The sequence below is a fragment of the Megalopta genalis genome, chromosome 11 (assembly GCF_051020955.1).
Source record: "Megalopta genalis isolate 19385.01 chromosome 11, iyMegGena1_principal, whole genome shotgun sequence".
NCBI lineage: Eukaryota > Metazoa > Arthropoda > Insecta > Hymenoptera > Halictidae > Megalopta > Megalopta genalis.
In genome coordinates, this window is record NC_135023.1 from 7,636,402 (window position 1) to 7,924,759 (window position 288,358).

Below are 288,358 nucleotides of genomic sequence, written 5' to 3' on the forward strand. Positions count from 1 at the left end.
TCAGACCGATATCGTCTTTCTTCTCGATTTGTAATCGCGTTTGTCCGTCCGATTGGAACGGGAAGGGGACTTATCTTCGCTTGTATACCGCGCGGCGACGTTCCTCCCGCTGGCCCGCGATCGGGCCCGCGAGAGCTTGGACCGCGTTTACGCACGTCTCAGACGCGTGTCTCCGGCGTCTGTTCGTCTGCCTTAAACGTTACGGGAGCTAAGATTAGGGGGGGGGGGGAGGTGCCTTAAACTGGTTTCGTAGGTATGTATAATATGTATACGGGTTAGTTTGTTGAGCCTGGGACCGCGGGCCCGGGTTACCGCCGCGGCATCGAAGGTTCGCCGGGCACCGGGAACCGCGCGGCCCCTCGCTTTTCGGCCCTTGTACTAAAAAAACCATAGTACCTCGCGTCGAGCTCGGCGCAACGGGGCCCGGTCGGGACCGGGACGCCGTGACGCCGGCCGCGCGTCAGTTATAAGCAGTCGCGGTTCATTAATATTATGGCACGTCTCAGGGGTGGCGGGCTGCTCGCGGTGACAACGCGTCCTGAGAATTCGGAAAGAGCGACGTCGCGGCAAAAAAAACGCGTCACGCCCGACGGGGAACGTCGTCGACGGCGGGCCGTCGGAACGACGGCACGTGATCGACCGACCACGCTCACGGTCGAGCGATATTCAGGGTCGTTCTAGGAACTCTGGAGCCAGGACCGAAGTAGGAACAACGTGATCAGCGGTGCGTAGGCGACCGCTGCGCTAGAAGACCATCGTCACCGCGACGCTCCTCGCCACGCACCGTCTAACGGATTTCTAGATACGTATCAAGTCTGTTTGTGCATCGCCCGCTTGATCAGCGGGCGATCAGGTTCGGTCGGCCACGACGTGACCGAACGTGGCCGGGCTTCAAAGTGCCGGGAGACCTTGGAAAATGCTCTGAGGCATTCCGAGATCTCGCCGATCTTTCAAGAAAGATTCTAAGTTGTACTGCTGAGACATGAGTGATTGCGCGGGTGACCACAATTGGACGTCTCGAACGCCGTAAGAGGACGATAAACGATCGCATGATCGACAATTCGTTGATCGTCCGCGTACGTCGATTCTTTAGACGTTCTCAGAGTTACCGATCATATCGTCGGCTTTCCTCTTGACGCCGCGGTCTTCCGGAAGCTGCTGCTGCTGCTGCTGCTGCTGTTGCGATTGCTGCTGCTGTTGTTGCTGCTGCTGCTGTTGTTGCTGTTGCTGCTGCTGCTGCTGCTGCTGCTGTTGATGGTGGTGAAGACCAATGCTCGACGAAGCCTGCTGCTGTTGATCGCCAAGGGACGCAGGTCGCTCGCTGGTTTGCAGCGACTGCTGGTTCAGGCGTTCAGCTTGCTGCTGCAGGCTCGTCTGCTCGGACGTCCAAAGGGTCCACTCGTCTCAGTAGTAACTGAATTTTCAGGGTTGCTGGTTGTTCTGCTGGTTGACCACGTGCTGTAAGGTGAAACTCAGCGCACGCGGGTCGCCGTGAAGCCTCAGCGCCTGCTCTAGCCGTTGCTCCTGCAGTCGTAGCGCTTCCCCTGCGGAGTTCAAGCATTTTCGTCAAGCTTTTGCGTCTTCTATGGTGCTAAACTATCCGGCACTGTGTCAACAAGCTTTCGCGTGCCTTTCGAGACCGTTTCGAACACTTTAGCTACTTGGATCCTCGGACTGTACAAAGTGTTCAAAGAACAAGATCTTTAAAGAACAGAACTTGATCTCCGAGCAACAAAACTTGATCTCTTCAAATAATAGAACTCGGTACTCGAAGAACAGAACTTGATCTCCAAGAAACAGAACCTGCTTTTCAAACAGCTATCGAACGACTGGCGGTAGCCAGAGTCTTACCGCTTGGTAATCTAACATGGCCAGCAATTCAACCTTGCCGAGACTCACCAAGGTCGGATGGCAGGTTATCTTGTTGGGACATCTGTTGGTTCGTGTGATGTCCCGGCATGCCGGAAGTGCTACCTCCGTTATGCTGTCCCAAGTGATGTCTGACGTCGCCCCCGACCGCAGAACTCGCCGCCGCTGCCGCCGCCTGCGTTACCTGTAGCAAAACGTTACACACCGTCTCCATTAGCTACATCGTTTCGGTGAAGCTTTACGAGGGTCTGGATGTTTGTCGGACGAGGCGCCGGTTTGGCGACAGAGTGGACAATAGACTTACAGCCAGTCTTAGCGCGGCTTCCGCCTGAGAACGCAACAAGGCTTCCGCCTGGTGCATCCTCAGCGTCTGTTCTGGTCCGGTTGCTTGCACTCCCTGTTGTTGCGGTCCCGTCGATCCTTGCGCGCCCCCGCTCATGTCACCGTTGTTGCCCATCCTCATCGCCGCCGCCAGCGACGCCATGTCCACCGGCGATAGATTCGGCGACACCGAATTTTGCAAACCTGAGGGAACACCGATCGGTTTCGGTTTCGATTAGTTGGAGGAGAGAGACACCTTTTCTTTTTTAGATGACGATGCTACTGCTTCTACACGGGGCACTACTTCTTCCGCAGCAGGATACTGCTTCTACTTTTCTATGGGGGGAATTATTTTACTAGGTATACCTTAGGTATATTCTATGTTTAGCATAGGTATACTTAGGTATACTTAGGAATATTCTATGTATAGTCTAGGTATATTTAAGAATATTCTATGTATAGTCTAGGTATACTTAGGAATATTCTATGTATATAGTCTAGGTATACTTAGATATATTCTAGGTATACTCTATACCTAAGTTTGGGTATACTCTATTCCTAAGTCTAGGTATACTCTATACCTAAGTCTAGGTATACTTAGGTATATTCTCCTAGTTATACTCTATACCTAAGTCTAGGTATACTTAGATATATTCTAGGTATACTCTATACCTAAGTCTAGGTATATTTAGGTATATTCTAGGTATACTCTAAGTATACTCTAGGTATACTCTAGGAACACATTAGAACACTGTTCCCGCGACGAAGCTACCTTTTTCTCAACAGAGCAATCGTACTTTTTCAAACAGGAAAAAGCTGTTCTTCCCGACGAGTAAGCTACTTTTCTCCACGAAAGAGCCACAGTACCCTCATCAGTCCCTCAGCTCTTGAAAATTCACCCATTTCCGCCCTCGGACACTTAGAAAGCATCGAATCTCTTTCTGTTAGCATTTCAAGACGTATCCCATCGAGATACGACTCGGTAAACGCAACATAAATCGTCGATGAAAAGCGTCGAGCAAAAATCGGCGAACCTTCAGAACCTCTCTGGCTAACTAACCATCCCTGGAGAATGCTTCGGGTTGATCAAACGATCGAACACCCTCCACAAACGTCTCCAAGCTATGCTCATTCAGATTCACGGCGTGTTATTCTCGTGATCGGTTAATCGCGGAGACGCCGTCGTTATCATCGTCGCCGAACTAGCGACATGTCCGCGATCTACGCGGGCCGGCCGCTCCGATAAGAAAAATCCTTGCCGCGGAAGAACAACACAATTGTAAATCAAGCGGTTTATCGGCGGAATAATTGGAACGAGTCCGTCCGCGGTTGTCTATCTGTTGTCCCCGGGAACGGACTCGCGTCGCGCGACCCGATAAGCGGCTATCGACGTCCTTGAACGGCGTACGCCGAGAGCTAAATCCCGCGCGAACGGATCCCGGGGGTCAGATCGATCCGATCGAGAGAGCCGCGCGTTCCTCGATCCTCGACGATTCTTACCCGCTGACGCGACCGCGGCCGCCATCACCGCCATGCGTTGCTGCTGCGACTGCATCTCGTCGTGGTACTGTTGCGCCGTCCCTGGTTGGTTGCCGGCCCTCAGCATCTCGCTGAGCTTGTTGCCGCTCGGTCCCGGCGACGCCATATTGTTGTTGTTATTATTGTTGTTATTGTTCAGCAGACCGGCACCTGCGCAAAAGTCTGCTCCCGTTAATATGCGCGCTCGCGGATGGGTGCCGTGGGCGAGGGTTATATATGGTCGCGTGTCTTTTTTCTTTTTCTTTTTCTCTTTTATAGTTTGGCGCTAACGCTACGTCGCTAATGATTAAAAAACAGCATATTTCTCACGGTGGTTTGTCGTCGTCTCTAGGCGGCGTTAATATACGGCAGTAGAGTATACGAAGTAGAAGAGACGAGAAGAGTAGTCGTAGAAAGTAGTAGAAGAAGAAAGAAGAGAGACGTTCTTATAAAAACAGAGACGCTCGTCATGATATGCGGGAATTACTCACACAAGAATTCGTAGATGCTTTATTTTTTTTAACTCTCCAGAAATAATATCGATGTGCATATTTTAACACGTTTGCTACAATCGCTGTCGCTGCGGCCTAAGCTCGGCGTGTTTGTTGCGGGTCACACATACTTTTGGTACACAATTACAAAAACGAGAGACGTGTGCAGGTTTGTCTCTACGCGTGGATCAGGTTTTTGATGGATGATGGCGTTTGTTTTCGAACGTGTGTCTCTGCGCGGACAGGCATTTGCCGCGTGTTTCCGTGTCTGTGCGTCAGTTTCACGTGGGAAAGAAAAGCTTCCCCGCTTTTCTCGAACGGGGTCTGCCTTTTGGCTTGTATACTCTGTCTATGTGTGTGTGTGTGAGTGAGTGAGTGAGTGCGTGCGTGCGTGCGCGTGTTTCTGTACGTGTGCGACGTGTAAGGATGAATAGTCGTTACTCTAAGACTGTTTCACGGGCACTCTAACGATCATTCCATTGACGACCGTTTGCAAGAAGACGGAGGAACAAGATCGGAGCGTACCAGGTTCACTACCGGCCGACGATAGTCTTCCGTTTCCGCTGCTGCTGTCCGAGTGAGCCGACGGCGACGGACACATCGGTGGTTGTTGCAAATTTTGTGGTCCGCCTGTTTGGCTTCCCAACACACCCAATCCCGCACCTGCCGGACACCAGAACCACGTTAGGACCGTTCGTTCGCGCGCGTCTCAGCTCGCGTTCGTATAAACGATCATAATTACACACACATTAATATACGTATCGGAGCGTATCCACGAGACGCGGCGATCGTAAACGAGGCGGTCAATGCTCGTCGCGATCGCTCGCGTTCTCTCGTCTACACGCCCAGGTTATCGCACACACATATACGTAGGCGGTGTTGCATATATATATAGATATAGATATAGGTATAATATATAATAGTATAACGATTATTGTCTGTGGAGACGACTTTGTTGTGTGTTTCGTTACCTAAACTCGAAGACGCGAGGATCTCTCTTTCCCGCCTCTCGGCGGCCGCGCGGCTTAAAACGTACTGCGCGGCGAACTGGTGTTTCGGGTCCATTCTCATGTGCTCCATGTGACTCAACAAACCTTAACAGCAAAGCAGAGGCGATCTCGATAGAGTTCGTTATTGGTCAGTATACACAGATATATGTATATATACACGCAGAACGGATAGACAGACACGATATATACGATTAAAACTTTGGACCTCCGAGACGTGTTCGAAATGAAAGGAAAAACGATATCGTATCGGAAGGTGAAAAACAAGTGCAAAATGACGAAAAGAAGAAGACGGAGGAGAAGAGGAAAAAGAAGAAGAAGAAGAAGAAGAAGTAGAAAAATAAGAAGAAAAGGAGGAGGATGAATTAGTAAGTAGTAATAGTATTAATAGTGGATGAAGAAGAAGAAGAATATGATGAAATGAAATCGGTGGTAAGAGCATTAACGAGGTAGAATAATATATTCATTATATGTACGTATCTGAGCGTCGTTATGGTTGCAGCAAAGAAGGAGGATATACTTACCGCTCTCATGAGTGAAGACGGCTTGGCACACCGAGCACGGCCACATCCTGAGGCTTGAGCTAAGCTGACTGGTCTCAGGATGACAGGCCAGGTGCTTCCTAAGACTACCCTCGTTGACGTAGTGTTTTCCGCACACTGGACACGGGTGGTTGGCGGTCCGTCGCTTCGCTAGGTAAACCCCGGCAACGGAGGTTGTGCAGTCAGCGGAGGGAACAATAGGGCGACACAATTTCAAGGTCAATGCTAAGCAGGATAAAGCTTCCCAAGGAGAACGAAAGCCACCGCCTCCATATATATGTATATATGTATATATATATAGATATATCGTAGATATCGCATTATCAGCATAATATATCGTCTCTCTCTCTCTCGCTCTCTCTCTCGCTCTCTCAAAAAATCTCATCTCGTCTCGTTTGTTATCAATGTTATCTCAATATCTTCTCTTAATTCTCTCTAGTTATGTATATATATATATATTTTTTGTACTTTTTATCTATATTTATTTATTTATGTATTTATTTATTTTTTTTCTAAAGAATCTCTTCGTCTTCATTCCACCTCCTCCTCCCTCTCGTCCTCCTCCACCTTATTTCTCACGCATTCGCGGGTACACACGCGCGTGTACGTACGTCGACATTCCGGTCGACCTCGAAGGCGAAGGGAGAATCCTTGCAGACACGGATAGCCGAGGACCAGAGGAGAGCACTGACCTCGGACGCACCGCGAGCTGCTTCTGCCGTTTGCTGGCTCCCTTTCACGAGCGAGGTCGTCGGCCCAAAAACCAAGATGCACACGCACGTACGCGCGCGCGCGCGCACGCACGCACGCTCATAGACGCACAAAGAAAACGTTCTCGACGACGAGTACAGATCTCTAATCGCTTTAGTTCTTTGTTATTTTATTTTATTTTATTTTTTTTTTGTTAGCGCTTATGCTTTTCTATCTCTCGTCGTTCGGATCCCCTTTTGTCTGATCAGCGGCGACGCGTTTTTCTCCAGCATCAGTTTTTCTCGTTTCGTCTTCTAGACACGTTCTCCCGTACATTTTTTCCCCTGCCTCTTTCTCTCTCTTTCTCTCTCTTTCTCTTTCTCTGTCTCTTTATACCGCTCTTTACTCTAGCCGTTCCCTCGCTATTCCATTCGGTACTCTCCTCTTCCAGGTTCTCTCTTCTCGGGAAGAAGAAGTCTCCGTCGTGCACTCTCTCGTTGCGAAAGGACACGCGTGGTTCGATTCGCTTCCTCTCTTCGGAGTTCGAGACACTCGATTCTTTTTCTCTGGCCCTCTCTCTCTCTCTCTCTTTCTTTCTCTTTCTCGGAGATTCTCAGGCGAAGAGCCGAAACGGCCGAGACCCGAGTCGCAGACTCTGGCTGGAAGACGATGGAGGAAACGAGACGACGCGAGCTCAAAAAAAGACGGGACACCCGCGCGACAGATAGAGTTAGTTCGCTGCGTCTTGTCGATTGTTCTTCTCTGTACGTCTATCTAATACGGATTCTCTAGATCGATACGCGCACGCGTTCTACGCGTCCGCGTACCAGGCCCACACACTTGACAGAACACGCACAAAACGAGAACGAGAACACCACCCTTACTCAAGCACCGGTTTTGTTTAAACATATAACGTAGATGTGTACACCGTGCCGCGTATACATGTACGATATACATTGCGTGCCCGGGCTGCCGTGCGGCCGACGCGCCCGCGACCCGCGCCGGCGATTCCGCGCGAGAAGATCGTCGAGAGCGGAGAACGAAATTCGCTCGCGACCGGGCTCCGCGGCCCCCGGACCGTTGACTTTGGAAATCCCCGGTCAATGTTTGCGGACCGCGCGGATTGCGGTCATCAATATTTGCGCTAAAACCGTGAAAACTCTTCGCATTACTTTCATCGAGCGCCGAACGTTTGCTCGCCGCGATCATCATGTACACCCGCGCCGATCGTATTTTCAAAGTCAACCTTGTCCCGAGAACAGAGTCCCTTTTCGGGCCGTGTTCACAGTCGCGTCTTATTTATAAGATCTCATTTAATCCGATTGTTCCCGAGGAAAATCTCGAGAACCGACCATCGATCTCGGTGGCGTCCGATCACCATGCTTAACCCTTCCTACGTCGAATGCAGGGTCCTTTCGACCCGCGAGCGATGAGACACCAGTTTCCAACGCGAACTTCATTGTGAGCCGAAACGATCCTGCATTCGTCTCCCGCGCGACGATCGAGAACCGTTCGCCTTCCGAGGGTTAAGACGGTCTTATAAATAAGACACGGCCGCGAGACGCCGCCCTTCGAGTCCCTTTTTCTCTCATTCTCCGATTCCGCGAAGCTTCTGCGCGAGAGACCGGCGATCGGGCGATCTCGCATCGGTCGCAGGACACCCCGTGCACCGTCTACACGTTACAGTAATATTAGCCAGTAGTGTACGCAAAGTATTAGTCGGTGAGTGCGCTCTAACTGTGCTACACCCCCTTTTTCCGTTTTCAGCGCCACAACAGAGTACGAAGAAGTGACAGGACAATGTGTGCATATCGCCCGCGCCAAAGCAAGTTTCTCAGGTGGGGGGGTGTGGGGGGTGTCTGGGGGGTGGGGTGGGGGGAACGTGAAACGTACTTAAAGACTAAGGACGAACCACCCCTCGTTCGTGTCTCCCGATGAGCGGTTGTTCCACCACTTTCTCGCTTCTCTTTCTCGCTGTCTCCATTCGCTCGTTCTCGCGTTCGCTCTCCCTCTCGTTCGGTTCTCTCTCGCTCTCTCCCTCTTATTCACCTTTCGCCTCGATCCCTCTCGCTCCGTTTTTAGACTTACTCGCGCAATTAAGGCACCCTCGTTACGTCTATCTCCGTTCTTTCTTTCTCCACGAAGGAATCCGCGCGAGAAACCCTTGCCGGCCCCCCGCTCGTTAGCTGTTAGGTGGGTGTTAGACGAACGGAGCTCAACCCAGCCGGAAGTCGGTGACCGGCGGCCGGAGGGACCAATCGTCATCGAATACCTCTGGCCATTCTCTTATAGCCGCCGCGATCTTTCTTCAGTCCCGATTCGCTTCGGCGACTTCAGATCGTTTTCGAAGGTCTCGATCGGTCCCCTCCGCCCACGGTCGCCGGAAAAACTCAAAGCGCGTCCCGAGTTAGGCCACCGTGTTATAGCGTTAGTGCGGAGGCCCGCCGACCACCGTGCTCTTTAGGTCGTTCGGCATAGTTCGCTGGTTCTCGCTCGAAGCGATCTTTAACGCGGACTATTATTCTTCCTTTCGAAAAAAACGCGCAATCGATACTCCAACGCCGAGTTATTCTCGTATGTAGTCGCGCCTATTGTTGTGTCTCTCTGGAATTTGGACCTTTAATCGATTGATTGACAGTCGTTGGCGGACGACTCGCGTTTTCTCATTTTATTTCCCAGTGATTTTTATCATAATTGCATAAGATTCGCGGTACAATCGTCGACCTATACGGACGCGAATTTTCGACGATGCCAATCGATTATTTTCAACGGAGAACTAGATCGTGTACCGAAGACTTGAACGATGGGAAAATCGAACAACTTGTCCCGTAATTTTCTCACGCGCGTAAACGATACGCTTGCGACTTCCGGAACGAAACGCGCAGCCCCGAAGTCGACGTTCGTCCCGAAAGGATCGACGACTCCAACGGAGCTGTAACAGCGCGCTCGAATTCTGTTACAGCCGAGCCGAGCAAATTGCACGGTCATCGATAAGGCAGGACCGAAGTAGACTAGATAATTTCGGATCGACGGACGGTCCGGCAGCGTAACCAGCGATTAGCTAGAGCACGGGTGATCGTTGGGCCTAGAAGAGAGCGACGCGACGGACAGGTGTACGGTCCCCAAGGTACACGCGTCGAGAGAGCAGCGTCGAACAGGAACAGAAAAAAGAAAGGAAACAGAAGCAACCGGAGAAAGAAAGAATGACACGGACGATGATCGAGGGTGCTCGATTTATCCGTAGATACTTACTGGCAACGCCGGAGGCATTCGGGTCCTTGTGGGTGTGCTTCATGTGCTCCATAAGAGCCTCGCCGCTGAGGAAGAGTTTGTGGCAGACGGGGCAGCTGGTTGCGTTCGGGCCGCCGATCAGAGTGGCGTGTTGCTGGAACACAACACGCTGTTGCAACTCCTTTTTTGCGGGGGCCGGAAGAAGAAGAGACCGGAAGCAGGCACACGCGGCGCACCCGGTAGAGAGCAGCCGACCCACAGAATACCACCACAGAGTGTCGCGAACCAGAAGCGCAGGACAGGCAGCGCACAGAACAGAACACGATTGACCAAGTGAGAGTTAGGGCACCAATTTGCCTCCGCCACCACGGACTAATCTCATTCTAATCAACTTCTTTCTTTTCTTTTTTTTCTTTTTTACTTTTTTTTTGCTATTTTCTTTTCTCTATTACTCTATTTACTCTTATAATCTGACTCTTTCCTTTTTCTCTGTTTTACTCTGTTTGCAACTGGGAATTCACCTCGAGTGTCTGGCTGAGGGGGAGCATAGGGTTTCCAGTCGATCTCGACGCGTTCACCGCGAGCAGGACTATCGTTCACGCTCGAGCTACATTGTCAGCCTTTTGGAAAATGTCCGAAGTCGATTCGAATCGAAATTGCTAAATGATATTTCCAACAGAGACTTGCAATCTTTATTTGTACGAACAAGTTACTATAGTTTTACGAGGCTTCCGAGACTGTTTGGTTGCAATACAAAATGTCACTGCTGAACTACGGATTTAATGCGTTTGTGACGACACTGAATAGATCAAACACAAAACTGCATAGACTGTAATTTTCAGCTTGTTATAATTACTGGACGAGGAGGAACATTTTCATCGAATTTATGCACATAATTTTTGTTTCGCACAAAAAGATCAGCGGTCCAGTTACTATAAATTAGCGCGACCTTTAACCGAAAGGATTTTAATACAGACTTCGGCGCAGAAAATCGAGTGGGTGTTCCAGCGGCTCGTGTAGCTCGAGCGTCAACGAATGCTCTGTATCTAGATTTCTGACAAACGCGATGTTTAACGAAGGAGAATTTATTCAATGAAACAATGTCCACGTGAATGGTCACAGTCTTTCGGAACTAATTTCGCGCTAGGAGGACAACGATTCGGTGTTTCCTTGAGTCGAGATGAACTGGTCCTCGGGGACGCAGAAGCGGAGGAGGTTCAGAAGTGGGACTGGAGCGGTTCTCGTCAGAGCGCAGGAGTGCAGTGACGAGGATCCGGTTGCGGGCTCGAATAATCCGTTTGTGTTAGGCGTGAGAGATCGTGAAACGGTGGAAGGACGTTCCGGGAAGGAGAAAGCGAAGCCCAGACAGGCGAATGTGTAAAAGCGCGAGGGCCGAAGATCGATCGGGGACCACGCACGAAAGATTTGTTCCCGATGTCTGCGCGGGAGTGCGCGCAGCTGGGCCGGATCGTTTCTCCGTCGATCGATCTTCGGCGAGCCTCGCCGATTTCAACGGGAATGCAAAGCATAGATCACAAACTAGCTACTACGACACAATCACGGGATGGCCTCTGTTGCCGTTCTGTTTCACGCGCTTTATGAACGGCGATCGACGGCGAACGCGTCGGACGCATGAAAAAAGAGAAAACGTACCGAAGCTACCGGTGCAACAAAGGCCATTGTTTGAACAGGTAAAATATGAAGTGAACATGAACGAAATTCGACGTCCTCAATTGAAAAGTATCTGTCTTCGTCGTTCAGGTGGTGACCTCGTGTTTTAAAGGAACAGTTTCGCGGTCGTCGTGTACGTATCTTTTCGATCCACCGGTTTTCTTTTTCTCCCCCTCCCGTTCTGTCTCCCCTCAACATTTTCTTTTCTCCTCTCGATCGTTATTCTTTCTCCCTCCCTCCCCCCTCTCTTCATCTCTCTCCCTCTCGCTCTCTCGCTCTCTCGCTCTCTCTTGGAAGAGTGCGAGCGCGAAGGTCGGTTTTATATACGCACACGAGAGGCGGGCAGGGGCACGCGGCGAGGAAAAACATGGTGGCCAACCTTGCTCAAAAGAGTGCTTAAAACGGCGAGAAAAAGAACACGAAGGAACGGAAAGAAGAAGAAGAAGAAGAAGGAGGAGGAGGAGGAGGAGGTGGTGGTGGTGGTGGTGGGTGGGAGGGAAGGAAAGGCTAAAACGAGACCAGACGGCAATGACCCGAAAGTTTTGGGGTCTCTTCACTCGCCTCGTTCCCTTCTTCCTGCCTACTCCCCGCCCCCGACATCGATGCAACGCATCCTTCTTCTCCTTTTTCCTCCTCTTCTCGATCCTCTCGTCCTCTTCCTTTCCTTTTTCGTCGCGCTCTCTCCTCCCCGCGGCCAGTTCCTCCTTGCTCTCTCTCCCCGTTGCCAGTTCCCACACCGGGAGGGCGACTCGTGCCCTTCTTTTTTCCCGGACCTGGGACAACCGCGGCCGCGTTGCGCCGATCAACGAACCAAGGAGAGCCGAATCTCGGGCAGGACCAGCTTAAAATAAGACCAGGCGTCGTCGACCTTACGCGCGTTTCGCCAAGCCAATTCCCTCCTTCTTCCTCATCGTCTTCTTCTTTCGATTCATTCTCTCTCTCCCCTTTCGCGAACATTTTGCCAGTATTTTTAGCGACCCCTTCGGGCCCCTCCCCCCTCCCGCCGTCGACCGTTGTCTGCCGTCCGGCGTTAGATCACGCGCAGTTTTTCGCGTTGTGAGATCATCGTTCCACCGACGCGGTGCGCGACGCAGGCTCCCGAGGCCGACGGTTTTCGCGGTTTCTTTTATCCGCCGGTGTATATTTTGCCAGCGCCAAGGCCCCGTTTCTTTTCCCCGGCCTTTTGTTCGGCTCCGACGAACTTCCTTGACCCGGGACAACCAGCGCTTCGAACGTAGTATGACGTCAGACGGGGAACAGGAACCAGAATTCGGCGGGACCCCTCTTCAGGGTCCTTGCCCTCCGCGATCTCTGACGCAGGTTCGACCGAGCTCGCTGCTCGCCCACGCGTCGTTCTCTCTCTCTCTCTCTCTCTCTCTCTCTCTTTCTCTCTCTCTCGGGATAGACGATATTCTTTCCAAGGCGGCCGCCTCCTCCTTTCGACCGGGCCGGTCCGGGCCGGGCCGTTCTTCTTTCTTCCCGGACCTGGGGCAACCTCGAGCCGCTTGCACCAGCGAGGAAGACGGCGAAGTCGACGTCGTCCGCCGGCGCTGCTGCCGCTGCAGCATGCAAGTTATTCTCGGAGGGAGGCTGCGGTCCGTAGGTTCGACGCCCCGACCTGGCCCAACTGGAAAAAACCGGTTTCTTCGCTGTGTGCTCTTCCTTTTTTGCCTGCATCCTCGCTTTTTGCACCGCGAATACCACGGCTCTGCTCCCTTGCTCTCTCTCTCTCTTTCTCTCTCTCTCTCTCTCTCTCTTCATCTGCAGTCGCTCTTTCTCTTCGTTCACGGTTCCACTATCCCCGCCACGATCTTTCTCTTTCACTCTGCCCAGCCGGCTTCGGCAGCCTCTCCTTCCTTCTTTCTCTCCGGCCGCAGAAGAACTCGCTCTCTCCGAGTGGATGCAGCGTGGGCGAATCCTCAAGGGACTTTATGATTCGCCGTGACCAGATTCATCTCTCTGCTAGAGTCCGCGCGGACGATGCCCGGACGACCGGTCTTCTCTATCCCCAATTCTCGCTTCCTGGTCCTTCCTGAATCACCGTCACGCGGTCCTAGGTTTTTACGTAAGGTAGCTACTTAGATAACCGGGCTCCTACCTAAAGAGTTAGCTAAACTTTTAGCCTCCTTGCGGTGCCTATATATTCGATGCTGCAGCGTTGGTAGCTGCTAAACTGTGCTTGGACTTTCCAAGAATGCTTCTCTTATGCTACCTATTTCTCTTCGGTGTTATATCGACGAATATTTATTTAGCTAGATTCATCGCTAGTTAAAACGTGTGCGGTAGTCAGGGTTTTTCCAGTCTCCTCGTAGCTTCTTCTTTTATTCGCCGCTGCAGCGTTGGTTGGGCCCGTTCGTGGCTAAACTATGTTCGACTTCTCAAGAATTTTTCCTTATGCCACATATTTTTATTTAATATTATATCGGCGTAATGTACACCGTAAACAGGATCTTTTAATCTTTCCTCCTTATTTTCGTTAACTCTCTCCGCGTGGAAGCCACTCGCGATGTTTGGAAATTTCAGGAGGACGTAAAGAAAGCTGTTACTGATGCGTTTCTTGCTTCGTAGCTGCCTGACAGGGTATAGTGTTTCCCCAGGAGTCATAGTCTCTCCAGTTTCAGCCGTCATTTTTGCTCTGGTCGTTCTCCAGTCTTCGGGTCCTCTTCTCAGAGGGATTTTCGTTATTTAAGTAAAGGTTAAACCGAATAAAAATCATACCCGTTCTAGGTGTTCTCTCTCTCTCTCTCTCTCAGCCGATAATTTTCATTGTTCGAAGCTGTCCCTATCAGGATCCCCAAAAAAGGTGGTGACTCTTAATCGATGACGAACGGTTTCCAGGTCTCTTCTTGGTCGATCGACACGCGGGGAACTGTAGCCGTCGAGCCGCCGGCCGATGGAGATCTTCGATGGTTTTTGCAGAGTTTTCATTAGGACGACGTTGATCTCCGTGCGAGGAAGGCTGACAATGTAGTTTACGGCGACGCTCGGGCACGGTCACGATCGCCGTTTTTCTATTCGATGATTCCTGAAGCGGCTCGAAGCGGACTCGGGCCAGGGAGTGGCGTAAAAAGGAAGTGGGTGTGAGCACACGCGAACCGATGCGTGACGCTGGGCTCGATGGAGCCATTTTGTGTTCACGGAAAGGGACCATCTTTGATCGGCCCGAGGGAGTTCGCTCGCGTGTAATTGTCCCGCGAGCTTCGGAGATTCGAGGAGCACGCTTTTGCCCCGGATATTAATGCCACCGAAGAAACCGGGCTCTTATTTAATCCGCTCCGACCGATCGCCGACACTTTTTAATCAAGCAAATCGCACCGGCGCGGCGCGCGCTCACCGAAATAGCAAACCGTGGATTTTCCTTTTTCCTTTTCGGTCCACCTTCGAACCGGTTTCAATTCCGAGAATTGGCTCATCAAACTTTCACGCTCGATTACGTAATCGAAACGACAAGAAAATAGAGATTCTACCGAAGTGAAACAAACCCGCCGAATAATCGGAGCCGCGAATTTTAGAAGAGGAAAATAATCGGCGAGATCGATTATATCGTCGCAAGGTTGTCGCGGATCAATTGTCGGACGGCTCGAGAATTTCTGCGAACGGAAACTCGCCGGTACGATTCTTCTTTTCTGCCGTCTGCGAGGCGTTGCGCTGTGGCTGGTCCCGTGACCGGATAAAAGCTCGGCAAAAATTGCCTTGGACGAGAGACAGCATCTCTTTTCTCCGGAGCAAAAGCGATAAAGTCCGAAGGCCGTTCTCGCGGCGCGCAATTCTTTTCCCGTCATTTCTCTTCTTTTTTTTCCCCGTTCGCCAGCCGTCTCCTTTCCTTGGCTCTCTTTTAGCCGCAACGAGGCCGCGAGCCTCGCCGGCAGACAACCTTCGCGCCATACAACAAACCAAGTCCGCGAAAGATATCCGTCTTTTGCTTCTTTTATCCTCCGCTCCTTTGCCGATCCGTAGTCGCCGGGTTTCGCAACTGGCCCGAGAAATTGTCTTCGGCTTTATTAATGGACGCGATCCGTGCGGCCCTTTCCGTGCGAAAATCTCTTTTATCTTCTTTCAATTCTCTCTGGTCGATGTTTCTTTGAACAATGCATGTGTACATATATTTATATATTCTGAATAATCTATTATCATCATGTTTGATAGGCCATTTCGAAAAATTGTCGTCTCTTCGAGCTGAGCAATTTCTGTCGCTATTTACTCGCGAACGAAGGATCCTGAAATGGGACGTTCTAAGCCACGTTTCCTGAACCACCAGAGCAAAATTTCCCCGACGTATTCTTCGTACCTATTTTTTTCTGGTTCATTAATTTTCCGAGTTCTTTTTCTAAAAGCGACGTCAGCTTCTTTGACATCAGTCGGATATAAATGAATCTTTCAACAATCGTCTCAATTCGGTGGAACCGTTGACTGCAATTCTCAGCAATTCATCTTCCCGAATGATCGACGAATTAATCTTCGTAATAATAATCTTCTCGTTAACAGTAACAATAATCCGTCGAACGGTCCCGTGTGCTTGCCCAGTAACAATAGAGGAAGGATTTGGACGGCGGCGACGAAAAAAAAGCCGGCTCGCTGTCGGAAATAATCCGCGATTTCTTTGATCGTGTTTGGTCTCTCGCGCCTCTCCGGCTCGACCCGACGCTTTTGTGGCCCGCGCGCATTGTTTCCTCCGGTTCTTTTCCATTTTTTTTCCTCCCCCGGCGTGTCACGCGCCGGTAATCCGCGCGTTATGCGTGTCCGATCGCCCCCGAGCACGGCCGGCTCGGCTCGGGAACATGAAAACGAAAAAAAAAAAAATGGAACTGTGACTGTGACGGGCGAAAGGGTTGAGGCAGAACGATGTTGCGCCAATAGCGGTTCGTTCGGTCGGTAGATTGGACGGGGAAAAAAAGCGACGGGGTGTCGCGGACAATAGCCAGAATTCTCCCACCCCTGCGCGCCGGCGATGATTTCATTAGGCTCGCCGTTCTGCCGATCGGGAGAGTGTGTACACACCGAGGCGACAAGGACCGTGGAGGGGAAAAAAGGGCCCTCAGGGGCGGGGTCTCTGAAAAAATTATTAATACGAGGGGCACCGGTGCGGAAGAAAAAAATGTCGGGGACCGGGAAGGGGTGAGAGCGAGGGGTCGACCGCGTTTCTTCTCGAAAGATTTTGGCAATTATACGGGTCGAGGTCCGGCTGATTTCTGCGGCCTTCGTTACGTTACCACGGTTCGAGCAACTCTGCTTGCAATTTGTAGGTAATCGATGCACTTTAATTTCAATCTTTGACCGTAAAAGCAGCTCGATCATTTTCTCTCAAATAACAAGTTTCGGAAGAAGTTGTTAAATTATGCGGATCCGAGCAATTTGTCGAATTATGTATGAAATTGCTGTCACTTTTGAACAATTTTTTAAGGAATTCTCAAGCTTATACTTTAAAATGAACATTAGAAAGCTGCTGGCATTCGAAGTGTTAAGAAATTGTGGGAGATCTTGAGACAATACATATTATTATTATTGTAAGTATTTCAAATAATATTTTAAAGTACATATTATCGAATAATTAAGAAATTGAAAGTATCCAGCATGGTTGTTGGATAGATCTACTTCTTAAGCAGTGATAACCACAATTATAAATAAACAGAGCTGCTCGAGTCGTTCAAGTTTATTAACACCGAGAAAACAGGCTAATCTGTGCTAATCTCTTGAATCACCTAACGCAAAAATGAAACTATCTCCGGTATTTATGCTCGTACGTTACAATTCTTTCTACTACTAAAGTTCTGCAATCTCGAGGGACTCGCGTAATAATCGAAAAATAATGTACCGAAGCTTGCCTCTATCGCAGTTGTCGAAGCTATTAATTTTTGTTTATTAAGATAACAGCGAGTTCAGCGGCAAAGGGGCAAGTGCAAGTTCAGCCATGTGCAATAGTTGACCTTTAAACGACCTTCAAGTTATTCTTATCAGATTGCAATTTAACGTCGACAGTTTAAGGATTCTTTATTTCTGAGGCTCGATGCTATTGATTTATTGATATTGCTGCACGAGAATAGACCGCTAATGCGTTCGAAAACTGTTGCAGCGAAGAAATGTTGCACGTTCGAGAAACTAACGGGCGTGCTTACGAGCCGCTCTACGACGGATTATTGAAAAATCGCGCCGCGTGTGCGTGCGCGCAACTCTCGTTCGCGGACGTTCGTTTCTGGTGACGGTGTATAATTACCAAAAGCTTTCGCCGAAGGAATTCTTCTTCTGGGAGGATGGTGTGCGAGCCGCCACGTAAGGCCGTCCCACTTTTCTATTTTAACGCGGCGAAACCGGCGAAGTCCTTCTGGAGTTTCGCCAGACGACGATGTTTATTCGCACGAGGGGGAGGTTCCGCGCGGAGGTGGAGGACGTGGTTTATCCTCTCGTCCCGATCGCGAGAGAGAGAGCGGCAACAAAAAAAAAAGAAGAAAAGAAAGAACTAACGAGCGGCGAGAATTTCGCGAGCCGGTGAACCGCAAGCCGAGAGCGTAACGCGAACGCGAACGCGACGTTTCCAGGTCCCGATAGGATCGGCGAACACACACGGAATCGTTTTCGATTATTGGATCCGTTTAGGGGCTCCTTCGAGACGGTGGGAAATCAGGGGAGTGGGGGACACGTGGGAGGGAGTCAATTAATTAACGAACGAGTGCCAGATACCAAACACGTGGAGGGCGCCTATTTCTACTCTCCTTCGAATTTTATCCTGTTTCGAGGTTTCTTTTAATATCCCGCTGGTGAAAGTATCGATTCGGAAAAGAGCATAACGAGTCGCAGTGTCGTCGACGTTACAGGCGACGACGCACACTCGTCTCGTCTCGAGCGGAGGATCTACGTGGAACATGAAAGGCGAAAGTTTTGCAAGCGAGAATCGAAATTACACCCGAAAGGAATTCCCATGGGCTCTGCCGTTATTGACCCGATCGTTTTACCTTTAATCGTTGCCATGGGTACTTGGAACACTGCGACAAAGAGAGACCAGCATGAAATGGAGATCAATTTGCATTAATTCTTATTTGAAAACATTCTAATCTTTCGTAATTTTCATTCATTCTTTATTTTCCTTTTATTTTTTGCTTTATGCCCATCCAACGTCCCACGTACGAGAGGAATAAGATAAATGGAACAAGCGTTTTATTATTCGTGTTTTTCGACGGGTGCTTTTTCTGAATTGATTTCTCTTTCCTTTTTTATTTTTTATTTTTTTTGTTGGCCGAAATTTTGATCTTTCCTTTTCGTTTTCTCTTCTTTTCTTTTCTTTTTACACGAATTCGAATTGTTCTCTTCGCTTTTTTCGTAATTTTGATATATTATTATTTTAACCGCGACGATCGCGACGGCGGCGGCGACGACGACGACGACGACGACGTGAATTTGGAAAAAAAGTGTCGAGAGAGAGAAAGCAGCGGCTTTTTAGAACACGGAACGAGATCCCCGTGGCGAGGAAAAATAAATCTAATGGCTAACGAGTTTTTACCGAGGCTCCGCGCGCTCGGGCAATTAAGAAGAGGGTTGGGGAGGGAACTTGATGGGGATAGAGAGCGGGCCGGGGGGGATGGTGGGGCAGGAGGGGCAGAAGGCCCCCGGAGGTGAGTCGGAAGAAGGTCGAAGGTACGAGAAAGTCTGCCAGGCAGAAGGGGTTGCGTATCGTGTTGCACGACATTCAACCCTTGTACCGCTAAACTACAGATAAATACGAAGGCTCCGCGCCACGCGAAAGTGGGTAAAGACGCGGCGGGAGAAGCAGCGAAGAAACCCAGCCACCCACGAGTTCGCAGTGCTCCGAATTTCCTTTTCGTTCCTTTTTTTAAACCCCGGCCCCCTTAATTGTTCGACACCTCGTTATTAGGCTGTTCGATAAACGGCGAGAACACTTTTTACTTTTTACCACTCGCACGCGGCCGTTCGTTTCACAGAACACCACCCCGATCAACCCCCTTGCTCCAATTTCGCTAGTTGCGCTTTCTATTTGCGGCTTTTCCAATCTTTTCGTACAGTTTATTTGCCATTATACACCGTTCTATGGATGCGGAAACTTTTCTTTACGTACTATGCGGGAGGAATTGTTCGAACAGCAATTTTAACAGCGCTTAATTTGTTGCATCGATTTTTAGACTGTTGAGGAATACGAATTTGCACTGTATTCAAAGCAGCTTCATTTTATTTCTAGCATTTTGATTTGAATCATTCAGGAAACATGTACATCGAATATTAATTTGTACATTGCAGATTTGATGTATTTGTAATAAAAATAAGAGTGTGAAATTGAAAACTTGAGAAATAGTAATGTTAGCTGTATTTAAAACAGTGGCATTTCATCGTTAACATTTTCATTTGAATCGTTCATTTGTAGATTGCAGATTCGATGAATTTGTAATAAAAATGAGTGTATGGAATTGAAAAATCGAGACATACTAATGTTAGCTGTGCTTTATGCACAACACTGTGCTGAAGCAATTTTTAGGAATCGTTGAATACGAATTTCAGCCAAGCTTGATGCAATTTAATATTGTTTCGATCGATCGAAAGGGAAAGGAAATATTCTGCGGATTTTACTTTATGCAGCTGATCGGTTTGGTTTCTGAGATCGATTCTCTATCAAAAGTTAGCATATATATTCCTCAAGTAATTTTTGCCATTCATCTAAAAAAATTTAGGAACTTTACTAAAAATCTGTCCAGATATCAAAATCGAACGATTATGAAAAAAAGAAAAATCGCTCTACTCATTTGGAATTCTCGTCCCCGTAGATCGCGAACGAACCCGACTATTTCCCAAGAAAAGTTCTCACTGTTCATCGACAGCCCTGGCCATTGGTGCATACGAAACGTGCAGTCCCAGATAGAAATCGCGAAAATCTTGAACCCGTTGCTTCTAAATTTACATTCGCCGAGGAAATCGTAACATTCGCGACTAAAACACGACCGTTGTATCGAGACCTAAAATCTACGAACGAAAATTCCTCCACCCGGGGGTGGGCTCCCCTAAAAATCGCAACGCCGAGCGCCCAGGAGCCTTGATAATTGAACAAAGTGTCAGTCTGTCGGTTTGGATCGATCGACAAAAACTAGCGTCGGCAAGACGAGCATATAGGTCACTCTAGCAGATAGACGATTCGCCATCGAGCGTCTTATCTTATCTCGGCGTTGCGATTTTTCCGTCGGCCGACTCGCGCATTATACAATCCATGAAAAACTTTCCCGTTGAAACTCTCGGTGACTGTGTTCCGCGTGCACCAACAACGATTGAAAACGATTTCAGTGTATCTCTCTTTCTCTCTCTCTCTCTCTCTCCCTTCCTCTCTTCATCTAGAGAGTCTCCGGATTCTCTTTTGCGACCGGTGCGTCCCGCTGTCTATCGAATCGGAGTCGAAAGCTCGTGTTCCGCGGATCTCACTCGAAGAAAACGGAACAAAGAAAGGGGTAACAGTTCGTACAAGACGCGCGAAGGGAAGCGTGTACCAGCGGATAGAGCACGGTTCAGGAAGGGGTTGAAAAGGGGGAGGAGGGAGATAGAAGAAGAAGAAGAAGACGAAGAAGAAGAAGAAGAAGAAGAAGGGGGGTCGTAGGAAACGCAAGTTTCTATGGCTGGCTACCGATCGTTCTCCATAATACATTTACGCTCCGGCCTATTATAATATTGTACTCGGAGTGTATTGTCTTTCTCGGCCGGGATAATGTTTCGCCGACACGCCAGGCCTCGACCCACAGTATAACTCTTTCATTTCCCCTTTCTCTTGCTCTTCCTTCCTCTCTTCTCTCTCTCTCTCTTTCTCTCTCCGTCAGTCTCTCTCTTTGTCTTTCTTCGTTCTCTCTCGCCCATCCGGGGTTTTTTCTTTTCCAACAACGATCCATTAGCTATCAGGCCGGCAGCGAGCCGAGGCCGGTTCGAGAAGGAACGACGGACGAAACCGGGGGGCTAGTAGATAGCCTGGAATAGCGAAAACAATTTCAAGAAATCTGCCCTGGCGAAAATTCGATTAGCCGCGCGAGATGGGCTCTCCGTCTCTGTCTCTCTCTCTCCCTCCCTCGCCCTCTTTCTCTCGCTCCCTTTCTCTCTCTCTCTCTCTCTCTCTCTCTCTCTCCGTCTTCTCTCCATTTGTTTCGTTTTATTTTATTTGCAGCGGGTCGACTCTGTTTCTGTCGCGCTGGCGGCTTTTAATTACTTCTCTGCGTCGCGGGAGATCCACTACCCGGTATCCTCGGCTCGCCTCGCTTTTCTTCCTTCTTTTCATCCACCTCGATTTTTCCTCTTGCTCGTGTCGGACCCGTTCCCCCGCCGCCCCTCTACCCCGTGGGAAGCGAGATTTATCGGCCGGCAGAAAGAGAGAGGAAGAGAGTGAGAGAGAGAGAGAGAGGCTTGCGAGCTTTTAGCCGCGGATTAGCTTTCAATTAAAACGATCCCGCCGAAGGAGCGATATTTATTGGCCGCGGATTACGGTCGCGTGCCCGCGCGTACCGACGCACCTGATTCCCGATACGCTAAAAACTGTGCGTCCGGTCGACGCTTTAATATTCGAGTTTTAATCAAACTTTCGATTGAACCGCGCGTTCCCGGCAGGCCGGACGGGGGGTGGATGCGCTCCCAGGGGGACGGTGTTGACTCGGACACGGCCTTTGGCGCGCGTTCGTCGCGACGCTAATGGATAATCGGTCGCCGGTTTTATCGCTTCCTCTTCTTCGCGAAGGTAGGTCGGTTAAGTTTACGACTGGTTACGCAACGTACCCGGTCTAATTGGCCCCGGCAAAAAAGAGCAGCCCGGTCCCGGACCGTGCTTTTTTCAGCGGCGCGGAAAGAAGCGCGAATCTTGAGGAACGCGCGAATACAGAGTTAGAGAGAGAGAGAGAGACCGAGAGAGAGAGAGAGAGTGATAGAGAGAGTGATAGAGAGAGTGATAGAGAGAGAGAGAGAGAGAGAGTAGGAGAGTGAGAGAGAGTGAAAGAGAGTGAAAGAGAGAGTACGAGAGGGGAAGCGAGAGTGGGACGAGGAGGAGGCCTGGGAGAGAGAGGAGAAAAAGGCGCGGCAGGACCGAGTCACGGACGGCTCCCGACAGATGCCTTCCCACGTTTTTTCGCCAAGACATGTGCCCGGCGCGGCGAAAGGGTTGAGAAATTCAGTTGCTCCGACGAGCCCCGGCAAAAAACCACCCCACGGTACAAGATTCCTCTGGTAATCGGTGCCAGCGAGCGCCAGCGATCCGAGAAGGGGTGAATTCGATTAAGCGCCTCTCTCTCTCTCTTTTTCTCTTTCTCTCTCTCTCTCTCCCGCTCTTCGAACGATCTTCTTCCCGGATCAGCCGATTTTTTCTCCTCTTCTCTTCCTCGTGCTGTACACCGTTTCTTTATCTCTCGAGTCGAGCATTTCCTTCTTCCTTTCTCGATATCGCACCTCGGTCGGGGCCCGAGGAGACGCGCGAGCTCGCTTGCGTATCGGTAAAACGTCCCTCGGCGACTTTCAATCGGTTCTCCGTTTCTCCCGAATCGGGCCTGTCGTTTCTTTTCGAGAATCGCTCGCGTTTGCTCTGCGAACTCCCGTTGCGAGGGGAGAAGCCCGGCGAGAAGTACCACACCACCAAAAGCAGTCCCCCAAAAAGCGTGTTAACGAAGAGCCCAGCAAAGAACGATCTAAGCTACCGTTAGGAGATCTCTTCTTCTCGCGGATCGGCAGCGGACGCTCTCTGCACGGCGGTTTTTCTTTCCCGTTCGTACGTTCGATCGATCAGATTTCAACAGAGATTTCGCGAACCGTGCGTCGAGTTCTGCTGCCTGCGACGCGACGCGACGCGGTTCGGTTCGATTCGGTTCGTCGTCTATCTATTTTTTTTTTCATCAGCGAAGCGCTATGGAACGTAGTCTGAGGGGGTTGAATGGATGCCTAACGATCGAGAAGGGAATGGATCTGCAGAATCGCACGGAGAGAAGCGTGACCCACCCGCCACCATGTGTGCATATAGAGAAACGCGTTGTTCCGTGCCGCGGTTAAACGTTATTGTGTCACTATTATTATGATTATTAGGCGTTGCGCACGTCCCGGCAAGAAGAGCGTTCGTTTCTTTTTGTTTCTTTTTCCAGCGGATTACCAATAAAATTGCGATTGAAGAAAACGTTACCGGTTATTATTAGAACAAAGAGAGCAGACGAAATGGTCGGTTTGCAGAATGCGTGAATAGAGAATAAGAGAATCGACGTGCGAGCGAGAGGTTCGCACGTATAAAGTGTACAACCGTATTCCGAGATTCTAGAGACCCGAGATTCTCCGGATCGTCCCGAGCGTGGATTCAATATTTATTGTCGTGTGCGAGCACCGCGTTATGTAGCCAAAATGCCTGTTGTTGTTGTTGTTGTTGTTGTTGTTGTTGTTGGTGGTGGTGGTGTTGTTGGACGTCGGATTTGGTACATACATGACTGACCTTCGACGTGTGGGTACGAAGGCTGGATTCTGTGGCGAAGCCTTTGCCGCAGATGCTGCAATGGAACGGCCGGTTCTTCGCCCGTTCCACCTGGGCGTCGTGATTCCGAAGGTGCTGCTGCAAATTCGATAGCTGAATGAACGCCCGCCCGCAATCCGGTAGATGGCACTTGTACGGTCGTTCACCTGCAATCAGAAATGTGTGTCTCCTGAGACCCGAGTCGAATGCAAGATACGCACGGTTTCGCGAATTTTTCCCCACCGTTTCCCCTCCGCTGCACGCCCCGCCCTCCCCCCCGGACTTCTTCGCGAATCTGTGTCACGAGCAGTCGCTGAAAAATCGAGGCGGTTCGCACCTGTGAAAGCCGGTCTTCGTTTGTTATTCGCCAGATTTTTATGGATCTTTCGCAGGCCGATTACCGGCGGAATTCGCTTTTGTTCAACTCTTTCGCGGCGGAGACCTTTTTTTTCTCCGCGGCGAGTAGCATGCATTATCGCGCTCGAAGCGACAAAGAAAAGTCGCTTTTCGCTCGACGATTTACTCACGATTCTATAAAATATTCGATGACATATTTGGAAGATATAAAACATCAGATAGTTCCAACGTGTACGAAGAATTAATTGAACAGATCGAAATAATGATCTCGCGGTAGTTAGTGAAATATTTTTAACAGGTAAAAGTTCGCGAAGTGGTGGAACGCGGTGGCCGTAGTTAAGTAGACCGTAACCGTAGGTTCGACGACAAAAAGTAACGTCTCTAAAATTATCGAAGAACCCTGGCGAGATGACTTAGATGTTCGCGTAATTCTCGTTCCTGGAAATTAATGCGGACGACTTTGATTTCGCACGAGGATCCGTAATCGGAATCCAATCCACCGGATGGTTAAACGTATTCGCTCTTTTCTATCCTATTCGCGTAATAGCCGCAATCATACCGAATCCATAAAACCGTGGGATCGTATGCGATGTAAAAAGCGGATTGAAGGAGTTCCCCGAGAATGCAGAATCGTCAAGGTAAATAGCCTAGGATGAATGCGCGCAACTTAAAACAGCACGAAGACTCGAAGAATCTAAAACGATTAATAAAAGATAATTTTATTCGTGTCGCGCCGAAGTTCTACGCGCGAAGATGTATGGTTCGGCCGTAAAGAGCGGAAAACTCGAGTAAAATGGCTCGTATATTCGAACGTGTAACGAGGGCGTCATCGGGTTGGATTGCATAAAAAGATACGCCGATAGAGAGAACGCATCGCCTCTCTCGATTTAATGAATTCACCGCGGGACAGCGTGCTTTCCAGCCGGACAACGAACGGATCGAACCGGTGGAAGCCGAAGTGGATAAAAGGGGAATTAATTCCCGGCGTTTCACACGTGAAAATTACACGAAATTATGCGGAGACTGGCTAAACGAGTGACTGCAATTTTTATCGCGATCGTTTAATACTAATAGGGTGGTTGGACGGGACGGGAACTGAGAGAAAGAGAGAAAGCGAAAGGGAGAACGAGCGGGAGAGAGAGAGAGAAAGAGAGTGGACGAGAGCAAAACGAGAGTAAAAAAAAGGGAAAAAGAGAGGATGAGAGAGAGAGAGGAAGAGAGAGCACACAGCCGAGATACGGGAGCCCGAGACAACTTTTTTCCGGGGGACGCGAGCAACAGGTATCACCGGCGAGATTTAGGGGTGAGCGTAAAAAATGCCACTCGTTTTAAAACGGCCATTAGAGCCGGTGTTTCAACAACCCGTATAACCCGACGGCTGATTTAAAACGACGGATGCGTTCGTTGCTTCCGTGTCGTGTCTTCCTGTCGCCGGTACATTAATAATCCTTAACCGTGTTTCACCCGACAACTTTTAATCCCTCGCACGCTTTTTTCTCTCCTCCCGCGCCGCGATTTTTCATCGGAGATTTACAAGTCTGTCGATCCGCGTTTCGACAGAGCGGTTTTCAAACCGTGTCGTCTCCTACGAGTCGGGGGGAACGTACTTGCAAGCAGCGATCTTAATCGCCGCGAAATTATTTATGGAAGGTTCGCCCGCATGATTATTAGACGAGCCGCGCGGTTAACGTTACGGACACGATCGTCGACGGAGTAATATCTTCCGCGGCCATTAATCAATCCCACGGACGAGCAACGGCGGATCCTTGCAATTTTTATTGCGTTTTTCTTTCCCGTCCCGCCGCGGATTCCGAACAACGCCAGCGATTGGCTCAATTTAACTTTTATTAATATCGACATTCCTCCCCGGTTCTCTTTTTACCCTCGTTCTTTTTCATCCCTCCTCCCCTCTCTCTCTCTCTCTCTCTCTCTCTCTCTATCTTCCTCCTTCTTTCTCTTCCTCTTTCGATACCGTTCCGCCGATTACTCCTTCGTTGGGATTCATCTTTTATTCAGACCGATCGAAGCTTTAATAAAAATAGTCCGATAAGATCCAACGGGACTCGATATTGGCTTATCGGCGCTCCGGCTACAAGATTCTCGATAAGAACGATTTTCCGGGCAGTTTTTAAGGGAAACACCGTGCCAGGATTTTCATTAAAATCGAAGGATTATTACGGTACCGACGGAATTATTTCGCCGATCGGCCGTCTTTATTAAAAACGGGACGCGCGGAAAAATAGTTGGCCGCTCTCCAGCGGCGTTGCTCGAACCACGCGATTCGTTAAATTTTTAAGGGGCCGCCACGTAATTTGCCGCACGCTTACTTCCGATCCAAAGAAAGCGATTACTTTCGTAAACAAAAGAAAAAGGCCAATCAATTAATTGCACCGCACCGTTTTCGCAACGTAATGCCCGTGCACGAGTTTCCGAAATTCGAACGTGTTGCATTCAAAATCGCTGGCTTTACGTTTCTTCTTATTTAAATTCGAACAACGCGCTACAAAATTGATGTATTTGTTGCAAAGTCGCCGGAACTGTTTACCCCCGGAAATTACCGTGCGAGTTTTCGCTGTTAATGATTTTAATGAATGTTTAACTTGAAGCGCAATTTCCATTCTAATAATTCTAACAAATATTTAACTTAAAACGGTGCTTCCATTCTAATGATTCCGACAAACATTTACCCTTAAAGCGGAACTATCGTTGCGATAATTCGAACAAATATTTAACTTAAAACGGGACTTCCATTCTAATAATGTCCAACGAATGTTTTCAACTTAAAGCGGATCGTCCATTCTAATAATTCGAGTTTCCATTCTAGCAATTCTACGACGAAACATTGAACGCCGAAGTAGAGCTGAGCATGTATTCCATTCTAATAATTCTAACGAACGTTCACACCTCGAACGTTGAACTTACAACTATGCAAAATTTTCGCTGTAGTATTTCCATCGAGCGCATATGGTTTGCAACAGCCCGGCGTCATCGAGAAAAAACGAAACAGGAATAAAACAATTGGTAGGATCATTTGTCGTTGCTAGCGAGGATCATGCTCTCTCTCGAGTTTCCACGGAACGACACGTTGTCGCTGGCGCGGTATTCTCGTTACCGGATTGTACGCGGAGTATAGCACAGCCAGGAGGACGCGACGTAAAAATTATTTATCGCATTGTGCCGCCCGATGAATACATGAATGCAAAATATCCCATTCGCCGGTGAATAAGGGGACGCAGGAGCTTCCGCGGTCTAAGAAGACAGAAAGAGAGAGAGAGAGAGAGAGAGAGAGAGAGAGAGAGAGAGAGAGGGAGGAGGGAAGCAAAAGAGAGAGGTGGAGCGAAGAAGAGAGAGAAAGAGAGAGGAAAAGAGAGAGGGAGAAAGATGAGGCAAGATCCGAAGGCAACGTGTAGCGCGTGGCAAATGTTATAGCCAATACGTAAACTATTACTTTTACGAGCTTTACTTTATCATTTTTACAGGCGCCACCAGGCACCGTTTTATGATTGGCGTTTATTTAGGCGGCTCGTGTACACGCGTTAAATTTTATCGTGTTCCCATCTACAAGGAACACCGATGCACCGGTGCACCGTGTCATCGCTCGGTTGGCGTTAATGAATTTATCAATGGCATTCCTTTCCCACTAAAAAGCTCTGCCCCGGGAATTAACGTTCGGTCGTTAGCAAACGATTCAGCAATTATGCCTACCGGAAGCACGTTAATACCTTTCTCGATCGCCGGCTCAAAAAGTGCAATCGCAGCGCGGTTTTTAATAATAAAATCAACCGTTTTATTCGAGCCTCGTCTTCGCTTTTTATCCGATCCTTATTATCTCGTTGCACGATGTTTCTTTTCCCGATCACGTTCATTAGCCGTTAATGCAAGTGTTAATAGCATTCTGTCGAACCGAATTCGCGGTTTTATTTACCGATCCGCGGTAAACGATAGCGTGATTCGATGAAGACGTTTAGCGCGAATAACGTAATTTGCAGGAATTATTTCCTCATTTCGTTCTTCTCTTTCTTTCCCTGGAATATTTCCAAAGCTGGACATTGCGGTAATTTGGAAGATATTTCAGGTGCACGGTGAAATTGCGATAAGGATTTACTTTTATCAGATAGAGCAATCGGCGCCGCGGCAATTTTTTCCGTCGACTTATCGCCGTCGAGTACCTGCGAATTACCTCATTATTTGTACTCGCCTGTACCTTACATGTTCGAGTATTTGCTTTTATCGTCGACGAGCGTCGACACGGAAAAGGTGGGAATTTTTCGAAAATTTTCCACTCACCGAAATACCCGAAGAAACCACTCTCCGCGAGCCCTCGACGGACTCGTCCGGCTGACGAACGGCAAACAAGATCGAGAATTTACGGGGCGGTCGGGTTTCTTTTTCTGCCGCGTTAATTCCCCGGACATTATCAATGACGCGGGGTCTAACAGCCGTCGACCCTTAATTAGCGGGCTCCAATTAGTAATCTGCGATTCCGGAACCAGCCGCGGCCGGTATCTTCCGCGAGGCAATCTCTGCGGTTCCATCACTTACTTACATTACCGGGGGGTGGAGGAGGGGTGCACGCCGGTATTACCATAAGAGTGATAGCCGGCGTATCTGGCCGCAGCAATTAAAAACGAGCTAATAATCGGGCCGCGATGAGGTGAAACGGCCGCGCGCGGGTTTCTTTTACAGTCGCTGAATGAACGCGCATCAACACGCGCTCTCCTGCGCCGGCACAATGGCCATTTCTTGCGCGCTCGGCTCTTATTTAAACCGGAAGCGGCGATTCGCGGAGAATGGTCCATTAACGTCGTTCGACGAACCCCGGGCTCCGTTCGGATCGAGCGTGGCTTCGTTAACTTTGTAATGTACGCGTCCTTCGCCGCTTCTCTGTGTTCTTCTCTTTCCGTTTCGCTCGCCTCCCCTCTCCCCACCCCGCCGTCCCTTGTTCGCGATTTTCTGTTTCTTTATCATCCGCGGCGAAATAAAATCCGACGCCGGTTAATTGCTCGCTATTCAGACAATTGACCAAACGACCACCCTTCCTCCCTCCCTCTCTCACTCTATCTCTCTCTCTTTCTCTGCCGGCTCCTTTCTCCTGCATGTCTGGTCCCCACCATATACCCCCTTCGAGCGGATCGATGCGTTTCACTGGACACACATATTCGTGTCCCCGATGCTCTTTTTACTCCCCCGCGACGGTTTAATGCCTTTCCGTGTAGCTCTCTCGCCGCCCGGCTAAACATGCATCGACATTAAATTTTGCTCGACGACCGTAATTCCCTGCCCGGTGTAGAACGTCATTACATTCATCACCTGCACTAGCTTGGAATATCAAATGAGAGTGGCGATATATTTGATTATTTGTCAGCGCGCGGCCGCCTCTCAGCCCGCGAGCCTGCGTTGCCACCCCGTGCTCGGGCCCACCCGCTCCTGTCAGCCGCATGAACGGTCGCTCGCACACCCTGGTTTTCTCGGTTTTTGGCAGTTTTGCGAGCAGACAGTCGAATTTCTTTGCCTTTTGGCGCCGGAACCGCTCGGATTCTTCATCCCTCTCCTTTTTTCGGAGTCTTTACGATCGCGGAGACTCCTCCGCGATGCTTCTTTCGGCGGTTTTTTCTTTTTCGGTACAGTTTGAAACCAGGATTGTCGTACGATGTAAAATCTGAGCAGCGTTGCATACCGTTTAATTCTGGATTTACGGATCGCTAGATGCAGCAATTTTGTATTGGTTTATGAAAGCGACGATAAGTCATTTATTCTGATTTTTAAGGTCTGAGCGTTGTGGCAATATTTGTCGCAAGTAACGGACATATTGAATAATATATAATATATAATGTATATTTAATCACGATTATATTCGAATTAATTAATAATTGTATTCGTAATAAAATTAACGAATAATCGTAAATTAGGAAATTTGTGACTCGTCGTTCTCGCCCGTCATTTCCGTAAACCTAGTGTTAATTTAGCGTTAACCCAGTGATAACTTTAAGCTCAATGATAGTTCAATGATTTCATTCGGCATTGTCATTTAGCTCGCACACAACCCTCGGATGTACGACGATGCATCTCGTACGATGCTGCTTCGGTGTTGTACATTTGTTTGAATTGCAAATAAGATACAGTCGGTTATTTTGGATGAAAACTGGGACGACAATTGTTTCAAGTGATACCGATTTCGAAGAGAAAGAACGAAATCTGCCTCCTATTCATAGATCGCGGAGTTTATTATCGTCTACTAGGCCGTTCGTAAATGTTGTTCCGTTCTCATATCACGCCGGTGAATGTTGAACATGACAAACGATGCATTCGCTTTAATCTAACCTTGATTAGCGCATTGTTGCATAGGTAATGCCACATTGATCGTTGCATCGTTGCACAGATAACACTGCACTGTCGCAAAGAAGGCCTCGCGGAGGCTACGATCGTGTCGTATGATCCCAGAGACCACAACTTCCACCTTTTACATGTCCACAAAGTGTCCAACAACCCTTTCGCCGACCTTTAAGGACAACCACGTAACTCCTGCAACTATGCATCGCTATCGGAAATCATCGGAACGCATATTTTTTTCAGGGGTATCGTCGAAAACCGAAATTTCTTCGCATCCGCGGGCAAGGTAGCCGTTGGAAGAGCTTCCTCGTCCACTCGTCAAAATCACCGAGCGACCTCGGGCCAGCGTGTGTATAGAAAGCGCCGGAAAGAGAGCTGGCACGTGGTTGGACGTGTGCGAGCAACGAAACCGCCACAGGCCTCGATTCTGTTCGCCTCTTTCGCGGTCTCTCCGTCTTCTTCTCTCCCGGGCTTTTCGATCTCCCGGTATCCTCTTCTCCTATCCACGCTCTCTCCGATTCTCGTGCTCTCTCTCTCTCTCACTCTCTCTCTCTCTCTCTCTCTTTCTCTCTCTCTCTCTACTGGCCGGCTCTCTTCGATGCACTCGTGCACAGCACACACTCACCCTTCGTCCCTCCTCCGGCGACCCCTCTCCTCCTTTGCAACCCTCTTGCCTCGACCGTGGAAACGGCGACCACCCAGCGGCCCTCCACGGCCCACTACACGTCCACGGCAGAAAATTAATGTCCCCTGCAATCCATGTATAATGCATTCGCATTTCGTTGAACGAACAAATGAACGCACCGCTAGAAAATTTACGTCCTGTCTCTTTCTCTCTTCCCCCTCCCTCTCTCTCTCTCTCTCTCTCTCTCTTTCTCGTCGTGTGCATGTGTGCACGAGCGTGCACTCCTCCGCCGCTTTCTCTCGTTCTAGCGGCGTTTCCTCTTCTATTCCAGCCGCCCTCTCTCTGTGCCTCCCACCCCCTTTTCTTTCGCCCGGTGTGTCCATCGTTCTCTCCCTCCATCCCGACGGCTGATTTCCGTGTCGCTCTTCTTCTTTGTTTCTCCCGCGAGATTTTGCGCGTGTGCAACGACCACGGCCCTGACCAACCCGCTTCTCCGGTCTGCATACACGATCTTCTCTCTCTCTCGCTCTCTCTCTCTTTCGGTCTCTGTCGCTCCCTGGCCGCCATTGGCATCCCTCTTTATCGCGCAGTCCCCGGGAGGGAGGGGGCAGATTTTCATCCCCGTTCCCAGTTGCCGTCATCGAAATTCCGGCTGGAAATCATTAAATTGCACGCACTCACACACACGTGTGCGTCCAGCCCGTTGCGATGACCTCGTCCCTCCCTCGTCGCCTCTCTCCCCGTCTCCCAGTCTCCCGGTCTCTATTCATGCGATGCCTTGAATTTCGCGAACAGGGGAGAACGAATACATAGTTGCCGAGCGAAAAATCGGGGATGAGAATGAATGCTCGGCTCGAACGCCGGCTGGAATGTATTTGTGTATCGCCGATGATATTTGTCGGCTGCTGCGACCCACCCTCGCATCCCCATTTCTGCCCCACGCTCGATGACGATTTTCTCTCTGCCTCCCTTCCTCTCTCTCTCTCGTATTTTATTTTTAGTTTTTTCGTTTTCCAGGCCGGTCGACCAACCAGAATTCAAGAGAAATTTACGCGCTGCCGACGTGTCTTTGTGAGCATTCGAGCGGCGTTTTCGAGAATTTCGCGAAATTCATCCCCTCGCTGACCGGATAGCCGGGCGCGGTCATCGAACCGGGGCCGGCGAATTTGTCCGGGATTTTTGCGTGGCCGGCGTCACGATCGAATAATGTTTCCAAAATAATATTCGGTGAAATGTAGCCGAGTCATTTTTGCGATATTCTATGCCGGTTTTATGTTTCCACCCGGACCCGCCCTCTCTCTCTCCACTCGATGATGCCTTTGAGCGGACGCCAAAATGATCCGTCGATTTCCCAGCGAATATTCGCTCGCTAGTATTTCATAGCGTTTTATAGAATTCGTTTTTTTGTTGTTGTTGTTGCAATGCCTCTGGTTCCCGGAGATTTCAATGAAATAATTCGAACATTTCTGCCCTCTCGTTTAGCCCGATGACACTTGTTCTTTTTTATTCTGTCGGGAATTTGATGCTGGTCGACAGTTTTATGGTGTAATTTTTATTTTTATTTTTTTGTTTTAGAAATATCAATTCTGCGTGATCATTTTGCACGTAGACCGCGTGCTTCCATGTGAAATAAAATTTGTCTCCGTTAACTACAAGTCGTGGAAACTACGGAGACGTTTATTTCTTTTCTCGATCGTTCGAATTAATTCACAGTAATACAACAATATTCTCGTATTGGATAAATGTTTTCTCTGTTTCGCATTCGATCTATTCATTTCTGTGACAAATGCGTGAAATCGGCAGTCACGTGCAATTAGGGGTGGAAACTAGCTTAGCCATTCTGCGTCTTAATGAAAAGAACCTTGATAGAACAATATACCTCGAGTAACATTTTATTAGAACCTAGAGACGTCTCTATGAAATTCAAGCTGTAATGCATATTTCCACCCCTGTGTTCTTCGATAACACATTTATTCATGTTCTTCTCGATGAAATCTATGGCTGCAAGGAACAACGCCGCAAGTGACGTCTTCTCACTTCCGAGATACTATTGCTAAACATTCTGATCACCGATGCTTCGTATTAGCAGTGTTCCAGATGGCATAATTTCGTTAATTCCGTAGAATTTATTTTCTGGCAAACACGCAAATCTCATATGCTACAGAGCAATTAATGCATCAACTTAAATTCTTTGGAATTGCGAGTTGCGGCGTCTTTTCCCTCGCAGCCACGGAAATAGACACTCGGCTGGACTATCAATCTCGTCGGCCGCACAATAATAATCCTCCGATTTCCAGAATTTCCCGAGTCGTCTCGATTTCCGCGTGCGAACGGGTCGCAATGATCGGGCCCGAGGAGCGAAGTCGCTCGAGTTTCGGATCGAACGGCGGAAAATTATTTTCGGGTGGGCGTTAATTAAAGCCCGGCTACGGTTCACGGGATTCGGAATAGGGCCGGTTTCGGATGAATTTAGCGTCTAAACGCGGATTAAAATGCGGCACGGCACGGCACCGATCCCCGATGGATTCTATTAATCTCATCCCGCGGAATTATCGATGTCCCGCCATCGACGGGAAGCAATCACTTAGAACGTTCTAAAAAGACATCGATCAGCCCTTAACGACCGCCGCTAATCGGCGTGTATTAATTATTAGCCGCGACACCGTGGCGACGTTGCCGTTCCGAACAATCGAACAGGCGCGTAACCGACGATCGATTATTAATATAAATCGCGGCAATGTAACCGAGATGCCGGAATGGGTTCCGGCCGGCCGGCCGGTTAACCATACCGCGGCATTTTAACGCCGGTTTTATTGCCGCGATTATGGCTCTTTTTGTCTCGGCCGAGTCGCGGGATTATATTCTCTCGCGAATTAACTCGCGCCACCGTTGCTTATTACCGATCATCGAGGCAACGCGACGATTACCTCGATCGTCGCCGGATTTCTTTCACGATGAACGTGGAACCTAAGTGGATCTATGGTCGGTTTTGCTTTGTACGGCGATCGGAACGATTTCGTGGAGAAATTGGACCAACTTTTTGGTATAATCGAAGAAAGGATGAGCAAATTTCTGGAGAAATAGAATGATTGAAAACGCGCTAGAAGACGGTGAGAACCGCCCTTGAATAACCACGAACTTAGCCTCGTTGATCGCTATAATTTCACAGGGCGAACTGTTCACAGCTTGTTCGTAACTAAGTATTCCAGATTAAATATACTCTAATTGTTGATTAAACGATCTATGGTGTCTTTACGGTTGATAATTCAAGATACTGTACAATTCTCTATTTCAAACTACTGCAACTTATTCGAACCGTTGATTAAAATTTGTCATCCGCGGTGAGCAAAGTTGAAAAATCGACGTAAAAATGATCGAAAGGTGTTATCGAGACTCCGTTTCGCTGTCCAAGGGTTAAGCACAGATTCTCTCTAACTTTGTTACAAGGCAGCGTCATCATCGTGCATATCTCCGCAATCGTCGAAGCCGAAAAATTCGATTTCCAGTAAATCTGGTGAAATATCGCATGGAAACGTTCCATGGGGTTTCCGCGGCCGCAATCGAGGGTCGAGCCGGATCGCAGCGGGCTGCGTTGCACGGTGTTATCGCGTTTCCAATCGGGATCGGGAAATCGAGAGAAATTTATCGAAAGAACGAAGAGCATTACAATGGACGCGACTCGGGATTTATAGGGTCCGAAATTAGCATGAAAGCAGCGTTAGCTGGGCGGCGCGTTCGTCCGTTGCCATAGCGCGGCCGAATTGCCGGACTCCGCACAAAATTCCCTATCTTTTGTTAGGTTTATGATAAACAGCTGCAATAGCCCCGGCATTACGATAGCTGGGAAGGATCAACCGCGTTTTATTTGTGCGGCCTTGGCAAGGGTAAACAGCAGGAAGACGAAGCGAAAATTGTGAGAGATATTTGAAATTGATGTAGCATGAAATTATTCGGACGCGAATTATATTTAATACATAAATAATAATAAACGAGGGATGTTAGCAATAATTTCAAGCTTACCGAGGTTTATTAAGAATTAATACGTAACAGAGGGAGATGATTATAATTCTAAACGTTTTAACAACAGTATTTCAACAATTATAACGATCGGTAAATGAAAAATGAATTCCGCACGCGATATTTTGGGCCGTTTTCTGAACTCGATTTAAAAAAGAAAAAGAACAAAAGTAGTACAATATAGTTGTTCTACTTCAGCCGAGATGTTACGTTCGTTGTACCGTCGATGACTATCGACGTCGTGTCGTGCTTCCAATGATTCGTTCGAATTAAGCGTATCTTCGCCACGATTTTCCATGATAAATGATTTATTGAAATCTGATTTGCTCTAACTGCTGCGGAATCATGATAGATGCCGGACTAGGGATTTTTGTCCTGCGCATAGAGAGCGAACAAGCTGTTAGGAGAGGAGAGAGAGAGAGTGAGAGAGAGAACATCCCTTTCCCGAGCGATGCAGCCGAGCGATGCAGCCGAGCGTTTCACGCATGCATGGAAATCATTAAAATAAAATGGCCGATAACAAATGACTGTTGCAAAGAGGGGAGCCCTCCCGGTCCGGCGGCCATCTTGGTTCACGTGACCGTCATCCGGGCAACCACGGGCACGCCACGCCCCTTTAATGATTTCTACCCCCTGGCGAATGTACCGCGCGTACGTACGTGCGAAATTTCACGACCATGTGTGTGGTTTGTGTGCGTGTCAGCGGGACGCGTTCGTACGTGTGCGAGAGCCCATATCCCTCGGACACACGTGCAGGGACGCGCACAGAGGCACGCGCGCGCGCACGCACACACACAGGCGCGCGCGGAGGCGTGCACACGGGGGCAGAGTACAGTCATCATCAGTAGTCTAGGCGAAATCACCCCGGTACATCCTCTTCAAAACCTAGCCACCATGGCAACGAGCATCCCCGCGCAATCGAGGGGACGAGTTTTCGAACCGACGCCCCGCAAAAATTGATAATACCGGCGCAAGGTTTGCGCGACATGCTCGATTGAAAATTCGACGAGCTGAAATTCCGAAAAAAATAGCTGTTTTCGAAATCGCCGGCCGGAACCGACGCGGATCGATCACCCGGCCAGCCGTGTGTGTGTGTGGGTGTGGGTGTGTGGGTGAATGACTTTCGAACCGGATGAAACTCGAGCGTTTGCTTGATAAAACTCGAAACCCTCTCGCGCCGCGGCGGATTATTTACTGTGCACAATTCCGGCCGGATTTTACGGGAAATGGAAGAGAATCATTTAATGACGGAACCCCGGCGCCGTAGCTCGCCGAAATAATCCGCGTTCGTCGAGCTTTTCGGCGCAGACAGAAGCGATTTCCATTTTGATCGATTGCCAGAACCTTTTTCCATTTGAAATGATTTCGAAATGATTTCGCCACGAAGTGGAAGAAGACGGCTCATGTCGGGAACAATTTAACGCCAGAGCATAGTATCTAGAAGACCCTAAAAGCTGTCGCAGCGCGTTCACCGTAGCCGCGACGCTGTAGTCTGCTATCTCGTGTGAAATGGAAAAGTATGCGCTAATGGTACCTGTCACAAAATACCCCCGAAACACGATGTTTCCGTTTACGTTGTTGGACCGAGCGATAAGTTGATTAATTTTCGAGCCGCGAAAACAAAAGATGTTCCCGATTCGGAACGACAACGAAAGAAAGGACGAATTATTGGGATCCACTCGATGGCTTCAGTGTCAATGGTAAAGTGTCGCTCGGTAACACTGTTAACGAAACATCGAGTGTCGGTCCCTGATTAAACGGGAAGTCCGAACGTTCCGGCATGTGAATGAAACCTGATATATCTGAAAAAGGATAACGACGTTACAGGGGGAATCATCATTCACGTGACGTCCAACTTGGGTAACCCTCAAAGGTAAATGATTTCCAGCTCGCATGAAACTGTTGGAACATGAACCGTTCAGTTACACACGAAGAGAGTATTCCGGCAGAATCCTTTCCGTGGCTGAATGAAAACTGGCTTTCAAACGTGTCATTAAAATTGATGGTAACGCGATGATCATTATTCATGTTCTACTTGACTCGACGGGCACACGTTGATAGAATTTTCTCTGTCGGATTCGACCGGCGCGCGCGCGCGCGAGCGTGTTTCTTTTTCGAGTGCGCCGCGGTGTTTTTCATCGTTGCGCATCGATGTTTGCGGTTAATTCGATTGATCGATGGGCGACAGACGGCGATGCTTGTACAAATTTGTACTTTCACGGGCTGGTTTCAGCGCGGCCGGATGTCTCTTTCTCGTGGACAATCGTGGGGAAGATATTACGAAACATTTTGCGGGCAGCGCGTCGATCGAGTTCTGTCAAAGGTGGACGATTTTCGACGGAAATTGAACGGCTGCTTCCCGAGCGGACGTAAAGATCGAAACTGAACCAAATCTGACAAATACAATCGAACGATCTCTAGCTCGAGATTAACCGAACACACAGTTTCCATCCTGTCCCAACACCCTTAACGAACTTAGCCTCGTGCACCGTCGTTCACCGCGATCCCGCATAAAACGTTCTCGTCGCAGCAAAAATTCCCGCAGAGCATCGTCCATACGAAAACGGTCACTACGAATCCTCTAGAATCTCTGAAAATCGATCGTCGACAACTCTACCAAAGATTCCGAAAGCTGAAGTAACGAGAACCTCGAGATATCCAGACTCGGCTACCGGAGTCATGCACGCCTTTCCCAATGCCATTTCAAAGTTCTGGTGGGCACGGTCTCTCCCGGTGGCATAGCCAGCCCTTCGATGATAATTTCCCAGCAATCCGTTGGTCCGGTGACCGGCAAACGTGCCGCGAGTGTTTGAGAATCGTCGAGTGTCGGAGCAACGGGCAACGGCCGGCCCAGTGATCGATATTCTTGCGACTCCGGCCACCCCTTCGACTTCGATCTCCGACACGGGGAGGACCGTCCACGGACGGTGTCCTCGTTACAACGACTGGCGAGATGCCCGGCAAGGTTGCTGGGTCCGGGTCCGGGGCCCGGTTCCTTGTGGTTCATGCCGGCAAACTCGTCGCGCCGGTTGGCCGGGTCGTACGCGGGTGGAACATTATTCGGGCATATGGCCGGCTCCGTCTCGCTCGCTCAGGCCCTCTCGAAAACGGTTCCACCTGCCCGTCCGAAACTCTTTATCGTGTTCCTCTTCCTTTTTCTCCCCCCCTCTTACTCTTCGATAGCTCGACGCGGACCGCCCAGAGGGAAGCGTGTCAGGTTCGCTGACCTCGGGCCCGTGAACCCTTTCTTGCCGTGGCTTACCTTTTCGGGGCCGACGAACCCGACGCTGCACTGGACCTCCCTCGACCGGGACATCGGTAAAAGGTGACCGAAATGTACCGCTTTATGGGAACGACGATAGGCAGTTCGACCGTTCGCCGTTTTGATTGGTAAACCGCGGATTTTTATGCACTTTTAAGGACAGAAGGTCAGGAAAGAAATTGTGAAGAGATGAGAAGGATTTGAGGATATTTTTGTATCATGTATGATCCGTTAAAGTCGTTAGAAGAGACGTGACGTTTTCATCAGGCTCGTCAGACTTGGAGAATTTTTATTTTCCATAAAAATCCGCGGTCCAGTCGCAACGCATAGTCGCAACAGAATTTTATTCAGTCTTGTAAGAACGGAACAGCATTCATAATCGGCGAGCTATCGTTAGAAAGCAGGCAGCATCGCGATTGTCGCGAGGTATCCGGAGAGATACTCGCGCAGCGAGCAGGTTAATTAGCCCCGTTGCTTCTTTCCCGGATTTCTTCCTGCCGAAGAAACGAGCCCTAATTTCCGCAGATTTTTCTGCCGGGCATAATTTATTCCCGATGCCTGATGAGACCCATTGTTGCGGCTCCAACCGGAGGGGCGGCGGGGTGGCAACGAGCGAACGAGGGGTTGGTAGAGGGGGCGAGAAAAACGGCGGAGGAATTATGTAAGACACCGGAAGGAAGGAGTGTACACGGCACATCGGCCCCTTGTTCCCTGGCACATCCGTCCGAGCGGTAACGATCGCTCCTGGATGCAGGACAAGATCCCGTGCGAACCCCTTTCTCGGGCGAGGACTGCGACGGGAACGAGGATGTCGACGAGAACGACGACGACGACGACGACGACGAGGACGACGACGATCCTCGCCACTTAACGGCCGTTTCGTCGGCAGCCTTTTTTCTCCCTCGGGCACTCGGGGCCTCGGTCTGTCGTCGCCTCCGTTCGAGGCAGACTCCGGGTCATTAGGCAGATGGGGGTAGGAAAGGGGTAAAAATTAATGTCTCAGAACGAACGTTCGGCCTGTCGAGTGGCCGGAGCTAAGTCCTGATGGCCCTCGTGTCTTTACGATTTTTCATCGCGAGCCATTTGCTCGAGCGAGAGATTTCGAAGGCCGCCCTTAACTCAGCCACCCCTGTCCACCCCTTTCGCCGCGCGATGCTCGTGGATGTTCCACCGTGATCGTTCCAGCGGTTCAAGGACGACCCGGTGTGTTCGAGAGACCCGGCCCAAGAACGGACAAAGTCCCGCGGAACACGCGAAACAGGTCACCGGCCGCGTAACGAGGACCGATTACGGTGAAAGACAAATGAGATATCTCTGGCACCTGCTATTGACAGCGGGGCCACGGCTCGCCGTACGAATCACCGACCACCTCGTTTCCGGCTTACTGCCGCTCAAAGAAACCCCGGGCGGACCTTACCTCGCGCGAGGCTTTTCGGCCGAAGGGCTGCGAACCGGCACAAAAGAACGAACCCACCCTTTTGGATCATTTTTTACTCCGCGGTGCATTAATCGACTCGCGTACCGTTTCTGTTTCGTCGGCCAGGGACGACGACGTTCTCTGTCCGATAAGCTGCGTTTCAACGCCGGAATATCATCGTCGTTTTATTTTTAGGGATTCGATTTATGTAACTGTTCGCCATTTTTGCGATAATACGTGCTGGAATGGATAATTCGATCGGAGAACTTTCAGCAAATTTTTTACGATTTCGAGAATCCTAAAGATCGTCGAATCAATAATTAAATGGACGTTAACTGAAATAATTAAAATTGTTGCCGCGAAACGGCGCGGATAAAATTTATGTAATTTTCGTGAACGTGTGTTGCCGGTTCGCTTGGCAACGATAAAAACTAGGAGTGCGCGCTACGATTCCAAGGAAGAACAAATAAACATCGGACTTTAATCTTCGTACACTTTTTCAGCAAACAGACGATATGCCGATCGAATCGACAAATATGTTCGCAATTCTTTCGAAAACGACAGAGTATGTATATCGAATACATATTGTGCGAAACAGTTGCAGCTTTCTTTCGGGCAAAAACTGTTGCGATTCGCTTGGCCAGATAATGTCTTTCTAATTGACGCTCAGATCGTCCACAAAAATGAACAATTTAGGAAGAGGAGATACGTTTATTCGATCCTTGCGATTCATTTTTACAGTTACGAATTGTCAACAACCATAAAAACGAGCTGCAAGGCTCGAATAATCGTGTCTCCTCTCGAATTGTCCATTTTTGTGCACAATCTGAGCGTCGGTTAGAGAGACATTACTATACTTCTGCATTCCCGAGCACTGACAGATTGAATAAAATTCTGGCCGCGACGTTCCCCCGCGTAAATCATGAAATAGCGCAGAAATTGCAGATTTGCATAAGCAAGTCCTCGCGATAAGAATCAATTTTCTAATTGAAAGCAGACCCTTGTTAACAATAAGTACACGTCGAGGGTTTTATCAGGCCATCTCGACGGCAAAGCCGGGCATACAACGTCATTTTTCTCGCCTCAAGAAGCTACATTGTTACGAACATTTTTTCCACGCGAACAAAAAGATCTTGATACGGCCGCAGCATTCAGAACTTGATTAGAGAAAGCTGCATTATTAAGCTCCCGTGATTTCAGCGAATCATACGCTCCCCGAATCGTTCGCGCTTCAATTACGTTTAGCTTTCAATAACCGCTTGCCGGTTTCTCGGATTCCGTATCAATATTTCATGAACATCACTTGACGCCTGAAAATCTCGGCTTTTTTCACCCGGCTCGTACACTTTTAATCCGTCAAGCACGTTGAATAAAGCATCCCCCGATCACGCTGTGGCTGTCGAGTTATATTTCGTCGAACAAATTGTTTCTCTACATTTAAACATCCACAAAATCGCCAAGCTGTCACGAGTTATGATTCGATATCAAATAAAGTATACCCGGTGGAATCCGCGAAGATCGGAATTGAACGAAACCGAATCGTCTCTGTGAATGATTTTAATACGTCCTCGAGAAAGGGGAGAGAATTTTTTAGAAAACGGCAACGCCTTTTGCGGAGCATTTATTGTCCGAGAAGATCGGTTTCCTTGGAATTGCACGGTAAAAATCGAACCGCGAGATTAATCGTTGCACCGTGGTGATTATCTACACGGTCGGAGGAGGCTCGTAGATCCACGGATCGCATGTTACAAATTACAGCGACACATTCAGCAACGGACATAAAATTAATTCTCCTTACGCAAAATACCGTGGCGGCGGCACATGCGTCGGAATCGCGTGAACATTGACCGCGGCCAGATTTATATTAAATTTGCGACACCGTCGAGCACCGCTCACGTTGCTCATTTAGAGTAGTCACGGCCGAAGGTTTAATATTCCGGGCGTCGCTCGGACTCCATAAATCGCGGTTTCTGGCTTTCGAGCGAAAAAAAGGCAGGGAAGAAAATTCACGGTATTTATGGGATGACCTGATAAGTGGTCGCAAGTCTTTAAGCCTGTTCGCTCGGGCTGTGGCGAGTCTCTCTTTCTCTCTCCTATTCTCTCTCTCTCTCGCTCTTTCTTCTTGTCTCCATCTCTCTCTCTCTCTCTCTCTCTCTCTCTCTCTCTTTGTAGAGAGCAGAACTCGAGCAGTGCACACAAGGCTGCGCCCAAAGTTTCTAACGTAAGACGAAGCAGAGAGCTGTTCTCGTATGCCGTATGGCGTTCTGCGTTGCCTCCCACACATGCCGTGTAGAAAGTTTACTAGATGGAAATCTATATCTTATTTTACGGCCGACCGTGCTCAATATTCTTGACCCGCCGGCCCGACTGCCCGATATAAATGGTCCGCGTAAATCTTCTCTTCTCCGCCGACCCGCAACCGATTCGAAAAATCGACCGTGTAATACCCGCGGGACCATAGAAAGCATCGGGAACGAGCTATGCGTCGCCATATTCGACACGGAATTAGGCTCGCAACATCGTGCAGTTCATGCTGCTTCCTATCTTTCTTCGTTCAATCTTTTTTTTTCGTACGATTTTTACATCTTCGCCAGATTTATCGTCGCGATTTTCATTCCGTGCTTCTTCCGCGACTTTAAAACGATTCGCGTGCCTCTTACGGAATTCTTTACGTCGTGAAATCGACGCACGTTCGAGCGGAACGATCTTCGTGCGATCGCTGATTTTTCTGCATCGTTGTGCAAAAAGAAGAAACGTCTAGAAATTAATTTTTCTGCAGATTTATTGATTTTTGTATATTATTTTATGAGCTCAAATTCGTACGTTATTGCCGCTGGACTGGAGATCTTTGTGCAATCATAGAATTAATACGTTGTTTTATCGCAAAACTGCAGATTTTTCAATATTGATTTTCCAACTGAAAATTGAAAATGAATTTTTCCGCCGCCTGTTTCACGAACATATATTAATTATAACACTTGGTTCTCAGGTGATCTTGTTCACGGCTCGAGAAAAAGAAAAAATCGACGTCCATCCCTTCTTCAATCGTAAAGATCGCGTAGGTAAGTGATTTGTTGTTTTTCTTCCTATGTAAATTCAAACAATAATTTCGATTCCATTCCACGTATCGTTTTCTTATTTTTTTTTTCGATCGTAAAATCGATACGATGCGGTTTTAAACAGGATACAGATGCTTATGCAAATACAGATTTTTCAGCAGAATTTTATAGGGAGACTAATTACCCAGATGTTTATTCTCATCCATAAAAGTTTTGAGGGATTAATAATATGTTGAACTTAACAAGGCTGGGAGAGCATCGTGGAAACCATAATTTTTCATTCTAGATTTTACTGCCGTGCGCGTTCAAAATGGACACAAGAGTCGTATAAAAATGTATAATCCGTGTGGACGTTGCCGGGTTTATTATATTTTGCATATCCACCGTGTACGTTGTAATTAATCCAGTATAAATTATGCAGATACTAATTCTTTCGGAAACAAGATTAGTATGGGGCTTTAAAGGATAGCGATAATTAAACAGTGGATTTTCTGCATTGACGGCGGATCTGATTATCTGTAATTTAGATCGTTGAAAAATCTAGTAAAGTCTAACGAGGTTTTTCTGCCGGCTACGAGCTCGATAGAGCCCCCTGACACACCAATTAGAATTTCTGTTTGATTCCGGTTTCCGTCAATGGGGTCCATGAAAACCTACATTTGCATAGGTATCTGCGGCCGAGTAATAACGTTTCTGAATTGACTTGTTCATTTCGATTTTATAGACTCCTTTCTAGGACGTTATCATCGGCCGTTTAACTTTTCCCTTCGTTATCCCGATGTTTTTAACCTCATCGAATATTCCCCGATACTCGCATTTCCGCGCGACTTCCCTCGACGGATATTAATTATTATTCCCATGCCTTACATCTTTCACGCGCAAACTACGTACAGGATAAACGTAGAAGAATCGCCACATTTGCTATATATATATCTTGCTCTATATCTTTCTATTAGAAACAAGAAACAAACGGATTCATTCTCTACCGAAACGAAGCTGTCGTCGGCTCCTAATAAAAAGCGTTTACGTTCAGCCTAATCATCGAGAGTTACGCGAACGAACTCCGTGATTCCGCGACAGGAAAAAGCGTTCGCGGAAAGATTCGCGGGAAACGGCGACGGAGTAAATCGGCCGGGAAACGTATCCGCGACGTTTCGAGCTGCGGGACACCGCCGCGGCGGCAACGGAATGAGAATCCCGTCGGTGCCGCCGACGAGAAAAGGAATTACCGTGTACGGATAATCAGCGGCGAAAAGAATGATAATTGAACGGCGACCCCCTGGGATCGGTTTGCGCGGAACGGCGAGAGCATGATCGCGAGCGCGCGGGCATGATCGCGCGTCGACGGAACACAGTATCCTTAACCTACAGACCGGTTCTGTAGCGCGGCCGAAGCGTGATCGTGCGCTCCTCGTTGAAGATCGTACCTGATTTTGTGGAAAAAGTCGCTTGGCTTTCGTGCCGGCTTAGAAAGTCAATCTAGATTTTGTAGACCGTTTAAACGCGTGCGAGCACACATTAGATAGAGAACTGGTATGAAGCGAGATTACAGGCCTTCCGGTGGTACGCTGACACGTATCGCCCGTGTATCTTGTCCTTACCGGCGCGGACTGAATTCTTTTTTTCCGCCCAGCTCGCCGCGTATTCGGCCGCGTATTTTTAGACCGCGCCGCGTTACACTTTTCCCGATTTCCGCATACTGGCCCGCGGAAACGCGCGAGCCCCAGAGCCGGGTTTGTCTCGATTTAGCCGCGAATCGTTCGAACGATGCCACGAACGAACGAGGACGCTTTCCTTGCCACCGGATCGCCGATTTTTCCGCGCGATCCGCGTGGGCGGCCTCGCGGAATCCGCGCGGGAGACCCGTTTCGCGGAAATCAGCCGGCATTTGTTAGCCTATTTTCGGTACGAGGAATTTTCTTGGAATTTTCTTTCCGACCTTATCTGCCGACCAGTTTTCGAATGGTAATGGCAACGCGTATCGATGCAACGCACAGCCTTTGAAATTATCGTGTAAAAGAAAATTACCTAACTGCTCTCCCGGACTCGGCTCAGTTAGACAAGGCTATTAACAGACTTCCGGTAAATATAATGTTGAACGGGATTCATCGGTGAACGTGAATATCTGCGAAATAGGTACACGCAGTCGTTTCGGTTTCATGCATTTCTACGAGGCTGGACGATGCCGGTCGATTCGTTTCGATTCGTTACAATCAATTTTTTTCCAGTGGAAGACACCTAAACGTTTATTCTAGACTTCGTAAAATTGATCGACGAACGCAAAAATTCCGCGGCTCTTCCGAAGAGATTAAATATTTCGTCGCGCGTACGCCGGATAATTTCCGAAGTAGAAAGCAATGCTTGTTTTATGGAATCTGCTGGTCAATGGTCCCTGGGGAAACATTTTAATAGCTCTGCCAGCTACGCTTTATCGGCCGAAAGTTCGGAATCGCTTCGCAAATTGCCAGAAATAGGAGCTCGCTGTTGAGTCAACAAGTTTGGGCGACTATAAATAATATTATCGAATTATGGACCAGATCTAAGCATCCTGAAATCTGTATTTAAAGATATTAATGTCGTTATAATAGAAAATATTAAAATCGAACAATGGGATATTCAGAAAAGTTCGTACAAACTATTGTTCGAAAGGATACAAGCTTTTCGAAGATGTTTATGATTTATTGCGGCAGTTGTAAGAAATGGTCAGAAATTCCTGCGAGAATGCACGAATATTCCATCTGTGTTGGAAATGATAATGAGTGCATTACGCGCGAATGCATTTCCAAAGCTGATCTGTTATTATCATACTTTCATAAGCCAACGCTATTATATAATATTCGAACGCTTCTATCTTTTCAATGAAGCATTTACCGACATAAGTTTACACGAACCGTTTTTAAATGCGGTTAAATTTGGTCCCCACCATTCTGGACACCCCGTACGAACCGGTATCGCGACAGAGGATTATATAAATGATTTTGGCCTGACGAGGTGCCATGCGAGATCCAGTTTCCCCGTCGCTCCAGTTACGCGATTCATTTCGGAAGCAAACAAAACGAGTTGCAGAGGGTTCGTCGAAGACGCGTCTCGTCGCGAGAAAGTTCGGCGTTCCCCAAAGGACCGCGAAAGTAAGTCAGTAATGCGAAAGGGTTGAAGTTCCGTCGATGCCAAGGGACGCGAAAGGGTCGCGTCTCTTTAAGAATTTTAAAAGATTTCGGCCGCCGCCGTTTCCAGCGACGACATCCTAATCGCGCCGAGGGTGTTCCATCGAGAGAATCGTCTCGCAGGCTGTCCAGATCTTTTTTCTCCGCGTTCCCTCGAATTTTCGACGACGAAAACGTCGGAACGGAAAAGTGCACCGTCGATTCACGCTTTTTACGATTCGAAGAACACTTATTGGACGAGTGCATCTCGGATTCTATTCTATATCAGTAACGCGCGATAAGATAACGCGTCGAAAAAATCACTCTCATGGCAACAATCTGTGAGCGCGGTGCAGATTTACGCGGCTTTTGAAAAACTAATAGCTCGTTGAATATTGCTGAAAGAATATTACACGGCGGAGCGCACGATTCCACGGCGATGCAAAACCTTGGGAACGTCCGGCGATTTTTCATCGCGTTTCTTACGATCGTCGCGCGATCGAAAAAAATTGCCGCGGCAAAAATTCCATTTCGTTTCACAGTTAAATAATATCTGTGCGGAGGACAGTGTCAACGCGAACGGAGCTGATGCCGCGGATTACATAAGTCGTCGTCGGTAGACTGCAATTTGTAGTCGTGTTTCGTTTGTCGCGCGAAATCGCGCTTGCACAGAGAATCCAACGATCGCTTGCGCAGAGACCGGTGCTGTTTTCGAGAGAACTTTCGAAGGAAATGTTATGAAAAATTCCCTCGAATATATTGCGAACGCGTATTCTTTTTATCTAACCGCTTCGTCTAATCATTCTCTTCTTGCCTTCCCGATAAACGTTCCGAGCTGCTTTCCCACCGTGTCGCGTTCGTAAAAAACTCCGCCGTTCCTGGATCGAGGAGATCGTTTCTTTCGAAGGAAGTTCGGAAAACGGACGAGCCGTATTTTCGTACGAGGCGCCACGGAGGAGTGTACAGTCCCCTCGGTTCTTGGTAGCCGGTATTCTTCGGACCTTCGCAGGTTAATAAAGTTAGCAATCAGCGACCGGTTCGCGGAAATATTTGCGGAGCAGCAGAGGCGAGGCTCTCGAAATTCGTCCGCGCATAGACCGGCTGCTCTTCGCGCGCGGATCTATCAACAAGGCTCCGAGCAAACATCGCGCGGAAGATTGCTTATCTGGGATCGCGAACGGCACACAGTACGACAATAATGCTCGCGATCGTTGAAAGGTGACCTTAAAAAATGACGTGGCAGATCGACGCCGCCTCGTGATCGTCGAACGAATTCAAGGCGCCCCGGTTCGCCCAACAAAAAACCCACCCCTGCGCGCGCGATCAGACCGAAACGAGAAAAAGAAACGTGACAGGAGTCGACGTACCGAAAAACCGTACGAAAAAATCGACAATCAGGCCCGGTCATTGTGCTCGTGAAGGAGCAAACGGAGCACACACGTGTACACACGGAGAGAGCGGAGAGAAAAAAAGGAGAGAGAGAGAGTAGGTCAAAGAGAAGAAAAAAAAGCGTAGGCGTATACCGGCGAGCCATCCCTCGACGTGAGTGTGCGTTCTGCCCCGCGCATAGAGAGAGACCCTATTCAAATTAACCCTCACGGAAAAAATGCATCGTCGCGGAAGGGTTCGTCGAAAATTAGAATAGATCGGGCCACCCTTCTTCATCCTGTCCTCGCCACGGTTCTTTCTCGCCGTCTCCTCCCGTCCCCGATTCCCGCGCGCATATGCGGCATGACTACGTTCATTTTCCGGCCAGGCCATACGGTATCTTCGACTTTTAATTATCCTTACCTTTTACCTTTTAACGGTTTAATTGCCTTTCTCCTCGCTATCGGGGAATAGGATTTTCTGACCGTTACCTCGGCCTCTGTCTCTCTCTAGCGAACAGAGACGCCGCCGCGATCGTTCCCGGCGCACCGCAGAGTGCACCGTCGCGATGCTTTTTCCACGATAATTCAGTTAGCCGAGCGTTCTTCCTTCCGCGAGGCCAGATTATGCTTGTTTTCATCGTGGCTGGAATTGATACAGTTTCTTTCTTTCTTTCTAGATAACAGGTGAGGAAACCGGCGCTTCGTAGGCTGTCCGTGTGCCTTTTAAGGAGATTCAGATGGCCTTTGTTTTAACAGTTTCTTTTTTACAGATTTTTAGCGGACGTTTAATCGGAAGTTTCATTACGACAGATTTTAAAACAGGCATTCTGGAATTTATTCGTTTAATAACGTTCGCTACAAATGCACGAAGATTTGCGGTTCGGGTTTGGATCGTCGTGGATCGTCTTTTATTTGTCGATTGTTTACGACGAGAACGTGGATCTCGAGTGTAAAACGATGATAACAGAATGTTGTCCGAAATCGGGTTTCAATAGCGGCAGACCTAATGCAAGCCTAATTCTGCAGCGATTACAAATAAATGGTACAGGCGAAGCAATTGTGGTCGAACCGTGGATCATTGCCTGAACTCTCGTGTCGATAAATCAGTTTAATAAATGATTTCACGAAATCGAGACTGAGGACTCCCACTATTCAAGCAGCAGAAATCAATATTCGCAAGTACTCCGTTCAATTAAACAGCGCTTATTAATTTGTACAAAATTTTAGAAAGTTGTTTACGCGGTTTATAAGAATTAAACAGCGGATCTTTATGCGAAATAAAAATTATGTTTTCCATCGTACGAAACTGGAGCTAAATCAAAATGCATTGTCCAATAACTGCATAAAATCCGCTGTCTAACACTAATATCTCGCCTCGCGACGAACGTTCATTAAATAATATAATATTTTCGCCCACGCAAAAATCGAAATGGCGTTCTCGGAAGCTTCGCGGAAGAATAGCAGGAGTCGTCGGCGGGCCGGCGGTGTTCCAGAGGCTCGGCAATCGGAATCGGTGCATCTGGTTGTTGCATAATCGTGCAAGTACCCTCGGCGGGGCCGGCGATCCGATCGGATCGATCGAGAAAATCGCGGTCCCGTTTGTTTCGGCAACGAAATCCTTTCCGCGCGGCCGACCGAACCGCTCGATCTCGATACGTATGTATACGCGCATACGAGAGAGTGATTTACGTAGCCGGCGCGCAAACTAATATTAGGATTAATATCGGCCGTTAAAATATTTACGATAACGGGGCACCGGGTAAGTTGATTAGCTCATATTACGCGAATTAATTAAGCAACGCCGCGGAAAGGAATCGCTTTCCCTCCGCCCGATCGGTTAATCGTATACAAATGGAAAATGTGTCCAAACAAAAAAACGGATATATCTCGAGCGGAGCGAGGTATCGTTTCATCGATTATTCGAGTCCATAATATCGGCACTGGCGGAACGAGCGAATTCTTTCGATAACGTACACATGTCGTTCGTGTTTCAACGTACATGGAATTTTTCGATGCTGAATTAACAACCGAGCAGTGTGTAACTAAATCGGGGTGGCTGCTAAATTAATTACAGAGCGTTAATTTCGAAGTGTGCAGCACGGTTCGAACGAAAACTCGTTGTTGAACCGGTCCGATAGACGGATTCTTTAGTTATAATTATTGACATTGTGAACACGCGTTTGTGGGCAATTAGTGTGGCTATTTATGCGAATATACTTACTTTTTTTTTTACAAGGAAATAGAAATTAGTTAGCAATTATTTTGATTAATCTCTTTTTCGTGAGAAACAAGCAGCGTCATTGATCACTGACCAGATTTATTGTTAAGATAGTTTAGAGTTAAGCAAATTTATAGCAAATTTATAAGCATATTTATAGCATATTTCTCTCGTTCTTTTTTGTTTCTTTTTTTAGCTTTTCGGTATGCACAGATCACGTTCGAAGACGCGAGCGAATATCCTCCGAAAATGCGACTTTCCCACGCGTATGGTCGTTCGTCGCGTTGGCGAACGTGACGACGAATTCTCGCGAAGTAAACGTTAAGAAAAATCGCGTGATTTCCAAGGCGGGCAGCAAATTACCTTGGCCGTGTTACCGTCGCCGACCCCCGACCCCTGTCAAGTTTTTCCAGACGCGGCAAAGCGTTCGCCGCTTTTGTTTAATCTTTCATTCCGCGTCATTTGTGATAAAGGGACGGGTCCGCGCCGGGAGAGCGCGTTCTTTCCGCGTTGCGCCGCTTTGATTTTTCTCGAGACGTCTGGCGAGACATTCCGTCGCATAAATTCTTAACTGGGTGAAATTAGCGAATTAAAAGTGGGAGAGAGCCGGGGGCGCAACGGGCGGGGACGGGGGAGGCAGAAAGCCTGGAAAAGAGGACGGCGAAAGAAGCACGAGGGGGTGGCGGCGGCGGCGGCGGCTCGATGAGAGTTCGCGGCCCTGTCACGAGGTCACTGCCGACTCGAACGGGAACCGGAAACGATGTCGAGGACGAGGCACGAGGCGGCTCTGATTTCCAGATTATTTCTCCACCCCCGCAAGTTCCTTTTTTTCCCCCTCCCTCTCTCTCTCTCTCTCTCTCTCTTTCTCCGTTCGCAGATTTCAACCCCTTCTATTAGCTCGCGAGCGTGTGCTCGTCGCACGAAAACGCGGACGAAGAATGGAAGGCGACCCGCCTCAAAGGGGAGAAAGGTTAATTTTTATTCATGCACCGACGATACGGCAATTTTTCGCAGTCTTAACCGGGCTTTAAAATTGTCCGGTCAATTTCGCCTCCCCGGAGGACGTGCTCCTTTTTTCAAACGCTCGGCCATCGCTCGAGAGTGCCGGCTTTCACATCACCCTCCCTCCCCCTCCCCGATCCGCCCCTCTCGCCTGTATCGTTATTAATGGACTCGTCTCTCGGATCTAATGTGCCGTCTATTAACAGGGCCATCGTTATTGCTCTATCGAATTTTAATACGGCACTTTCAGCCACCCCTTTATTGGTTTGCTGCCGGCGAGCTGAACTTCGAGCGGAAATCAACGACTTGTTTTAGAGGCTACGAATCGCGGCGGGTTACAATTCACCGAACAAGCCTATTGTTTTGGGAAATGGCGACACTTGTTTTATTTTCTTGTACAATGCACGCCGTTGCTCCGGGAAGTTGTCTCGTTTCGTACGGGGGTTAAAGAAGCACTTAAACGAAAACAGCACTTTAATATCAGAAAGATGTCCTGTTTCTTTATCCTGTACATTGAAAAATCGTCTTTCATTCTCTTGTGACAGAACGAAACAACTTCCCCACAGACTCAATAGTTCGTTGGGTCTCGAGCACTGCTGCATTTACGTCCTTTACGTAGCAAAGATGCAGTTTCGTGCGCTAAAGGAAAGGCACCCTAATCGATGCTACAGAGCGAACGAGGACCGCGTTGATAAATTTTGGTTAATTACAATTTCCAGCAGATCCTTCTAATACAGCAACTGCGGCAAAGTGCATCGAATCGTGCTGCACCCATCCCGAGTATGCATTTCGAATTCAGTAGAACCGTAGACCGAGGAAAGATCGTTCGAGATCTCGGTGCATTTAAGCGGGGCCGTGGCAGCGTTTCGCGGAAACCGGTCGAAAGGCTAGAATTCCCTGGAGATCTGCGGGCCGATGCGATTCGGATCGCGATCGACGGGAATGCGAATAAAAAAAGGCTGTCGGTCGGTGTTGTGCGTGGGTGTCGGGCGGTAACGCGACCGCTGGCAGCGATCAGGAAAACCGATTAATTCCGTTGGCGCATGGGGCGCGCGCGGTCCCGATCATTAGATTTCGCTCCCCATGAAAATTGAGTTTTCCTCGTTGCCGAAGGGATAATCTTTGGTAGCCTCTGGCCGGTTGCATACGAACAACGCTGTCGTGTGTCCGGGGAACACGTTCCCGAATGCGTGCGGCTATTTATTAAGCTGCTGCGCCGGTTGTCCCCGTAGCAGCCCCATGCGTGTGCCGGTTCGCCACGGTTCCCTGGCCTGTGTGTCTCTCTGCCGGCGTGTTGGTGTGCGGCCGCGCTGGTGTCGGTGCGATTGTGCCAGGATGCAACGGTGGCGAGAGAGAGGTTGGCCGAGGGTGGCGGAGCAGAGTAGCGGAGCTTGCAGCGCGCGCGTGCGACGGTGGCGGCGCGTAACTTCGGTTCCATTATTGAGCGATCGGGCGATCGAAAAATTCCCGCGCTTTTTCGCGCGGTCGCCGAGCGGTGGGGCGCGGCGTGATCCCATTGGCCGGCCGGCCCGGTCACCCTCGTGCACTCCACGACCGGGGAGGGGAGCACGGACTGTACACCCTCGCCAGGTATTTGTCTAGGCTGCAGCTATTGACCAGCTATCGATATCGTGGACACTCACCGATATTATATTCGCTGTCCTTCGTTTCTGCCACCCTCGGCCGCGTCTCTCGCTCCAGCCCGTCCGACGCCCCACCCACCCCAACCCCCTGACAACCGGTCAACCTCCCCCGTTCGTTTCTCGTTTTGCCTGGCCATTGCAACGCGAGCTCGCCGACTCGAATTTCGGTTAATGAATTATATACGCGCGTTGCAAATTTTATAGCCTCGCCATTATATATGCATATATATATATATAATATATATATACGTACGCGCTCGGCCCGGCCCGCGCGCATACGTACATATATGTACGCACGCGTATGTATATTTCCCGTTCCAGGGAAATTGTTGTAACTCTCCCGACGCTATAATCAAGCGCCGGGAGTGTCCGGCGTGTGGGAGGAGGGGGTGGTGGCCGAATCGCGCGACCCCGCGCGCTCGTAAATTCCCGCCGTTTTTTGACTTTGATCGGCCAATCGCGCCGCGCGGCCCGACGCGGCCCGACCCGGCCCGACCCGGCACGCCCGCAGAGATCTCTCGCTCGCCGCGAAACGAGAAATCAATATGGCATGCAAATGCCTCTCCCGGAAGCATATCGGCGGTACCGTTCGGGAAAATAACTGCCGCACGCCGGAATCCGGCAAAGGAATTTCGGCGGGGAACGCGATCCCGCGATTTTTCCGCCGCGAGAAGTCCGCGTGCCGCGAATCGCTTCGGGGTGGTTCCGAGGGTGGTCTCGGATCGCGCGGGATATTCGAACGATTCCGGGTTTTTCCGGTTTCCGGGCGCGCCCTCCTTCTCCTCCTCCTCGCCGGCCCCGCTGCAACGTTGTTTCGTTGCATCGATAAAGATATAGACCGAAGGGAAACAATGAGAACGGCACGGTGCATGCGATAGATGCGCGTCACAACGACGTCAGACTGAAGTACCAGCCGCGGAGCGGGAGCCCGGCACGCGGGAAGGGTGATTATTAATGTAAGGGGTGGCTGAGCAGTAGTTACTTGCTCGTTGCCGCTCGTCGAAAGGGACCCGAAGGGGTTGAAACGAGCCCGGCGAAATCAACGTCCGCCCGCCGTCTTTTTTTCCCCGATTCAGCCCTCGTTCAACACGGTCAAGGAACAACCACTCGGTTTTTTCTACCCCCGTGTCTCGCGCGCCGTCCCTCTCCCGCAACGGATTTCATTACTTTCGGATCCGACTTGCTCTACCGCTTATTTAAACTTATTATATTAATGTTTTATTATTATTCATTTTATCATAATGTATACTCGGACTAAAACACATTTGTTTAAATTTATTCCCATGAAAGAGCCTTCGTATTTGCAATAGCTTTAATTTCTCTCCTGATTTCTTTCATTTCTGATCGCCGAAATTATTATACGAAGATACAGATACGGAAATTTATGCAATTTTGTTCCCTTGGATATATATTATAATTAAGAATCGCTTAAGTTTTGAATAAATATTGTCATTTTTACGAAGCGAGACAAAGCAGCTGCTTTTAGCGCTCCGCGAACCTAGTGTTAAATTAATTAATGTGACGCGATAGGTTTAGCGTTCACATTCGGATCGTAAATATTTGAATCGCGAATTTATTTAAATTTTTACGGAGACGAATCGACGTGTCGAGAAGGAGCGCCTCGATCGCTCTTCCTGCTTTCTTTGGATTTGATTCGCTTCATTCTTCTCTCGACAGCGACTGCTATTATATTTGCTCTTCATGATCATCTACATAGCGGTATCGTGTACTTCAACGTTCCTCATCTATTTTCACATTATTCGCGAGCTCTATCTTCGTCCGACAATATTTATTCAACTTTCTTTTTGCTTATCTTCTTACTGTTCCGCTTGTTTCTATTACGTTCCCTCTCTTTTATCTCTTTACACTGTCACAGCATACGGATTGTATGTTTAACATCAATTCTCACGGCTATTTCTCATCGCTGCACCGGACATGTTTCATGCTTGTAACGATCTTCGTCGGCCAGTTTATAGAAATCGAACGGCGGTTGTTGTATTATCTCGCTTGCGTTTCATCCTACGAAGTACATATTCTGTCTAAACTTAGCAAGGTTCACGGTTCAGCGAAAACTATACTAATTTCTGTTAAACGTTGCGCCGAGAACGTATTATTCGATCAGCTAATAGCACATACGATTCTCTCATAAGATTCCACGAATGAATCGAAGCGCCGTCGAAGTCTGACATGCGCCGGCTAATATAATCCTGTTGAAATACGATTATACTTTTAACAAACAATAATTATAGAAACTTCTCTACGCCTTCGATCATCGAAAGATCCGCAGCTTGCCCATGTTACATTAAATTTTGGAGAATCCCGGCTGTCACGGATCCATGATAAAATCCTCATCGTCGAACCGCGGTTATTCTCGCGAGCTTAAAAACTGGTCTGCGTCGGTTACAAGAAATAAAGAGGTTCGCTGAAAATGTATGCTCTTCCCTGATTCTAACACGTTGTTCAGAACCGGTCGCGTCAATTCGAACGCGTATTCGTCAATTTTTTCGAACGCGTTCGCTATTCCGCATTCCGCGAGATCTGTGTACAGTAATGTCTCCCTAACTGACGCTCGGATTGTACACAAAAGTGGACAATTTGGGAAGAGGAGATACCGATTATTCGAGCCTCGCGTCTCGTTCTTTACAGTCACCGACACTCGCTTAGTATAAAAACGAGGTACAAGCCTCGAATAATCGCATCTCCTCCTCCAAAATTGTCCATTTCCGTGGATAATTCGAGCGTCAATTAGGGAGACATTACTGTATTGGCGAAAGAATCGACGAAAATCGAATTAAAGTTGCGACTTTAACAGTCGGACAGTAACTTTGTCTTGTTTTATGTATTTTCAAGCATTGCCTAATGATATTAGAATTTAATGAACTATTTATTATTAGCAATTATTCGAGCCTCGCGTCTCGTTTTTTACAGTCACCGACGCTCGGCAAGTATAAAAACGAGATAGAAGCCTCGAATAATCGCATCTCCTCCAAAATTGTCCATTTCCGTGGACAATTCTAGCGTCAATTAGAGAGACATTACTCCGTGTGCTCTTCGCACGACAACTTCGCTCGAGTTTACTCAAAAGTTTGCCCCCGCGCGTATCGCGTGAAATATCATACCTCGCCGAACTCGATATTCCCCGGCGAACAAACAGCCGAGACGATCTCTCTTAAAATTGGTTTTTCCCGGAGCTGATTTCCATGGAATGTGTTTTCTTAGGAATCGATTGTTGGTAGTCGGGCGTTTCGATTAAATAGCTGGCATACCGACGAGGTTTCCGTTTTCTTTTTTTTTTTTTGCCTCGGCCGGAAGCGAGCGATCTTAGAACGTGTTCCCGAGGGTCCAGTCGCACGCGGCGCCTGCTGACCGTACGCTTCTCGGGGCTAATACCTTCCGATTGACTACGCTCATCCCTTAATGAAATTCTTTCAACCCGGGCGCGACCCGTTCGCTCGCCGACCGGCTGGCTGGCTTTGCCGTCGAATTTTCTCATTATTACGGCTCCCTCGACCGTGTTTTCCGCCGTCATTGCTATTCTTAGAGGCAGTTAGAGAGAGAGACAAAGATAGACAAATAGATAGATAGATAGCTAGATAGATAGCTAGATAGCTAGCTAGATAGATAGATAGCTAGCTAGATAGATAGATAGATAGATGGATAGCTAGAGATTGAGAGGGACAGTCCGAGTCTTTCGATCGAGATCGCTCCGATCGCCGTTCGGCCGCGTAAATCGCGGCTCGCGAGAGCATTCCGCTTTGGAACGTGGACGTTGATCTTGCGAACCCGAGGCCTGGCTCGACGGGAACAGGCCCCGGGAGTTGAGCAATCTCTGTCTGTCCGAGCTAGGCGCCGCGCGACGCATTAAAATTAGCCGCAATCGGAACGCGGGATCGCGCGGACACACATTATAATAGTATATTAATTTATTGATTATCGACTGGCCGCGATGCAATGCGGTATTCATAGAATTTACTATCAGTCCCGGGCACGCTGAATGCATGCATTAAGCCCCGGCCCGGCCCGGCCCGGCCCAGCCCGGCGCCGAGCCGAGCCGAGCCGCAGCGCGCGCGACTTTGCATTCGTGATTCCACGGGAATCGAATGATTTTGTGCGGCCGGATGAATGGGGCAACGCCGATCGGCCGTGTCCCACAACCCCCGCAAAAATCGAAGCTTCCCGGCCCCAGAGGCTCTCTGTGTGTTTGCCCATTGAATGCCACCGTTAAATTCGGCGATCCCGCACCCGACCACCCGTGCTCGCAGTTTTACAAACAGTCTTGAAACGCCGCGCGGGATTAAGAGCATTGATTTCGAAAATGTGGAACCGGTGATTTGGAGTTTTAGGGTGAATAGGGTCCTCCAAAATCTCGAGGACCCGTTTAATTAGGAAAGCGGATTTTTAGCGGTGTGAAAAAATCGCGTTACTTATACGGGCTTCCCGTGATATTTATCTTCGAGCTTCCGCGGAGATTTAGACGAGTTAAGCAATGTTTTATCGGCTCATTGTCCTTCTATAGATCCGTGAATTGCGCGATCACTATCATCCGGCTCGTATCGTATAGATTTTGACGGTGTTAATTCGATCGGGACCAGAATTCGGTGGCGGCGATCGGTCGGGGACAGCTATGAAAATGGATGTTGCAATTGGGATATTCGCAAATCGAATTTCTTGTTACATCGATTATGTGAAATAATGCGATATCGCGATATCTCGTCACGGAAGATTCCTTGCTTTGATCCCGGGGAATTTAACCTTTCACGGCTAGCGCTGTGATCTATCGTTTTTTCTCTCTCTTTTTCTTGTTAGAAAGCACGCTTTCCCGATTTTTAGCAGTATTTTCGAGACTGTCTTTCGATCAAGAACGCCTTTCCACGCGATGCAGATAGATCGCACGTAATAATTCATTTCACTGGTTCATAAAACCGTCGGTAATTAGTCTGCGGACTTCGCGTATCGATATCGCCGGCAATTATATAAAACCAATAAGTGCCCCTATCTGTCTCCTCGATGACCGTTTCCATAAAAAGAATCGCCTGCGAAACCTCATGCTAATATTACGTTGAAAAATATCGAAGCGTTTGCGCAGCGTAATTCGATGCCATTTTATTTTCAATTCGTCGAGGCCATAATAATTCTTCTAAAAATTCACCGATAAAAATACAAGTTCACGATAAAGTATCCGAATATTTCTTTTATCTTAAATTGATTCGCGCGAACGTTAAAAAAAATGATACCCCATTGATTTGTTTTCATCCATAGAAGCGCGTCGAATCGTTCGTCCAAATTCACTCGTAAAAATAAAAGTCGACAACAAAGCATTTAATTCTTTTATTTCCCATCGATTGACAGGTAAAAAAAAAAGACACTCCACCGGATCGTTGTTCATCCATTGTGTTCCGAATGGTTCGCGAAATGTTCCCAAATGTTATCGAGTTTGCAGTGAACGTGGAACAACGAAGTTATTTGTTAGTTTCCGAACGATCGGCGCGAATATTCGAAACGAAATTTCCGTTCGACCGAGGAACGAAAAGTTGGCAAGTAGAAGTAGAATAAAATGTTTCGCGACGTTTCGCAGGAAGTTTCGCAACGCGAAAATGTAATTCGGGTCCGCGGGACACATAGCAGTCGGGGCGGCCAGAATTCGGTGCCGGGCGATCGGTCGGTCGCGGCCGATCGATCGCGGTCCCGTCAAAAATCCTGCCATTCCTGGAGGTCAGGATCGTTGCCGGTCCGAGGCGGCAGGAATTGGCCCGTCGGTTTCGACGATGGTAGGTTAGGACATAGTCGGCTCTCTACTCACCCGTATGCAGGCGGGTATGTTGTTGTACATGGCTGAGCTGCTTGAACCTGCGGTCGCAGTAGCTGCATTTGTACGGTTTCTCGCCGGTGTGGACCCTGATGTGCTGCACGAGCTGGTGGTTGCTGGAGAATGACTTGAGGCATTGCTGGCACTGGTGCGGCTTTACCTCGTTGCCGGCGATCATGCCGCCCGGGCCGACGCCGATCGGCCCGAGACCCGCCAGTCCGCCGGCCACGCCGCCGCCTGGCCTCGCTGTCAGGGCACCCGCCGCACCCAGCTCTCTCGCGTGCATCTGCATCGCGCTCTTGTGCATGAAGATCTGCGAGAAGAACTGCCGGGGTTAGTTGGTACGCTGCACTTTTGGCCGAGCGACGGGGGATGGCTGATCGACGGGAGACCCGACCGCTTATCGATCCCCATCGATCGCCATCTACCCCTGGATCTTAGGCGGGGAACGCGCCGCGAGCTGCCTGAGACCTCGACTCATCCGATTTCTCTAGGAACCCTTTTCGGTGTTACCGGGACAGGACCTCTGATTTTAGGGAACTTGGGACGTGAATTTTTGCGATAGCGCGTTGGCTGGTGGAGTGATGTCTGAGATGGAAGATCGGGATGTAGGGTAATGGAGTCGGTTATTTTACCATGGGGTGACCAGTTTCTCTGCCTTTGGTTTGTGTTCAAGCAGAATTAACTTAGTTAAGTAAGTAAGTATGTTAAGTAAAATAAAAATGTGTTTATTCAGAAGTGAACAAAGTAAGAGAGTACACAAATTTAATATGTATTATTCGATAAATATTTATATAAATGAAGTAATTATAGTATTATATATAATTTTAATCAATATTATCATATATTAATACTATTAATAATATTATATATACTATTTATTAATAGTATACTATTATAGTATAGTATACTATACTATTAATATTATATATAATACTAGAATTACTTTATTTATATAAATACTTATCGAATAATACATATTAAATTTTTCTATCCTTTTATTTCTCGTTCGCTTCTCAATAAATACATTTTTCTGTTCCTTTATTTCTCGAACGAAAAGAATTAACACGTCTTATTCGATAAACATGAAGTTAATTACACCCGATTACAAACCAAAGGCACAGCAATTGGTCACCCCGCAATAACCGGCTGAACTACCCTACCGTTCATTTGTCAGATCGTTCAAGTCTCTGAAACGTGATCTAGTTTCCCGAGGAAAACACTTTTAGCACAGGATTGTTGTAAGCGATTCGAGATTGAAATTGTCCTGGTGTACAAGTAGGAGTCAGTCTACATCGGACACAAAGTCGTTGAGGTCGAGTTTTCCTTGAAAATAAAAATGATTTTACAGGTTGAATAGAAAATTTTGACTGATAAGGACAAAGGTCGATCAAATTCAGGGGGATGAAAAATTGAAAAGAACCGGGTGTCCACGATGAAAGGATGAATAAAAGGATAAAATCGAATGGAACAGAATCGATAGAATGGAAGAACATAAATTGAAGGGAACAGATAATTTACAAAGAATGAAATCGGTCTGCAGGAACACGGTTCCAATGAATATCGCAGGTCCAAGGCAGTCGCCGCGGCCTCCCCTGTTCGGTTGTGTACGGTTCGAGCGATCCTCATGATTTTCTCATGCAATTATCGGATGACGAGAATCGAAAAGTCCGAGTTCGCAGACCGTTGCGGTATCGTTTGCCATCTGAGTTATTCATAGGCGAAACCAGCAGTCGGCTGTTGTGCACCGCGATAGTTTCGACTCGTTCGAACCACGCCGTTCACTCCCCCGATTTCGCCTTCAGCTCCCGGCGCGATCCATTAATTAAAAGTTCACGCACGATGACGCAACGAGGCCGATACTTACGCGAACTTGCTCGACGCATTGTCGCGAGGGCTCGGTGTTTCGGTCGGATTTTTCGGGACGATTCGATGGACGATTTCACGGAGCCGACGCAGCTTAGCGATTTAGCGTTCCCCCGAGCGAAGCTCGATTTTATTGACACTTTCCGATATTCGGTGTTCATTTTTGCTAGTTGGAAGTCTATGTTTAAAGCGGCTTGATTGAGGCGATGCTCTGGACATTCGTATAGACCACTTGCGACGTTCAATTTTCATTTTTAAATCGTATAATCGATGATCGTTTCGACTCAAGCGAGACGAACTTAACTAGGATCCGAAAATCGAACTCTAGCTTATCGAACGAAAAATTGTGCGAAAAGATGCGCAAAAATTGCGCAATAAATAATTGCAAAACCTGCGCATTAAAACGGACTGTTTTTAACACAGAGAGGACACCTAGCTAGATCGGGAAGCAAAATTCCCAGGTCTTTGCGAAAAGAGTCCCAAACGAATCACTCGAAGTCCATCCTAGAACAATACGATCAAACGAAACTCAAATACCAACGTCTCCGAAATCTCTCTACCAATGATCTGTTCGCGCAGAACACTTGTCTAAGCTCGAAACATCCTCCCTGAATAATTTCTACACGATCGTCTTCCCACCGGACGATCGGCGACTCAACCCTTCCCAAGAGTCGGATTCTCATCGCGAGCGAGTAAAAATCGGTCGTTTCGCTTCCGACTTCCGTGGTCCCAGAAAGCGACTCGTAACCCGGCACGCTGTCAGTCGATTTGCAGTCGATTCCCGACGAAATTCATAGGCGGCCGGTAACAGCTGGTCGCGGGAAGGGTCAACGTCCGTGCTCGCGGTGCTTTTCGAAAGCAGCCATCCGATCGATGTTTTTCGGATCGGGCACGTGTGCGTCGCGCCGGTTTGTGTGGGTGCAACGAGCGGCCACGTAACGCACGTAACGCAGGGAACAGACGAGCGTTGCGTACTGGACGGGGACGTACGTGTACGGGCGATCAGGAGGAACGCGAAACTGCTGTAAGGGCCGGGGGCACACCGGCGGGTGGAACGGCGAGGAACGCTTGATTTCGGGTTCTCGTTCGGGGAACAGGTGTTGCTCGCCGATGGTGTGGGTGTAGGTGAACGAACGAAAGGGTTAACGTTTAAAACGAGCGTACGGTCCGCGGCGAACGGGGAGAGAGAGAGGGAGAGAGGGAGAGAGAGAGGGAGAGAAGAGAGTCGAGAGAAGTTCGTCGGAATTAAAGAAGAGAACGAGAGGCCACTGTTCCTCGGAGCGAGGAGACAGCGGAGGGTCTGCGGAGGATTTTATTAAAATATGTTAAAACTGTAATTAAAATCGAAAAATCTCGCGAGAAGTTTTAAGAATCTTAGCTCGGCCACCCTTCGGCCGCGACAAAGACGAGCAAAGAGAAAGAAAGAGAGAGACCGCCGGGGAAGTGGAGGCGCGCCGGAGTGCGAGAGCGAGAGAGAATTGAAATTGTCACCGGGGGTTCTCAAGTTTCCACGACTTCCAACCCTTTCTTCGGCGTCGCGACGCGTCGGTGGATATTTGACGGGCGACCTTCGACACTGCGCATCCCTGATTCTTAATCCCCGTGGGAGAGGGAGAGCCTGCGACGCGATTTTATTCCTCGTTTTTTCGCCCCCCCCCCGGACCGGGCCTCTTCTTCCGTCCCGGAGACAAATCAATCCGAGTCCTGTGTTCCATCCCCAGATTTGAATAAAATTTCGCCGCGGACCGGATGCACGGCTCTCTCTTCCGGCTGGCTGTCGCGCGATCGTTTTTTAATGAAAATTTTTCCGTCCCGCCCGCGGATCCAACCCCTGCCGTCGGTTTCTTCGCGACTGGAGCCGACGTTCCAGCGCGGTCGAGGGCCACCCGGGGGGTGGGAGACAGAGACTCGATGGCGACGAAGTCGAGTTGCGAATTTTTAACGACCGTCTCGAGTGGACGTCGAGATTTTTTCGGGGAAAGTTCCCGGCAAGAGACGGCCGGCCGTGATTTTTGAGCGGATACTAATTAAGTCGACCCACTAAGCCGCCGGCTGGCCGCCCGGTTTTTCCCGAACCCGAACGCCATACGTCCATTAATCAAATTTTTATCTCCCGGCAGACGGAAAATTGCGTCCCCGACGCCCGGACCACGCGGAATCTTTTTTTCTGATTTATCGTCGTCGCCGCCGCGGAAAAAAGGAGAGAATCCGAGCGAGAAAAAGAGAGAGATAAGGGTGGGGGCGGGGGGAGAAGGAGTTGCTCGGCCGCGGCCCGCCGGCTTAATGTCCTTAATAATGGAAAAATATATCAACCGACACCCTGTGTATTTCCTAAGAAGCATCCCTCGTCCCAACCCTTCCTCTACGCCACCCCCGGTGCCCGTTAAACAGGAGCCTCGGTCTCTCGTTGCTGCTATTTTTTTACAGAGCTCTCAGTCCACCGAAGAACGTTCTCGAGTCGTCGCTGGAATATATTTCCTACAATAGGCATATTGATGTTTTAGATAACTTTGCCAATATTTGCTCGAAAAGATTGCTTGCGCATCGAACGACTGGATCAAGCGAGTCTAGCGAAGTATTCGAACAGGGAAAAATCCGAGCAAACGTTCTTTGTCCCGGAGCTCCGTGGAATGAGCGTACACTTTTCGGACGGACTTTCGCCGTGGCAATCCGACTTTTGAATCGAACAACGAAGCGTTTAGTGTTGTTTAAACTCGATCGTTTTCGCCGGGGTTCCCGAAGAATGGTGGTTTCGGCGATGAGCGATCGCGACATTACCATTTACGATCGTGATGGAAAAGCTCGAAGGGAATACGAAATGCGGGCGAAGCGTGAATAGCTCATCTCTTCCGTGCTAGTCCTTACAAGGAGAACGTTTTTAAGGACCGCACTAGACAGCCGTGTCTAATTCCACTCGAATTTACGTTCGTTAATGCTGGTTTGCCGAGCTACAGTATCGGATTTCTTGCTTTCGCGGGACATTGCTGAATAAATTGATTTATTCATGAGTGCAGTTCATCGAAAATCAATTGGAGGCTCAATAAACGTCTTAATAAATCTCGCCGGCTCGTAGACCCGCGTAGAACCGGGCATAAAACACCAGCAATGGCGATCGACTGCCATAAACCTCGGCATACGGACGCGCTTTCTCAAAAATCTAAATCAAAATAGTGCCCGGACACCACCGTCGGCCAGGAGTTAAAACATTTTTAGACCTTATATCAACCGGCGCGAAGAACTATGAACATTAATCGGCCGCCATAAACCGCGGCAATCAAGACTTTCCGAACGAAACCTTGATCAAAACGGCTTCGAAGCACGGTCGTCCCGTGAGCCGAACGTTTTTAGACACTTCGGAGCTACTTGACCCGTTCACGCATAAATATTTTCACTTGCGCGTAGCATGCCAGAATTGTAAATCGTTTTTTTAGACATCCCGGCCTTTTCGAACCTCTCCAATTCATCGTTGAAACAGTATAATTGACGCTGTTCGATTTCCTCGTGGCGGAAGCTCTTTTGCATGAATAACAGATGAAACATAGTGTCAAATTTGGTACAGTTTGTACTCTATAAAACTACTCATTCTCAATTAACTACTCGTTCCGTGTCAGTGACACGAGCAATCGAAGGGTTGAAAACGAGAGCGTCTGATCGTTCCTCTCTGTCTCTTGTAAACTCTGTTCGATGTTACAACCGAACAGATGTCTTTTTCAACGGTGTAACGTGTTCTCGCTCCCACAAAAAAACAAACAAACGAACGAACAACCATCGAGGACTGCCGTAAATCGCAACAATTCGAGGATGATTTCTCTCGGAGATCTAAATCGGAACCAGGAATCACTGGCTCCTAGACACCTTCCAGAAAAATCGTCCGATCAAACGCTGCAATCATGAGGGCTCGGCCCTAAATTACCGAGTCCCCGAACCGAAGGATATCGTAGCCGTTCGGGCGGGATAAGTCCAGGTTTTTCGAAAGGGATCCTCGGGATCGTGTCGGCGCAACCCTTTGTCTCTCCCCGGGCGCAGTAAATTACGGGTGAATAACATTGGTCACTGGAAGTAGGCTACTTTATACACTTGGAACACAAAGCAAAGGTCTCACCTGCTGACCATATGCCTTTTCTCCGTGGCACACATACGATGTTGCGGGCGCAACGTGTGCTCCGTCCACCCACGCAGGCCGCGCCGGCCATCTAGCACTTCGCATGTGCTATTAACTCGCCGGTATGTGTGCGCTGCGCTCGCCGCCACTCCGCTCGGCTCCGCTCCGCTCCGCACCGCTCCGCTCCGTTCTGCGCGCTTATGTACGTGTCGAGGAAACAGGCCTCGCCGGCGTACACGTGTGCAAGAGCGGAGACAACGTCCAATCTAACCTACCTAGCGTTGCCTGACTCATTCTCTCCTGCCTGCCCACCTATCTGTCTAAACTGCGGCCGCGAATAGTGCCGTAATATAAAGGAAAAGGTGGACCGTCTGCCTCTCTCTCTCTCTCTCTCTCTCTCTCTCTTGCTCTCTTGCTCTCTTGCTCTTTCTCTTTCCGTCTCTCGCCTTCTCTCTCCTCGGCCTCCCTATCCGAGCGTCTTTCTCGCGCCATAATCGCGACCGCTTTAATCTGTCTGAATCGCGGCGGCGGCGGCGGCACCATGATCCGCCGCCTCTATCGCTTCCTGCTGCAGGCGAACCTGCCGATCACACCTAGAAACCAGCCCGACCCTTTCTCCGGATCCTCTAATCTGGCCAGTTAAATCTTCCGCCCTTTTTTCCCCGTCGTCTCCGCGCCATGCCGCCGATCATTCGGCTCGCGAAAATCACCGATCCTCCGGCGTGACCCTGACGCAGCCAACCTCGCACACCTGACGGATCCAAATGTGGGCGGACCCGGGACGTAGGAAGCACGAATTTCGAGGCGTTTCCGTGACCGCCACCGATTTTTAGCGGATCGAACGCGTGGGCGACCCGCCGCGAACTTTGCTACTTTCCTCGGTTCCGATTCCGCCGGAGAGAAAGATAGAGAGAGAAAGAGAGAGAGCTGCAAGTTTCCGCGAGGCAACAGCTGATGGAAACCCGGTTCACGGCGTTTTCTGCAGGACAGCGTAGCTTGGAGGCGTTTTGCACGATATACAGTAATGTCTCTCTGATTGACGCTCAGATCGTCCACGAAAATGGACAATTTAGGGAGAGGAGACACGATTATTCGAGCCTTGCAACTCTTATAACTGTATAACTCTTACAACTTTTATAATTGTTGACAATCGATAACCATAAAGAACGAGTCACGAGGCTCGAACAATCGTATCTCCTTTTCCAACATTGTCCATTTTTGTGGACAATCTGAGCGTCGATTAGAGAGACATTACTGTACCTTGAGTCGATTGATCTGTCTTTGATTTTCATTCGGATAAGACGACAGCGATTTACTTGCAATTTCATATTGAAATAAGGCATTCGAGTTGCAAGGTTCGAACAATCCTCTCTCCTCTTCCCAAATTGTCCATTTTTCTGGACAATTTGGGATCTGTATTTGTAATTTGTATCTGGGATCCGTGACACGACGAACAAGTTATGTGCTTGGCTCGCGTACACGTTCCTCGGACCAATAGCGAACAAGGCGCGCCCAAATTGCATATCAGTTTCTGGGACTAACGATGAACAAGCTAATTAAATTGTTCACAAGTTCTACGACCAATGGGGAACAAGCCTCCCGAATTGCGAGTCGGTTCCAAGGACCAGGGAACAAGTTGTTCGAATTCCGTACAGGTTTTCGGACCAACGACGCGTTGTCGAACGCGTTGCAAAACCCTCGGCTTCGTCTATCGACGAAGTCTAGTCACAATAGTTCGTCGCGAACTAACGCGCGAAACCTCGTTTAATACCAGGCCTCTACGATAGGTTCCAGGATCATTGTTTCGAAGAATTAATTACACAATTTCAACTCCGCGTCTGTTAGCTACGCCGAAACAATTTGTTCCTAAAAGAACGTTGCCTGTAATATCCGGTATCGGAACGATCATCTCGCTCGTAATCGAACGCTTTTTCTTCTTCATCTTTCTTTGTTCTTCGTGTTTTCTCCGTTTCTTATTCGTAATTCTCTGTAATTATAGCAAGTTCTCCCGAATTTCCCTTCAACTTGTGGACGATTCGGACGAAATGGACAATTCGGGAAGAGATGATACGATTGTTCGCGGTTCATTTTTATAGCTTCCGATTGTTCGACAATTACAAAAACGAGACGCTCGAATAATCTCTTCTTCCCAAATTGTCCAGTTTTGTTTACAGGCCGAAGGAACGTTCGGCAGAATTTGCTGCATTTGTATGTTATTCGTAGCCCAGTCATGGGTTCGGTAAGCGTGATAGAAAAAGAATGAAAGAAGAGGATAAAGTAGACGAGATCTAAGAATCGAAAGGCAGGAATCGAAAGACCGTAGACCACAGAGGGATCCTAAATGCGGCCCTGGAGTCGCGAAAGGTGTCGGCGGATTGTTCCGCGATGATCGCCGCGGGAGGAGAGAAAGTGGCTCTCCACGTCGCGGCTCTGTCATCCTCGTGGAGAGCGATCGCGTGGCCAATTAACGATTCCTCGCTTTCCTGAGCGCGTCTCGTAGCCGTGAAACCGAGGGAAGGCGCGTCAATGGCCAGTCGGTCGTAGGAGACCGTGTCCGAATGGCGGCCGAGAAATTTCTAGCCGCGTAAAACGATCGTCTGCGAGCCGTCTATGGCCGGGGACGGCCGTGTAGACGCCGTTCCCGTGTAGCAGACGGTTTTAAGTTCGAGCCGATCGTCGTCGGTAGGTTTCCCTCGCGGTACACATATATATTAATCACGCGTGCAACGCCTCGGCGCGTAGGTCCGAGCCGTAACAATCTCTAATCCCCGATCGGTCGATTAGCCCAATAAGAGGGCAACGAGGAACCGGCTTTACATACCCGGTCGCTTTCTACTCGGCACCAAGCCCGTAGTCTCGTTCCCCCCCTAAAAGACGACGCCGCGAGACGCCGCGACGGAGCTTCTAATTCGCGATAGCCGGCATTTCGACGTTTATTCGACAGATAATAGGGTCAGAGGTCCCGCGGCACGTCTCAAAGTTCTTTCGCGGCGCTCTCCAGCGGAAAATTTGTCTACGCCGGCGGATCCCTTTTCGAGCGCGGGATCGCAGGGTGGCGTGACGGTCGAGCCTTGACCTTGAGACGGTGTCGTGCGTTGACTGGTATTTTTGGGGGTTGTCTGGATTCGACGTGTTTATTAATAGCGCGATCAAACGGGTCGATCCCGTGCCCGTTGCCGAATTAAATGCTTAACGTGCGCGGCCGGCTATGAATAGGAACGGAGACCCGTTGATAAAGCTCTCTGGAGATTCTCGATTCGCGAATGCGCCAGATGCTTCGCTCGATTATCGTTTACACCGGCCGAAAGACACCGGAAGACACCCGCGGAACGTTCGAAATGCGCCGCGCGTAACCAGCCCAGAGGCTTTCCACTCGGCTCCGAAGAAACCGGGGACGATCGTTTCATTGCAATTCGCGAGACGGGATCACAGCTTGGAACGTCCCGCCCGAAACCAGCCTAAATTACCAAGGATCCTACCCAAGTTAGCACCCAAGAGATTGAAAGCGACCGATTAAAATCCGCGAACACGTTCAAACGGACTGCGCCGCGTCTCGTCTCTCTTCGGAGAAACTGAAAGCCGTCAACCGATCGGAATCCTCCTACAGCTTTGCCGAAGCGAACCCCGAAGACCCAAAGGGGCCCCACACGGTTCTTCCACGGAAAATCTTCCTGAACCATCATCGTCGGCGCAATTAGAACGGAGCACCACCGTGTTTCATCGGCGTCCGATGGAAGCAGCCGCCATCGATCGACCGATTAAAATCCACAGAGACGGCGGCTCGATGCCGCGGTAAACCCCAGAAAACCCATCGGGCCTCGAATCGGGAACAGGCCGGCCAAAAGCATCCGGGGACACGGATTGCGCCGGTGCCGGCGATGCACCGGCGAAATGCACGCAGGGAGGAAGATCGCGGACGCATTTTGGGGGCAGCAATCCGTCCGGGCCGGTCTAGGCCGTGCGGCGCCGAGTTCTCGAAAGATTCTTGTCGTTGTGGGGAAGACAGCCGGTCCGAGCCGGCTGCGGAATATCGTCAATAATTACCTCGTGCTGCAAGTGGTGATGAGGATGCTGATACGGCGGCGGTACGTACGGCGGGTGGCTCGGATGGCCGTGGGAGTGAGGTCGGGGATGGTTTTGATGCTGGGCTTGCGGCGGGAGCGGTTGGGACGCAGGCGGCTGTGTCCAAGGCCATTGGTTCGGCCCGTGGCTTTCATTGCTGCCGAACATCTTCAGGGAAGAATCCCGAGCACGCGACCTGAAGAGTCCCTCCCGCCCTCCACGCACGGCGACACGAAAGTCTCTGGTACCGGCATGGCTAGCCACGGCCCGGGTCGCGACATCGTCAGCCTCGAAACTGACCGATCGAACATGCTCTTGTCCTCGAAATCCGTCCCTGGTCTCTCTCACTCTCTCTCTCTCTCTCTCTCTCTCTATCTGTTCTTTCTCTAGATTATTACTTGGTATTTACGCTGCTCGCTCGTGCCCCAGGGCGCAGTCTTTGCGCAACCAGAAGAGGAGAGAACGGTTGGCGCGAGAGCCGCTCTTCGGCACCAGCGAGGGCGTGAGTCTTCCTTTGTCCGGGCCAGTATCCCGCGGTGTGAGAACACCGACAAGCTTTACACACTTTCTCGTGTTGCTCACATTCTCCGTGTCCCCGTGGAAGAGGCTTTTACGCCGCGAGTCCCTGTACCAGCAACCCTCTTCGAGGCTCGCCCCGCGGACGATCTCTGGGCGCAAGAGGCAGGCTAGAGAAGGTGGGCCGAACCGCCGACGACTCGGAACTCGCGTCCCTTCGGCGGTTACGTCCTCGTTGGCGGGAAGCGTCTCGACGGCCAGATACAAAGAGGCCCGATCTGCTCACGATAATAGAACACGAACACGAACACCCGACTTCGCGGCACAATTTTTTCGCGGCGGACACTTTGGCCACCCTCGCCGAGCCGTCGCGCGATGGGGGACCGGAAGCGGGCGTAGAGGCCCGCGCGGGGAACCGTTCGGCCGCGGAGGGAGCTGGATCGGGGTGACGACGATTGGGAACCGGCGGCGATGGTTCTCGGTCGCGAACTACCGTGCGGTTCGACGTCCGGTTTTTTCCGGCGACGGTTTTTCGGAAAATCTGCGGGGGTAGCTGGCGCGTCCGTGGTCAGAAAAGCGCGGACGCAGCGCTGTGCGCCAGCGTGTGGCGTCTCTCGCGAACTAAGCCCGTGGCGAAAGGGGGGGCACAGAGCGCGATTTCTTGGTCGCGCCGTTCGGCCCCGCGCTGTGCGTGCGCTAAACGGGGGAAGAAAAAAAGGTGGAAAGGCGCTGATAACGCGGCGCGACGAAAAATCGGCCGGCTACTCGAAGAGATATCGATTGAAATAACACGATTCCGGGGAACGCGAGCCAATCGGCACCGCTGACACGGCGGAAGGGGCCAATCGTGTCCGGTTGCTGTCTCTCTTTCACAACCTCCCTCGCTCTATCCCCTACTTCTTCGCCTCGTTCTAGCACGGGCCCCCCTTTCTCTCTCCTTCTCCTTCGCACCGAGTCGCGCGCGCGCGGGCTTCGTTATACGTGTGCCGATATATGTGTGCGTGCGCGAGCTGGCCATGCGTGTGCTCTCGCGCCAGCGGATTTCTATCTGTGTATCTCTAGTTGCCTCCACTCTACTCCTCATCGGCGCTACCGACACCGTCGCTCTGCAACGAGCTCGTTCGTTTCTGTTGCTGAGCTTCCTCCACCCTCGCGACACCGCGGACTACTTGCCCGGTAGACAGAGAGAACCAGATCGACGCCGTCGAGACGATCAGGAAGCAGCCACCGATCCGGACAGTCATCCTCTCGGCCCGCGGCTTTTTTTTCCCCCGCTAACAGATGAGCAGACGGTTTTCGACCACAGGCGTGTCCAACGCGAACGAAAACGGGTTCTGACATTCGTTCGGTGCTTGGCTACTGCGATTTCGTTTCCGATCGTTCGCTCTACGGCAGCTTCAATGTCGATTTCGTGGTTGTTCGTATCTGGCTGGGTTTTTAGGAAATAGCATTCGATTATCGAAAAGAGGCGTGATTCATGGTTGGCATTAGTTGCGGATGCATCGATCACTTTGGATCAGAGAATTCGAAATATTCTATTTTCGGTGTGTTTTCGTATTTTTTCGGGTGTTCATTGAAGACGGTTCTTAAAGAGTACGATAACGCCTCGATTTTCCGAGCCTCTGACGTCATAGATGTCAGGTTGATGTAATCGATGACCAATATCTCGGTCCAATAATTAAGTATGCATCTGTTCTATGTGTTGTCGGACACATTAGTTGCTATAGTCAAGGTTTCATATCCCATTCTCGTAAAGTAATTTCAGTAGAGCCAAATTCGAAGGTGCCCCAGGCACCCCCTTCGAACCTTACCCCTCCCTTCCAAGACTAAACAGTCCCAGTCACTAGACAGCGGATTTTATGCGTTTAAAACGTCGAGAAGATTGAAAAAAGCCAACAATACCGATGCGTTAACCCTCGGACTGCGACCACCGGGTCATTTTTATCCAGAGCATTTAAATCCTTCACCGAATTCTCGGCAATTAAATATGACAGATTGCTGTTACATTAGGAACACCAAGAAAGCTAATAAGTCTGCAAGAAGTATCCCCAAAAATATGTCTGAAAAAAATACTAAACGAGGCAGAGAATCGTTATAAACGTCATCAATTGTGCAATTGCGAAAATGGTCCACCTTTCGAGGGTTGATTCGAATTTATTAAAATTATTAACGGAAGATAGAAAGCCCGTAATCGGCTCCTACGTCTTGCAATCGATGCAGCAAATTTTTATAATTTATAATTAATATCGGCAGTCTCCCCCCGGAATTCTTCGTTCTCGATCGTGTAACAAAATGACGACGATTTCGAGCCGCCGCAGACCAAAAGTCTGACCGAAACGGAATACGATAAATTGGGAACGACGTGCAGCCGATCGTTGATTAAAAGCGAGCGTCTAGTCGCGGCTATCTTCGGTTGGTAGGTAGGCGCGAAAAAACGCCAGGGCTCATGGGAATCGTAGACACTTCCGGGACCAGGGAATTGAGTCTGCACCCCCGGACAGCTGTAAGTAGGAGGATTCAATGGACTTCCGTGATCGCGGGCTTCGCTCCCCGGTGTCCCGACTAATTCGATAATTCGCCTCGAGGCTAAATTGCCCGCGAACGATTCGGGGCCTGGCATTTTTCCAGTTTCGTCGCTGCTCGAGCTAAGAAGCCTCGGGCCGGGGAAAAAGAAGAGGAGGAGAAAGAGCGAAACGACGAGCGTTGTCTCGAGTTACCGAACTCGGCACGATTTTTCTCGCGTACCCTATAACGAACGGGGGGAGGGGAGGGGCCAGCTTCTAATTAATCGTGCGACGACGATGGATCGATGACGGCTTACGTAACCGCGGTGCGGGCCGGTTTCCGCGCGACGCGACGCCGAAAATACGCCGCGGATCGAAAAAGTTTGTTGCGAGCGGCGGCTTTCGGAGGCCGGGCGAAGCCGGGCTTTTCTTCGAATCCGCCATCCCGCTTCCCTGGCTTCTACAAATTATTTTGGGCGTGGAGCGGCCGCGCGAAGGTTAGTGCCATAGTCTCTCTGTCTGTCTCCCGCCGCGGCAGCCGCTTCGCACTCGGCGAGCGCTAAAAGCGTGTGTCCGGCTAGAGGCAGACCGTGGAAAAAATAGGGCGGGGTCTCTTTGTGAAGCAGACTTTGCCTATCCATCATGGCCGCTTTATCAGTGACGTCACGATAAGACGTTCACGCACAGCCGCACGCGTATCAGCCGCGAGACCGCGATGGGAACCGAGGCTCGAGGATCCGCGGAGCTTCCTTATTCGGCGAACGATTTTTACGGCTGTCGGAACACGGCCGAGCAATATTTCAATTAGCGAGGGGGAAAACGGGCGACGCCACGAGCCGCAGAAATTGTTGCACCCCGGGTCCCGGAACAATGCTGACGAACAATGAAATTATTATACGGTTCTGGAATAATTATTAACGGTCGTTGAATGGTAAACGTGGCGCGGTAATTCGCAGCAAATAGAGAAGAGCTATTTGTATGTTACAGAGGAAATAGACGATGAAACATAGAAGATGATTCGAAACGACTAAAAATGTCCGAAGTCTAAGTATTAATTGCTAAGACTATAATTTAATTGACCGACGAAGTTTTGCCGGCGAACGCGTATTGTTAATTTAATTTAGCAGCATTGTTAGCCTTACCGCCATAACTCCGAATTTAATGATCGCGAACGCTATTGTAATGCACACAGCAACAACAGTAATAATAATAATAACAACGGCATTATTACATCACAAATAATGACGACTGCGCGAGATCCGGCATAATAGGCTAAGCCAAATAATAATCTCGCTCTAAATATTTAATATCGATTACACGTAGCTAATTACAAAGAACGAGCGAATTATTATTGAACGAGGGGATCTTTGCGCATTGGCGACAGAATAGCGAAGTGCCTGAATTAATAAAAATTGCCCGTGATATTAATTCGGTCCTCGTTACACGGATAATCCGCGAACTAAATTATTCTCTTCGTTCCGACGTCTCTAGGAAATAATTAACAAATATAGGAATTCGCTATAATAGGAATTTAAATATAACAATACAACGGTGAACCCGTTCGGAATTATTTAACGATGAATTCGCTTAAACGATTTAATAATGAATTTACTCGAACAATTTTAATATTGCATTCGCTTAAACAATTCACCGATGAATTCGCTTAAACAATTTAACAATAAGCACAACTCGAAGGCAACCACCCTGATTTCGAGCTCGTTAGAATAATGGCGGCCGATTCTTCGGCGAAAGATAAATTAACTCTTGCTCCAGAAACAGTGCACCGACCTTTTTCCCACGTTTTCCGAAAGAGAGGGGAAAAAAGCGAAGAAATTCAAGCTCCTCGGTCCGCAGCGAAAACTTTCCAATCGGATTATCAGGAGGCCGTCTTTTCCCCTTGAACGAGATTCCGGTTTCATGGTGGCCAGTAATCTGGTTTCTCAAAAATAAACACACTCCCTTTCCCGCCGGCCCGATCGATCTATCGATCATCCCCCGAGCGAAATAAGGTTAAGAGAGATTCGTGTGCAACGGTGAAAGTGCATCAAACGGTACCGAGCAATCGGCGCACGCCGCGCATTCGGCCGTTTTTTCCGCAGAACTTCCGGTCGAGCAGACGCGGGATAACGAAACCTTTTTCAAAATACAGCTAACGCGTTGCGGAACATGACAGAAACAAGTGGAAGGAATGCAAAGCAAGGTCCGACCTTGAAAACATTAATTAAACTCGATCTTTATCCGAGAGTCTCGATTCGCCTATTACCGCGCATGGTTTTGTACAAAATCCTGTAACTTTTGCTAAAATTACGATATCGCGACGAAACTTTTTTTAAACTCAAGCTAAAGCGTTCCAAAATGAAGGAAAAATATGTACGAAAAATCACGAATAAGTTTTACCCTTCGAAATATTTGTCGAAGCGGACGCTTTTCGAATTGTCCCGCAGAATGTTTGTCTTGCTTCAGTAATTATTTTCGCGGTGAAACCCCGCGGTAGGAATTTTGATTATTACTTTTCCCCGATTCTGCAATGTTCAAGCTCTAATTTAAAAAAGGTTTCGTCGCTCTATCTCGCCCGTGTCAAAAGTTCTGCGATTTCATCGCGGACTCGAAGATACCGCGATCGGATCGCGAACCCTTTCCCGGCCCCGCCGCCACCTTTTTCCCCGCCGTTTCCCAAGGATTTCCCCGATACCCGGAAAGATCCCGCGAGATTGTCCCCGAGGGAAAACTAGGTTCGTGTGCCGGCGCATTACGATAATTGTCGGCGGTTCCGCGTCGTTATTCGTCGCTGTTACACCCCCGCCGTTCCCCGCAGGTGAACACGGGCCGGCCGCACGCCGTTCGAAAATGATCGATAGCCGCGGGATCAACTTCGGCCGGCACTCCTGCATACTAACCAGTTTATTATTTAATTGTCGTTTGTTTAGATTCGATTAGCAGTAGCAGCGCAAAGCGAAACGGGTGGATGGCGTGCCTCGAATTGCTGTTGCCAGCGACGCGAAAATTGTCAGTGCGATTACTGGGGGCTGTCGGGCCACTCGAATTTCACTGGTGAAACGCTTATACGGCAATTTTCTCGATTATTTTTTATTAGGACCGAATTGTCGGCGATTCGAAACGAATTCGAACAGTGTGTCCGTTGAAATTAGATTTTTCTTCGAAAAACAGCGTGTCGACATCGAAACGATCCTAACAGAATTTATGGGACAATTTGATGAAGAAGCAACTCGTTTTAGGTCCTTTTGTTCCGTGAGAAGGAAGCAATTACTTTCTAAAAGTTATCGAACAGGATAGTGGGTTTCCGGAACGCGGCAGAGTGCATACAATGAAATTTCGATGCGCCGTTGCATCGTTGGACGACATCGTGCGCGGCACGATGCCATCGCTAATAATCGATGAAGATTGCTTACCAGACAATCGTCGCATGAGATTGGTGTAAGCAAGTGTTTTCCCATTAATTTAGTCTATACCGTCGATGAAGTCTGTTTAGAACTACCTCTAAGTACTCCTAAATGCTCGTTGACACCGAGTAGGAGGGATACGCTGATAATTAGCAATCGATTGCGCACACTTCGCGCCGGCGAAGAATGGAGGAACAGTATCATACTTATCGTACAGTCTATTAATAGTCCCGATACCGTATACGAGGTCAAGAAATTGCAAGATTCGGTCTGATTCCCCGGGAAAAGCGAATTTCCGATCGCATAGGGGAAGCTAATCTCCTATTCCGACGTTCTGTTTAATTGCCGGCGCAATTAAACGGTCGTTCGAATTTTTTATCAACCGTGTACCTTGGATCCGCGACACGATCAATCTCCGGAGACGCGAGGATTCGTTCGAATAAAATCTCGTTCGCATAAGAATTCGTTTCGTATAAACAGATCGGATAGTTTACGACGAATAAACGAACGATCGTTGCTCGAACAAAAAACATTCCGACGGAAAAGAATTCGTTCGGATAATTATCATCGAGAGATATTAATTCGAAACGATTCGAATAATGGCGAACTCCGCACGGTTTAGAGCACAACTTAATTATTCTTCTTTCCCTCCGGACAACCAGTAGTCGCGCTCGTTGTTTCTTTTTCTTTCGTTTCTTTTTTCTTTTTCTTCGATGCGCAGATTTCAATTAGCATCTAATTAAGCGTTTGTCCTCCCGGACGAACAATCAAAGATGCCCGACCGGGCATCTCAAGAAATGTTTCGAGGCATAGAGAAAACTGACGTTTTTGTTCTAACATGTCATTAGTCTGGTTAAAGCAGGATTTAATTAAACGTCATCCTCTTTGGACTCGGCGATTCGACGCGACTCTCGACGAAACAGATCCCCTCAAGACATAAAGCGATTTTTTGTTCTAAGCAATCAGTCGGCTGTGCCGCTTTATGGCTCGTAAAAGTTTCAACAAACGGCAGAATATACCGTTCAATCAATTTTAACTCCGCCGCATTTTTTTATCCATCGCGATCGCCATCGTGGAAAGCGGGCTCTGCTTTCCTCGTGCCGTTCCCCCGAAATCGAGAATCGTGTCGTTTCGAAAAAAAACATGAACACCCGTTCCCAATTACGCTTAATTAAATACGCCGATTCGAACGATCTTGAAAGATTCGCGAAATTCCATTTCCATGGAGAATCTATGCAAAATAAAAATCTTCTGTCTGTTACAACGAACTCTATGCAGAATAAAAATGTTTACTGAATTATCAAGGAGAAAAGTCATTTCAGGAAGCATTGTGTAAAGTGAAGAAGCAATTATATCTAAGAATGCGCACTTTCTATTTATAAAGACATTTTTGTGATCAAATCAGCGCATCTGTTTGCTTTCTCTTCTCATCCACTCTCTACAATATAACAATCTTTTTTCTTTAGAAAAAAGTTACTGATAGAAAAGTTACCGAAAACCCAAAGAACTTAAATATAAATCCGACGAAAAGTTTGACGCATGAACAAACAGATTTTCTTTTCGGTGAACTATGACCCGCCCTTCGTCCAACCACCAAACCTTCAGTCCTCCTGCGATTAAACCAGAGACCAGAAGCACCCCGGAATTAGTTTCCGACAATGGGAGATCTCAGACGCGAAAAGTAAAAATTCCGCCCGCGGAAGCCAAATTCGGTGCGAATAAATCCGTCATTTCCAGTGACCGGAATTCGAGGCGAATTTAATCGACTCCTTAAAATTCATCGATCGTCGAAGTTCGCGGCGGGTGTCGCGCCGCGGAAAGCAAGAATTCTCCTCCCTTCGACGGAGAAAAAAAAGGAACAGAAAAAAGAAGAAGAAGACGCCGAGGCGCGAAAGCGTCGCGGTAAAAAGAGTATCCGGCGAAGGCCGAGGCGTGTTTCGCGCGCTGTCGGCTCGGCCATCCCTCTTGCGAAAGCACTGACCACGGGCAACCCGCGGGCCCGAACGGGGGGAGAGAAGAGGGCGACGCGAAAAGAAGCGAGGAAGCGCAGGCGGAAAAAACGAGCATCTCGAGTAGGAAGAAGCTCGCGGCGAGGGGAGCACGAAAGAAGAAGAATAAGAAGACGAAGAAGACGGCGACGACGACGACGACGAAGGAGAAGACGAGGAAAAAGGGGAATAAAACCGGGGGAGAAAGATAGAGTGAGGCGAAAGAGTCGAGGCGGCCGGAGGATCGCAATAAAAATAAACCGCCAACGCTATCCTCGGCGTGCATATCTGTCTCCGGGCTGGTGTGCGGGCCCCGTGCACGTGCACGGAGCCACGGTTTACGTGTGTTGCGCGCGGCGAGGAACGGAGGGGGTGTGTGTGTGTGTGGAAGAGGCAGAGCTCTCTGCGCTCAGGACTCCGGGGTTCAGAAGAAGCGGAGCAATGAAAGAAGAAGGTGCCGGTGCTGAAGGCGGCCAGGGAAATAAGAGGAATAACGAAAGAAGCAAATAAGAGTCCCTCTGTGCGCCTCTTCCTCTTTCTCCTCCTCCACACCGGCTACCACAGACCCCCCTGGCGGCCCCCCGCGCCACCCCACCTGCCCCCCTCCGGCCCAGGTTCGCGTCATCTCGGCATCGCGCCGCTTCGAACGCGTAGCCTCCTCTTTCTCTTCTTGGTTCTGGGTTAGCGGCTGCGAAGGCGGCCCGAGGGGGGAAGGCAATGAGCAAGAAGGCGAGAACGGGACCCGCGGAGGAGGGAAATCCTCTAGCCATCGCGCAGAGAAAGACACACCGGCGTGCACACACACCGCGGGAGAAAGATGGTCGGACACCGAGACCGGAGACTCGCGGAAGCGAGACCGACCAACAGAAAAACCGGAGGACCAGACGGAGATAGAGGAAAGTCTGACAGGCCTTGGCTGCTGCCGCCGCCGCCGCCGCTGCCTGCTGCGGTGGTTCGCCGGAGCAGAGAGCGGGCCGCGTTGCCAAGTCTCATTTGTTTATCATAGTTCGCCGGCCTGGACTTTGCTATCCGCGGAAAAATCGCGAATCCCGGTCTACAGGCTCCGCCAGCATCCCCTAAGTCGCACGGTCTGGGGCGTCCGCGGAGCTGGGTCCAGGGTGGTCCAGGTGCCTATCGTCTCCGACAGCAGGGTGCAGAGGCTGGCCGCCGTTTTATGATTAGACGATTATAGTCGTTGATATAAATTAGATTCTAATGAGTAGATCTGCGGGATTTTTGTGCAAAACGACCGTTGCATGTGGAAATCGTTGCCAATTGTAGGAAACAGAAACCTTAGTGGCGAGCTATATTTATTCCTTGAATAATTTCAACGGGTCGAGAACAGTTATTTTTGAATTTCTTTTGTCTTTCTGCCACTTTCTGCCATAAATGCATAAAAGGCGCGGCCTGCCGATGAGACTCTAGCTGCCGCGGTGAAAGGGTTGGGCGACTTCGAGTGGCACCTGTGACCGGTTATTGAAATATTAAAGCCCTCGCTCGTGATCTATGCGACGACGATGTTTGTCCAGTCGATGATAGATGCGGGAGACGGTCTGCTGTTTCGTGAATCGATAGCTGATCGGAGGCGACCAGGGTGAAAGCGGCGTTAAGGGTGCAAGACTGGAACTACTCCGCGATATCGTCGAGTTCGGACTGCGAGTGCGATCGATCATTCGAATGGCCGGTTTATCGGACCATCGCGGCCGAGTATCGCCGGCATCGGCGTGTAAAGAAGGATCAGAACGGGGACACACGAAGCGCCGGGAAAAGAGCATCAGCCTCGTCATCCTGTTATAATCTATTCGTTCGGATAGGCAGACCACGGCGAAAGACTAATTTATGGTGTATCGAAGGCCGTTCGACGATCGGATCGCTTTTGTAACAGATCGTTGGAGCGCCGTGGAGCTGTGCTTACAGCCTCTGGACAGCTGAACGTTAAACTTCAGCGTGTCGGAGCCGACGATTCTTGTAAGCCCAGGATTCTCGAGGATCGCAGGGATCGTTCCTGGACTTAGAGGATCGCTCGTGGCCCGTAAAAGTCTCTGGAACGCCGATCGAGGATGGGACTCTCCTCTGTTTTACACGCAGATAATGCGCCGAAGCTCGCCGAGTCCGCCGATACCAGGCTCTCCGCTCCACGGAATCAACCGGTGGCGACGAGAGCCGGTGTCCTCAGACCGCAGAAAGGTCAGGTCGTGTTTCTCGAGAGTGTCACTTTTCGGAATGGCCTCGCGAACGATGCAAGGAGGCATCGAGCAGCGATCCAGACGATGGAAGCGGCGAAATCGGCTGCGATTTCGGCGGACTCGCGGCGGTTCCGCTCCTTTCCACCTCCGTCTTGTTCCTCTCCATTGTCGCGTGGACTCGTTTCTGAGTCATCGTGCGTGCACGCACGCATTCTCTCTCTCTCTCTCTCTCGCTCTCTCTTTTTCTCTTTCTCTCTCTCTCTCTCTCTCTTGCGCGCATGCGTGCACGGCGTGCACGCGTTCGTGCTTCACACTCCGCGCTGCTCCGCACGCGTATAAATATGTATAGGCGAGTGCGTGTTCCGCGGAGCCGACGTCGCCGGCCCGCATTTACACGCTCTTCCCACCCCGTGGCCCCACCTTCCCCGTGCACTACAATCGATTTGCATACAAATATACCGGGCATCTCGATGGGTGGTATGTTTATTAGCGAATCCACGTGGAAATTCTGCCGCCTTATTTATGGCCGGCCATTTTTCGTCGGGGGCGGGTGAAGGGGGCCGCTTCTTTCCAGAGGAAACCGGCCGGTTCGCCGCAGAAACACGCTGGACCTTCCGCGGACCGTTTATAATGGTAATACGCCGCCGGTGTTATGGCGAGCAGAAAGTTTTCGCGGCGATCGCTCCGTTATTCGCGCTCCCGCGAATCTCGGATCACGCCGATCGCGGAATTCCGCGGGATAATCCCGACAATGGTCTTCGTACCGTCGTTTGGCGGTCTATAAAACCTTGGACAGGTTCGTCAGGTATCATCGACTTCTATCGAGAAGATCTGCGCGCGATCTGCTGCCAAACGCAGCGGACGAACTGTCATCAACGTTCGCAAAATCTTATAAAATGGTGAACGCTTCCACGAAAACGAGATAAGATAAGAATGAGAAACGTTAATAAAAAAGATCCAGCCTGTTATTTGCCATACCGAGGATTTCGATGCACTTGTAATAAGAACGATTAGGTGTCATTTGAAACCGGAGAGAGATTAATATGATTGAACAACGTCGATGCGTTGCTTGCGACTTGCTCGAATTATTAGAGAAGGACAGAGATCGTTTTGGATCCACGGTGTGATTAGCGACTTCCAGATTGGCGCCCGAGTTGTATTTCGGATCGATCGGTGGCGCCGGTTACGCGAAACGGCATAATATGAAACGGCGAACGCGTTCGTCAGGGATTTTCGACGGGGAAACAAGTCTCCGTCGTGGCAACGAACGGGAGAACCGCACGCAGAAAAACTGGACCGTGTATCAGCGACGGCGGCGCATTGTAAACGGATACGATCTGCGCGCGGGTAATCGCGTATCTCGTGTCGTCGCGTCGAAGATGTATCGATTGCTTCTTTTTCTGCGTCCTAATGAGCGCTCCGCGTTACGCGATCGAGTTTCGGCGCGCGGGTGGTCGAGCCGCGCGGCTCGATCCGAGTTTTTGCGGATCGCTGATTCTTTCGCGGATCGATGGAAATCGTCTCCCGCGGTGTTTTCGTTCCCGCGAAACGATCGACCGAAGAGGGGGGCCTTTTGGTGCTCGACCATCGATCAGCGGACAACGGCTTTTATGCGTTTGCGATAAAACCGATGTATTAGGTTGGGGAATATTTGATTTTACAACGATCTTTTGCTGTTTAACAAAGCGTATAATATTCATTCGACAGAGCTCTTTCTGCTCTACAAAACTGTGCTAATCGTCTTTTCGAGTAATTTAATTTTTTATTACTTTCGAGGCTTAGAAATTGAATATCCAGGAGATAAAAAAGCAACATTTTCGACACCTTCTCTTCTTCGCTTTTCGTCGAGGCCAAAAAGCTGCTGAAATGGTTCGCGAAGTTCAAAAATGGCGATTTTGACGTCGACGACACGCCCCACAGCGGAAGAATCCGCCTCTGAATTCGACGAAGAGCGTCTCAAAGCACTTTTGAAGGAGGACGGTCACGAAACGAGTCGTGAATTGGCCGAAAAAATGAACTGCGATCATAAAACGATTCTCGATCGTCTTCGTTCAATGGGATTTGCCGAAAAATCGGGAGCCTGGGTGGCTCGCGAGCTTAACGAAAACAACAAAGAAAATCGTCTTCAATTAAAAACGCTACGAACTTATTCCCCAACCCAATAATAGCTCGAATACGATGAAAAGATCGAACACGAGAGAATTCGAGAGTTTCGACTCATTGAAATTAGTAATACGGAAACTACGGTTTCGCGTTGTTTCTGCTTCCGTGAAACGCGTATTCTTGGTAAATTGGTTATTTTGCATAAAGGTCCGCAGTCTACCGCGTTCACATTCCCAGAGAGACGTCGGGGTGGCCGTTCCTTCATTTTCATCCGAGTCCTTGCATTGCGAAAGCTAATGGTGGCCAAGCGACACACGAGACAATCTGATGATCGAAAATCGCAAATGAACAGGACACCCTTGCTGCAATAAGCAAATACGGTGGCTCGGGTTATTGCCTATTCCTGCAGATGCGAGCTGTGATTCAGCAGAAATTACACCTGGGGATAGAACTTCCTGTGGAATCAAGGTTTCAAGAAAAGAATCCTCCTTCTCTTTGTGTTAATCGGATTCCAACGTCGCGAGTATGCGCCGGAGAAAATCGTTCTCGAGAATCTCCTTTTAATTCTTATAAATCGGCGGCGGCGGTGGCGGCGGCGCAAAATTCTGCGCAGCTTAACGTTTTCGATCTTCCTTCGCCGAGCCGCGATACTTAATTCGTTTGCACGCAATCACGATTTCATGTTAGAATGTTTCGATTCCGTCAGATTTCTCTGAACCGTCGACATGATCGCCACGATTACGATGTCTCCCAGCTGTTCCCTTTCGTAGATCGGCGAGCGTTCGCCCTCGTCGGATCTTCTTCTTCCTCTTCCTCTTCTTCTTATTCTCTCGAAGATCGAAAGGATTCTGTGCATCGAATCGATGCACCCGAGTTTCGACGGTCACGTTGCCATGATCTTCGCAATCTTGTTACGACGCACTCGTCTCGAGAATGACGTTTCAAGTGTTCATTCACGTCGAAGCCTTCAGAGATCGAGAGGCTGCTCTCGAATCAATTCTCGGCCAAGTGAGACCATCTCCCAAAATGTTGCGTTCCGCTAAACGTTGCATTCCGTTATTCTATTCGTAAGATACAACGGAACTCAACCGGAGACACGTTCACAATATACTGTACGTTAACGGAACACGCGGCAGTTTAGGACAGCCGAACGAAATGCGTGGGAACTTTGGAGAACAGGGAATCTGCTGATCTAAGAGATCGTGCAATGAGTTCTCCCCGATTTTCCTTCAGTTTGCGCAGAAAAATGGACAATTTGGGAAGAGGAGATACGACACCACATTTATGCGAAAAATATGTAGGCGAAACATGGAACTGGCAGTGCATTCGAAGAATTTCGAAAGCTGCTGCAATGTTTGCGACACGTTAAATCGATTATTAGAAGGAATAAGTTGCTGTTCAACTGTCGTTGCTGACAATTGATGCGAAACAATATGTCTAAATAACAAATACTGTAAATTCTCCCTAATTAACGCTCAGATTGTGCACAAAAACAAGCAATGTGGGAACAGGAGACACGATTATACGAGCCTTTTACCTCGTTTTTATAATCGTCGACAATCGGCGCCTATAAAAAGGAGTCACGAATCGCATCTCCTCTTCCCAAATCGTGTCCACTTTGTTTATAAACTAAATGAAAATTGGGGAAAAATTACTGTACACAGGTTCCAAACATGACTGATAGCCATTTAGAAACGTTTAAGAGCTGGTAAGTCGAGGCGAGAGTCTCGAAGACGATGATACCACGGAAAGATTGACATAAAGACGCAGCAAGGAGCTAAATCGGGGACGCGACAAGGTCCGATGATGCGTAAAATCGCGAATTAGCAGATTTCGGAACGTTCGGATCGGACGAAGAACGGAAAGCCGTTTTATCCGAACGAAACACGACGGTATACACGTTGGTATGCAACGAAAATTTCGACTCCGACGAAAGCGAGTGCGACGTTTCTGGACTTGCAGAGATCAGCGGAGATCCCGCAGGATCCTCCGCGAAGCCGTTCTCCGCCCGCACGCGGAACACGATCCTAGTTTCCGCATTCCTGCGAATTACAGCCGAGCGGCGTGCGTGCGCGCGCGAGCTGCATCGGCCGGATCGTCGGCTGCAGCGCTCCGCGCCGCGTCATCCAGTTTTGCATGCGGATGGATCGTCGGGTAGCCGTGGCCGGGTCCCCGGATCCTTTGCCGAGTAACGGTTCGCCCATTGACTCGGCGGAGGATCGTCGGTCGGGTCTCTAGGCCGCGTCGCGTCGCGTTGCATCGCGTTGCATCGCGTCGCATCGGGACGCATCGCGTCGCGTTGCGGCGGTCGATTATCTTAATCGGTCGCGGGATGATTGGCCATCGATCGGGCGAAGCCGGGCGACGCGACGCGACGCGAGTAATTATCCGCGCGGCGTAGGAGCCGAGCGGGCGCCTGCTCGCGCAGCGGCCAGTCCGCGGGGAAAAGCCTTGCCACGTGTGTATTGAATTTAAGATCCAGCTGCATCCATGTAAGAACGTGTCGGATTACGCGCTAGTTCCCCGGCCGGGTCTCCTCCTCCTCCTCCTCCTTCTTCTTCTTCTTCTTCTTCTTCTTCGTCCCTCTTTCCTCCTTCCTCCTTCTCCTCCTCCGCCTCGGTGCAGTCGCCTTTTCATCCCGATGCGATGCATCGAGCCTCTCCTCTCCTTTTCCTACGGACGCGGTGAGACCGAGCCCGCTCTCTTTCGCGCTGTCTGCACGGCTGCGCTCGCTCTGCTGCAGAACCACAATCTCGAGGACTCGGTCCGGCCAACGCCGCTACGAGATATTAATTGACCCGATGCTTACTGCATCGTACGCACGCATCCAGCCGGGAAACAAAGCGCGACTTATCGCCGCGGCTACGCTCGTTTCCGTAACCGTGGCCCTGTACAGTAATGTCTCTCTAATTGACTCTCGGATTCTCCACAGAAATCGACAATTTGGGAAGAGGAGATACGATTAGTCGAGCCTTGCGGTTCGTTTTTATAGTTACGAATTTGCAACAACTATTAAAAAACGAGCTACAAGGCTCGAATAATCTTATCTCTTGTTCCAAAATTGTCCATTTTTCTGGACAATCTGAGCGTCAGTTAGGGAGACATTACTGTATTCCGAAACATCGCGACGATGTTCGCGACCACATAGGTGCTGATAGAAGGTGCCCCCGCTGGCCAGGATTTTCGCGAACGTGGACCGCAGAGTCGAGCTTGTCGCAGGTTTCGTTCGATTATTTGGACGTCTTTAGGTCTTCGGACTTCTTCTCGCGGTCTTATTTTGTCCATTGTACATTGTCCAGTCAGCTGTTTTCGACGAGTATATTCATCATGGGGAAATTGCCATTTCAAAATGTTAATGTGATAAATGTCGATTTAAAGACTGAAATGTATTCGTAGATTTTCAGGCGTTTCGAATACTTGGAGTCCCAGACGAAATAAAACAATTGAACAAAAATATATAAATAATTATTAGAAGAAAAATTGTAGGTAGCTTGAACAAATTCTTGTTTTCTTTTCTTCGCGACACATACTTGGTGCACAATTTTCAAAGAGGTTTGCATCAGCAATCTCGTTAAACTTAGGAAGTTAGAAAAAAATGACTGGTTTCGGATTTTCGTCTTTCACAATTCCCGACACCATAAAGATGCTTTCTTTAGCAATTTTTATCCGAACATCTTCGTCGAAGCACACGTTACGATAAAAATCTTAAAAAAGTTCAAATTAATCCTATCGTATCACCGTTATAAATCAATATGTTGTATATCGATCACGTTTCGAGCTCGCTCGTTCCAGCGTTAATTCGATGTTGCCTGGCGCATCGATCGTTTTCATTCGGACTGTCCGAGCACGCGTCACAATGAGTACAGCAGTTGTTGCAAGCCCAAAGGAAGGAATTCCTGCGTGATCTCAGCTTCTTGCAAGCGTCGCGGAAAATATCGCGAAACTCTGGTAAGAAGATCTATCTATCTCGCCGTTACCATCGCTAACACATTGCTATCCCCGTGGTCTAGTTCCAGGCCGCAGTAAATTCTCCCTAATCGACGCACAGATTGTGCAAAGAAGATATACAAGCAGATACAAGGCGATACAAGGAGATACGATTATATTTTCACAGCCACCGATTATAAAATCGAGCCGCGAGGCTCGAACAATCGTGTCCCCACTCTCCCAAATTGTCCATTTTTCAGCACGATCTACCGAATGAGCATGATCCGAGAATTGTAGTGTTAGTAGTAATACTGTGTGGCAGTATTGCCGCGGAATCTCTGCGAGCACCGGAGACTATGATTTTTGGGAAATAAGAGTAGAACAAACAATGCAGCGGTGCCCGTTATCGCGAGACGAGTCGCAGACGTTCGCCGGCCAGTTCGATCGATCGCGGAATTGAATTTAAAATCGGAGCGGATCCGAATCGGCGATGGAAAGAAGGCAGAGGCGAGGCAGAAGTGTTTTTTTCGAGGCTGCGCAGCGCCGGTTGACAGAGCCGGAGAGGCAGAGGCGAGTCGTCCTCTTTCTGTCGGAGGCGATTGCCAGTGACTCCGGGCAGCCTTGGTGGGGTGGTGCGTATCACCGGCCTGTGGCAGTAACCTTGTGCTCGCGTCAGAGGATTTTTTTTATCATATCATACGTATGCTAACAGCCGACACGCCGACACGCCGACGCGCAGACACAGCAACGGCCGCGGCTCTGCGGGAAGGTAAGACAATATGAACGGGTTTGTCCGTGGTCAGTACAGCCGGTACAGTCCCGCGGAATATCATTTCTTTCGCTTCTCTCGGGCCTCTTGCTCTGCTGCCGGCTGCTGCTGCTGCTGCCGCCGGTGCTGCTGAGGCCTTTGCTGCATTTGCTGCCTTTTCGTCTGACATCGCGTGCACCGACCGCCATCATTTTTCGCTCGACGCCAGACCCGATGTGCTTTTACCAACGCACGCCACCCGGGCGTTCAGTAAAATGGAGGACATCGGGTCGCCGCGATTTTCGAGCCTACCTCGCCTTTATTCGATCCGCCGGCGTGTCCCATATTTTTTCGGCGGACCTTGCGATTTTTAATTGAAACCGGCTGCAGGCGCTTTTCAGATTGTCATCCGACATTCGGAATTCACGCCGGACGCACGTCGTTTCTTCGATTCTGACACGACCGTGTGGCAATGCTCCTCGTTGCGTTGTTTGGAACGGTCTCGAAATTTCTTATTGTTCGGTCGAGCAATTCGTGCTCGGACTGTTTTGATATGGAGATTTAAGCGACTCGGCTTGGAGTCTTTTAGAATCCTTGGACGGAGGACTCTGTACAGTAATGTCTCCCTAATTGACGCTCGGATCGTTCACAAGAATGGACGATTTGGGAAGAGAAAATACCATTATTAGAGCCTTCTAGCTCGTTTATTTTTATAGTTGTTGACACTTGGTAATTATAAAAATCAATCGCAAGACTCTTCATAACTACGAATTGTCAAGAACTATAAAAACGAGCTGCAAGACTCGAGTTATCGTATCTCCTCTTCCCAAATTGGCCATTTGAGCGTCAATTAGGGAGACATTACTGTATTCGTCAATTTTTTGAAACATATTTTTAAAGCACTTTGCGTAAATCTAACAATCTTTCTGTTGCTCCCAGTGTAACAGCAATTTCTTTCGCTTAATTCCCCCCAAAAATGAATAATTATTCGACCGTTTAAGCTTTGACTATTTAAATTAATTGCCAGAAACCGGACGGTCAAATACCAATATTTGTGCATCTGAGACATCGTTAACCCGTTGGGTATCCTAATCGGATTCGTTCGATCGTAATAGTTTCTTAGCAGGTAAAATCATGCACGATCAAAAAATTTGTGGCAAGAAATGTCCAACTGTGCGAAGTACGGCAACGGGCGAAACAACGGCTCCGATCGTTCGAATTGAAGAACATCGCAGTTCCAGAATGAATATTTGCGTATGCATTTGTCGCAATCGCGATCTGTCGACGCGATGTCTCCGCCTATCACCCGGCTGCCTATAAAATAGAGGCAAGAGGTAACCGGAGTCGAAGACTGTATCACGAAGAACGACAAGAGTCGGCGAGTATCTCCGAGCGTTTGCACAGCCGATCAGCAAGGTACTAACGCGCCGATAATCGCGCAACCTTGACCGAGTGCACGACCGATTGCTGAATCCTCGACACCGAGGGACGACCCTGAAGCCATTCGCGTAACAGCGTACAAATCACGAGCGAAGGACAAAGGAGAAGTTGATGTCCTTCGGTGGCCGCTGGCCTGGCTCGGGGAATTTTCACGAAATTTCGTCAGAGCGTAACCCGACCGAACGAAACAAGAGCATGCACGACAAGGAGAGGGACACGAGTGACAAGATAAAGAACAAGAATAACAAGAAGAAGAACAGGAATAACAAGAAGAATGACGAGAATAACAAGAAGAGCAGCGAGAAGAAGGAGAACGAGATGAATTCATGAAGGAAGTGAAATTGTATCGAAAGAAAGGGTCGAGACGGTCCCTCGCGATCTTTAATTTATTTTAATAAGGAGTATGGGAGAGAAGAAGAGAGGCAAGAGAGAGAGAGAGAGAAAGAAAGAGAGGCTCGGAGCCGCGAGCGGAGGCTTGGACGGAATGCCGCCGACGCCGGCGTGTATTGTCGGAGGTCAGGTTCAGCAGCCACGATGCGCTCGTGGGTCCCTCTCTCTCTCGCTCTCTTCCTCTCTCTCTTTCTCTCCCTGTCTCCCTTTTTCGTCACTCGTTGAAACGGCCACGCTGCCAGATAAAAGAAAGGGGTTCGAAGCCGGCCGAAAATATCGAGCCGCTCGAACTCGGCCGGCGATCGCGCGAAAAATCGGCACTCGCGCGTGTCAACGACCCCATTTCGAGCGTGCCGCCGGAGAAACGAGCCTAACCGCTCTCCTACGCCGCTGCAAATGTTTGTTGCTGCGCTCGAATATCGTGCGGGATATCTGTGCAACCTACATCCTCGTTTTTAGCGAATTTGACTGTGTACGCCGGCTCCCGGAAGTTTCTAAGCTGCTGTAATTTCGTGAAAAACTGGCGTACGACGGTAAACCTGGACTCGTTTTAAAGCCCGAAGCATCTAGTTTAATTAGCCGTTGTTGTTTTTTCTTTCCGAGCGGTCGTTTTTCGCAGGATGCGGCGAATGTTGTTGCATGTTTAGCGAAGATACGATTTTCCTCGGAAATGTACACATTGAAACGGTTCTAGAGATGTTGGAAAATTTTTTGCTGGACCATGTATGCCACGGATTCAAAGATTGAAGCTTCCTCTTTCAAACGGCACCTTAAAAATTGATGTACGAATTTTTTTGATCGTTTTATTCGACTTCCAGTGAAAAGTGTACCGGACGCGTTGATACGGCATGCAGCATGACTCAACTTGCTCCGCAATTTTCTACTGTAAAACAGTTGAGAAAAATCGTGCATCAAGTTTTATACGGTCGTTCGAAAAAGGAAACATCAATCTTCAAATTCGCTGTAGCTTCGGCGTCGAAAAAAATTTCCTAATCGTCGGTGGAACGGTGTAAAGTACGCGGATCCAAAAAAATTGTTTCTCGCGGTATCTGATCCGGATTTGCCAAGAACTCAATTCACACTAACGAAGCAATAAAATCGCGGGGTTTTATTTTCATTCGCGGTCGTTACACGGACTCGACGGTGTCGCAATAAATACTTCCAACGACGGACCGTGAACACGCGAAATCCAGCGAAAATTCTTGACGATTGAATTTGAGGAATCCCTGCTCGATAGTACACGAATACTTGCGCCTCGTTCAGGCAGATTGGATAGCTCAATCAACGATTCCACAAATATTATATACAGCATTCAATTTTCAAAGGGACATTAATTCTTTACGACGCCGGTTCGCCTGGATCGCATCGGGAGCTCCAAAGTGAAACTCGCGAACGAAACCCGAGATCTGTCCCACTATCGTCCACGAGATTAAGTAAACTCGTAAACGAGAGGCTGAAGCGTCGGGGCCACAAATCGATCAGCATGCCTACGTTATCAGGAAAATGCCCGGGCCCCTCCGCCCCCGATGAAATCTCCGAAGACATCTCAATCGAATAGTCACGAGCGCATACCGAGTTCTCTCGCAGAACTGGTCAACAGAGTTGAAAACGCGGAGACCTCCAATTATTTTGAGCAGTCTAGCGTGTCCAGCCGATCGCATATTAAAAGAATTCCCGCCGGAGGAATTCGCGTTGCATGAAATACTGCGCTCGAAAATCGTTCAACCCTTAACCGGGCTCGCCGCGTGATTCGACACGTTTTACGATCTCGTTCGCGCGGCATTTTGATACCGAACATGCTACATTTGATTATGTTACAGGCAGATTATAGATTATAGATAGATAGATTTTATAGGCAGATATTATGGAACCCGTGGAAGTTAATCTTGAGTTAGGATCTTAAAGTGAGATCTTGAGTTAGAATCTTAAGTCGCGAGCTTGAATCGTAATCGTTGGTTTAACATCTCGAGTTGAAATCTCGAGCGAAGATCTTCGGAAAAAATCTGAAGTTCGGATCTCAAGTTGAAGTCTGAAGTCTGAAGATCATCAGTTGAAATCCGAAGTTAAGATGTTCGGGTTCGAATCCGAAGTTAAGATCTCGAGTCGAAACATTTGAGTTAAGATCTCGAGTCGAAGCGTTAAGTTAACGTTTCAAGCGAAGATCTTGAGTTAGCTTTTGTCGGTCGCCTGAATGCTTTAAGCAGCCTCGCGAGGCTGCTCGATGGTCGTTGCATGTATTTGAAGTTCGACTTTAAGAGCAATGCTTATCGGGATGCAATTTGCCAAATACGCGATTGCCGACGATCAGTGTACTGTAATGCCTCCCTAATTGACGCTCAGATTGCGCAGAAAAATGGACAATTTGGGAAGAGGAGACACGATAATTCGAGCCTTGCAGCTCGTTTTTATAGTTCTTGACAATTCGTAGCTATGAAAACGTACCGCAAGGCTCGATTAATCGTATCGCCTCTCCCCGAATTGTCCATTTTTGTGGACAATCTGAGCGGCCAATTAGAGAGACATTACTGTACTATCTTCGACGCTATGACCGCCGTTGACGGAATAATTCGCTCGCATTTGCAAATTAATTTGTACGCTGATCCATCGTCGTAGTTTTATCAGCAGCCGAAAGGAACAGAGGAATATTAAAAATTGTAATCGACGTGATAAAATAATTCTAATTCGACTCGACAAGATACTATAATTTTACGAAATTGTCGATCCGTTTGGCGCGTCGGTCAAAGCGTTAACGAAGTTCACGGTGGTCGTAGAAGATTCAAAGCCCTCCAAGTGTTCACAGAGGAGGCTGGGTCCTATTAAATGCAGGAAACGAAGCTTTATGAACATCAATCATCATGCTCGTCATTTAAGTTTGATCGGAGCTTCCCGATCGCCGGCTACGAATTCTCCGTAGCCGGTAAGGCCGAATTAGGCTTTCTGGATCTCGCGGACCGTGAGATCCACGATGCCGGTCGCGATTCCAACCCCGATCTCGGATCGAGCGATCGCGAAAAGATCGACGACTCTTGTCTCCGTGGCAGCCGGCTCGCTCCCAGAAGAGGAGGCTCTCGCTCTCGGATGCTGCTCGCTGCATCCTGCATATATGTATGTTTTATGTCAGCGTGCATTCTGCATTCGCGCCGTTGCCACGTCTGCCACGTCTCTCCTCCCTCTCTCTCTCTCTTTCTCTCCGGCCATCTGGCCGTTCCTTTTCCGTCTGTCCGCGCTGGGCTCTCTCTCTCTTTCTCTTCTCTCTTCTCTCCTCGCGGCTCTCTCGCGGCGACGACGACGACGACGACGACGACGACGACGACGACGACGAACGTTGTTGTCCGCGTCTCGCGTTTCTTGACATTTCTCGAGGCCCGGCACCGTCCGCTCCGGTGTCGTTCAACTCGAAAAACCAGAGAATAGAAAGAGAAAAACCGAGCGACGGAAAAATTTGCGAGGCTTCCGAGATCGCAGCCAATTGGATCGCACCGGGGCCCTCGGTACGTTTCGAGTTCTGGGTCCCCCTCGGATCGGGCCCCGTTGGATTTCCCACGGCTCGCGGGACCAAAGGGTCGAGTTTTTGCCGTCGGAGGAATTTTTCTTTGACCGTTCTCCGCCGCGATCTGCATATACTCGCGCCGCTATCTCTCTCCGTTTATCTACTCTTTTCCTACCAGCGTCCTGTTTCCTTCTACCTCCCTCCTTTTCCATCGAGACCTCTCTCTCTCTCTCTCTCCTTCGTTCTTTTACTTTTTGCCTCCCTCTCTCCCCGGAGGGCCTCTCTCTTCCTCCACGCCACATGCAAATCGCGTTTCTCTCCGTCTTAGAAGCTCCGCTCGAGACCGCTGCGAACCAGCCTCGGCGATCGCGAAAAATCGCGCGCGACAGCCATCTTGCCGAAAATCGGTGCGAATTTAGGAGAAGTAGGTTTCGGGCACGCGGTACGACTTTAACCCTTGCCCGTCCCCGGTGTCAATTCGACGCCACTCTTTTTCAAGTTTCGGAATATGTCGTCTTGATATTTTTAGGAAGATTGATCTGACCGAGCCGCGCGGATTTTCTGCATTCGTGGCAAAAAACAGGGCGGTTACGTTTTTAGACCTACCGTAATTTCAAGCTGTCAGATTCTTTCGGATCCGTTTCGAAGCGACGCACGTGACAATTTTAATTCCGTATCGTCGATGTTGCGAACGAAGTTCTCTACGCAAAAAATCGTTCGCAAGTCTGGAAAATTGCCCGGCGAGCAAATAGTTCGAATCGGTTCGCGCTGATTAGGATGCAACTGTTTAGTGTTACCAACGAGACATTGTTATTACGTCACACCCTCTTATCGCGGATTTTTTAGGATCGCCGTCTAAGCCTCTTGCAACTGATGCAGAAAATTATGATTTTTCATAGGTATCAGCATTCTCGCGATAACCCCTTGACCGTCGCGTTAGAAAAAAAGTATATTGACGACAATCGTTTCACTCGATATCACATTGTAACTCGGCTCGACAAGTTTCCATCGATTTAGCATTCAAGCGTCCTTTATAAGGCTAGCCTTAGATGCACTTTCCTATGTGCACCAAATTCGCCGGACCAGAAAACCCCTAGAATTAATCCATTTCCAACGAATAACCAGACCGCGAGATTTATGCTTTTATGAGAAAAATGTAGGCGAAACATGGAACTGACAGAAAGAAGAAAGCTGCTGCAATGCTTGCGACACGTTAAATCAATTATTAGAAGGAATGAATTGCTGCTTAGATGCACTTTTCCATCGCGGTACGAAACTGAGCCCCGGAACCAAATTCGCCGGACCAGAAAACCCCTAGAATTAGAATAGAAACCCCTATCTCCAACAAATAACCAGGCCGCGAGATTTATGCTTTTATGCGAAAAATATATAGGCGAAACATGAAATTCTCCCTAATTGATTCTCAGATTGTGCACAAAAATGGGCAATTTGGGAAGAGGAGACACGATTGTTCGAGCCTTGCGGCTCGTTTTTACAGCCGTTGACAATCGGAAACCGTAAAAACAAGCGGCAGAGCTCGAACAATCGTATCTCCTCTTTCCAAATGGTCCATTTTTCGTCAATTATGCGTCAATTGTGTGCTCAACATACGTCTAACAACAGTACGAATTTATTCGAAGCTTTTATAAGACCCGTTCCGGTCAGTCCAACGACCCTGGCGAGCCTCCGCTCGAGAGGTCCATCGGGTTCACATTGGGCCAGGTCGAGGGAACACGTTCGACGGAGATTAATCAGCAAAAAAAAACACGACCCGACAGAAAATGTTTCTGCAGAAGTTTCGTAGGTGGGCCGTGAGCAGATCGGGAGACGTTGCGACGAAGCGTTTCTGCAATTTCATTTTGGGATTGAACTTTGGATCTCACTCCGCGGACGAGGGACAAGATTGAAACAGGTTTTATAAGATTGAAGCGTTTAACTGGTTGCCCGAACCACTGGTAATTAATTTTAATTTGTGCTTGTTTGTGACTCGAGCGAACTTCGCGGCTGATACGGCGGACGTCGATGCGCCGTAAAAATTTTACGAAGCTGCAGCTTGTTTCAGCGGGGAAAAATTCAGGCCGTACGATCGCGCGATGCTGTTGCTACCCTCTCGCGTCCCGCTGGCATTAAACTTTTTTCTTCTACGTGTTCGTAATTTATATTTTCCGTACAGTTGGCCTCAAAAGTGCGTCGTGCCACTCGTTCTTCGGTTCGATCCCGAACAAAGAAACGTAAAGCCCGCGATTCTATCTATTCCGTTTCGAGATCCACCGAATGAAACTGCTCGATCATTTTGCTACGGATAACCCTTCGCACGATGAAATGACAGAGCAGCGTGTCAAAGTGTCGGCGCAACCGCTCTAATCGTTTTCTTTCGCACGGTTTTTGTTGCCTTTCTCTTTTTGCCGGGAATTTTCACGTGCGGCAGACACACGCTCTCGACGATACGGAAAAAGTATGCAGAATCCTCGCACCCGTCCGCGTTACGACCGTTAGAGTCTGTTACAGTATCGATTCAGGTATAATTATCTAAATGACTGTACCCGCAGTTGAACGTACGGATAAATGGTACAGTGTTACGGTGTTCGGAGTGACTATGCAAAGATGCACGGACACATGCAGCCGGCGCGGCGTAATGCTTATTAATAAATTCTATCTTTGCCGGACCGGCGCTTTCGAGAAAATCAATCGGAGTTTTTCTGAAGCAGCGGGCTTCATCAACCGGAGAGCCTCTTTCCTCCGGCGACTATACACGAATCATTTAGTATGCCGAGTGGTTAACGCGCTCGCCACCGCCGTCATATGCCGATTACAATCGCGATTTCGCATTTCGCGTACCGAGCCAATCAATTTTACGACGCTATTTAGAGACACATCTAGACTGCGGACTTCGGACACTCGGAGAATCTTGTTTGCAAATTATTAATACAGTAAATTCTCCCTAATCGACGCTTTGCTTGCTTTCAAATATGGACAATTTCGGAAAAGAAGATGCGATTATTCGAGCCTCGCGGATCGTTTTTACAGCTGTTAATGATCGGTAATTATAAGAACCAGCCGCAAGGATCGAATAATCGCATCTTCTTCTCTGAAATTGTCCATTTTCGTGCACAATCTAAGCGTCAATTGGGGAGAATTTATTGTATTCCGTGTTGTTGTTGATTCATTATTCGAAGTTTCGATCGATAGACAAAGAGGCACAATAAAACATGGAAGTTTTTGAGGATATAATCAAAATTGTAGCATCGTCATCTCATTTTAATACACGAGTCTAAAAGTTTCTTTCTTTGAATATACAGCAAACCGGCTGCGATGTTCTAAATTATGTCTCCAAGATATTTGACGAACAGCGAGCTTACTTCTTTTAATTAAGAAATTGTATATTCCGTTCGTTCATTTTTGTATTTAATTGATGGAAATTCTGAGGAAACAATTATTTGTCCACAGACACGTTAAAATAAAATGTTCACGTCCTTCAATTTACTTAGCATTATTTAAACAATTGATATAGACGCATAAGCAAGTCGTGATTTTTATGTACGCGTGTACATATGCAACACTAAACGGTACATCGAAAGTACATCAACTTTATCAAAGCAGAATAAACTAATAATAGTTATCGTCCAACTACGAATTTCTCCCATTTCCGGAAAATGCAAAATTTTCCGCTCGTGCATAGCGAGCTAATCAATAAAATTTTCAGTGAACTCATTTCCCCGAACAGAAATGTAAAAAGCGACGAAACAACTGTCGCAATCCTCGCGATCGCTCAAAAATTCCAACAATTTCCTCGGAGCCCTGCCAGAAAGCAACGATCTGCGATCAAGCATCCGCAATTAAAACACCGTGGATCTCGCGGACCGACCTCGAGAAAATCGCATCCGCGATCATCGTCGAGTTTCGACGAGCGAGACGAGTCATTCTGCGGAAAGGTGTGCGGCCCTTCCGCTGCCAAAAGGAGGGAGGGGGGTGGATGGTCCAGTGTCAAAAGTGCGATTACGTGGTCGCGCGGGGTGCCCCGCGGCCGCATCGGAATGCTTTCTTTGTGCGTTCGAGAGCGGAGCCGAGCGGAGCTCGATTTCGAGCGGGCTGCCGCGCGGAACGGTCTCCGCTGCGCGAGTCTCCGTTTCTCCCGCTGGGGGCAGACGAAAGGATCTTTCTCCCGCGAGACACGTCGGCTTCGTGTCGATCCAGTTGGCGGTGTTTCGCGCTCGAAGGAGCGCGTCGTCCTCGTTCTGGAATGCGCGCGTAGCCGGCGTACGCGATTCCGCGGAGCGACGCTTTCCGTCTCCGAGCCATCGGCGATCGGCCGATCGTCGGCGATCCTCCCGCGAAAACCAGCTCTCCGGTTATCTTGAGATCATCCTCGAACCTTCTCGAGGTCCCGCGATCGTCGTCCGCGCAGTCGCTCGACGACTCCGCGATCGTTAACTACAACAGGTCGCCGTTTATCCAACAGCGCGACGCCTGACCGACTCTCCGCGGCCGATTCGACGCTCCTGCCTTCCTCTCTCGCTCTTCCCCTCTTTCTTTCTTCTCCCGGCAGTTCTGTCTGGACTCGCTATATACCCGCGGCATCGTGCTGTTACGAGGATGCGACGATCGAAAGGCGAGGAGCACGCGTCGTCGTGATCGGGGACCGCGGTTTTCGTACCGCGCGAGACACCGACGCGTGGTCCTGACCTAGGCGATGCCCCAACGGAATGTCGCGCTGGGTGTATCTGGGTGTCGATTCACTGTCGCGGATCGTGCTATTGTTCCGCCGTGAAAACGAATCGACCGCCGCGACTGGTCCGGGACGGAGTGAGACGAACCGATTACGCATTCGATTAGGACACAGCCGAAAGAGCAATCCGTTTAGAGCAATCTCCCTTACCTCCTCCTCCTCCTCCTCCTCCTCCTCCTCCTCCGCCACCTCCTCCTCCTGCTCTGTTCGCGTGCACGCGGGTCTCTCTAGAGTAGGTGGATCACAGTTAAAACGCGGTGGTAGGAGCTAGGTAAAAAGATCACAAAATATGGCACACTGTTGCCCGAGTTCATCGTTCGGCACTCCGCGGCGCGGTCGCTAACTTGGTGGGGGCGGCGTCGGCGTCGGCGGCGGACACCAGAGCTGGATCACGGAAGAAGAAGGAAGCAGAAGAAGGAGAAGGAAACAGAGGTGGAAGAAGAAGAAGAAGAAGAAGAAGAGGTAGCAGCAACAGAAGAAGAAGAAGAGGAGACGACAGGAGTGGAGAAGACAGGAGAGAACACACACACACCGGCCGATGGCTGATGCGGGGATCCACGGGCCTGCTCGGAGAAAGAAGACACACGGGTACGCGACACCGGAGACCGGAGACCGAAGAGGAGAGAAGAACACACAGGGCGGCGGTGTGCAGGAGGAGCGGATTCCTCGCGCGCTGTCAGCTGTCAATGCGGCGCACGTTGTCACTCATCGTGGTTTTGTCGTCGGTGGTGTGCGCGCCGGTCCAGGTCTGCCCGCCGATCGAGAGATCATCCGCCGCACATCCTCCGATCCGGATCGTCCTTCCGGGGTGCTCTCGGTGTGTCCTCGAGGAACTTTCTCTCCGGCGGGGGAAAACTCGAGGGGCGAAGGAGAACGCCGTGGGTGGGGGAGGGAGGGTCGAGAAAAAAGGGCGGAAAGTTGGGAAAAGCTCGCGTCCCGGTCGGCTGCTCGTCGTTCCGGTCGTCTTGGTCGCGTCTTGGTCTCGTCTTGGTCCCGTCTTCGTCGCACTCTCGCCTCCCCGTGTGCGTGTGACGCGTTGCGCGCGTGGTGTCGCGTGAAGTTGGTCGTGCGTGCGCACCTTGTGCTTCGTTAAAGAGTCTTTTCCGTATAAAATGCTGGGGCGCCGGCGAGAATCGGCCTGCCCGCCGTCGCGTAGGCTTCACGCCGGCGTCCTCGCGGCCGATTGGCCGGATACCGGCCGGTGGGGGGCACTGGCGCGAAGGTCCGAAGGTAGAATACTCGCCTCGAGAAGCTACCAGAGCGGATCCACGAGAGCACGGAGTGGGGTTGCGTCTTGCCTATCCCGCTGAAGCGAGTCGCGAGCGGCCGTACCCTGAGAGCCTAGGGATGATCGCCGGTTCTCCGGGACCCCCTAAACGCGGCCTAAACGGCCTAAACCGCCTCGAGCGTCCCCGCCGCGTTCCGGGCCCCCAGGCGACAGCTGGTTGGGCCATCGTCGGGGCTCGCGGCTACGTCAAAGTCGCCGAACCGCCCACGATTCGGTAACCGGTCGTCGGCTATGGGGTTCAAGGACCCGAAATCTAGAGTTTTTCAGATCGCTAGCCGCGAGGGAGGGGGCCCGAGAACGGCGACTGGGAGTCTTTCTTTCTCCTGGCCCCTCCTCCGAACCGGCGGCGTCTCTCTTTCGCTAGGACTTCTCCCGTTTCTCCTCTCCTGCTTGTCTTATTTCTTTCTCTCTCTCTCTCTCCCTCTCGCGTCGGCTCTCTCCCCTCTCGACGCCTCTCCCCCTTCTCCGCGTCTCTCTTTCTCTCTTTCCCTCTTTCTCCCGCTCTCTCCGGCTGGCCTCTCTCTCCCTCTTTCTCTCTCTGTCGCGCGAGACCGGCCAGGCTATTCACCCACGCATGCACGAGATGACGATGACGATGACGCCGGGCCGCTCGCCGCTCGCCGCTCGCCGCGCTGCAACGTGCACGCTCCGCGCGCTCGCTCTTTGCTCTTTCGGCCGGTTCGTGGGACGAGCGTTTCTCGCGAAAAAACTGAGCTCGAAATTCCAGTGGCGTCGGCGGCACCGTGATTGCGGATTCCGCGCGTTTCACGTTTAATCGGCGCCGCTCGGCTCTGGTTTTCCTCGCGGGTCTTCTCTTTCTCGGCCGGCTGCGATTTTCGGGGCCGACACGGCGGATCTAAGGAGGTTTCTGCGCGCGGATTCTGCTGGCCTTGCGATCTACGCCGGCTGACATTGGCACGGTGCGATTGCACAGCCCCGCTGACCCAGATTCCGGCACGGTTATTTTTTCCACGCGGCCGGATTTTTTTATCTCTGCCGTTTCGCGCGTCGCACTCTGCTCTCTTTCTTCCTCTCTTTCCGAGAGGAAAAGAGAGAGAGAGAGAGTGAGAGAGTCCCACCCAGTTCGACCGCGAGGGGAGCGGAATTGATCATTCTCCTCCGTCTTCGCCGCTCCGCGCCGCGCCGCTCCGAACCGGCGGAACGCTCGCTTTTTATCCGAGATAATACGCCTTTACTTTCGTCGGGAATAAACGACCGCCATCAATAATTCGGAGGCTGTGCACCGATTTAATGGCCACGTTTTTGGCGTCGCGTGCTCCGACACCGGCCCGCGGTGACGAGCCGCTTCTTTTTCTCGAGGCGGAAAGAACCCGAGAACGATCAACGACGGCTTCTTTTTCGCGACGAACACTGTCCACGGGTCTTCCAGAACGCGCGTCACTCTCCTCTAGTCGGTGAAATCTTTCGGTTCGTTTTACCCTGGCGTGTTTTCCGATGAAACATCACCGGATTGGTTTCGCGGAAACCCGGCGAGCAATCGTTAACCAGTTGGATTCGCTGAATTTCTAAATTTCTAAGGTTTCTATCGATTGATACGTTTGTTACCGCTGTCGACGACGTTAATGAACAACAGCTTCGTCAGCGATTCCCAATGAATGCGTCCTCTTTGCCGATCGTCGGGGTGCGCGCGATAACAAATACAATAATTTCATTAACTTTTTAAAGGCGCGCGAAAGAAATTCCGTAACACCGTGTTCGTCCACAGTTACAGCCCCCCCCCCTCCCATTAAACGTGAAATATCCTGTTTATACGGGGCATCGAAATGCGATAAAGAACGCCGAACGACGTAATAAGGAAGCGTCGTCAACTTTTTAAGTCACGGTTTCGTCCAGAATTGCGTCGTCGAAACGCCGTTGATCGATACACACAGCCGTACCGCGCGACCCTGGTAAAAGTTGCATGGATCTGCAAAGAATCCGCAGTTCGAAATTCGAGAAGGTTCAGCAGGGAAACTAGTATAAGCCAGATCGTTGCGTTCCGCCAACAGTAGGTCGAATGATTTTCGTACTGCGTTGCAGCACGGACGTCGGTCTTCCTCGCTACTTCTTCAAACACGGGGCCCGGCATTCTTCGTTTTATCGTCTTCAACGCTGTGTAACAAGCTATCGGAAACAAAGTATGCACAGCGGAAAAGCGTTTGCGCAGGTCGGGACACGGTGTTGCACGTTGTTTGGCAACTTCGTGCAATCGGCAGAACGTACCGCTCTTTTCTGTAGTTTTTTTTGTGTGTAGAAGTCGAACCTTGACTCGGTTCGTTTTTGAAGTCGAAGAGCCGAGACCTGCAACGCGGATGTTTCCGAAAACTTTCGAAACTCTTTTAGGTCTTCGACGGAATTATTTCTGCGAGAATTAGAAGCTGACTATAACAAAATTGTCTCATACAAAATGACTTTCGATTTCCGCATCGTTTCTCTTCGAGTTGCTGTTTCTTCTGCGATAGAAGTTAAGACGAGATAGGACAGTCAATCTGGATGTTCTCTAAAGGCTTCGAAAGGTGGTAAAACTTTCTTTTGTCTATTCTACGTTATTCAAACTCATCTTCTTTTTACATACAAAATTGTATAAACGTTTGAACGAGTTCGAATCGTAGCGATATTTTCCTCGTTGCGAGGAACGAAGAATATTATTGCTAACTAATTATATATTCCGTTTGCTAATTGATTAGACAATTTATTAGAATAACTTAGAGTTCGGTCAACTTACAGCGACCTCGCAATTCAATCTCACTTGTCTCATTAACGTTTCGCATGCAATTTTGCGCGGCAAAACTTCGTCGAGAACGCGAATCGAGACGATCGAAAACGCGACGTCCGACCCACACTAGTGCATTCGCGGATGCACAATCTGCGCGTCATCTTTCGTCTTCCGGCGAAGAAGTTCACGGTATCGGGCCCGGGGCGAGCATTGAATGGGAGAAGTCAATGAAAATCGGGATCGTTCGATGGAGCGTGAAAATATTCCGAGCGAGAGGACACGCGCGGGAAGGGATCCTCGGCTTGAAACCGGGTCCGTGTCGGGGTCCGAGGTCCCGTTTCACGAAAAGGGGTCCCGGGCCATCCTCCGGGTCCCGTTCGACCGTGCGGGAGCGGCTTGGCGGGCCGGATCCCTGACCTAGGACTACGTTTCAGGGGAGCCCGGCGAATTTTGTCCGAATGTCTCGTCGAACGAAAGAGCGGTTTCGCAGGCCTTCGAGGTCACGGAGCCGGGGAGCAGTGGGGAGGATCAGCGTCGGAGGAGGAGGAGGAGGTGGAGGAGGAGGTGGAGGAGGAGGTCGAAGAGGGGATCCGAAGAAGGTGGTGGATATGGGCTCCGGCTCGGGGGAGTCGGAGGGAAGGAGAAAGAAAGGGAAAGAAAGACGGAGAAAATCGGAGAAAGAGGGAGAGAGGGAGGGAGAGAGAGAGAGAGCCGGCGAGAGAGGATACGCTCCGGCGGAGGAGGACCAAGCGACACGCTAGAAAGAGGAGCGCGAGAGCGGCGTGTAGCCGGCAGAAGAAGAAGAAGAAGAAGACGGTGAGAAGAAGAAGAAGAAGAAGAAGAAGAAGAAGAAGAAGGGGGCTGATCTACCGGCAATATACACACAGAGCCGCACAGACCACGGCAAAACTCCGCAGTTTTGCTGTTCGATTTTGCAAACTTATATTTAGAAGGGCAACGATCTTTTGCCGCGGCAGCTCCGTCCAGAGGAGAGGAAAGGTTCTGGGATACGCGCGCGGTCTCTCTTCTGACCGGCCGCCGAGATTTCTCGGCCGCTCTCCTCCGATTCATCGAATACCAATTTCGAACAGCGTTCTACAAATTTCGTAGCCGTTTCGTCCCCTTTTAGCCAGCCGGCGGTGCTTTCTTCGCGGATTAAACGGCGACGGCACGCCGCCTCGATCGGACGATCCCGATGCCTCGCGTTCGAGCGGAACCTGCACGGGTTAATGGCTGCCGTGTACCGCCGCCGACTCGTCTCCAGTTCGCAATAATTACCGCTCGCGCGTTGGATAACGGTTACTCGATAAGTTCGGTAAATTACACGCCGTAATCCTTAAATAGGAAGACGCGCGCGATGCGACGCCTCCCCGCGTGGCTTTATACGCCACCGAAACGCGTCGACGAGACGCGTCCTCGATGCCATCGAAAGCCAAAATTTGTCTTTTCTTTTTCGGACCAGACGATTTCGAAGACGATCGTCGATCGAATGGTCGAATTTCATCGAGTCCTTGACTTTTTTCTCGAACCGGCCGTGACACTAATAGCAGCTGTTTTATATTAGTTCGCGGATGAGACGTTTATCCCGATTTTGTACGAGCGTTACCGCGACATTTGCCGCGGCTAATGCAACTCCGGCAATGCATCTTTACAATCCGAATAATAGCGAATTGATTAGTGACCCGTCATTTTGACGGATTAAGTAAACCCAGCGTTAAAAACAATTACTGTTCGGATGGACACATACAAAAAACGTCTCGCGCGAAATCCATCGCGCTGCTCGAGATGATTTTATCAAAGATCCCCGACATATTTCTAATTCGATGAGTTTAACGAACAGCAGCCTGCACATTTTGTGCATTCGCGGTTTCCTTAAATTTTCCGAATTCGTTTAGAGTAAAATGTTTGGAATGCTTCGACGTGAACGTCCTCATCGAGACTAAGAGAGCGAAGACTTATCTTCCGGGCTCCTTTATCCGTCTATTCATCGGGAAAAACTGCGCGCCGGCGGCCGGCATTCCGATTAAAATTCAGTGTCACGCGGCAAGGTGATATTTAATAAATCGCCGAGGCTTCTTTGTCAGAGTATTGTAATTGCGAAGGCTATTACCGCGGGAGACATAGTGGTGCGCGAACGCGTCGAAGAACCAGTATGCCCGTTCAGTCCGCGTGGATTATCATTTCGCTAGAACTTGATCTTCGGCCGGCGGAGGTTCATTTACCAAGCTCGTGTTGCTCGTGTTAACGCTTTTACCTGGCGGCAGCGGCGGGTTAGTCTTTCAGGAATCGATGATTAACAGTTATTTCTTAATCAATTTTTCAATGGCCCCGGACAAATCGAATCGGGAGATCGACGAGTCATCCCGAGCAATGCGATCGAAGAATTTCTCAGGATTATCGGCCCCGAAGAGGACTGTTAGACGCGTTTTTGATTGGATGTGGTCGTTTCAGGGGAGTCTCGAGAGGAGGCTCGGATAGATTAATAACATTTAACGAGTTCATTAGCGCATTTAGAAGCATCGAGCGATGATTCTGAAATCAGAATGTCGCCCGATCCACCGGTGACACCGGCTCGCGTCAATCGGAACGCGTTAATTCGCGATCGGAAAGGCTGCTTGAAAACCCCCACTGGAAAATCCTCTTTACCGCCAAACGTTAGACCTCGGTGTATCGAAGGAGACGTCATTAAACCACCGACCGAAGTATGTGAAACATATAGAACCATAGCGGTCCGGAGATCCGATTACCGCCTAGCCATCTGTTTGCCACCAGTCTGACCAGTACAACTATAACAGTATAAATCGACTATCATCGAGCAGAAAAGGTTGTCACTCCGTGAATCGTTCTACCAAACTAACAGCGTTCAATTAATCAGAGATGCAAAACTTGATCGTCGGAGATTCACGTTGGAATCTACGCTCGACAACAGATGCTTTCGAATCGAACGGAGACGAATGGAAACGACTTTTGTCGTGTTCCAGAAGCTAGATATCGGATGTAGATGGTAGACCTTGGTGTCTAGAAGCGTAGGAGCTAGATTTTAGGATCTACGAGAGAGTAAATCACAGGCGGATTCGCGTGCCGAACGATTTCTTGGCTGAACTTTCAACGGAACGAGACGGACTCTAGACGGATCCCAAGTCATCCGGAGCAAAATATTTCGGAGCTGGTGGAAGCTGGGATCGACGATCGAATCGGAAAGTAGCCTGGCCCTTGGCGAGCAGTTCGCGCTAGCGGCCGCCGCCCCTGCGAGCGTAATCTTATCGCTCGTAGCGATGCGGCGAGCTTGTTCTCTGCGGCTGCAGAACGGCGCGGCGCGGCGCGCCGCGGCTCGGAGTCAACGGACGATAAAAAAAAAGCTGCCGGCCATACGCGCGACACAAAGAATAAACTCGGTCTCGCCCTCCCGTTTTCCCCGTTCCATTCCGTTCCCTCGTCTCGTTTCTTCTTTCGTTCTCGCGAGAGGCCCTCCGCGCTCCTCTCGCGCTCCTCTCGCGTTCCTCTCGCGCGCGCGTTACTGATCCGCGCTGCAACTTCGCTGCGAGAGCCGTGTGTGGGCGCGAGGCTCCCTCTCTCTTTCTTTCTTTCTCTCTTTCTCTCTCTCTCCTTCTCTTTATTCCCGCCGTTTCCGTCCTCCTCTCTCCGGCCGGCTCCGTTTTTCTCTGTCGCTCCAGCGCTTTTCCCGGCAGCCCGTCACGCACCTCTCTCTTTCTCTCACTCTCTCCCTCTCTCTCCCACTTTTCTCCTTCTTTCTCCAGCCGACCGCTTGGGGTAGGTCATGGCGGAACCGCGAGAGCCGGCGAACGACGAACAAGGAGAAAAAAGACGAGGAAGAAAGAACGGTACGCGGCCGCGTACACGCTGAAACGCGCTTCGCTTCGCTTCTGTCCTCCTCCCCGGGGCTCTTTGTCGCCGTTTTTCCTCCGCCGACACGTTTTCGACGAGCCATTCGTCATCGGAATGACATTGTTCGTTCCGATACCGCGCGATTTTCACGCCTTTTACCGTCGCGGCGCCGTCACGCGACAACCATGAGACTCGTCGAATCGTTCCCGAGAAGTATGCGACCGACGCTCTCAGAGATCGTCGGATCTTCGGAGGCACGATCGACGGAATTTTCGAAGGAGTCTCGGCCGTCCACGGTAATCCGAGGAAACGAGAGCGTTCGGATAATGGAACTGTTACAGCGTCGATTTCGAGCGCGTCCGATCGATCCGTTTACCTGCGGAACGTGTTCGGATAATGAGCGATCGAGGTTCGGATAATAGAGCGCCTGGCTCTCGCAGGTACTATCCGAGCAGATGCTACCGGAGATGTAAATCGCGAACTTTTATGCCGATCCCTATTAAGGGATTATGCCAATCCCTATTAAATTCATCTGAATAATCCTCAATTATCTTTTACATGAACGCGCGCGATTATACATTTACGTCTCCGGCGATGCATGGATAATTAAATGTATACATTCTTCGACTCTTTAATGCACTTTCTAATCTCCGACTTGTCGCATTAACACGTCGAACGGCGTCCCGGTCATAATTGGATGACATAATCTCGTATCCGAGGCAGCTCCGAAAGGTTCGACGTTAACCTTTCCAGCGTGGCTCTGTTAAACAAGATCGCCGTGGCCGAGGGAATCGAGAACTTTTCCGATGATTTTCGGATAATTTCCGGTTCCTTCGGCCGGCAATTCCGCGGAAGGTTTCTCAAGGTTGCGAGAACACCAACGTGCATGCAACATTCACAGGAACCACGGGTTTTGCGTCCTGTCAATCGGCATCCGATTAATTTCTCAAGAGACACTGAAAATATCCGACTTCTATTTTAACGCATCCATAAACGTCCTGTCATTGATCTGGTTACCGTCTAAATCCGTAGCGCTTCAACATTTTCAACGAACGCGTCTCCCCATTCGGTCCTAATCGCGCGCCACATTTATTTACAACAACTAATTCGATGCTGATTAACCTTTCAAGCGAATGCGATTATATCACGGATTAGAATCTTTTCCGTTCGCGGTCGTTCGTTTCTTCGAGGAGGAAGATAATTCCGATTTATCGCGTGCTCCGTTTACTCGTATCCTCGATTTACGTTTATCGAAACTGTGAAGACACATCGATGGGAAATTTGTTTCGCTGGTTCGATATTGTAATCGAAATCGAGCCAGCGATTCGAGCGAATACGCGCTCGCTATTTTTGCGAAGCGATTTAAATCAGCCGTTCTCAGCGCTCTGCGAACCTTCGAAGATCGGAATAATTGTTGCACCTAGTAAGTTATTGTTAGAAATCTCTAGTTAAACTTCATAAAATCCGAGTTCTGTTAACAGTTTTATCAACACTGAATCTACCGTGCCGGTCCAAACGACCGGATCCACATTTTTTCTTTTAAACATCTTGCAATCGCAAGATGTCTTTGGAGGGAAATGACTGAATAAATCTTTCGATTCAAACATTGCGATAAAAATAGCAAGATGCCCAAATGAATTCGCTCTTGTAACTTTTATGTAGCAATACACGTCGGGCATGTTTAGTGCTCGGTGATAATCGTCCTAATAGTTAGTTAATAACCTTCTAACAGTGGTTAAATATCCTTCTGGCCGAAAAATTCTGAGAAACGAATCGAAGACGATTTTCCACAGGGAGCAACGATAATCCAGAGGCCACGAAGATCGTGTTTATTAAAACGATAGTCACCCTCGCCGGCGCGAATTTCTCAGAAAGCCCCATCCCCCTCCCCGCCCCCGTTCGTTTCAATTCGCCGAGGATTCGCCAGGGTTCCGAAGATCGAACAATTCGATTAGGTGGATGATCTTGGGGCAGCCGGCGCACAGGGCCAGGAGGGAACCGGCGCGTTATTGTTAGCGATCATGCGATCTGAAAATCATAGAAAATTACTGAAAAGCCAGGAAACTTTGCGGGCCGTGGCCGGCATCGCGAAGAACCGGTGCGGCACGGCGGCCACGGTTGCCCCGTGGACTTGAGATGTCGTAATTTTGCGTTCGCCGTAACGGCTCGACGGCACGGAAGTTCCTTCTCCCTCTCTCTCTCTCTCTCTCTTTTACTCCTCACCCCCTAAATCCCCTCATCTTTCATCCTGCGAGTTTTCTTCTTCGACTGGAAACAGAGAGAGAGAACCCTCTCCACCCCTTTCGCGTAATAGTAGAAGGGTTAGTGAAACAATGGCACGCGCGAGAACACCGTTATTTAAATAACACGACGGAACCGCCACGGGGCTGTGCGGAGCCGAAACGGCGAGAAAAAAACCGTCCAAGGGGATGCGAACGTGAGAAAGACGCGAGGAATCTGCGCGCCTTTTGTTGCCCGATCATCTGCCTGTCCTTGCGTGATAGTTTCCGCGTTGGATCGTCCACGTTTCCCCGAATCTCTTCTTTCAAAGGAATTCAATTTTTGTTTTGTTTTAATCGAGAAAACATGCAATATTTGCAAAACCGGCAACGAGATAACATTAATTGTGTAACGAGGATTTTTTAGGATTTCGCAGAGAGATCCTTTAAAATATATATAGAAATATATAAAGAAATTAAATGAAATTGAATTTTTTAATTCTAGATTTACGGAATCTGTCGAAACGACGGGTTTGTTCGTTAATTTGCGATTATTCGGACCGTAAAGATACATTTATTATAGAAATATATAGATCTTCTCTGATCCATAAGCCGTGAAACAAATGAACATAAACGCAAAGCCGTTATTTATGCGATATATTTACTCGCGGCAAATATTGCAACAACCCTCGTCGAAAATCGCAACAAACGTCTTATCCTTACTTTTACGAACTAATAGAAAACGGCTCGCGAGTTTAACGTCCGTTTCAGGCGAATTTCATTCGAATGCGCTGAATTAGTAGTATTTAGTGCTCATCATTGCGTAATTACTATTATTTAACGTGACTCTCACGCTTCTTTTCGCTCGGAACGAAAGCGGGAAAGTAGCTTCCGGCCGGCACTGGCGAAACAATTGAATTAGCTTTAAAAGAGGATGAATCGCGGCGGTGGTTTCATATTCATCTGGACCCTATAACCGTCTCTCGTTATTAACATTTAACCAGAAAGTTTGTCAGCAGCCACGAAGCACACGCGCGCGCCGCGTAATTATTTTCAGTTGTACAATGGCAGCGGATGATTTCAACAACGGTAACACGGTGGCTACGAATTTTACTATTAAGGACGTTGTTTCGGGCCGTTCTGTGTATTGTTCCATCGATCGTTCGTGCGTCTTCTTCGTCGTGCCCCTTTGATCATCGTCTTCGTTTTTTTCCCTGGCGCATGATAGTTCCGGTTCTGGCAGCTGTCGTTCAAGATTGGGATTGTGGATCGGTCAAGGGTGGTAACGTGTGTAACGTTAGCTCCGGTTCGCCGCGGAACCGGTTTAAAGAGCGGGGTGAAAGAGAGATTCGGAGGGAAAAAGTGTCGGTCGCAAAAAATTCATTTGAATCGCCGGAGGGTCGGGCAGAGGTGTCGAAATAATTGGATTTTAATTTTCGTGCCGGCGAAAGAACAAAAACCGTGTTCTCCCAATCCCTCTCTCTCTCTCTCTCTCGCTCTCTCTGTCTCTCCTACTCTCGTATGTACATTCTCCTCCCCGATCGGAGAGCCATGAGAACCGCTCACCGTCGAGTGTTTATACAACGTTGCGCCGCATTAATGTTTTCGACTTTCTATCTTCCTTCGCGCCCTTTGTTTTCCCACGATTCGCACTGCTATGCACGCGGTATTTTCATTGTCGCTTTCGAACCGATGCGTTCGAATATCCTTTTTGGGAAACCGAGGATTAAACACCGAGCCCCCTGGTCTCAGTCCTCGAAATTGTTATTCGTGAGCGATACTTTGCAACCGACGCGATACTTTGCAATTCGTCGTCGCTCTTAACAATTATTTTTGCTGCGACGCGATCACGATTTCTAATTTATAGCGATTCGTCGTAATTGACTGCGTATGCATTTCGTCATTTCGACGGTTTTCGACGAACGTGAAAAGTTCGTCTTCCATTATCGTTGGTTGCGCTTCTATCGAGCGCAGCCGATGCGTTATTTTCCTGTGCTCGACCGTGCAGCGTTTGACGCACAATGCAACAGGAATGCACAGCCGTTTGTGCATGAAATTAGATACTGCTTTGCTTCAAGCATACAATCCTTGAACCTTTCAATTAACCATGAGAACTTTTAATCTGAAGTAATCGCGTACTGCGCGGTCTCCGATTTGCTCGAAAAACGGTCCAATTTAATCCAGAAACGTTTCCCAACGACATTGTTCTTCATCAAACGTTTCCTCGCTGCGGCCAGTAGCGAATTTTGAAAGATCTTCCAAGAGCAAGATACTTTAGCCATCGCTGAAAAACATGAGAACACAACGGGACACGGAATACTGTACCGATATCCAGTCTCTAAGTGGTTCAAAGTGTTTCGTGAACACAATGACAGATCGTTCTAATCGACCACAAATGTCCAAAGACGATTAAATCGGTAATGGACGTTCGTTTCCATCGATTCGTCAAACGAGACCCGGTAAAAAATTCCTAGACAATTTCCTGCTTCAAAAAATTGCATCCAGAAGACGCGCGAGCATCAGAAAATTATTCGACACAGTTATCCGTTCCAGATAAATATCCGTCCGTGAGAGTCTACAAGGGGCAAGTCTCACTATCCATTCCCTAAGTTGTTGTCTTACGAACACAATGAAAAATCATTCCGATCGATCGCAAACGTCCAGAGACATCTACCTCGGGGTAACGAAGTTAATTTGACTAACTAATTTAGTAATTAGTTCTCGGTGATTCGTCAAGAGTGACCGAAACTGAAAAAATGGCAAACAATTTCCCGTTGGAACGATCATCGTCCAGAAATCGTTCGAAAATTGAAGAATAAACGGTTATCCGTCTCGCGAGCTCCTGAAAAAAGGAGAATCCTCTCGACGATGTCCCAATAATCGCGTCCCGGTGTTGCGAAAGGGTTGCAAGTGTTCCGCGGACACTTTGCCGGGGTAGCACTCATAACACTTTGTCCCCCCAGCGAGACGGGTATCCACGGAACGCCACAAAGGAGGCGAATGTTTTAATTAAATCCGGGGGAAAACGCGAAAACTTCGCCATCGCGCGCCGCGTTTTTGCGATTTTCCGAAAGTTTCGGCGCGGCGCGGCGCGGTGCGGCGCGACTCCGCTTTCAAGGTGGCGATGGACGGGCAGCGGCGGTTTCCTTTAACCACCTTCTCGCCCACCGGGCCTCCTCCATTCATCCCCCCCTGCCCGGCCGTTCCACCCCCGTCGCACCACCCGGCGGCCCGCCGTGGGAATAAAAGAAGAGCCGGGAAAAACAAAAGAACGGTGCGCGGCTACTTAGCGAAACAAATTGTTGCTTTCGTACTCGGGACGAGAATTTAAAAGTTTTCCGCGAGAGAGTTCTCTCTTTTTACCTCCCCCCGTTCCGCGGACCCTCCGTCCTTTCTTCGTACGCCCCTGTCCCCCCCGGTCTGTCCGCGTAAAACATCGGTGTTCCCGGTCGGCGTCTCCGTTCGCGGACGTTCCCGTTCCTTGTCGAACGGTTAGTCCAACTCGATTCACGGCTCGTTAGCGGCGCTTCCTTTCCCTTCATTTCGGTGCCTGCTGGGCTCGTAAAAGGACAACGGCCATATACGCGGGCGACTCGCGCGCTATCGATCCTGACGGACTGTCCCATTAAATCGGCCGCGTCGTGCGTGGAATACAAGCCGCGGAACAATTAAACGCGCGTTATTGTCTCTCGCCCGGGTTACCGTTCCCCGTCTTTTCTCCTCGCTGCGGCCACGATACACCGCGCTCTTGTTCGCCGTCGAGCGAGGAGAACGAGCAGCGTTTTCGCTGTTCTAATAAAGAACCAAAAAAAACTAATAATGAAACCGAATAGAGAGGATCGATCTCGAACCGCCACTGCGGTCGATCTACGAACGTCCTGGCACGCTCGTGCCCGTCGACGATCCACGGACGAGGAACACGGCAACGTACGGTGGCCGTCGACGCGTGTAAACGACAGGCAGTCTCTTACGCTTAACACAGAGAAACATAAACCATACGGAAGCACATACACGCACGTAGAGAGCAGCATGCCAGAGCAGCGGTGTGTGTGTGTGCGATCAAACAAAAATTCAAATCGTGTGTCGTCACTACCGGAAACTGAACGAAAAAGATAGTACAGAAACAACAACAACAACAACAACAACAACAATTAAGAAAAAAAATTAAAAGAAAGGAACAGCTATGGTGTTCGTTTACCGTGTGTGCGAAATAAAAAAAAGACAACATCGAAACGAGGCTCGACCGTCTAGAAGTCGATCAACTACTACTGAGAGCGAGCAAAATCGTGTAATGTTTGATAGATGGTACGCGAAGAAACGTCAAACGGCTTTGTTCGGACGTGCGGGAATTGTGTGTGCGTGTGGTGAGCGGGACCGGGGAGAAAAAGATGATTGCGATAGCAAACGGACTGCAAATATCTGCATCTTCTCGCGCGATACAGAATTCGGCGTGTTCACTTTTTAAGAAATAGTATACAGCCGTCCACGCGAAAGTGTTCGTGCACCTTTTAAAACGCGATGACATTTTTAAAACTGGATTCAGTCGCTTGGATTTCTTTCTTTTTTTGATGACAGAGGGACTAGTATACTAGACGATGACCATAATGTCTTTCTTAAATTTTGTTATTACTTGGAATGACAAGAAAAGATAAGAGACTCTCGTTTGTCAATTCTTTTATAGGAGCAAAATTTAAAAAGGACATTTTGGTGTCATCCAAAAAATATTCAAGTCACTTAGTCCAGTTTTAAAAAAATTATTGCACTTTAAGCGGTGTACGAACACTTTTGTGGGCCACTGTAGTTACATATGGACATCACGGTTTGTTAAATATATTCGAAATACTGTTTCCATATTGTAACCAGAATTTCAGAATCTCGACGAGATGATACAAATATTTATAGTATCTACTTGCTATTTCAAAGAACAATTTTTCACCACCCCGCTTGCTACGCAGGAAATAATAATGCTAATAATGACAATAATAATAATAATAATAATAATAATAATAGTAATACTGATACTAACAATGGCAAAATTATAATATCTATATATATACACATGTGCATATGTATATACGAGCGTCTACTAAACGACGGAAAGATACAGCGTGTGACAGGTTAGAGGAAGCTGTGCTGTGACCGGGAGATAGAAATATTATAAAAGGGGTTTCTGTGAACGGGCTGAGTGTTCAACTCACTCGTTGCAGGGTGGACCAGCATTCCTCGAGGGTGCGCTCGCTGATGTTGCCCATTCCTCCGCCTCCGCCGGCGCCTCCCGCACCTCCAAGTCCCGCCGCAGAGGCACGAGACTATCGGGCAAGACAGGAGGCAAAGCGTTAGTTTACTTTCCTGCTGGCCCTTTTCGTTAAACCACTATTACAACAATCGCCCTCGATACTCGGACTCATGCTTCGCCCTGGATGGCGCGCGCGCGCGCGCGCTCGCGGCTAATCGGCGTGCGTTCTTCTTCCAAAATACCTGTGTTACACCTACAAATCAGTCGACTATCGTTCTCGTCGACCTTGCGTGGCCAACCGAGGTGAATAGACAAAGGTTACCGCGAGAATCGCTGTACAACAGATTCGGTGATTTTTTTCTGTTATTTCCACGATTCGACGGCTCGAGAGGGTGACTCTACGGCGCCGCCAAAAATTCTTTCGTCGCGTTCCAAAATTATTTTCGGAATCACCATAATCGTTTATACTCGAAAAGCTGTTGAAGGCTTAGCACGTGTCGCAAGACTCGATCTGATATAAAATGCACCGATTATAAATTAACAGAAAAATGGAGACACTATAGTTTCGGGAGAACTATTTTGGATTTGCAATGTCTCCGAGCGCGAAGGGTTATTTATAAAGGGTTATCGAACAACCCTTATTATTAATAAGGTTTACTATTATATAAATGATTGATAACCCTTGTTATTAATATCATTAATAATAACCCTTAGTTATTAAATAACTTTGCACCAGGATTTCTTTCGCGACTACCTTGATCAGCATCTCTCCTCGTTCTTAACAATTTACCTCATAGAACGAGATCATTTTCGTTTCATCCGTGTGCTCATTTATTCTCGTTCCTAGACCTGGACAATAAAAGAATCGAATTTTCCGAGCAAGGGGTTAACGTCATTTTTTAGCATTCAACTCTTCTGTTCTAAAAGAAAAGAAAAAAAGAAACGGTTACGAATCCGCCGAAACTTTTATTCTATACATCGACGCGTAAACGGTGCATTTTTAGTTGTCTGAAAATGGGGAAAACGTGCTTTACGAAGCAACGCTGGTTGATGCCGAGGCAGTTTCGGTATTGGAGCCGCGATATTTGATCTTTGGCGCTGCAGAAACTTTGTCGAAAGTGGCTAGGGATCGTTCTTGAACAGTCGCCGAAGACTGGAAGCGTTGCTTTCGAGTGAAACTTGATAATGTTGTTAACGATATATCGACTGTTAATTGATTTGCTGCACGAGATATGAGGTTTCGGAGTTCCCGATATTTTCCGAAACGTGCAGGAGAGAAGTAATTCGTGCTTGGTTGGTCACACAAGGGTTGAACCGACGTTTTCCACCGAATCGTGTACGTGTGTAGTCGTTCAAGTTGTTTGTGTACGCGGAAATCGTTCTCGCGGAACAACGTCCGGCTAGGTGCTCGAACTTTCCGACGAGATTTCGACAGATCGGAAGCTTCGCGAATCGATGTTACTTTCGTTGGAATTTTAATGGACCGGTCTAGTCGCCGTTTAAAACGCGGATATACGAACGAAAGCTCGACAAAAGAAAGTATTATACGTATCGCGCAAACGAAGGATCATCTCGCGCGCGCGCGCGCGACTGATGCTAAATTCTGCCGCTGCTAAATTTAGATAAATATATTATATGTCACTCAGAAGCGTTAATTAACGAGCTCCTCCAATTTCTTAATAATATGATGAAAAATTCAAGAACTCCGACAGAATTTCGCCGGGACGATATAACTTCCGCGCGCACTTTTACATAAACAACAGGAAGACACGTGACCGCGGGAACGCGTTTAGAAGATAGATCGACACGCTCCGTGATCCGGTGATTCGGGACACTGAAATTAGCCAGCGGGTAAATTGATCGGCTCGGATCAACGTGCGAATAATTTCGCATCGATCCGAAGCTATTCTTCGATAATTAACGCGGCGGACACGTATCGTTAAAGTATTTCGAAGAGTTCAAGCGTCATTTAACACATCGCGGGCCTCTTACAGAATTTATAGGTTACTTAAATATTATACAAGCTTTACATTATGTAACCGGGAAAGGTGAAGTCCATTAACTTGCAAGAAGGTACCGTCAATCTTTCCAATCAGAAACTTGTCGTTCCCGAAAGAATAGAGAGCGCACTGTCAAGACTCAATCATTGTTGGAACAGCTCGGTCCGCGAAATTCACCCCGAAAATCCTCGCCCGTTGAATGATCGATAACAAAAAAACGATCGAACGACGGAAGAAGAGAAAAACTGCTAATAATACTCTCCAGATAAGTCGGAACCAATGCAAACTATTGACACGTTTCGTGCCTATCGGGATGTTTCCTTAACCCCTTGCCCTATACAATATCGTGTCAGACTCGTCGCGAAGATTTCGAACATGATTCACGAAACGGTGGATGTTATTCGCGTCTTTCAAGTCCAAATTCGATTCTGTGCTTCTATTATTAAAATTGAATCGTCGGAGTACAGGTTGACGTGAAATAGATATGTAAGTTCTTTCTTTATCGTGTACGAATTTATTGGAGACAATATGGAGCAAAGTGCTATAAGTCGCCGTGGCTGTGAAACAAATCGCAGTGCAAAGGGTTAATATTGAAATCGATTACGTCGAGCACGGGAAAAACTGTAGAGCGACTACGAACCGTCAGGAATGTCTGAATGCGGATTTTGTGCATTTCTGATTAAAATAACTATATGTTATTTATTACAGACAATTAATTTTAGTCTAAATACAGAACCGCGAAGAAAGTTGTAAGACTTTAGAAGAATTGACGAATCGAAGAATATTTTTCTAACGCGTGGAACTTATTATTAAAATGATTAAAATAGAGCAGATATTGTTATCAGACCCGAGTCTCTTAAAATAAACTGAAACAGTTTTTAATTCGCATGAAAATCCGCAGTCTATCGATTATCAAAAATGAAAAGAGACGCTACCTCCAGTAAAAAAAAAAACTTGACGGTCTTGCTCGTAGCGACACGTTTCTTCGAATACCAACATCCCGTTGCTATCGAAAATATTTCCGAACAACGCCCGTGATAGCAACTTCCGATCTGTCTCAGTGTCCAAAATCACCGTCTCGTTGCTACAAAATCTCGTCGATGTAAAGAAGAACACACGGCGGAGAGGTCGAAAAGAAATGGTCGGGTGAGCGGGACCAGGTGGAGGGGAGTTTCGAAAGAAAAAAAAAACGATGAAACGACTGTAGAAAAATCGTTCGGTATTAGCGTGGCGAGTGGGACCCCGAAGCGGAGATCCGCGGGGATATATTTACTTAGTTTCCTCGTATCGAAGCTCGCGGGGACTGTGGCATCGCAGAAGCACGCCGCGATATTTTCTCGAGAACATCTTCTCGGCGTACCGTATGACGTATGCGTATAGTATTATCTGTGTTGCGCGGGTCAAGAACCCCGAGAGACGACGTATCTGCATCTCCTCGCATCGGTGTGCGTGGGCCGCGTTTGCATTTGTGGCCCCGTGACTCTAATGTGTGCGTGCCTGCCTGCCTGCCCGCCCGGCTGCTCGCTCGCTCGCTTACTCGCTCGCACACGCTCGCACACGCTCGCACACGCCCGCTAGGATAGCTGCGAGCGCCCGTTCACGTTCGCTCGCTTGCACTCCCTCTGCCAATCTCTCACTCCCTCCCTCTCTCTCTCTCTCTCTCTCTCTCTCTCTCCCGCTCTGCCAATCTCTCCCTCTCCCTCTGTCAATCTCTCTCTCTCTCTCTCTCCCTCCCTTTCTCTCTCTCTCTCTCACTCTCCCTGTCGCACTCGAGCTCTTTGCACTCCTGCTTCCTCTCACTCAATCTCCCTCTCTCAATCTCCCTCTCACTCTCCCTCTCTCTCTCTCTCCCTTTCTCTCCCTCCGTCTTCCTTTCTCTCCGTCTCTCTGCAAAGTCGTCTCCCGCTCTCGCATTCTCTGCCTCTCTCGCTCGTTCCCGCGGCGAACGCGTGTTGTGAAGTACCCGCGACGCGGTAAGTCAACGTATTCCGATGTGCGTGAACCATGGTCAGTGTATCTCGGGTACAGTCGCGGATTCAAACACTCGCCGGCGAAATTGCGGGCGAAATTGCCGGCGATTCCTTCCGAGACGAACAATCGAGCCGACCGACGCGGTTTCGATGACTCGGCGTCCAAGCCCTTTGCCCTTTCCGCGGGCTTTTCTGCTCGATTGTTTAGGGAATTCGCTGGTTTCGGGGAAAACGTCTTGCGGAGTCTCGGATCGCGTCTATGCCGCCGCCGCGGCGGATCGATGCTCGTCGCTGGACTAGCGACGATTTTTCGGCTGAATTTACAGGTTTTTTTTGTCGAGAGATCGTAGCTAGATCGACGATTCGATCATTCTTTCGGAACGGGATATCGATATTTTTGGATCGTTACGAATTTTCGACCGCTTTTATCGCTGTTATTGTCTACAGTTATGTCTCTCTAATTGACGCCACGATTGTCCACGGAAATAGACAATTTGGGAAGAGGAGACACGATTGTTCGTGCCTCGCGGTTTGTTTTTACAGTGACGAATTGTCAACAATTGTACAAACGAGCCGCAAGACTCAAATAACAATCGTATCTCCTCTTCCCAAATTGTCCATTTTTGTTGCACAATCCGAGCGTCAATAAGGGAGACATTACTGTATTTGGAGAGGAAGAATCGCGACGGATAAGATCAACGATCGCGAATCAATGTGAAGAACATTCGAACGCGATTGAACTTTCTTTTCTCTTTTGTATTTTCTTGAGAATGGAGTACCCGATCGATGGAACATTTCGCGTCTCCATCGTCGGCAATTCAAACTGAACGATCTGCACGGTTTGTTTTCGAAAAGATGCTCCCGGGTTACCTTGAAATCACCGACAGATGTTATCATCGACACGCCGTGTACGAGAAACGTGGCCGTCGTGTCGGCAATATTAATAAAACGGCGAACCGCGGTGTCGTTGCAACCATCGCGTCGATGAAAACATCGCCGGTGAAATAATTGTTGGCTCGCGGCGGACAGATAGATATAGATATTTCGATCGCCGCCTCCGCGTCATTCGTGTAATCGATTGATCGGCAAGCAAGAACATCGACAAACGTGTTTCTGCAACTTTCACAAGACGTAAGCTGGTTACTTTTAATGCTGGTCGGTGTTTCTACCGTGAAAATGTGCGCGAACACTTCCTTATGGGAGAGCAAAGTTTTAAAGTTCGCCGAACAGACAGGGCTTGATACGCGTTCTCTCTGTTTTAATCGCGCGGCAATTATCGTCGTTAACCGGATGGATCTTCCTTCACCGAATTCGCTAAAAAAAAGGTAAAAAGCCAGCCGATCGTTCGATCGTCCGCGCACGCGAATCCGCGATCTCCCCAAGACGTCTGTTTCCCCTCCCCCTCCCGCCCCCGAGCGTATTTTTCATCGTCCGGCGGAAAACTGTTTGGAAGTATTGTCCGGCGTCGGTCGGCCCAAGTGAACGACCCTATTTATCGGCGCATTATGCACTTTTATCGCGGTCGCCTCGTCCCAGTTATTTATCTCATCTCTCTCCCGGGAGCACGGCCGCGGAGCACGACCGCGGAGATCGAGAGAGAACAGAAGCGAGGTGATCCGAAAAGACCACGAAGAAAGGTTACACGCGTTGGTCTACGCGCGCGAAAGGTACGCGCCTCGAAGTAGGCGCCGTTAAAGTACGCGCGTGTTCGCGTTGGCAGAGAGTAGAAAAGTAATCGAGAAAAAGAAAAAATATTCAATCGTCGTCTCACCTGCAACTCGTTGACGAGCTTCTCGGTGATGGCGTCGTGGGAGTCCTGGCTGGTGGCGCCGGGGCTCAGCATCGAGTTCTGGGAGTTCTGTTGCTGGTTGGCGGACATGTTCATCCCGGCGAGGCCGCCGTTCTGAGCGATGGTGCCGGCCATGTTCAGCGCCTGTTGCTGTAGGTTCTGGGTGAGGTTCTGCGCCTGTTGCTGCAGGTTCTGCGTGAGGTTCTGGGCCTGTTGTTGCAGCGCCTGCTGGCTGAGGCTCTGCCCGATGTTCTGGGTGAGGTTCTGTGCCTGTTGCTGCAACGTCTGCGACAGATTCTGCGCCTGGCTCTGCATGTTCTGCTGTAGGTTCTGGCTCGCCTGGCTGAGATTCTGCGGCTGGTTCAGCAGCTGTTGTTGTTGCTGCGGCGACAAGCTGGGCGTCAAACTTTGCGCCAGGTTGTGCTGCAACGTCTGGCCGAGGCTCTGCTGCATATTCTGCGAGAGCGCCTGGGTCAGCGCCTGTCCCAGATTCTGGTTGAGGGCCTGAGCCGCCTGGACCGCCTGGACGGCCAGCGACGGACTCGAGGCTTGCGACATGGTTTGTTGTGCTTGCGCCAGGTTGTGCAGGCTCTGGGCCATGCTGGACGCGATCGCGCTCTGATGGTCCGCCTGAGGAGACGGCGTCGTCGGCGCCGGGGAAGACTGATGCTGCGCTGCCTGAGCCGTCTGCTGGCTCATCGACATCGCGTGCTGCTGTTGCTGCTGCATCTGCTGCTGCGGGCTGGCCGTCGGCCCTAGCCCGGCGTTCGAAGCTTGCTGGACCTGCGGCACACCGGTCGGCTGCTGCTGTTGCTGCTGCTGCTGTTGTTGCTGCTGCTGTTGCTGCTGCTGCTGACCCAGCGGGCTGTGCATCTGCTGCACCTGCTGGTGTTGCTGTTGCTGCGTCGAATTCGATATCGGGCTATGCTGTATCCCCGGCGAGTGCTGAGGCGGGCCCCGTTGCGGCTGCTGCCAGTAGTCGGACATCTTGAAGACATGCTGTCGCAGCGCGTGGAGATTCGCGGCCGCCGCGGTGACGGCCGACGTTTGAACCTCCATTGGTTCCGGCTCGTTTTCGAGGTCCCCCTCCGGCGAGCTGCAAGGGTCCTCGTCCTCCTCCTCGTCCTCTCTCTCGGTGATGTCCTCGTCGTCCTCGTCGTGGATCCTGACACCTCTGTCGACAGGCTCGGGCCCCGGCTGGCCTCCTCCAGCAACACCAGCAACACCACCGCCACTTCCACCGCCGCCACTTCCGCCGCCGCCACCGCCACCTCCACCTGCTCCACCGCCACCTCCTCCACCTCCTATCCCACCCCCCGAATCGCCAGAGTGGAGATGATTCCCGGGGTGGTGTTGATGATGATGATGATGCTGCTGAAGGTGATGGTGTGGACGCGACTCCGGATTTTGGCCCTGCTGGTGCTGATGTTGCTGCGGCTGTTGATGCTGTTGCTGCTGCGGCTGCTGTTGCTGCTGCTGCTGCTGTTGTTGCTGTTGTTGTTGCTGCTGCTGTTGCTGCTGTTGATGGTGATGCTGTTGCTGGTGGTGGTCCAAGCCAAAGTCGGGTTGGGCTTGCGTCTGGGCACGTAGGTCCAGGGCCGCCGTCGCGTCCGAAATTTTGAGGCCTTCGCGAGAAGCCCGGGCTACCCCCTTCCGGCGCAGCTTGCCCGCTTTTTCGCACCCCTTCCGGTAAGCAGCTCGACGGCCGGCACACTTCCGCGCTCGCCGCCGTTCCTTCCTATCTTCCTGACCGCTCTATCGCGCCTCCTCGACTCGCTGCCTCCCGGGATCCGATCGTCCCGATGGGACACCGATCCTCGCTCGACGTGGGCGGCGGGCAACGTCAGTTACTCGCCACCTGCTTCGACTTCCCGGGCCTGCTGCTGCTGCCTCCCGCTACCTGGCTCATGAAACTCTTTCCCTCGGTACACACCGGCGGTCTTGTCCTCTTTCTGCGCCTTCTGCTGCTGCTGCTGCGGCTGCTTCTTCTTCTTCTTCTTCGGTGCCGCTGCCTTTCTTTTCTTCGCTGCGTCCCTCTCCTGGGCCTCTCTCGGTCTCGTCTCTCGTTTCTCGTTTAACTCTCTACCTCGCGATGGTGCACACCCTCTCTCCTTCGAACGATCAGGTCAAATCCGTAGTCTCCCGTAAACGATCACTCGTCGTCACTCGTTCTTCGCGTGCGTCTACGCGGTTTCGTCTGTTTCTCCCTCGAACTTCTTCTCTCTCTTAGCTCCTCCTTCCTGCGGTCTGCATTTGATGGATCTATTCAAGTGCGTACGCTTGTTGTATTTCTGGTGTACGGTGTATACTCGTGTGTGTTTGTATGTTGTGTGTATGCCTGCGTGTGCGTATATATATGTATGCGAATCGATGCGCGCTCGAGCGGACGTTCTCCGGCACTGTGTCTTCGCGGAGAACACCCTATTTTCTTTCGTCTATCTAACTTAAAGTCTATCGTACACTTAAGTTCAGGTTAAAATTCAGGATTGCCCAGCCCGGACGGTGTGAACGAGAAGGATAGTCCGTGCGGACGCGATATCCTCTCCTCTCGGTGTTGAACTTGTGCGCGGTTTTTGGTCGGTCGTATTTCCTCTCGTGTGCGCGCCTTTTCCTCTCCTCTTCTCTCTCTTTCTCGCTCTTTCTTTCTCTCTCTTTCTCGGCCTGTGTCGTCGGCGTAACGAAGAATCTCGCACTCGCGGATGACACTGCTCGTCCCGTTTTGCCCTGAAGTAGTTCGTAGCCCCGTTGATGTCGATGTGCGTGTTGTATATGTGCGTGTGTGCTGGCGAACAGGCGAGCCCTTTCCACCCGTTCACCGTGTCGAATGCGTGGTGTGTAGGATTTCTTTATAAACCGGGACGGCAGTTCTGTCGGCCGCTTCTGTCGACGATCCCGCGCTCGTCGTTCGTCACTGTTCTCCTCTCTATCGTCGCGATCTACTCCTCCTGATATCCCCGTCGATCGGCGCTATTTGTTCTTTTGTTTTTTGTTTTGCCCGCACACTTTTTCCGCCGCGTCGAAACTCGTGGAATCCGCTTCGGTCGGTACCAGTAGTTCTAACGACACGACGACCGCCGAACAAACGCGCTCGGTTCTGATCCCCTTTTTTTCCCCCTGGAAAATCGCGTCCGGTCACGTAGACTCCTCCTCGAAATGCGACTCTAGGGTATCTTTTAACTCTTTAAAAGGAATTCTATCTCGATTATCGATTAACCGCTCGTCGTTAACGATATCGTCGATGGTAGTTGTGGTTGCTTCTTATTATCGTTTAGGTTTAATAATATTGCACTTAGGTACACTCGTTTTTTGAACACACTGAAATATATATGTATGCGGCGCGAGGTTCTCTCTTAGCGAGCTTCTTCCGATTCTTCTGACTCTTCTTCTTCTTCTTCAATCGACTTCTCTTCCTTTCGGCTTCCTTTCACTGTCCACTCTTTCGCTTCTTCTTCTTTGCTACTCTTTCGCTTTCTCTCTTTCTCTATCTCTCTTTTCTCACTCTTCCTCTGATTTTTACTGCCACTGGTTCTTCTGCTTCCGCTTTCTTCGTCTTCTTCGTCTTCTTCTCTCTCTTCTCGTACTCGTTGATAAATCACTCTCGCTAACAATCGCCTCCCTTCACTTTCCTCTCTTCGCTACTCCGAATCACTCTCGTCGCAACCCCGCTTCTTCTCGCTTTCGCTCTTCTTTTCCTCTTGTGTTCCTCCGCTTCTTCTGCTTTGCTCGTCTTATTCTGCTTCTTCCGCTTTGTCCAGTCTTCCTCTCCTGCGCGGGAATCTCTTGCTGCAATGCGTCTCCCGCTCGAAGCTGCAATTCAGAAAAGAAAAACAGACGCTAGATTGCCGTCCACACTCGACAGTAGGGTTTCACTAGGATTCATTCAAAAACTAATCAACAGTCCTCCGCACTGTCACTCGTTACCGGCCGGCTAAAATGCATGCAAAACTAGGCGAACCGCTCGCGGGAACCTCGCACTGTGAAACCGATCGCCGGGTCTCTCTCGTCACCTTTGTGCCACCTTGTTTTCACTAAACTATCTCGTCCAGCCCCCGGTGCCCAACTAATCACACAACCTGTCGCTCTCCGTCGTTCGTCGAATCGAAGCGGGCAGAAGCTCTGAGACAAAAGAGGGAACCGTTCGAGAAAGGGAGGGATTCGGGGAGAGTTTGCTGCCGATCGAAAAAAATAACGCGAGTATTCGCGACACGAACACGCGAGATGATCGCCGTTTCAGGATCGTCGAGGACGCGAAGATTTCTCGAAATCTAACGTTTAACGCGTCGCGATCGTCGAAAGGCCGCGGAATAAAAATCTCGGAATCGCACCAGCGAAGATACTTCACACTTCTCCGACTCGATCTCGCGATCACGCGATTCCCGATTCAGCGAATTATCCCTGAAGAATCGTCCCGTGGAAGCACGTGAGACGCGGAGCGTTTTGCCGTCGCGTCACTCTCGACCGCCGAGACGAGCTTCTCGGGCGAGCCCGGTTCGACTGGCTAAAAAAACGAACACCGAGACGCACGATTCGTTCACCGAACGTGACCACGATCCTAGAGAACCGGAGAAACTAAGGAGATCTCGATCGTCACACCGGAAAACTAGCTGCAACAGCCGCGAACATTTTCGGCGCACTCTCGATTCTATCCCACGTTTCAGCGGCTCTCCCGGCGAAACTACGGGCAACTCGTCGTTTCTGCGAGGCCCACGAAGAGGATCGGAGCTCGATCGCACGAGGAAGACACGTCCGTGCAGCTCGTCAGCGTTTGCCAACGCGCGGAGAAAACGATGCTCGCAGGAGAAGGCGCCGCGATTCGCAATCTGGTGCTCGGGGTATCGTCGCCGCGACACAAAAAGCTTCCTGGTCACCTTGGAACCGATCATCCCCATCGTTTCGCGTCGTCAATGTCCCCGAGTATCCTCGCAGGTGCGATCCCGAAGACTCTGCCGTTCTCAGCAGGCCCGCCGATCGCGGGCTCGGCCGCGATACCCGCGAGCGTTCGCGCGGTTTTTCCGGCCTGGACGGGAACTCTGCATGCTCGCCGGCGGGATTAAGAAAGGCTCGATCCGTGGAGGATCGCGACGAAACACTGCAGACGACGATGACGTGTACCGGGCATGTCAGGGAGCTGGGATGGAGGGGGTGGATCGGCGTTGGTTGGCCGAAAGAGGGGAAAACTGACCAAAATCGCGGATGGAACGAAAAAAAGGGCGAAAGGATCCACGACGACTGGTCGGCGTGTACGGCTCTGTGGCGTGTCACGTTGGGTCTCCGCGCGCACAACACCCGGCAAGAGGGAGAAGAGACACTTTTCCGCCTAAGTCCGCGGCGGGGTCGCACTGTCATCGAGAATCGTCGGAATCGTCGCGAAAATCCATCAGGTTCTCGTGGACGAACTCGGTCCCGCGGCCGGTTCGAAGAGAGAGAGAGAGAGAAAGAGAGAGAGACAGCGAGAGAACGGTAAATCTCTCTCTCGGTGAAAACGCACTTGATCTGTTTCCGCTGCACGGAGGTGGTGTGTCGGCAAGAAGGACGACGATGCGTTGCTCCAAGTATCCGGTGGGCAGAGGAGTCGCGAAGACGAAGTGTCACGGCGAACGGTAACGGCAAACGAAAACGACGAAGGCAACAACGACAACGGCAACGACAACGACAACGACAACGACGGCGACGACGACGACGACGACGGCAACGACGACGACGACTGCGATGACGACGACGACGACGACGACGACGACGACGACGACGATAATGACGCGTGTTCACGATCGAGGAAAAAGCTCTCTCCTCTTCCGCGTTCTCGAGTCCTTGACGGAGGAGGAACCGAAACTGACTCGGGTCTGCGGCTCGCGAGAAACGCTAAGTCCTTCTCCGTCGGCGGGGGCCGGTGGTGGCGCGCTTCTCAGACCGCGTGCGTCTGACTAAAAGCCACCCCCTCGTGCCTTAAAGAACGCGTGTTCGGGTAGGGGCGTTGTCTTAGGTGGTGCGCGGTCGCGAAATTTCTGGCTGCCTCCGACTCCGTTTCCCGGCACGGTCGCCCACGTAAGAGGCTCCGGCGGCCAGGGTCCGAAGGACCTGGGCCCCGGCCCAGGTCACCCTCGGCCGACGTCCAACCCTTGACCGGTCCTCCCACGACCAAAATCTACCTCCGAGAGGACGAAAAACTGAGCCTTCCGTAGGACAGCAGTTTTCAAGCCACCCCTCTTTTCCTTCGCCCCCACCAAGCCGGCCTCCCTTCGCCGAGGCGCGCGCTCTGTCTCCCCCTTTTCCTCGACGGCGAGGCAACCCCTCTCGCCCTGCCGCCCCCTGCCGCTCCTACGGCTCTGCCGGCGAGCTTTCCCTCCTCCGGTGGGTAGGGGTCTCTAACGCTGCCGACTCCGCCGACGTCTCCGTCGGGGGTAGCCCCGCTGCCGGCCGAGGGGTGAGAACGAGAACGAGAAGCAGAACGGGAACGAGAACGAGAACGAGACCGAGGGCTTTCTCTCTTTCCCACCTTTCCCTCCTTTTTCTCCTTCTCGCGTTCCCGTCCCTTCTCCGCGTTCACCGGAGCTACTCCTTTCTCGCTCCAATCCCGCGCCTCCTCTGCCTTCGGTCACCCTCTCTAGCCTCCCACTCGAGAAAACTCTCTCTCCCTGCCGTTTGCGATGCGAGCCGGTCCGCAAGAACCCAAACCTATTCTCTCTCTCTCTCTCTCTCTCTCTCTCTCCCTCTCTCTCTCTCTCTATCTATCTATCTATCTATCTCTCTATTTCTCTCTCGCGCGCTCTCGCTCTCTCCGCCTTTCTTTCTCTCCGTCGATCTCTCCGTCGTCCTTGTTCGCTTCGTTACCTGGATCGCCGATCTGCCACCCTCTCGCGCGACCCGCTCGGACCCGCACGGGAACATAAACACGCGCGCTCGCCCGCCTTCACTTTTCGTCGACTTCGTTCTTACGCGATTGCCCTTGAAAATTCGCCCACCTTCTCTCGCCCACCCTCCCGGCTCCTCTCTCTCTCTTTCTCTTTCTCTCTCACCCTCTCACTGTGCTCTCTATTTCTCTCACCAACGCTCCCGCCGCCCGTCCACCCACCCACCCCCGATGGAAATATCCGAGCGAAGACGCAACCCCCCGCGACACCCGTCACTCTCCGCCGACGAAGTTTCGCTTCGAAGTTCCCGCCGACTCTCGGCGACGCAGCCACGCAGCCACGTTCTTCTTCTTCTTCTTCTTCTTGTTCCTCGTGCGTAGACCGCGCGCGTACGTGCGAACGTCACGAACCGACGAATTCGACTGACCGAAAAATTGCTGCCGGGGGATCCTGTAAGGGGGTGTACCGGCAGTCTGAGGTACGAATAAAAAGAAGGGGACCGCGCGGCGTCGTATAAAAATGGCCTCCTCCCTTGCGCTCCGTATGGCCGCACACGCGTGACTAACCGGCACGAGGGGGAGTGTGGGACGCGCTTTCTTTTTTAATCCCTTCCCACTGGATAGACCCTTCCTACGCTAGTTTCTTCCGGCCTTTCGTCGCTAGAACGTCTGCTAACTAGATCTTTTTTAATTACCGTTCGCCCTTTGCTCTGAAACTGTCTGCTCTTCGAATTGCGGTTTTTTATTCTCTGGTACTGCGTTGGCGATAATAAATGTTACGAAATTGGATTATGAAATTGTTGAAAGGGGTTGTATAGCCAGCCAGAAATCTTCTGCTCGTATTGGGGTAGCGGAGCTGACTATTGTCGAGTGACCAGTTGCTGTGCCTCTGCTTTGTTCTCATTATTTTCAGAATGGACGTTGTCGATTAGATAAATTTGTCGAGTAAAATTGAACGTGTCTCATTCGATAAGACAACAAAGATAATTATATCCGTGGCAACTGTCTCCACCACCCTAATTAGTTTCTTTTAAACGGTGTCGTCTCCGTGATCGTCTGTCGGAGTAGGTACAGTAATGTCTCTCTAATTGACACTTGGATCGTCCACAAAAATGGACAATTTGGGGAGAGGAGATACGATTGTTCGAGCCCTGCGGTTTGTTTTTATAGTTACGAATTATCGACGACTATAAAATCGAGTAATCTCGATCCTTGGCAAACCAAGATGCTGATACTAGTCTAATCGGGTCGATCTATCGAAAGAAAAATCCTCGAGCCAAGACTCGCTGATAAGAGGTGGGTGTCCCGGGGTGTCAGCGAACCTGTCAGCGTCCTCCCGATCGAAAGATGGATCGTCGACCCCGAAGAGGACGTCGACTTTCCAGCGTAGCTCATTTCGCAGCCTCGGCTGGTCGATGGTCATCCCGCTCGTCTTACGCACCCTTCTCGTCAAACAGTGGCCCCTACCCTTCCGCCAGCCCCCTCCCCGAGCACCGTCTAACGTGCGCACCCCACCAGGCTCGCGAGGGAGCTTTCCATCCCTTCCCGGCACGGCCAACGTCTTTCCCCTCCACTCGTTCATCCGCCGTCCCTCTCTTTCCTTTCCCAGCTGTCACTTACTCGCAACGAGCCACCATCCCACCCCCGTCCGACCGGCAGAGTCTGTCCTTCGCACGGGCTTTCCCTTCCTTCGTCGCGCTTTCCACCCTCGGCCCCTACCCGGCCAGCGCAACAACCCCCACGCGTCGCATTTTTCCGGCGACCTCGTCGTTTTTTCCACGTGTACGCCACGTGGAGGTGTGAGTCCGTGGGCGGAGAACCGCGCCGCAGTTTTTTCTTTCCCGCTGCAACCCTTCCCCCACCACGCGGAGCGTCCACCCTCCGCGACTACCTGTGTCACGAGGCGCGCGCTCCAGGTGGACCTTGGCGACCGAAAGCCAACCCTTGGGCACACACGTGTGCGATCTCATTCCGGAGACCGTTCGTCCGCGAGAATCGCGAATTTTTTCGTCGCTAAGGGATGACGGTTGCCGCGGAGTCGGCGGGCGGCTCCGCGCGTTCACGGCGTTCTCGGCTCTCGACGTTCGGCTAAATTCACGGGGCGAGTCGCGCGCCCAACGGAGATCGAGCCGGCTCGATAGATCGAGGCCCGATATATCTACCGGCGAATCTGACAGATGTCCGTAAAACGTGCGAGCATTTTTCGGCCGCGCATCTGCATAAACACGCGGAACGACCGCGCGGGGGTGTGTGTGCGTGGAAAGAACCGCCTGTACCACGATCACGATCGAACTTCCGGCCGCGACAGGCTGCTACCGAGGTAGGAATTTGCGGCGGAGAAAGTACTTCCTTCCTATTTACCCCGGCCGAGTCCCGCTGTAATTCGTCCAGTTGAATATATTCGATCTTCGACGCCGTTCTTCGGACGCTTCCTTTTTTTAACGAGCCTGGCCCGAAGGCAGCCGAGCTTCCTATTCGATCTTGGACGGACGAATTTTTTTGTTTTTTTTGTGTCGACAGATCTGTCTTCGGTCGTCTTTAGATTCTCGGAATCGAGCCTGCGAAATTTCCCGAACGGAAAATTTGCACGACGCTTGCTATTAACACTGAGTGTCATCGGAACGATTCTTGAAGATCTCAGAACAGTGATCTGAAGAAGAACAGTAGTAATGTCTCCCTTACTGACGCTCGGATTGTCCACTAAAATGGACAATTTGGGAAGAGGAGATACGATTATTATAGTCTTGTGGCTCGTTTTTATAATTGTGGACAATTTATAACTATGAAAGTAAACCGCAAGGCTCGAATAATCGTATCTCCTCCGCCTTGCGGCTCGTTTTTATAATTATGGACAATTTATAACTATACAAATAAACCGCAAGGCTCGAATAATCGTATCTCCTCCGCCTTGCGGCCCGTTTTTATAATTGTGGACAATTTATAACTATGAAACTAAACCGCAAGGCTGGAATAATCGTACCTCCTCTTCCCAAATTGTCCATTTTCGTGCGCAATCTGGGCGTCAATTAGAGAGACATTACGTATTCGAAAGAAAGTCGAGAATCTCGGATCCAGGAAAAGAGCGAGAAGCTTGAAACACGACGGAGCCTCGCCTGGACACCTGCTGAAGAGCTTAGATCACGAGTTTCGCGAGCATCAGGGACCATTAGCTGACTCATTAAGGAATAAAAGCGACTCTTATTAGAAAGCTAAAACGGGCGGCTGCCAGAGAAGCCGTCGAGATTACAATACCGAACCAGCTTCTGCGGTCAGAAGCTGCTGCATAACGAAAAATCTGGAAAAGCTTCGATCGCAAGAATCGAAGATCCGCAGCTTCCGGTAATCAGCGCTGGCTGACAGAGTAGTCGGCGAGGAATCGGTAATATCACGATAGAGACGAATTACGGCCGCGAAGAGTCCGAACGGATCGGCCGTTCGGGCGGAGGTCTCGGTTCGGGTCGTAGGAGGATGTTCGTCGTGCAACATAGTAATCCGTAATCTGCGATCAAATGACCGGTTGCACACCGAGTTACCCGAGGTTATTTTTCAAGTAGCCGGGCTACTTTCGCGCGCCACTACGGGGGGAAACTACGCACGAATTTATGGACTGGGGCGATAAGTGCGCGGGATGGGTAAAAAGCGTCGGGACGCGGAGGCGAGGGCGGTCGAAGGAGGATGAGGAGGGGTGTCCAGGGGGAGAAGAGAGAGAGACGCATTGGGCAATCGAGGCTCGTTTTAAATTACAAATGAGTAGCGGCAGGGTGAAAACAGGTGAGAGCCGGGCCTCGTTCACGAAGGGTGGGTGGGATCGCGAGCCTGCATGCGCACATATGCACCGGCCACCGAGCGACCAATTGCACCTACGTACGTGCACACGTTCATGTAGCATTTTAGATCCCAATCCCGATCCCGATTCCCCCGATCCCGATCGGCAGCTGGAACCAACCGACACAGAAGAAGGATGTGCACTATACAATCCACGGACACGCGTAACAACAAGCACACACACAGAGAGAGAGAGAGAGAGAGAGAGAGAGAGAGAGAGAGAGAGAACGGCGCGTACCAGCGAGACCCCGCACACACGCGTCCGAGGCGGCTCCGCGTCGAATCGAGCCGGGCAGTGCCGAGCGCCGAAGTCGGTGCATACGACGTGCACGTGCACTTGTGCATCTTGGCCGGCCGGTTGTGTCGGCGCGATGCGACTCTCCTTCTCTCCCACCCGGGCTCTCCTCTCTTTCGCTCGGTGAATCGACTCGATCGACTCCCCTGATAGAGAACGCACCGCTCCGCGTAGGAAGACATTTGTCTTCCGACCCTGATCTTGCCTTCTTTCTTTCGATTGTCCGCCTCCTCGCCCGAAACCAGGCCCTCCTCTCTCGCTCCTTTTCCCTACCGGTTCGACCGTTTCCTCGATACTCTCTTTGAACGGCCCACCGTACTCAGCCAGCCTTGCGATTTTACAAAGCCGATTTTATATCTCGCCGCGAGCCTTTCCGGGAACCCTTTGTTGCTGCGCCTTGCCTTGGCCACCTTCCCTCCCCCCGAGCCGCGTTGCTCTCGACCACGAGAGCAATTCTTTTTCTTCGCGAACGACGGCGACCGGCCGGCCGGAGGTGGAGGAGGAGAGGGTTTTTCTGGGCCGCTGATCGTGTGAAGCCGCCTCGCAGCTTCGCCCGCGAAGAAAACCACCCCGTGGCGAGGTGACGCCTGGCGGCGAGCCCCGGAACGAGGGTCGAACGAGTGCGGAAAAGGGTGGACTCGTTCCTTAGGTTTCTGTCCCGGCTAAACTTCCCGCCGTGGCTATCGATCGGCCGACGCCGCGAACGATCGTCCTCCTACTTTCGCGGCGATAATGCTCACCGAATTTCGGCTTCGCGAACTTAACGGGTTAATTTGCTTTGCCGAGTTCCGGGGAAGTCGTCGTCCGGGCCCCGGCTCGTGTGCAGAGACCGCAGGCAGCCGCGGCAGTCGAGAGAGGGACGACGGCTGTCGCGCGAACCATCGAAACTGCAATCCGGATTAAGAATTCTAACGGTAGGAGTGCTCCGGCAGTAGGATGAAATGAGCGACGCGTCCGGCGCATTACGCAATGAAAGAAACAAATGAAGCTTAATAGAAAAACTGCCCGCGCTAGAAAAACCATTCCATCGTGTGTGCGCTTTGGTACAGCTGCGGCAGAAAGTGCGCGACAAGTTCTACCCTTTTCAACGGTGCGTCCTGTCTATCGGGGCTCCCTGGAATTTCGGCTGTGGATTTTCGGCGAGCATTCTTATTTTTTGGCGAGAACGCGCGTTGTTCTACGGAAACTGCTGAATCGTTTCTTTCGTCGAGGAATAATCGAGACCGGGAGGAGTTTCGGAGCGAAACGGAGACTTGCATCTGCGGAAAAGCGAACGAATTTTTCGATTTGAATTCCAGGAGAAAATTTTCGAACGGCTCGCACTATTTCGCGGATCGAACAAAATATACCGTTTGCACGAGATTCGGCTGTGGATTTTCGGCGAGCATTTTTCTTTTTTGGCGAGAACGCGCGTTGTTCTACGGAAACAGCTGAATCGTTTCTTTCGTCGAGGAATAATCGAGAATAAGAGGAGTTTCGGAGCGAAACGGAGACGTTGCTTCTGCGGAAAAGCGAACGAATTTTTCGATTTGAATTCCAAAAGAAGATTTTAGAACAGCTCGCATTATTTCGCGGATCGAACAAACGCGCGGCAATCGGAACTAAACGAAATTCGTTAAACAAATACGACGACGTCGCGGTTCTAAGAATGAACCAGATCTTTTAGTCGCTGTTTACACGAGATAAGAATCCGCTACGATTATTCCACTTGTCGGCCGCAGTTTTCGTTGCAGTTCTCGGCGGGAAGAAGCTTTTCCTTCCGCTCGCATGTTTTCAAAATCGAACGAAGAACTCTTCGAAACGGAGCATCGTTTCGTTCACTCGTTCCGTGCACGTGCACGCGTTCCGATTCTAGAGCGCAACAAATACTTCCGGAATCGTTGTCTAGCCGAGATAAGAATTTTCTCGAGCTTCGCCAACGTTGCTTACTTGTTTTTTAAGCAATATTTCAACGCCGCGTATCTGTGACACGCCGTTGCATTAGACGACCGCGGAAACACGCCGGGCTGCTGTTCGACGAACAATGGAAGAATTCTCGAAAGAACCGGCGGCTACGCGACACGGAAGAACCGTGTCTGCACGTACGCACCTAATACTTTCGTTCGTCGCAGATTTCCTCGGAATCGTAATCCTCTCGACAAGAGCAAACATTCTATTTCTTTCGAATCTCGTGCCCTCGCGCTGATCCCTCGCGATCTACGTGCAATCAAAGTCTGAAAAGTGGAACACGGTTCAGAAAACCCTCGGAGAAACTCGCGACCGCGGATCTAGTTGCACACACACACACACGCATATATACACAAACACATCGTGAACTTTCGATAAGACTTCGGAATCGCGTTCTCTACAGGTCGTTACAATTGTTTCAATCGCACGACTATAAACGGTAACCTTGTTCGCGACACGTTAGACTTCTTTTAACACTTCTTTCGTCTCGTTCAGAACCTCTGTCCCTGTGATTCATCGTTCGTCTCGAATCGTCTCTCATTAGTCAACTCATTATTTTTACTGTCTCTTGGTCCTGGTCTTTAGTACCGGCCGCTAAATACTGGTCGCTCTAATTGAACGGGTCAGAACCGCGGTGGCGTAAGTCACATTTTCCTCGTTGCGAGAAACAAGCAGTGGGCTATTTACTAGAAGTGTGTGTGTATATACTAACACGTGTATTAATCACTGACCAAATTCATCGTTAAGATTGCATAGAATTGAATTAATTAATGATAATTGTACAACTTACTCCACGACGTCTTTGTGGACAAGTTTGACAACAGTTTGTCACGGCATCGATTATGCTTCAAGACGAACATTCGAAATACAATAATGTCTCCCTAACTGACGCACAGATTGTGCACAAAACTGAACAATTTGGAAAGAGGAGATGCGATTATTCGAGCCTTACGGTTCGTTTTTATAGTTGTCCACAGTTTGTAACTATAAAAACGAGTCGCAAGGCTCGAATAATCGTATCTCCTCTCCCGAAATTGTCCATTTTCGTGGACAATTAGAGAGACATTACTGTATTCGAAAATCTGTCCATTATGATTCCAACTCGTTCGATCCTGCGTCTAACTAATTCTTCCAAAAAATTCGCTCCTCGAAGGACATTCCCGCGGCAATCGGCAGATAAACAGGCAAATAAACGAAACGAGCGTTTCCCCGTTCGAATTAAGTATGGAAATGGGCGTTTGCGCAAAGATCGCAGTCTGCTCATTACGGGCCGTGTTTACAGAGCCAAAATCAATCGGGACCGAGCGGAAACGGGCGCGGGCGGATCGCGTAGCCGGCGAAGAAGCGGCGCGCATCGGTGCCCGATAAATGATTCAAGAAAACGTCGGAGCCCGATAAAACACTCGCGCGCGACCGCAAAATCCCTCTCGTGCCCCCCTCGTGGACCTCATGAATTTGTCAGTGCTGTGTACGCGGGGGCAGGCGGGGCCGTTGGTCGTGAAGGGGTGCCGGGGGGAGGTGGGGGGGCCGAGTCAGTGTTGACCACGATCAACAAAATCCGCGCGATGTCCGCGCCGTTCGAGCGCCGATTCGGCAAACATCGTTTCGTCCACAAACCCCGGTCACAGGGATTCGAATTTAATCGAAAATTTCAACAATCCGAGGCGACGCGACGCGACGGCGAGGCCCCGGCCCGAGCGGCCCGGCCGCACTCTCGGCGTGTACATCGATATCGGGTTCGGGGCGGATCGGAAGAATCTCGCGGGATCGATTCGCCGGAAACCGGCGAAAAGGAGGACGTCGCGGATCTCCGCCGATTTCCCCGCCGATTTCCTATCGATTCGTTCTGTCGGAAAACGCGTTGCTCGCGCAAACGCCGGCTCGCTCGCGGGTTTGTTTGCCCGCGCGTGTACCCCCTCGGCCCCCCTCTCGGGCCAGCGCGTTGTTCCTCTCGCCGATCGGCCGCGTGTGTGGGAGAGATCAAAGTGTCGGACGAGTCTCGACGAGGCCGAGGAACGCGCAGCTCGCATTTTTCCCGACTGTACCCACCGCCGTCGTTGTCTCTGTGGCTATGTCAATAGGAGCCAATCTAAGTACATATGCACACACAGATGTAACGCGACGCGCGCGGCGCGGCACGCTGTGCTGCAGGCACAGGCCGTGATGCAATCGCAGGCCTCGTGCCTCTCGCACAGTTTCGACATTCTCTTTGCCCCGCGAACCAGCGATTCCCCGGCCAGCCCGGACCGCGGCAACGAGTGCTGCTCGCAGAAAATTGATGCGCTTCGATTCGGACACCGACCATAGGCCCGGCCCCGTCGCCGAGATCCGCCGGTCCTCGGGCCCCTAAGGAATCCGGCAGCCGGGTCGCATCCGGATCCAGCTGACAGGGGAACAGACGGAGGAACTGTGCGCGCCCGCCACTCGGTTTTTCGCCGACTCGCGGGAGCCGCTCGATAAGATAACTCGACACGTAGCCCAGGATCAAGGTGATGGCGATAGGCGGCCGCAGAGTCGGATTGAACCGTGTCGCGAATCGGCCGACTTGCACAAAGCCACGTGGACGAGCTCTCCCCAAGCACCTAATCCCACTTGCAGCGGATCCCGTTGCGTAAACCACACGATTTCTACCGATGCCTCGTTCACTGTTCTAGATTTTTCACGGATTATCGAGCGGGAAGTCCTTCGGGGATTGCCTTGGCAATCGTGATAGCGTGAACGGTTGTGTTCGAGGACCTGAAGAGGCTGCGCGACGTCTGAGCTGATGTCGAGAACTAATTTTTGGACGGTTTCTAGATTCGAAGTGGGGGGCGATCTTGTAGAATTGTGGACGGTGAACTGGGTAAATTGCCAGTAAATTGTCTATCGCAATTGTAATCTCGATTGCATTCTGGATAGATCTCGTAGATGCGAAGAGACTGCGACAATATCCCTAATTTTTTGAACTGTAACAACGTGTCAGGCTCGTGATGACTTGACACGTTATCTACCGAATATAAAAGTTATGTTCATTTGTTCTAAATCGAAATTAAATTTGGTTCCTCCGTTGAAAGAACGGAAAGAGAACGAAAGTGAAGGCAGAAGACACAACCTTGACGTAACCTTTTGCACTGTAACAACGTGTCAGGCTCGCGATGACTTCACACGTTATCTACTGAATATAAATGTTAGGTTCAGTTGTTCTAAATCGAAATTGAATTTGATTGTCAAAATGTAGAAACGAAGGTGAACGAAGAAGACATGCAAGAAAAAGAAATGATCTCGATCTCGATCTCGATTCGAGAAAATTGTTAAAGACGAAGCTAATCGCCGCGACTGTGAACGGAATCGTAGTACAAGGGTTAAAGTCCCTTAATCTTGACACTGTGCGAAGTCTAGCGATCTTCTCAATCGTCTCAGCTTTTAGATGGTACGAAAGGACAGGTTCGCTGAGCAGAGGTGGCCATCGACGAACGTCAAAGTTCGACTTCCAACGAACTTCTCTGCCTAAAGCTATTTCATACCGTTCGGGAAACATGAACAAACAGTTCGGACCGAACGAACACGGCTGTCGCTGCATAATATCGGGATTTAATTTCGCCGAGAGTCATTCGCGTGTAGAAAGAGGTCCCTCGAAGTCACTGTATCAACGATTCCCGCCGGAATTTCGGTATCCAGAAAGAGGAGCACCGAGAAGACGATTCCCGAAGCGAAAGTACCGAGCAGCTGTGCTCTCGATCGTTCGGATCGAGACGAAAGAGCGCGGTTGAGAGACACTTTTGTGGAGCAGACTCGGCTGCTAGGCCGTCTGAAGGGAACAAGTGCTCGGTTCTTTTATATAGAGCGTCGGTTCTGCTGACTTAGGAGCCGCGCAGCAATATCTATGTCACCGGCAACACAAGAAGTGTCTGGAGCTGATTGTGCGTACCCTAGATCGGAGCGAGCGAAAACTCGACGCTCGTTCGCTGGTCATTGCTGACCGTCGACTAAAGTATTCTGGAAACATTCGCGGCATTCGTGAAAATAATCTCCCGATCCCGCTCCGTCAGTCTATCATCCGGAGACGGGACAATTTAGCGAAGACTATCTGCAAGAGAGCCATGACCAGGGTCACAGGCCTATCCCAACGCGGGAGAACTCGCGTTCCCTTCGCGAAAAGCGAGCCGGGATCAACTGTCCAATGACTTCGGCTAACATGAACGAATGCCGGACGCATTCGTGCCAGCCAACAGAAGATTCGTCGATCAAAGTTCGACGAAACTAACGCATTTCGAATCGCTGCAGGCGGAAGAGCGTTCGCGAGTGAAAGAGGTTCCCGGCGAACGCAACGGGTTCCCGCATTAAAATCCCGGGGATTCGAAAAGCCGAGGCGTTCGTGCGTGTTGTAGAAAGGTTCGGGGCTTCGCGCAGCATCGAGTTTCGTATAAAATCTCCGTGTGCAGTCGTCATCGAGCGACGGTCAACGACCCCCACGATGATTCGAGCGGGCGTACACACACACACGCACACACAGACACACAAAATGGGAGGGGGAGGGGGTGCGAACGATGCGATTCTTCGATCGTGGCCGCGAGTCCAGGTTCCGATTCCCGTTATTTCGCGAGGGTGGAATAAAAGAGGGTGGCCGGGCGGCGGAGGGGGAGGTCGAGGCGTGGGCGGCGGGGTGGGCCGTTAATCGCGGCAAATGCGAACGGTCTGGATGGAAATAGCCGGTCGGCCGACTCGGGAACGATCGAGTCGAAAGTTCGGCGATTTTTTCCTCCCCCCCGCGGCCCGAAACGATGGATGACGGGGGCCGACGGGGGCGGTGGGAACAACGCCGAAGCGAAAATGCAGCCCCGTTGCCTGGCCCCCCACCCCACCCCACCCCACTCCCCCCGGGATCCCGGGCCCATGGTGGGGGACGAATTTTCCGTGGAAATCATCGACGTGTCCCGGGTCATCGACGAGCTCGAACCCGGAACAGGGAACAGGGAACAGACACGCGTCCGAACGCATGTGCACGTACACAGGCCGGCGACTCTGGTGGGACGGTGTGGTAGGCCGGTGTGTCTCGTACACCGGGGTGGTGGTTCCCGCATAGAACGCCGTACGACGGCCTCCCATTGGCCGGTTCGGGGGTGGCTCGCTGCAGTCATCGATTCAGGCAGTCATTGGCTGACTCGGCCCCGGCCGCCATTTTGAATGACTCCGGGATCAATACGCGGGGTGTGGAAAAAAAATGCATGCAGGCCCGCCACCCTCCTTCGCTCGCCAACCCTAGCCCGTCCCCGGTCTCTCTCGCTCGCTCTTCCTCTCTCTCACTCTCTCCCTCTAGGCCCCCCTCCCGGTACCCTCTCGCACTCTAGCTCACCCCTAGCAGTTCATGCTACCGCCGACACCGAGTTGCATCGCCTCCTCTTTCCACCGAGGGGCACCCTAACGCCTTTCCGTCCCTGTCCACCACCCCCTGCTGGCATTCCCCGCGCAACAACGCCGACCATCGCCGAAGCCCAGCCAAATGGGATGATAGACTCTCGCTCGCTCGCCCGCACATTTCTACACGTAAACCATGCAGTTACCCGGCGGTGCTCGCGTGTATGGAACGCGGCCGTTCGCTACCACCCCCCGCGCGCGCGCCCTCCGTCCCCGCCCGCAGCCGGCTTGAAAATCATCGAAAAAATGCCTGACGAAGCCGCGCCGTTCCCGATCTGCCCCGCAACCATTCCGACCAGCCCCGCGACGCCGCGCCAAGCCCCCGTCTCCTCCGCCACCCTCCGCCGCGCCGTCATTCTCGTTCGTATTCGTACGTGGATATATACCGGGTCGCTCCGGTGGCGTGTTGAGCCGCGCGCCGCATGCAACGCGGCCGGTTTTCAAGCCAGGCCTTGCGAAATAGGAAATTTCAAATCGAACCCCTGCATGCCCGACCGCCCCCTCGTCGCCTGTGCCACCCTTTCCGCCACCCTTCCGATCATCGGCTCCCGGGGCTGGCAACGGTGCGTCATCGTGGACACGGAAAATAAAATCATTTCCAGCGAGCGGCCCGGTCCGCTCGCAATTTTTATCCGCCGCCTCATCCGTCCCCCTCGCAAAAACCCACCCCCGACGACGAAACCCCCGCGATTTTTTCAGCCCGACGATAAATCCCGGCCGGACTCGCCGAGCTGCCGTTTCAACGATTTTGTTTCACCGGGTTTCCGCGATACCCCCTCCGTCTCCCTAGTTATTTTGTCCTGGAAACGATTGCGATTTACGGGTGGATTTTGATACTTTTGGACGGTTCTTCGGGAGATTGGCCGACGTTTCCGGGCGGAGAAGAGCGGTTCGTTCGGGGAGGCGACGATCGGCCGGCGATCGGCCATCGGCTTCGCGTCGCTTAATAATCTGCGAATTATAATGATAATGCGCGTAATGGCAATACTACCGGGCCACGGTAGCGATTACCGCGTAGTTGCTATGATTACGGACACTCTCTCGCGTTTAACCGATTTACTGTAATAAGTGTTGCGCGTTGCATGCGCCGCACGCACGGAAAGCATACAATTACGGGAGGCGAAACTTTTGCGGCGGTCGTTCGTTCGTTCGTTCGTTCGTTCGTTCGTTCGTTCGTTCGTTCGGCTGGGTGTGCCGGTTTCCGCGATGGGCTGTGCGAATCCCGATCTCGCCGACCGAGACAATGCCGGGAACTTAGGAGGGCCAACAACGATTATCTAGAGAGGATCTACGACGAGAATTTTCGGATCGGTGCGAGGTTCTCGCGAGTCCGAGATCCGAAGGGATCTCTGCGTTCGAGCTGAAAAGAGCATGCTGTCGTGCAAATGGTTAGTTAGTCGAGTAAAGTTATGGTCGATGGTGTTTACTTACGTTTGGAACCGAACTAATTGAAACAAGGACATAAGGCTTCTCTTGGTAGCAACGACTTTTAGATCACATTTTTAGTTATTAAGAATTTTATCGTTTTTTTTCATTTTTTTTATCGCGCGTTTAAAATTTACGTTTAAAATCTAAAGTTTCTCAAAACTTGTTAAAAATATACTTTAGTCATATCTTTACAATTTACTTTGTTAGGCGTCTAAAGTGTATTTTTTGTATTATTTCTTTTTTTCCCTTAATTACTCTTGTTTCTCTTTCCCCCCTGTTTCCACCTGCTTTGTTCCGTCGACAGTGTAAGTAATAACTCTTCTTCCTCTCCTTAAGGCAATGCTTTTTTTTGTTTCATTAAATTTCGTTACTTCTCTCTCTCTCTCTATCTCTCTCGCTTTCTCTCTTTCGCTCTCGCTCTTTTATTTAACTCTCGCTCTCGTTTACTCTCTCTCGCTCTCTCTCGCTCTCGCTCTCTCGTTCTTTCTCTATTTTTTTGTGCTTTTTCTCGTAAACGATTTTACTTTTTTCTTAGTTAATCCCTTCCCTCAGTTTCCTTGTGTTTCCTCTTCTTCCTCTTCTTCCTTTTCTTAAATTTTCGTTTCTTCGTCGTCTTCTGCTTCTTATTCTTCTTACTTGTCGAAATTTCGAAATGAGGAACGCTCGAACGAAAGCTTGGTTTCTAATTAATCGAGTCCGGTTTCGGCAGAAACTTAAAGAGGAGTTGTTCAGACTTTGTGTTTCACAGACAGAAATCGGTGCGTGTGTTTCGGAAACGGCGAAATTAATTTTTCAATGAAATAACTATGACAACACATAACAACACAGTGCGACGCGTCTGAAACAGAAAGAGCAAGACCCGCGGGGGCGGGTGGTGGTACGTCGGTTAATCATCCCGGCTAGTAAATCCCCACGGTTACGATAACACGATAACACGATTCTCTAACGTTCGACGGATCCGCGCGCGACCGAAGGACCGAGAATTCTCGAGAAGCCTCGACGACCGCGGATTCCGATCAACGGAAACCACCCTTGTCCCGATCAACCCTCCCGGTGGACAAGAGCACGCGATATTTGAAATTCGAAAAACGATCGATACGAAGAAGAAACGAAACGTTCGAAGAAACGAAAATTCGGAATCGGCGGTCGTCGATCGGTCGGATATCGCGGGCGTATTCGCCCCCGCCCCTGGGCCCGGGCTCCGGGGGGAGGTGAGAGCCGCTGCTCGCGAAGGGGTTCGAATTTCCCGCGGGACGAAAGGAAAAACCTTGGTCTGTAAGAAGGGGCCCACGTGACTCGAGGAACGAATGAGCGTCTTTGCTGCCCCCGCCGCGGCCGCCCCCTCGCCACCCCCTCCAGCTCCTCGTTCCCCTTCTAGGGAGGCGCGCGGCGTCGCTCCTTGCGCGTCGGTGGTAAGACGCGTCGGCACGCTGTCTCCGTCCTCGTCTCTCCCGCGGGCTCTCCCATCGGCCGTCTCGCTCCCAGCCTCTTTCTCTTGCCCGCTCCTCGTGCTTTCCCGGACTTTTCTCCCCCACGTGCTCCTCGCGGCTCGCCAGTGTCTGTTGGTGCGTCGCGGGACGGTGATCTTGGCCGGGAACCGGTCTCCTTCTTCCTCCTCGATCCTCCTGCGAGGTCCTCCTTCGAGGTCCTTCGTCCCGCGCGCTCCAGGCTCTCTCAATCTCTCTCCTATCTCTCTCTCTCTCTCTCTCTCTCCCGCTCTCTTTCTCTTTCCTTCTCCTTCTCCTTCTCCTTCCAAGGCCTTCCAGATTCGTCCCGCAGACTTCCAAAGCCCGCTCGCGATCACCACCTCGACGACGACGACGACGACGACCCCCTTCGCGAAAACCCGGGGCCCTCGGTCCTTCTTTTACGACGCGCCCCCCTCCCTCCGACGGCGGCTCCTTCGAGTCGACGGCGCCCGACGGCTCCCACGCCCCCGCGACTTAGGCTCGCACAGATACCCGGCACCCGGACACGATCCTCTTAGGCGTCGCGATTACGAAACCCGCTCGTTTTCCGAAATTTTCGGTAACCTTTGATAGAGGCATTGCGAGCATCCCCGTGTCTGAGTAGCAACTGCGCCGTGGCCCCGTGCCGGGCACCCCCACCTCACCTCCTCGCCGACTCTATCGCTCCAACGGGCCGCCAACCCTCTCTCGGACGCGCGCCCCTCGGCCACCCCTCGGCCACCCCTCGGCTCTCGCTGGCTCTCGCAGCCTCTCGCTCGGACGGCCGCAGCCCTCTCGGCCGGACCTTGTCCCTCTCCGTGGCCCACCCCGACCACCCCCTCGACCGACGCCCTCCGCCCGCCACCCCCGATCGCCCAGCGCGCGCTGCTAAACTGCCCCCATGCGCTGCAGCGCACTGTGCGAGCCGCTCGTCAGCCGAGTTTGCGTTTTGCGCTGCGCAAACCCGACACCCCGCCAGGTGGACCGACCATCTCTCTATCGTCCTCTCGCGCGCACCCGAACGCTCCGCGATGCGCTCCGCTCGCTTCCTCTCTCTCGCCGCTTTCGCTCCCGTTTCTGCCGGCCACTCTTGCACACCCTTCTTTCTCCCACCGACTTCGAAACTCCGCGTCTTCGCCGACTGCCGAGTCGTTTTAGGGACAACGCCGTCGACCGGAGATCACAACTATACCGTTCTTGGGATAGGTCGAGAGCGAGCCGCGGAGAATGATGATCGAGAGACGCGGCGATAGGTTTTTTTAAGTAGGATAGTTTGATTTCCAGAGGCGGCTCGACGACGACGATCATGACGATGATGTTGATGATGGCTGCTCTTTTGGCCGACGCCGAGCGGCGGCCGGCGACGCGTGGCTCGTTTTATCGATTGTTTCGATTGCTACGCCGGCGATTCGGCTCCGACGTTTTACGACGATTCGTATTTCGGAACCCGGCCCCGACGACGCCTCCGTTCGCCCGACGCGACGACCTCGCTCTGCGCTTTTCCAGCCGCCATTGTTCGGCCGCGTTTTTTTCTTGCGCGACCGGTGCCGCGGAATCATGGCCGGAAATCGGAAGTTACGGGGCGGCGCGTTTCGAGCACTTTTCGCGAGATGGTCGTGCTCTTTTTAAGGAGCTTATTCATGAGCTTTTTTAAGGTGCGTTCATATGGTAGCGACGCGTTGTCGTTGCAGGTCCTTGCGCGGATTAAACATTTCGTGGGCGTGTTGTGTATTGTAGATACTATGATATATTATGTTATTATATATTATTTGTGTAGAGTACAATGATCTTTGTTTGAGCAGTATCGACAAGGAAAAATTATGTATTGTAGATACTACGATATATTATATTATTATATATTATTTGTGTAGAGTACAATGATCTTTGTTTGAGCAGTCGATCGACAAGGAAAAGTTGAGTATTGTAAATAATATGAAATATTATATTATTATATATTATTTGTGTAAAGTGCAAATGATCTTTGTTTGAGCAGTCGATCGACAAGGAAAAATTGAGTATTGTAAATAATATGAAATATTATATTATTATATATTATTTGTGTAAAGTGCAAATGATCTTTGTTTGAGCAGTCGATCGACAAGGAAAAATTGAGTATTGTAAATAATATGAAATATTATATTATTATATATTATTTGTGTAAAGTGCAAATGATCTTTGTTTGAGCAGTCGATCGACAAGGAAAAATTGAGTATTGTAAATAATATGAAATATTATATTATTATATATTATTTGTGTAAAGTGCAAATGATCTTTGTTTGAGCAGTCGATCGACAAGGAAAAATTGAGTATTGTAAATAATATGAAATATTATATTATTATATATTATTTGTGTAAAGTGCAAATGATCTTTGTTTGAGCAGTCGATCGACAAGGAAAAATTGAGTATTGTAAATAATATGAAATATTATATTATTATATATTATTTGTGTAAAGTACAATGATCTTTGTTTGAGCAGTCGATCGACAAGGAAAAATTCTATTTGCCAAATTGACGTAGCGTTTTTATAGGATATCGAATGATCCCGGATGCGCGAAATAAAATCTACGGAAATATTATTAAATTTGTCGGTCAAGATCTGTTATTAAATGACGATTTCGTGCTCGCGTAATATCCACGGTGTTAACGAACACCGATGGCAGGACGATGTTGATTCAAAGATTAAATTAGTCGCATGCCAAGGCATAATTTCGTTCGATTTGATTTAATTCGAACTTTAATTGAAAGTTTCAATTCGGCGAGATTGAACATGCGAATTTAAATTGGAAAAAGAACGGGCGATATTGAAACGACACCACCTTCCGATATCCCTTAAAAATGGTTAGCGAATTAACTCTGTCTTGCTAAAAATATTTATAATGTAACGAGTTTCATCGAGTTTAGTCGATCGAGTCCTGTCGATTTAGATCTCTATCTCCGCGCTTATTGTTGCATTAGAATCGTGATTTCGTGTTTCCCTGAAACAGGTGGATGCAATTAATGCACCAAGTGCGAGAGTCTCTCATCCCTTCTTCGATTTCACCCCCAGTTTCCCCAAATATTTGAACAACATCGTATCGGGGTAATATCGACACAAAAAGCAATCCACTGATCTATGAGACAGCATTTCATTTATGCCAGTTGCAATTTTTCCAGGCGTTGCAAAAAATATCCTAGTAATTCGTTGAAAAATCTGTCGTATAGTTTTCGAAAGACGACATTGATCCTGTCCTGAATTTTGTTAAAAAATCAAAGAAATAGGTAGTTCCTCGTTAAAAGATCGAAGTAAATGAAACTCCTTCGATTAAATAAAGTTTATTAATTAGTCAGTAAGCCGATTAATCCATCCATTATCTATCTATTTAAAACAAGAATAAGTAAAACTTATTTAACCTTTATACAATTTGGCTAAATAATCTGTCAATATAAGTTTGGCCAAACGTATCGAGCCATAAATATTTCTCCAAAAAGCCACCCCATCTCCGATTCCATTCGCAGCCTTCGCGAAAGCGCCGTCGCCCTACGATAAAATTGTCGCCAAAAAAAAAGAAAAAGAAAAAAAATCGAATCGCACCCAAAGATTCGCGAGGAAACCCGGAATGGCGTCGATTTCGTCCATTTCGAAAGTCTCCATCGCGTCGCGGAAATTCGCCGGCGAAAGAGGGTGTTACAGGCTCCGTAGGTGGCCATTGTTGACCCCACCGGTTGTTTGAACTGCGCGAACAGCGGCAGCCGGTGACACCGCGGCCGTCGAACCCGGGTCGCCATTGAAAACAGGAATTTTTCGGGAATCGTCGAAACGGTAGCGGCGTGATCGCCGCTGCGATTGTTGCTCGCGGTCGCCACCGACTTTCCGGCTGTTTACGATGCTTCGTTTCCACGACGGAGCGGTTTGTAAACGATGAGGGGTGGCCTCTCTCTATCACATCCAATAACGATTCGGAGGCGTTATCGCGGCTTTACATCCCTTTGGCCCCGGCGTGACAGTAAGGTTAGCACGCCGTTGTTGCGTACACGCCAGAATGGACTTCACGTTCGCCATCACGTGTGTTTCGAATCCCGGCGGAGACCGCAACTCGCCTCGGCCTCGCTTTATGAAGGGCATCGGCGGCGTCCTCTCTGCCCTTCCGGCAGGAAAGAAACTACCTCCGCGCGATTTAAAAAGTCGCTGCAGAAAAATCCGCGGCGCACAGAACAACGGCCGCAGAATTTTGCCGGAGACATTCGGCCAGAATTTGCCGAGCGCCCTCCGTCACCGAAGTCGTGATTAGGTCGAAGGGAATTAGGTTGTATATACCTTGAGAATTCAGGGCGGAGGACCTCACAGCGTTACCTAAACGTTTACGTTCCACAAGCTAAATACCTTCTAGGCCGGCGGAATTGTTCGGCGATCCCACGGAGAAAGTGAAATTTGATCTACTCGTTTCGCAGATGCGCTTTCTGCATCGTCATAGTGTTCTTTCGGATCGTGGAGCAGCGTGTTCGTTCGAATTACGTTACCTATTTAGCGAATCGTTTGCTCGCGTAAACGCGAGAGCGAATTAGCTTCGTCGCGATTCTTTTAGGACAGGTTATGACACGGTAATGTCTCCCTAATTGACGCTCAGATTCTGCAGAATAATGGACGATTTGGGAAGACTAGATACGATTACTCGAGCCTTGCAGTTCGTTTTTATAATTGTTGACAATTCGTAACTATAAAAAGCAGGGCTCGAATAATCGTATCTCCTCTCCCCAAATTGTCCATTTTTGTGGACAATCTGAGCGTCAATTAGAGAGACATTACTGTACTTTCTTTCGACCTGGAGATCATTCTGTTTCCAAAAAAATTGTACGGTCGCTCCATTAATTAGAATTCTCATATCACGATATACGAACATGTGAATTTATTAATCATTTTCTTTGTTAATTGGACGCCACCTGTCGTTCCATTCGACGCACAAAACATTAATGTAATAATTGAAAGTTAATTGAAGTTAATTGCTCCTCGTAGATTTTCATTATTTCGGAAACACCGTGCTCGCTGTCGGAAGACCGCAGCTGGTTCGCACGGTTGTCATGCTACGCGAGGAGAAGCAACAGCAGTAAAGAGAAATTCGAGTGGCGATAGAAAAACAATAACACTTTCTACACACTTTTTTGCATAATTCCTGTAGCCAATATTTTCGTTCAATCACGCTGTTGCCGTCTCATTCGCTGTTTTCCGTCAAATCACAACGCTGTGTATTTAAGGGTTGATACGGTAAATATGTGCGCTTGTACGAAGCCTCAGATTCCGGGATTTAAATTCTTCGCGTGAAAACTGGCGCGCTCAACATTTTTACTCGAACACTTTGTTCTCGCGGGAACGAGAAACTGACATTTTTGCGATCTCCTTATTGAAGAGGTAATAAGTCGACGATTTTTACTTCGATAATGCATTCTTGATGGAAATTGCTATTTTTTAAAATCAACTCGCGACGAGAGAAATAAAGGCTTTCGAAATTTTTATTTTAAAAATTGGGTTTCAACGAACGAGAATTCGGAGTCAACTGATTTAAAAAATTCTTGTCGGCGAAAAGAAGGCAACAGCAATTCTTTGATTGACAGTACAGTGAATTCTCCATAATTTAGGCTCGGATTGCACGCGAAAATGGACAATATTTGGAAATGCATTCTTGATGGAAATTGCTATTCTCTAAAATCAACTCGCGACGAGAAAGATAAAGACTTCCGAAATTTTTATTTTAGAAATTGGTTTTCAACGAACGAGAATTCGGAGTCGGCCGATTTAAAAAATTCTTGTCGACGAAAAAAAGACAACAGCGATTCTCTGGTCGAGAGTACAGTGAATTCTCCATAACTTAGGCTCGGACTGCGCGCGAAAATGGACAATTTTTGGAATAGGAGATACGACTATTTCAGCCTTGTTTTTATGTGACTGATTTCCATAGTCGTTGAAAATCGGCGATTATAAAAACGAGCCGCTCGAATAATCGTGTCACCTCACCCGAAATTGTCCATTTTTGTGCTCAGCCTGTGAGCGTGAATCGGGGAGAATTTACTCGCGGAATCGTGAAGAATCGTCGGCGAACTTTTCGGAATTCCGGCGGCGGAAGATTTCGCCGGTTCTCGTCGTGGCAAATAGCGATCGGTGGGTGTTAGCGCGACGCTACGTGCCTCCACGCCATCCCAACGATAAGGTTAACATAACATCGTTGCGTACGCGACGTAACAGAGTACGTACACCGTCGTATTTCGAATCCTAGCGGTGACCGCAGCCCGCTCCATCGCGTTTCCACGGGGGTTGATCGACAACCCCCAGAACGGCGTGCCTCGCCTCTGGAAATTCTCGAGCGGCATTCCCTAGCGCGAGCCTTTCGACGATAGACCAGATCTTATTACGATTGCTGGGCTACGCTGCATACCTGCGAATCGTTATGCAACCGCAAATTCCGATTTTTCTCTCCTGCGCTATGTGTAACCAAATATTTCGGGGAAAAAAATGGTTTCTTTTTTCGCAGCAATTTCGCCGGCGTCGCGCGTCCACTTTTGCACTTTGACACGGACACACGTGAAAGTATATTCGGATCGCAGGTATATACAGAGTGTCCCAAAAATGTCTCGCGATCCGAGAATGGAAGGTTCCTGAGGTAATTAGAGGTAAGTTCGTCCTTGGCGAAAATGCAATCCACGGCTGTGTTTACGAGTTATTAACGAAAAAGAGTGACCAATGAGAGGTGAGATATGCTGGCGCAAGGCGGCCGAGCTCGCCTCTCATTGGTCAGCGTTTTTCGTTAATAATTCGTAAACGAAGCCACGGGTTGCATTTTCGCTAAGGAAAAAGTCACGTCAAATGATCCCAAGAACTTCTCATTTCCAGCTTGCGAGACATTTTTGGGACACCCTGTACATGCATCGATACGTTTAGAGAACGGTGAATTATTAAAGATACTTTAATGGAACTTTATTGTCGAATCGAGTTAATTTCAATCGAGCGAGGAATTTCATTCGATTCGACGAACTTTAAAAAAATTATGCCGGAATTCTGTTACACGCGGTCTGCGCGTGTTGCCGTGGAATTTTATTGACAATTTACCATAAGGCGGCGTTTGAAACGATCGATGATTGGAAACGTATTTTAGCCGCGATTTCGAAATAATTGTTGTAACCTGCGATCGTTGCGTCACGCATCCGCCGAGTAGTTCGAGCATTTTTTTTTTATTTCTCCGCCGCTTTAAAGTAAAGCCGATCGTTTGATTACGATATTAATTAACGAAGAACGCGCGGAGAATCTCTTTTTTTTCAGCGGAATTTCGCTGCTCAAAAATGCCGAGTGCCTACAAATATTTATACAGTCAATAAAAAGTTTTAATAAACACCGATCGGGGATTTTCTGTTAATCAATATTTTACAAAATATTCGTGTCCGTCGAGAACGGTGGGGGAAAGTCGCCAAATATGTTTACCGCCATTTTGTTTCCCCGCGTGCCGTTGTTACGCATCAATCGGAATACGTATAATAAATAATTGTTAATATTGCGATAATTTAAAAAAAATCACGAAGCCCGCCAAATACGTGCGCGGAATTGTTTACCAAACATGGAACAACGGGTATAACAATAATATGTGCAACTGTTCACAATAGAAGGCAAACGAAAAAGCTACTTTTTTTATTTATCGCATCCCTTCGGCTGTGATCTGTACATTTTCGTAGTAACTCGATACAATTGCAGCAACAACATGTTGTACATTAATACATAAATTTCGGCGGGAGTCCGAATTTTATTGAATTTCATTCCGTTCAGATCGAGCCGCGAGATTAAAAATAAAACGCTCCGGACCGGCTGCATACGGTCGCGGTTACCACTACACCGATCGTCGAACGCGCATTAATTAATATTCATCCCTGCAACACTAATCTCGAGGATCCAATAAAATCGTCGCGAGCGTTCGGCTTAAGGGATGACAATTTTGGTCCGACGAAACGATCGCCGCGAAATAAAAACCGTTTCCACAAATTCCAGCTGGCCAATTAATTCGCAGCGGTCCTCTAATGAGGCTCGGAGGTCCGAGCGAACACCGACAAAGGGTTCTCTCTAACGGGGTGGCAATCTAAATTCAATAAGATCGAGTAAACAGATTTTATTCGGCATCAATGGCGGCTGGAAGGCTCCACAGGTCCAAAGATCTTTCGCACCCTTTTTTTGCTCGCGGTGGAAGCGCAAGGGCGAATTCATCGTAGAAAGAAAGACGAAGAGAGAGAGCGAGAGCGAGAGCGAGAGAGGGAGCACTTGGCGAGGGTTGGCCAAGCGGAAAAGAGCGATTCGACCCCCGAGCGTCTTCCGAGCGTCGATGGCGGTTCTCCCGTAATTGTATCGATTGTCTTAGAAACGACACTGTCCCCGACCGTTGAGCGTGTTCGAAAAGGTGAATGCGGCCACCCTGGCCACCCTGGCCACCCCTCGGCACGCTATTCTCTCCTAGCGGGCAGACGCCAGGCTCTCTGACCCCCTTTGTTGTTCCGTTGGCCGAAAAATAAAAATGTCTAACCGGATGAAAGTTTGACCTGGATCTCTTTTTGTCGACTACGGGGTCGGGAACGGTAGACAATGGGCCGCGGGAAATTTGCATACGTGGTGGCCCGTGTGACACGTGGTTCGTCACGGGAGAGAGAGAGGTCCTCTTTCATCGCGAAAGACGCGCCCGAAGAAAAGCAAAATTGGATTCCGACGACTCTTTCAAGCCCGGCCGCGCGCTCTCCGACCCCTCCCCCCCCCCCGGCCGAGACCGAGAGATTCTCATTCGCCTTTTTCTTCCCCTGATCGCGCCACGGGTAGAAAAGTGGCACCGTGTCTGTTGGAATTGGGGATGATGAAACCGTTCCGAAAGGCCCTCTCTCTCTTTCTCTGGCGTGCGCGCTCTTCCCCCTCGGCGACCCTTCGGCCTGGATAATCATAATAAGGACAGAAGGACCGGTTGACCAGCGGATAGAATCGTCGGGGGTAAAACAATCGGGGCTGATTTTTTGTCGGGACAGCTGCGCGGCGGACCTCTGTCGATTCGACGGATTCGAAACCGCCAACTGGACGTCCCGGACTCCTCTTTCGCGGACCAGACCTTTTCACGCGGCACTCGCCGACACGATTGTTATTACCATTACCCTTCTAGGCGGATCGTCGCCCGGCACCCCGAGCGTCGCAAATGGACGGCTCTCGCTGCAGCAGTTCGTTCGGCCGAGGGGTTTTCACGCGCGCCTCAATCTCTGCGCGATCATTTCGTGTTATTTTATCTTCCGGGACCTGCACCCTAGGGTCAGTTTCACGGGACCTTGGAAACTCCTGAGCTTGTTGTAGTAGTCGTCTGTCGGAAATCAGCGAGCTTCGTCGAATTGTTAAGCATTTTATTAATTAATTGACAAGACTATTTGAAAGAGGACTATTGTAGTTGCTTCCGCGATGAATTGACGTATAATAAATCCGTGATAAAATATGAAATTGCAAGTAAATCGCTGTCGTCTCACTCGAATAAAAATCAAAGACAGATCGATCGGCTCGAGGTACAGTAATGTCTCTCTAATTGACGCTCAGATTGTCCCCGAAAATGGACAATTTTGAAAAAGGAGACACGAATTGTTCGAGCCTTGTGGCTCGTTTTTTATGTCAACAATTATAAAAGCGAGTCGCGAGGCTCGAACAATCGTATCTGCTCTTCCCAAATTGTCCATTTTCGTGCACGATCCGAGCGTCAATTAGGGAGACATTACTGTAATTCGAAGGTCGTTCTATTACGATTTACACTCTGTCGTAAACACGAATAGACGGTTGATCGGCTGAAAATTTATTCGAGAAGGTCATTCTATTACAGTCGATTCCGTCGTGAACCGCCGTTCTTCTTCGAGATACGAGGTCAAGGAAGACCCGGTCGTCCGAACGGAATAACGAGCCGATTAAATCGGCAGCGCCGGACAATCGGGAAATTGTTGGCGATAATTTCCAATGGATAATCGAACCCGGGACCACACCCAGGCCCCGGAACAATAGTTTCTCGCCGAGTGTTATTTAAAATCGAGAAAACGAGCGAGGACACCCTTTTGGCCGGCCGCCTAATGATCGACGGCCGCGACGGGCTGAAAGAGGACTCCCCGAAGCGAATCTCTGCGGGCCGAGGGGAGGGGTGTACGTCGGATGGCTGGCTGGTCCGGGGTAATTAGTAAAAACAAAGGAGAAGGAATCGTGGAATGGCCGTCTAAGAGGAACATAAGAAAACCGGCGCGCGCGAGCCGCTCCGATAAAATCTAAATGAGAAAGTAATCCCTGCAAGTCGTCGGGCTAACGACGAAGAGCCTCGAAGGAGGACGACGAGGAAGAGGAGCTGCAATAGGCGGAGCGGGAATAAAAAGCTGCGGGGGTGGAGCCGGGGGGAGAAGTGCGGGCGTGATGGAAGAAGGATCGCGGAGTCTGGAAGAAGAGGAAAAAGAAGGAGTGGAAGAAGAAAAAGTGGAGGAAGAAGAGGAAGAAAATTCTTTACGACGCTGTCTTTAAGCGATGGCTTTCTTCGTACTATAAAATTATGAGTAAAAAAGTTGCCCTGGAATTTGTTCACTCTCTAACAAAAGGCACGGTGAACAAGATGGTGTCCAGGACCTGAAATAGAAGATAGAAAGAGTGGACGAAGAGGGTCGATGACGTAGAAAATGACAGGAAAATCGAATAGTGTTTAAGAGGGCGTTGGAGAAACAAGGGTGCACCTTTGGGAGGACTTGAAATAAAGAACAGAAGTACAGTGAATTCTCTCCAATTGTCGCTCAAAGTATAAATAAAAATGGACAATTTAGGAATTGGAGGCACGATTAGCCTCGCGGGTTTTATAATTGTCGACAATCGGCGACCAAAAAGGAGCCGCGAGGCTCGAATAATCGCGCCTCTTCCCAAATTGTCAATTCCTGGAAAACACGTGAGTGACAATTGGAGAGAATTTCGTGTGGGTGGACAAGGACGTGGGCGCAGAGGATGGCAGAAGGATTGAAGATCCGCGAGGAGGACGCCGAAGACGCGGAAGAGGGAGCAGGAATAAAAGGCGGATGGGGTGTAGGGGTAAGGAGAGGAGCCGACAGGGGGTGGCGGAAGCGGAAAGCAGGATTTCGGGCACGCGACTCCTTTTTCGCGGTAGGTCATGGCACCTGGGTATCCTCGCGTGGTCTTCCCCGATGTAAACACCTATCGTGCGATGTGACCTAGCGCCGCTATCGGGCTAAGCGCGAGCTTAACCTAACCCAACCCGCGCGCGTCGACACAGCACACGCTCGTCCACGCGCGCGCCGATCTTCGACGAGGGATGCCCGCGTGCGTGCGCGAGTGTGGGTGGGTGGCCCCTATTGATTCCAGCCGGTGAAAATAACGGAATTCTCGTGGCGCGCTTTCGCCAACTTCCGCGCGCCCTCCACGTTGCTAACCAGCCGTTTTCCACCCCCGTGCCCCGGCGGAGAAAGAGAGATAGAGACGGAAAGAGAGAGAAAGAGAGACAGAAAGAGACCGAGAGAGAGAGAGAGAGAGAGAGAGAGAGAGAGGGTGCTCCGGCCCTGCCGTGGAACGCCGAGCCAGACCCGGCCGCCCGAGGTAATCAAATGAAAACAAAAATCACGGGCCGACCTAGCCGCCGAAGAAAGTTACGCTCTCCGTTCAGCAACTTTTACCTTTTTCGCCGCAATTTGCGGACGATTCAACCGCACAGATATTCTTCGGCCACTTCTTCTTCTTCTTCTTCTGCTGCTGCTGCTGCTGCTGCTGCTGCTGCTGCTGCTCAACCCTCCTCCTCATCCTCCGCCGACTCCTCCGGTTGCCGATGGACACTCTACTCGAAGATGTTGGAACCGGAGATAGGATCGTTGCTCCTCCCAGTCTTTTTTCTTTCAGACTCTTCGCGGGAATTGTTCTTACGAAGAGGGTTCTTTCGCTTATAATTACAGTTTTTTCTTCGCTCTTGTTCAACGGCTGGCTCTTATCGCGCTCCACGAAAGGGGTGAGTTTGTTGTTGTTGCGGTTTCGGTGGTTTCGAAGATTTATTTTTGCATCGTGAGATTATTTCTGTCCGTTCGTCGCGGATTTTATGCAGTTTACGCGTTTTATACGGTTTGCGCATTTTATACAGCTTCTGCATTTTATACAGTTTATGCATTTTATGCAGTTTGTGCATTTTACACAGTTTACGCATTTTACGTAGTTTATGCGTTCTATGCAGTTTCTGTATTTTATACAGTTTACGCATTTTACGCGGTTCGTGCATTTTATACAGTTTACGCATTTTGTGCAGTTTGTGCGTTCTATGCAGTTTATGCATTTTACATGGTTTGCGCATTTTATGTGGTTCGTGCATTTTATACAGTTTCTGTATTTTATAGAGTTCACGCATTTTATGCAGTTCGTGCGTTCTATGCAGTTTGTGCATTTTATATGGTTCGCGCATTTTATGTATTTTGTGCATTTTATACAGTTTCTGTATTTTATACAGTTTGTGCATTTTATACAGTTTACGCATTTTATGCAGTTTGTGCATTCTATGCAGTCGCTCGATACCGACTGCGAATCCGTTCGCGTGACGATTATTGTTTTAGGACGTTTATGGTATTGTTTAGGGTATAAAGGGGAAAGTCGTTCCGTCTGGAGGAGAGTTAAGTTGTCTAAGAATCTAGATCAGGAATTAGTACGATCGGTTGTCGATGTTGGAATATTTATTAGGATTTTCGTAAATTTGTGTGAAAATGTGGTTATTATGTGGAGTAATTAGAGACGAAAGTTCGTCCACAGTATCATTATTGGTGAATTGCTTGAATAGCAATAGTAATGTTTGTTAGAAACATTGATTAGTGTTTCCTAAATTGCTAATGAGAGTAGAATATTCAATTGATTGCCGGGGCAATTAGAAATTGAATATTAAATTATATACGGAACCGTAGCGCGCGACTGTTTTAACAGAGAGCAAATGTCGCGCGATCGAGAAAGGTTCTTTGCTGCCGCTATTATTGTTCGCGTTGCATGTATTCCGAAATGTTTACAGATCTCTTTGCGCATTTTCTAACTCGCGAACGTTCTCGCACGCGATTCTCGGGAGTATTCGTTACGGATCCAGATTAGCATTTTTCCCACGAGATGAAATTTTGATCAACCCCTGTCGATCCGTTCGAAACTTATATCATTTATTCAATCGCAGTTCTTGCAAGTTTAATTGTTTCTATCATACATTTCGATAAACCTCGTGAATTAATAGACATCGATTCAACGCGATGTGGACAAATTAAATTGAAGGAAAAAGGGGGGAACGGTAATTTCGCTCCACCTTTTATTCATAAAAATGAGGATTCGCCCGAGCATCCTCGGCTCAGCCGTTACACTGTCCACGCACGAACCGTGCGCTTGAAATCTCGACGCACACGGATCCCAGCCCTTTCAACGGCCTCGAAAGCCACCGTCCCTGCTCCTAGCCCATCAAAAGAGTCCCAGCAGGTAGCTTCTCACTGCCTCGACCCGAACGATCCACCCCCGGACCAAACAAACCCCGCGGACGATTCAACACGGGTCACGGTTAAGGGCAATTCAATTAACCCTTTAAAGTAGGATATTTTTAAGACTCCTCAGTAGCCACTCAGACCCTCGTCAGCTTTTTCGAAAATATTTCCAAACATACTTCTAGAGCTGCATCAATGACCTTAACACGAGCGACTTGACTCTTGTGAGTTAAAGAGATAGAAATAACTAACAATTTAACTTGGCAACTAGATAGCCAGAAGTTTGGTGACCTCACGGCGGTATTGTTAGATCCTCGGACGTTCATCAATTGTGTACAAAATGTTGTCAATAGTCGGACACGTGGTATCTTATTCATGAAGCACAACAAGAAATCGCGGGGCAAAGAACGGCTGAATGTTTTCAGAGCAGCCGTGGCTAGATCGTCACGTTCTTTGTTAATTTTTTAGAAAATATTTTACAATCCCTTTCTTCAAGATCAGTACTTAAATATATATTGTAGATTTTACATAAAGCAGAAGCTCGAACGAAGAAGCTGAGAACAGCTTCGATATACCCTCATAAATTTCTTAAAAAATATTTTCCAACCCCTTCCCTCAAGATCAGCATAAATTCTGTACTTTTAGTACAGGATATTAGTACTGTTAAATATATATTGTGCATTTCACATGAAGCAGAACCTCAAACGAAGAAGCCGAGAACAGGTTCGATATACCCTCATCAATTTTTTAAGAAATATTTTCCAACCCCTTCCCTCAAGATCAGCACAAATCCTGTAATTTTACTGCTTAAATACATATCGTACATTTTACATAAAGCACAGTAGCAAACGATAAAGCCAAGAATAGCTCCGAAGTACCCTCCATCAATTTCTTAAAACATATTTTCCAACCCCTTCCCTCAAGATCAGCATAAATCCTGTACTTTTAGTACTTAAATATATATTGTACATTTTACATAAAGCAGAAGCTGAAACGAAGAAGCCGATAACAGCTTCGATATATCCTCATAAATTTCTTAAAAAATATTTTCCAACCCCTTCCCTCAAGATCAGCCCAAATCCTGTACTATTACTACTTAAACACACATCCTACATGAGAGTAACAGTAACTCAGTAACACATCCTACATGAAGCACAGTAACAACCGAAGAAGCCGAGAACAGCTCCTCAACCTTACAGCCTCATAAATTTCTTAACAAATATTTCCCAACCCCATCATAAAAATCGCGACAAAAAATCGCATCAAGAATCGCGAACGATTCGAGTCATCGGCCAGACGACAAGCCTAAAGACCTTATCTCTAGGCTGTGCACTCTGCTAAAAGATTCGCCGACGGTTTTCAAGGTTGTCTTCGGGGTGTCGTCGATCGTGTATCGGTCGCAGGGTCTGCGGCGCTGGATCGCCGGGACAAACGAGCAAATAATCCGTGTAGCACCGCGGGCAGGCCAGATGTCCATTCTCCAAGGTATACGCGTAGCATGTGGATAATCGGAAGAGCAGCGGCGACCACGCAGCATATGCCGCGCTCGGCTCCGTGAGCAGCAGCTGCACTCTTCGAGGCATCGCGATTACCGATGCGCCGGTGTAATCCCGCGACTCCGGAAGGGGAGGCCCCGTTATCATGCCGGGATTTCACCGGGCCCGGCCGCGTCCGGCCCCGTGATTCCTCGGGGCCCGGGCCCCGTGCCCGCGTTGCGTTTCTTAGCCGCGTTTTGCCTGGCCTCGTTTTTCGCGCGCGGCGAGGTCACGCCGTCGTGTTCGTTCCCCTCGAGCCACCTCGATTGTTCCAGCCGCTTCCCTTTGTACTCGCGTGTCTGCCCGCGCCCGTCCTCCCCGGTCCTCTCCTGTGTACCCCCGGACAAAAGAGACGGAAAAAGGGAACCGGAGGACCCAAGGAACGCCATTGTCCCTTCGCCGCGGACCTAGCCGCGGAAAGTAAGCGCGAACTAATTTCTAGGTACGCTCTCTTCGGCCTCGGGGAGGGGACGTGCCGAAGTGGCGCCGGGTGTCCTTGAGCATCGGGAGCCAGTCTGATCACCTATTCTTCTGCCCATGATTTTTAGGGGATACCTACGGGATAACCTGGACTCGAAGCTCTCGCTGTTTTCGCACCGATTTCTACCCTCGCGCTCGCGTTATTTCCGCGTATCGAAGTTGTTCCTTCTTCGAGGTTGCTGCAACCTGGCTTTTCTCTGCAAACAGGGTCCAACACTAGACTTACCCTGCCCTAAAAGTAGCTAACGTTGCTTTAAAACGAACGTTTATATTTATTTAGATCTCTCTGCATTTTTATTTCAATATATCTGCTTGGACTGTGAACATTTACTGAATCACTGTTTATTAAAAAGTCGGTTTATTTGAGCAACATTGACGCTCGAACGGCGGACATTTTTTTACGGAAATATAACCGAGTATGTTCACAGCATTATTTATAATATTATTCATCGATTTGTTACATCACCGAAGGCATTAGACGCGAGGTGAGAACAATTTTTTTAGAAGTATCTCCGAGGTTCTGGGGAGGAGAGATTTTGCATTCTTTTGTTCTTATGATTTTTAGGAGCGACGATTTATTCGTTCGCGAAGAGACAGAGGATTTTTGCGTTGTCTTTCGAAGCACTGAGCCCGAACTGGAGCCTCGGTAATAGCGGTTTTACTTTCCCTGTTAGAAACATTTGGAAACAGGCTCTAACGTCGGCCGACCATTCGGTTCGATTTATCGATTATCGCCGAAGAGACTATATCTTCCTCCGTATGTACGCATATGGTGTATCAGATACCTATTAAGTACCCGCAGCATTATTCACGCACAAATTCACACCAGCTTCGCCGTTTTACAGGAACCAAACCGTAATTGATCTGCTTCTACGGCTACCGCTTATTCCCCCTCTCTTTCCGGATTACTTAGACCGTATCGAAAACGGAATTTCTAAACAGTGAAATCATGGTCGTGCTCCTCTCGCAATCGTCGTGACATAACTATCACGAACAAAAAGAAGCTGTTCGAACATTTCATCGGATTTATCTCGGGTCTACGTTTAATTTAAATCAACGCTGCATCTTGATTGGACACGATACAAATAGCATCAATATTTTGTTGGATATTTATTTTCGGATCTATATTTAATTTGAATCAACACCAACCTATCGATCGTATTAAATATTCCTGTTAAATAACAGCAATTGCCTTGCACACGTTTTCCGATTTATTTAATCGAAGTCAACGTCGAATACTTTCATCGCGCTAGGAATTGCGGGCAATTTAATCTAGCCTTATTCAATTTATAATAATAAAAGTCGCCGATTCGATTTATTCTTGTAATATCGCTCGAAAATTAAGAAATACATTTTTAATCGAAGTCGACGTCGATACTTTCATCGCGCTAGGAATTGCAGGCAATTTAATCTAGCCTTATTCAAATTATAATAATAAAAGTCGCCGATTCGATTTATCTTGTAATATCACTCGAAATTAAGAAATATACTTTTAATCGAAGTCAACGTCGATACTTTCATCGCGCTAGGAATTGCATTTTAATCTAGCCTTATTCAAGTTATAATAATAAAAGTCGCCGATTCGACTTATCTTGTAATATCACTCGAAATTAAGAAATATACTTTTAATCGAAGTCAACGTCGATACTTTCATCGCGCTAGGAATTGCATTTTAATCTAGCCTTATTCAAATTATGATAATAAAAGTCTCCGATTCGATTTATTCTTGTAATACCACTCGAAAATTAAGAAATACATTTTTCAAGCCGCCTTACAACTTTTCCAAAACCCGACAAGCCGTTTGGAAACATCGAATGGCGGGAGATGCGAAAGTTTGAAGCGGTTTCGGCGAACAGCCCGACGTGAAAAAAGGTTCTCGCGGGCAGATACATTTTCGGTAGCTCGGTTCGGTATCTCCGGGCTCTCGTCGGGCGCGCTTTAGTGGCTGGTTAGAACAATAGGGAAACTTTTTCCCTGGTCGTAGACATCGCGCGACGGCGAAGAAGAATCGCGGCGCTGATTGCGTCTCTCTCTCGGCCGCGAGTTGTTCAGTTTTTCGCGACACTGCCGGGGAAACAGTCGGGGCAATTCCAGGACGATATTTCGGCCGGCACGGGGCCGCCGCGCCGAGTTCGCGCAACATGTTAACTTTGTTTATCTATAAAGTGCGGCCGCTGATTAAGTCGCCGGAAAAGTCGGTTGGGGTCCGAAAACAGAAGGAGAACGGGCGAAATCCCGGGCAATATTTCAACGGGCCGCGATGTAAAGCGGGCGAACCGCAACTTGGCTGCGTCTTATCGCTGGCCGAGGAGAGAGGCCGAGCGGAGAGAGGAGAGAAAGCGCGAGCAAGAAAGAGAGAGAGAGAGAGAGAGAGAGAGACGCGTGGGCGAGCGACAATTCTAATGAAATTTCCGCGCGCGCGCGAAGGAAGTTTTAAAAGTGCAAAAGTGTCCGGGGGACAAAAGGAGGCAGCAGAGGGAGGCCGCAGCCGAGATTTAGGAGGATCATAAATCGAGGCGACGTCCTCCTGCCGCGAAAATCTCGAGATTAGAGAGCCCACTCTCACTCTCTCCCGAACCCTTTCTCCCTTTCTCTCTCGAATCGGCCTAACGAATTTCTGAAAAGACCGCGCGAACACTTTCGAGAGCCTGTCTGCTCGCCCCGAAGAAATTTCGCTGGTAAACTCGAGACGTTCGCCTAATCACTGCTACATACGCTCCTATTTTCCCATAAAAATTTTATTTCGCAAATGCGAAATAATTCCATTTTAACCTTTCAACCCCTTCCGACCTTCCTTCCTTTCTTTCCAGTCCGTATAAAAATTTGTTGCCTCGTCGTCATCGTAATTGTGAGAATTATGGTACGGCAGAGGGTTAATTAATAATTTCGCGCGATCTCAGTAATTTATATTATTTCAAATTGAATTATTATTTCTCTCTCTCTCTCGGAACGAGTACATTTTTGATCTACTGTGATTCTCTCTGTTCAAGATTAAAATGTGGACGAGGGAAATTTCGTCAGAGTTTGTCAAAGGGGTGAGTTTACATATTTGATTTAGATCTCCAGTTATTCTAAAAATCTCACTACGTTGTAAAATGCCAATCGGTTTCTCGCAAATTATTTATCTGTGACAATTACTCAAAGCTCAATTTAGTTAACGCTTATGCCAATAACATTTTTCATTGATGATTTTAATACATTTAAAAATGAACCAACAATATTACGTCACATATTCTCATTTTTCTTCCTATTATTATTCTATTATTATTACTGTCATTACTGCTATTATTATTGCTATTATTTTACTATTATTATTATTATTATTATATTGAATTTTTACGGAAAGATGAAAAGAGCGTCGGACCCATTCGCGCTGAATAAATTCAATTCGATTAAAAATCGCGCGAACGCCGAAACCGACACACGTCGACACAGTCGGTGTACGAGTTACACATTTTCCCCCGACCACCGCGCCATAATTTTCTTGATCTTCTAAGAATAATTTCCTGCAAGTTTCACGTCGTCCGAATTCTCAAAGTCTTAGACACATTCCTGGAGCTAAACGAGCCTTCGGCAAAGCTGCTTCGATCCCCCGACGTTAATCCGTAGGACTTGGAAACACTTGATATCTATTCCGGGCACCGAAATCAACGACATTGAAATGAAATCGGCTCGAAGAATCCTCCGACTCTAACACCTGATGCCGTCGATCTTCCGGGGGTGGAGGGGGCGGGGGGAACTGTATTTAGTGCTGTCCCATCGATCATAATCCTCCATCGCGCTCGAACGAATCAAAATCATTAACCTACTGAACGTAGAGGACAGAGGCTCCACCTCTTATTCGTTTATCTGCAGATTCGTCTGCTGTATTCTTACGAGTGACCTCAATTGAAAGATAAAGAACTCTCGGGATCTTTATAGATCGTTAACTGGCTTCTTTCTTATTCTTAAATGCGCGTTCAATCGCCGTCGTGCTTTTGTTATCGATGGAAATTAGCGGTGCGCGCGGACTTTTCGAAATGAAACCTCGATTTTCTCGAATGGCTGTTAACGATAATTTTATCTTCGATTGAATATACAAGGGTGCGTTTGCGATCTACTCTTATTTCGTACATAATATACTAGATACGAAGGCTGTGCTCTTTTAAATCGAAATGGATCCTTCTGTTATAAAACTTGTAATAAAAAATAGACGAACTTATACGAGAAGAATAAATAAACTCGTTCGTTTAGGGAAATTATTAAATACGAAGGTGTGCTGGAGATAAAAAATGTCGAAGTAAATATAAGGCTGTTATTAATATAATATAATAATAATATTAATATTAATATAATATAATATTAATATTAATATAATATAATATAATATAATATAATATAATATAATATAATATAATAATAATATTAATATTAATATTAATATAATATAATACAATATAATAATAATATTAATATTAATATTAATATAATATAATACAATATAATAATAATAATAATATAATATCAATAGCAAGATCGTTCTATTTTAAAACAGCGAATCGACTAACGAAAACACCCCTAATGATCGCAGCTTCTTCGAAGAACATTTTCCGTCGTTCCTCCGATGAAAATTTCCTTCGCCCGTCTTGCCACTATTATTTTAAATTACCAATTTCCCGGAGGTGGCAAGGGCTCGCACGATCAGTTCGATCGGCAAGACACCGCGCGGAGCTCGCCGGCAGTATTTCGGTTTTTAATTGAAAGCAAAGTCTGTAGATTTTTAATTAAGAAAATTCAAGATCGACCGTCGCCGGCCCATCCATCCATCCATCCAGGGATCCATCGGGGTCGTGGCACTGCTCGACGGAGTCTCCTCAAACAGTTTTATAATTGATTTCATTTTCATTTATTTTCACGCGGAACCCCCGCCCCTCCCCCCGGGGCCGCGACCCCATCTTTCTGTCTTTTTCTTCGATCCCGTCCCGCGTCGCCTCGCCTCGCCCCTCCGCGCCCCGGAAAGACGGTGCCCCTCCCACGGCCCAGTCCGACCTCACGCCGCAATCAATTTAATGTTTTAATTAAGAGAGTATCCGTGAAAAATTAGATTTTAATCGGATCGCGCCTCTCCGACGTCCCCGGTCTGTTTACTCTCGAACCGGGCGCCTTTTAATAAATAATTTTAATTGACCGACCCCCTGTCTCGAAAGCGCTCGAGAGTGGCCTCTTCTTCTTCCACCACCTCCCCCTCCCTTCTCTCTTTTTTCTTCCGCTTCTTCCGTTTCATTTCTTTCTCGCTCTCTCTCTATCTCTCTCGCTCTCCCTCTCGCAGTTTATCTTCCTTCGGCCGGCGAATTCGTGATTTTTGAGCGCGCGGTTTAACGCGCGACGCGCGTTTCGCAACGAGACATCGGCGTTTGGCTAAAGACGCGAATCCGATAGCCTCTCTAGAGCCCTCCAAAAAATACCCGACATTTTGCAGAGCTATTTTCGAGCGGTTCCACTTGCGCAACGCGCGATCGCGGATCGGAATCGCCGCGCCGCGGAATCTTTTCGAAGAACTGCCAATTTTTGCGGATTTACGACGCGAATAGTTCGCCCCGCGGGACCACTTGCTTCTGCAAAATTAGACGCAGCAGTTTTGCGGTTGCTTTTATATTGCAACCTGCACGCCGATTCGTTCGTTTCAGCAGTTTTCGCGAACCTTTTTCGGTGTCCGAACGTCGACGAATAAAATAACGTAAGCGGGGGTTCGATGCGATTATTTGCTGGCAGAAGTTCGAATCCTGATCGAATAACAAGACTTCGCGGAAAAACATTCTACGTTCGTTCATTCTGCTAAAATAATCTACGTTGCATTTTACACACGCGATTCCTTGACTCATTCGATCTTTATTTGTTCCAAGTCTGCGTCGTTCGTTCCGAATTCGAGTCTAATTAATTCCCTCGAAATCTGAATGAAATTCCATCTCGTCTTCGTTGATAGTTTCGATGAATTGTAGATAAAACCAAACGGTAGTCAATTGCACGAAATGTTTAATTTCATAATTTATTAACAAATTCATAACGTTCGCTTATCCTTTAAGAATTTAAACCACGATAAAAAAAGATAATCTAAAATAAAATGAAAATATATAAATCATAACGAAATGACAGTAGATAAGTTAAAATAATATTAAAATGTATAAACAAAAATAATATGCAAACGCATAAATTAAAATAATATGAAAATGCATAAATTAAAATAATACGAAAATGCATGAATGAAAATGAAATGAAAATACGCAAATGAGAATGAAATAAAAATACGTAAACTGAAATCAAATAAAAATCTGTAAACTGTAATGAAAGTAAAAATACGTAAATTGCAGTAAAATGAAAATTAGATCGAAGCTTGATTTGCTGTTGGATCGAGTGCGCCAATAAATTGGTCACGCGTCATTAGCATCAGAAGGTTTGTCGAAATCTCGAATAAATAATTCGATCGTGCTGCGAGCAATTTTTGCGAATACCAGGTGTCGCGGAAGCCGTCGGGCAGCGTTTTATATTTAATCCACGCAAAGAATAGTGTTTCGCGTGCTTCCAAAGTTCACGGATGCTGCGATTCTTTGGGTGCAGGGCGGGGAGGGCGGCGAAGAGGGAGGATAGTTCCCGGTATTGAGACGTAAAACGGCCCCGCGTAGACCGAAAAAGAAAAAGCTAGCCGCGAGAGAAGGTCCACCATTTTCCGATGCTATTCTAGAGTGTTATGCAACCGCCGGCCAATGCATTTGGCCGGGCAGAGCTTTATGGCCGAAGCTCGCACGCGCAAAAATGTTTGTTTTAACTCGTCGCCGCGGCACACCCCTTCCACCTTACCCCCCTACCGCCCGATCCCCGGCCCGTGTCGTAACCTTGAATTATTCGGAATGTGAGAATATTTTGTAAAATTAGATCTTCCGCTTTTCTAATACCGCCGACCATCTTGCTATCGCCTTCATTGTCCCGTTTCGACGATACACGCGTTATCGCGGGGAAAGTCCGCGTTCTTCTGCCAAAACTTACGAAGCTTTTCGTCTTCGTCATGTTGGAAACCTTCGAAATATCTTTTTTAGTAAGCTTGTCCGTATATTTTTTTTAGAATTTTCGCGCGCAGTTAAAATGTGCTGCGAATATTTGTAATTCGTTGCGGGAAGAATTCAACCCTTACGAAATTCTTTCGTTAAAGAATTTAGAACTGTTGCGTTTTTATCGTTAAGAATAATTCAACAACGTCTAGTTTCATTTCCGGAATCAATTGTCGTAGAAAATAGACGTTCGTTGCCACGATTTTCGTCTCGAGTCCGCGTATAAAAATGCGAATTTGCATAAAAGTTGAAATCGAAATTAGCGAAAGCCTCGAGAGGTCCTGTTCGAAGGGCTCGGGGATGAATTAATTTGTCAGCACTCAGATGGTCGGTCACGCGGTCCTCTGGAGGCGATTTCCATTTGTAAATCGCGCGACTAAACAACGAGCAGCATCCCTTTTGGCGGCGCTAATGGAACGGTGTCTTAAAAAGTTGCGGCGCGCCCCGGGGACGCGGAATTTCGCAGATCTTCCTCTGGCCGACAGCCGTATTCCCGCTGGAAACGGCCCCGAAAAGGAGTGTCGGCTCTGTAGTCGGGGGTGGGGACAAACCGGGACCCCATCCCACTCCTATTTTTCACCCTCCATTTTTACGCCATCTTTTCCCGGCTGTCGGTCCACCCTCCCTTCCACAGAAGTCTGTCGCCCCTTCCACCGGCCCTTTCTACCTTTTCTCTGGCGACCGTTCTTTGCGTTTTCCCTCGAATGTCGCGTCACGCGGCAAGAATTCTCTTCGATTGTTCTAATCAATAACCCCTCGGACCCGTCATCCCCCTTTGTTTTCCCAAAACTGATTATTCTCCGGCAAACACTGGCTGCGCGGCTAATTTCTCACGTGCGCTTCGGTATTTGCAGAAAAATCCTGAAGACGTCTTTTCGCAACTTATGCACTATAATTTTGCAATTAAAAATGTTTATTTTATATATATATATATATATATATATATATATATATATTTAGAAAATATTAATAAAATATTTAGCTGGCTTTGAATTTCGGAGAATATTTGTCCGACTAATTTCTTTCACAAAAGCTTATTTATTACTTACTTATTCAGCATTTATTATACATTCGTTACTTATTTATTACGTGTTTATTATTTATTTATTACCTATTTATTCAGTATTTATTATGCATTTATTACTTATTTATTACGTATTTATTATTTATTTATTACTTAACCCGCGTGCTTCGAAATAATGCTTCCAATATTTATCGAAGTTACTATTGCGTCGATGTTGTACCATTATTTTTGCAATTTATCGAAACGTTATGTTTTCGGAAAATATATTTTAACCTTTGAGTTCCACGTGAGGGAATGAACAATTCCCTGTTCACGGGGAATTTGTTAATGAATTGTACGGCTTGATTGAACGTTGAAATTCGAAGATTTGATGGAGGGAAGTTCGGGGACGAAATTGGCGGCCATCGGGTCGAGGTTGGCAGGCGCTCTGACAGCGAGCCTGTTATTCGGAACTTTTATAGGTAATTCAGCGATAAGAAGATGGGAGAGAAGTTTTTGTCGCCTAAAAAGGAACGGGGAGATCCAATTTCCGGGTGATGATTGGCCGGCTCAATCGGTCGTAACGATAATAGAATTCTTTGGGAACGTTTTTCCGTTCTTTTGCGCCAAATGGAGGTCCATTGTTTTCGCGGATCGATACTCCGTGAAGCATCTCGTTTCTCTCTGCTGTTCCTTTGATGTACCGTGCAACAACCGTGACTATTGAATCACGAATAAAAGTAGAAGCGACTCGTTCGAAATGTGAAAAATAAATTCATCCGATCCCTTTCGCTTCGTCACTTTAATCTATAGGAAGAACACAAATATACCGAGCCATAGCTAATGTTCTGTACACCGAACGTCACTGTGCAATCATTCATTGCGCATCTCCGCTTGGAATGTACGATTTTCCACGCCTAAATTTTTAGAAATATTTTCACCTCGAGCCTTTTGCATAAAATGGTTGAATAAAAATTTTTTATTCGATTTTTATCGGATGCAGACGCATCTAGAATGGGAGACATTGTTTTATAATTATTATATAGACAACTTTGTCGAAAGAAGAAGGACAATTTTTCGCTGTGTAAATTAACACTTGGATTGACACTAATTTTTGCTCAGTTCTCAAAATTCGTTTTCATTCTAACATGTTCGAACAAATTGAATTTTTGCTACCACGTCTAGCTTGCAAAGTGTTAAAAATCGCATCGAGCATGATAAACCTAAACTATCCAATTTCAGCGTAATTAATCGAATTATTTGGATTTTGTAGAAATTTGTGGGGGTCGAACGCGTCGAATGCAATTAAATATTTTCCCGGCGGCCAATTAAACGATCCCCGGCGAAGGATCAGAAAGACGGCATTTTTTTTGTCGGCCGTGAAAATATTTCACCCCAGGCCGCAGTCGTATTCCCGCGGTTTCCGACACTCGCGTAACGGGGTAGTAATTATTTTTCCGGTCCGTCATCCTTGCGACGCTCTTCTACCCTCTTCCCGCCCCTCTCCAATGGCCCCTTGAGATTTTTAACGTCTCGCGAACCCTTTAACGTTTCCTCCGGCGTCTCTCCCTGCCGTTCCACGAGAGGAGAACGCAAGGGTTGCAACCCTCGCGGGCCCGGGCTCGGAGCGGAAGAAAAGAAATTAGCGAAATTAAACGAGCCGCTGCAGCGCGGCATCACCGATCGCGTTTTTAGGGGCGGCTTTTGGCCGGCACACCCTCGCCGGGCTTCCAACGGAAAACAGCTATTCGCGATTAATTATTCGCGCGAGGCGCAAACGATTGGCAGGATGGACCCGGGGACGGGCTCAGAAGGCTTCGAATTCTTTCGTCGCCGATCGACGTTATTGCATTTCGAACTAATTTCTGTTGCGATGTTAATTGCGCCGTGCCCCGGCTGAAATTTGGAAAAGCGCGGATCGATCGTGCATACCCAGTGTCCCGGGATATGTTTATCGGCATTTCCAATTAACTGGTCGAACGCAGAATTCGAAAGACAGCATTCCGGAAAAGTATTCTCGTTGAATCGAGCAAAGATGCGGTTTCTTCTTTTTTTTTGTCGGCGAGAGAAATCGTCCGTTCGATCCAGAGATGATTCTCGCGTTCTTAAATTTGCAATCAGCGAACTGTTAAAAATTTCAGTGGAGGTACATTCAATTTTGAATGTGTAAAATCGAAAAAAGTCGTGCGCGGACTGTGAATTTTTATACAAAATGAAAACTGCATTGCAATATGCAGAAACCACGTGCTGACATTTTATCTATCAGCAGAGGATCTGTTTAAAAATTATTTGAAAACTACAACGATCTCATTTATGATCTATTAAATTATTTAGATGAAGATAACGTAACAAGTTCTTCTGAAATAACTATTTGAAAGGAAGTGATCGAGCTTCTCTTACAATTGGACACGGTTCGGTGACCGAAAAGCCAATGAGTAGGCATCTGGCAAATAAATTGCTAATAATTGTGATAATAACAATCTAAAAATAAGGTATTTTTAAATTCTCCGAAATTATTCGTTGCACTCATCTCTGTCAGAGAAATACGTAACACGCGTATATAAATAATAACACCCGCAACAAATACATTTAATATCCAGAAACGTTCGAACTCGGAGCAAAAACAATCTTCGTTCCTGTAAAAAAACCGAAACTGACTCTCATTCTCCTATCACACGGCGCGCGCAAATAAAGAAAATCGAACGGTTTTTGCAGCTGCGCCGATCATAAAATAAGATCGCTATCGAGCCGAACACGGCCTGCGACTCGAAAAATAAAAATCACGGATCACAGGAGCTCGTGGAAAAAAAGCGCGGGAAAGTGCAGCGGCCGTCGAAAAAATATTAGATCCATCGTGTAAACGAGCCGGGTTCGATAAATATTTGCCGGCGTGGCTGCGAGCAATGATGGAACGAGCGGATGGAACACGAATGACAAACAAAAAAAAGGCGAAAAAAGGAAAATAAAAAAAAATAAAAAAGGAGAAATATAGCGCGGGGGTAGAAAAAAAAATAGCGGAGAGGGGGGGGAAAAAAAGAGAGGAGCGAATATTTCGCCGGGTCTAGCTCGGGGGCTGCGTGGATCGCCGTTCAGCTGGAAATGGAATTAATCTGTCGATGCGTACCGTGCGTCCATTTAATATCCATCACTTGTTCATCACTGCAGAAGCGATCGGCCGCCACGTTGTTCGCGCTTCTCGCTGTGTTTCCTTTGCCACGCGGGTCCCTCTCTCTCTCTTCCGGCCGTTGCTCCGCCGTTGGCCTCCATCGGGGACCAGCCAGCGCGGGGGTTACGGACAGTGCGGGGGTGGTTCGCGAAACGGCACTTGGCACTCTACTCACGTTCGGGGGTCCGCGCGCGCGACCCCGCACACGCTCGAGCGGACACACGCGGTTTCACGCGACGACCTGGACGAAGAAGACGGTCGGGCCCGACAGGAACGATGGCACGCGGTCCTTCAGGAATTTTGAGCGAAGCATCTTAATGCGCCGCGCGCCCGTCGAAAACTGACCCCGCAGCTGGCCGCCTTGAAAAAAGGGGGGTGGCATTCGGGGCCCCGGAATGGAAGGGCGAACAGAGCCCATCCGTGATGCCCCGTGTCCAGAGGTGGGGGGAGGCTGGTCGAAAGCGCGGCCGAGGGGCGGCCGAGGGGAGGCCGAGGGGAGGCCCGGCCATCACCGGATTTATTATTCAGTTGCTCGTCTTCTGCTCCTCCTTGGCTGCTTCTTTTCCTTTCCGGATTTCTAACCACCCCTTGAGAAAGAGAGAGAGAGGGAGAGGGAAATTGAGCAAGAGAGTGTGTGTGAGAGAGAGAGAGAGAGAGCAAAGCTACCCCTATGGAACAATATTATCTCGTTTCGTGTGGACGATGACCTGGACGCCGAGGTGACGCTGCCGGCTCTCGGACCTGTTTAAGGGTTTAATTTTAGGGTCGCTGGAGGGGAGGGGCACCCTACAGGGGACGCGTGAATTGCGACATTGTCGCGTTTCCAGCCAGGTAAATTTAATCGCTACGTATGCTGGGGACTCTTGCGCGGAGACGCCGAGGTTCGGTAATTATTTCCTCCGATTTTTCGAACTGCTGCTCGAGGTGAAACAATTAATAGTATTCGATCGTATTATAGTATCGTATTCGATAATAATATTTCTAGGAATCGCTTCTTTCATCTTAGTCTGTAGATTTTTTTAAGATTAAGGGAAGGGTGGGTTCGAATGAGTTCATTTCAGAACGGTGGATCTAATGTAATTCATTTAATTGTTACTTACTTCGGTTCTCATATGATCTTTCATAGTTGTGTATTATTTCTTTCATTTTATTCTGGTACATTCTGTTAAGATTTCTCTCATTAGCGAGAATATGTATTATTGTTGGGAGAACTGGGTTGAAATAAATTCATTTTGCTACGCTAGAGAGATCAATCAATCGTTATTTTCGTTGAATTTACTTTGCTCTTGTACGCAAGTTTCTTGGTTTTGGGGAATTATTTCTTTATTTTCTCTATCATTCGTTCTTTTTATAAGTACATACGTAGAAAGGCTGAGTTAATGTAAGCTTGTTATATTAGACTGGCTCTGCCGAGCTTATGTTCTCAAAGTAATGTACACATTGTGAGAAATTGCTCTATAATCCTTTACAGTATTTTGTACAATGAAATATTTTAAAGATGCACGAAAATCCGCAATTTCGAAGACGCGTTAACCCTTTGCAATCGAGCGGTGACCAATGCGACGCTAGAAAAATTGTTATATCATGTCCCAAAATAATTTTTACATTGTCGAATTCGTGTATATTCAAAACTCTGCCAAGTCTTCGACTATCACATGATTCATATAAAATAGAAATACAGTATGTTGTAAAAACTATCTCAAATTTAGCGTGGCTTCGAGCGCAAAGGGCTAAGATTTCACACGACTTCCGATGGTAAAATGCTCGCAAATAAATTCATCCAATTTAGAGCGACTTCCCTAAAAGCATCTTCGCGATCTCGTTAACTACAAAGTAACAGTTCGAAGAGAATACTTTTCCCCAATCGCAAATCACCATTTCATCATCATTTCGCATTCACGATCTCTATCGAGACTTGCCTAGAAAAACTCTCGCGTGAGAAAAAAAACGAATTTCGATCGGAGGATATCAGCTCGTCGAAGCTTCATTCTCGATCCGACTTCGGTGTGTTCATACGTGGTATCCCCAAAAACCCGCCCCCGACCTCTCCTTACTCGACGCTAAACCTCCTGAAATCCCAGGCCGATTAATCCTCGACATTTCCATAAACGAGCAATCCTCTGCCAAATAACGTCCGATCGATGGCCGGTGTTCGAGGCCGAAATTCCGTCATTAAAAATCGAGTCAAACGTAACAATCGAACGTCCGCACGGTCGCGCGTCCATTCTCCTTTTATTCGGTGATCGATCAAGGTCCGGCAATATTCAGCAGGGGTTTCAGCCGAACGAACAACGGACGACAGCGGACACAGCGAGTCGCGGAGCTTCGAAAGTGCAGGCCCCGCCGCAGCCGTCACCGTTGTTTCATTCAATTTTTATTCGATAATGCACAATACATGCACCGGGTCTTGTTTATTCATTCGCCGCGACCCGGGGCCGCGTCGCGCCGCGTCGTCGTTTCGCTCATCGCCGGCGATACACTTTATTTATCCTATATTATTTATCGGGCCGGCTGAAATTCTGCGCATTGTTTTCCAAAACTCCGCGGCTAATCGCCGCTCTGTTCTACGCGCGCGCCCCGTCGAACCCTCCTCGATTGTACACGCCGCTGCGCCGCACGGGGCGGAGACCGTCCGAAACCGGTAAAAAAGCATTCTCTCACGCGAGTCATACATTTGTGTCCAACACTTTTCGACTCTCTGCGACACGAATTCGTACGCGAACAACATCTACGAACAGGAATATAAGCGTGAAATTATGTGATTGAATGTACAAGTGCTGGAGGAATTTAAAGAATCGCGGGAAGCGAATAACAGCAAAATTTTCTGCACGTTGAAAATTAAGAGTTCATCCGTCGTAATGGAATTTGACTAAATATTTCCCAAAAGTTAAAAATAAAAGTATCGAACGTCGTTTGAGTCAATGAAAATTGATGCTATTAAAATAGTACACGATAAAGCAATCGATTGAATTAAAAATACAACAGCACTGTAAATAGTGATTTTGTTACATTCGCCCCGAAGTGGGATTCTTTGGAACCACGCAGCTGTGTTAATAGTTAATCGAAATGAAAAAGAATTATATCACATTCTCGCTCGAACGTTCGATCGGTTTTCTTTTCACATTTCGACGGCACCTGCGAAACGAGACTTTTTTACCGCGCTCGGGTGCCTTTTTACATTACAGTGCGCCGATTCGATCGACAATCCTCGTGGTTTCTATCGATCGATCGATCGATCTCTCTCTCGATTTCTTATCGGCAATTGCCGCGGAACGGTGATGCTAGAAGCGTTTTATTTTTCGGTTCGCACAAGACTCGGGCGAAGCGGTGGAAAGCAGACGATTCGAAGCGGAAAGAAGCGGTTTCGGGTCTAGTCCGGGCCAGGCCGTTTTTCCTCCAATCCGCCGCGGGGCTTTTCGGTTTGTTAGTTTTGCGGCGCTAAAGCGTGCACCGGTCAGACATCTCTGCAAGCAAGCAATATTAATAGTTGTTAGATCCCAGCGCGACAGAGACGCGCCGGACCGTGCCGCGCACGATCCGACACAAGTGGAAAAAGCGTTAATTTTGTCGGGCTGATCGATCGTCGATCGGCGACCAGGCACCTTCCGCGACGCCACTGTGCACCGCGACGCTTTGGCCGGTGCCCAATTTTTGTGCACGGTTAGACGAGCTTCGCTATCTAGACGATCTTTGCAGCTTCGAAAACCAGATGTATTTATTTTAGATCATTTTTGTCTGCGGCCCGCGAGCGTTGCCGAGAGGCGAGACTGCCGCGTCGTTTCTGTCGTGGATCTTCGCGCAAAATTCGATCTATAATGATTCGTTCTATAAAAAAATTTAACTCTGAGAGATGTTTCGGGAGAAACAGCTTCGCCGAACCGACGTTGTATCGGAATTGCTACGATGATAGATCTGTGGAGACGCGAATCTACTGGGAACGACCTACAGAAATTATGCAAAAAATTGTTATTAATGTTTATTATTAAAATCATTTCTACGTTGTCGATGCTCGTGGTTAGAAATTTGTTGTAAAGCGTAATTGTCGTACGAGTCACCGGACTCGATTTCAAATGCATAAAATCCACTCGGCCATATAAATATTTAATATTCAGACAACAGGACTGCACTTCGGTGCTTGCAATCATGCGATTCGATTGTACACGTAACAAAAGATCGGAAGGAATCGTTCAGTTTTCCCCGTTGTTTAATGTCTTTGACGCATAATCTCGTTCTCCCAGGAAAATCGTCTCAGCAGTTTAACTAATCCTCGACCGCAAAGGGTTAATAGACTGCTCTCTTTATGCATTTATAAACTACGCTTCCGTTAAACGCTAAACCGCGCCGTGCACTAAACGCGACCGATTCGTCTAATCGCATGAAAGTTGCAAGATTACATATATATATATACAGACTTTTGCGTATCTGCCATTTTAACGTACGCTCGAACAAAGCAATCGATCCAATTATTCCCCGCATGGGAATGTCTTTAAAATCTGAGCGATCCTAAAATATAAAACTGGAAACCGGTCGTTCGCACGGTGCGTTTGAGGTTAACAGCATCCGGCAAAAATTTCGAATCGGATCCACGACGGAAAGAATTGCGAGAATCTCGTCCGTATTTAAGACAGAGATGTTTCCAACACCGTTTCAATTTCGCCAAGGAAACGCCGCTGCAGGGTGCACAGTGGCTCGCTCAGCCAGCCCAAAAGCTCCCACAGTATCAGAGAGACAAAGACAGAAAGAAAGAGAGAGAGAGAGAGAGAGAGAGAGAGAAAGAGAGGGAGAGAGAGAGAAAGAGAGGGAGAGAGAGAGAGAGAGTGAAATAGAGTCTTTACCTGAACTCGATCCGCTCTCTACCAGCCTCTCCAGATCATCGCGTTCCTCTGGCTCGTCTCCGTCGTCTCCGTCGTCGTCGTCGTCGTCTTCGTCGTCGTCCTCCTCATCCTCTTCCACATCGAACAGTCCGTGCGTCCAGTTCATCCGACACTGTTTTCGCGGAAACCGATGCTCGGTGCTCGCGTCTCACTCACTCGCGGCCGATGGAACGCGCGACCCGCTCGCTCCCCAAATCGAGAGGGCCCCCGCGAGATCGGCGAACCGCGGTGAAAAAAGAAAAGAAAACGAAGAGGGAACACGCGGCCAGATCGCGGCGCACCTTCCGCGGCCGCGGGATTCTCTTATCGACGGGTCGTCTTCGCGATCGAACGAACAATCGGCCGGTCTCGGGCTCTGGTGGACCGCGCGCGCGCGCACGCCGATTCTTCCCACTTTCTCCCTTTCGCGTGCGGTTCTTTCGTTCAAAGTACGCTCGACGGACGGGCACTGATCGCCGCGTGCATCGCGCGCTCCGGCTCGCTCGCGGTTCCGCTCGACGCTACGTCGAGGACGACACTGTGTAAGCGCGCGGGGCCGACAGTCGCCGCACGGATCTCGTCTCCTCCGCGTCTTCTTCGCGCGAAAAACCGCGGAACGCGGCCCGGCCGCTTCCTCCGATCGGGCCGCGGACGCACGCCGGTTCTCCAAGAAACACCGAAAAACCGACGCCCGGCGCCGACAACAGCCTCCGGCAGCTAAGATTCCCGCTGGCAGCGGACGAATTCGCCGCTGGAGCTCTGCTCCGGCCTGGTATTTTTTTTCGAACGAAACCGAAGCCGATGCTCGTTTTCCAATCGAGAATTCACCGTCGTCCCTCGCCGATGACTCACACCGATCCTCGATCGTCCGTCTCCTTCCGTTCGCGCACTCGCCTAGCCTTTGTTACAGTTTGGCAGGCTCCCTTCCATCTAGCCGCCGCGGGTCAAAAGACAGAGTCTCGCCGCTCACCAGATCTATTTTCCACGCCGCGAATATCGCTCCTCTGGCCGCCCCAACTTCCCAGAAGATGCTCAACACAAGAGGCTCACGGAGGCGCTCGCAGTCACGCCGTTATCTTTATTCTACGCAGACGGGCGTATAGATCCTCTTCGATCTAGCTGGTCCCTCGGAGGAGAGCTGGTCTCTACCGAGAAACCTCGGAAGAGGAAGGATTGGCTCCGGCGAGGACGCCTCGAAAACACGGTCCTCGCAAACGTTCACCGATTCACTCCGATCCTCTCGCCTACGAAGGGGTCCTCCCTTCTTCGGGGTGTCCTCCGTCGACGTCCCGGAGGAGCCGCACGAGAACCAAGAGGATCTCCACTAATAAAGTCACTCCGATCTTCTTCTAGCTTCGCGATCGTTTTTCCCGATTCCTCGACGTTTGCCCGGGTTTCCCGGTGCACGAGCACGGTTCACTTCGATCCTCGATTCGCTCGCCGTTCGAACGAACTCGTAGAGATCTATCGTTGTCGTCGAACGACGATGCCGCGCTGGTCGACGATGGCAGAGACGAGGACGACGCCGGTTTTCCAGGGCGCACGGTTCAGCCGGAGCTCGCTCGCGACGTTACGATTTTCAGCGCACTGAAATCCGCGGCACGCCGCGTCCGCAAGTGGGAGGGACTGGTTCGCACGTGACTGCTCGGTGCGTCGTATTCTTTTCTTCTTCTTCCTCCTCCGAAACGCTGCCGCATCCGCGACGGCCCTTTCTCGTGGAAGTAACAAGAGTCCGCGCGGCCGGCGCACCGGTAACCTTTGTCACTTCCTGCCCGGTGCGGCGTGTCTCATCGCCTCTGCATCGCTCTCGGACGCGCCGATCTTCTGACCCAGTGCCAGAGAGAGAGAGAGAGAGAGAGAGAGAGAGAGAGAGAGAGAGAGGGAGGGAGAGAGAAGGAGAGAGAGGTGGGGAGAGAGAGACGGAGAGAGTCGATCGGCAACCCCTAGCAGTCGAAACCGGCGTCGATCTTCGGGACGTCGGCGAATTCGCACGTGGGGCCCGGTCCCCGGGACGGTCCTCTTCTCCGTCGATCCCTCGATGCCCCTCTCCTGGAACACCTCCTCGAACACCTCCGCTCCCACGGCGAACTTCGGAACCTTGTTGACAGTGTACCAGTCGAAATCGGTTGGATCGTGTTTACCTTGGCCAGGGTGGCCGGCTCCTCGATCCTCCGGAGATCACTTCTTCCGGCTGCGCGATCCACCGGCGTTCCTCTCGATCCCGTGCGTCACTGGGCCACAATGTCGTTTCCCGAGGGTCTCAGGGCCAGCGCGGGCCTCTCTCGGCTTCGAATATTTCTGCGATTTATTGCGGCGCGACTTAGAAATGCATCTAATGCGGTGCACGCCGCATAGAATGCATGCATGCACCTTGGCGGCGGGGAGGGCGAGCCACGGAGAGCCGAGGAGAACGAGGGCCGAGGCGAGTCGAGTCGAGAGCCGCGGCGCACCGCGCACACCGCGTCCGCGCATGCGCACACCAAACAGAACGTGTGTACTCTACTCGCGCGCGCGGCTAGGCGAGCTAGCGCGAGCTCTAGCGAATATGAGTGAGCGGATCTCGGAGCCCGCTCCGCCACCGCCGCCACCGCGGAGTATCTTCGCTACGTCATTCATTGGCGTGGAGAGTGAAAATCAGAGCTACGCGGCCTGCACCGAGCCTCTACGTGCAACTGTACCGGGAACGGTGAACCGTCGTCCCCCGATCGACGACATCGTGACTCCGTGATCGCTCGGACCGGAGAAACCGTTTACGCCGATCCCACTTTATCCGAACGCCGACGAACGGCGTTCGTTAGTCAGCCGAACAGCTGAAAGGCTCCAGGACCATTTTGACTTGGACGATTCGACTGGAAAAGCTCTCTTCAATGGTCTTTGCAAAGCTTGCGATAGAATTGGGCCCTTGGGCCTGCTACGACGTTCGACCGGCAAGCCTTCGTTTCAGTTTCAGTTTCAGGTTGACGATTTTGGGACTCCGATGCGGGACTTCTTAGAGGCTCTTAGCTGCAAAAGGTTATTCAAGACTGCTTCGGTTCGAGGTCTTTCTCAAGGTTGATGATTTCGGGCTCGAAGGATCTTTAGATCGATCTGATTCGCCCGGAGCGACCTTCGAAGATCGTCCGAGATCTCTTAGCTTGGAGTCCATGTCAAGGTTCATAGGTTGCAGCATGGTGCTTTTGGGTTAGGGGATGGCGGACCCGAAGGTGTCCAAAAGAGGCTCGAAGAACGTGCAAATCTGAAAGCTGCCGATCTTCCGGCTTCCATAGAGTCGCCTGCTTTTCGTCAGCGCGACGATTCCTCTTCGGTTGACAGCGGGGCTCTTCCATCTTGCCAGATAGTCGCTCGGATATGAAGCTCGAGATTGACGATGTCGAGTTCGCGGACGTAGGGAGCAAACAATTTCAGCGAAACTTGGCACTGCTTCCGATGCGAGTCAACAAGCCTGAAAGTCTTGTAACATTGTAGATAAGCGTTACGTTCATCGGGTTACGGGTGCAGAGGTCAGTCGGTGTTCGGAGCAAGTTTCTCGATGACCAGCAACACCCTCTGCGATCCTGCGTTAGCTCTTAGACAGATGATTTTGACAGAAGGTCGCGTATCTGATCGGCTGATTAAAGAACGGAGAAATTTAGGGAGAATTTTTCGCAGCGTTGCGATCGAAAAGCTGAGAGATTCCAGGCTTTTCGCAGTTCGGATCTTCGTGGTGTTGCACAGAAGGTTCTACCTAATTCTCGGTCCGCGAAAGGTGCATCTCGGATGAAACCTGGAAAAAGGATTCTGCGGAACCCGTTGAAACGATCCCTGCTCTGGAGTCTCTAATTAGTGGAACAGGGCGAAGAGGGCTGTGCGATGTTTTTCTCTCTTGTAGTAGTTTTACAAAAAGGAGATGATCCTCATCATCCTGGATCTGAGCTACTCGCGTTGGAACTATATATAAGTATGAGAAATTTAATATTTTGCACTGAAGAATTTTTAGAAAATTTGTTATCGAGAAGACTGGAAAACTAGAAGAGTTTTGGTGCAATAAATAAATCAGTAATTAATTAAATTAGGTATTAAATTGAGTATTAAATTGGGCCATTTCGGTAGCAACTGAAATTTCTGACACGCCTATTCTACCCTGCGCCGTGATCTAAACGCGACTAAATCAATTTATCTAGTGTAAAAACATCCCCCGTGTACTCGCTCTCCGATTGGTCCAAGGTTTTCCCTTGATAACTCGTCGACAAATCCGCAGAGGACATTTTCGCCGTGGACAAAATGATTCGAAATGATTTCAGGAATTACCCGTTCCATTCGATTCGAACATTTCCGGGACACCCTGTATACATCACGCGTTACTTTTGCCAACTGCCGAGATACCTAGCGATCCCTCGACATCGTCAACAAGATCACTCTGACCGAAACTATTTCGAGCAACATTGTCTAATCTACGTTTCGATTGTTGTTCAAACGCCCTATTAATAAGCTTCCGGTAAGCAGATCGTCAAGGCGATCTCGCACCCCGCGCAGATTTCCTGCCGGCCGGCAGGCCTCGCTGATCGTTCCCGATCTAGAGGATCGAGGCGGATCGAGGCGTTCTCCACTTCCCACGGCGCGGATCCCGGGAACGGGAAGCCGCGAAGGGGTTCGGGGGATCGGTCCGCCTCGTTTCCAGTTCGGCTAGTTGTTAATAGGGGATCGTCCGGCGCGATCAACAAAAGCTCTGAAATATCTTTCCTCGGCCGCGGGAGAACTTCCTGCCGGGGCGCAGTTACCGCGCCGGTAAATTCTCGCGGCGCGGCATGGCGCGGCGCGGAGCGGAGCGTATCGTGCGACGCGCTCGTCCGCTTACTTTTGCGAGCGAGTCGCTGCAGTGCGCGCGGCGGCGCACTGCGGGCCGAAATGGAAAAAGTTGAAAGCCGAAGTCGAAGAACTTTTCTTTGGAATCGAATAAAGCGGTTTTTTAAAAACTCGGCTCTCTTACGTTAACGCGGAAGAATCGTTGTGGAATGTGGGAAAAACCGGGAGACCGTCGTGCGAACATTTTTGAACAAAATTTCTGCGAACCTTCGACAATATTCCAGCAAAGTTGTGATTTAATCGGTAACGCGAACAGTTCGACTTTTTTTTTTAATGTCACGTTATGCGTCGTTTCGCGTAGACCTTGGCAGGATTATTATAAAATTGATCCACCGCTTCAGGATTTCGAGGAAAAGTCATATACAGTAATGTCTCCCTTACTGACGCCGAGATTGTGCACAGAAGTGGACAATTTGGGAAGAGCAGACACGATTATTCGAGCCTTGTAGCTTGTTTTCATAGTTGTCGACAATTCGTAACTATAAAAACGAACCGTGAGGCTCGAATAATCGTATCTTCTCTTCCCAAATTGTCCATTTTTTCTGGTCAACCTGAGCGTCAATCAGAGAGACATTACTGTGCATCGCAGAGGATTTTTGAGTTTCAGAGATTTCAGAGTTCATTTGAACTGTTTAGACTTTTTATATATATATATACATCGTATTCAAGAGTCTGCTTCTTACGAAATAGACTTCGCGATGTTAACCCTTTGCGCTCGAAGTTATTTCAACTGTGAATCTAAAATAAATTTGTCTGACTCACAGTATCTTCATTTTATATGACAAAGTGCACGTTACGCGTGCGAAATTGAGTCTTGCGACTCACACAACGGTTACGCTTTTAACAATTTCTGAAAATCCAAACTTCGTTAATGCAACAATTATCTTAGAACGCGATGTAACAAATTTTAGCGGTGCCTCAGAGTCACCGTTCGAGCGCAAAGGGTTAACAATCCCCGGATAAAAAAATTGTGGAACCGGTGATTTCGTGCGACCGGGTCGGTTCGGCTTGAAAAACGAAACTTTAGGCCAGTTTTACGTTAGGCGGAACGACGCGCCGCGCCGCGCGCGCGGCGTTGCACCGAGACCGCGCTCGCTCGCGCTATGCAACGCCGAGCGCATGTGTCTGCGTGCACATTCTGGCGTTTCCACGTCGAACGTAACCGCATGGCCTATCCTAGAGCCGCTCGAGCGGACCGGCGAGAGGAGGAGATCGCGAGATCCCCGTCGTCGTTTCCTTCTCGTTCTTCCCGGGCTCCCTCCGCTGCCCCCCGTCGGCTTCTCCCCCCCCCCTATCCCCCCACCTCGAGAGAGAACTGCAGACCGCCATCACACGGGTGGGAGGAGGCAGAGCGTGCCCCCCGCTAGGTACGACACTGCATGATTTTTTGACGACCGATGAAAGTTACTCGCGAGATATTCTATTTTAAACTTTCGGCCGGCAGCCGCTCCGCGCTCGGCCACCTCCACCCCCACCAGCGCCCGCCGAGACTTCCTACATCGCGATAATTCCTGAAAAGGAGGAAGCCATTTTGCGCGGCTACACGCTCGCCGCGTGGGACAAAGTACCAACCGCTCTCGCCATTACCCTCTTTTCCACCTTTTTCTTCCTTTTCCCAGCCCGAGGATGACGGATCGCGCGGTGTTAATGCGCGGCTATTTCGGACCCCGAGGAATTTCCGTGACCCCGCGATTTCTTTCGCAGCTGCTGCGATCGGCGGGGACCCCGCCGCCGATTTCCGGGTGCACGGCGAACGGTTTTGGGACGATTTTTCTAAACGGCTCGCGTTCGAACGTACCGAAAGGGAATGCGAAACGACGCTCGAATGCGAATTTGGACACGGTGATGGAGCTGTGTTGGTATAGGAGAATGGATTACGTTCGTCTGGATTGTTTCATTCGGTTAATTCGAATTGCCAAGAGAGTAAATAAACGATTAATATTACTCAATAAAGGGGTAATTGATTATATAGTGTATTTATTATGTAATTATTGTGATCTCCGATCTTGTTCTTCTAATTTCGTTGGATTCAAAATGTCGACGATTTGTAATATGGATCAGACTGATCAGCTGATCATTAATTTTGTTATTAATATTCCTTTAGATTTTCTTTTTCTGTATATTTATTTATATACACTCAACACTGTGAAACAGATGAATATTGAAAGATTAAAGATGAGGAACAACGTTGTACTCGGTGTGGAAATGTTTTTCGCCTGATCGAAGCTTTCTTGCTCTGTATATTTATTTATATATATTCAACACGGTGAAACGGATGCATATTGAAAGATCGAAGATGAGGAACAACATTGTACTCGGTGTGGAAATAGTTTTCGCCTGATCGAAGTTTTCTCGTTCTGTATATTTATTTATATACACTCAACATAGTGAAACGGATGCATATTGAAAGATCGAAGATGAGGAACAACATTGTACTCGGTGTGGAAATAGTTTTCGCCCGACCGAAGTTTTCTTGAAACTAAACGAAACCGACGACGATCGAACGTGATAACGTAGCTGGAAGTACAGTAATGTCTCTCTAATTGACGCCCAGATTGACCACAAAAATGGACAATTTGGGAAAAGGAGATACGATTATTCGAGCCTTGCGGTTTATTTTTACAGTTATAAATTGTTCACAATTGTAAAAACGAGCCGCGAGGCTCGAATAATCGCATCTCCTCTTCCAAAAATGGTCCATTTTCGTGGACAATCTGAGCGTCAGTAAGGGAGACATTACTGTACAATGTATCAGACGAATCTGGCAGATTCGCGTGGTCTAGTATTGACATGAGTGGAATAGGCGAGCCACGGACAGACGCGTCGTCAGCCGTTTCAATAGGACGCGCGTGTGCCGAATTTTCAGGCAGATTTTTCTCGGCAACGAAGTCCACGAACGAGCAAATTTCCCGATTGTTGCGCCGCGTTTTCGCGAACGAATCATTTAGCGGAATATAATGAACCGCGGATTTACAATTGGCAGAAACACGGGCCAAAAATTCAGTTCCCTGCAACGTGTACCGAAAGACGGACAATGCTTCGAACGCATTGTGCGCGCAGTTTCTCCGTGCTGGTAGCGCTCGCGAGCGCATCCAATGCAATAAGCTGTTCCAACGCGATGTAATATCGTCTTTTTTACAGTACTGTCGCGTCGGCGACGGTCGTAAGAGGAAAACGGTGAATTCTTTCGCAGATGAGAGTACAACTGTTTATTATAATTAATTGCATCCTGTTCCGCGCGACTGGCCACTGGTTCCCGAATGTTTCTTAGAAACAATGCACGGTTTATACGTACAATACGTTATCTACGACCATAAATCAATTGTTAACAGAGTCACGGGACGTCTGATATTGACCGGCACGATTTTAGAGCGTTTCGAAAGGCGACGAAAAATAAACGCGCGAGAAATAAAATCGTGCCAACACGTCGATCGTTGGATTCTTGAAAAATTTCTATCGTCGACAAATACGTCACAATCTATCGATCGCGAAGCAACCCCTACGCCACCGAACCCCAATCTCCGTTATTAACATTCGATTAATAAATCGAAACTAATTATTCGTAAAATTTGCACATCTGTCGCGAATAAGCTATCGCTAATCTCTATGCCATTTGCTGATAAACGAACTCGCAGAAATGATTCGAAGCAGGCGTTCTTCTTCGGGGTTTCCGCATTTTCGCGAATTATCAAAAAATAATTTATAACGCTATTTTTACGCGGTCACGTCTATTTTTTTCTAGGCCGTATCGGGTGCCCGGTCCGGCTAGGCCATTCTTCTGGATCGTCTCGCTGTAACGCGGCGTTCGCACGCGCGAATAATCCCGGCTGTCCCTGTTTATTTCAGTCGCTCCGCGGCGACGCCGTGGTTTTCTCAATGGAAGATTTGGAGAACCGCGGCCGCGTAGGAACGAGTAGAAACTCTCCGCTCGGAGCGATCGCGAACGAGCGGAGAAACCGATGTGACCGAGGAAAGATACTTTTATCTCGCCGGCACACTTTTACCGCCGCGCCGCGTCCGGATTATCGCGGTCTAACGAGAACAATAAATATTTAAAAACCTCGTCGTCCTTACTCGTTCGCATGGCGCGGTCGGTTATCGTCCTATCCGAACTCGCTTCCTGCTCGCGTGCGGGCCGAATTGTTGTAAACAAATTAGCTCGTGCCGCGATCGAGAATTCTCGACGTCGCGATCTCGAATATCTGTTCGCCGAACGGTTCCAGGATGCCTAATTAATTCGACGTAGCACCTCGTTGCCGGCGACGCGGCGTCCTATCATTTATTTATAAGCCGGCCGATGCAAAAATCGCGATATACGTATGTTTGCATACACAGCCGTTCGCGGCGTCATAATAAATGCGCGAATATTCTCTGCTAGCCACAGCGATCAAGATAATTGCGGGCGGACCGGCAAGGTATACGTCCCTATTCGCGGACGCGTTGCTATTACCGACCACTTCTCCGTTCGTGTTGTTAAAAACTAGACGTAAACTTTTAAGGTGAAAGTATTTCATTTTACAATTCACTAATTACTGGCCGGTCGTTACGTATTCGCACTAACACGTTTAATTAATGTGGAAGTTTTCTGTTGCACTTCTTGTTCACGCGGACCGCATCGACACTAATAAGGATTTGACTAGGGGTCAGCCTCTATCGTGTCGTTTATTCACGCGCGCTGAATGTTTTGCGCAGTCAATTCGGACGTAAATTCACACATCGATTAATTGGAGTGACTTAATTGTCTCTCTACGACGGCGGGGGGAAAAAACGAACCGAGGGGGGAGAGAAGGTTTTCGTAGCGCTCGCGCTGTGGCGCCGGGAACTTTCACGGTCGATGTAAATAGGAAAACGAGGGTGGCCGAGCAGAATTTAATTGTCATCTGCGAAATCGTAAAACGTCTGCGGGAAGACGCGTTTGCACAAAGTCATTTGTTCCAGAGGATCTTCGCGGGTTTTTTGCTGTTTCGCACCGATACGCTGAAAGCTGTACCAAAATTAAAAGCTGGTTCGATACTGTTCTTTGGCGTTTAGGCAAACGTCGTTTTTGTGCATTTATTGAAGCCTGCAGGTGTACTAAAAATTGTACTATAATTGAAAGCTGATCGGATATTGTTCTTTGGCGATTAGGCAAACATCATCTTTGTGCACTTATTGAAGCTTGCTGGTGTACTAAAAATTATACAATAATTGAAAGCTTATCGAATACTGTTCTTTGGTGATTAGGCAAACATCGTTTTTGTGCATTTAGTGAAGCTTGCAAATGTACCAAAAATGGTACAATAATTAAAAGCTGATCGGATATTGTTCTTCAGCGTTTAGGCAAACATCATCTTTGCGCATTTATTGCAGCCTGCAGGTGTACCAAAAATGGTACAATAATTAAAAGCTGATCGGAAATTATTCTTTGGCGTTTCGACAAATATCATCTTTATGCAATTTCAACTTATCAAGTGCACTATACTTGAGATTTCAATGCAGCAAAAGTATCGCTATCGACGTTCCTCGTCGATCAGAAAAATGACCTTGCAAGTTTTCCTTTTCTAGTTTTAACAATTCTTTGTTCTAAGAACTTCGCCAAGAAGAAGACACCTTCACGCAACTGCATCAATTTTCATCGAACGAAGTGCAACACGCTGCAGGTTCTAACGCAGCTATCATCACGATTTACGTTCCCCTTTAATCAAACGGTGGCTATAGGAGCGGTACGTTACAATTTTGCAATTTCAACTGTCACTTATCACGCAAACTTTGCCATCGGATACAAAATTCTGCTAATGCATTTTTAACGACCCGTGGTTTCGCATTGTGCATCGGATTCCGTCGAATTTCATACCGCACTTAAAATTCCCCTTCGAGTAGAAAAAAAGACGATCCATTGCCCCCTAGAAACTCTGTCGTTAAAGACGAAATCGTCATAAACGCGTGTAACAGTTAGCAGCACGCGCAGCACGCTGCAGTCCGCGACGAAGCGAAGTGCACAATTGACGCTGCTCTTTAATCGCAGGAAAGGCCACCAAAATATCAAGCCAGCAATTTTGCGCATCGTTACAGAGACACTAGTTTCCCGAATCTTGTAAACAACGTAAAAAAACCATCGTCGTCCGCGTACGTAACAACTCGCAGAGCCCAAAAACTGCAGCACACTGCAGATTCCGGACGAAGCTAACGGCGGAATATTAATCCTGGTCTGCGACCGCGACAAAAAAAATCCACCACAATGTCAGTCTTGTAAATCCAGCTTCGAGCAGCGGATTCCAAGAACACCTAGGGTAAGAAGTGTCCCACAAAAATGGGAGATTGCATGAAGATCTGCATTGTGCTAATCGCGTGCTCGCGTGGTGGTCGCGGGGTCACTCACCCCGTGGATTTTTCAAACGGTCTAAAAAGGCGTAGAAAAACCGCGTGGAAAAGCTGCGTCAGTGTCGGCTCGCGGGCCACGTTAACAAAGAGAGAGCGCACGCGAGGAACAGAGAGAGAGAGAGAGAGAGAGAGAGCTAGAGAGAGACAAAGATGGAGAGAGAAGCAGAGAGAGAGAGACAGAAGAAGCGAGGCAAGGAGAGAAAGAGGAGCGGGGCGAGGCGCGCATACGCGCGCGCGGATCATCCGTCCCGCGGTGCCTTTTTCTTTTTTCACCCCCTCCTGCTCCGGGCTCTCCCACCCCATTGGCCAGGCCGGCCACCCTGTTCTGTTCTCCGTCCGGCCGCGGACTCTGCGTCCTCTCCTCTCGCCTCTCGCCTCTCGCTTCCTCTTCCTCCTCCACCACCTCCTCCTCTTCCTCCTCGCGGACGCTTTTGTTTTCCTCTATTTTCCGGTTTTTCCGGGCGGTCCGCGCGGGCCGCCGCGCAACAAGTAGCAGATTATAAAAATCACTCGCGGCGGCCCCGGAGGGGGGCGCGGGGGCGCGGGTGGGAAAACGCGGACGGTCGGCGCGCGGAAACAAGGCAAGAACGAGAGCCGGGACAAAGAGCGAAAAAAATCCGCTCGGCTAACGTCCACGCGGATCGACGCGAGCCGAAGCGAGAGCCGGAGCGAGTGCCAGAGCGAGCAGAGGCGAGCAGAGGCGAGCCAGAGTTCGGAGCGGGCCGGACCGATGGAACGCGGAGCAGCGGGAGAAGGACGGAGCTGGATCGAAAAAGAGAGTCGACCGGCCGCCGAACGGGATGGAAGTATCCGGCGAAAGAGATGTGGGAGGAACGGAGCGAGAGGAGACCCGCGGGGCGGGGGTGGAGCGAGAAGGAGAGCGGTTCCGCGCGGCGCGCGAAACGGAGACAAAAGGCCGCGAGAGTGAGACCGACTCGGTGGGTGCACATTTACCCATACATATGTATGTTTCCCCGGCGTTCCTCCCCGCGGCCACCGGTTCCCCTCTGTCCTCCCCGTGCCTCTTCGCCGTCCCCCGCCCTCCTCGCCGGACCCCTCGCCCTCCGGAGCATCCCTCTCCGTCTCGCGGCCGCCTCGGCCCGTGCGTGGCGATTTACATTAAACGCTGGTCCGTTGCCTCCCGTTCCGCAGAGACGCGCGAACGTTGCCGAGGGGCGAGCACAGAGATCCAGTGAAAGCAGGATGGAAGAAATGCGAGGGTGGTGGGGCGGCTAAACGGAGAGACAGAGAGAGAACGGAGAGAGGAAGAGAGAGAAGGAGAAGCAGAGTCTCGCGCTCTTACAGTCGCGGGCAGAGGAGAAAATCGTCCGAAAATACGCGGATGTGTACGAAACACGGAGAGAGAGCCGATACGCGGTCCGCTCGCACGCGACAAAAAAGATTTCTCGATCCCCGGGATTCGATCGGCAACCAACGGCCGCACCCGCACCCTCGCCTCCGCCCGCAACCGCTCGCGACACCCCCGCTATCGCACACACCCGCGCGCCGCTCGCCGTCGATGCATCGGCCTCGCCAGCGAACCAACGCGTTCCAAGGGAGCTTTCCCGGGCTTTTTGGGAAATTCATGGGACGAATCGGTGCACTCGATGCGCTCGTCCATTTTACCTTTGCCTGCGCCCGACGCTTTTTCGGCTTTGTCCACGGAAATGATGGGCGGCGCTCTTCTTTCCTCGAATCTGCTCCCGGCTGACAGCTCGCTATTTGCGTTCGTTTCTGCGCGTACGTTCCCGGCGAAATTATTGGAATTTTCGGGAAGGCGCGACGGATTCCGTTACCCTTTGTTTCGACACGATTTCAGTTTTTCTCCTCGCGGCGTTTTCGGTAGCGTGTTCCGCGTCGAATTTCTTCGAAGGTTCTCTCGTCGTGCCAGATCATTGTTCTCGTTCGTTCGTAGATACGTTTTAGGTTACATTTAGTGCTCGAATTTTTCGGGAGGTTCCGTGGATTTTATTACCTTCGTCGGTGTTGATTTTACTTGTGCCTGAGGGATCGTTATTTTGCGTCAATCTGTGGACACGTTCTAGGTTTAATTTACTCGGTGCTGGAATTTTTTGGAAAGTTCTATAGATCTCGTTATTTTCGTTCATTTTAATTCTAACAGCAGTCTATATATATATATAATAAGTCTTCTCACCGTCGCGTTTTCAATACCGTGATTTAGAGGATATTTTTAGTTACCCCTGTCAAGCCTGTTTCGGGTTGGTTGATCGTTATTTGCGTTACTTTATAGGTGCATTTTATATTGGACCTTTTTGGTAGTTGAATTTTTCGGGATATTAAAATGTAACAATTATTATATTGACGAATTTCGTGTTCGCAATTTCGATAGAATTTACAACGGTAACTTCAACGAGGTTAATTGCACAGAATTCTTCCCGAAACGGGAACCCTTTTTCGCCGACCCTTTGACACAATAACGTGACATTCCTTCAGGAATGTCTGCAGTTGGCTCCGTTATGGAGGTTGCGGCTACTACACTACGTAAATTAGCCTCTATTGGAATCGACCGTCAAAGAAGTCTAATCCATTCCGACAGGTATTCGCCAGGTTACATATCGTCGGTATGAAATCGACTCGGTTGAATTTCAGAGCGAGCTAACCGAGATTTAAGCGGAACGAACCGTTTGATTTCTCCTTTGTTCTCGGAAACTTCTCTTTTTATCCTTGCTATCTTATCGCGTCAACCGAGTTGACTTCGAAGCATTTTTCGTCATTTCTTATCTCTTAATTTTCTAAAATTATCCTTCAAGCATCGTCGTTCTCAAAATTCGATATAATCTCAATACTATCCATCGTTGCTTCCATTTCCTTAATTTTATCCAGAAAATATAAATAGCATCGCAGTAAACTCTCCCTAATTAACGCTCAGATTTTGCACAAAAGTGGACAGTTTGGGAAGAGGAGATACGATTATTCGTTTCGAGGAAAATTAGGGTGAATTTACTGTACTTTCTAAGTGGCTATCACAAAAGATATAAGTAAAGTCCTTTCAAAAATTCATCATTGTACGATCCTCAATTTTAACACCCTTCTATTTATTGAAGAGTCGATCGGTTAATCAGTGCGAAAAATTCTCCAATTTTAATTGCACAAAATTCATATTAACAAAAATCGTTCTGCAACATGTATCAATCATCGACCTTCGATCTTCACACCCTCATTTATTAACCCCTCGCCGTACTGTGGCGAGTCCGACTCGTCATGAAAATTTCTAGATAATAACTTATTCAGTATAAACGTTATTCTGTCCTTTAAAATCGGTATAAAATTCGAATCTCTTCTCGTCAATATTTAAGCATCCGAGTAAATTTAGTCTCACAGCAAGCATCAATTCTCTTCCCCTTCTAAGAAATAATTGCAATCGAAAAATTTCTAATCGCAAAAAAAAAATTGTACATCGAGGGGTTAAAAATCTAATTTCTGCTAAAAAGTATAACAAGCTCGCCAGATCGATTCCTAAACAGCATCCTAAGAAAACAGAAAAAGTCTCCAAACGAATCACCCCTAATTTCCTCGAAAAATTGCCCTCCAACGAGGCGCGATGTCGCTCGTTCCCCGCAAACACGGACCAACTTTCCAAAAACCACCGCATCCGTCGTCACCGGACCGCAGCTTTTTCGCGCGCGGGATTTTTTCCCGCGACTCTTTGCCGGCCGGCGTCGCGCAGGCGGAAGAGCCGCGGCCCCGAAAAATCGGGGAGGGTGTCTCCGGCGGCTGCGTCGCCGTTCGCAGTTTGAAAACGCGTTTCGTTATTAGCGGGATTGCAATTTCTACGTTGACCCTCGTCCTTTCTGATCTCGAGTCGATCGATTTCCCCGTGAGGTCACTGACCCTCCTTTCGCTCCCCTCGCACGCCACGCAGAAGAAACGAAAGCGCCGACTTTTGCCGATAGCAATCGTCCTCGATGGACACCGGCACCCCCTCCCGGCCCGCGACCCGCGCCATATTTATTGGCATATTAGGATACACTAGAACGCGCTAGTGCGAACTATATGTTTACTACGAAACGATCAATACTCACAATTCTGATGGGACTCTCTCTCGGCATGCATGCACACGCATCGGCGAGCGAGCGAGCGAGCGAGCTCTCTCGGCCGCGCTAGCGCGCGCGCGCGTGATATTTACACAATGCGTTAAATAAATTTTCCAGGCCGCTACTTCCTGCCCCTTGAAATATATCGAATTGAATATTTTCGTTCACGCCCGCGCCCCGCGCCGTGCCCCGCTCGCCCAGCCTCCTCCCCGACAGAGAGGGGCAGGGGGAAGGGAGAGAGGGTGCCACCACCGCCCACAACACCCCCGCCGTCATTTTGTTCGGCCCGGAGTTTCGAATTCCGCACGGTCGCGAAAAATTAAACAAAAATCGGCTCGCGCCGGTGCCTATTAAACGATCAATTTACGAACTGCCGGAAAAAACCCTGGGAAAATTCGACGCGGATCTCGCCGCCGCGCCGCACGATTTTTCCTGCCGCGGCGGCGGCCGCGGCGGCCGAACGAACGAACGGCCGGCGGATACGCTGCGATATAATTATGCCGGTGTATACAATAATAATGTAATGGAACATAATCAGCGCGCAATGCGCACGATGCAGGTTCGTTATGCCCTCTTTGTTATTATAATTAGCTCGCGCCGTGTCTTGCCCCGATAATCAGGAAACATTTGTTTCTCCGGATGGACTTTTGAGTGGCCGCGTGTTGCGATTTTTTGAACGCGCGCACGCGGAATTAACACGGTCCCGGTTTCGACACAATTAATTCGGCACGGTCTTATTTTGCCAGACGTCGGCCGCGCAAGGATTTTGTTTGGAACATCTCCGTTGTAATGCCGTGTAATTGATGTAATTGCCAGCGAAATGTTAAGTCGGGTTATACCAACGATGGAAACTGTTTGGGATGCAGGGGCTGACGAGTGCTCGGGCTTGCACGTGCTGTTTTGTACCTGCGGCATTCACCGCAAGCATTTTTCTACGGCGCGTCGTCGATTTATTAGCCGCGACGGCTTCGGATTCAGAACTTTCTGGTCGGAGCGCGGAACTTGCTGGTTCCCAGCAAAATTCTAGTTCTAAATTATCTTTCCGTCTTATTGTTCTATGCTCGTATTTATTATCGTTTAGATTTATTGTTGCTCCGACTTCGAAGCGATGTACCAATATTTTCGAGTTCGTTGAACATTTTCATCGCCTTTTCGGGTATCAATTTTTCTGGTAAAAATTGCGTAAAATTCGCGGTTCAATAATAGCGTTCCGAACAATAATTATATAAACGCTCTATGATTGCTTCGAAAGCTGTGTTCGTTTAAACGATCTCCTATCTTGAGAAGCGAAAGTTGTATTCATTGTATCTTAACAAAATAATGAAACTTCACGACGATTTAAAAGAGATATTATTTCTTGTATCTGAAATTATATATCAGAAATTATTCACGTTTCACAAATTCCGTTCGAAATGTTCCACGTTCGAGAATTTGTATTACTTTTCGACGTAGAAAAGATTGCATTGATTCGGACCTCGCACGACTTTCGTTCCAAAATCTTGCCACAATTAAAACTTGTAATGTCTTCCTAACCGACGTTCAGATTGTGCAGAAAAATGGACAATTTGGGAAGAGGTGATACGATTATTTGAGTCTTATGGTAATTATAAAAACAAGGCGTAAGACTCAAATTAATCGTATCTTCTATTCCCAAATTGTCCATTTTTCTGGACAATCCGAGCGTCAATTAGAGAGACATTACTGTACTCAGGAAACTCGTCGCAATGTTTCCATAAATTCCAATAATTATTGCCGAAAAGTGTTTCCAGGCAAGCAAGCCCGATAAAACGAACTAGAGAAAGCCGCAAATACTCTGGCAAAGCGTCCACAATTGAATCGGCGATCCCTGTCCAGCTCGAAGACGCCGCGAACCGAGTAAGCGGAGCAAATTCGGCTCGGCGCGCATCAAAGCGTCCGCTACATTGACTCCGGTGAACATGTTTTCGTTGGTCGCGGAGCTTCCTGGTCAGCCATCGACATTGTTGCGCGTCTGCCAACCGGTCTAACGGAAAAATTGCCGGCGGGTGACTAACTAACTGGCCAAAGAAGCGGCGCGCGTCAAAAATTTCATCTGGCTCGCGATCCCGCGGTGCGATATTTTTCGCGGTCATACGTAAGAATAAATCCGCGGGCGAGTCCGCACCCGGACGCGCGGCTGCCAAGACCCGGAAAAAGGAGAGGCGGGTTTTCTAGAACGGCCAAAAATAGCGGGCGCGGCTCGTGAAAATAAAATGGCGCGCGTTGCGGCGGCGCTCGTTCAAGAAGAAGATGAAGAAGAAGAAGAAGAACAAGACGAAGATGACGAGGAGAAGACGATGATGAAGAAGAAGAAGAAGAAGAAGGAGGAGAAGGAGGATGAAAAGCGTCGCGGCGCGGCCGGACGCGCGCGAACGACGACGCAGGGAAAAAAAGAAGGAGCAAAGCATCTAAAATTGGCGGGTCCGGGTTTGCCAATACACCGGTGTGTTTCTCTATGCTGCTCTTCTCTGCTCGAGGCGAGGGGAAACAAGCAGCCTCGCACGGTGGCCCGAAACGCCGGAAAGCTGGACAAGACTTTGCTAAATAGTTCATTAAATTCTAATATCGTTAGGCAATACTTGAAAATACATAAAAGAAGACAAAGTTACTGTCCGATTGTTAAAGTCGCAACTTTAATTCGATTTTCGTCGATTCTTTCGCCGATACTGTGCTCAATCTTTGTAATTTGACACGGCTATTTAACCTTCTATCTAATTTACTTTGCACATTAAAATGGGACCTCGGAATTCGCTATTTTATTAAAAAGTTCGTCTGTCAAAAGTCGATTGAAAAATTAGTTCGACGTCGGATCCGCGATCGGCGACCGCGAGAACCGCGATACAGTAATGTCTCTCTAATTGACGCTCGGATTGTCCACGAAAATGGACAATTTGGGAAAAGCGGACACGAATATTCGAGCTTGTAGGGTCGTTTTTATGGTCATTGATTCTCAACAATTATAAAAACGGGCAACAAGGCTCGAATAATCGTATCTCCTATTCCAAAATTGTCCATTTTTGTGCGCAATCCGAGCGTCAATTAGAAAGACATTAATGTACAAAGCGTTTCGAACAACGTTTTTAACGTTTCCAAACAAGTCCGCGATGTTTCGTATGCTTGTCCAGCGTTTCGGAGCAGCGTGAATCGCGGCGTCGGAGCAGCGGAGTGGCACAGCGAGACGGACGCATCGGGAGAGGAAATAGCGGGGAATGCACCCGAAACCGCGAACAACAGGAGCACAGAAAGTGCCGGGCCGCCGATGCGCCGCGGAAGGAACAAGCGAACGCGTCCCATATTATTAGACTATCGATATTCTCGAGGCTTACGCAATTCGCGGAGCCCCGTGTAATAAACGCCGAGGAACCGAGATACGGGGTTGCACGCGTGCTCGGTCTTTCTCTATCGCGGTCTCCCTCGCGCTCGCATCCCCCTTCGGGTGCAACGGGAATCGATGCACCGGGATATATCGTCCGCGAGGGGTGAATTTTCAGCCGGCTACGAGGAGGACGCAACGAAGGGAAGGAAAAGTCGATGATGGCGGTTTCGGGGCAGCGCTACGCACCGCGGACCCCGTTTTTCGAATCCCCGTTCGCGGCCATCTTTCGAGGACTCGGCCCGACATTCGGGTCGCGATTTCTACGAGCGGCGGCTCGCGAATTTTCTGCGGAATCTCAAGAGAGCGAGAGAGCAATACCATGGAGAGCCTAGAATAATGATAGGTCTCCGTAGAATTTTAATAAACGAGATAGAGCGGCGGAAATAAGCGCGCAGCCGGGGATTCGCGGCGCGAAGACCGACGGCGCGTTAGGGGATGATCCGTGCGTGGACACAATGGCATTCAATTAGGAAACTGTGTCAATGTATAATACATTTGATGGGAAACTTGCGAAGACATCGACCGTTACGGCAATGATTAATCGTGGATTTAAGGAACCGTTTTCGAAGTGTCTGGGGGGGGGGGGGGAGGGAAACGTTCGATCGATGCACCCCGACCGTGGAAAACGAATTATTCGACTAACGCGCGCCGGCCGAACGAACATAACCGATACGGTATAATAAAATTGCAAACATAGAAGCAGAATTATTCCGCGATAATTCTAACGCGATATAGCTCTCGCGCGAATGCCGGCGAATGCGAAAAGCATGACAAAGTATGGTCTAATAAGATTGCATTAGTGATGCAATAGCGCGAAAGCGAGATCGACAAACGGGATAAAACGACGGGCCGTGTCGGGACAGTGTTTCTTCGCGCAAAACGCACCGGCCACGCTTAACGTTAACGTTTAGTACGCAACATTGTACCGTTCTGAGACAATAGGGCCCGGCTAAGGCTGCCACAGGAACTTGTCTTATCCAATTAATGTCAATCAAACGGATACTCGATAGAAATCCAGCACAATCGCTGGATTTTATAACTCTTCGAATGGGATGGATTGCGCAATAACTGGCTGCGAAATGAACGATAAATAAGTGTCGCAGAACCGAGGAACTCTCGAGGAACGGGGCTAACGAAAGTCTCTCTTGCTTCGTGCTCGTTCGGCTTTCCCGTTAACGCGACGTCGTTTATAAATAATTGACGTTAAATCCCGAGGCTGTCGTTGACCGTGTTCATTTCTTTTCTGCCGGAATCTTTGACAATTCAGAGAGACTGCGAAGATGCGAGTCTGAATGAAAGTGGTAAAAAAAAATAGTAGAATATAGTACAACGATTCGCAAAATCAAGCCCTAGAAAATTAGAGAATCGAAAAAATAGTAGAGAGAGAGAGAGAGAGAGAGAGAGAGAGAGAGAGAATAAATATAATGTGGTAGTATATAATGGTAAAAAAGATAGCAGAATATAGTACAACGATTTGCAAAATCAACCCCTAGAAAATTAGAGAATCGAAAAAATAGTAGAGAGAGAAAGAGAGAGAGAGAGAATAAATATAATGGAGTATATAATAGTAAAAAAATAGTAGAATATAGTACAACGATTCGCAAAATCAACCCCTAGAAAATTGGAGAATCGAAAAAATAGTAGAATAAATATAATGCTAGTATATAATAGTAAAAAATAGTAGAATATGGTACAACGATTCGCAAAATTAACCCCTGGAAAATCAGAGAATCGAAAAGTTTTCGCAGTCGTTGTAAAATCGAAGTTTCGAGTTCTACGTCTTCGATTTATTTATGATCTCAATTTTTTATCAACTACGCAATTTTCCTACTATTCGCGCGAATTTTATTACCTCGACCATCGCGAAAGTGAAAGCCGATTACGATTATTGCAAGAACAGAACTCGAACTTCTCCGTTTCTGAATAAATCGAAGGCGAGCCGTTGCAGCAATAATTACACAATCTTCCTGCTGGATGTACGAATCGCTCCGGCACTTGGAAAACCTGCGAAAGCGAAAAGCCTAATACAATTATTGGGAAAACAGTGCTCTCGGAATCGCGTGTTTTCGAAATAAATCGCAGATCAACCCCCGTAGCGAGCGTCTAGTTTCGAAATTCGATTTAAAGTTCGCGAGGACCCGAGACCCGCCGAAAGTACGCGGAAAATAGCGAAGATAGCCCCTGGAGCGATAAGAGACGCGCTAAATCATCCGGTCCTGGAATTCTTGAACGATCGCGGTGCCTGCGGAACTTTTCTGCATGCTTTCGGCCGTCGCGGAGGCTCGCGCGAGTTAAAAAGAGTCCGCGAGAGAGGGATGAAAGGCTGCGCCGTCGAGAAAGAACGAGAAAGAGGCCGGGGAAAGGAGAGAAGGAGCCAACATCGGCGACCTTGATGAAAATAACCCGTCGAACTGACCATACCTTCTACGCGCGAAATTAAAAAGTCCCACTCCCGCAAAATATATCCTTCTCGCTGCATTCCTCGCCTCGAACTACACTCCCTTTCCCTTTCCCGGGCCCGAGCATCGCCGAAGCGTGTATTTTTCGAATCGAAAACCACTTCTACACGCACGATCCCTTGGTCAAAAATTCCCCGATGCACCTTTAACCCTTCCGCTGCGGCAGATTATGATGCCTGCCGAACGCACAGCGCGCCGTAATTAACGACGCGTGCGTATTTTTCGGATTGCAATTGAAACTGCCGAAACGCTGGACCGTATTACATACTTTCGTTAATAATAATAATAATAATAATGATAATAATAATAATAATAATAATAGTAATAATAATAATGATAAGTTCTGATAAAATTTGCCGGTCGTTCCAAGGCGTCAAAAAGTTTCCGAAAATTTTCTGCACGCTTAAAGTCGTCAACAGCATATTTTTAAATGCACCTATAAGCACAGTAGCCTATGGATTAATTAACGCTAGATTTACGGAGCCTTAAAATCAGCTATTTTATATCACTCCATAAAAATAACAAGCCACAATATTTATTCCGACCTTCAGCGATTGTTCTTACGAAGAAACAAAATCGTACAAATTCCCCGCATCTTTGCAACTTCAAATAATTCTAAATTCCCAAATTTGTAACATGACAAAATGTTCTGGAAATTAATTTGCGAAAGAGTTGACCAGCTTGTTCGACTCGAAGAGGACTTTAAAGCAGGCTTTGCTGGTTTGCCAGGCGACTAATAACGAAGAGGATAGATTCTCTCTCGAGAAAAGGACTCTCTGAGCCGGGCGCGGGTGGTTCGGGGGCAGGATCGAACAATCCTGTTAGATTGGACGAGATCCAGCAACGATCCCGTTTTACCGACCCGGCACGGTGGTTTGGAACGCCTCGGATCGAAGCGATCCGTGGCGCCATCGCTACCAACTGATGATCGCAGAACTACTCCTCCGTCGCGCGGGAACACGCAGGTTTGTTTCTCGGCTATTGTGTCGTCCCGCGGGATTTTAATCAGCCGGCTCGATTAAGAAATCAACCTGGGCTCGATTAACGAGTCAACCCGGTTTCGTTCGATTGTTCTTTCCACGCTGTTGTGTTATATTCGAGAAAGAGAGAGAGAGAGAGAGAGAGAGAGAGAGAGAAAGAGAGAGAGAGAGAGAAAGAAGAAGAGAGAAAGAGAGAGAGAGAAAGAAGAAGAGAGAAAGAGAGAGAGAGAAAGAAGAAGAGAGAAAGAAGAAGAGAGAAAGAAGAAGAGAGAAAGAGAGAGAGAGAAAGAGAGAGAGAGAGAGAGAAAGAAGAAGAGAGAAAGAGAGAGAGAAAGAGAGAGCGGGAGAGAGAGAGAAGATTTATTCGGGAGAACCGACACGCCAGCTACATCAGCTAACTACGCCAACACGATGAATTCTTCTATTAGGTCTACCGGTGGACAATTTGGAAAGAGGAGACACGATTATTCGAGACTTGCGACTCATTTTAATAGTTGCCGATTGTCAACAATTATAAAAACGAGGTGCAAGACTCAAATGATCGTATTTACTCTTCTCAAATTGTCCATTTTTCTTTAGAAGCTGAAGGAAAATTGGGGAGAATTTACTATATTTGGCAATCGGACAGAACTTTCCGGTAGACCTAATATTTTCGAGAGGCTGCGTGGTGAGTATTAATAGCAATTATGGATTGGTTTTACCTAGATTAAGATTATGATTAACTGGTCAATTTGTAATATAGATAGAAGAGAGTATATATTGAAGTCTATATATATATGTATATATAGAAGTATATAATATATATATATATATATATATATATATATATATATATATATATATATATATAAGACTTCTATGTATATATAGGAGTTTATATTGTAATATAGATATATAGAAGAATCGAGATCGATGATTTAATGACGTTGATTTTGGTAACGAACTTTGTTCTTTGACTAGGAGTGAGACTTTTTTAGGAAATCGAAGAATCAAGTACTTACACGTAGGGACAGAATTTTAAAGTTATTGTTCCACGATTTCGGTGATTGTTCGAAGTCTAATATTTGATGTTAGGTAAGGTTGGACCTTCGATGTGGAAAATGAGATGTTTACATTTTTATCACTTACATTGCAATTGTAGGAGGAAGCACAATGGAGTACCAGGATGTTTGATCTCGCAGGTTTTCGAGTATATACGTCATAAGGGAGCGGCCATTTGCATTTGCTGCAGCTAGACTGCAGATTCTATGCATTTATAGCATTTGCTGCATCTATGTATTTATATGCATTTATAGCAAAAGCAAATAGGTGCAATTTAATATAGAAAGATTTTGAAAAAAAAGGTAGGAACATTGATGTATTATTTCGTAATCTCTCAGGATTATTAATCGTTAATTTTCAGGATTATTAATTATTAATTTTTATTCGACTCTCGATTCTGGCAATCGAGACAATTTTACATTTGTAATAAAAATCCTCAGACTAATTAGAACAAATATAGGAGAAAGTAATAGCTATTTGCTATTCGATTGAAAATTTTTATAAAACCCGATGCATCGTAAATTTCAGATTTCTCAATATTTCGAAACAACGAGAAAATTACACTTACGACGGTTAAAAATCGTGGTTCGCGGCTAGGGGCGGCTAAAAAATAAAAAGAAACCAGCAGCTCGCAGCCTGCGGTGGCGCAATCTTCGGGCAGACGAAGCGCGCAGCGTCCGCCGAATTATTTATAATCTTCGCGGATCGGAATGAAAGGCGCCATTGCGTGGCGTTGATTTAATCCCGGTACCGGAACGCCAATATTTCTTCCCGCTCGAGTTTCCACGAGCGCGGGGCTCTCGTCAAATAGCGCGAAATAGGCCCCGTTAAAATCCCGGGCGGCCGTGTTTGCCCGGCCGATGGGTTTTTACTATCATCAGTCAACAGCCGGATGCGCGAGATTTTATATTTACCGAGCGTTTCGGACGAACGCGTGCATCCGTGCAGATAAATCATCATCGTCTGGCAGCGGCGTGCCGTATAAATATAAGCACCGAACCTGTCGTCACCACTCCGCACAGGGGGATGAACGAATTTTTTTTGTTCCGTCCTGCCTACAAAACAGCGGGGTGCGTTTTTCACCTGCACCCTCCCCGAAAAAAAACGCTCCACGCGACGATAGGGCTGTTGGAAAAACCGCAGACAAAAAGGCGCGATTAGTCGTCGTCAGGGAGAAAAAAAGAGCGCTGGTTTAGGGTTAGGATCCATGTGCACCCCTATGTTTTTCTGTCGTGATTTTTTGCCCACCTGTTCGAAAGAAATCCGGGGGGAGGTTCCGAGGGGTGAGACACTTCTGGGTGACCTACCTGCGAGGGATCGCGCTTTTTTCTTTCCGCCGAAGGGTTAAGTGCATTAGGGCGGTGCTTTTTTTGTCTTTATTTCGTAGAGTCTCTCTGTGGGCAGCGCCCTTTGCGTTAGGGTTGAACCGTGGATAATGCTTGGATGTGGAACATGGGGTCAGAGTTACGGCCTAGATGCTTTTTTTAGCGGTAGACTATAGTGTTTTTTCGTGTACGTTATAATGATCTCTGATGTTGTATTAATCTCTGTGTCGAATTATTCGAAGCAGTTGTTAAAAATCATTCAAAGCAGTTGTAAGAAACAGAAATGAAATCAATTGTTTCTTTTATAATAATCTGGATTAGTTGAAAATATTTCTCTGCGGACTTTTATGCGGAATAAAAATTGTCTGCATTATAGCAATTATATACCAAGTTCATTCTTTCTTTAATCACGTTAATGGATTGAAAATAAGACATCGACATTTTCAAATTCTTTTAATGTTTCTTCTATTTTAAATTGCAGTCACCCTATTCCATCATAAATGCATAAAATCCGCAATCCGCTGATTCAACAGCCCCGCTTATCTTTTTAGCCTAACCGTGTCCTATTTGCTATCTTAACAAATAGGTGGATTACGTTGTTGCTAGACTGCGGATTTTATGCCTTTATGACAAAAGTGAGTTGGCGGCGCGCAGAGCGGTAAATGCGAGAGATAAATTAAACAATGCTGCCGGCTTATTTTCAACTTATTTAGATACGCCGAGAACGGAACTGTATTTTCAGTTAACGTAATCATTTTCATCTTCCGTAGAGAGGATCCGCAATCTGGTTATCGCTAACTTATTCGTCGGAAACCGTGGCTAAAAAATCGTGGAAAAATCCTCGGAAGGGTGGCACACAGTCCGCTGCGCGATTTAATGACAATATCCCGGAGCAAGGGGGTGGTTTCTCGGAGCCGTGCTCGTCTTGGCCGCGGCGAAATTTCGGAATCACCGGGGGCAGCCTGTTGTCGCGTCGCGTACTTCGCAAATTAAATAACATTGCGATGGGTTAACGAAGTGTAGACACACCGTCGCTCGGACGCCTATCGGGAGGCCCCTCGTCCACCCCTTCGCCAACGTCACTTCCGCCCGGCCACCCCCCGGCCCCTCGATTTTAACCATCTAAGTGTCACCCTCTCGCACGTCCCCCACCCCGCGGCCTATTTTACCCCACTTTCGCGTCTTTTCCCCTCTTTCGGTTAACGCTGGCCATCCCACTCATCCTGCCGCCTTCGCGACTTATCCCCACCAACCCCTCCGGCCGACTCTCTCGCCACCACCACCCCCCTCCCACCCCTCCCCGTGGAAAAATAAGCCGCCGGACACCTTGCCGGGCCTCTACGGCCATACCATTGGCTCTCCTTAAGCCGTGGCTAACTTGGATTTCAGCTTGTCTGCGGAAAATTCGTCGTTCAAAATGGTATCTCTGCCCCTTCAGCCTCGTTCTACACGCTGTTCCCGCGAGGCTAATATTTGTGTCGTTGTTGCGCCATGCCCGCTCCCGGCTGCATACGCTGCCGGCTCGCTCGTGTATCGATTGTGCTCCGTGGAAAAAAAATTAACGCGCACACGGCGGCGTCCGGATCATTTTCTTGACCCCTTCGAAACTTGACCCTTGGCGGAACCGCTTTAAATCCTGGACGACGCGGTCCGATGCTGATACATTTTTGTCAAGCAGGAATTGTTGGGATTTCGGAGATTCCTCGATTTGAAATGGTCGTGAACATTTGTCTGTTCGAGTAGAAAAATCGCGGAAAATCTAGGTGAACGGATTTGTGTAATTTTTGTTGGACAAGGTTGTCGTGGCAACGACGCGTTAATATTTTTTTGGATCTAATTCGGAAATATCGTATTAATAATTGTATCAGCGACGGCGTTCACCCTGCAAGGCATTGGGGCGAATTGAAAGCATCTCAAAAATTGCGAATTGCATCGTTCATTTGTATCTGGATTTGTGCGCTGCGGAACTTGTAGCAGGCAAGTTGTTAACATTTTAATTAGACTGCGGGTTCTATGCATTTAGAACAAAAGTGAACAGGCGAAGTTACGAAACTGCGGTGTCGATAGGGCGAATTTAAGAACATTGCTTTATACATTATTTTCGACTCGTTCGAGTCACTGAATTACGAAATATATATTCACCTAATTTCAATCGATTTCTTACAAATAATCACCATCATTATCTTTCTTATTATTGTTATTATACACTCGCACTCGAGGACTTGCTATTACACAACAGATATATTAAATTAAATTAAAAATTGACTTAGGACATCTTTCTTTCGCATAAAAATCCGCGGTCTGATTGCAACGAATGTCCGAATTAAGCTCCGTTTAAAAAACGATCGTCCATATTCAGAAAATTCGTGCGCAGTATAAAAGTTTCGCAAAACGTCAGCAACCCTTAAAACGTCTGCAGCGCGCTTCTAAACAAATTATAAGAAAAAACTACTGCGTTCCACACGCACCATTGATTCGATCCGAAGGCGGTTCGAAGAGATTGAATTTGCCGTAAAAACAAGTGATCGTCATCGTTATTATTCTCATTATTGTTATTGCACACTCGCACTCGTGCTCTTGCTATTACACATTACAATATTAATTAAATTAAATTACAAATTGACTTAGAACATCTTTCTTTCGCACAAAAATCCGCGGTCTGATTGCAACGAACGTCCGAATTAAGCTCCGTTTAAAAAACGATCGTCCATATTCAGAAAATTCGTGCGCAGTATAAAAGTTTCGCAAAACGTCAGCAACCCTTAAAACGTCTGCAGCGCGCTTCTAAACAAATTATAAGAAAAAACTACTGCGTTCCACAGGCACCATTGATTCGATCCGAAGGCGGTTCGAAGAGATTGAATTTGCCGTAAAAACAGGCATCAAAGGCAAACGGAACGCGGGGTCGTCGATCGGGGGTCGATCTCTTTTCGGCGCGACGCGGCCTGTCAAATTCAGTCGATTGTTTATCAGCGCTGCTAGCGGGAAAGAGCGCAGCCATAGGAGCGTGCCGCGGATTTATTAAGCGCTAATTACACGGACGGCCGTGCAACAAAATGCAAACTGTTTATCGCCCGGTAAACGGTGTTTGGCGGGCGGCGATACGCCGCGTTGTGTTCCCGTGCGCGCCGCACGCCTCTCGCCCTCGCCTATGATAAATACACCTGTTTGCGCGCCGACAACTTTTCTTCTCGCCGGTTTAATCCGCCAATTTTGCCGAGCCGCGATTTTTACCCAATAAATTTCCGCCCCGGCGTGCGGATCGCTGTTCCGCGACCGCGACCGAGGGGGTGGGCCGGAATGCTTCCCGCGGCGACCGACCGTAAAATACAACGGTCCGAGGCGGAAAAATTATCGTTACTTTCCTGGCAGTGTCACCGGTTAATTCATCGCCAACGCAGGCCTGCGTGTATTGATTCGGAAAAGCGGCACGATTTCTTCGGACTTCGAGATTTATTCAATCGCCGATGCTGGAAGTGTTCTGATGTTATAATTTCGCAAGATGGAGTTACACAGATTTAACAATGCATTTTTAGATAAATATATTCGGCGTTGTTAATTTGAGTGGAATTTGCAAGATGCGGGGGTTGAAAGAGTGTACAGAATGAATTTTTATCTCATTAACTATTGCGAATATCAATGTTAATAATATTGATAATACTAACGATATTAATGAGAATCAATCATTTAATCTTTTCAGGAGATCTAGACCTTTTTTAGAAAATTGATATTCACAATAGTTAATCCTGTGATGCGTGCGATATTTATGCATTTTTGATATCAAAATCTATTCTATCTATTCTTCTGGAATGTTTTAAATTATTTAGTGAGTATTAATGATACATTAATGATATCGATAATATTAATAATATTGATAATACTAACGATATTAATTAGAATCAATGATTTAATCTTTTCAGGAGATCTATAGACCTTTTTTAGAAAATTATTGATATCATTAATGTATCATTAATACTCACTACATAATTTAAAACATTCCGGAAGAATAGATAGAATAGATTTTGATATCAAAAATGCATAAATATCATCACAGGATAATCTTCGATAGCAAAGCTTCTATTATACGAAACATCCCCTATAACATAGCCAAAATAAAATCCTTATTATCGAAGAAACGATAATCGAAGTGTTACACAATTTCACGCAAGCGACAGCCATAATATCAAAGACACCACTCGTCTACGAATTAATTAAACACTAGATTCGCGGATCGCTGAAAACAGCTGTTCGATATTATTTGATCAAATCACCAATAAGACGTTTATTCCGATTCTGAACGAGCAAATTATTGCAATAATTTCCACGAGTATTACATCGAACAAACGAACTCATAAATGTAACTCTGCAATCTGGATAATCGTAAATTAAAAAATTAGCGACCCGTCATTTCGGTGGGTTATGTAAATACGTTGTTAATTATTCATAAGCTTCATAAATTATTTCGTAGCCTCGTGATCGTCGTTAATCGGCATTCGGAGGGTAGAACGTGGCAGAAACCGGCCCTGGCCGGCCAGGTAAATAAACGAGAGCCACGCGGTTCGGTCCGACCCGGCCCGGTCCGCCTTTTTTCCCGGGGGTTGATCGAACCTGGGGTTCATTAGCGAGCGCGGTAAGCAACACGACCGCCGCTTGTCGTCGCTTTAAAAGCCTCGAGTCGTCTTTTTCGAGGGCCGCAAAGTTCCTCGGCGATCGGCGGTCCGGGGGTGGTCGGAATCAATGAGGGTAGATCGGGGGCGACAGGGTGCGCGCGTGGCCAAGTGATTTTTTGCGGTGGTCTCTCCTGCCGATCCTCGTCCTCCGGCCTTCTCTCCCGGCCTTCTATCCTCCCCCATCCCCTGGCCACCACGGGGGTGGGTCCTCTCGAACCTTTTTCCAGCAGCCGGCCAAGCTTTTTTCTCCCTGTTGCTGGCGAGCGCGACGCGCGACGCGCGCCACGGGACACATTATTAGCTTAATAACTCCGGGGGACCTTTTTTAATCCCGCCGCACCGTTTCCACGAGGAGCCGCGGAAGGCTTTAATTAAAAAATAAACAACCGAGCCGGCCGAGCAGCAGCCGGTAAACGGGCGCGAGAGATTTAAAGCTGGACCGGCCCCGGGACATTTGCATTTCGATTCTGCCCGGCCACCGGCCGTTTCTTTATCGCCTGGCCGCCAGGCGTGTCAAGATCTCGGCCATAGTGTTGCGGATCGGGCACCATAACCGTTTTAATCGGGACGGGACAGCGGCTCGTCGAACAGTTATTTTTCTCGTTCGAATGTCTCTCTGATCGGCGCAGGTCTTCGCTTACATATTTTATGTATTTATAGAGAGAAAAAATGTGTAGCGGGTACACGAGATCGTGACGATAGAAGGACAATTTTATAATATTACACTATTTTCAACTCGTTCAAATTATTTAATGCAACTATTTGTTTTTATTGAATTACTGTTTCTTACAGTTTCTTAATTACTGTTTCTTCCGGCTTCGAAAAGAGTTATTTTGCAGGAAGATTCGAAGTCTAGATACGTATAAAAAAATTACCCTAAAATTAGGAATTACAATGAGGAAGTTACTATAGACTGCGGATCTTTATGCAACGTGCACGTTTTTTGCATCGATCGCGAAGCAAATGAGCCGAGTACAATTTTCTTTCATCGATCATTTTAACAAGTTGAAATTATTACAACAATATTCCTGGCAACTCCCTCGACTGGAGATTTAGACAGCGAAGAATTTCTCGAACTGCAAAAGTGGGAAGAATTTCTTGATCCCAGACAGAACGGAGAATTTCTCGATTCCAAAGAGAACGAAGAATTTCTCTAGCTTCGAAAGAATGAAGAACTCATCGAACTATAAAAGACATTGGACTCGCGTTGATTGGTTTCTGAGACTTTTGGTTAATAATTAAACTAAGGATGTTATTAAAAGGGTGTCATTCTCGTCAGAATAGCAAAATCATAAGAAAGCCATCGCAGTTCCGATCGGTGCCATCGGAAAGGTCAGTTACGTGACACGAACTTATTAAAGTTGCTTTAACAGGTCTGTCAATAAATTCGATCAAATTACCAAAGCTAGTAACGACGACTACGCAACAGTGTCTTTACCGTCGTTCACAGTATCGCGTCGAATAAAAAGAAGCACATAAAGCTTGAACTACGACCGTGTTCACAAATCGTGTAAATAATATCATCCAAAACACCCCGCCTCCGAAGGCAGCTATCGGGCTGCCGCTGAATAAATAAATATCGAAGAAATTCCGGCAACGAAACCTCGAAGAATCCGATCACGCGAGCTCGCCTATCGGAAGACCAGCTCGGCCGTGAAGCAGAAGACCACAAAGCCGAGAGGTAGACACGCGTGGGCTTCACGGTCGCCGCGACGTGGAACACGAAGTCGGCGTCGCCGGAGCAGAAAAGTAGGCGTCCGGTAAAAATAACGAGTCCATTGTGCCGGTAGCAGACTTATCGAGGCGGTGCGAACGGAGAGAAGAGATTCGGAGGGAGGCTGGCAAAAAGGAGAAGGTTACAACAAAAAAATAGGCAGAGAAGAAGGGTGGCCCGCGAGTGACGCAGACGTTGCGGGGCGGAGGAGAAAGCGAGAGGAGCGGCGACGGGCAGAAAAGAAAATGGAACGTCGGAGGCGTCGGAGGGTGAAGCGGCTGCAAAGAATGGCTGGAGGCTGTGGAAGGATGGAGGAAGGAAGGTCCGCTCGGCTCACCCCCTTAGAACCATCCAGCCGCCCCCCCATCCCCCGCACGCCCCCTTTTCCTGTTTCCCCGCTCCTCCTGCAGGCACCCTCCTGCCTCTTCCTGGCCGTCATCTCCTGGGCGATTTTCCACGGCACCTAAGAGAAGGGGCCAATGAGACGCTGGGCGTCGGTATTGATCCGAGGCGTCGTCCAGGAGACGCCCGCTCCAAGACGCCCGGCTTGCCCGGCGCGAGAGAGCGGCACCGCAGTTCCAGATAAAAGGACGAAAGCCGTTCCTAGAGACGAACCGAGCGGGACCCGACCGGCCGCCATCCAACCGTTCCGCACAACTTTCATGAAACCTTCTAGGATTTACGCGGACCCACCGCTGACTAGCCGTCCTCCGACACCGCTGCCAACGACACCGAATCCTGCCGCCGCTGATCTTCGTCGATCCTCGCCACGCTTGACCAACGGAATCTCCTCCATCGATCGACGCACGATTTTTTACCGGACTCTTCGGGGACCTCTGCGTTCCGCGACGCTCGCCACTCCGGTAACTGACTTGCAATCTCGACGGGTCTTTGCTAGCTTCGTCACTGTTGCAACGTTTCGCGAACGACGCCTCTGGATTTCGAGTTTAGGCGACCTGGATTTTTGGCTCGGAACCTTTTTCTAGGGGGAATACTTACTAGGTGGAACTTATACTTCCTGGATCGTACGCGGCCTCTGCTGGCGCGATAATTGGTGCAATATTTGGTGGATCGTACCTTTGGATTTTCTTGTTTGCTAATTTTATTTTGGGAGACTTGGCTTTTTTGTTTTAGGGGAGTTGGATTTTTGTTTTAGAACCCTTTCTCCAGATCTGGATTTTTGACTCAAAACCTTTTTCTGGGTGGAATATTTACCGGATCATACCCGGCCATTGCTAGCGCGATAATTATTGCAATATTTGATAGATCGTACCTTTGGATTTTCTTGTTCGGTAGTTTTATTTTGGGAGACTTAGCTTCTTATTTTAGGGCAGTTGGATTTCAGTTTTAGAACCCTTTTTCCAGACCTGGATTTTTGATTCAGAACCCGTTTTTAGATGGAATACTTCCCAGATCATACGCAGCCATTGCTAGTGCGATAATTATTGCAATATTTGGTAGATCGTACTTTTGGATTTTCTTGATTGCTAGTTTTATTTTGCGAGACTTGGTTTTTTATTTTCAGGGATTTGGATTTTTATTTCAGAACCCTTTGTCTAGATGAAATACTCTCCGGATCTTAGCTGACCTTTGCTAGCTTGATAATTGTTGCAATATTTGATAGATCGTACCTTTGGATTTTCTGGTTTGGTATTTTTGTTTTAGGGGATTTGAATTTTTATTTCAGAATCCCTTTTTCTCGATGAAATATTCTCGGGATATAACTAGACTGTGAATATTTATGCAAAATAAAAATTGTCTTCACCAATTGCACGATGCAGAAACTGCATGGATATTTATTTCGTTTCTGAATAATTTTAACGAGTCGAGGACGATGCAACTGTGTTTTTCAATTCTTTAAATGTTTTTACTGATTCGCAGATAATACTATTTGCTGCGAAATAATAGAATATCTTTAAATGACGATTTTGTTTCTTAAACCTCTCGGTATCGAATTAGAACAGCAACTTGTCTCATCGATCCTATCCAACGTTCTTCGTCGCTACTGTTTTTGTGAGAACGTTCGGTAGATGCGTTTCCATTCTTCCCACGCTACCCACGCTTCGAACTTTTACCAGCCGCGTCTTCTAGTCGACCTCGGGTTCACCTTATTTTCTAATTTCTTGTCGCACAACTGTTCCGTCTAATTTCTGACGCTTCCGCTTTGTTTCACAATCACACGCCACCCCTGGAGATTAGTCACGAGCGGTTTTTGCGTGGGTGGGCTCGCTGCACCGCCGGCTAAACCGTGAATTATCGAACAGTCATTTCCGGGCGACGGGGATCACCGATCAGTCGGAATGAAACTCGGTTTTATGCATGGGAATCTTTCGTTCGGATCGGAGAGATCGCCTCTCTCTCTCTCTCTCTCTCTCGATCGCTCTATGTTTTATTCAGAACAATAGATGACGAACAACGCCGTCATAATTCATGCTTTTTTATTCGCTGGTCGCCGAGCACCGCTCGGATTTTCCTGCCGTGTCATTAAATAGACAGACGTCGACGAGCCTCTCGTTTTTTCACGGCGAAAGCTGCTTTCGATTCGATGCTTCCCCGTGGCTCTGAATTGAAAAAATTAACGGTCCTTGGGCAACGAACATCTATTCTTGGTGGTACCTGAAAACTTTGTAGACAGATTTGGATAAAATTGCAAACGGATCAACGCAGAATGCAGATCGCTCTAAGATGCAACCGATAAATGTCAGCTTCGATTTTTAGCAATTTATAAACGCGCGAAATTTATTCTCGGTCTCGTTTCAACGCTTCGATCGCCGCGCCAACAGCCTCGATTTTATAAAATTAAAGTAATTGCAAATTAAATGATTGCGAATTGATTTTGTACAGTTTCTTTGTACGCTATCTGATTTGGAAAACCGACATTACTTTTCTCGACAACCCAATATTTCCTCAAATTGAAATTGAAAAATTAAGTTGTACGTCATCGATTACTTCTCTCGACAAATTAGGAGGCTGTAATAATAGATCGGCGTAAAAATTCATTTTCCATTCCGAGCAAATAATTCCGTTATCGTCGTTTCGGCAGGCAAAGTTAATAAATCGAAAATGATATATTAACCTTCTCGAATACCACGATCTTCCCGCTGCTCCAAATTCTTCGTTTCATTTATTAAAGCGTCCAATTCGCGGTCTAATAATTTACGTCGGAATAATATATTACAAATTATCAGAACGAAGAGTACGGCGTTTCACATCGCCGTAGTTGCAAATAAAATGACAAAAAGAAAAAACCGACGAGAAGCCGCGGAAGAGTTAGAATAAATAGAAAGATGTTTCGCGAGGGGGTGGCGGACGCGGGGGGCGGTTTAGGACGCTTCTCCTTTTATTTTCCTTCAATTTCCTTCCTTTCAGCTTTCCCATCAGCCTTTCCATTAATATTAAAACGGTAGCGTGGCCTCGCGAGGGCTGTTTCAAAGAGGGGTGCTGCTGTATACCAGGCTGCGCTCGCTTCACCGGAGGAACGGGGGTGGGCGGCTGAAGGACCACGCCGGCGGGGGGGACCGGGGGTGTTTAGCTCGTTTTTCATCTTGATCTTCTAGAGTTACCAATTTGAACCCGCTGGGCTCCCTCCTCCTCCTCCTCCTCCACCTCCAGCTTCTCCTCCTCGTTCTCTCGCCGTCTCGAACGGGCTTCCCGAGGAAACGATTCGCTGCCCGAAGAAGAAAATGGACGTTTAACCACCGTGCCACGATGGCAGACCGGCGACGCCAACTTCGATGAACGAGTGCGTTAGAATCGCATGGCAGCATGGCGAGCGTGAGATTCTCGAGAATTTTCGTTTACGTCTGAAACATCATCGATTTCCAGATTTATAGCGATATCTCGACGACCGCTCTTAAAATAAATAATTAAACAAGAGTTTAATTATGATATAATAGAATGCTCGTTATAATCGAACCTGATCATTCGCTGTCACTGATCCTCTGCGACCACAAGGTCTGTCATTCCCGCGATAATAATCGACCAAGAATCCCCCATTCATCCCCGCCGGTCGCTAAAGTAAATTGATATAAATAGTCCCGGCGCATATATAATCATTGGCAGCAAAGCGAATAGACGCTATAGAAAACGCATCGGCATTGTCAGAATCTTCGTTAAGGCGCGGCCGAAACGACTAATTGAATGTTCGGTCTCGTGGCTCTGTCTGAAAACCCTGGCAGTTCGAACTGATAGCGCTGATAATTAGCCGCATCCAGTTAAATAGATGACGGTAATAATAATAAAGCCCCGTATGGGAGGGTAAGAATGCTCCCATAGTAATCCCTGGTTGTCGTAAGAGCCACGGCTGGAAAGGGAAACCCGGCGGAGCAGACGGAGAAACCCAAAGACCAGTTGAAAGTGTTTTACAGAGTAGTCAAAGTATAACCAGCCGAGCTGGGAAACGCAGTTTGCGTGTATGTTGGCCCGCGAACACGAATGAAACGCGTTACGCCGGCTCTCTGCCTGTTATCGCGACGATAAAAATGTAACTGCCCTCGGAAATGATGGTTCTTCAAGCTTCCTCGAGCGGTTGGATTCAATAATTACTGATTTTTCCGCGAGAATTTAACAGGTTCTTACAGAGCTGACAGAAACAACGTCTCTCTTTGCCGACGTACTGCAAGTCAATTGTAATTATTATTAACACTAATTTCATCGCTGGACAAGAAATGTCCATTCGCGGAACTCCTTTTACTTTGAGCAAACTTTGAAAGGACACAGAAGGGAGGTTTCTCGAGATCACGATGTGCAATAGAGACTCTTTTATCTGAAGGTTTATTTTTGCAGTATCCCGATACCAAAACATTTTATTATCTGAAAATTGCATTCAGGCTCTTTGTTACCTGATTTAAATAATACAGTAAATTCTTCCTAATTTCCTTTCAACTTCTAAACAAAAATGAACAATTTGGGAAGAGAAGATACGATTATTAGGGAGAATTTACTGTGCAATGATTAGATAATAGAACGTTCGAATAGCAGGATATAAAATAAATAAAATAAATAAGAAATAAATAAGTCTTTCACTGCACTGTTAAATCCTGGTCGACGAATCCGGTGTCTCGCGATGGCAGTTGAGAACTGTCTTGTCGTTCGGGGGTGCCATCTGCCTCCTGGAAAACGGTTGCGCGAAGAAAAATGCGCTCGTGGGAAAGCCGGCGAGTCCGCTCCTTGAACGAGTCCTTTTTATCGTGGCCCGGTCCTTTCTTGCGCGACCCTACTCGCCGCGAGCAACCCTTCAGGGTCGGCCAACGGTCAGCGAACCCCCGGCTTTCGGCATTATGGGAACCGGTTTTTCGGACGGCGCGGCGGCGCGCGCCCGGAATTTTTCCATCGAATTTTTATTCGCGAAACCCGTCTGACCGGTCAGCCGAACGTTCGTCCAGGTGGTCACTTCCTGACCACCCTGGTCCGGGTCACTCTCTCCTGCCCTCCCTCCCCCCTTTCGACCGCCGTACCCGATCCCTCGTTATGTCAAACGGTCGACGCTTCTTAATTCGGCGACACGTTCCTCTGCCACGCCACAATGCTCGAAATTCTATTTAGCCCGGCCACCGTCGTCCATCTGCGTACGTTTCGTCGTGATGCTCGTGCGACTGATCCTAGAAAAATGGCGAGGGAAAATTACATTAGGCTGAAATGATTTCGTCGGCGTTTTAGATTCGATTGTAGCTTCGTCGTTCTGAATTTCGTCGCTCGTTGATTTTATATTTTTGTTTGAATAGTTTACTGACAAGTGCGATCTTTTGTTTCTTCGATTTTTGGGTATTTAGTTTTGGAATAATTAGGGGATGTGAAGATCAATTTATGTGCTCGGTTTCTATGCTGAATATACGTTGGATGGGTTCTGTAATTTTGTACGATAGCTGCTGTTTTTACAATTCTCAGTAGATATACATAATTATCTAATAAAGAATATGCCACTTTCAAAAATTAATTTTTCTTCTGTCGAACAATTATAGAATGTATTAGAATAGTTCTTTATAATAGGGGATGGTTTGACAAATTTTCGATAAAAATTAGCCAACTTCGACTGACGATAACTCCGCGAAAAATCATCGTAGAACGATGACGCTGTCTTTAAATTAAAGCTTGAAATCTCTACTTTAAGATAGCATTTCTGGATTTTCAGTTTGATATAACCACCCGACTGTAACCCTTTAAATACGAAGCCACGTTTGTCACATTGAAAACGGCCAGATTTGACGAAATGCACGGTCTTCCTAAAATTTTTCTCTCAAATGTCGTTTCCACTAAAACAAAGTCCGATCTTTTCCCTTTAATTTAAAAAAAGAGAAACGTGGCTGCGATTTTTTTTCGCAAAGTTACAGCACTTTAAAGCAACCCTTGCGAAACACTGCTTCAAAACAAATGTTCACAGGACACATTCAATAATCTCATAGACCAAGGGGTGGTTTTTCAATGTCCGCTAACCCGCTCGCAACGATTCAGCATATTTCGTAACGAAAACAACGTACCGATCAGTTGAAGCAGAACGTCACGAATCAAACGAAAATCACCTCGAAGAAACGCGGTCCGTATCAGTCGATTCGAAAACCACCCCCGCAGAGTCTCCGGAATGACCAGCCTCGGCGTACCGCGATCGTCCAAAAACAATCTCGAAGTCCCGGTCGAAGTAGCGTCCATCAGCCGCAAGATCTCGCCGATTTTCCAGTTCGAGACTCGTCTCGCGACCCACCCTCCCCGCCCGGCCGTGATTAATCTCGATCCGGGAGCGTGTAATTCACGGCGGTTTTTGCGGTCCGAATAAACTCGCGACACGGGTTCAAGTAGCGCAGCTCGCCTCTTCAGTGTTTTACATTTGCATTCGATGGCAGGTCTTCCGGGTTCGCCTCGGCGAAGGGCGGCGCGCGAGGGGGTGGCTGGGGCAGGGAACGCGGGGGTGATGTTTTGCAAGATCTGCTCGAGAGACCATTCGTCTTAGTATCTGCCTCGGGGGGCGGTGAAATATAAGCTAGATCTACGGGAAAGATAAATGAATCCGTCCTCCTGGCCCCGCCGCCCCGCCGTCGTCGTCGTCGTCGCCACCCCCCCGCGCCACCCTGCGAGCTCGGCTCGCAACAGAAGAGAAAATCAGCCGCAACAAGAATAGCGGCTTCGCCCGGGTTTCGTTTCGACGTGGCAGCCGCGGTTTCCGCTCCGCGAAAGAACGAACGGAGCGAGACAATCGGAGCCGCGGAATCAGTTTTATCGCGCATCGAATTACCCCCGTCGCTGCGGATCCGATGAAATATTAATCGGGCAGCGGTAATTGTTGCACGGAGAGAGAGAGAGAGGGAGAGGGAGCTCGGTGGCATCGCGGTCGCTCCGCGCCGCGTTTTAAGCTCGCCATGAATTTTGCATGGCCGCTTCTTTTCCGGAACCGCACGCGCCGCGTCCTTCGCCGGCGGCTGCGGAATCCGTCCCGTGATTGACGCCGCTGCTTGCCAGAGATCTTTGCACGGTCCAAAGGTCGCTGCCAATTAGACGATTCGGTAGACACGTCGACGGTGTTCCGTGTTTTCGAAATCGCGGAACTATTCTCGCGATTTCTCACCGAAACGGCGCACCCGAAAATGGTAGCTGAAAAATTGCACACGTAACGAGAGAGAGAGAGAGAGAGAGAGCTTCGTTTAATTATTCGCTTACTTTCCCGACAACGACTGTTCTTCTTCTCTTCTATTTGTTATAAAACCACCTTCTGCAGCGTTATTGGTTGATGCGTTTATGCTAGGCACTCGTTAATTGTTTACGAATTAATCGAAACGATTTTTAAATTTGATCCGGCGCTTCAAAATCAGTTTGAACGATCGCTCGAATTAATGATAAATCTCTCTGATTAATTACAAGCTGGGCAATCGATTTACAGTTGACGAACTACTACGATTTTTATTGGCTTTTAGCGAAGAGATTTTTGCGCGTGGCCCTAATTTAGCGAGATACTGCTCGACTATGGGAGACGGTGAAACACAGTTTCCTACGTAGTGTACGATTTTAGCAACTTCTTTGTTGATAAAGAATTATTATTGTTGTCGTGGTGGGGGTATAACGATTGCCGGCAGGTTCTTTGGAAGCCGAGAAGTTACGACCGCTAGAAAAATACACTTTCCTCCGAACGGCGTGGGTACGTGGTTGAAAATATATTCCCCAGACCTCATCAGCCACTCCTATTTACCGTGGTATTCGCACTACCCAGTAGGTTTCTTTGTTGACAGAGACAACCCGAACGCTTCGCCATCGAATCCAATATACTGAAACAACACACTCGCCAATATAAATAAGAATATTAATTTCGCTCCATAGAACCGTCCCTCCGCCCGCGTCCCGCGGATTTAATTATACGGGAAGACGTGTCACGTATTTATGGCTGCTATTACTTCGCGAAATATGAAATTTTATTCGGCACCGGATGTTAATAGAAATTTGTGTTCCTGTCGGAAAGGCTTTGGAAAATGTCGCAAAAATTTCTGCTGGGTAAAAGGTACATTTACCTTGAAATATTTTAAAACAGTGCGCTTCATTTTTATTTTCTTTCTTTTTTTTTGAGAGTCGACGGATTTTTTGTACACGTGGCGAACACGAGACGGCGAAATGCCAATGGAGTTTCGAAGTTAATTTTATATCGTTTCCGATATATTGAAATTATAATGGCGAGAGGAAATTAATTATGAATGTAATAATTAGACTGGAATGTCCGCGTTGAACGGGATCGAATAGCATTTTTATATTTTATTTTCGCTTTGATCTTTTCATCGACGGAGAACACTTCTCGCGAATTTTTGTCGAAGCGACGCGTAAAAGTGAAAGTTTGCTCGCAGATCCGCGGTTCAGTGATCGTAATCGAAGAAATAGTTTCAAATATCACTGTGAAACAATGTGAAAATTGCTGGGCAAATTTTTATCTTCGTTAATATTCCTAATTGATGCTACAACTGATTACATTTGTATTACCGGTTGTCAATTTTATACACGTGCTACATTCAATTATATTATTATTATATTATATTCATATTTATTCTATATATATTATATATTCAATTATATGTATACACACATTATATACATATATATTCAATTTCATAGTTGAATTCTGTGACTCGTGGAACAGTTACACTATCAGCAGTTTTTTTTAAACAAATTAGACAATGTTGAGGTTATTTTTAAACGACAACTTTCCAAAATGGCGTCTTCGAGGGGTCAAGGGTTAAGCACTAAGAAAAAGAAGTGCAGTAGAAATTCGAGAAACATTCGAGCTGAAATCGGAGGAACTCCGAGGCGAACGAAAGAGAGCCGAAAGAAGCGTTCTGCGGCGAAGCCCGATTTCGCTGGAAGGACCAGTGGCCAGAACAGTTGTCCGGGGCCAGTTAATTGATCGATGGGCCGGGGTGGTGGTGGCCCTCGGTCGCAACAAATAAATAAGCGAACGAAACGCAGCGGGCCGGTAAGAAGGAATCGCGTGCGCATAGGCGACACGCAAGGTGCGCGGCGTCGTGGCCGTTCGCCTATGCACACCGGAGAAAGGTAAAAGGGGACAAGATTAAGAGGGAAGACGGCCGAATGACAGAAAAGAAGCGGCACGCCAGCGAACGTTCGAGGAGTGAGGGGGAGGGGGGGACGCGGTTGTCGGCATCTGCAAAGTCGTCGGCGCCTTCTCTCTTTCTGCTCCGTTGGATAAGCATCGCTTTGCATACGATCGCCATTTTGCGGGGAGCATAATTTAAATTTCGTTCCATTGTTTTGTCGCTCTTCTTACGCCCCTCCTGGCCCACACCCCCACAAACTGGAAGAGCTCCGTTGTCGCCGGCGAAAGGGGGCCACCCTCGGCCCCACCCTCGTCACGCAACCCTCTCTTGCACTCGCTCGCAACACCCCTACCGTGGCCCGGTGCCCCGGCACAGGCGGCCATTTGCATGAAATTAGAATCAGAATTTTCTTGCTAGAAAATTAGCCTCTCTCGCCGCCCAACATCTCGACGGTGCCGGCGAAAATTTTAATTAATTCGCGGGCACCCTCGCGACGACGGCCGGGGACGCGGGGCACCGCGACGCCGACCGACGGACGCCGATTAAACCGTTCCTTCGTTGCACGATTTTCGCCGGATCTCCGCGATCTTCGTCCACCGACGACGGGGTCTCGATCATTTTTGTACCCCGAGCGAATTAATAATTACTGGTGGAAGTACGCGTTCAAAGTGGTGTTGAAGCGAAATATATTAAAATTTAGAATAGACAAGAGCAAAGTATAGTAAATAGCACGAGCGCAAAGTGCAGCGAATGCACTTCGACGAACAGGACATCCTCTTGTTCGAAAGCACGAAAATTAAACCGTAGCTTCGGGAATTCTTTTTACAGCGACGAGCAGAGTTTCTTCGGCGAACCTTTCTCCATTTCGAAGGGCACACCTTCTTCGCGTTATACTAATTTTTTCATACACAAAATATAACGAACATGGAAGATGTGCAATAACCACGGATGCTCGTTTCGGACGATACGCTTCGCGTTTCACTTGCGAGCTAAGGATTCGCTCGGAGGATCGGAATAACGCGTCTGTTCTGCAAACTTTGGTACAAGTTAACGAACGGAACGTATAATTAAAAAAGAAAAAAATCGTATAACGAAGAAGGATTACGTTAAACTGACGGTAAAATTTGCTAAAATCGCAAACCGGCGAAGGCGAACTGGTTACTTTAGAAACATCGTGCGATGGGAGAACGGCGGAGGAGAGAATCCGCCGCCGCGACTCCCATAAAACGGTCTGGGGCACTGACAAAACAATTAGCAAAAAGAAGGGAACCATTTCCCGGTGGATTCGGACGATGAAATTCGGATCCGCGAACGCGGCCCAAACAATCTTTTGCGCCCGGAAGTCGGCTACGTTTCCAAATAGGTGTAGCGGGTCCGTTGGAAGCTGGGCTTTTGGAACGTCGGCGCGTTCTCCTTTGAATTCTTCAAAGCTTCGCAGACAGGCGGCTGGAGCGCGCGCACGAGAGAGAGAGAGAGAGAGAGAGAGAGAGAGAGAGAGAGAAAGAGAGAAAGAGAGAAAGAGAGAAAGAGAGAGAGGAGTGGTAGAGAGACAGAGGGCGGAGGTCGGTCGCCCCCGAGCGCGATTCTACTTTCTATAAATGGGATTTGTTAATTTGAAACGATGCACCGGGCATAATTACACGAGCTCGCGATACTTATAGCTGTAAGTATTTCATCGTCGTATTAAGCTCGTAAGCTCGTTATCTCCGCAAAAGGTACGATAGACCCTTGGCTCCGGCGAGAGGCAATGTACGGGCTCGGTAGGAGGACCCGCGGAGCGTTTCATAGCGTTTAGTCTTTATGGCGTGTGGTTCTGCAGCCATCTCGAGGTAGCTCTTCTCTCTACATTACCCATCCTCCCCCGTCCCGCGCCTCGCCACCGGTTTTCCACCCCCTAGCCACCCCCTTCTGCCGTTCTGTTCCCTTCTCTAGCTTGCTCATTCTCTCTCTCTCTCTCTTGCCTTCTCGCTCCTCTTCCCTCCACCTCTCTTTCTTCCTCTCTCGCTTTCTCTCTCTCCCTCGCTCTCTCCGCAAGCCAAGCAACCTAGCAAGCCTGACTCCGCGCTACGGCTAAACAATGGACCGAAATAAATAGCCCGTCTTTCGTCTTTTGTTTCTTGGGGCCCATTGTTGCCGCCGTAGATAAGAAAACAAGAGACTCTGTCGCTGTGTTTACGAGCCCCGGCCGAGGCTCCTGGATGCTGCGGCCCCCTTTTTGCCTCGTCCGCCCAAGAGCCACCTTCTTCTCTCACCCCCGGTGTTCTCAGCCTTCTCCTTGTCCTCCGCCGACCCCTCCTTCTCTATAGTCGCCTCTCTCTCTCTCTCTCTCTCTCGCTCTCTCTTTTGCCACCCTCTCCGCCCACTCACCCGACCGTGCACCATCCAGTTCCTTTCGCGTCTCGTCGTCCACCTATCGTTCTTCTTCGTCGCGACTAATCCCTTCGCCCGCGACGAGGCCGCTTCCACGTTCTTCGGAATCCTCGTGACGCGCGAGCATGTCACCCTTCCGCTCCAGAACCACCCCCGCGATAAACCCCGGCCGCAAGAACTCCGTCGGCCGGCCAGCGCCGGCTTTCTTTGCGAGATCCGATCCACGGGGTCACGAACTTGCCTAACGTCTCGTACACGGTTCGCGGACGAACACTCGCCACCGTGGACGTCCGAGTGCTTTTCAGAGAGACGCGTTGCGATTCGTCACCGTGCAAAGAAAGCGATCGGGGTTCGTTCGCGATTTTTAGGCGCCGCCCGGTTGCTGCTGTTCTTCGCGACTTCGTCGGACTCGTCGGTTAGATTACGATTATAGGTATGTGACACAGGGTGGATAATTGTAGAACAAAATATAATCGGCGAACGCTAAACAGAACCCAATTATTCAGGGTGGATGATTGGATGCGCTAGATCTGCAGAATTAAGGTCTGGATAATTTGATTAACGCAGGTTTACTTGATCGAACGAGTAGGCTTGCGAATTTTTCTTACGGAAACTGATCGAGATTCCTTCGTAAAAATTCTTCTGTTAAAAAAATGGTATCTTGTTCAATCTATGGTAATTTTTCTACGCGGAAATGACGGAGAAAGTGCAAAGCGCAGCTGATCTAGAGACACGGAATATTCGCAAATCCTTCTCGAGAACAATTACAATAATAATTATAAGAAACGATTGCATAAAAAGCAAGTATATCTGTATTTTTGAAAAATTGCTAACCATATCCAGAAAGCCTAAACGAATGTGCTTATTATATATTATATTATTATATTATTATATTATTATACTATTATATTATTGTATTATTATAGTATTATATTATTATATTATTATATTATTATACTATTATATTATTATATTATTATATTATTATACTATTATATTATTGTATTATTATAGTATTATATTATTATATTATTATATTATTATAGTATTATATTATTATATTATTATATTATTATACTATTATATTATTATATTATTATATTATTATATTATTATATTATACATTATACAAGAAACGTCCGAATCGTGAAATGAAGAAAATGTTCCGACGCAGAACATTTCTAATTCTCGGTCGATGAAGATCGCAATCGTTGCGTAGAATCAGCTCGACGTGAAGAAGAATGAAGAAGAACGACAACGTGTTCGGCACGCAAGTTTTCGTGGACTGCGCGCGTGTAGGTTTCGAATCGGTCTCCTTGGCGGTGGACAATGGCAAAGAAAGAGGAACCGGTCCCGGGCAGGACATTGTTGCGACTTATTCACGGACAGGCGGGCCCCGGTGGTGTTGGGACCCCGTGCCGCACCCCTTGGACAGTGGACATCGGCCAGTCCGGGTCCCGTTCGCCGGGGGAGCCTAATTTCGAAAACGGCAAACTGGTTTGTCCAGTTTCCGCCTTTATTCCGCTGCGATGGGGTTGGCCGGCCCGCGTATCGACGACTGGACCCAAAAAGAGAAGGTCCGCAACGGGCCACAGGGGGACAACCATTGCGACGGTCACTTTTTCGAGCGGGTCCAGTCTGCCGGTCGCCGCTGGACATGCCGGACAGTCGTCGCCAGTCTCGCGGCCTCGCGATACCGATCGTCGATCAGTGCCGATAAGTTCCGACACGAAATCAGTATGGTATTCCCATCGGGAACATTCGCGGCGGAGAACAAAATTCTCTGTCGACGGGCTCCAGAGAGGAAACATGGGTGACGAGCTCGGGATCCGTACCACGAGGATATCGCAATTGGATTCAGCAGTTTTTCAACGCCGATATTTTGTGTATTCACGACGGTTTGCCGGGATTTCGTAAGATTCTTGGGGAACGAGGAAATATGTTGGTTTCGTCTGTGGTGGGCTAGGTAGAACTCGGATCTGTTCGATCGCCAATTTTCTTGCCATTAGGAATGTTTGTCGGTGGACAATTTACTCGGACCTTTAGGAAAATTACGATAGGGGTAGTTTTTTATGCGAGAGATTATTTTATCCTGTTTGCACTTAGGATCGATCTAGATGTAACGGATATGTGGTTGTTTATGTTCGAGGTTGTCCGTCGATGTACAATTTGTACGAACGAAAATCAGAAAGGGGTAGTTTCTTCGTGAGAAACGACGTCTTCCGTCGTTCTGATTCGGAAAAAATGCGGGCCCGGTATAGGGATGATTTTTAAAGAATTTTCTGAACAGTTGTTCGACGTCTGTTTCGTGTTTCAATAGAAAATTCACGAAGGGGTGGCTTTCAAGGCGAAAAATTTTGGTATCTTCAGTCGAGCAGTTCGTTTCTGAAAGGCACTGCAGCGGATAACAGTGAAGCGAAGATCGATATCTCGTAGCAGGAGTGACGAATAGTCCGTTTTCTTCAAGCAGTCCTACTTTCCTCGAAGAGCGCGGAGGGTAGTTTCATCAGGAGGTATTTTACCTCCCCGGTGCATTACGACTCATTCTCGTTCGAAATTGTGCTCGAGACAAAGTATCTCCCCAGGCACGGAAAGAACGGTTTCAAACGTCATAAGTAAAAAATATTTCCCGGCGATAATTCACCCCATTCTCAACCCCTGAAAATTCAAATTCTCCATTTAAAAGTGATATTTTTAAAAGCAATTTAGAGAGAGCACTTGGCCTATCGAAATAGATTAAATTAATTTCTGCATTTACCAGAAATCGACGCTCGGGGGCTCTCGAATCGTTCCTCGAACTCGGCGTTCATCCCCTATTTACAATTCGATTTTCACATCTTTTCCAATATCGTTGCATATAAAAAAGAATAAAGAACGTCCTCTGTTCTAAAATTGTGCTACCTCGAGATCCGGATCAGAAATCGACGCTCGGCGGCTCTTGAACTCGACATTCATCCCCTATTTACGATTTGATTCTCACATCTTTTCCAATATCGTTGCATATAAAAAAATAAGTCATCGTCTGTTTTAAAATCATGCGACCTCGAGATCCGGATCAGAAATCGACGCTCGGTGAATCGCAAATCGCGAACTCGATTTTCATCCCCCGTTCACGATTCGAATTTCACACCTTTTCCTACGCCGCTGCGTCGTCGGCTAAAAAATCGCAGAGACGAAGACCGACGCTAAGAAGAAAAATCGGCAAAGTGAACGCCGAGGGTGTCGCAGCGCAGGAAAGAGGGGTTGCCGAAGGAATTCCTCGCTTCAACCGGTCGTTACGTCACTTTTCACCCTTCTCCGTCGGCTGTCCCCGGGAATTCGGTGTAATTCAAATTCGGTTAATTCCGGTGATTTTTCAAAGTTTCATTAGACCGGGCGTGCTCGCGCGCGGGGGTGGAGCGTCGGTGGGCGCGCGAGGGGTGGAGGGAAGCCCCCGCGGGTGAAGTATGGCCTCATACTTTACTCTGCGGTCGGCGAAGGCGTCTTAGGCAACTGGAATCCTGGAATAACAGGACTCGCGAGCGCCCAGGACGAACGGGGGTGGGAAAGCGAGAGCCGGCGAACGGAATACAACGAGAGTGCAACGGAGCAAAGGATTGCCGAGCGAAGGGAAAAGGAGACCGGGCATGAACGAGATGCGAAATTGAAGACGGCTCGATTTAGATTGGACGAATTTATATCGCCCAGCCACCCCTAAGCCGTGCCCGAGGAACGCCGGGTTCCCACAGACCGATCGCGAGCATCGATTCTTCTTCTTTTCGATGCGACGTTCTCTCCAAAAATTAGACACCTCCTTCCGTCATTTGGGCATAGCTGATTTATGCTAATATACAATGGAATAATGGAAAATGGAATAAACATCGATTGTGCCTCTTAAATGACAACTGGCTCGAGCCGAAAATTTCGAAAAATGAATTAATTGTGAAATAGTTAGCTTTAAAGTGTAGCTGTTTTATTTACCATTCAAAATGTCGGTACATTTGCGTTAATATTTCATGCTAATGTTACAATACAACTTTCAATTTCAATATTGTTCTCAAGTACAGTACTTTAATTTTATGATAGTTTGGAGATCGTTTGTGTTGCAAAGTTTGAAATGATATCATCATAATTACTATTCTTTCGCTTAACGTACAATGTCGCAGCTTGCTCCAACGATCTATTTATTGCAAATTCTATTAGAGCGAACCGGTGAGAATATCCATCCAAATATCAGTCTCAAAAATCCTCGTAGAATCAAGATTGATTCGATCGATGGGGCCGAAAGTAGAATGTTAAAATTGATCGCGGTGGATGCTTTTACCTCGACTCTTCCGCGTTCTAAACATAATTAAAATTGACCACAGCGAACGGCCGTGTCAATATAACGGCCGTGGCGATCTAAATTCATTCATTCTCATTCGTGCCAGAATTCTTTTCTAACCCCAGATTTACGGAGCACAAAAAAACAGCTGTTCTATATTAATTTATAAAAGTAACAATAAGGAATGTATCCTGATTTCGAGCAAGCGTCGTTGTAACATTTGCCGCAAGTAACATATAAATCGAACAAATAACTCATAAATGAATAACTCGTATCTTTGCGATACGAATAATCGTAAATTAAAAAATCAGGGACCCGTCGTTTTGACGGGTTCCGCGAATTCAGTGTTAACAATGTCCGATTAAAATAAACCACGGTAATCTGCCTCATCAGCTCCGCATTTGAAACTGAAACACGCGATAAGTGACACCGCTCGCGAAAACACGGTCCGTCAAACGATCGCGCAAACTTCGTCAAAAACGTCGACGACGACGACGAACGCGGTTCCCGGTGTATCCAGGTTCGATCGCGCACGATCGCAGCTCGAGCCTAATCGCGTCCTAAGTCTCCTGGCCCGAAATCCGGGAGACAGTCGGGGTTCCCACGATATCGAGGGAGTTACGAAATTCGTCAGAAGTTCTCGAAGCACGTGGGCCAAGGAGGGTCGGCGGAGGGCGAGGGGCGGCGAGCGGGGGTTGATGCGAGGAGGCACGAGGTGTGTTGTTGCTCGTTTATAGGGCAACGCGGCGCGATGATCGACGCGTGGCGTCGGTGTCGGTGGTATTTACGCGCGTCCACATGGCGCGGCATCTGGCCAGCCTCGGATCGTGATTTTTTCCAGCCGGATTGCCTTTTCCGTGGACTTCCGGTCCACTTTCGGGCCTCTTTGCCCCGATCGTCACGTGTCGCCGCTCCCAGCTTGAATAAGTCAGAATGCGAGCCGTTAGAGAGAGCGAGAGAGAGAGAGAGAGAGAGAGAGAGAGAGAGAAGGAAGAGAGAGATCCCGCAATTTTGCGCCGTTACGGAGCCCACGAAGAGGGTGGCAACGCTCTCTCGTCCTGGCCGAGCCGAGAGGGTGGATCCTTTCGCGTGCCACCCTCGCTTCCTCGGCTCCACCATTTTTGCCGGCAGTCACGGCAACGAAATTATTGGTGTTTGCCGGCTGCCGGCCGGTGATTTTCTTCGGCTCCTTTTTCCATGAAATTGCTCCCCCGGCCGCCATTATCTTCTCGACTTCATGGCTGAAAGGGAATCGGCAAGAACCGCCGGTTGTTGTGTTGTTTACCCCGCGAGTCACCCCACAAACAGCGAGCCTGCTACGTGGCCAAATTGTGATCTCCTGGAACGAACCGGGGCAAATGTTACGGGATTTTCGCGAATACGTTCCGTCGCTTCCGGTCGTCGGTATTTATTTGGCCGCGCCGTCGCCTGTTCTCGGACGACTCGCGTGTGAAACCGTCGTTTAGCACGTTGAGCGCCACTAATTTTCAAACAGATTTGGAAACTCATTTCTGTAGAGAATTGTAGAGACTTCGTAGCGAATTGAATTTCACTGGGATTTTTAACACTTAGGGGACCAAAACTATTTCCAGTTTACACACTGCCGAGTCCAGACGAAGAGAAATTTTTTACTGAAAATTTTTGTGTCAAATATAGAGAAGAGATATTCGTTTTTTAAATAAAACTTCGTCGATATATTTTCATCGAAACAATCGTGCCTATTCTTCCAATGTTTTCTGCCAGATTTTATGGTTTTATCGATTTCTGCCGCGTGTATGTCGACATTGGATCGTTAAGGGTTAAGATGTAGAAGAGTTAAAGTAATTTATGAAGTAATTTATTGAACGATTCTCCGTTTCTCAGACGTCGCGCGGAAAGTTCGATAAATATTTATTCAGTAAAATAGGTGCAATTGTTCCGGCGCTGTTGTGATTTTGCGTTTTCTTGAGAATAACCAAGTGTGTAGGGACTTGTAAGGGGTTGAGAAAGTACACGTTTCACTTCGTGCCGGTGATTCTATGTCATTTGTTCTGGATTACTCGATCGAAACGACGCAGCACCTTATTTTGAAATGACACGCTTGGCGGGCTGTGCAATTTCGATACCGTGAACGCGTGTATCGTTGGCTGCGCAACGTTGCAATTGTTTTATAGGAAAGTATGGTACTTTGAGTCGACTGCGGATTTTATGCTTTCATCGCGGAAACGAGCAGGAGGAACACGTAGCAAACGAAACGTCAACAAGATTTAATAATACGGATTACTTTCGACTTATTAACCCTTTGCACTCGAAGCTATTTTAACTGTAAATATAAAATCACTTTTCTCACTTATAGTATTTTTTATTTTATACGATAAAATGCATTTTATGCATATGGAATTGATTCTTGGGTCTCACACTACAGTTACACTGTTAACAATTTTTTAAATCTAGACTTTGTTAATATAAAAATTATCTTAAAACGTGATGTAACAAATTAAAATTTGTTTGGTGCCTCTGAGTCACTATTCGAGTGCAAAGGGTTAAAATTAGTAAGAATAGAAATAATTTTCTAACGTTTCGCGAGATTTAGACAATTTTTATTTGTCGCAGAGATATCCGTGTTCCGTTTAGGAAGGTTCGAAAAGCGTAGCTGTTGAGATTTGACGAAGCTTTTATTATAATATACGGATAAAACAATTTAATAAAATTTCCTTAATATTTCCTTACCGTGGCAGCTTGCTTCACGGGGTCGCTCAGTTAGGTTAGCAAGTTCAATTAAAATTGTCAGACGTTCCGTTCGGACCATTTGACACGTTAATTGCGGAAAATCAACCCCGAAAATTCTCGCGGAATCAAAGTAATTTAATTAATGAAGCTGTTCGGATTGCCGAACTTCCCTTGTAAGTAGGAAGGCTTCGATTGCTCCCCGGGAACTATGCTTGTTTGTTCGTTAGAAAATAAGGCACTGGATCACAACTGTTTGTTCCATAGGCGAAAATACATTACATTGTCTCTGTGTATCGCATACGCCATTTTGACAAAAATGAAAGAAGTAGAAACAAAATTGAGAAGAGATTCGAAGAATTTATCAATATCGTAAAATTATGTTCAACGTGTGAAAATTATCGATACATCGAAACGATTGAAACATTTTCAACTGATTTCTATATTTGACAATCGACACGGAAGATTTTTATTTTGCATAAAGATCCGCAGTCTGCGTAGAACTATTGCCCAAGCAAAATTACAGCATCGTCGGAACGGGCTAATACAAAATATCCTCGGGAACTATGAACCCGGTTTCTTCGCAGACGTTGATCAACCCCTCGCGAGGAGGGTAGCAACCAGAAAGGGGTGTCCCGTTTCATCAGAACGGCGCGGTGGCCTTAAATTCTGTTAATCGGACCGGTTCCGCGCGGAAAGAATCTCTCCGAAGGATGATTCTCGGGCAGGAATCCTCGAGACCTTGGGCGAGGGATGGTTTTAATGATTTTTGGGGGTTGCCAGGAAAGGCAGGCAGCCTCTTCCTCGTTGTCGAGCCGAAGGAGGGCGGCGGGGAATTTTTAAGCCCTTACTTTCGCCGGGAACCCTCTCCGCGATTTCTCTCTTTCTCTCTTTCTCTTTCTCTCTTTCTCTTTCTCTCTCTCGCTCTCTCTCTCTCTCTTGTTCTCATTCTCTCTCTTCCGCAGCTTTTACCCCCGTGGAACCGGGGGTGGCGGTGGTTTGTTTCGGGCCGGGTGCACGACGAGAGAAAGAGATACGAGCAGGGGGAAAGAAAAGCTAGTAGAAACGCGAGGGTGGGTTTAGACGGCCCTGCGCGCGAAAGATGGCTGTGCAAAATGGAGGGATCTCTTTCTATTATGTCCTGGCGCCCCCTCCCGCCGCAGCACCCCCGCGCCTTCTCGCCACGCTTCGAAGAACTCCCTTATCGATCTTCGAAAAAGCACCCGGTCCGACGGAGAAAACCGCTCTCTCGCCGTGGGTCTCGGGCTCTTTGATCGTCGACTTGACGATTTTCCACGCTCCGTGGATTTTTTTCATGCCGCGGCATGCGCCATCGGCGTCGGCAGTCCTCGATCAATCGGCGATAGATCGCCGCCGATTTTGCTTTCACGCTTACCCGGCTCGCCCTTAACCCCTTTAGGGACTCCAGAAACATGTCGGAAAATTTCTCAGTGCCCTGGAATTACGTGCATCATAAGCAGACCGTGCTGTTCGTACATTTTTTCACAAAAATGGCCGAACGGAATATAAAATTCTGATTAAGAGGATTTAATTGCTTTGCGTGAATGGAGAATAAAATTGTGATGAGATTAAAAGAAAATTAGATTAAAAGAATTCAATTGTATCATTACATTGCTGTCGACGTACTCGAATTAATGATAGAGGAAACATATTTTCATCCGACTTTAATTAATTAGTTATTGCAACTTTATAATTAATTGTTACAAATACTAATTGCACCAGCATCTGTACATACACATTTCTACTTTGTGAGGAACACCGTGAGGAAGATGATAAATTTGTGACTGACGGTAGACATTTTTTTGGAGAAAATCGACGTGTCAACCCTTTGCTGTTTCCTTTCGAATCAGAAACACCGCAGAAAATATCAATTGAATATCGCACAACAAATTACTCTACATAGAATAATCTTCAAAATAATACGAACAAATTGTCGAATACATTTGCGAGCAGTCTACATTGTATCAAAATGTAATTTCCATCGCAAAAAGATATTGAAAAGAAACCAACCCTTACAAGTTAGGCACTTAGACGGTCGATGCAGCAACCCTAAAATCCCTGTAAAAGCAAACTGATACTTTCAATAAAATAAAAGTCGATCGATTCAATTACTATTCAAAATTACAAACGATACTATTGCTATTACTATTGCAATAGAAACGATTCTATTACGATTGCCATTCGAACACGAACCACCGTCAACTAATAACAAAACAAGCGCGAAGGGTCCGGCAAAGTTTATTTTCCGCGTGGACCGCGTCGCGCATTCTCCCTGTAAAAAAAAAGTAGCCAGTCGGAAAAAGCCAGGAACGAGTAGAAAGAGCTTTTCGCCGGGAACAACGGCGTCGAGCGCGGAAGCGTGGACGCATTGAAACGCGAGCCGCGCGAGTGAAAACGCATTTCCTCCTGGAGCAGCGCGCGCAATGGCACCGCGCGACGTCTTTTTCCAAGCGGCGACGTCATTGAACCGCGACGTCGTCGTCCGGGGGTACAAAAAAAAAGGGGGGAGAAAAAAGGAGGACGCACACGCTCGAGAAAAGTCTGGCGGAGCAGCGGGCGAGACGATGAAACGCGCGGAAAACTGGCGGCGTCCGGTGAAAAGCGCGGCGCGCGGCCGCGATTTTCTCTCGTCCCTCTTTTCTCTCGCGGCTCGGCTCGGCTCGGCGTTGCAACCGGGCTCCGCGGCGAAGGGAAAAACCGGCGGGGAAGGGTGGAGGGTTGCCGGAGGGTGGGGGGAGAGGGAGTCGCCTTCATTAGTAAACTTTCGTTTAAAATTTCTGCCGTTTCCCGGCGGCCGGGGGTCGACGCCGAACAAAAACAAACGCTCGCGCGTTCCGCGCGGCCCGCCGCGCCCCGCGGCCACCACCCCTCATCCGAAACTCGATTTTAACTTTCGAGATATAATTAATTTTTCGAGACCGCGCGCACACGCTCTCGCCCCCGCACGCGAGCGTGTATCATCGCCGAGAAAAAGAGGAAAGGAAAGGAGGGACTCGTTATTATCTCGAGATACTCCCGCTCCCCCCCGTTTCCCGCACCCCTTGCACCGTTCCAGCTTTTCACTGTTCAGTTTTAAACGAGACGAGCGGCCCAAGAATGCCCGGGCTCGTCTTTGAACCCGGCTTCCGGTGTCCCAGGGTTCGGATATTAATTTTTCGAACGGACGCTTCTCCGCTTCGGGTACAATTCTTGCTTTAATGGATCCTGCTGCGGCATTTTCATTGCGATTATTATCGTTTGGCCGACGTCTTTGTCGAAGATTCAATGACCGATGATTTCGTATATCTACATATAGTTTTTCATTAGAACAGTTTTATTTCATATATCCTCTCGCAATAGTTTTATTTTATATTTCCTTTTACATTTCATATATCTATAACAATACAAGCATAACCAGTATCTTTCATATTTCTCTTAATTTTCCACAATTATACAAAATCACGTATTGCAAATGGATCGCAGATTTTACGCACTTGTGGCAAAAAATTGGGTAGTTACAATGTCAAATAGATCTCGCAAAGGATTCGACCGTAGGAAGTTCGCATGATCGAGGTTCTCTGGCGTGTCTAAAAACAGCGAATCATCGCCGAACATTTACAACGATCTCGGAGAACGTTTCCAAAGCGATTTATTCGGACAAACGTAAAATCGTCGCGTCTTCGTCGCTGGAAATAACCGGATCGCCAAAAGTTGTTGGATCGAAAATCGCGGAAGCGTCGCGTCGCGGCGGCACGAAAAAGCGTCGGAACGACAAGATAGACGCGAGAAACGCCGGGGACGAGAATCGAAGGAGCTGCTGGAGACGGTGGCCGACTCATTAAACATGCACCGGGTCCCCGCGCGCTTCAACATTATTTCATCCCGGTGAATAATTCACGGTGATGGCTGACAAGCGAAGTCGGCCGAGCCGATCTCGGCAAAAGAAACGACGAAGAAGCGCCGCCCGTAACGAACCGCGAACGATAATCGAATTTCCTGGCGACGGGGTTCTCGTGATCCTCGAAACGCTCGATCTTCCGGCGCCGGAAATAGAGGAGGATTTTTCACCGGCCTCGGAACGGTTCGGTTTCCGGCCGGCTAGCGTGAGAAGGCCGAATAAAATGGCGGGCCCCCCGCGCAAAAGAGCACGCGAAGAAATTCCGCCAATATTTAACGATCCAACGGGATCGGAGAACTTTGCTCGACAAATAATCTTCCGGGCGCAAACGTTTGCTCGGCTGCCGGCTAGCCCGCGATCGAAGAATCGTTTCTCAAAGGGCTCGAAAAGATAAGCCGGATCCCCGGTCTGCTGAAATATTTCGCATTTTTCTCAATCAAACATCATTTTACCGGATCGTTCGACGGATCAAATGTTTCCGTTTACGACGCGATTCATTTTCGGAATTTTTGTTTAGATTAGATTGATGGATAAATTAATAGATTTAACACTAAACCTACCGCGGTCAAAGTGACCGCTTTCTTATTTTGCAATTCTGCAAAGTTCCGAGAGACTCTTTCGTGGAAAACGCTTGTATAAGTTATATTATTGGAGCAAGTTTTGTAATAAAAACTTTACAAATTCTAAGTAAATTCGGTCTTCTCGCTTTTATGAAGCATTATATGCCAGTTACTATTACTGCTTGGTAGGTTTAGTGTTAAATTAATTAATAGGTTGGTAGATAAATATAGATTATAGATCGATTCTAGAATTTTTTTATCAGAATATTCCACGAGCTGTAAAGATCGTAATCAGAAGAAAAAACATTAACATTTTATTACTAGTGGTATGGAAAGCGTTCATTGAACAAGCAGAATTTTGATGAAATATCAGTAATTAAATTATTCTGCCATTTTACGATTTTTAAATCAAAGTTGTAGGCTGTATATCTTCAAAAATAGGAAATAAGGGAATTCTAATTTTCTTCGCGGAAGTCCAAGATGATTCTGTAAGCTCCAACTTGCACGATTGCAAATTTTGAAAAGCTGAAATACGATATGCTCGTTAAATAATTACTTTCGTGGTATCTTTTGTAGTCACGGACGTTATACCACGCATAAAACCCACGGTTTATTCGTAGAAACAGAAAGAAAGCTTTTGTTCGCAGTATTTCCATTGCAGCGCATCCGAGAGGTGTTTCATTTCGCTAAAAATACCTTTACAATTTCAGCGGCCGCGAAAGGTGGACCGTGAATGGGTTACTCTGATCTGTCTGCCACTTCCAAATTCAAGGAACGACTTTTCCTACCCTCTATCCCAGTGCACACCCTCCGAAACCTCCAACTGCGGCTTAGAGTAAGTGCGAAATCCAGCGATTTCTTATTTACAATTTCTTTAAAATAAAATTGCAATTTCGCGGACAGTATTTCTGCCGAAATTCGAATATTTTGTACTTTTCAATTGTCTAAGCTACCAATTAGAGCAGCAGTCGCATCGATTTCTCTATCCATCCCTCTGTAACAGCAGAATCATCCCTCTGCCATATCAATACATTTGAGCAGTTTTCGAATTTCCATGGGAAAACGAGTTCCATTCGATTTCTACTATCATAATAAATAAATTAATAATATAATAATTATTATATAATAATATAATAATTATTATTAATGTTATAATAATTAAATTATTATAATATATAATATATTCGAACTATTGCTTATTCAAACGATGCTATTTTGATAAGAAAACGAGTCGCTTCGCTGCGAAACTACGAGCGTAACTTCGACGCTGTTTCACCCTATATTTTCATCGATTTTATTTACAGCGGTGATTTAAAGGGTTTGGCAAATTTTTCGGAAAATCGAACAGCGGTTTCGGAGAGGCGGACGCGGCGGTCGGTAATTTTTCGTCGGCTGAAATCCGGTATATCCGAGACGCTCCGCTGGTTTCTCGTCGCGGAGCTTGTTATTCCTGGTTTATGGGTTCTCACGTCGTGCAGCAACGATGCCGGCGGTCGTAGGGGGTGGCTGGTACGCGCTGGATTCCGTTACTATTTATTTCATGGCACACGCCCTGCGCGAGATCGCTACGGGAATGAGACAACCACCGGCATACATTACCGGGCCCGGCAAAAAGCGGACACACCGCCGCGGGCGACGGTTTTCGATTAAAAATGGCGCGTTCCGCTCGCTGTTTCGTTCGGCTCGTTCCGACGCGGAAGTGGCGGCGGCTTCTTTTTCGGGGGGTGGCTCTTTATGCCGTTCCCAATGGATCCCCGTGATTCTCCATTAAAAGTCTGCGATTCGTCTCCCCTTCGAACCGGCTGAAACTGTCAGCCACAACGCATGATCGATCTAAAGAAAATACATTTTCCTTTTCGTTCCTGTGCATTCGGCTATTTTGTTATATTTTCTTCGATGTTAGGGCAATTCAAATTTTGAGAACTCTGATATGGAAATTTCGTTTGCCGTTTTATCGATATTATTCTTTGTCAGGTGAATATTGTCTGGTTCGTTTACTGGCGTAATTAACTTTATACTTGTCGAATGAGTCTCGTGTTAAATTTCTTTTATTCAGAAATAGAGGAAATAATAGAAGAAGACAATTTTTTTATTTGAAAATAGGCGAAATAAAAGAATAAAGAAATTATGTTGTTCAGAAATAAGCAAAACGGAAGAGTAAAAATAGTTTAATGTGTTTTATTCAGAGGGTTGAATACGAGACTCTGATCAAATATGTAATTTAATAAAGAAACATAATAATACGTTATGTCATTTCACATTGTCGCGTGACGATGATTTCGTTTATACGATCAACTAAATACGAATGTTATTCATTTCTCCAAAATTGGAACAAAATTTCTTGTTTTCCGCCACCAAAGTCAAAGAATGAGAATAAATCGTGACATGGAAGACGCAAAAATTGTCTCGTCCCATCTCAGAAATTATTAACCCCTTGCTGTATTTTGACGAGTCTGACTCGTCGTGAAAATTTGTAGTAATAATTCGTTGACTATAGATGCTATACTGTCCTTTAAAATTGGAATAAAATTCTAATCCCCGGTCATCAATGTTTAAACAGTCAGTAAGTAAATTTAGACACACAATAAGCATCAATTTTCTTTCCCCTCGAAGAAATTATTCGAATCGAAAAATTCGCAGTAACTTCGAAGAAAATGGTACGTCAAGGGGTTAAGAACGAAGAAACGCGAATCGGACGAACCGTGAAAGAAATCGCAGCGCGTGCAATTAGGGGTCACGATCACTGAAATGCGGCATGGTCGAGCTGGACGAAAGAAGACGTTGCAATCGCAGGAATCAGAGTTGCCGTAAAAAGACTATAGTAACATCTGGAGGAATCGGTGGAAGCCGGGCGGTGCTCGTGACCAATCCCTCGAAGGGACGGGTAAGGGAAAGGAGAAAGGCAACGTCGTAATTTTGCAGGACTTTTCCGAGTTGCAGCTCGTCGTAGTCGCCCGTTCCCCATGCCCTCCCCTCCCCCCTTTTCTCTCTTTCTCCGTTCCAGCGGCGCCCGGTTCGCCCGGCTCTCTGGGCAAATTGACTTTTCCTAATAAACCAACTCGCGAGGCAACTTCGGCGAAAATCATTTAAAACTTTGCCAGACTCGAATTCGCCTCTCGTTTTAATGCGGAGGCCCGCAGAAAGCTCGCGCGCGCGTATCCTCGCCTCAGCCAGCCTCGGCCCGCCTCGGCCCGCTCCAGCCCGCTTCAAGCTTCGGCTCTCCGGCTCCCATACAGCCTCGTCTAGCTCCGCGTTCTCCTTTCTTCCGCTCTTTCCGCGCCGCTTACACGCTCCTCCCGCTTCCGTTCATCGTTTTCTCGTCTCGCATTGTGCCCGCGCCGCCTTTGTGCGCTAATAGCCGCCGCGTCTAACCGCGAAGTCGGCTTTCCCGCCACCGCCAACCGGAAAAACTCCCGGAAAATTGCGGATCGGACCGCCCGGAACAGCCACCCACGACCGCCCTCCCCTCCCGCGTCCTCCAACTCGCTTCGACGCTCGGCGCTGGCTCTGAATCAACGATCTTTTTTTCACCTCTTCTCGCCAGATCCGAGCGTTCTCGATCTTGCACCCAAACGGAGCAAGAAAACATCCATAAAGCGCATAAATAAAAGAACGATTTATTTCACTTACACTTTTGGCTCAGAGCATTTAAATAGTGCACTGAATTATCCAATTGTCGGCAATTAAGTGAAACGAATTGCTGTTGCATCAGAAACAACAGAGAGGCTAACAAATATGCAAGATATATCTTCGGAATATGTTCGGCAAAATTGCCGAATTGGTCTCAGAATTGTTATAAACATTGCCAACAGTTCAATCGTGAAAATGATCTGCCGTGCGAGGGTTGAAATAGAACACACGATATTTGTGTAGAATTAAAAATTACACCCCGTGCACAAATCGAACGAACGCGTAGCCGACCATCAAAAACGACGAATTCAACATCCATCTCGCCCGCGAAAATTTACTTAAATAATTTGCCGGCCTCCTAGATCGAAAACCATCCCCGACGATCCAGCCGGCGAGAATCCAGTTTCTCCTCGCCGCGCGGGCGATCCTCGTTTAAAGTCCCGGCGAGTCTCAAAGAATCTGGGCCACCGGTCAATATTTACCCGTGATTAAAAAGTAACAACCCCCGGAAGCTCGGAGGGGCGGTGTGTGCTATCAAAGTTTGCTCCGGTTATTAAAGGCCGGCAGCCGGCAAGTTTTTCGAGTCTCCGGGATTGAAACGACCGCGTAATTGCCGTGGCTTGCCCTTCGCCCCTTTCTTCTTTTTTCTTCTTTTTTATACCGCTGTCCGCTCCCTCCCCCCTTGCCCCGGGTTTACACCCGTGTGTATCATCCTCTATGCCCAACCCCCGGCGGAGTTTGCGTTAACCGTGCGCGGGGGCGGTCAAATTGACTCGGACTTTCTGGCTGCTGGCCGGTAAGTGCGGCCCGAGTTTACGGAGAGGGAAAAGTGGTTGAAACCACTTTTTCCGAGGACCAACGACGGGGGCCGGCGCGCCGAGGGGCGCGCGGGGGCGATCTCTGTCGAGGGCCAGGTTGTTTACGCTGCCGACACACGACTCCTGTCGGCAGGTGCGCGCGTTTACCCGCCGCTGATGCCTCGTCAAATATAAAACGAGTCCGCTTAAAAAGCCCCCGTATATCGTATCCCACTTTGGCCCCGTAACAGGCAAAGTGGACTGCGAAATTTGTCTGCGCCCCGTGCACCTAAAGCCGCGCGATATTTTCCGGGCTCCTTTAAACCGGGACGCCGCGGCGGAAGGAATTCTCCTTCGGGATCTATCGCTGTTTCGTCTGCGATTATTACGGGACCGAAGGGATTTTAATGGTCAGGAAGGATTATTTTTTATAATAATGTTTATATATATGTACGGGGAGAACCGTATTTTGTTAACAGAAATTTCAAGAAGATTCGCGAACAGTAGGAAGAGAAAGTAAAAAGGAAATATAGTATGAAAGAAATGAAAAAGTCAAAGTAACAACGAATGTAAATTAAGAGACAATGAAGGAGAAAAACAGAAGATAACAATAATTTTTATCGAGTTGTGTGACATCACGAGCTGGCAAGTAAAAAATCAAATGAATAAAATTGAATTTATTGGGAGAACCAAAATGGGGACAGGCGACAACTGTGTTCCGAAGGGAGATCATCGTTAAACAAAAAAGAAAAAGAACAAATACAAAATCAAGAGGATGGGATCGACGTAAGTCGAAGGTCCAACACTTGAAAAAAACAGGAATAAGATTGAATTTATCGTGAACAATTTTAAACCGTATCATCCTGAGTAAACGTCGCTCAACTAAAACTAAAAAAAACAGAAGAAGAGAAACAGTAAGTAATCGATACAGAGATCGAAGGAGTTGCAGGTGCATGCTTGTTGCAACAAATAAAGACAGAAGATAGACTAGAAATTTCTCGTAGGCGATCAGGAACCGTTTTCCGAGCATAGATGATTAAACGAAAAAATAAAATGAGGAGTAAAAAAAGAAAGAGGGGTTAGAATGAAGTCGATGGGGTTGTAAAACATGCCTGGTCGAAGGCGTTTCGGGTGGAGCAGGAGCAGGTCGAGCGCAAGTGACGGAGATCGCGAGCCCTCGTTCGTAAAAGGCACAGGCTGGCGCTGGGACGAAGAGGGAAGACCGAGAAGGAGAGAAGTCCAGGAGCGGGTCCACCAGGCTTTTGCTCCTCCGTGAGGGTGGCTCCTCTGAATCAATAAGAACTGTTTCCCCCGCGGATGCCCCCCCGTCGGTCGCAAGCTCGTTCGTTCGTTCGTTCGTTCGCGGCACCCCCACAGGCCGACCTACCACCTTCAGCTCTGCTCCTCAGTTTTCTCCCCTTTTTCCTTTTATTACCGTGAGGAGCAAGGTGGCTCTGGTGGGTGGCTCGGCCCCGGAGGCACGAGCGGCCATCTTTATTTCTCTCCTACCCTCCGCCTCGACCCTCTCCTCCTCCTACGACCTCTCCTTTCGTCTCCTCCATCTCCTCCGGGCTAGGTCCTACGACCTCCATCCGTCTTGCCTCGCCGAGCTCTCCACCCTCCACCCCTTCTCTCTTTCTTCTCTCTCTCCCTCTCTGTCTCCCTCTCTCTTTCCCTCCTGCTCTCTTACTCTCTCACCCCTGCTCTCTATTACCGTGCTCGCCCCTCGCTGCTCTCCCTCTCTCTCTTTCTCTTCTCGTTCCTGCACTCGGAAACTCGACCTTTAGGAAACCAGCACCCACCAGCCCCCTCTTTCCACGTCTTCTTATTCTTACCGCCACCCTCCGCCACTTCTTCTTTCCTTTTCCCCTGTGTTTGATATTTCAACGGCTTCAACGCGAAACTTCCTCCCCGAGGAACGACGCCAGATCTACGCCGCTATAGGCGAGAGCAATCGTTGACCCTCTCGAAGGCGAACGAACACTTTTCTACCCTTTGCGACGCGGCCGGTCGACGCGTGCTGGGAGGAGCTCCAGGAATTAGGGCTCACGGAGCTTCGTCCAATATTTTCGGCCGAGCTCTCTCGGTGACCTGTTACGAGCATCCTCTACGGTGCTTTCGTTTGAAAGATTCTCGCGATTGTACGACGATGTGTGATCTATTAGACGACGGGTAACATCTTCTGCCGAGTTCAGGGCTCCTCCTCCCAAGAATTACATGAGGATGTAATAAGTTTGGTCGGAGAGCCTTTTCATCGATTTGGTTGCACCAAGGGCTCGTGGTTAAGGGCGGGAGATATTCGAATTATATGTCGAGCGATATTAATCGGATAAATTCGACGCGATAGCAGCGCGACGATTTCTATTAAAATTTGTACCCGATGTCCAGTTATTTCGAGATAAATACTATATTATACTACGAGCTGAGCTCCGGCGAACGTGATGGAAAATGTTGCTCGAGATAAGCAGTGGGATTAATACCTTGAAAAGAACGATAACGATTCAGGATCGAACGTTTCACGCATAAAAGAGTGCAACGATGAAAGTAATATTAACCGATGACGATAATAAGAAGAAGGATGACATCGAGACACCGGAAAAATTCTAAAAATTGAGTGCCAAACGTGCTACAGAATAACAAGGACAACAAGGTTAAGAAACCTTAAACAATCTTACGAATGAGAATAATTTGCAAGGGCGGAGGTGATACGGACCCTTTAAGAGATCGCAGAGATCACAGAGATGGAGGACGGAAAGTGGGTGGAACAGACGGCAAGGACGAGAAACCAGAGGTCCTTAAGTGATTCTTCGGACTCGGCCAGCTCCTTGGCCAAGCTGATCGACGATCGATCAGCCGTGGATCCAAGATAAAATCGCCGCAAAGGGTCAAGATCCTGGAGGACGTACCACAGGTGTCCGCGCGGCCAGAACGAGAACGGGAGGATGTGGTGGCGGTTACCGATGGCGGCGGAAAGGGAGAAAGAGGGGTGGAAGGACGAAGAGAGAAAGCTAGAGAGAGTGAGAAAGGGAGGAGAGAAAGAGAGAACGGGAGAGAAATGGAAGAAGCGAGAGAGGCCGGGAAGGAGAGGAGAGGAGAGAGCGTGGGCGTAGGGCTGGAGAGTGTTGGAGACAGTTGCCGCGGTGTTGCCGGATCAATTTCGGTGGACCGCAGACACAAACTGTTTCAGTGGACTCAATCGAGCGGTTCTATCTCCGACTCCTTTCCCGCCGCTTCTCTCTCTTCGTCTTCCTTTCCCATTCCGCCCCCGACGTCGATCTCTCTCCCCCGCTCCCGCGATCCCCGCCCCGTTCTTTCCCGCCGCTGGACCAATCTGCGCGTTTCAATCGGCCGGAAATGTTTTCAGAGCTGGCTATTTTCTGCTGTCGCGGTTCTCTTGCTCTTGAACCGTCCGTTTCCACTTCCACGATCGAAGAAGTCGAGAGATTGGCTGCCGATTACATTCGCCGCTTTCCTCCCTTAACAGCTACTCCGATTTTTACCAACCGTCACTCGCACCCCGTCTCGTTTCTAAGCAGATTCGCGGGCTTGAATGAACACCAGCACCGGGTAATAGCTTCGGGGAATTTTTAAATCCAAGTTTCTTCTATTTTCGTTTTCATTCTCGCGTCTTCGAGATCCGGCAGAAGGCACCGTGCTGCCAAATATAATAATAGCGCTCGTTAGAAATCAGAATAAACGTCTTTTCGTTAACTTCTATGATAAACTTTTATGATACGAATACACCTGCTTTTTAGTGTTCTGTAAAAACAGTGTCGAGCTTCTTAAATTAATAACCTGAGAATTAAATTATCTGGCAAGTTTCTCGACATTCTCGACGGAACAGAACACGGTGGCCGAAACTGTAAAATTCGTCTGAATAAACTGTAACACGAAGATGGAAGAACATGCAGAATAAAAGTTCTAACAAAAATGTAGAATCCAGGATTTTGGCGGAATCACGTCGCCAACTAGAAATATCAGTTTCCAAAAGTCCTACTTTCCAATTTGAAGAAAAACTTGACCACAGAATTTCACGAACGATCATCGAAGGCGCTGATGCGAATGCGAAAAAGCGCTTGGACAAATTTTCATTTTCGAAATTAGTGGCGAAACGTTGTTACGAATCCAGAAGATTAAGGACCCGGAGGGAGGATGGAAGTGACTGTCCGGCGAAATCGTAAGAAACACGTGTTAGGAGCAGGTCCCAGGAAGGCAGCCGAGCCGAAACTCGGGGTAATCAACCGTCCTTTATTTCGAGAGCAAACAGAGACCGCTTTGCGCCAGCAGACGCGCCAACAGACACACACACACACACACATACACAACCCCGTACGCGTCTCGTCGACTGTCACAAATACGGGGCGGCGACGCGTCGAACCCACGCGTTTTTTAATTAACCACCTCGCAAGTTTTTCCACCGTGGATTTTTTCGCCGGACCGGTTCCTGCGCGTCTACTAGGGAGCCATCTTCTTCGACCCGCGCGCCGCTCTTATCGATTTTGCAATTAGTAAGAAAGTAATCCAACCCCTTATACCTATCCACCCTCGAATCCCCTGCGAAGATAATCGACGTTCCAAGAAAAGCACCTCTAATTGCGACGCTTCGGAGGAACCCTTCCGGACAGCCAACAGATTTTTCCCTCCGCGGCGTTCCCATGGAACGCGGCACAGAGATCTATAGAGATCCAGGCGACTGACTCCGGCCGGGGGTGATCTTCGACCCCTCCAGCGCGCCAGACAACGGAATTTTATGTATTCATGCTATTTTACGAACGGGTTCGACGAAACGAATATTCCAGGATTTAATATTCCAATGAGACAAACATTGGACATTTATTGCGATCGTTGCTGTTCGGTCTCGTATAAATTTATGCTAATTGATGCTAATTGGTTCAGAATGTTAGATCGGAAGAATTCATTTTTACGAATAGTGTTATTGCGAAGCAAGTTATGCAATATAATGCAATGTAATATAATATATTGAATTGTAATACAATATACAATTACAAAAATTTACCTTCTTAAACATTAAAGTACTAAAGCAAGTTAATTATAATTAATGTACAATATACGATCACAAAAATTCATTTTCTTGAACACTAAAGCACCGAAGCAAGTTAATTATGATTAATGCACAATATACGATCACAGAAATTCATTTTCCTAAACGCTAAAGCACCGAAGCAAGTTAATTATGATTAATGCACAATATACGATCACAAAAATTAATTTTCTTAAACACTAAAGCACCGAAGCAAGTTAACTATGATTAATGCAAAATATACGATCACAAAAGTGCATCTCCTTAAACATTAAAATACCAAAGCAAGTAACGATGACCAATGTTCAATGTGCACTCTCAGAATTCATCTTCTCAAAAAGCAAAACAGCAAAGCAACGAAACGACAAAAACAGCAACGAAAGCAACAACGACCACCGTGCAACCACAAAGATGAACCATAAATAATAAAACCTTGAAGAATTTGCCGCGACGGCCGCAAAAAAAGTCACGCGGACAATTCCTCCGTTACAAATATCACTCACTTGGCAAGAATCGTAAGAGTCGTCTGGAAAAATGGTGCCCGAGGCTCGGCAAGAAAAGACAGCCCTCCGCGCCGCTATCCACACTTTCCCGCACCCTCCACGAACTTACACGATTTTCCTCTTCGCTATCTTCCGCGCTATACTCCCGAATCCACTTACCAACATTCGCATGCATCTCTCCGGCGAGCAGCAACAGCAGCGAGCAACATCGAACATTTTCAACCGCAACCGAAGAAGCGGCAACAATTCCGAGTTGGATTTCCGCAGGGTTCGCCTTGACCCAGCGAGTCATCCATCCGAAGCAGGCTCCGTTTAATATTCATCTATCATCCATCGTTTCACGGAGGGAGAGAGAGATAGAGCGAGAGAGAGAGAAAGAGAGAGCGAAGCCTATTGGATTATCGGTCCCGTTGGAAGTCGTGGGGGGGTTGGTTCCTCGCGGAAACGGCACACAAAAGACAGAGAGGGTGCGAGAGAGACGGAGAGTGAGCTCGAGCGAGACAGAGCGTGAGAAAGAGGGTGGCGGAGGTGGTCCTGGGCAGAGGAAGCGAAGAGAGAGACGAAGAGAGGAATAGGGACGGAGGGTGGGCGGCGGTGGTGCTAAGAACAGAAGACAGAACGGTAGACACTTGGCCGGGGAGTAGTGTCGCAGGGGTGGGTTCCGGGGCTCGCGAAATTCCAATTAAAATTTTCTTCTCTAAAAACAGAAGACACCGGAGGATGAATAGATAAAACGAAGCCGGGGGTGCGCCGGGTGGACCGGGCGGGTGGTGGAGAACGTTCGAGCCGGTTGCGCGAGGGTGGCTCGCTCGGGAGGGGTACCTCGTAGAGAAGTAGTTGCTCCGCGAGGGGCGGCTGAACGTAATTAAAGAAGGGGGCGTAGCACACAGTCTTGCAAGCCCCTTGCACACTTATTCCAGATACGGAAAATATAGGGCGGGTAAGCTTCTTGGGGCGAGGGGGGCCATCATACCTGCAGGAGAAAGAGAGAGAGAGAGAGAGAGCGAGAAAGAGAGGCGGGGTGGGCCGCGGGGTAGCGAAAGACTTCGTTGTTTCCAGGACATTTTACTCTGTTTCCTCCGGCTGGCGCCTGCTGTCGGCCTCTCAAAGGACGAATTCGAGTTCCCTACCTATTCCTCCAGCCACCCCCGCCCCTTTCTTCTTCGCGCCCTCTTCCCTTTCACCTTCTTCCTTCCTTTCGTGAACGCTCGGCAACCAACCCCCTCCGGCCGCCCGGCCGCCCCGCAGCCGACCTACCCGCCGCGCCGCCGACGATCTCACTCTTGAGAATTTTCCTTATATAGATTTTCATAAGTTTCCTTACTTCCGTATCAGGGGCCCTCCTCCGAGGAGCAGGCGAAGGAATAACACGGTGAATAATTTTACGGCGCTCGCTTACGACTGAAAGGGTAACTAATATTCCTCTCTTATATACCAAGGCCGAGCCGCCGCGCCGGGCTCGAACCTCGCGTCCCGATCGACCCGACCGGGCCCTATTTATTTCGACGCGGCGCCGCGAGAAAGAACCGCGGGATACGCACCCGGTGCCGAAGGTATTCCTGTCGGCTGGCAAATGTCAAACGCCACGCGCAGCCTTCGCGCGGAATTCTCGGGATCCTCGACGTCGGCGGGTTCAGACCGTGGATGCGTCGGAAACTCTCATCCCCTAAACTGCGCTTCGTTTCTTAGGTATATGTGCATCTCGATCGGCTGAAATTTACACTTTCGCTTAATGTGTGTGTGTGTGTGTGTATATATTCTTTTTTGAACTTTCAACCCCCGGAGTAGTCTGCGAGATTTAAGAATACGAAATTGCCTGTCGTTTCCTTTTTTTTTTTGGTTGAACGGTTTGATAAGCAACGTGGTCTTTTAATTGGATCCGGAGTGAATAAATGGATGAAATAAAATAAATAGACGATATATATATTTGATTTGAAATTTTTTATAAATTGCAATCGATGTAAATTGTATAATACCGGTTTGCATCGATGTGAATACTATCTGTAAGTGAAAGGATTGTTTATTGCACTGGGAAGAAAATTGAAGGACAGAAATTGAAATATCACGACTGACAACTCAGCTTCAGCTATTCATCCCTTGTTCAAAGGTCAAGGAACACCGGCAATTGGACTACAAGAAAGGAATTTAAAAAATTGCAGAATGCGCGATCGAATAGAAATGAATATATTTTCAAGTTGCACTTAATTTCCCGAAAGTATCAGAAATGATTCGTTAACATCGTTCATCATTTCAATTATATGTTTATCCAGCTAGCATTCTAGCTATTTGCCCCGGCAGCGATATTTAATCTCCTCGAAATAAATAGGGGATGATCTGGCACCGTCTCCGAAAAATACGTCTCCCGGCTTGTTTATTTAAAGCGAAATGATGGAGAAACGTGGGCGGCCGGATGACCTGATTGTTTCAATTGCGGCAGTTTGATTAAGATTTCGATTAACTCTTCTTCCGATCCGCCGACACCTCCGTGCTCGGTATTTTGACGAATGAAATTGGATAGCATGCAACATTTCCATCGATTAACTTCCGCGGAAAAAGGAGATTGGATGCTTCCGGCGGACGATCCTTCAGCTGAACGATCCTTTTGCCCAGTGGATCCAGAGATGACGATCTATTTTAGGACCGCGATTACATCGATCGGATACGAGATTTTGCCGGATGCTGAGATTTCGGTTTCGAACATTTTTGCACGACGAGGGTGGAGGGTCAACGTCCTTGTAATATCGTGTCGGACAATTTACAAAGATTCGGAACATGATTTACTAAATATGAATGCTATTTACGTCTTTTGAGTTCGAAATGTTAACTCGATTAAATATTTAATATAAGATAATTATCCGAATATTATATATTATATTATTATATAATATAAAAATTATATATATATAAAATTATATATATATTATATTATATAATATAAGATAATTATCCGAATGAATTCTTCTCAGTCAGATATTTTACACAAATAAATATTATTCGCCAGAAATTATTCCATCTATTTATTCGAATTATTCTTCATTTCCGCAGGAATAGATTCTTATACGCATAAAATCTTATTAAATTCGCCTGGATCAATTGTTACATCAAAACTTTGCATCAACATTTTAACGAATGCAATTTTATCCATTAGTCTTTGTCTCTATAGAGTAGTTACACTTTTAACAATATTTTTTATTTAGATATAAACGATATCGTAGAAATTGTTTTGCAACATGATGCAACAATCTTTACCGATAATCGATTAGCTGTCTCGCGTAGGAATCCATTAACGTCGGACAGAGTAAGGTGTCGATCGATCCGGGTATTAAAGAAATCGTAGCGCGACGGATTAATGATGGGAGTTCGGGGGGTTGGGGGACGACGGAACACACCTGGAAATTGCACGGGAACGTCCTCGCGGCCTCCTCGACGCGAGTGAAACGGCGTGGCCGCATGCGAGAGCAAGTACACAGTTATTTGATTTGTGGCGACACGTTTGGAACGGTGACCGGTGCCGAAGACATTGACCTACATCAAACACGTGACACCGCACACACGTGAACACACCGCGCCGCACGCGGGTTTACGGAACCCGGTAACCCGAAATTCAAGATCAAATGCGCTCATCCTACCAGCCAGATTAGCATGCATTCTTGAACACCGTTCTACACTCGACGTTACACATTTCACGCCGGCGACGAGACACCGTCACCGTTATTTACTCGGCTATGTTTACCTCGCGATATCTCCGCCGACGTTTTCCGCAATAATTCTCGCGATATTTTTCACAATACTTCTCTCCGCAATATTTGCGGAGTAGTTTCGCGACGTTTATACCGCGTCTACGGCGGTCTTGATTTCGACTCCGATAATATTTCGCGCACGATTTACATTCGATTTTTATAATGTTCTTTCGATTTTATATTTATTCGTTCGTTTCGTCTTATTATTACAGCGTTCGTTTCGACTTCAAGTATATCGAATCGTTTGGCTCAATTTTCGCAGTATTTTTTTTGACACTGCGCCCTGCACCTTTCGCAATATTTTTTAGACACTGCGCCCTCCACCTTTCGCAATATTTTTTAGACACTGCGACCTCCACCTTCCGCAATTTTCTATCATTTTTTCAGAGTATTTATTTGACTCTCAGTAACACGTTTCATATTATTTGTGTAACTCGATCTATTACGATGCTCTTCATATCGATTTCCGGAGGCTAATAAACGATAAATTTACGTTCGATTAAATTACATAATTGAATGATAAAAATTCTGGAATATACATTAAAATTCCTTCGATATTTCTTACGAATATCTTCACGACGTCTGGCAATAGTAGAACCGAAAATTCTAAATTAGTCGTTGCGACCCATCTGTTACATCTAGCATCGAAAACGAAGGTCCGTTTCCAGACTAAATTGACCAGAACGGTGCTCAAGGGCCAAAGGGTGCTGGCGATCCTAATCGCCATCGCTAATGAAAAATTACCGAATCATCTTCCCACGCCCACTATTAAAAACTCGGCGATAGAGACGCCTCCATTAGAACCAAAAAATGATCACTAAGAAGAGCACGACGAATGTTTTAGCATCTTCTAAATACGAAGATAATTCACCGCTATTAGAAAGCAATTGACCATTCGAAAATTAAAAATTTATCAATACCGAACTCTCTTTTTAAGAATCATCATAACATCATAATATTGCACAGTCATCAGATCGTTCACCAATTATTCAAAAACGTACCCCAGAGAATCACCCCAAAAAACAGTAAGACAACGAAACCACCCCTGAGTACAAAGCATCAATTCACCGCTTCCGACGAATCAAAATCATCGTAAAAAAAAACATCCCGAAGAGTTTGCAACCCCCACGAAAATTCCCCAAAAATCATCGGCAGACGGAATCGATTAATAAAAGGAATTCCACGAGGTTCTCGCCGCCCCACCCCCGAAAAACCGAGTCCCCAGGTGAGCTCCGACTGCAGACAATGGAACGCGGTGTTGTTGCATCGGGCCGCGGGTTCCCCCGGCCAGTTTTTCCGAATTATGCGGGGCGGCATTCAGCCGGTGCATTCTCGGGGGCGCGAGGGCGTGCATCGCGGGGGTGGGTGAGGCCGGCGGTGCGGGTGTCGGTGTCGGTGGCGATGGTGGTGCAGCGAGCGAGCGAGCGAGCGAGCGAGCTCGAGCTAGCGAGCGGCGGCGTGCTCGTCGTCGGTGGTCGGGTCGTGCGTGTGTCATTATATCGGTGAAGTTGGTGTCGGGTCCAGGAAGGACAAAAGCGTCGGCAGGGGCCATCCAATTAGCACGTAACGCGCGCGCTAAGGCTCCGCGCGCGCGGAACGCCGCGCCGTACCGCGCCGCGGCTCGGCTCGGCGCGGCGTCCTCGCCGACGTCGAACGGCTCTAAGACGCCTTTTCTCTGGCCGAGGATCGATAGGCGTGTGTGTGCGTGAGCGTGCGTCTCCCCTCTGTGTGTACACGGACCGGTGGAGCCCGTCGGCTGTTTGTATGGGTGCATAAGCGAAGAACGGCTGGTAATGCGGGGTGGAGAGCCGGGGGATGGCGCAGGAGGACGGCGAGGATGAGGAGGCGTTCGGGGGCGAGAAAGAGAGAAGAACCGTAGAGACGACGAGGCGAAAGAGGGTGGAAAGAGTGAGAGCCGGCTAGCAAGGGCGAAACGGAGGAAGAGCGAGATGAACGGAGACGGAGCCCGACGCGGCGCGGCGGCCAGAGCGAGAGGCCGAGAGGAGGACAGAGGGTGGCCGAGGGTGGCCGGTCTGAGAGCGAGCGAGACGGAGGGTGGTCCGCCCCTCGGAGCTTGATATTTAAATCTCCCCTTTTCTAATTTCTCCCCTCTCGGCCCGCCTGGCCCCCTTAGCCCGCCTCTGGTGCTCCGTTCCGCTTGCCCACCCTCTTTCATCCACCCCACACCCGGCCACCCTCGAGCTACCCACCGCCACCCACTCCCCATTTCCAAGCGGCTCCGCCAGCACCGGCCGCCATCATGAAAATATTAAGAACTCGGGAAAATGGCTGCCCCCACTCGCGAGCTAAGGAAAAGCTTCTCTCGCTCTCCTGGCTCTCCGCCGCTCTCTCTCTCTCTCTCTCTCTTCCTCCGTCTTTCACGGTCGTCCTCTTTCCCATCCGCTTCCGCCTCTCTCTCACTCTCTCTTTCTCTCTCTCTCTTCTTCTCTCGCTATATCTCTCTTTCGCGCTTTACCTTCTCGTCTCTCCCTGGCAAACCCACCCCCGACGCCCCATCCCATCCCCCTTTATCCACACTTTCTTCTTGCTCCAGCCCTCTGTCTCCCACTGTCTCGGCCTCTGTCTTTCGCCGACACCGGCAACTTCGTTCTTGCACACCTTCGGAGTTACACGGACACCACCGCTGGGCACACAGGTCTTGATACTGCCACCGGGGGGCGGGCACGCGGGGGCGGACGGGCCTCCGCGCCGTGCCTCCGCGAAAGGGGCTGCAGCCCAGACTTTCCGGGCAGAAACTCGTTTTCTCGCCGGCAAGTTGCCTCAACCAACCCCCGCGCCTCGTCGACGTTCTTCCGGTTCTTCCGCTTCTTCTTCTTCGCGACTTCGTCGTCTTTCGAGCACTTCGGGGCCACCCCCGAGCGTCCAATTTCGTCTATCCAGTTTGCTCCAGGTTCCGTACCAAAGCGACGCCCACGAGCCTTCTTTCGCCGACGCGAGATTCGGTTATCCTGCGAAATTCATCCGAGTTTTATCGCTATTTGGCTGCTCGGTCGAGGAGGAGTCGAAGCGGATCGATGGGATTTCTAATCGATCGAGGAGACATCGAAGGAAGATGATCGAAGAGGGACGCGCGATGTGCTGGAGACATTTTTTTAAAGAGCGTTCACAATGTCTAATGTGACGCTTTTGACGTTTAGGCGAAGATACATTTGATAATCTTGATTTAGAAATACTTGAAGAGTATTTCACTATAGTCTCTCGCTTCGTTCGTGGTTCGCTGGAACGTATGACCAAGAAAATTCATTAGTCCGTCGACCTCCACACGTCCGGATGAAATCTAGATCAAGTTCGCAGACGCCGAAAAAGAAATTCGTTTTTCCAAGACCTCCGTGTTCGGATTAAATCTAGCCCAAGTTCGCAAATACCGAGAAAGAAGTTCGTTTTTCCGCGACCTTAATGCCCCGATTAAATTTGGATCGGTTTCATAAATAATGGAAGTCGTAATTCACTTTTCCACGACCATTTCGCCTCTATGAAATTTGCATCAGGTTCGCAAATAACGTATGGCGAAGCTCGTCTCTCGTTCGTCGCGAAATTCTTTCGCGAGAACTCGGGGATTAATTTCGCCCGGTCGAACGGATTCGTTCTACGACGAAGAACCTTTCGATCGATTTTCACGAGAGCCCGTCGAGAGGCCGAAGGAGATAACAAGACGAAGGGCCTCGGCAAAACGAGGCCCTCGAAAAATCCGGCGGCCGAAGAATCGAGAATTAATTAGCGCCGGTTGGCCGGCCAGCCGGCGGCCACGGTCGAAAATAAAAATCGATAGGGAGAAAGTGAGCCGGTACGAAACAAATCGCCGGGGAGAGACAGACGGGAGCGACAGTAACGGGTTTCTCGACTTTCACCAGAAGGCAAACGCGCGGCTAGCGTGGTTCGGATGAATGGGGTATGAGTTTGTCCCACATTCGGCTTCCTCCGTGCTCCCGGTTTCCGGCCGCATGGCGCTGCGTGTGTGTCTGCACGTACGTGTGCGGCTATGTGCGTACACGCGTGCGTTACCTCGTCTCCGGATTACTCCGCGACAGAGAGCGAGAGCGCGAGAGAGAGAGAGAGAGAGAGAGAGAGAATCCTCTGGTGCACGTGGCCCGGTCCCGGTGTGCGTGTGTACACCATGCTCCGAGATTAACGAAAGCAATCGAATTAGCTGCGTCCTCCGAGCACGACGAGGGGAAAAAGTGATCCTCCGAGCCTGGACCTCTTACACGCGCTGCTCCATTCCGGAATAATTCTTTGATCCCAGCTGATTTTTCTTCTGAAGGTTTGAATTGATTAGGTTCGAACATTATTTGAGCCTAGATAGAGGGATCATAGAATCTTCCGCGCGCGCGCGCGCGTCCACACACACACAAGGATTACAATAAGATATAATCACTGGAGTTTCTTCCGAAGATCAATTCGTTTTTTTAGAATCGAGATGATTTTTCGCATGGTGTCAGTTCATCTTCTCAGGATAAATCATTCCTTTTGGACTAAGCAAAGTATTCAAAGTTCTCTGAACTAAGCAAAGTATTCAAAAAAATACTCTGAACTAAGAAAAAGTATTCAAAGTACTCTGGACCTAGCGAAGTATTCAAAGTACTGTGGACTAAGCAAAGTATTCAAAGTATTTTGTACTAAGCAAAGTATTCAAAGTATTTTGTACTAAGCAAAGTATTCAAAGTACTCTGAACTAAGCAAAGTATTCAAAGTACTCTGAACTAAGCAAAGTATTCAAAGTACTCTGGTCTAAGCAAAGTATTCAAAGTACTCTGAACTAAGCAAAGTATTCAAAGTATTTTGTACTAAGCAAAGTATTCAAAGTACTCTGAACTAAGCAAAGTATTCAAAGTACTCTGGTCTAAGCAAAGTATTCAAAGTACTCTGAACTAAGCAAAGTATTCAAAGTATTTTGTACTAAGCAAAGTATTCAAAGTACTCTGAACTAAGCAAAGTATTCAAAGTACTCTGGTCTAAGCAAAGTATTCAAAGTACTCTGAACTAAGCAAAGTATTCAAAGTATTTTGTACTAAGCAAAGTATTCAAAGTACTCTGAACTAAGCAAAGTATTCAAAGTATTTTGTACTAAGCAAAGTATTCAAAGTATTTTGTACTAAGCAAAGTATTCAAAGTATTTTGTACTAAGCAAAGTATTCAAAGTACTCTGGACTAAGCAAGGTATTCAAAGTACTCTGGACTAAGCAAACTATTCAAAGTACAAAAGTCGCAGAGAAACAGCATCGAAAGATCCGAGAAACTGATAAATCATAGAACTCTTTCCGAGGACAATTCGTCTTGCCGGAATCGACCTTTTCCAGCAATTTCAGCTTCGTTCGTTCCAATCAAGACGATTAGCTCATCCTTGAACGACGTTCGTCGATGTCGCGAACGTCTTTCAAGCAGTTCCACGGAACTCCGACGATTTTCGCGCGTCGAAGTTTTTCAATTCCACGGTCAATTATAAATCCATCCGGCGCTGCCGGCAGAGTTTAGAGGACGCCGAGGAACGGTGGACAAAGGTGGCGGGGCTGTTATCGAGCGATTTAGCAGGTGGCGCCGGCCCCATCGCCATTTAATCCCGTTCGCCTAAGACCGCTCGGATTACGGGAGCGATTCGACGCAAAGAATCTACTCGTTAGGGCGGTCCAATCTCTTAGAAATCCGCAGCCGATCCCTTTCAGCCGGCAGCGTGCCGGGTAATACGTCTTCGTCAACGACGCCATCTTGGCCGGCGCGGGTGAACCGGGGGTGGTGATGGGGACAGAGGGGGACGGCGGCGTCGGAAAAGGGGGATGCCGCGGCGGCAGCGGGCGGCGGTAGCTCGGAGCGATTAAGAAAATGAAGATAGATACTGCAGGATAAAGGAGCCCGGAGGAAGGCAGCCGTGACGACGGTGATGAGGAGAGAAGACTGCGGAACGGCTCGGCGCTGGCCCGGCGACGATCAGCAAGAAATAGCTCAGAAGAGGACCTGATCGCGCGGAAGATTTCCAACACGCCGGTGTCTAATCGCGCGGCACCGCCGCGATCAATTCCGTCCCTTCTTCGTGGTGCCCGGGTCCCTAAGATTCTACGGACGATCACCTGCCAGCTGGATCCGAACGACGCTTAACCAGACGAATGGCTGATATTTATTTGCGGACCGTATCGATTCCCCGAGCCTGGATATGCCTCGGCCTGATACAAGATCCATGCGTTTTCTCGGCTGCTTCTGCGCGATAAGGGGATAAAAGTTCCTCGAAAGGGTCCCGGAGATAAGGGATCGTATTTTTGGAGGGTGGTTCGTTTCTTCGGTCGAGGAGCGCGCAGGGTGGTCGGTGTCTTTGAAGGGTGATGATAATTTTCTGAGGGACCGTGAGGGTCGATCGAGAGCTACGGCTTTTTAGGGGATGCTTTTATAAGATACAATGGGGATGTTTTCTGGAGAGCGATGGCGCTGATTAGAGGAACGGAAGACGTGTTTAGCGGGGCTAGAATCTTGGGGCGAGTTATAGATGGTGTTCTCGAAGAGCGGTTCCTTCGGATAGGGGATGGTCTTTGAAGAGCGGCGAGACTTTTTTCTGGGGGAGTTTGAGAGATCGATCGAGCGTGAGGGGTCTGTTGGAAAAAGATGCGGTTTAAAAATAATTCTCCGGGAACACTTTCGCTGAATGGGCGATGGGAGATTATTTTTGGCTCGGTGAATTTTTAGGATGCGAGCTGGAAATCGGTCTCGATAATGGGGGGGTTTCGAAGAATAAAATGTATGAATTATTTCCAGGCGATAATTTATGCGGATAATGCATAAGAATTATTTTTAGGTGACAGTTCGAGGGACGCGGGATAGGAATCATTCGCGGAATTAAATATAAAACTTATTTTTAGCCGGCGGTTCGACGAGATAACGAGCAGAAAATAATCTCTTGAAGCCGGTCTCAAACAATGCAAAGTAAAAGTCACTTTAAGATGCTGCCACCCTAAGAATAACATGTAAAAGTCCATTTTCGTCGACCGGTCTTAGAGGAGAAGAAGTCGGAAGGGTATTTTTATATTTGTCGTAATCGGGAAAATTAATTGTGGATCGATGCGACGATCGCCGTGGAATCGCTTAAAGGGGTTTCGAAATAGCAAAATCGCGAAGTTCAAGCGACCCACAAACATGGTTCCCATAGAGAGGGAATCGTCGATAGTTCTTACATGTTTGTACAGCAGGTAGAAACGCAAAGTGCATGTAATTCTCAAGCGAGACACGCTCGAGGAACTGCATTAAGACGCAGTCAGCTTTGTGAAGTTAACTCTGTAGTCTAATGTTTAGCATACACGAAGTTATGTTGGCGGTCTCGACGTCATTCCTGCGTTCCATTTGCTCGTTGTCCTCCAATTCCTCCGAGCTGACCCACGATCAAACGAACCTTTCCAATTATTTCGGGACGAACTCGATAATTAAAAATTTTGTCGTTGTTCCATTCATGAATAGAACGTTAAATTATTTTCATTAAAGATTCAGCATCTATGAATTAATTCATCGCGACATAAATTTTTTATTTCATCATTAACGCCTCGATGAAAATCTGGACTTTCAAGATCATCCGTAAGAAACATCATTTTTAATGTCATTTAATAATAACATTTAGGAGCTAATGCTCTTGTACAAAAATTAAAAATTTCAAAATAATCCCCAAGAATCTTTTCAAGCTTCCGTGTTTTTATCGCGTTGTTCGCGCTCCTGAGAAAATTCACTGACGAAACCATCCCCTACAGGCTTCGATTACATCTCACACAACCCTCGGAGAAATGATATTTTACAAAACCACCCCGAAGAACCTTTCACTGTATTTTTATTCCATTGTCTACACCCCAAGAAAATTCTAAATTGACAGAATCATCCCCTAGAGTCTCTTCCACTGTCTCCCACACCCCCGGGTAGAATTCAGTTCTACAGAACCACCCCCATGGCCTTTCGCGGCACCCTCAGAAAAATCCCAAATCACCGCAGCACCCCCCGAGAAAAGGTCTCGGAAACGCTCTCCTCCATTGAGACATTTGAATATCAGACGGAGAACCACCCCTAGGACGTTGCCACCCCCGAGACCGTGATTCGTTGGTCCCCGGAGCCTCGGCATAAATAAAAACCAATTAACCCCGTGGATTGATCCGCGCCGTGTCTACCCGGTCTACCGGAGTCTCGGTTGCCGAAGAAACGAGGTTCGAGTTCGCCAGGAAATATGGTCGGCTTGCAATTCATCTTTTTATGGGGCACTTAAGTGGGGTAACCATGGCGACGAGCCCTGCTATCAGGGGCAATCGTAAAATTAAGTAATGAGATGATAAGAAAATATCATCTTGCTCCTCGTCCTCCGCCCTTCTTCCTCTTAACCGTCCAACTTCGCCCACACCGCCCCCGGTACCCTTTCCCAACCCCCTCTGTCGACCAGTTGCTCCCTCTTTCTCCTATTTTCTCTGTGCTCGCGACGCCAGGCTGGAAGAGTCGCGGAGGAGCCTCCGGGCGGTTAGCAGAGAGATGCTAGCGAGCTCGTAGACTGGCAAAGTGGTTCGAGCTCTCGAAACGGTGCTGGAGGGGCGGCCCAAGGGGGGGCGAAGGGGCGCGAGACGGCCGCCGGGGGCGGAAGGGCAGGGCCAAAAATGGATAAAGTTTCGACCAATCCTCTTCAGCCTAGGCATCGGAGCCCGCCGGAGAATTTTCAGATAAACGAGGCCATTTTCTTTGGAATTACACACCATCCCCTCCCCCACCCTACTCCCCAACCCTGCCGCGCCATCATCGCCGATGTCCTCCGGGGTGGCGATCATTTTTTACGAGCACCTACCGGCGCCCATGCACGCGGACGTCCACCTGCTTCCTTGCATTAGGGTTAATTGTTGCTCGTGGGACACTGTAAACTGGTTGCGTCGTTCCAGATTCTTGCTGATGGAAAGTTCAGGGCGGCTGTGAATCGGGAATTTATATTGGGGATGCGAGAATTTTTACGGTTCGTAGAAAATGGTGGTAACGTTTACCGTTTGTTTAGAGTATTTTACAGAAGATGGGGATGTTGGCGGATCTTTTTGGATATTTTGTTCCATGCATTTTCGTAGGGGTGCTGTCGGGGGTGATTTTCTTGGATTATTTTATTGGCAGTGTGTACGCTTTTCGAAACATTTCGCATATAGCAATTTATTTGAGCTACTTTTATTCTGTAAAGGTCGATGAAGGGTCGATGTTTCTGTATTTGTGCGAACAAAACCATTTAAATAAATTGTGGAAGTCTAAAAACCCTGATTGAAAATATAGTAATAATATATAATATATTATTACTATAATATGTTATATATTATTACTATATTATATTATATTATATTATATTATATTATATATATATTTGGATTGGAGGCTGTAAAAATTTTACTGATTATTATATTATTATGATTATATTATTATTATTATTATTATTATTATTATTATTATTATTATTATTATATATAATAATAATAATCAGTAAAATTTTTACAGCCTCCAATACACCCACAGCAAACAATAATACACCTTGTCCTCATACCAGCCGCTGGAACTCTCTTTCGCAACCATAATGAATCTCGACAGTGGCCATCAGAGTGCAGTCCGGTCTCTGTAAAGAACGCTAGAAATTCGTTTAATTCGCGTAGTGCATCGGTAACCGAGCCGGTCGGATATTCGCGAGAGCTGGCCCCGCTAAGTGCGCGATATTAAAATATAATTCCGTCCGTAAACGGAACAGGAGAGAGCCGCGTCCATACTGATTTCAATAAATGGGTCGTCGGACGAGCAGCAACCCCCGTCTGGTCGTCAGCGATGAGAGGGAAGAGTGCGGGCCGGCAGCATTATCACCGCTAACGTTCGACATTAATGTTTTTGTCGGCGGTTTGCGGCCGGGGTAGTAAACAAGTGATACACCCTCTTAACCCACCCCTCGCGTTCGCTCAGACGGGGATGCAGTTCGCAACCTCCCCGCCGGTCTCTCTCTCCCACCTCCCCTCGGTCACCTCTTCTTCCGTTGCTCTTTCTCGCTCTCTTTCGCCTCTGTTCCCCGGTCTCTCGGTCCTCTCGCACCCACGTCTTCTCGTCCGCGCCGCTCGGCTCGGAGGGCCGGGAGAGGACCGTGCACGTTACACCGTGGCTGGCCGTACACCCCTGTAACGTAATCGTTTCCACTCCAGAAAGAGGCAAAGAGCCGACACGCATCTACACGTGTGCGCTAATGGCCACTTCAAAAATGTCGCCTCTTAAAACCGGCGGCCTCGTCGGATCGCAGACCGCGCCGCGCCGCGCCGCGCGCGCCCACGCGTGCGGGGCCAACAGGGGGATGTCACGAGCCGGAGCTTCGTCCGTGGTGTCTACGGGAAATTTTCTTCCGACGGCGACACACGATACCTGTGCGCCACCTGAAACGCCGCGAAGGCGACACGCGCCCGGAACGCTCCGCTATCGCGTTGCACGCGCTGCTATATTGCCACCCTTTTGCCGTCGGCATTCCTTTTTGCGGCGGACACGGCCTTTTTCACACCCGCATCACGTTGTTTCGCATTTTTTTCTCCGGTGAATTCTTAGCAATTTATTCGCGGACGGGTTTATTTATTTTATCTTGCGACGACGTTCCATAAGAACTCCTTTCAACCCTTTCTCTGATGTGCTAGCCGCCAGCAAGCCAGAGCAGACTTTGCTGTATAAAATTAAATCGGAGTAAGAGTCACTGCACCGCTCTGTAATTTTACAGGGATTAATCAGTAAAGGAATTTCTGTTTTTATTTAGGTATTTTACATACCGTCGCGTGAAATTGTCCTGATTTAAATACTTCGTCGATATTCGAAGAAATATATAGCGAGATTGTTTTACCATATAAACATGCCACGAAGAGACCCAAATTCTCCTCTTCCCAAATTGTTCATTTTTATGGACAATCTGAGCGTCAGTTAGGGAAACATTACTGTACTTAATCCACGGTAGCTCGTAAAATATAAGAGCGTTTAAAAATCGTCGGAACTTTGATCTCGAACGTTGCGGTCAAGGTTAAATTTAGCGGAAGACCTTTTTCCAATAAATCTGCACCGATCCAAAGGCCCAAAATTTTGCTGTCGGTGTGAATTTTGCTTCCACGTTGCGCATCGATGGTAAAAGTATTTTCAGAACGGCAACTATATTTTCCCCGGCAACTTTGGAGCCCGAGTTCCGGTTTACCGAGATGTGGAAGACACAGGGTAGGATCGGCTCGCGGTTTTTCGGCTCGCCCAGGTACACTATCGCGATAATGTCGGTGTAAATTTTGCTTTCGCGTTGCGCATAGATGACAAAAATATTTTCAGAACGGCAACTTTATTTTCCCCGGCAACTTTGGAGCCCGAGTTCCGGTTTACCAAGATGTGGAAGACACAGGGTAGGATCGGCTCGCGGTTTTTCGGCTCGCCCAGGTGCATTATCGCGACGCAAGTTCCCGGCAAGTTGCACGGGGGAATTATTGATAGAAGATGGTGGAAAGATATGTGGCGGAGGCGAGCCTTCGCGTTTGCCCGCGGCCCTTAACTCCACCCTTCCCTGCCCCAGCGCCCCGTGCCCCGCCGCCCCCGTCCGGGTACCGGGAGAAAATTTACGGCCACGCGAACTACCCTCTTAAACTCCGCGAGACCAGCCCCCGCCCCCTTCGACGCCCCCTCCCCCTCGAGCACGGCAGCGCGCCGCCATTGCTCGGGAACTTTCAAAATTCGGCCCATAAAACTTTTCGAGAAACTACCCCGAGCTACGCGCTGCCCGGCCACCACCCGCTTTCCCGATTCTCGAATTTCGTGATCGGGTTTTCAACCCTCGATCTCTGCACCCGCCATCCCCGAACTGCCGTGCTACGCCGTGGTCGAACTGGGAAGAGCTTGGTCGTCGATCATCTTCGCGTTTCTCTCGTTCGACCCTTTCTCGAGAAAAGAACCGACCCCTGCGGGAACTTCGATCGGGAAGGGTGGATGACTCTTGCTGGCATTTTCCGCTATGTTCTTTCTTCTGGGGAAACAGCAACCCCTTAATACGCTTAAGTGCCGGGGTAATTTCGTATCGGCGCGATACTGTTATTTCTTGGACAGGAGATTTTGTGCTTTTCCACGGCGGCTCCGAAGATTAGGGTCAATTGTTTCAAATTCGTTCCGGAGCGGAGAAAGCAAACGCTATTAGGAGCTAATTTCGTTCGAGGAGTTTGGAAGAGGATTTGAATTTTTGGTCGCGCGAGTTCCCGGCGACGTAAAATTGACTTCCATTTGCCGATTCGGTGGAAATAAATAATAAAATTAGTGGAAGTGTTTTATTTTTAAACTGCGTTTTCGCGCCCGGTGGAGAGGGGTTGATCGTTTTAGGAAGTTCGACAGATTACAGGAGGGTTGAAGAAAGGGCCGTTCACCGTTCTCGCGATTAACGCGTTCAATGGCGATTATCGTCAACCAGAAAAATGACCACGATGTCGTCGTTGTTTAACTAATGAAATCGAAACTGGGTTAACACATTTGCAGCTCATAAATCTTAGTAACATTCGTCCTTGCGTATTGTAAGTCGGTGAAACTATCTTGAATTTACAATTACACATTCCGTGCTGGAAATCAACCCCTAAAATTCCCGCGATATCCTAAGTAGGCGATTTAATTAATCAAACTGAAGCCAGAAAGTTGAAATCGATCGTAGGTAGATAGTATGCCGAACCCTTTCGTACTCCGAAGGTCCTAGAAAAATTCAAATACGTTATTTATATTATATATAATATATTATAATAAATATTATATTATATATAATATTTATTTATATTATATATATTTATTTGTTCAAATACGTTACGATAGAAATGATCGTTCTAATAAACTGGTAAAAAATTAGTCCTAGAAAAATTCAGTTTGCTCAAACACGTTACGATAGAAATGATCGTTCCGATAAACTGGTAAAAGATCAATTTCACCCCTCGTGCGATCATCGCGGTACTCAACGTATTAAAATCGAAACGGTCTTATTTTCGAAGGGTTGATAGAAGCCGGCGCTGTTAATTATTCTTCAAGGAACGGCTTAGCGTGTTCGGGCTAGAAAAAAATGGGTGACGAGATTGCGATCGGTGCAAGAAATCAGCGCGATTTCCGCGGAGGCGGCTCGCGGCCTGGTCGGACGTGGCTGGAGTCGCAAAGTCGGTCGTCTCTCGCAACCCCTTTCTGGACGCCGGCAAAACACACAAGACCCCTTCTTGGTGGTGCATGTACTTAGTAAGTCGAGGACACTCGTCTCGCTGCACCCCTCCGGGTAGCCTCTTTCGCGCGCGCGGCAGCCACGACGGCGGACGTAGTATGCAGATTCGTGAAATAAATGCTCGAAAGTTTCACTATAACTCTGCGCGCAAAATCTCCAGCTCGTCCTGCGATCCCCCCGCCGCGTCCCCCCCGAGCCGGCGCTCGCAGCCGCCCCACGGTCTTCCTCCGTGGCCCAGAGCAACAGCCACCCCCTGCCTCCTTTCCGCTCCTTCTTGCCGCCCCCGAAACAGGACGCCAGGAGCATCCGCATTATTTAGTGCTTCCGCAGAGTCCACGGAAAATGGCCAGGAAAGCTACCGGAAAAACCCCACGTTGCTTCGGACCAAGCAAGATGGCTTCTACTGCTGCACGGTCTCTCGCAGCCCTCCTAGAACCGCGGCCGCAAACCACCCTCGAAATATCTCGCTGCAGTTAGGTTCGCGTAATTGCTCGCTGGAAAAAATACTGTTCGCAGCTTCGCGGCGGCGTTCGATTTCGTCGTGGAATTTTGTGGATTGCGAGGCAAGGGTGGTGCTTTATTGAGTCGTATAATTTTTTTCGAACAAAACGAGATGAATATTTGTAAGTTGATGAATTTAGAAATTCTGCACTCGAAGAAGATCGTTTTATCGTATCGCTTTCAATGTACGAGTCTAAAAATTTTGTTTCCAAAGAAGAAAAACTGAATGATCGTGCTATTTTTGTAATCGCGTAACAAGAGCATAATCGCCGGTGCAATTTTACGAACTGCGTGCGTGTGTAACAGGAGCGCCTTTAGCCCGCAATTTTATAAATCGTGCGACGAGAGTGTACCTTCGCTATGCAATTTGATAAATTGTGTAACGAGAGCGCTGCCGGATGCGTCGTTTAAAAAACGTACGACAGAGATGATGATAACAATAACATCGAGTTAAGCTAAAATTGATAATAGTAAAATCGAACGTTAAAATTGCACCATTGCACCGTTAAAAACAAAATAAAACAAAAATGATAAAGATAGATTATACGAGAATTATAGAAAGGTAGATAAATAATGAAGACAGAATTTTAAAAAATCGTAGCGGGCTCCAATTAAAATCTACAGTGCGATAAATATTTTTCGTAAAACCTCGCGCAACAGATGTACAATTTACAAACAAAAAATCGTATAACAAGGTTCCCATTAAAAGCTGCCGGTGTAACTTAAATAAATCGTATAACGATAGCAAAAATTGAACGTGAAAAACGCGGTCCCAATTAAAATCTGCGGTTCGGTTCAATAAATCTAAACAGCGGAATTTAAATCTGTCGTACAATTATAAAAATCGCGCAACAAAAGTACAACGATGAAAAAGTCGGCGTAACGAGAGTAGAATCGAAACGCGCGCCGAGCGTAGTTCGAAAAACGGTGCAACAAGGCCGCAATTACAGAGCGCGATTCCCGGCCGCGCGCCCGTGAACCGAAGTTCCCCTGTCCGGCGGAAAAAAAGCGCGTGCAGGTCAGACTGGTTTCACGCGTCGGAACAGGTGGGTGGGGGCACGGTGATTGTCTGAAAAACCGCAAAAAAAGAGCCCCGGCCCGTTCTCGCGATCCCCTCGGGACAGCGGTAGCCGGCGGCGCGCCCGGTATCCGTTCATCCCCCGTGAAATCAGGGCGGAAAAAAAATCACCGGATTGACTCACTCGACGCCCCGCTCTTTTTTTCTCTCGCCCGCTCCGCATTTTTTTGCGCCCTTTCCCCCCGATAAACGCGGCCAATAAAAATAACGAGCGAGCGCCAGCGCGTCGTCCCGCTCCGCTCCGCTCCACGGCGCTGCTCTGCCCCGAGAGCGACGGGGGTTGGGGGTTGGAAAAGGGGTCGGAGGCGCCGACTACTCGCTTCGGAGCGAAGGGAAGGAGGTTGTTGCTTGAAACCGCAAGCCGCCAACGAGAGGATACGGGACTTCGCCGTGTATCCTGCATCCTTTCGCATCCCCCGACCCGAAACCATCCCCCGCGCCGTCCACCCGTTTTGTTAGTTTTATTCGCCTCCACCGGCGGCATCGGCGGGGAAAAAAAGGGAAATGCGAGTAAAAAAATACAGGGACGAACGCGTTCGATCTGCCCCGACCCTCGGGATTTTCGAACGCGAGGGCTTCGACGTGACGATTCCACGGTTCGCTGGATTTCGCGTAAATAGTGTCCAGCTCACCACCCCTGCTCCCCTCGTCCCGGAACGCTTGTCCAAACGATTCGCTACCCCATATTTCCGCGGCACGATCGCCGACGGACTTTTTTTCCAAGGTATTCCCGCCGCTGTTGTTTGTTTTCCCTTTTTAGTTTCACCGAACGTGAAACACGCTCGACGCGCACCGCGCGCAATTTCCACGCCGCGGATGGGACGAGCGCGTCCCGCGCGTTCAGCACCCGTCGATTTTCAGTCTTATGACTGCGGAAAACGGTGGTAACGTGTTTGCACGTGCCGGTAGAAAAATCGTTTGAACAGCCGTGGGAAAAACGGCTGGTGCTCGTTCTAATTCTGATCAAACGAATCTCGCACGTCCTAGGATGTTCAAATGTAGCGTTGAATTTCAGCTCATTTATTTATAATAGTAAAACGTTCGTTAAAGTTACGTGGTATATTGCATATCGGTTCTAAGATCGGCGAACACTTTTGTTAGTCTGCACGAACAATTTTATCTCTCTTACGTCTCGAATGAGTTCGAAGATGTTACTTAATTCTGCTGGCGAAAAATCGTACGATTTCCGAACACCGTGTAACAGATCGTATAATGTTACATTCACAAAGCTTGCGAGGAAATTTGTTCAATTTTCCCAGCCTTCCGTAACTTCGTCTAAATTGTCGTTTAATTATGGCGTACAAAAATCACATAATTCGTGAATGCTAGAAAATGCAGCTACGCTAAGAAAACAGATAATTCAAGCGACTTCTAGAACCACCCTGTATATGTATATTATACATGTATATTAGTCTACGTATATTAGATTTATTTTATTAATGGCAGCAATTAGCATTCAATATTTCTACTTCTCCGCTTTCTTTCTCTTCTTTCGTTCTTCTGTGTTTCCTTACGCTACGATCAATTATTAAAAATCAATTTAAAAAAAAATCAATACAATCAATTATTGCTACGATCGATTATTGAAAGTTCACCGAAGCCGTGGCACAAAATTTCGTCGATCGGCCGACGACGATGTCCAAGAAAACAGGCGTCTCCGTTCCGCTGTGCGACGTTGTCGCCGCTTGGCTGCCGCGAAATCCCGGCGCGCCGGGTTTTATTTCGAATTCGCCGACTTCCGGGCAAGTTCCGGGGGACGGATTTCGGAAAGGCCAGCGCGATGAAGTTCCCGTATCCGCGGCGACGAACTTTTCGTGCGGAAACGTACACAATAACGCGCGAACGCGCGCTCCGCGCCGCGCCGGCCCCGAGCGTGGCAATGCACGGAGCGCAGGGTGTTCCGGCTCGCCGAGGCGTGGGCGAGAGGGGCCGGGCGCGGGAGCGCACGGTGCACCGGAGGGGTTGCACTCACGTTTGTTCTCAGCCCCTTTCTCTGTGCGCGTGTTCGCCCGCTCCTTTCCATAGACGTGGCAGCCACCTAATCCCGGCGAGATTAAGATAACCCCGAAAAATGTTCAGCTAAGTCGCCAACTTTGTCTGCAAGTCGCGCTTAAAACGTGAGAATCCGCCCTGCTATCCGGCGAACGTGCCCCACCCCCGCCGCGGATTTATTCCTCGAGCTCGAATCGCCCCCTCCTTTTTCTTCCTGTCAACGAGCCCGCGATTTTATTTGCCGGAAGCTGCGAAACGCGGAGCTTCCAATTTAAGTCAGCGACGCGAAATGATTGATTTTTATAGAATTTTTGGGGAGCCTGGCGTGCCAGTGAAAGCGTCGAAAGTCGAATCAGCTGATTCAATCGATTGGAAACGGAGGGTTTCAGGTGACAGTAATTTTGATTTAAGGTTCTTGCGTTTTATGGCTGTAAAGAAATTTATTTTTACTGGTATTACGTTATACAAATTAATTGTTAAGCGAGTGGAAATGAGGGAAATTGTGTGTGCTATTTTGATGGGGTTGCTCTTGGCTTCTATGATTTAAATTAATTATTTCAGTACTGAACTGGAAGCATTGATGTAAATTTTATATTTTTTGAGCTAGCATATGAGTCTAGATTTACGTAGAATTGTAGTTCTTCAACTAATTCCTCGTTGTTCGATTTATCTCCTAATTAGATTCGCAAGGGTTGCTTCGTAATTGATAAAGTAGCGTGCAAATTGAGAAAGGAATCGAAAATTTTGTAATAATTTACAACATTTCACAGTTCTCTTCGCCGAATTCAATTAGAATGCTGCGAAACAGAATACAATTGTTCTAAAACATAAAACAATGGAACAGATAGAAAAAGTTCGATGAAAATTCCCATTTTATTCTTACCATCAGGTATTGATCACCGATCTACAATAAACGCAAAATAATCAAGATCTCGGAGCCCCTCGAAACAGAAGAATGCGAACCGAAGAAGAACATCAATATCCAATTGCATCGAATTCGAGATAACGGAACGAACCGAATCAAATTTAATTACGGTTCCTATTCGATTTGCATCCCGGAGACTTTCGCATCCACGAAATATTTCTCACCGATCTCCGTGAAATAATTCAGATCTCGCGGGGCAATCCCGCGGCGCCGTGTCGCAACAGAAAATAAAACCATCGAATTGTCATCGGCGCAATCTCATTAGCAAAGATTTGGTCTTCGCCGATTCTCTCGATTACAAATTTTATCGAGTTCCCGGCGAGGCAGCGAGTTCCCGGCTGCGCTCCCTCGTCGTCTTCGGGGCGACCCCGAGGAGGAGTCCTCCATTCATTGGTCTCCTCACTTAATTATCATCGTTATTATTAGATTCTTCTTGCGCTAACCGGCAGATGCCGTCGCGACGCGAAAGTCAAGATTGACGGCAACGTCGTCGACGAGAGGAGAGACGAGCTCGCAGGGACAAGAAGACGGCGTGGAACGTCGGAACGGCGGGGGGGTCGAGGGGCCAGGGGTGTGTAGGGGGTGAAAGTGCAGGCACGAGGGCGGTTGCCGTCGGCGTGCGTAATACCGATGCCATCAGGGCAACGTATCATTGGACTGGATGCAATGAAATTACGTCTCCGCAGCGTCTTGCTACTCGGCTAGATTGGTGTACATCGCGGGAAGTGTGTCGCAGGTCGGTTTGCTGCTTGGATAGATTACAGAGGGTTGGATCGCGAGATTCGATTAGGCGACTATTCTTCGAAAACGGTTCCGGCGATCGGAGATTGCCGATCGCCTCGGATTTTTCTACTCGGCCGATGGTGAAATCGCGTCGGTGGATTCTCCGATAAAAGTAAGGTGCTCCTTTCGTTATGGCAACATTAACTCTTTGGCTCCGCTATGGAGACATCCGTCATTTGTTCCGTAAATCCGAAGGCTCTGCTGCGGAGACCAATGTTTTTAAGCATGATTACACCGAAGATGCTACGTTTTTGTCGACGTCGGCAATTGTTAATTGTAGCGAAAACGTGTTTAGCCTGTGTACCATTACGATTAACACATTGTCTGCCTATTTTTATACTTAGCAACATAAAATGAATAAGATCAAACGCTTTCGCGAGGACGTGTAATCTTTTCCGCTCGAAATAAGACTTCTTTTATCTCAGCCGCTTTGATCCAAAAAGGAGCTCCGAGTAGGTAGTACTCGAGAAACGCGTGGCGCGCTAAGGGTTAAAATCGAAAAATTGCAAAATTAAGCAAATCAATGGACGCAGGACCCGGCCACCGGCAGCTGTGGTCCGAGGGTTGATGATCCAGATGAAAACAGAAATATAAAAACACCGAACAGACGTTTCCGCGTGCGATCATCGTCAATTTAATTCGCGGAGTGCGTCGTTGCCGTCGTAATTGAGTCGAGAAAACGTCCGATTCAGTAGGGTAGCAGTGTTTCAGCGTGGTTGGAGGGGGAGGACGGGAAAAGCATGCGAAGAGTGGCCGGTCAAGGAAAAAGCCGGACACGGGCCGTAAACTCCTCAGAGGGCCGAGACCCTCGTCGACATATGTCGCGGTAAAAAATGGTCCCGGGAAAGGGACACCGGGGGCCACCGCAAGGGCCGGACGAGTAATAAAGTAATTTTATGAAGTGGTCGTGGACGTCTGGCGAGCGTGGGGTCTCTCGGCGGGCCGGGCCGGGCCGGGCCGAGTGAAAAATTGCCCGGGACACCGTGTCTCCGCGGCGCTGGGAATATCGTGGCTAAACCGCCCTTTAAGTGAAAACATACTGTCTTCGTTGCCACCGGGACAAAAAGCACCGTATCCCAAAAGGGTCCCCGTCCCTCTGCGCGCGCGCGCGCCTACAAAATTGTACAATTCGATTCAATTCCCCGAATGCGAGCCCGGGAACCGGCTCCTGTTTCAAACGGCTGCACCGCGCCGGCTGGGATTTTTATTCGACGTTAGTAATTAGCGCGGGTCCCCCGCGGGATCCGCGGACGGCCTTTTGAACGCGTCCGAATTGTCCTGTGCGCCATAGACCCGCAGAATTTTCTTCCAATTAAATCCCAAATCCCGTCTGATAACGCCGCCGAATTGAATTTTGTCTTTTCTCCGCGTTCCGGTAACCGATATCTGTGGTTTTTATTGTTCGCGTGAATTTTTAACTTCGAGAATTTTTCCCGGTGGAACTGCGAAAGTTACACGAATCGTTCGCTCGTAGAATTATTCTACAGACTGTCCCGAGCACGATGGTATATTTTTTAGCAACATCGTAAACATTTAAACATATTTGAATAATATTTATGTGGAGTCGGACATCTGAAGATCGCGCACTTAGTTAGAATCAATATATTTTATATAAATATTAAAAGCAATATTAAGTTTTTGAATGGATCGATTCAGTGCAAAGGGGTGGAAAAATTCGCTGATATTATATTATATTATATCACAATATAAAGTTGAAAATTCGTCATTCCTTTTCTTCAGAAATTAAATCCCTTCGAACAAGATCAATTAATAACCATTCACGTTTATTTACGACTTGAATAGAATTCGGCACAAGATTGCACAGACACGTATTTCACTGAACAAGAATGTATAGTCATGAATGTGCCATAACTCGCAGCAGTCTTCCCGTGTTGCCAATTGAAAGGGCTGCAAAGGGGTTGATTCTTCGTAACGTCAATTACAAAAAAGAATAACCAGCATTGTCGCCAAATAAAATATACAGAAACGAGTATCCACGAATTCTATGATTTCCGTGCAACAATCCGTCCGCTTAATAAATTTTAGGGGAAAGCCGACGGGTTCGCGGGGTTAATAATAATGATTAATAATTAATAATAGTTAATAAATAATAATAGCAATAAGTTAATCATTATCAATTAATAACGCAGAAATAACTTGGCGTAGGTGGAATCTGACGGCGAAAGGAAAGCGACGGCGTGCCGGCCTGGCGGTCTGGTCTGCGGGGGCGATATAATAAATTAGAAAAAGCCACGGGCCGCGCCCCGTGGGCCCCCCGGTCTTGGCCGCCACCCCCGCGGCACTAACTTCGCCGGCTATTAGATTACGCGGAGCATCTGCAGAATCTCGGTTCGCGGCCGTTAATTCTCGTTAAAAAGCAAATGCCGCCGCGGAAGGCCCTCGCCCTCGACTTTTCGCGCTCCGCCCCCGCTCCCTCGCACGCGCGGACCCAGCCAGGGGCTGTTTTCCCGGAGATAAGTAAGCACGGTTTTACATGGTTAGCCGAACATTAACGCGGTCTTCCAGACTTCCATGAAGATTTAACGCCGCGACGCTTATTTCGGCGGCGTGCCTCGCACGCTGCCACGGGGGTGAAAACCACCCGCGCGGGTCCGCGACACCGGGGATATTTCATAGACGGAAGTCGCCCCCGAGACCGATACGGCCGATACCGCGCTGCTGCCTTCGGTATTTACTGCGAGATCGTTCGCGAAATTTATCGGGAACCGCCGGGATCTTCTGCGGGGGTTGATTGGTTTCAAGGGTGGTCTTATTGCGGCTTTGTAACTCGGCGTGATTTAATAGCAACTTCGGTGACCATCGATGCTCTTCCATTTCAGTTTATCCGATCCTTCGTGTCTAGAATTTTTTGAAAGGGGTTGCTTCAGCGCAGAGGGGTGGAAAAATTCGGCTCGCTGATCGTGTGAAGCCGCCTCGTGGCCACAGGGTGCGTCGAGTCGACGGTAGATGGCGACCCAGGGGTTGTTCCATCCTCCTATCTCCTTTACCAGCGCACGAAATCAGTTCACTACTGATTTTTCAACACATTTTTCTCGATGACTCTCGTTGGTTTGCGAGTGTAGCTTTTATTTTCTATTGATTTTTCGGGGTTGGTTCGTTCGCTTAGCGTGGCTAAGGAAAATCGTGAAGCATTATCCACCGTGCTGATTCCAACCGGGCTGTCTTAACTGTGTTTTAAATTTATCATCCAATTCGGTGGAGCTTTACGACCGCCCGTGTTTCAACCCCTTTACCGTGGAAACACCGTCCGAGCCTTTATCTTCCGGCTTTCTTTCCGCAGTTTTTATCCCCGGGCACGGTTTAATGGAAAGCGTTTAATAGCGAAACAAATTAGAAAGCAGCTGCGTCGGCGAACGACCGCTGGAATCTTTTACGTGCACGGCGAACCTCGAGATAATAAAGAATTGAAGGCGTTACGGGAATGAGCGATGAAGTTTTTGCGGTGGAACGTTAATTTGCCAGTTTTTGTGGCCGGACCTTTGCGGAATATTAAAACGGGAAGTGGCCGAGGAATTCTGCAAAATTTAAGAAAAACAGTAATTAACATCTGAAATTCTCTGTATTCAGGGATGATCGTTATTCATACCGTGTCTCGTGAAACCATGCGAATAATTTTATCCCTTAATTGGTGGAAACGTTTTCTATCTCAAGCGACTCGAAAAATATTTTTGTCGCAGATTATGGTTCGTTCTTCTATCCTTCAACGAAATTAATTACCATTTGAAATATCTCTGTTGGATCATTCGATGAAAAATTATTTATTTAAGGCATTCTATTAGGTATATATTCTATTATTATATATATTCTATTGTTCAAACATATTATTCGAAAACGATGAGATTTTTATCGCCTCGAGATTCATCAAAAATTAATTGATTTAATTAAGGGTCGCGCTTCGTTCCGACAATAATATGAGATGCTTCGTTCAATTTCCACTGATTCGCAATCGAAAACATGAAACCTACCCTTCCACGGAATATTAACGTCGGAGCGACCCCAATCACGGCGAAATTTCGATACACCGTATGCCGGGGGTGAAAAAAAGCGAGCGGCACGCCCGGCTTTTCCACCCCCGTGAAAGCGAACTTGTCCGTGAAGGCTTTCGGACTGTCGGCACGTGGCACGCTTCGCCACCCCAGAGATCCTCTCCCTCTGCGACCCCCGTCGCGCTTGCTCCTCACTCTCCGCTGTTTTTTTTTCCCTCGCTCATCCCCTAACGGGCGCGCGCGATCCTGCATCCCGGGCTGGGCAGTTTTTCTAACAGGTGGTGGCCCACAGCGGCGCGCGGTTTTTTTCCCCTCCTCTCGCCGACGTTCCCTACCCTCGTGCTGCTTTTTTTCCCCGCAGGTGCACCCCCATTATCCCCGGTTCCGCTTTCGCATCGGTGTCCTATTCATCCACCGCAGGCCGGAGTGGCCACTTGCTCGACGCTTTTTCACTTAATTAGAGGTCATAAACTGCTGCCCCGTCCGCTTTGCACGAGGAAAAAAAACGCGCGCGCGCGCGCGTCGACGGCGCGAGAGGAGAAGATGAAAGGAGCGGGAGAGAGAGATACAGAGAGAGAGAGAGAGAGAGAGAGAGAGAGAGAGAGAAGGAAGTAAATTGCTCAGCGTCGTTTTTTCGGCTCAAACCATCCTCTCTCTTTCTTCCGCCCCTTTCCACGGTTTTCCCACCCCACGGCCTCTTTTTCCCGCGCGTTTCCCATCCCCGGCCACTTTTCTCGTCGGTTTTTCAGAGCCCCGGTACTTTACACCGCGTGAAGAGTTAATTAGCGTGCAGCGAGAACGAGCCGGCGATCCTCGCTGTGTAATTAGCGTCACCGTAACGGTCTTTCGCTTTTCTTCCGACCGCGCCGCCGAAGAATACGCGAATTTATTCTTATCGGGACGGCGGCGGGGGGGGGTTCGAGATCCTGCCAGATTGCACCAGCTAGGCGAAAAAGGAAAGTTTGCGCTGGCTGCGAACTCGCGGGTGAATGGCGCCCCTGGAAATCAACCCTGTCGTGGCTGTCTGCAGTTTTCCAGACCGACGGAACCGCCTTCACGATTTTTCGTAACTTCTCTGGAACAGTCGATCCGGATCTTTCGAATTGTTCTTAATTAATTAGCTGCGGAGATTTATAGTTCGTACAGTTGGGACTATTTTTCTACGATTTATAGACAGGCAAATTTTTATTTTACTGCTCTACGTTTTAATAGTGGATGTACAAGGTTCTGAAACGTCCTTTTGGATGCGTTAGGGGTTGCAGTTCGTTTTAAAGATCGCAAGAAACCTTGTTAATAAGTTCTATTATGATTTCTGCAGATTTTTATAGAAGGACGTGGAGAAATTAGAATCGCAGAAATATTTGTTCGTTCCGTTGATAGTTTTCTTTCTTTCATACTGATTACATAAATGTGTAAAATCTGCAGGCTATTAATTATAATACCTTAAGGATAATGGATTAAACAGTTGTTACAAAATTTACAAATCACTTCAGAGCTTTGGTTTTTGTATAACAAATTTCCGAAATCGTGTTGCATTTTTAAATAAATTGTAAAAATTATGTCAACCATTATTTTACAATCTTCATCCCTAAAATTGACTGCCACGCGAATCTCATCCCAATAATCGCATAAAAATGGACTATTCTATTTAATCGTATTAAAATTGGAAAGTTAACTTATATGTCATCGATTGCATGTTCAACAAATTAATTATATATACAATACAAATTAAGTTTCAAATAGCAAATATTAATTCCGTCGCTCACGTGTGTGTGATACGACAACGTTAATAACAATTCGAGGCATTAAAAATAATTTCACGTTCCCCGTTTACAGTTAAAAATAAGGGGAAAAAAATCTCACGTATCTAGGTAAATGATAAAAATCGTACGAAGAAGCACCCCTGGGTGCATAATTGTACGTCTCGCAGCCGCTGTTCCAATAAAACCGCAGCCCGTTTAAACATCCCCGGGCAACGGTTATTTAAAACTCTTATCCAGTTCTTTCCGCGGAATTTCCGGCTTGATCCGACCGCGGGAAAAAAAGCAACGAGAGATTTTCAGTTAGCAGCGGCGCAAAGTCGCAGCTTCAAAGCGGCTCGGGTCGCGCTCGAATCCGGCCAACTACCCCTCGACGGCGCGCCGTTTCGGCTGCACGCAAACGATTACTGCAAACGACGGAAGCCCCTCGATTCTTTCTGTTAACCCGTTTGTCGGCGGCGTGCAGCGAGCGAAAGGAAAAAGAGCAGTCAAAGAACGAATCCCATTAACCGGGAACGGGTCGGGAAAAGGGAGGTCGCGCGCTCGTTCCATTTCTTTTCTCGCGCTCGACTTCCGGCCAATGAGACGGTCGGGAAAACTTTTCACTTTTCTCGCCGTGTCGGACCCCCCACCCCACCCCCGCTGCCACGAAATCTTTTCGCCCTTCCTGCTGCCCCCCTCCACCACCCCTGCCGTTTCCATTGGAGGAGCGAAATGCACGTTGCGGCGGAAAAAGACGGAGATAAAGGACCGTGGGGGCTGCTCGGGAGGCGAAAGTTCTTTCTTTTTCGCGAGTACTTTTCTTTAACGGCGTCCGTAGGAAAAGCCAGCGATGAAGAGAGAGCGAAAGAGAAACAGAGAGCGAGAGAGAGAGAAATAGAGTCGGTGTACACCCCCTCCTCGACCCCCTTCCGGGACCGTGGTGGGGGCTCTGAAAGGAAAAGAACCAGAAGAGGGAGCTAAGGAGAATCCATCCCCCTCGGCCTCTCGGAAAAAGGGGTGGCTGGACCAGAGGTAGGGCAAGACTGGCGGTTGGCGCCCCTTAACTACCCCTTACGAGGCAAATCAATAAAAATACGAAAGTGTTCTTCTTCGGCGCCGGCCAACCACCGGCTGGAATAACATTTCTTTAGGCTGATGCTGCGCTGCTTTCGTTCCTCGATCGCTCGGCCCTCGGTTCACGATCACACTGCCGTTTCGGGGACACATTCTGCACTGTCATTTCATTACACCTTGTGGCGGAAGCTCGTTGCTGCGAAGAGAGCGCAAGAATTCTAGTCGAAATTCTAGTTTCATAGCTTTGGCATTGTTCGATGGCAGTACAGAAATATTGTGGATAATTTTCTGCATCGTGAAAGTATTACAAAAATAAGTTCAATTTTCAGTGAACGCCACTGTTCTTTACATTTTAGACAGTTTTTGGTCGTTTCGAGATTTATGAATCTGTTCGAAATTATACTTACGGTTAGGACAGTTTAGGGGTAGTTTGTAAACGGAGACAGAATTATTTTAAATAGTCTGAGTTTATATTTCTTCGATAATTGTGCAAGGGTAGATTTTTCTTATACAAAGAATATATAATTAAATCGTATAAAACTTCTAAACTTGGAGAATAGCATTGTAATAATTTTATACAAAATATTAGTCCATATTCGTGTTACCAAAAATGTGAGAAAATATTGCCGAAAATATCTTCACGATTTCGCACGAAAAAACACAAATAAATCTCATTGCCATATGTGTACAATAATTCACATAAATTCACCCTTCCAGCCTCCTATAAAAGTTATAATAGACATTACACAGTGTTCTGAATTATAGACAATAATTTTAATTTATATTACATATAAATAGAAACAACCATAATAAATAGCTTAGAAAGATGAACAGAAATATAGAAATGGACAAACAATTAACTCAGCACAAAATCTCAGCTGTCCCGCAAAAATGGGAAATTAATTAACTAGCAAGATGAACAACAATCTCAGCTATTCCACAGAAATGTCCAAATAATTAACTGTGCACGTAATTAATGGTGATTCAAGTTCGATGAATGGAGGGTGCACGTTAGGCTGTTGTAAATTATATTTTCGGTGGCGCGGAATCGCGATTACGTTGTTCTTGTAAATGGTAGAAAATTCGTTCGTACGCAGGTCCGTTTCAAGTTCGAACGCGTGGCCCCAATTCACAGCAAACACCATCGCGTCGCGTTCCTCTCGCGCTTACAAGTGCCACGGCATGTGTTTTGCGCCGCGAGCGGCACTTGAACCTCGTTGCGTCCCTCGAACTAGCCTCGCGCGCGTCGCTCTCGGATCGCGGCAAAGTACCTTCGAGATTCGAGGGTGCTCGTAAGACAAAGTGCTTCTCGAAGAAGCTGGCAAATGTTTGACCGACGCTCCACGCGCCAATGTAAACGTGCTCCCGGCCTGTTCGGAATTTTTCCGCGGGCCTGCAAACCTGTTCTTCGTTGGTGTTTTCGATCTTAACTAGATCCTTCGGTGAACGGCGAACCTGAAAACGCAGGAGAAACGGATCGAGGGAAAGGCACGATGAATTTATCGGTGTCCGATCTCGGATGCTGTCTGTTTGCTCTTTATTATACCTATACATATATTTGCACTTTATCGCACGTTTATATTTGCACCGAATTTATCCTGAATTACATCTTTGTCCTCTGCTGCTTTTTATAGAATTTTTCGTTGGTTTTGTGGTCTGTGTTTTTTTTTTAGAGAGGTTTTGTAACCGATATTTCTATGTCGTGGATTGTTGCAGTAGAATTAGAGATTCTTAATATAAAAATTTAGAGACTGAATAATGTATGATTATAATCGCAGGATCGATGTTATTTCTGTAACAGGCTAAAAAAATAACCCCTACTGTTTTACTATTTCTATTGTAGTAAGTATCGTTTGATAGGTGCTGTATAAATGTCCAAAATATCTCTGATGTTATGAATGCAACAAATACAATATATAATAATATAACAATAATATATAATAAAATATAACAATATTTTTTACCTCAAAATAAACGTCTTGGAGTCTTAAAATCATCGTAACAGTATTATAATACTGTATTCACGCAGAGTCTTTTAAGCTTATTCTACTTATTACCAATTAACATTCTCTTCAATATTTTTATTTTACATTTATATATCTAATAAATTCATACGAAAATATAGAATTTTGCGACCTAAATTATAAGCTATAAACTCAAATACTTTTCGTTCCTTATTACAACTCTTTCGACTTGTTCGTACATAATGCGCGTTCGAACAAAAGAGAGTTCTGATTGTCGAAGCCTCGGATAATCGAGTTTCTCTGCTGCAATAACGATCGTCCAGGGAAATAAATTCTCGAGTATCGCGACGAGTGGCGTAATCGAGGTGTGCATCGTCCCTTTTCTCCGGGCGGCTGAGTCGAAGGAAAAATCCATCCCCTTCCCGATAGACCGGCAGAGATAGTCGAGAGGGTGAATCTTAAAATACAACCCCTTCGAAGACTGCCGAGGCTGGCATCCCCCCCTGCTTCTTTTACCCTCGTTCCTTCGGCAACCCCCGTTCGCGCGCCCCTCCCACGCCCCCCTTTCCGCGATCCGGCAAATCATCCGGGGCTACGTTCTTTTGTTCCTTCTTCGTGCCGCGAAAGATTTTCTCGGGATGGATGGGATCGTTGAGGAGCTTCGCGAAAGCTCCGCAAAAAGCCCGAAGCGTCGCTTATAAATACAGCGACACGCAGACCGAGACACCGGAAACGCGTTTTGTCGTTCCTCCGCCATCAACGCCGATCACGTTTTCCCGATATTATTTTATTATTTTTATATCGGCTGGATAGTTGAAGATTTCCTCCTCCTATAATTCAATTTCTGTGACAAGAAATTGCATCGGAGTTAACGTATTCATTTGTTCATCGTTTTTGAAGATTCCTTTTATGCATAGATTTAGCGAGATCGATTTTAAATTGTACGAAACGTTTTTATTTTATTTTACAATGTCAAGGAAAAACGTTGAAGTTGCTCTTGTGTTTTATTCATTTATTTATTTTGCATCAACTGGCCTTTTAATGTCTCTACAAAAATTCAACGTAACAATGATAAAATAAAGTAACGATAAAATGAAGACAATGCTTGCAACGATCGCAATGTTCCAACTGCAGAATAAAAATGTCGATCGTGAGAAACAATGAAATAAAGATGTATTTCCTTTTTCAACAGTTTTAATAATTCTAAACAATTTTGCTCCGGCGTTCCAAGGTTTCTCTAGTGTCTCGAAAATATTGTGTTTCCACCTACGAATTTTTGCCATAAAGATCCGCAGTCTGGCAATCATCGGAAATGTTGTTCCAACGGCTCTAAAAATATGAAAATGGAGGGTGCCGCACCAATCCCTGCGAACGAATTCGAGGGTAAGTGTCCCCAAGGCTCGGCTGGATCGTCGATCGACCAGAAGTTGACTCGGGCGTCGTATTAAAGAACGCAGGACAATGGGGGTGGGTGTCGGGCGGGCTGGAAGGGGGTAAAAATCTTAGGACCCTTTGTCTCGGTGACGCCATTTTATCATTCCTCGCCCCCGCGACGGGCGAACGCACCCCTCGCTCAACATATTTCAAGTGACAAAAAGCGTCCCTCTTCCGAGGACCGAGATTCATCCCCTTTCGTGGCCCACCACCCCGCCGCACCCCTCCGAGCTCCTTCTCCTCGATATGCAACGCTGTTTCTAACTTTAATTACCCTTATCTGCCGGCAAAAAATAGTACGTCACCGTGTTCGCAGACGAATCGCTGCGATTAAGGGTTCCCGGCGAGCACTGCGAAGGGCTCGCCGTTTTCCGTTTCATTTTTTTTTCTCGGCGTTGCCGAAACGACGCTTCGACGATCTCTCTCTCTCTCTCTCTCTCTCTCTCTCTCTCGTCGCTGGATATAACTATCGGGAAATTAAAGGGTAACGTCGTTAGCCCGAGCAAATCCTTGGGTTTCTCTAATCGGAAACTCGATATGGAAACTTGCTTCGCGACTTTGCCAGACGACCAATTCGATTGCTCCAAAAACTCGAATCGATTGGCACAGTTTCAAGGAGGATACGACTTCGTGAACGCTGCCCGGAAAAATTGTTGAACGTTTACGGTAACGTCGATCAATCTTTTCTGCTGTAAGAGAATCGTCGACCACTCTTTGACTCTAAGAAAATTGTGCCGAGTTTGCTTCTTCCAGCTAGATTTTCGACGATCTCAGTTTCGCCATTTTTGTTGCGTTTCATGAAAAAAAATCATGTTCTTCTTGCGGAAGTTTCAGGATATTTTTATAATCGCTTGTTTTATACGCCATTTTAGACATTAATGTTTCCTAGATACACAGTCGTTGCAATTCGCCTATTATTCAATTTGTTAACGAACTCAATAGCAATTTATTGCATTATTCAAATCTCTCATTAAGTCAGAGTTGCAATTTAGTCAATTATCCAAGTCTTGAACGAACTCGATTTCAATTTACCCCATTACCCAAAATTTTAACGAACACTCTCAGTTTTAATTCGACCAATTATCCACATTTTTAATGGACCCAATTGCAATTCATATCATTGTCCAAATTTTTTATGGATTGAATTGTGATTTGTCCCGTTGTATAAATTTTTTTAACGAACTCAATCAGTAGCGCACATTTTTCTAGTCGGATGAAAAATTCGATTATCATGAAATTATATTCAGAAATACAATAATAAATCAAAGAACTTGTTCACACTTAATTCACCAGAATCAATCCTTTGCACTCGCGACTATTTTAATGTAAATTGTACATTTATGTACAATTGTTTTTACTTGATACACGTGAAATTGAACGTGTATGCTTATAGAATTACATCTATTATTTGACAATTTATCGAATACAAACAAACTTAATAATGTGAAAATTCATTTTTAGAAATAGTATAGCAATTTTCAGCGTCGCCTCAGAGTCGCCACTCGAGTGCAAACGGTTAAACAGTATCTCTCACATTGACTCGTGTTTTGCCTAACCTCCGAGAGAATTCGGAGAATTAATAAATCACCGTCTAAAACCAACCCTAAACATCGCATCGCGAAGAGACTCTCCGCCGCGAAGAGGCTCTTCCCCAAATGAAGGAAAATATTGCTTGCTTATTGTTGAAATTAGAGCGTGAATCGTTTAAAAGGGGCCGTCGGCGTCAACACGGCGGCGTGGAACAATCGTTCGTAGTGATCGGCTGTTTCCCGGAGGAGCATCGCGTGCTCATTATCGACGCGTCCGTCAACGGTTCGACGTCTTTTCCAGCGAGGGTGGCTCTGGCCGCGCGCACATTGTGGGCATTAAGCAAGCTATCGGCCATGTTATTCGTCTTTCATTCGTACCGAAAGCCAAGGGTAAGTCGGGCGGGCCGCGGCAGTCCCGAGGGTGGGTTGACGTCAGAAAAACCACCCCCGTCGAATTCAGCCACCCTGCCGTTCCCCGAGTTTTCTTCCATCCCCTTTTCGCCATTGCGGACCGCTGCGAGCCAGTCGGCGAGGGGGATCGCCCGGAAAAAGAAACTCCGAAGTAAAATGGCCGTGGCCGATTCCTTTTGTTCTTGCCTTCTTTCCCTGCTTCGCAGTTTTCGAGAACTCCCCGACGACCATCTGTCCTTCTCTCTCTCTCTCTCTCTCTCGCTCTCTCTCTCTTTCTCTCGATCCCTCTTCACCGTTCAAGTTGAGCGTGATCGAGGAATCAGGCTGGAACGAAAGTTAGTTTGTTCGTTAATTTTCAGCCGGAGTCGCATAAATAGAAAGCAATTAATCGATCGTTTGTGCAACGCGAGCTTTTCGATTCCCGCTTTTGTTGGCCCGAGTTACGGAATATTTTAGAAATCGGCCGACTGATTGGCTGGCCGTGACTCGCGAATTTAGTTTAGCAAGGTACACGCAGTTGTTTAATTGTCCGGAGATTCGTGCAGCGGTTTTTGTCGGCCTCGGGTCGGCCAACTTCTTTCGCGATCCGTTCTCGTGATATCGGATTTACTGGAAATAATATTTGCCGCTTGTGGCAAATTTTCGCTATTTTTCTTTCTCTTCCAAGCAGACTAATTTACACCGATTTCGCGAGCATGAAATAGAACGTCGTCGATTTCGGTGTCGCAACTTAAACAATGTTCTAACAAACTCGATAGCAACTCGTTCGAACGTTTAAGTTTTTAACTAACACGATTCAAATTCGTTTCGTTATCCAAATTTTTAGATAATACGATTGCAATTCGTTCATTTGTCCAAATTTTTAAACTGCACAATTGCATAATCGTTCCGTTATCCAAATTTATAATGAACCGAATCGGAATTCTAACAAACTCGATAGCAACTCGTTCGAACGTTCAAATTTTTAACTAACACGATTGCAATTCGTTTCGTTATCCAAATTTTTAGATAATACGATTGCAATTCGTTCCTTTGTCCAAATTTGTAAACTGCACAATTGCATAATTGTTCCGTTATCCAAATTTATAATGAACCGAATCGGAATTCTAACAAACTCGATAGCAACTCGTTCGAACGTTCAAGTTTTTAACGAACTCAACTGCAATTCGTTCCTTTGTCCAAATTTTTGACTAACACGATTGCAATTCGTTCCGTTGTCCAAATTTTTAAACAGCGCAATTGCATAATCGTCCCGTTATTCAAATTTATAATGAACCGAATCGGAATTCGTCTCGTTGTCCAAAATTTTCAACGAACACAATCGGAGTTCGTACTGGCAAATTTGACACGATTTGATTGTAAAATGCACCGGCTCGCAAACCGAAGTGCGGTTAAGCACTCCCGTCGTGTTGCCGAATATTTTTCCCGCAAAAGAATTAAAAAGTTCCAAGCCGATACGAAACGAGGGTCGGCCTCTCATCAAAGCAAAGTTCCGTTTTACTTGGAGATTAGCGGAGCTTTCGAAGCAACTTGTGATTTTAATTTCGGTTTAATCGTTCGCCGGGGCGAACGGGAAAAATGTCGGTCCTGATTGCGCGAGACCGGCGTCGCGCCGAAAAACTGTAAGATCCGGCTGGCGATCGCGTTATTAGCTAAAGGGTTAAGGTGATGTTCGAAGCGAAACCTCGGGATCAAAGCGATCCCGGAGGAACTTAAAGCCGCGCTGCCTCGCGACGGAAGTTTAAAGTCGCGCGTGAACCTCGATGACACTTTTCGATGAACTTTCACCCTCGAGTCCTGACGACGAAGGATTCTCGACCACTCTTTTCTTGCTGCGGTTAATTCTCCCTAATTTTTCTTCAATTTCTAAGCAAAAATGGGCAATTTGGGAAGAGAGGTGATACGATTGTTCGAGCCTCGCGGCTCGTTTTTATAATCGACGATTGTCAATAATTATTAAAGCGAGGTGCCGAGACTCGAATTATCGTATCTTCTTTTAACAAATTGTCTATTTTTGATTACAAGCTGAAGGAAAATTCGGGAGAATTTACTGCATTTGCGTGAGAAGATGCCACGTAGATTCATCATTCTATCGTTGCAAATTCGAGTATTGAATATGTTACAATTTTTCGAAGCTGCATTTAAAAATTCATTATAAATGTTTTCTTGATTATAAACTGTTCCATTTTAAAACGTCAGTGTATTATTTTTGATTAAGATAATTGAAGGAAGAATGTAGCTACGCTTCTTTGGTTTCTGTTCCTTGAAATCTGACAAAGATAATTGTCCTTTTGCACAAAACACCGCAAAATCTAGTGACATAATTTAATCGTCGGAGAATTATAATTCTGACAAAATATCAACGCGATTTCGCAAACTTCTGTCTAAGCGAACGTGCACATTATTAACCCTTTGCAGTCGAGTGAGGCACCACGAAAATTATTATATCACGTTCCAAGATAATTTTTACATCAACAAAGATTAGATTTAAAAAATTGTCGAAAGTGTAACGGTTGTACGAGTCACCATAAAACTCAATTTCATATGCATAAAATGCACTTCGTCATATAAAATGGAAGTACTATAAGTCAGAAAAATTATTTTTGATTTACAGTTAAATGGCTTCGAGTGCAAAGGGTTAATTCGTTATACAAAAGATGTTCTCTGATCCACAGTATTTCCATTTGATACGATTCAATGCACTTTTCGCATACAAAATTGAGCCTATTGGAAAGCACAATACTTGCAGTTTTAACAGTTTCTTTTTTCAAGTATAACAAATCTGGTACTGTTACAATAATTTCGAAAAATGGTATAACAATTATCAGTGGCGCCTCAGACTGGTCGCTCGAGTGCAAACGGTTAAAAATAAGGACACAGCGCGACGTTCAATTCGCCCTATTGTACGAAACACAAAAGCAACTGCATCTTGCACCGTGTAACCGCGACAAATTCCTCTCTCGCTTCGAAAGAAAGCGACTTCAGATACGAAAAATGTCAAATACGTTTCTATCGCACCGAAGATATCACAGTCACCGAACCCCACGTCCACCTTCCATCACTCTCCAATTTTACGTCCCCCGGACCTCCCTCGCACCGACGATCACTCTTCGAGGGACCACAATCTTCCACGAACGTCCCCAGGCTTCCTTGAATCGGCCACGGAATCGGCCAGAAGAAATGCACGCGTTTCTGTCCTCAGGGTCACCGGAACGTTCACCCGGCGCCAAGTCCTCGGCCAAGTCCCCGAAGAAGAAGTCCCCGAAGACGGCGATCCAGGCCGGATCGAAAGTTGACGCGTCCTCCGCGATCGAGGCGGCGAGCTATTCCGCTCGGGTGCAGCGAAAACTACGAGCGAGAATGATGCGGCAAGAAGAGTAATCGGCGACAGCGGCTGTCCGCTGGTGTCCGGCAGGCCTTCTAACACGGTTGGGCAGCGTTGACGGCGATGGTCAGCCCCCACCCTAATCCGTGGCCCTTTGATCGCGGCGAAAAAATCCGGAAACCCGTTCCTCAAAAGTGACCCTACCTGGCGTGCGTGGCTTTTGTCGAGCCGGCGAAAGGGGGGAGGTAGGGTGGAAGACGAGGAGAACAGCGAGGAGCCGACGCGGAGGGAGCGGAAGAGAGAAAAAGAGAAAGAGAGAGAAAGAGAAAGAGAGAGAGAGAGAGTGAGAGGAACAGCTTCCAAACGGCCCTTTACGCATTAGCATAACCCTTGCGAGAGGAGCTGTCCACGTGTGCCACCGGTATGCCAGGGGGCCCTGAGAACTGGTCAGGTAAGTTTTTTCGCACTTTTTAATTCCCGATGACCAGATGCCCCGGGTGCCCCGCCGGCCTGCGCCCGGAATAGGGGATAGATCGGCTCTCTGACCTCAATGAGAGATGACCTCCCCTTCCTCGAGGCCGACCGGATGACCCCATAAAAATTGCGAAACCGGTTCTTACCCGAGCCAGCGGCCCTTCGGGATTTTTCGGACGTTTAACGGTCATCCTGGGACCGGGTGTACCGGCTTTCAGGTAACTGCGACGACAACCAGTCTTCGGTCTTTTTCGGCTGTTCGTTTCATCCTCTATCTCTCTATATACCCCTCTGGTTCCCCTTTCCTACTAGCTGCCGGCGAGAGAACGCCTTCGACACGTGTTCTTCGAGGCCTCGTTTCGGAGATTACGCGATTAGGTGCATTGATCGCGCGCGGCTCGTTAGCTCTCGTCGCGCGAGACGCGATCCTCTCGTGGGATGTCTTCTCGTTTCGAAAGATTTCGTTTCGTGCCACTGGCAGATTCGGTCGGGTCGGTTTTAATTGTTCGGAATGTTTTTCTTTTGAACGATGCTTCTGTGTTGTTTTTGAACGATGATTCTTTGGTTATTTTGCACGTACGATCATTGCGTTTGAAAATTTGTGAATTAATTGTGGGATGCTATTTATTCTTTGCTATCTATAATTTGTATTTTATATATATGGAGAGAGAGAAGAATATATATTATATTATATTATAGAAAAGAATAATAATATATTGTTACGGCGACTTGTCCAAATGAAATCGCTGTAATGTGAAACTGCCCTGTTGTGAACAACTCCTTAAGAAATAATGGAAGATAGGGTTTGTGCCACGGAAGAGTGTTACCAATAGACAATCGAGGAGTCCATTGAACAATTTGAAAAATCTGAAATATAATTGTATTGAGTTGTATTATAGTTTATATTCTTTATTGTAAATAAAGAGCCGCGACGCGAGAGAAACGGAGTGATTCGCAACAATATTATATTATAGAGAAGAATATATGCATATATATAAAAGATAAAATACAAATATAAAGAAACATAAGTATATATAGATTTGTAAAATCCAGTAAAAAGTAAAAGATAATAAAATTATATATATAATTTTACTTATTATACCGCGACTAATTATATTCCGCGACTTGACATATAGCTGCCGGAAATAAATACGTTGTCAGTTATTATTATATTGCAAATCTTTTGCGGTGCGTATATTTTAAAACGAAAGAAAACCCGTACGTTCTCGTACAAATTGTCGGTAGAAATATCTCTGATTGCGAAAGGAAATTATTTCGTCCAAGTATTTATACTTAGCATTCTACAATGACTGGAACGAAATACATCAATCTTAAGGCCTGTTACATCAATCTTACGTCTTCCTAAGTGCTTCATGTTAATCCCTGCGTTCTTAAAAAATGTTATAATATAATATAATAATATATATAATATAATATTATTATATTATACATAATATTATGTTATATTATATATATTATATATATATATTATATATATATATATATATATATATATATATATATAATAATATATATAATATAAATATATTAATATATTATATAATATTATATATTATATTATATATAATATAATATAATATAATAAATGTTTAAAAAATGTCCACAGGACATTAAGCATCTATTCTTCTTCTAACAATGTACTTTTATCGTTCTAAACATTTCTTACATTTTCGCAGGTAATAGAATGTACTGTCCAACGGTACCGTACAAATAAAAAATACACCCTAAACATACCTTATAAACCTCTTCTAACGACTGAATTGTTCTAGGATTGAAAATCTTCGCCCGGAGAGTCGGTCGAATTTCATTGGGAAAAACTGGATCACGCGAGATCGGGGCACGAATTCTCATCGCGGAACGGGATCCGCGCCAGGAGGGGCGATAAATCACGGCCGGAGACGTATCGAACGCGTCGAAACATTAATTCCGGGGCGTCGGAAAATCGAGTTCGAAAGTTCCCGGGGTCCCGGCGGGTTGGGAGCCGGCGAAACGAGAGCTTGGAAGACACAGCGGCGGATCGTCCATTGACGGAAAACGAAATCGCTTTGAACCGGCCGATCTCCTCCTTTGACCCGGGCCCGGCCCGGCAATTTGCTTAATGACTTCTCGATAGCTGGAGAGGAACGGCGAGCGGACAAACGATGACCCGGAAAATCTTTTAGCCTCGATACCGAGTTTCGGTGTTTTAAAAACGTCGCCGCGCACAGAATTGAGAGAGAGAGAGAGAGAGAGAGACGCGGGGGTGCGCGGTGGGTCGCGTTTCCACGCGATAAACGGTCCTCTCTCGGGGGTTGGTCGGTCCGCTCTCCGGCGGACATTGAAAAGAAATTCGCGAAAAGGAAAAGGAGCGGGTTTCCGGGCTCGTTCGGCTCGCGGCGATGGCGTAGGTGGGGTGGCGGACGGGGGGTGGAAAAAAGAGGAAGAAGAAGAAGGCAAAGCTCAGGGCGGTTCTCGCGCCACCCTCGCCTCCCACCGGCAACGATAGAATCGGACAGAGACGGCGGACCGAGAGAAAGGGTCGGCTCCGGGTTGGAGGGGGTTTGAAGCTGCCAAGGGGTAGGTAAGAAGGAGGAGGACGGGGCACGGCGGCGGCGGCGGTAGAAGGAGGGCGGCATTAATTACGGTCTTTTATTATAAAAACTGAACTCCCTCCGGCCAGGAGAGAACGAAGAGAGAAGCAGATAAGGAGGGAAAAAGCCCCCGACTCCTCCGACGACTGCCACCCTACTCGGCCACCCCGTCAAACCTCCTTTTCCTCCCTTTTCCATCCGACGTTCTCCTTCTTCCATCCGACCACCACCCACCCCCGCACCCACGGCCACCGCCGGAGAGTGCCTCTCCTCCCTCTGTTCAATTTAAAATACTTAATCTGTCTTAGTCCGGAGCCGCGCGAGGTTGTCAAATGCAACTGTTGTTCCGGGATGACGATCGCTCGGCTCGCTCGCGTTGCCTTCGTCGTCCCGTGGAACACGCAACGATGGACTCCTCGTTTCGCTCTGGCTTTCTGTCTTCGCCACTGTCCCGCTCTCAGAACGAGAGATACTCTCGGAAACGCTGATATTAAAATCGTCAAGCCTGACGGCTCCGGGAAGCCCGGGGGATCTCTAATGATTGCTCGGGAGCTCCGCTGGCTGGGGATTTTTAGGATTTTTAATATCCTTCGTTATGCAAAGAGCCGCAGATATTCGGCGGGTTCGTTTGTTTATTCATTTTATTGTCCAGGAATATTCTTCGTCGTTCGTTCGTTCGTTTAAAGAAAATGAATGACATTCGTCGGAAGAACATTTTTCATTCGCTGCGCCACTGGGAGATATCTTGAGAAACTTCAAAGGGTTGTTCGACACAATAAAGGACCCAGAGATGTCTTTAGATCTGGTTTCTTAATGTTCCTTTTGCAGTCCGGTGGATCGGATTCGTAATCGGTCGAGAAAATCCTCGTTTGATCGGATCAGTGAAAGAAATTCGAGCGATAAACCTCAAGGGGTTGTTCGGAACGTTCGAAGGATTCTTCTCGATGCTAGTTTCTTCGCATTTATATTTCGATCGTACCGATTCAAGTTTGTTGATCGATACGGTGCTATAATTAATCGAATTTCTTCTTTAATTCGCGACCAAAACGAACTCTCGGCGGAAGAAATATTATTACCCAGTCCGGAGCTTCGAGACACTTTGCAGGACAGCTATTTTTTATTCACGTTGGAGGACAGAGCGGAGGGTGAGGGTTGAAGCACAAGCGTCACCTTAACGACGCTTAAAAAGTTCTAGTTTCACTCCAGTTGCCTCCTTTGCCAGTTACGAATTTAACGCATTATGTGCCATTGAAAGTGGAACGCCCCGGAAACTTTGAATCTTTTTCACGAGCAGCCGGACGTCTCGTTGAAAAATTGTGTCTTCCACCATCTTTTCTCCCTTCAATTTTCTCTCGTTCCTTTAATATTGCTAGACATTACAAATAATTGCAACGCGATAAATTCTACTGAAAATATCCATAGAATTTTGTAGAGCAATTTTTAACAAGTAAGAGACGAGATATTAATTTCTTTATTGCTTTTTCTTTTTACAAAATTAGCGCCAAATCTACTGGGCCCTAAAAGCGACCGATGTTTATTGTTTCAAAAAAATGACACAACAGCATTCATTGTATTTTTTCGCCATTCTTGCTTTTTGACAGCGGATTTTATGCGTTTGTAGAAAAACTAAGCAGGCAAAACCCGATAAAATAAAGACTTTAAAAGCATTTAAGTACACTGTCATATTATTTTCGATATATCGCCACTGTTAAACGAGGAAATTCATTTTCATCTCACTTTCTGTTTTTTAAGGTTAACACGAAAACATTGTATCTCGCCTAAAGATCCGCTGTACTAAAGATCTCGCTATACTACGCTTGAAAAAATTAAAATTAAAGCAAAGACTGTAAAAGATCAGGCATCTTGCCCATCAAAGTAGATTTAGCGTCGATCATTCCAATCGAAAAAAGCCTTCGGACGTCTTCGGCGCGGTTAGAGACACCGTCGGCCCCCGGTTGAGAACCACCGCGGAAAATAAGAAACGGGAAAACGGCGAGGATTTTAATTTGCATCCCCCGTTCCCCCGCGGCGGCCACCTTCCGCCCCACTCGCCACCCGGCCGCCCTTGTCTTTTGCAGAGCTCCGGAGAGCCTAGCTACTTTCTCCAGAGGGGTGGAAGAAGATGGACAAGGGGGTGCGGCGGGGCTCCGCGGGGGACGGACGACGACGGCGAAGAAGAAGAAGAAGGGGCCAAACGGTTGGAAATATCATAGCCGCACGCGCAGAACGAAATTACCGATTTGCCTTGGGCGTTCCTTCCTTTTTTCCGATTCCGTGCCTCCTCGTCTCTTTCTCGGTCGTTTCTCTTCTTTCGTCACTCACCCCACTCCTCCGCCGACACCCTCGGCCGTCGAACCACCCTTCCCCGGCGGAGGAGGCCCCGGCATAGCAAATAACTTTCATAATTCTCGATTAGAAAGTTTTCCTTCTCGGGGAGAGAAAGGGTCATCCGACGTTTCGGCCAACCCTTAGCCGTTCCTTCCTCCAGCCTTTTCTCTTCTTTACCGACTGCCAGCGGGTGGAGGCGTCTCTCTTTCTCTTTCTCTCTTTCTTCCTCTCTTTCTCTTTCTATCTTTCTTTCTCTCTTTCTCTGTCTCTCTTTCTTTCTCTTTCTCTATTTCTCTCTTTCTTTTCCGCTCTTCCTCTCTTTCGATTTCTCTCTTTCTCTTTCTCTTTCTCTCTCTTGCTTTTTCTCTCGTCTCCTCTCTCTCTTTCATCCTTCCAATTTCTCTCTTTCTACTTCTCTCTTTCTCGTTCTCTTTCTCTGTCTATCTTCCTTTTCCACTCGTCTCCTCTCTCTCTTTCTTCCTTCCAATTTCTCTCTTTCTACTTCTCTCTTTCTCTTTCTCTATCTCTCTTCCTTTTTCGCTCGTCTCCTCTCTCTCTTTCTTCCTTCCAATTTCTCTCTTTCGCTCTCTTCCTCCCGCGAGAGCCTGCCCCCCGGAACAACACCCGGATGAAAATCAAAATTGACTTCGGACCGCGTTTCTGGCCATCGACCCTTCTCTCCCGTCGCCCACGCAGCTCGTCGCTCCCGATCACACGGCTTACCTCGAGATGTTTGCGACGGAAGATGTACGTGTGCCGGGTTTCGATAACCTCCCTTCATTCTTCGGAATTAGGGGTTGAAGATCGCCGCCGGATTTCGGCGCTGCGAATTCTTCCGGCGATCGATGTTCCTCGGAAATCGACGATGTTTGTCGATGCAGCGCCTCTGATTTCTAGGTGCCCGTTGCGAGAATAGGGATGCTTGTCCCTCCCAAAAAAATGTCTAAAAAATGTCTAAATGTCCCTAAAAATGTCCGTGTGAATCGAAAGACGATAAAGCGACGGAGGCTTTTATTTGCTATGCGAAACATTTCAATGAGTTGACAGGGATACAATAGCATTTTTATATTGTTCAATTAGCTTTGTTGCTTCCCATTTGATGTATTTCAAGTATACTCGTTTTGCCAACACAAAACTGTCCCCCTCTTCAAGTTCTTTTCATTTCAGATTTCTTGAAATTTGTTTGCAGTTCTTTTTTTATTAAGTCTTCATATTCTTCGTTGACTCTTTCAATTGACTCCAGCCTGTTGCTTCGCGACAATGTCATAACAACGATTGTATTTGTTTATCACCTGACCTTTGTTCTAACGTATATGCTTGAATTAAGAAACATTCGTTCGATGAACAATATCGAAGGAAACGTGCAACGAAGCGCGCGTCGTCGGATCGACCGATAAAATCGGACGCCATATTGACAGAGCAGAAAATGGTTCGACTGTTTCGGATGTAAATAGAATTGGACCGGCAAACAGAGACGGGGCACCGGTTTAATTTGCTCGCGAAAAAATTGCGCGCACTTAGAAGGGGTAGAATTGTATCGGCAGGACTGCGCCGAGGTCCCATTGAAAGCACCAAACGAGCCGTTCCGGAGGAAGGCAGAGCAGGGTCAGCGGCAAGGGTCACTCGACATATGGCCCAAATCCTGGGCCAAGCACTCATTACGCTGCACGAACTCGATCCCCTCCCGATTTCGGACAATTCTCGAAACACGCCCCCTTTCCTTGTGCTCGCCACGCTCGGGCTCTGCTCACCGTGAACACTTTGGCCCACATTCTGCAAAAACAATCTGGCCGAGTGCGCGGACAAACAGTCGGCCACCCTTTTCACCCTTTGGAAACAGAAGATTGGACGAAATGCCGGCTTCTAAGATCTTCGATCGAGGATCGCCGAGATTGAAAGTTTATTTGAACGACGAATCTCGTTAACACGTTCCGTGCCGAGCTTTTTTTACTCGAATCTTCACACTTTGATATTTTACTAAAACTTGATGTATTACGTGCAATGATTAATTCTCGTACACATAACAACGTAACAAAAACTTATCAACGCCCATTCTTGCGGTGGAAATTGATTCTTCGGTTCTAAATTTCTTGTAAACAATTTGTTTAGTTCACTAAGTAAACATGCAAGCGTGTACCATCGATGGTACACGTGGCACGGAACGTGTTAACAATGCGAATGGACAATTTCTTATTATTTTTCTAAAGTGACGCGAAACCGCCAGTTTCGCCGAGAAAAGCCGAGAGAAATTTGTACGCGAAGACTCGTTACGTTTAGCATGATTAAATAGACGACTTTAAAGCGCGAGAAGCGAGAGGCTCGCGAGTTTTTCAAATTCCTGTGGATCATAAAGGATTATGGTACATTAATCAGGCAATTTCCTCGGGAACTTTTTGGCTTGGAACTTGGAAAAATAAGTTGAATTACGAAGTTTCTTCTCCGGCAACTGAAAAGTTTGCAGCAAAAGATTTCGAGACAATTCGATAACTTCTTGTTCCACTTGAGACGGGAAACGCGAGAAATTGTTAATGCATACGGTAACTCTTTCTATCCGGACGCAATATATTTGCTAACTATTTATACCGAGTGTAATATATTATTTGCTAATTATACCGAATCGTTAGGCACGCGACAATGGACACTGGACAGACGTAAACGGTAATTAGAATGGAATCGCCGGCAATCAATTACCGCGCGCGCGGAAAAAGCGAAAATTCTAAGTCACGGTCCGCCTCTAATTAACAGAAGGCTGTGCAAGTGACACGCAAGGAGTGCGCTAACCACTCAACTGGCAATTGATTCCCGACACCCAAGGAGTGAATCACGGGGCGAAACTTTCCGGAAACTTAGCAGACTGGTCCCAGGCGAGCGAGCTGCAATCAGACCGAAAGAATCAAAGGTGCACAGCCCCATAACACTGCGCCTTAACCCGGTCGAGAACGACGGCGCGAGCCTTGCGACATTTGTTATTTGCATCCCTCAACGCGATCATATGCTCGGATGAACGTTATTTGTCGACTACAGGCACTCGCGGAAAATAATAATTGCGAGATGCCGAATTCCCATTCTTTCGTTCTGCATAAAATCTCCGCTAAATCGCATAAAATCGCTGCATTAGAGCTGCAGCCTGATAATAACCAAATGATGAAAATGATAATAATTTAACGAATAATAGAAATGATAATAAATGATAAAAATTATAATGACATAATAGATAATAAAAATGATAATAAATGATAAAAATTATAATAACATAGTAGATAATAAAAATGATAATAAATGATAAAAATGATAGTAACATAACGAATAATAGAAATGATAATAAATGATAAAAATGATAATAACATAACGAATAATAGAAATGATAATAAATGATAAAAATGATAATAACATAACGAATAATAGAAATGATAATAAATGATAAAAATGATAATAACATAAGAAATAATAGAAATGATAATAAATGATAAAAATGGCAAATAATGTAGCTTAACCTGATAATAACTAAATGGATAAATATAACGTGGAATTTTTACTAGAATCAGATATCGCTTTAACAAAAGTATGCAGAACTATCGTCAACGTGTTATTTTCGAATGTATCTCTCGCCTACCTATATTAACATTTTTTTTAAGAAACAGAATCTGTTTCTACCGTAACATTAATTCATTCGATTCAATTGCCGAAAATCGTGTAATTAAGCGAACGATTCGTATGCCCTCGGGTCAAAATTGGCCTAGCGATCGCGTTCCGAGGATTAAAATTACTGACCTACTGGTAGATATCGGCGTCTTTTGTTACGATCTTGAAAAAAACTGTAACCTCGTATAGCGACGGATGATTTACGGACGAAGCGTTAACAAGACCCCGGTACCACGTGAGTGCTCGCAAGGAGTGGGGGTCAAGCATGGGGTCGTAGCGGTTCGGGTCAAAAAACAAAGGCGTGGGTGGTCCGCGGGGTGGTCGGAGGCACGCGAAGTCGTCGGAAGAGGTCGGAATAAAGAGGAATCGGGAGAAAGAGGAAGAAAGAGATCAAGGAAAGGCTGCTCCCGGCATCTCGGCTATGGTACCCACTTCGCTTCATTAATTTCTCGCAAAGACAGTGTCAGAGTCACGGGGGTTTTCCGGCTGCAGGGGCTCCTGGGGACCCGAGGCTCCGCTCTCTCCTACGCTCTGGTATTTAAATTCAAAAACGAGAGCGAGCCAACTCGCTGGTTCCTCTTCTGCCCCCCTGACCGACCCACCCCCTCGTTCTGTAGCTGTCTATCTCTCTCCGTCTCTCTTCCTCTCTCTCTTTCTTTCTCTTTCTCTCTCTCTCTCTCTCTCTCTCTCTCTCTCTCTCCTCCACCGTCGTCCCTCCGCGCGTCCTCGTCTCGCCCCTGGACTTTCCTAATGTTTTTCTCTCGTTTCTCATCCTTCTCCCGAAGCTCGCCCATCCCCCGTTAAACCGGTCTTCCTCTTCCAACAGTACCACCAGGCACCCAACCATCCGCCACCCACACCCCGCCCCTCGCGGCACCACCGCCACCCACCCAACAGCCTCGTTCCACGAAGGCTCAGTCAATAAAGTATTCTAAAAAGCCCGCGCGAATAAGAGCCGTCTTACTCCCTCCTGGCCCCCCTTCTTTTCCTACCCCCGCTCGGTCTCGCCCCCCTGACGTCCGCGCCAGCCGTCCTCAACCCCCTTTCGCGTTCGAACCCGGCAACCCACCCTCCGCCGGGTGCCCGTCCTCTTGCTTCTTCGTCCCCGTGGCCCCGCCAACCCCCCGCCCCGCACCGTCGCGATGGGTGGAGGAAGGAGGGATACCACCGGGGGGTGGAAAAATAGGGGTGGCAAAAAACGTCAATAATATCGGCAAGATGGAAGCTGCACGAATGTTTTAAGGGATTCCAACCCCTGCGGTTTTCGTTCTTGCTTCTCGACTCGGCCCCGCCGCACCCTCTTCGCAGCCACCGCCACCCGCCACCTCCCCCCTGCCGCCCCGCGGACGCCGTAAGGCGCGCGTACACCACCCTCGCGGAATCGTTTCTTTAAGCTCGGTCCGGCGTTCTTACTTCGCATATTTTCGAACCGGACCGAATCGAATGCTCGCGCCGTCTCGCTTCGACGGCGGATGCTTTCTTTGATCGCGGCAGATGTATTTGTTTTTTGCCGGTCGCGCTTTCGGGAGACCTTCGGATGGCTTTTCGGTTGCTTCGACGGTTCAGCTGCTGTTTGGGAATTTCCTTCCGCAGCGGTCGATTCGGATTTGTCGATTCGTTGGCTTGTTTTTCGTGCGTACTTTTATTTAATGAGAGGGTGAGATTTGATTCAGAGATAATGAGATGTTGACTGGAAGATGACCGCAGCGCTTCTGTTTAAGATAGGAGAATAGTGAGAAATGAGTTAATGAAATATTAATAGTATATTAATAATATTATAGTAAGTAATGTATAAGTAGTATATATATATATATATATATATATATATATATATAATTATAATATTAATAGTATATTAATAGTGTTATAGTAAGTATTGTATAAGTAGTATATATATTAATAAAACTATACAATAGTATTATAATAATAGTATTATAATACTAGTATAATAATAGTATAATAATATAATAGTATTATAATAATAATATTATAATACTAGTATAATATAATAGTATAATGATATAATATTAGTATTATATTAGTATTACTACTAGTATAATAATAGTATAATAATATTAATAGTATTAACAGGAAAATAATCGCAGTATCAAACAAGTTCGAGAAATAATAAAATATAAACAGCAATTCGCATACGTCCATGATTCTAGAAAACAATGCAATTTTATCACGAAGAGAAATTCAGGGAACGATGTAACATTTTATCGTATATATTTTAATAAAGTTAGGTGCAGTTCATGCGTCCGCATAGTGTTTTCAATTTCGCCGGTGTCGGTACTGCACGCGCAAATTTCAAATGACCACTGGGACCACCGCAGGGTTAATAGTCTTTTTACGAAGGTGAATAATAATCCTCGTGCACACCGCTCGGGGTGAAGACTTGACCTTAATGGAAGCCTTTGTTTATTAATTAGAAATTACGCGTGTCTACGATATTGTGACCATCAATTCGTGGCCACGTATCGCAACCTAAATACTTCGTTTTAATGAAACGAGAGTTTTCGACCGAATTCGAATCGCGAAATATCGTCCGCTCGACGCCAATAGACTCCGGTAAACAAAATATACGTCGAACAATTTCCATGATTTTTGTGAAAAGGAGAATCTGTTGGCACATTTGTGGCAGAGAAAGAATCGATCGATTTAATATTTCCACACGGTCGGCCGAAGTCAAATAAAAGCGCCGAGAATGAATCAATAAATTAATAAAATGGATTGGGTGCAAGGTTGGCCGAGGTTCTACAATGAGATCACGTTCGTTCGTGGTTTACCCATAAACACTGTAACGCGACCATCCGCTCCCGCCGCGGGTTTTCCTCTCGTCACGTTCAAGGCTGTGCAGGGTAACTGTCATACTGATTTTCATCGATGTCATCGAAATCGAAATGTCATCGACGTACTGGCATTCGACGTTCTGGTATTTTTCTGTGCGACCGTGAAGTCATAGTCTTTTTATCTCGCATTCTTTGATACGTTTCTGTTGGAATTTGCTAATTGTTTATTCACTAATAATACAATACAAATATGATACAGTGTTTAATAAAGCATCTAGCGGATATAAAATGTATTTTGTGTGAAGAAGAGTGACTGTATGTGAAGTCGCGGAGATACTGTCTGACTGATCGTCTTCTAGGCTGACGAACGCCTCTGTAGTTCTATGGGAAGTAGCTTCTCGCACTGGAACGTGCAGTCCTTTTATACTATTCCTTCAGAAGGTCAGGCTTGTACCTCCATTTAAGAAGCTCTGGGTTGTACCTTTATTTATTGTCCCTGTAGACATGTGTGTGTGTATGTGTGTGTGTATCGTTGTTTATACCAACAGTTTCTAAAGTCGACAAATTTTCTAAGTCTCAATGTTAGCGTGAAAAAGTGTCAATTTTAATGTGTATTCGATCATTTGTTTGTGTTGCACGCGCGTGAGAAAGCGAGTGTGTGAAGAAAGAGTGAAAGTGGGGAGTGGAGGGAGAATGCAAGGCGACGTTCACGCTTCCAGTGAGATAAGTACGGTAAATCCTGCCTAATCGACACTCAGATTGTGCACAGAAATTAACAATGTGGTGCCTCGCGCCTCGTTTTTATAATTGTTGACAATCGGCTGTTATAAAAATGAATCGCGAGGCTTGAATAATCGCATCTCTTCTCCCCAAATCGTACACTTTCTGTACAATCTGTGCGTCAATTAGGGAGAATTTATTGTAGCTTATTTTCTAAGTTATAATGCTCAACTTAACACACGGATTTTGAATTTTAATTACTACGCCGATGCAATTATCGAATATATTTTTCGAATATATTTCGACTATATAATTATCGAATATATTTTTTCAAACACGTTATTCGCGAAGTAATTGCGGAAATGAAAATATCACAACGCCGACTATCCGACAAAACCTAGCAACGATAGATCCTGTAACAATTAATTGTATATTTCGGTGGCAGCCGCTTCGTGCCGGGTCACGAAGGTTAACGGTATCCAGTGTCTTGCAACCGAAGTTCATATTGACCGACACTCCACTTCAATGAAACTTCCCGGAACTTCCGGTAATGTTACACAAAAAGCCACGTGGTCCACCAATTATGGCATCAGACACTCGTTACCACGTTTGCTGTCGTCCTTGGACTGCCAAAAATTTGATGGACAATTTTTGCACGCGATCTCCGTTAATTCCCTCACTACGAATCATCGCGTATTGCGATTTAGTATTCTAACGTGATGTAATTAAATTTGAACTGTACTTTACTGTATTTAATTTTATTCGATTTAATTGAATTGGATTAAGATTTAACGATCTCCATAATTATGCACATCGATTCCTTATTGTTATCAATTGATCGGCGGGGCTCTGGTTCATTTGGTCGCAGGATACAAATATTGTTATTTCAGTATCAATTACATATTAACAGCAATTATGCATATCATATTACTATTTAACATATCCTATTGCATATAGGACAATAATAATATAGGATAATAGTAGGATAATAATATAGAGTATTTTAACATATATATCCTATCCGATATCATACTATTATCATACTATTTTACATACTATTACTATTACCATATATCATACTATAGCATATTATAAACATTATAACGTATCCAGCGAGCAAATTGAAGAAGCAACTCGCCGGGTAACCAGCCCAGCGAGGATCCATCTGAAGCCGAGAAAATCGTGCGGCATGCATGAAGCTCGAGCAAAAACCCGAGCCAGAAAGAAGAGACAAACAAAACCGTGAATCCTCCCAAAAACCTTCGAGTTCCTTTCATCTGACCGATACCCTATCAATCTGTGAAGTCAGACGGCTGCCGCCGCGCGCGTTTTCCATGAAAGAGCCGTTGCTGCGCTCGCGAGGGTGGACCGGAAAACGAGCCTTGTATTTTTCCGCGCAACCGATCCTCTCCTAGACGTTCAGGCATGGTCGATCAGGGTTGGCTGATGCCACCCCAGCCCCCCCGTCGCACCCCCGGCCGCGTCCCGTGTATACACGCTCGCGCTTGGCAGTATCGTTGGGTAATTAGCGATGCTGAGAGGACCTAAGTACCAAGCATCCTCCTGCGCCGGGTACGGGGCCTGGATCCTCCTCCTCCGCCCCTGCTGCACCCTCCCGCGCCCGCCATTCTGCCTTCCAATAAATGGATGGATAGATAGATACCCCGACGTACGAGGCACCTTCACAGAGGTCCCGTTCAAAAGACCAAGAGCGGGCGACCTTATTGGGTGGCTCTGCCGCCGGCTGGTGGTGGTGGTGTAGGCCCGCGCGTACACAGAAACCACCCCCGCGCGCGCCACCCCGCGCCGGCCTCTCTAACGGCGGCGTTTGTACACGCGCGCGACCGCGGCCGTGTGCGTTCGCGCGCCGAGGAACCGGCGCGCGTGTGTCCGTGAACGCACACCGGCGCGCCGGCTAGACGTACGTGCGGCACACGGACGCGGACGGCGCGGTGGTGACGTACGCGCGTGGGAATATCATTACCCCAGTCGTGTGTTTTCCGTTAATTGCCATTATCGGCGGAACTTAGTTAGGGCTTGCGTTCCGACCCCGGCGTCCCGGCAAGACCTGTAAGAACGGACACTGCTTGCGCCCGAACCTCCCCCGCCCTCCTTCTCAGGCAGACTCTTTTCGAGCGAGCCAAATTTCGTTCCGAACCCGCTCCGAACGCCGACTCTGTAATTTCGTTGTAAACGTCCGGCCTAGGAGGGGGTCTTCGATCAAAGCGGCGGTCCTATTTGCCGGCACACGGCTTTTTTCACCCCCCTTTGTCACCCCCGCCGCGTTTTCTGGCCCTCGGACGCGGTTAAGCGAGTTTCGGCGATTCCATTTAAGGGCTCCCGATTTCGGCGCGGTTCCCTTCGAAAGACGCTGTCCGCGGTAATTTTTTAAGTGCCGGGCACCGTTGTAATTAACGAGGTTTAATGGACGGTTTGTTTTAGTCTTGCTGTGAAGCATGTTTTCTGTTTACGGAGGAAGCTTTTCTTTCGTTGCAATTTTAGTAAAATTACGTACACGATCGATCAGATTTTGCATAAAATTGGTCTAATTGTGAGACATATTTTCTATTGTGAAACAGATTTATATGTTTTAAATGATCGATTACGAAACATATAATGGAAATCTATCTATCTCTCTATCACGAAACACATTTTACATGACAAAATATATTAAACTGTCCAGTTCGTTGGAAAAATGACTGCTGCTGAATATGAAAATGTCCAAAAAAGGACGAATTATAATTATGATCGTTAGCCAGCGGACCAATCAAGTATCGATAATTTTCCCAGTGAGAAAAAAATGTTTGTTACAATATTACTTAAACGTGTGCAGCGTTGAAACGTTTCTAGAAATCACAGGAAAGCAAACGGTAAGGAGCAGCGTACGTATCGCGAGGAAATATGCGCCGACCATAAACCTTGACGCGAGCATGGCCACCGAGGAGCGCAACTTCGTGGCTCAGTGACCGCGGTCAGTAACATCCCCGCGCGCTACGGACCAACTCCGAACTCCGTCTCCCCACAAAATCATCCCCGAAACACGCTCGGAAGTCGCGCGTCGACATCCGAAAGCTGACGCTCGCACTTTTCCCCCTGGGCGACAAGAATCGCGCGACCGCGTGTGTCGGTGACCGCGGTCAGTGATACTACTCATCCCCTTATTGACCTAACTGCCTCCAAACGGCTATGCTAATCGCGAGAAATGATTCAGAAATCGTGTATCGATCTCTCTCGCTCTTTCGAAGCAGATTGTTTCTGTCAAGAAAAAGGAATCTTATCGTAAATATAATAGTTTTTCGGGATTGAATATTATCTAATAAATAATTTTTCAGGACTGAATATTATTTGATAAATAACTTTTCGTCCACCCCTTGCAATTTAACCAACCCTAGAAATCCTCCTACAACTAGGATCTAAGATCCCAGCGGAGAGAATTATGAATCTTACCATTGTAAACAATTTTTCTGAATCATTCTTGCACTTCCACCCCACAAGTTCCACCCTTTGCATGGAAAATCTAGAAAATTCCTCGCAACTGCTGCAAAGACACGATCAGAAATCGAATCGATCAAAATGAATTCGATCGATCTTTCAATACAGAGGAACATACAATTTCTCTCGACCAGAAAAATTCGTCCGATTTTCCTCCCCTCAGGCCCCGTTCACAAGGACCTGTCCGACGCTGAAAAGGTGCCAGCGTATCGGGGCAGCAGTGGAAGGGTTAAGGGCCACGGTAGACGTCCGCAGAGCGAAAGTCGGAATTTTTCTGGGAGCAGAGAGGATTCCGGAGAACACGTCGTTGTTTCCTCTCTCCTCAGGATCCAGCCTGCGTAGTCTCCTCCATCTTCCCACCTCGGCGATACTGCTGGCCCTCGGCCACCCCCGTGCCACCCCGACTGCCTACCAGGAGGCTACACCACCTCCGCCTCACCTCCTCTTCCGGTTCTTCCTGCGAGCACAATGGAGCCCGAATCCATCTCGGACAACCTTACCCTCCTCGCCCGGCTTCTCCTTGAGCTCTCCGTTGCTGCCGCTGCCGCGCCACCCTTCTTTTTCTTCGTATCTCGCTGGAACAGCGTCGAGGAATAATTCCATTTTCTTGTGCGAGTACAATTTTGCTTTCAATTTATTTTCCCCCCTTTTTCCTTCCCTGGCGCTCTCTCCGGAGCACCGGGAGAGATCCCAACAGCCCGTGGATCGCCTCTCTCTCACTCCCTCTTTTTCCTTTTCTCTTTCTCTCTCTCGTTTCAACCCCCGTCTTCCACGAACCTTCTTCGCCACCTCGAACCTCCGTCTACGGAGGTCTCTCCCTCGACCCGGCTCTCTTTCTCCCTCTTTTTCTTCTACCCTCTCGCTCCGGTTCAGTCAACCTACTCCAGCCTCTCCCCCCCCTCTCGCTCTCTCTCGCTCTCGCGCTCTATCCCGCTCTTTCTCTCGCTCTCTGTCTCCGTCCTCTTCCTCTGCCCAGTCCGCTTTCAAGCAACCACCCCCGCGGTGGCCGTAGCGTCCCGTCTTTCTTTATCGCTTCCTTAGTTTCACCCTCTCCGCCGCCGTTTCTTTCTCCGTCGCGGAGAGACCCGCGCTCCTTCCGACC

General features: G+C 48.0%; 2 protein-coding genes across 18 annotated transcripts; both read right to left on the reverse strand.

Annotated features, from left to right (window-relative positions):
* Positions 1 to 1,284: 1,284 nt before the first annotated feature.
* Positions 1,285 to 118,298, reverse strand: dati (zinc finger protein datilografo). 16 transcript variants are annotated; one of them, XM_076525208.1, is made up of 13 exons: positions 116,527 to 118,298; positions 110,748 to 110,858; positions 58,026 to 58,344; positions 23,756 to 23,949; positions 18,288 to 18,317; positions 9,691 to 9,850; positions 5,731 to 5,943; positions 5,171 to 5,293; positions 4,725 to 4,862; positions 3,691 to 3,891; positions 2,174 to 2,394; positions 1,900 to 2,053; positions 1,286 to 1,544 (listed from the first exon to the last, which is right to left on the reverse strand). In XM_076525208.1, the coding sequence occupies exons 1-13, from the start codon at positions 117,601 to 117,603 to the stop codon at positions 1,423 to 1,425; spliced, it is 3,063 nt and encodes a 1,020-aa protein (XP_076381323.1). In that variant the 5' UTR covers positions 117,604 to 118,298; the 3' UTR covers positions 1,286 to 1,422. The 16 variants fall into 16 exon arrangements, with proteins under 16 accessions (XP_076381337.1, XP_076381336.1, XP_076381323.1 ...); XM_076525212.1 differs by having other exon boundaries at positions 9,691 to 9,823; positions 23,765 to 23,949; positions 58,026 to 58,356; XM_076525210.1 differs by having other exon boundaries at positions 9,691 to 9,823; positions 58,026 to 58,356.
* Positions 118,299 to 120,070: 1,772 nt separating this feature from the next.
* LOC117226024 (uncharacterized) lies at positions 120,071 to 171,849 on the reverse strand. Of its 2 annotated transcripts, none has more exons than XM_033479958.2 (2): positions 169,310 to 171,806; positions 120,071 to 120,351 (listed from the first exon to the last, which is right to left on the reverse strand). In XM_033479958.2, exons 1-2 carry the CDS (start codon positions 169,452 to 169,454, stop codon positions 120,146 to 120,148), a joined length of 351 nt encoding a protein of 116 aa, XP_033335849.1. In that variant the 5' UTR covers positions 169,455 to 171,806; the 3' UTR covers positions 120,071 to 120,145. The 2 variants fall into 2 exon arrangements, with proteins under 2 accessions (XP_033335849.1, XP_076381338.1); XM_076525223.1 differs by lacking the exon at positions 120,071 to 120,351 and adding an exon at positions 165,545 to 167,938 and having other exon boundaries at positions 169,310 to 171,849.
* Between the last annotated feature and the right edge of the window lie 116,509 nt (positions 171,850 to 288,358).

Excerpts from the sequence above, each read along its gene's own strand:
- dati (XM_033479957.2), bottom strand. The coding sequence starts at position 117,603 with ATGGAGGTTCAAACGTCGGCCGTCACCGCGGCGGCCGCGAATCTCCAC. Across the intron at positions 110,859-116,526 it reads AGCTCGTCAACGAGTTGCAG|TCTCGTGCCTCTGCGGCGGG; the intron begins GTGAGACGACGA and ends CTTGCCCGATAG. Across the intron at positions 4,863-5,170 it reads CCTCGCGTCTTCGAGTTTAG|GTGCGGGATTGGGTGTGTTG; the intron begins GTAACGAAACAC and ends GGTGTCCGGCAG.
- LOC117226024 (XM_033479958.2), bottom strand. The coding sequence starts at position 169,454 with ATGAACTGGACGCACGGACTGTTCGATGTGGAAGAGGATGAGGAGGAC. Across the intron at positions 120,352-169,309 it reads AGAGAGCGGATCGAGTTCAG|CTTCGAGCGGGAGACGCATT; the intron begins GTAAAGACTCTA and ends TCTGAATTGCAG.